This window comes from Lynx rufus, unplaced genomic scaffold (assembly GCF_022079265.1).
Source record: "Lynx rufus isolate CCGP_SWC_20201006 ecotype Redwood Valley unplaced genomic scaffold, mLynRuf1.p SCAF_11, whole genome shotgun sequence".
In the NCBI taxonomy this organism is placed as follows: Eukaryota; Metazoa; Chordata; class Mammalia; order Carnivora; family Felidae; genus Lynx; species Lynx rufus.
The window spans coordinates 68,733,023-69,006,690 of record NW_025814825.1 but is presented as its reverse complement, the minus strand read 5'-3'; the positions used below and the strand labels follow the sequence as shown (position 1 = coordinate 69,006,690).

At 59.8% G+C, this 273,668-nt stretch overlaps 12 protein-coding genes and 1 long non-coding RNA gene across 18 annotated transcripts; 6 read left to right on the top strand and 7 right to left on the bottom strand.

Annotated features, from left to right (window-relative positions):
* The first annotated feature begins 672 nt into the window (after window positions 1-672).
* Window positions 673-5,446, top strand: FUOM (fucose mutarotase). The gene is made up of 6 exons (XM_047072766.1): window positions 673-760; window positions 1,490-1,558; window positions 3,018-3,088; window positions 3,279-3,377; window positions 4,009-4,082; window positions 4,347-5,446. Exons 1-6 carry the CDS (start codon window positions 676-678, stop codon window positions 4,411-4,413), a joined length of 465 nt encoding a protein of 154 aa, XP_046928722.1. The 5' UTR covers window positions 673-675; the 3' UTR covers window positions 4,414-5,446.
* A 19,544-nt stretch (window positions 5,447-24,990) lies between these two features.
* CALY (calcyon neuron specific vesicular protein) lies at window positions 24,991-27,409 on the top strand. Its single transcript, XM_047073664.1, has 4 exons — window positions 24,991-25,125; window positions 26,078-26,191; window positions 26,791-26,904; window positions 27,101-27,409. Exons 1-4 carry the CDS (start codon window positions 24,991-24,993, stop codon window positions 27,407-27,409), a joined length of 672 nt encoding a protein of 223 aa, XP_046929620.1.
* Window positions 27,410-34,958: 7,549 nt separating this feature from the next.
* Window positions 34,959-43,362, bottom strand: LOC124507254 (uncharacterized). 2 transcript variants are annotated; one of them, XM_047073660.1, is made up of 2 exons: window positions 42,870-43,362; window positions 34,959-38,667 (listed from the first exon to the last, which is right to left on the bottom strand). In XM_047073660.1, the coding sequence occupies exon 2, from the start codon at window positions 38,597-38,599 to the stop codon at window positions 37,370-37,372; it is 1,230 nt and encodes a 409-aa protein (XP_046929616.1). In that variant the 5' UTR covers window positions 38,600-38,667; window positions 42,870-43,362; the 3' UTR covers window positions 34,959-37,369. The 2 variants fall into 2 exon arrangements, with proteins under 2 accessions (XP_046929616.1, XP_046929617.1); XM_047073661.1 differs by lacking the exon at window positions 42,870-43,362 and adding an exon at window positions 41,825-41,918.
* Window positions 43,363-58,428: 15,066 nt separating this feature from the next.
* Window positions 58,429-59,429, bottom strand: LOC124507258 (uncharacterized). Its single transcript, XR_006960970.1, has 2 exons — window positions 59,114-59,429; window positions 58,429-58,718 (listed from the first exon to the last, which is right to left on the bottom strand). It is a non-coding gene; the product is annotated as an uncharacterized LOC124507258 (long non-coding RNA).
* Window positions 59,430-71,396: 11,967 nt separating this feature from the next.
* LOC124507257 (homeobox protein MSX-3-like) lies at window positions 71,397-72,616 on the top strand. Its single transcript, XM_047073665.1, has 2 exons — window positions 71,397-71,631; window positions 72,216-72,616. Exons 1-2 carry the CDS (start codon window positions 71,418-71,420, stop codon window positions 72,614-72,616), a joined length of 615 nt encoding a protein of 204 aa, XP_046929621.1. The 5' UTR covers window positions 71,397-71,417.
* Window positions 72,617-79,485: 6,869 nt separating this feature from the next.
* ZNF511 (zinc finger protein 511) lies at window positions 79,486-83,165 on the bottom strand. Its single transcript, XM_047073663.1, has 6 exons — window positions 82,968-83,165; window positions 82,634-82,707; window positions 82,137-82,338; window positions 81,825-81,949; window positions 80,671-80,820; window positions 79,486-79,866 (listed from the first exon to the last, which is right to left on the bottom strand). The coding sequence occupies exons 1-6, from the start codon at window positions 83,118-83,120 to the stop codon at window positions 79,788-79,790; spliced, it is 783 nt and encodes a 260-aa protein (XP_046929619.1). The 5' UTR covers window positions 83,121-83,165; the 3' UTR covers window positions 79,486-79,787.
* On the top strand, window positions 83,160-103,876 carry TUBGCP2 (tubulin gamma complex associated protein 2). The gene is made up of 18 exons (XM_047073659.1): window positions 83,160-83,262; window positions 86,543-86,702; window positions 89,454-89,582; window positions 90,384-90,560; window positions 91,715-91,874; window positions 93,822-94,029; window positions 94,293-94,492; window positions 94,802-94,991; window positions 96,147-96,292; window positions 97,691-97,871; window positions 98,483-98,663; window positions 99,395-99,567; window positions 99,857-99,985; window positions 100,396-100,516; window positions 100,838-100,981; window positions 101,497-101,625; window positions 102,291-102,454; window positions 103,438-103,876. Exons 2-18 carry the CDS (start codon window positions 86,553-86,555, stop codon window positions 103,571-103,573), a joined length of 2,718 nt encoding a protein of 905 aa, XP_046929615.1. The 5' UTR covers window positions 83,160-83,262; window positions 86,543-86,552; the 3' UTR covers window positions 103,574-103,876.
* A 2,332-nt stretch (window positions 103,877-106,208) lies between these two features.
* On the top strand, window positions 106,209-117,306 carry ADAM8 (ADAM metallopeptidase domain 8). Of its 3 annotated transcripts, none has more exons than XM_047073654.1 (25): window positions 106,209-106,348; window positions 107,412-107,515; window positions 108,401-108,477; window positions 108,562-108,640; window positions 108,730-108,806; window positions 109,153-109,336; window positions 109,685-109,747; window positions 109,840-109,908; window positions 110,067-110,236; window positions 110,363-110,444; window positions 110,746-110,894; window positions 110,979-111,156; window positions 111,358-111,447; window positions 111,593-111,782; window positions 111,859-111,940; window positions 112,200-112,362; window positions 112,813-112,890; window positions 113,455-113,539; window positions 113,847-113,981; window positions 114,116-114,227; window positions 114,632-114,791; window positions 115,230-115,295; window positions 115,466-115,516; window positions 116,264-116,344; window positions 116,749-117,306. In XM_047073654.1, the coding sequence occupies exons 1-25, from the start codon at window positions 106,306-106,308 to the stop codon at window positions 116,797-116,799; spliced, it is 2,619 nt and encodes an 872-aa protein (XP_046929610.1). In that variant the 5' UTR covers window positions 106,209-106,305; the 3' UTR covers window positions 116,800-117,306. The 3 variants fall into 3 exon arrangements, with proteins under 3 accessions (XP_046929610.1, XP_046929611.1, XP_046929612.1); XM_047073655.1 differs by having other exon boundaries at window positions 116,550-117,306; XM_047073656.1 differs by lacking the exon at window positions 113,847-113,981.
* On the top strand, window positions 117,286-122,773 carry LOC124507251 (sperm flagellar protein 1-like). 2 transcript variants are annotated; one of them, XM_047073658.1, is made up of 7 exons: window positions 117,286-117,616; window positions 118,082-118,193; window positions 119,240-119,390; window positions 119,740-119,806; window positions 120,153-120,240; window positions 120,335-120,437; window positions 122,401-122,773. In XM_047073658.1, exons 1-7 carry the CDS (start codon window positions 117,286-117,288, stop codon window positions 122,494-122,496), a joined length of 948 nt encoding a protein of 315 aa, XP_046929614.1. In that variant the 3' UTR covers window positions 122,497-122,773. The 2 variants fall into 2 exon arrangements, with proteins under 2 accessions (XP_046929614.1, XP_046929613.1); XM_047073657.1 differs by lacking the exon at window positions 122,401-122,773 and having other exon boundaries at window positions 120,335-121,662.
* A 16,497-nt stretch (window positions 122,774-139,270) lies between these two features.
* Window positions 139,271-141,907, bottom strand: VENTX (VENT homeobox). The gene is made up of 3 exons (XM_047072539.1): window positions 141,673-141,907; window positions 139,750-139,910; window positions 139,271-139,651 (listed from the first exon to the last, which is right to left on the bottom strand). Exons 1-3 carry the CDS (start codon window positions 141,905-141,907, stop codon window positions 139,271-139,273), a joined length of 777 nt encoding a protein of 258 aa, XP_046928495.1.
* An 8,245-nt stretch (window positions 141,908-150,152) lies between these two features.
* Window positions 150,153-151,317, bottom strand: UTF1 (undifferentiated embryonic cell transcription factor 1). The gene is made up of 2 exons (XM_047072796.1): window positions 150,753-151,317; window positions 150,153-150,637 (listed from the first exon to the last, which is right to left on the bottom strand). The coding sequence occupies exons 1-2, from the start codon at window positions 151,315-151,317 to the stop codon at window positions 150,153-150,155; spliced, it is 1,050 nt and encodes a 349-aa protein (XP_046928752.1).
* A 5,813-nt stretch (window positions 151,318-157,130) lies between these two features.
* Window positions 157,131-220,932, bottom strand: KNDC1 (kinase non-catalytic C-lobe domain containing 1). 2 transcript variants are annotated; one of them, XM_047073652.1, is made up of 31 exons: window positions 220,831-220,932; window positions 213,762-213,960; window positions 213,147-213,205; window positions 199,983-200,135; window positions 199,482-199,599; window positions 197,611-198,260; window positions 194,279-194,393; window positions 193,488-193,559; window positions 193,334-193,395; window positions 186,219-186,377; window positions 184,244-184,321; window positions 183,574-183,667; window positions 182,915-183,077; window positions 182,149-182,837; window positions 181,668-181,812; window positions 180,558-180,655; window positions 179,320-179,708; window positions 175,061-175,090; window positions 170,517-170,610; window positions 170,317-170,414; window positions 169,523-169,743; window positions 167,349-167,462; window positions 166,136-166,283; window positions 165,861-166,040; window positions 165,130-165,336; window positions 164,608-164,690; window positions 164,182-164,332; window positions 159,749-159,871; window positions 159,605-159,664; window positions 158,668-158,825; window positions 157,131-157,519 (listed from the first exon to the last, which is right to left on the bottom strand). In XM_047073652.1, the coding sequence occupies exons 1-31, from the start codon at window positions 220,930-220,932 to the stop codon at window positions 157,288-157,290; spliced, it is 5,244 nt and encodes a 1,747-aa protein (XP_046929608.1). In that variant the 3' UTR covers window positions 157,131-157,287. The 2 variants fall into 2 exon arrangements, with proteins under 2 accessions (XP_046929608.1, XP_046929609.1); XM_047073653.1 differs by lacking the exon at window positions 175,061-175,090.
* A 15,958-nt stretch (window positions 220,933-236,890) lies between these two features.
* ADGRA1 (adhesion G protein-coupled receptor A1) lies at window positions 236,891-261,130 on the bottom strand. The gene is given in 6 exon segments (XM_047072774.1): window positions 236,891-237,496; window positions 237,498-238,095; window positions 238,617-238,715; window positions 252,845-252,966; window positions 259,106-259,229; window positions 261,009-261,130. Coding segments are annotated over 6 exon segments (1,599 nt in total). The 5' UTR covers window positions 261,059-261,130.
* Window positions 261,131-273,668: the final 12,538 nt, after the last annotated feature.

Sequence of the window (273,668 nt, the reverse complement as noted above, 5' to 3'; positions counted from 1 at the left end):
GTTTACCGGAAGGAGCTGTGGATCCAGCACACCCCCCCCCCGGTCTGGACACCCCATCTTGGGAAGGTGGGGGTGGGAAGATCCAGTCTTGAGGAAGGCTGGCAGGTCAGGGCACTGCTGTCCTGGGATGGGGCGCTGTACCCCAGTCAGTTACCTGAGGGGTGTCAGCAGGCTGACACTTGGGGGGCAGGGTGGAAAACGCCAATGGGGTGCTCCCAGCACACCCACTTAGCCCAGAGGCCACAGCTGCCTGCCCTCCAGGGTTCCCCCACCCCAGGGCAGGCCGGCGGGTGTCCTGAAGGAAGAATGTTGGTTAAAGAAGTCTGACAGGTCTGGTCACCCGCCCTTCCCCACTCAGCGACACCAGAGACCCGGCGGTCTGGGGTGCGACTGGGGGGCTCAGCCTGGCCTGGGGGCGTAGCGGAGGCGGGCGGGGAGGCCGCGAGGGGCGGCAGCGGAGAGCTCGGACCACAAACACGCGAGGCCCAGGAAGACGCCTGTGGGGCTGGGCCGGTTGTCACCACCCCTGCCCAGGGTCAGCCAGCGCGACTCTGAGCTTCCAGCCCCAGGTACGCCTCGCGCGGTCCCGCCCCTTCCGTCGAGGCCCCGCCTGCTCCGCTCCAGGCCCCGCCCCTTCCGTCGAGGTCCCGCCCCCCGCTCCAGACCCCCGCGAGCATGGTGGTGCTGAAGGGCATCCCGGCGCTGCTGTCCCCCGAGCTGCTCTACGCCCTGGCGCGGATGGGGCACGGAGACGAGATCGGTGAGCGCGGCGGGGACAGGGCCTCGGGGGCCCCCACCCTCGGAAGAAGCCGGGCAGGTGGCCCGGCCCAGGCTGTGGCCCGGCCAGGAGACGACGACTCCCGCTTCCAGGGAAGGGTGGTGGGGGCATTGCATGGGCCGCCCCATCCGACTTCCCAGTAGGACACTCCCTCCTTCCCCGTCCCGCGTCCTTTAGGAAACTGAGGCCCGGGCGGTGGCCCAAGCCCCTGCCCCGACTTTGGTTGGTCCCAGAAGGTCACGAGGACAGCGACCCTTGCTCCAGGCAGGGCTGTGTCCGGGAGGCCCGGCCCCTCCATCAGCCTGGCTTTTGGGGGTGGGGGGGCGGCCAAGTTCCCAGCTCCGGCCTCAGGCCCGGTGTGCTGTCTCCAGACCCCTTCCCAGACGGCCCCCGAAGGGTCACACCAATTTGTTTGCGGCGCTTTATCTTTTCCTGGGGCCGTGGGCCTCGGACGGGGGCAGCTTCTCAGGACGGGGCGCCCCTGCTGGGTGGAGGCCGCGGGTCCAAAATCCGCCCTCGTCCTGGAAACACCTGCAGTTTCTACACCACTGGGAAACTCCCTGTCCCCTCCCCCCACCTCTGATGGGAGGGGTCGGAGAGGGCAGTGAGCAGGTGACCCGAGGTCTGCGCCCACCCACGAAGTTGGAAGATGGGCTGCGCAGACCCAAGGACCCACCAAGGGATGTCTAATCGGGTTGGATGGCTGTTCAGTTTTTGCAGACGTGAACTTCCCCACCTCCTCCATATGCAGGTGTGGCCCGGAGGAGATCCGTGCCGACGGTGAGTTGGCCACCTCTGACAGGGTGGATTAGGGTGGATGGGCAGTCGTCCCCGCTCTCGGCTCCCCAAGTGTGGCAGCTCTGTCCCCATCCCCACTCATTCCCCAAGCACCCACCAGTGAGCCAGGAAATCCCGGTACCAGGACCCTCTTCAACCCCAACCCCAGAGATGACCCTGGGCCTCCTGCTCCATCTGAGACACCACTTGGTAACTTCATGCAAGTGGGGAAACTGAGGCCCAGAGCCTCATCGGCTGGCTGAGCACTAGTACAACCAGGTCAGGTGTTCACTAGAAATCCCAGTACTGGTGGCCTGGCCTCACGGGCTCCAGGTGCCCACGTGCTCTGTTTCTAAGACCCTCTGACCCTAAGGGGTGGGCAGGAGGCTTGACTTGGAGAGTCCTGGAACCAGATCCCCAAGGTGATAGAGGTAGCAGAGTTGTACCGAGAGTAAGGTCTGGGCAGGGGGGATAAGAGCAGCAGCGTCCTGTCCTACCTGGGCTGGCACTGGGCTCAAACTGGGCATGGCTGTTTCCCCGCCCTCAGCGATGCCGTGAGGGGGACATGACTCTCCGTGGAGAGGCGAGGTCACTGAGGCACAGAGATGTGAAACGTGGGCTAACCCCTCCCCCGCCCCGCCCCGGACAACGCAGGCCAGTGGTCTGAGGCATGTTCAGTGGGCTGCCAGCTCCAGACCCAGTGGCCTTGGCTTCCACTCCCTGCCGACAGAGATGAGCCAGCTGTGCCTCAGTTTACACCCTGAGCCAGATGACCCAAGGAGGATGGGCCGTGGGAAAGGCCAAATGCTGGGAGGCAAGGAGCAGCCAAGCCTCCAAGCGACGCGCACACCCTGCGTGTTAGTGGAAACTAGCAGTTAGGGGTCGGAGCCAGGCTTGCGGACAAGTCAACCACCAAGAAGAGCAGAGAAGATGGCAAAAGGAAGTGCTCTCGGGGTTTCTCACCAGCAGTTTCTGTATTTCCCAGTTTTGTACGATGCGCACGAGTTCTTTAACAATCAGGACCCAGCTCTACGGGAGAACAGGGGCCGTGGGGACAGCCTCTTCCCAGGCCCCACTGTGCTCACCACAGGATAAGAGTGGCAACCCAGGGGTCATGTCGGGGGACTTCTGGGCTCAGGGAAGTGGCCCAGGTGCCCTTCCTGATAGATGACTTTGAGGTCACCACCAATAACCTGTGTAGTGCAGTGAAGGGGGACGGGCAGGGCAGGCCCAGAGCCAGGATGGCCACAGGGCGGGGAGATGCCAGTGTGGCCCCAATAAGTGTCCCCAGGCGGGCAGCACGTGCCTGCAGGGCCTTCTCTGTCCTGGGCCCAAGTGCATTCTTGCTGGCCAGCTGAGTGAGGCCCAGGGGGAACGGTGTGGACAGGCCAACAGGGCAGGTGGCACCATCAGCAGCCAGGTGGGAGAGGGCTGGAGTCTCAGGCTGGCACTGTGCCCTCAGGCCTGGGCATCCCGCAGCTCCTGGAGGCCGTGCTGAAGCTGCTGCCCCTGGACACCTACGTAGAGAGCCCGGTGAGTGCCTTTTCCACTTGCTTTCTTCTTTGTCAGACCTCAGGGGGCCCACTTGCCTTGAGTGGGGAGGAATGTGTCCCCAAAGGGCTCTGACCCTGAACGGAGGACCCCTGAACTGTCACCCAGTGTGGGGGCCTGGTAGCACCCAGGGCAACCAGACAGACCGCGAAGCTGACCCCTCTGTGCCTAGGCTGCTGTCATGGACCTGGTGCCCAGCGACAGGACGAAGGGCCTTCAGACCCCGGTGTGGAGGAGCTACCAGTCCATCCTGTCCGGGGCCGGCTGCACGGTGAGACTGCGGCCCCACCAGGAAAGCTTCACCTCCTTGGAGGCCAGGAGGAGCACAAGACCGAGGCCCCACATTCCGTGCTACAGTTGTCTCAGCACTTGCCTTCCCTCCACAGAAGAGTGACCCTGGGGATGTGGCTGTGCCCTGCCTCAGGATCCTGACCTGGCTTCGCCTGGGGTCCCTCCCCCACGCCAGCCTGTCTGAGCGGAGCCCGGGGGAAGTGGGGTGCCCCGGCCCCTGTCTTGTGGTCAGAGGCCTGGCCAATGCCGTGTGTCACCCGCGCATTGTGAGGGGGTGGGCTTGTCCTCCAAGGACCACCCGCTGGCAGGTGTGTTGGGCAGGACCCACCTGAGGAGAGGATGCTTGGGGCTTCTGTCCTGGGCAGGCACCCTCCTGCCCTCAGGCCAGCTCCAAGGGACACAAGGGCCCCAGGCAGGTGGCCACCACAGCCCCCCATGCTCCTGCCCGTCCAGCCCTCACAGCTCAGAGGCCAAGCATCCTTGGGACCCCAGCAAGGAGAGCCAGAGAAATGAACCTCAGAGCAGCCATGTGACCTCATGCCCCTGCTACCTGCTTGGGCCCTTGAGGGTTTCTGAGCAAGGTCCCTGGACCATGACATTTTGCCTTCCAGGACACGCTGGCGAAGATAGAGAGGTTTGAGTTTTATGCGCGGGCCAAGAAGGCTTTTGCTGTTGTAGCGACTGGGTGAGTTCTGGCCAGGCCCATGGGGTCCTGCTGGTCCTGCTGGGTCTGGGCCATGCTGGGCCCTCCTCCCCACTCCAGAGCCCCCCCTACCCTCTGCTCAGCCCTGCCCTGACTGAGACCGGATGCCCCACTGGGAATATGACTGCCAAGGGATTTGCCTGATGACCGGTCCCTGGATTAGTCTAGCGCCTGGGGTGAAGGTGGGCCAGGTGGGTGGCAGAACATCGGGCCCCAGCCTGGTGCTCAGCTCACTTCCTTATGCAGGGAGACAGCCCTCTACGGAAACCTCATCCTCAAGAAGGGGGTGCTGGCCCCCGACGCCCTCTGCTAGGCCTGGCGAAGACCACGGGGCCCAGGAGGAAATCTGGATCTCTGAGCCAGACGACAGACGAGCTGGCCCCGCTCTGGAGCGCCCAGACTGCAGCCAACCGGGAGCCCCGGGGGGCCAGGCCAGTCCTGGGAGGGGTCTGGGACTGGGATGCACCCAATTTATGAAAATGTCAGAAACCGTAGCGGTTTGTCAGGGTCCAGAGGCCTCAACAACAGCCCCCCCCCCCCTCACAAAGACTTGTTTGGTTCTAAGCACGAGGGAAGCCATTGGCTCCGTGGAGTGCCCATCCCTCCGTCCCCTTTGCTGCCTCCTCAGGTGGGAGGTGAGGCCTCCCTCCCCCCTGTAGTTTGAGACAAGAGCTCACACAGGTGGAGTGGAGACTGTGTGGGGGGCCGTGACAACGCAAGAGGCCTGGAGGTGGGTGGAGCCGCTGCCCAGGTGGCCCTGAGTGGGGAGACATGTGGGTGGCCCTGGAGAGGACCAGGCGGGCAGGTGTCAGCACCTGGTCTGGATGCTTCGGGAAGTGGGGGGGGGGCACGTCTCTTGTTCTCTGTTCTCTGTCTCGAGTGGTTGAGTGCCTACTGAATACGCAGCAGCCTGAACCATCCTGGGAAGTGGGCGGGTGAGGGGTAAAGGACAGGAGAACGCCCCTGGCCCAGCAGGCAAAGGGCCAGCCGGCCCGAAGCAGCGTGGAGGAGGAGGCTGTCGTGGCTTCAGCATGAGGCTTGGGTCGGGCCTCGGGGTGGGAGGCATCCTGCCACCACTGCCCTGGACCCCAGGGTCTCCCCAAACCCTCTCCTTTCCCTCCAGACCTCTTTCAGCCATGTGTGTGCAGGAATTGGCATGACCAGGGGCCCTCCGGCCTCAGAGGCTTGCGACCAGGAGCTGGTGTCCATATGTCGAGGAGAATCCAGAGGGCAGGCAAGCCCACCGGGCTGCAGATCTGAGGCTCTACCTGAAGGGACGCTGCTCTGGGCCAGTTACTGCCGGGGCTTAACCTCAGACCCCTGACCCCACGGCCACTTCTAGCCACACGAAGGCTTTTCTTTTCTTTTTTTTTTTTTTTCTTTTTTTAATTTTTTTTTTCAACGTTTTTTATTTATTTTTGGGACAGAGAGAGACAGAGCATGAACGGGGGAGGGGCAGAGAGAGAGGGAGACACAGAATCGGAAACAGGCTCCAGGCTCCGAGCCGTCAGCCCAGAGCCTGACGCGGGGCTCGAACTCACGTACCGCGAGATCGTGACCTGGCTGAAGTCGGACGCTTAACCGACTACGCCACCCAGGCGCCCCACGAAGGCTTTTCTTTAAACAGCTTTATTGAGACTTAACCGACAGAATAAATTGTACACGTGTAAAGTGTACAGTTAAATACCCTGGGATATTGTCCACTCTTGACAGGCCTCTTGCCTCTGCCAGTGTCTCCTGTCCTGAGGCTTGCACACCTCAACTGCACGCTCCCAAATCCCCAGCTCACCCGCCTCTTGGTGCCCTCAGCCTCTGGGTTGGAGGAAATGCCCGTGAGGAACCTTGGCTCCAGTAGTGCTGGAGAGAGACTTGGCCACAAACGCCACCCTGGGCTGCCTGGGGCTGTGGCCACCACTGACCTTGGATCTGAGCTGGGCACCAGTCCCCATCTGCCCGCACCCAAGCTGCTTGGAGATGGCCGTCCCCGACCTGGCAGGGGAGGGACCTGAGGGACTGTGAACCCTCCTGTGTGCCATGCAGGATTCACTTCTGGGCCCGCCCCCCCCCCCCCCCCCCACCACACACACACACACGTGGGTCTGGGGTGACTCAGACCCATGCAAGGTGCACAGAGGTGAGGCTGAGACTCACTCTGTCCTGTTAGGGCAGGACCTTGAACAGGTCGCTGTCCAGTGTGGGGTCTCCTCAGCGGTAACATGGGGATGACGATGCCAGGCGGTGAGACGTGAGCCGCCAGGCAGAACATCAGGATGAGGGCCACCATTCAAGTCCTCAGAGGCACTTGGGACCCACGGAAGGACACAGGGAGCTCTGGGGCTTGTGAGGTCACCTCGGACAAGCCCATCGTCCCCGGAGCAGCCGGGTGCCTCAGAATTGAGAGCTTGGTGGCCTCTGCCTGGCGCTTCCTTCTGTCTCAACCACTAGGGCGGCTCAGGCTGGGGGCAGAGGGCACTGAACGCTTCCCTCTCACTGCAGGGGCATGATCGCCACACAGAAACTGCAGGCACAAACGGCACATATTCGTCGTGTGAAATAACTAGTGAGCCCGTCCCTGTGGCTGCCACGTCGGGCCGTGCTGGGGGGCTGGGCACCTCACACAGCGTCGGGCAGGCGTGCAGAGGAGGAGCCCTGGGGTCTGGGCCCAAGCCCTGCTCCCCTCATCTGTCCTCCCTCGTGTTCTCCAGGGCCCGCCTGTGGGGGGCTGACTGGTCCCAACCGCTGACCTCTGCCATGCCCTTGGCCCTATCCCAACATACAAGGAGGAGGCCTGAGAGGAGATCATTCCAGGAGCCTGGGTGCTGGGTTGGGGGAGCCTCGGGGGCCTCTCGACGTGTAAGGACAAACCTATGGCCCCAGGAGGACACAGGCCCCTTTCTCCCAGACAGAGCAGGCTAGGACCGTGGTCACTGTTCCTGAAGACGCGTGGGATCCACATCTGCAAGGTTTATTTTTCCAGTTGGGGAGGGGTCAGGGGTCAGGAGTCGTCCCTGGGGTGGTAGATGTGGTCTCGATCCTCCTCTGGCCCCTGAAGCTCCTGGTGAGGTGGCAGTGACCAAGAACGGAGCCCTGCCTCGGCCTGGGCCTCCTCGGGCGGTGGGTGGTACAGGCCGTCACGGTCAGGCTCCGGGTCCCAGCTGGGCAGCCCCATGAGCTCGTCGTCCCTTCCCAGAGAAGGGACGCCCCAGGGCCTAGGAGCACAGCTGGGTCAGGGCCGCAGGTACCACAGGAGGCAGCCAGCCCCAGTGAGGGCGCCCACCACCCTACAAGCAGCCCGGGGGGGCTCTGGGGATGAGACCTGGTGGGAATCTGTTCCCCCACCAGGGTCCCTGGTGGCTCTGTCCCATCACTCGCCAGAGGCCCCGGGGCGCCAGTGCCCAGAACAAGCACCGCCATCCCTCTCCCCCTCCCCACCCAAGAGCTATGACCAGGCGGTCCCCACGGGACCCAGACCCGAAGGGTAGGCATCCTCGCCACATGCCTGAGCCGCAGGGGGCCCCGGAAGGTTGCAGCGTCCCCAAGGGTGTCCCTGAGAAAACATCCTGGCCCCACACAGATGCTGCCCCGGCCTCAGCCCCGGGCCATGGAGACCCAGAGAGTTTGGGCAGGAGTCCCCACCAGTCAGATGTCAGGCACTGTATCCTCTGGCCTGGCAAGGTGTGGCCCCGGGAGAGAAACCAGCCGAGGTTGCCTCGTGTGGAGGCAGGGAAGCAATCATGGCTTAGAAGTGGCTCTGCCTGAGGCCACAGCCCTGGGGGGTGAGGGGATAGCCACCCTAGGGGATCAGCCTAGAGCCCTCAGACCCTGTACTCTGCTCGGTTTCTGACAGATCCCATGGGGTCCCATGCTGGCTGGAGCATTGCCTCCTCCTGAAAGGTGCTGGGCAGGGTTTCCCCTCCATCCACCAATGCCCTTAGCTTGGGGCCAGGGCCCAGAAGGGGCAACAGCAGGGGAAAGCACAAGGTCGCTGGGGACACTCACTCCTCTGTGTCCTGCTCAGGGGCCCCAACTTTGCCTTTGGTCTTGGTGAGGACCTGGAAGGAAAGGATCACAGGTGTGGGCTTCGTGCAGTCCACAAAGGGTCCAAGGTCAGGGGACACCTGGACAGAGATGGCTCCAAGGCCCCTTGGACCGCACCTGCCAACTGCACCCCCTGCCCCGCCTCCTCCAGGGAATGGATGGAGGCCATGTGGTTACTGGAGAGACAGGACAACCCCTGGGGCTGCATCTGGACCCCCCCCCCCCATCCCCGGCTGATGGCTGGAGGAAGGGGTCCAGTTCCTCTTGGCCCAGCCCTCTTGTGGAGGCCAGGGGAGTGTATGAAACAGGTGACCCCGTGGAGACCAGCTGTCACTTGCCGGGAAGGGTTGGGCCTTCCCAGGTGTGCAAGTCTGAGTGGTCTCGACCCAAGGCGGGGGTGGGGGGGGGGGAGACACAGCACAGAGCGCATCTGAGCAGCGATGCCCAGGACGGAGGATGTGCCCTGGGGGTCACAGTGCCAGTGAGCGTCACCTAGGGCCCCTCCTCTGCCTGGGTCACTTAGGCATCACTGAGCCTTGCCTCTCAGACCCCGCAGAGGGGCACGCTCCCCCTCGTCCTTAGGGTCCCTCCCGGTGCCCGCAGGGCCACCCTGCACAGAGACCTGCGGTCACATTAATGCCCTGCCTTCTCTGTCAAAGGCCAGCTTGGTGCCCTTTCTTCACATTCCTTGCTGATGGGGCAGGGGCTGGGCAGAGCAGCCCACACATACCTGGGGCTTGGAAGCCGAGCCTGCCTCCCCCAGCAGCAGAGCCGCCAGGCTGGCAACCAGGAGGAGCCTGAAGGGACCAGAGAGGAGAGTGAGAGGTAGGCCGGGGCTGTTCCTCTAGACAGGACAGCCAGGTGGGTGGCCTGGTGTCACTGGCAATGTGGGTCCCAGCCAGGGAGGCCTGGGGCCGGGTTCACAGGTAGTTTATTATCTCCCCATCTCACAGCCCAAGGACACACAGGCACGAAGAGGTGGGATGGCCACAGGCCCACACCTGCCCCCAGGCCCCCTCAGACCGGGTACCACTGCACCCCACGTTCCGGACGGACCCCACGCTACTGGCCCCGGCCACCAGGTGGACCCCTCAGCTCCCAGCCCCTGTGCTGGTGGCTGCACATGGAACCACATGCACCTCTTGGCCAGGGCGCGGTGTGCGCTCACAGCATCCTCTGCTTAGGTGCCGGGGAGCTAGGACTTGGGGCGAGGCTCTGGGAGCGCTCAGTGCTCATGGCACCCCTGAAGCTATGCGCCGTGGCTCCCTCAGGCCCCCCCAGGTCAGAGCTGTGGGTGCACAGCGGTGCCGGTACTGGGCAGGAAGCCCAGGAGGAGGCAGGTGGGATGGGGCACTCTGCCCGGACACATTCAGCCTGACCCCGAGGGAGGCCAGGATGGCCACCAGGGCAGAGGAGGTCAAGGATCAAGCCCCAAGCAGGGAGTCCGAGGAGCAGCGGCCGAAGATAAGAGACACAAAGGAACACACGCAGGACAGGTGATCCATGAACCCAACAGCAAAGGTCCTGGAAGCCTCATCCAAGATGAGCAGGAGAACAGGGGGTGAGAGACTGGCGCAGTGAGCGTGTGCGCGTGTGTGTGCGTGTGTGGATGGTGGGAGGGTGTGGTGTGTGTGGATGTGTGTGTGGATGGTGGGAGGGTGTGATGTGTTCGTGCGGTGTGTGGTACGTGGGGGGGGGGTGGGAGTTGTGCATTTATGAGCATGTGTGTGTGTGTGTGTGTGTGTGTGTTGTTAAAAAACAAAACAACAGGCCCAGACTGGAATCGCTCACGCTAAGCCCCGCGTCACCAACCCGAGGCCTAACGACAGGTTAGGCTCTCCCAGAAATGGATCCTTACAGCAGTGAGGTGGGCCCGCGCGGGGTAGGTCATCTGATCGGCCCCCACCGTCCCCTGAAGAAGAGCGACCCACCAACCCGCCTTTTGCTACTGTAACCTGCTCGTCCGCCTCTAAGTTTTCCATCGCGTCCGGCCTGTCGAGCGCCTTCCTGTCTGCTGGGTGGGACGCCGCCCAATTCTAACTGATTTTGCTCAGATAAACTCAAAATGCTTCATATGCCTCAGTCTATCTTCTAACAGGCTGTGTGTACACAGGGCTCTTCATGGTGCTCTGGGAAGGTTTCCTTCTGTCTATGCAGCTGGCGGGGTGACAGGCTGGGCGGGGCTGGGAAGGGCCAGGGAGCTCGGGGTCAGCAGGGGCATCAGATCAAGGCTTCCTACAAGCTGCCTGCCCTGTAGCCCCAGACTCCATCCCCACAAAGACCTTTGCTTCTCCGAGTGGCTCAGCGCTTTGGGGCTGAGGCACACCTCGGGAGCCAAAGGGCAGAGGTCCCCAGGCAGAGGCCAGCTCCAGTGCTGGGCAGGGGCTGAACTGGTTGCCTGCGCCTACGTGTCTGGGCGCCACACCCACCGCCATGCTGTCCAGCTGAGTCAGGGAAAGGACTTCCCAGGACAGGACACGGCGGGGTCCAGGGAGTGGGGACGGCAGCGGTGAGCATGGGGCGTCCTGGCTTTGGGGCCCCCATCCTCTGTCCGGGAAGACAGCTCTGGACCCCAGCCCTAACCCAGCGGCCCACCTCTCTGCAAGGAGGCATGGCCTCAGGTTCAAGCTAGGGTCCCAAGGAGAACCCCGCCCCAGAACAGAAGGGCAAGGGGAGGGCTCTGGCTGAGAGGAGGAAGAAAGGGGTCCCCCACAGGAGCAACAGAGCCTCTGACCCCAGGGCCCGGCACACACCCCAGCTGCCAGGCTGACATTCCCTCAGGGTAGCATCTGACCCCTGCCCTCAGCCCTGCCAGCCTCCAGCCTCCTCTTCTTGACCCAACCCTCCCTTTTGGGCAGTCACAGACGTGCTGCCTCCTACCTCCCACCTCCAGGGTGACTCTTGGGTCAGGGGACACCCCAAGGGACAGGTGTGCTCACAGGGGTGGCCCTCAAATCGGGTGCCCGGACGCAGACAGCGGATGGGCCACAATCTCGGCTGGCTCTGGAGGGAGGGCTCGACACCCTGGGGGCTGCAGCCACCACTGGCCTGAGGACAGAGCCGAGCCTTCCTCCCCCCGCCCCCGACCCTCTCCCCTGGAACCAGCCTGAGTGGCTGCACAGCAGAGCCCCAGGATCGGGTGGCGGGTCTGGCCTCAGAGGGATTGGGCATTACCTCCTCATGCCGCAGTCCCCTTCTCAGCGTAGAGGGTGCTCTCGGGGACCTGTAGTCCCAGATCCACGTAGACAGTAACTCAGACACTGGGCCCGCGCCTCCCCACCCACGTTTCTCAGGGTTTTATGGCCCCCATGTAGGCGTGTCTGGACAGAGGTCAGAGACCAGGGTTCCCAACTGCACCGGCGACTGGGTGCGCCCAGCTGGCTCCCTGCGACCTGTCAGTCCCGTGGCCTTCCCACCACCCACTTCAGGGCAGGTCTGACACAGCTGCGCCTCCCACACCAGCCCCCACCCTGGAGTCTGCGTCTTCCTGCCCACTCCTCCTGGCCTGGCCACCCACCAACAAAACGTCCTGACGTTGCAGGCCCGAGCTGCGCGACCCGGGGGCAATGGACCCAAAACTGGGCTGACTGGTCGGCTGGAAGCTGGAAAAGCATCCCAGCAAACCCCGCCCCAGCCCTACGGGCACTCTGGGCACAGGCCTCCCCCGGAGCTGACTTTGCCCAAAGACACGCACAAGGGGTGGGGCTTCCCACAAGTCAGAGTGAGGACCGTTAAAACCAGCCACGTCAGGGCTCTGGAACCTGACCTGTGGCACAGGAGCAATTGAGAAGTGGGGGCTCCGGCAAGCTGCTGAGCCCTGGGTATGAGCGGAGGGCGCCAGCGGCCTCGCAGGGGGCTGCAGCGCCCTGACCCTGGGGCGCCGTGCCACACGCCAGAAGGAAGCAGCGCACAGGTTTAGTGCAAGGGAATCACTGAACGAACCAACAACAGCCATCTGCGGAGGAAATACCAGAATCCAAGGTGGTCACCCTATACAATCTGAGACAGCCAGTTGTTTTTGAACAAATGGACTTGACGTTTTGAGTCATTTTAAGGTTAGAGAAAAATCTAACAGAAAGTACAAGTCCCATGGGGCGCCTGGGTGGTGCAGTCCGTTGGGCGTCGACTTCAGCTCAGGTCATGATCTCACGGTTCGTGAGTTTGAGCCCCGTGTGGGGCTCTGTGCTGACAGCTTGGAGCCTGGAGCGTATTTCGGATTCTGCGTCTCCCTTTCTTTTTTTTATTTATGTCTTTATTTTTAATCTTTATTTTTGAGAGAGAGAGAGACAGAATGTGAGTGGGGGAGGGGCAGAGAGGGAGACCCAGAGTCCGAGGCGAACTCGAAATTATCACCCAGGCGCCCCTCTGTGTTTCCCTTTCTATCTGCCCCTCCCCTGCTCACGCTCTGTCTCTTTATCCTTCAAAAATAAATAAAACGTTAAAAAAAATTTTAAGAAAGTAGAGTCCCCACACAGCCTGTGCTGTTCACCCATGTCTCCCCCACAATTAATATCTTGCATTAGTATGGCACATGTGTGACACTGATGAGCCAATTAAAACACATATTTTGGGGGCACCTGGGTGGCTCAGTCGGTTAAGCATCCAACTTCAGCTCAGGTCATGATCTCAAGACTAATGAGTTGGAGCCCCTCGTCGGGCTCTGTGCTGACAGCTCAGAGCCTGAAGCCTGCTTCGGATTCTGTGTCTCCCTCTCTCTGCCCGTACTCTGTCTCTCTCTGTCTCTCAAAAATAAATAACAAACACTAAAAAAAATTTTACAAAACACGTATTTTTCAACCAAAAATCCAAAGGCAAAGAAGCAAGAAATGTGTGGCCAGTATTTAGGGGAAAGGGGGTGACAGAAAGTCTCTCTGAGTGGACCCAGACACTGGATGAGTGGACAAAAAAATGAGTGGAAACCAGGCTTAAAGAATTAAAGGAACATTTGATGAAAATGTCTTAAGTAATTTTAATAAACCGAATTTTTTAAAGAATCAAGTGGAGATTCTGGAATTAAAAAACACAATAACTAAAACTTAAAAATTCACTGGAAGGTTTAGTAGAAGACGCATTTGAGTATTTAATATCTTTAAGTCTGATCAACTGTCAAAGACAGATCAATAGAAATTATCCAACCTGAAGAGACCAAAAAAAAGGAGAAAAATGAACAGCATCCCAGAGACCCGTGAGACCACAATGTCAAGCACATGCATACACGCCGTTCACGCATGCACACATGCACACGTGTACCCTACGCGCACACACCATGTATACACACACATATCTCATACACGCGTGCAGTGTGCATACATGCAGACACACACACACATGCACATGTATATACACACCAGACGTACATATACATACAGATACGTTCCCAGAAGAAGAGGAAGGAGAGAAAGGGGCAGAAAGAATATTTCAATACACGACGGCAGAAACATTCCAAACCTGATGAAATGCATTTACCGTAGATCCAGTAAGCTCAGTGAGCCCCAAATAGGATACAAACAAAGACACAGCTCAACTGTTGAAATCTAAAGACAGAGCAAGTCTTGAAAACAGCAAGAGAGGGGTACCTGGGGGGCTCAGTCGGTCAAGTGTCCGACTCCAGTTCCGGTCATGATCTCGCAGTTTGTGGGTTCGAGCCCCGCATCGGGCTCTGTCCTGACAGCTCGGAGCCTGGAGCCTGCTTCGGATTCTGTGTCTCCCTCACTGCCCCTCCCCTGCTCATGCTCTGTCTCTGTCTCTCAAAAATAAACAAATGTTAAAAAAAAATTTTTTTAAATATATAGAAAGCAGCGAGAGAAAAGCACCCCCAGAAGAGCACCCGCAATCAGACCCACAGCTGACCTCCTCCTGGCGACATTAGGGACCCGCGGGCGGAGTCCCAGAGGGAGCCGCAGCCCTTTGGTGTGACAGCGCAGGAGAGGAGGGCGCTCCAGGCTAGCGCCACCCTGAGTCCACAGGCAGCTGAAGACGTTACAAGGAAAACTAGGGACTACGATTCCTCATGAACATTGACAAAAATTCTTAATAAAATATTAAAACACACAAAAAGGAATTTATTTTAGGAATGCAAAATTGATTTAATATTCACAAATCAATTGATATGTTACACTGTACTGATAGAACAAAGAACACATGGTCATTTTAATAGATGCAGAAAAATAATCTGACAGAATCCAAATCCATAAGTGATAAAAACTTCCAACTAGGAAGATGTCGGGCAGTGAACATCGCATTTCAGTGAAAGACGGTGGAGGGCTTTCTCCTTAAGAACAGGAATAAGGCAAACATGTCCACTCTCACCGTTTTTTAGCGCTGTCCTGTCGATTCCTTTTTTTTTTTTTTAATGTTTATTTATTTTTGAGAGAGACAGAGACAGAATGCGAGTGGGTTAGGGGCAGAGAGAGAGGGAGACACAGAAGCAGAAGCAGGCTCCAGGCTCTGAGCGGTCAGCACAGAGCCCGGCGCAGGGCTAGAACTCACGAGCTGTGAGATCATGAGTCGAGCCAAAGTCGGACGCTCAACAGACTGAGCCACCCAGGCGCCCCTGTCCTGTCAATCTCAAGCAGCACAACCCGGCAAGAAGAAGGAAATTATGCTTGAATTGGAAAGGAGAAATAAAGCTGTCTCTATTGCAGATGATGTGACCCCGTATTTAGAAAGTTCTAAGGAATACAAAAAAAAAAATTAGTAGAAATAAGTAAATGAATTTAATAAGATCTCAGGATATAAAATCAATATACAAAAATCAATTGTTTCTACGTACTAGCAATGAACAATTTTAATGAAATTAGGGGAAAAGCTCATTTATGATAGCATTGAAAATAATAAAACACTTAGATTAATTTAACAAAAGCAGCACAAGACTAGTGCTGAGAAAACTGCAGTTCTAAATGAACGGAGAGGTGTCCCAGGCTCACGGACTGAGAGACTCGGTTTTGTCAAAATGGCCATTTTCCCAAAGTTGATCTACAGACTTGGTGCAATTCTTGTCAAATTCCTAGCAGGATTCTTTGCAAAAATCTGCAAGTTGATCCTAAAATTTATGTGAGAAGGCAGAAACTCAGAAGAGCCAAAACAACTTTCTAAAAGAATGGGCAAGGGGCGCCTGGGTGGCGCAGTCGGTTGAGCGTCCGACTTCAGCCAGGTCACGATCTCGCGGTCTGTGAGTTCGAGCCCCGCGTCAGGCTCTGGGCTGATGGCTCAGAGCCTGGAGCCTGTTTCCGATTCTGTGTCTCCTTCTCTCTCTGCCCCTCCCCCGTTCATGCTCTGTCTCTCTCTGTCCCAAAAATAAATAAACGTTAAAAAAATTTTTTTTTTTAAAAGAATGGGCAAGGGGCGCCTGGGTGGCGCAGTCGGTTAAGCGTCCGACTTCAGCCAGGTCATGATCTCGCGGTCCGTGAGTTCGAGCCCCGCATCGGGCTCTGGGCTGATGGCTCAGAGCCTGGAGCCTGGTTTCCGATTCTGTGTCTCCCTCTCTCTCTGCCCCTCCCCCATTCATGCTCTGTCTCTCTCTGTCCCAAAAATAAATAAACGTTGAAAAAAAAATTAAAAAAAAAAAAAAAAGAATGGGCAAAATTGGAAGGCACACACTACCTCCATTTCAAAACTTGCTCTCATGGCACAGTGATAAAGGACATGCCAGAGGCATGCGGGTTTGTACACAGAGCAGTGAGATGGAATTAAGGGTCTGGAAGTAAGCCCATACACATATGGACAACTAATTTTTGACAAAGATGTCAGAAACATTCAATATGGAAAGGTTAGTGTTTTCAACAAAAGACACCAAGACAAGCAAATACCCACATGCAAAAAACCCTAAAAGAACGTAGACCTGTAACCTACGTTGCACACACAAGTTAACTCAGAATGCACCACTTAAAAAAATTTTTTTTGAGAGAGAGAGACAGAGCAGGGGAGGGGGCACAGAGAGAGAGGAAAACAGAGGATCCGAAGCAGGCTCTGAGCTGACAGCAGAGAGCCCGATGTGGGGCTCGAACACATGAACTGTGAGATCATGACCTGAGCCCAAGTCGGACGTTACCTACTGAGCCAGCCAGACACCCCTTTTTTTTTAATGTTTTATTTATTTTTGAGAGAGAGAGAGAGCATGAGGAGGTGGTGGGCAGAGAGAGAAGCGGACAGAGGATCCGAAGGGGGCTCTGAGCTGTCAGCACAAAGCCCAATGCGGGGTTCAAATTTATGAACCATGAGATCATGACCTGAGCCGAGGTGGGTGCTCAATCGACTGAGCCACCCAGCCGCTCCCAAAATGCATCATTCCTTTTTTTTAATTTTTAAAAAAATGTTTATTTTTGAGACAGACAGTGTGTGAACAGGGGAGGGGACGAGAGAGAGGGAGACACAGAATCGGAAGCAGGCTCCAGGCTCCGAGCTGTCAGCACAGCTTGAACTCACGAACTGCGAGATCATGACCTGAACCGAAGTCAGAGGCTAACCGACTGAGCCACCCAGGCACCCCAAAACATCATTCTTAAATGTAAAAGCTACAATTATAAAACCTCTAGAAGAAAAAAATGAAAAAATTATCATTGCCTTGGGTTAGGTAAACAGTTCCTAAGTATAGCACCAAAAGCGTGGTACCAAAAAAAAAAAAAAAAGGATACATTGGACTTCATCAAAATTACAAACTTTTGCACTTCCAAAGACACCATCAAGAAAGAGAAAAGAGGGGCGCCTGGGTGGTTCAGTCGGTTGAGCATCCGACTTCAGCTCAGATCACGATCTCACGGTCCGTGAGTTAGAGCCCCGCGTCGGGCTCTGGGCTGATGGCTCAGAGCCCGGAGCCTGCTTCCGATTCTGTGTCTCCCTCTCTCTCTGCCCCTCCCCCGTTCATGCTCTGTCTCTGTCTCAAAAAGTAAATAAACGTTAAAAAAAAATTAAAAAAAAAAAGAAAGAGAAAAGACAAGTCAGAGACAGAGAGACACTGTTTGTAAATCATATATTTGATAAGGGACTTGTATCCAGAATATATAAAGAGTTCTTAGAAGTCAATAATAAGACAAACAACCCAACTGAAAAGCATTAGGAACATTTGAACAGGTATTTCACATAAGCTATGTAAGTGGCTAATAAATCCATAAAGAAATGCTTGGTGAGTGTCATTAGTTCTTAGGGATTCAGGTTCACAACATAGTGAGATATCACTCCATGTCCTAGGTCAGCGCTAGGGACAGAATTGTTCCTCCCAAAATTTCTTATGTTGAAATTCTAACCCTCAGCACCTTGGAGTGTGGCTGTATTTGGATATGGGATCTTTGAAGAGAAAATGGAGTTAAAATGAGGTCATATGGGGGGTTCAGTGTGGCTGGCTCAGTCAGTGGAGCGTGTGGCTTTTGATATTGGGGTCGTGAGTTCGAGCCCCGAGTTGGGTATAGAAATTAAATAAACTAAAAAAAACAAACAAAAAAAACCCAAACACACAAACAAAACCAAGGTCATATGGGTGGGCCTAATCCATTCTGACTGGTGTCCTAAGAAAAGGGAGTGAGGACACAGACACACATAGAGGGCCGACCATCCGAAGACACGAGCCAAGGACAGAAGCCTCAGAGGAGGCCAACCGTACCCACACCTCGATATCAGGAACTAAATCCGACGTGTAGCCACCCAGCCCATGGTGCTTTGTCACAGCGGCCCTAACTGACCCATGCAGATGGCTGTCATAAAAAGACAGGCAGCAACAAGTGTTGATGACGAGGAGGAGACTGGAGCCCTCATACTTTGCTCGCGGGAGTGTAAAATGGTGCAGGCCCTCTGGAAAAGTTTAGCATTTTCTTAAGTTAAATGTAAACTACCACCTGACCTAGCAATCCCACTCTTAGGTGCCTACCCAGGAGAAGTGAAGGCCTCTGTCCACACGAAGACACATAAGACAACGTTCACGGCAACATTGTCAACAACAGGCAGAACTGGAAACAGTCCGGATGCCCATCAGTGGATAAAACGGGGCCCATCCATACCACGGGGTACTATTCAACAGCAAAAGGGGACGAATCACTGACACCTGCTGTTTTCCTTGCCCTCTGACACCAGCTGGGAGCCAGGATGCGCGGCCTGACCCCAGCCAGGGTATCCCGTCCCCCACAGCACCCAGCCAGACCCCAGCCAGAGGGCCCCGTCCCCCACAGCGCCCGGCCTGACCCCAGCCAGGGGAGCCACAGCACCCAGGCGCTGCGCAGACGCCTACTGAGCACTTTCTCTGGGCTGCGGCACAGCAGTGACCGAGGGTGACAGGAGGGCCCTAGGAAAGCCGACAGCCCAGGCGTTTTAGGCCGGGAGACACGAGGAGGCTCTGCTCCGGGGACGTGGAGGCCAAACCAGCCGCGCCTGAACACAGCCGGCCGAGGGCAGCAAGACGGCGAGTGTGAGCACTGACCAGGGTGGTGGGGCAGGGCCTGGACACCCTCAGGCGAGAGGAGCAGCCAGGGCTCGGCCCGCCAGGGTGCCTACCCCCCTGCAGCGAGGTGGTGTGAGTGTGTGAGGTGTGTGTGTAAGGCTATGGGGGAGCCCAGGCCCAGCTTCGATTGGGGGGGCACCGTGGGAGGGGAGCGGCTGCAGCAGACGCAAGTACTCCCTCCACCAGCGTCGCCCAGGCAACAGCAGCCTCGGTCTCGGCTCGGCCCCTCCCCCGCCCCGCCCCGGCTGCGAAGTGTCTGGAACCGCGTCCTTCCTCCGCACCCTCGTCCTGCGACCGCGTCCTGCAGCAGCTGCCCGTCGGAGCCGCCTGTGAGCCATTTCCCCATTTCTCCTGGTGGAGCGGGGGGAGGGGGGGGCGAGTGTGCACGGAGCAGTGTGCACGGGTGTGTGAGGTACGTGTGCAGGCGCGTGTGCAAGGTGCGTGTGCCGGGGTGGGAGAGTGTTGGGGGGGGGCACTGCGGCTGAGCCGATGGCGGCCAGGCCGAACCGGGGTCTTCCTTTGGGGTCTCTGCTGACGGAGCGGGGGTGCTGACCCCAGGCCTCCCGTTGGATCGGGGGCCTCCGCGGGGTGAGCCGCTGCCTGGACCTTCCAGAAGAACCCTAGGTGTCCAGCCTTGCAGAGACCCGACGTGCTGCCCGGATCCCCCACCCTCAGCAGAGCAGGGCAGCTGGGTGGGGGTCGTGCTGGTGACCGCAGCCCCTCTTCCCTGCAGATCTGAGAGAGCCATTGGGAGCTGGGCGTCCCCTGGGTAGGGAGGGGGCGCCAGTTGCGTCTGAGGGTGGGGGAGAGCAGGGGGGTGGGAGAAGCAGCGAGGTGGAAGGCGTCAGACGAACCAGACCCCGGGGAAGCGCTGCTGGCATAGAGAGCGGGGTGGCTGTGGCGGGGGCAGGCGCGCGGAGGGGTATCTTTCCAGAACCACCTGCCGCAGACCCAGGACGCGGGGCCACAGGTGGCTGGGATGCGGGACCAAAGCACCGCTGGGTGCGGACGTAGCTTCCCCCAACTCGGGCCTCGCGGGGCGGGGCTGGGGCCTGCAGCCCACAGACCCTTAGACCAAAAGCCAAGCCCACGACCCGCCTGCAGGGCATCTGATGGGGCTGCGGCTAGGGCAGGGGCGGGGGGCGGAGGGCCGTGCGGAGCGCGCAGCGCCCTGCGCCCCGCAGTCACATGCACGGCCGCCACGCGCAGCACGCTCGTGCCCAGCCCGCACAAGCGCGCGCCCCGGCGCCCCGGCGCGCACCTCTACTCGTGACGCAGCACACCGCGGGGGGCGGGGGAAGTGGGGGCGCCAAGGCGAGTCTGTGACGCACGGATCTGCCGCCCGGCTTCGGTCGGGTTTTCAGCCGAGGGCCCCTGCCCTGCCTGGCCGTCCGCGTGTCCGTCCACCCGCACGGCTCATCCGGTGCCCCTTCCCCGAACGTCGGAGAGGAGCGTGCACGGCCCCCATCCAGGAGGGCACAGCGGGGGGGGGGGGGGCGGGGAGCGGATGAGCTGCCGGAGAAGACGCAGTTACGGCGCAGGGTGGAGTGAGGGGGGCAGTGGGAGCAGCAGGGGCGACCCCCCAATTCCACGGAGTTCTGTGTCTGTCGTGTGAATGAGCCCAGCCAGCCTTCCCAGAGGGTCCCCAGGTCTCAGCGAGGGAAATAAATGTTCGGGGGGAGGGGGTCCCACATGCAGCCCAGCCCCCTCCCCAGCATTACGCCTGGTGGGAGGGGCACGGAACCAGAAGCGGAGGGTCCAGAAGGTCCCAAATGGCTCCTTTCCTTCGTGAAGACTTGTCGTCGCCAGCCTCCGTTGCCATGGAAACCCGCGATGACGTAACCTGGACGTCACACCGCGCCGGAGGAGTTGGAGCTTAGGTTTGGCTCCAAGAGGACCCCAGAGGCGGAACCCCTTATAGGGAGAGGCTTCCTGTGGGGAGACTGTGCAGACCCCGCACACACCCGGCCTTCCAGCGGGGGTGGCCAACCACAGATTGACGGGAGTGCGGGAGGCGACATACTGTGCCCCTCCGCGCTCTCCTCTGTAAATCGAAGGCTGATGGGGGGGGGGGCGGGGCTCCGCTGCTAGAAGGCCCAGGCACACCCTTCCCGCCCCCACGAAGCTCCCCTCAAGCCCTGAGCTCTTGTTGCCCCCACCTCCCCCCGCACCCCCCCCCCCCCGCTCTCCTGTCAGTCCCTCCCTCCGTGGCCCCTTCCCAGCGCTTTGGAGCCGCATTTCCTTCCTTGCACTGGAAAGCCCGACATCTCTGTTTCTATTCGGGTGGTCCCTTCTCCATCTCTGCCTCACCGAGCGCGGACGTGGTCTGCGTGGTCCTCGTGCAGACTAACCAGTTGGTGCAAATGTGCCCCAGGCGGATCCCCTGCCAAGCCAGACTGTCCTCAGGAAAAGCCCTCCAGCAGGGGGTGGGAGTGGGGGGCGCTTTGCCGTCCTGTAAGGGCGCCCGGGCCAGGCTCGTAAATCCAAGGAGGAGCCCCAGCTCAGGGCCCTAGTAGGACCTCCCTCCCGGGGCGCCCGGGAAGTCCGCGATGGGGGCGCTCCTGTCTTGCCCGGCCTGCTGCTTCTCTCGCCAGCCCCACAGAGCTGCTTCCTGGCCACGCCTCCCCCGGTCCCACACAGCCCCGGCCCCCTGCCCAGCACCTCGCAGGTTCTCCATCCTGGGCATCTCTCCGCCTCTCTGCCTCCGGGTAGGGGCTCCTCCTCTATATTCCCACCCTGACTGCTCACATCCAGAACCCACAGCAGGGCCTGCCTGGCCTCTGGGGTGTGACACTGGCACCTGTGGGCCTGATGGGCACCTGCGCTGGTGGGGCTGTTCCAGGGAGACGCATTTGGGGGTGGCGAAGTCACCCTAGGACAGAAGTTTGGGGTTGCAGAGGCACGGCAGTGTGTGTAGGGTGGGTGCTGGCCTTGGCGAGGGAGGGCCCCATGCAGTGGCCAGGGTAGGGAGCACAGCCCCTGGGGCTCCGCCCTTCGTCCTCACAAGGAAGAGGGTGGGGAGACAGCCAGGGCACAGTTGCCAAGGAACTCACCCTGTCTGCTCAGCGGAAGCCCGGGGTCCACATCCTGGGGGAGGGCATGGGGTGGCCGTGCCTCTGCCATCACAAGAGGTCGTAAAACAAACGTGCAGCCTAATAATGTAACAGAAGGGCACCCCAGCCATCCACCATCCAAGCAAAGACTAGAAATCCCAACCCAGCCCCGACGCAGCTCCCCTCCCCGACGGGCACCGCCTCTCAGACTCTCCAGACACAGGAGCAACGATTGGTCCGGACCCCCAGAGTGCGTGTCTAAATGCCGCCGATTGGTTCCTAAAGGTTGCAGTTGGAGTTCTCTTACTATCGAACCTTCCTTCGCGCCCGGCTTCTTTTGGCCACCGTTGTTTTGTGGGACTCAGGGCTGCTCTTGCGTGAAGCTGTGACCGGTCACTTCCGTTGCTCCAAGGACTCCGTGGTAGGAACACCCCCATTTATTTACTTGTGTCACTCTGGGTGATGTGTGGTGCTGTGTGCACATTCACGCCCACCCGTCCTTCTGCTGGGTGTCCACGCTGGAGTGAGGGCTGCTCGGCGTCGGACGTTGAGTGGATTACGTGAGCGGACGCCACCCACGTGGCATCTCTCCTGGGTCCTGACGGGCTTCAGTGTGTCCCCTTAAGCTGGTTCTAATTTATCTCCCTCGGGGACTAGTGAGGGTGAGCACCTTTTTAGTATTCGTGGCCATTGAAATCTTTTTCTGTCCATTTTTCTATTGGGTTTATCTTTTTCTTTACCAACTTGAGATGTCCGTTTTATATTTTGGTACCTGCCCTGCGTTGGCTTCCTCAGGCCGCGGTGGCAAATTACCACAAGCAGGTGGCTTAAGACAACAGACATGTATTTTTCCATCGGCTCTGGAGACGAGAAGTCGGAAATGAAGGTTGGGGCAGGGCCGTGATCCCTCTGAGGCTCTAGGGAAGATCCTTCCTGCCTCTCCTGGCTTCTGGCCGCCCCGTGTGTTCCTGCGCCTGTGAATGCATCCCTCCAACCTTCTCATCTGGGCCTGAGCATATCTCCCCGTGTGCGTCCACATTTCTCCCTTCTGCAAGGACACCAGTCATTGGCTTAGGGCCCCTGCAGTCCGGTATGAGGTCATCTTAGTTACATCTGCAGAGACCCTGTTTGCTAGCGAGGTTACGTTCACGGTGCCAGGGGTTAGGGTTTGAACGTACCTTGTTGACGAGCCCGCAAGTCCTTTGCCAGTTGCATATCGCAAACATCTTCTCCCAGTCGTGCTTTCTGTTTCCATTCTTTGAAGCTGCGTTTTAATAAGCAGAAGTTCTTAAACTGAATGTAGCCCTTTGATGGTTAGTACTTACTTGTCACACTGAAGAACTCTTTCCCTCCCCCAGACCAGGAAAACATTCTCCTGCAGTGTCTTCCAGATGCTTTCCCAATTTAGCTACATCCACATGGAGTAGATTTGTGTGTGTGAGGTGGGGTTTCGGTGCCTTGCTCTCCGTGTGGACACATGTTTATCGAAAGGCGGCATCTCTGTCATAAATCTGTGGTCCGTGTGCACAGGCGTGTGTATACCACGCATCTGTACCACAAGGCTGCGCGACTGGCTGCACCCGGCGGACGAATCCTACCCCTCGGTCATTTTCAAGGGGTCACGTGTTCTTGTCCCCTTGGTTTTTATATAAAATTACGATGCCGGGCATGTTCACACACAAAAGGATTCCTTTGGGCTGTGGATTGGGTGTATTGATTCTACAGATACGTTTTGGGGGAAATGATATTTTTAAACATAGAAACTTCCGAAATCCATGACCATTCCCTACCCCACTTACTGAAAGAATTTAGGTCTCCTTCAGTGTCAGTAATGTTTTGATTGAGGCTTTCCATGATTTTCTCATTAAGTCTGGTCCTGAGTGTTTAATATTTCCAATGCCACTTTGAAAAGCTTATTTCCTAATCTGTTGTCACTAATGACCCCTGAATACCTTGATGACCCTGCCTCCAAGAGGATGGCCTCACTCTTCAGCCTTTGTCACTTATCTGTAGAGTCTCGTGGGTGTTCTGCACATACAAGGTGCTTCGTCTGTGAGCAATGAGAGTTTGGCCTGATCTCGTCCAGGCCTGTTTTCTCTCATTCGTTTTCCCTGCCCGACAGCTGGCTAAAACCTCCTGCGCTGTGATTTATAGAACTGATAATGACAGGCCTTGATATCTCCTTCCTCACCTTAAAGGCAAAGCTTTCCCTGTTTACACTGTATAAGGACAGCTTGGAGGTTTTTGTGGATAACCTTTATCATCAGATTAAGGAAGTTTCCTTCTGCCCTTAAAGTGCTAATAGATAATTAAAATAATAAATGTTGAATGTTATCAAATACTTCTCCAGGTATCATTGAAGTTGATCAGGTGATTTTTCTTCTGTATTCCTTATGGTGAAAAGACTGATCACTTTTTTAAACAAATATTTATTTTGAGAGAGAGGGGCAGAGAGAGAATCTCAACAGGCTCTGAGCTGTCAGTGCAGAGCCCGGCGTGGGGCTCGAACTCACGAACTGTGAGATCATGACCTAAGCCAACGTGGGACGCTTAACCGACTGAGCCCCCCAGGCGGCCCTTCCTTTCTTTGTTCTTATTTATCGGTCAGCCTGGAGGTAAAATCGTCTTGAGCTCCCGAGAGGGGGGTGGAGGGGGTGGGGGGGCTGTGCGCCCCTCCAGGCACCTCCGCTGTCCTCGGCTGGTCCTGTCTCTCGTCAGGGTATTCCAGCCCTACTACTGTGCTCTGTGCAGTTAGCACTTGGATCTTCTCACTGATGTCCTTTCTGTACCTCTTCCTTACTTCCTGCGTCTCCAGGAGGTTTGTCAGATAGAACACAGGACGCCCAGCTAAACTCGAATTTCAGACAAATAACTTTTTGATACGTCCTATTTTGCGTATTACATGGGACATAGACGTCAAAAAACTTCCATTGCTTATCTGAAATTCAGATTTAACCAAGTGTCCTATATTTTTATTTGCACAGTCTGGCCACCCTACTCTCCAGCCTTCTATCTGGGATCATTTTCTGTTGAGCACATAGCTGCCCTTGGAATGTGCTGGAATGTGCTAGCAGGTTGGCTAGCTGCCGGCTCTGCCGGTGGTGTGTGTCTGGGCACTCCCTGGTCAGAGGCAGCACCCCTTGCGTGGCTCTGGGACCCAAAGGGAGACCAGAGGGCAGGAAGGGACTAGAAGCCTGTGGACGAACACACCCACTTTGTCCTGGGAGATGGGCTTGTCCCGGCCCAGGTGTGAGGAACACCGGGTCAGCTGGGGCCCTCTGGCTCCTGCAGCAGCCGGCATGGACGTCTGCCGGGTGCTGAGTGGCCAGTAACCTTGTGTCTACTCTGCGCAGGACGAGGACCACCCATCGCCATGGTGAAGCTGGGCTGTAGCTTCTCCGGGAAGCCGGGCAAGGACCCCGGGGACCAGGACGGGGCTACCACGGACAGCGTCCCTCTGATCAGCCCCCTGGACGTCAGCCAGCTCCAGCCACCATTCCCGGACCAGGTGAGGGCCTAGACCAGCGTGAGGGGGCGAGGGGCTCTTCTCAGCCTGCCCTGCGCATAGAGGGCAGTGGGGTGAGTTTTATGCAGATGTGGCCTCCCCCAACGTGCGGGAGAGCCAGCAGAGGTAGAGCCGGGCTGGACCAAAGCCCTAGTCGGCTATGGGTGATCCTTGTGACCTGATCAGCTCTCTGGTCACCCAGAGTCACCCTTTCCTCATCCGTGAACGGGGGTCACTGTGAGGACTCCTACAACATCTTGCAGACAGTGCCCGGCCCACGGTGCTGCCCACAGGCGCTCAGCAAGCAAACAATTCCCATCCTTCCCTGAGGGCCTGAAACAGGGTCCTGGGGCAGGTGACCGATGGGGACCCGCTGTCAGGAGGGATGTGTGAGAAGCGGGCCTCGGCTCCAGCGTAGCCCTGCCTGACCCCACACGAGCTGACTGGCATCAGGACTTGTCCCAGCAGGAGGGAGGGGGCAGGCAGCTGAAAGCTTTTGTCTGGGGGCCGTGGGGGTGGGAGCACCTCCCAGTGATCGGGGGGGGGGGGGCAGCAGCCGAGTCCGCCACAGGTCTGGATCTGGCTCTCAGTAGACACGTGGGGAGGCTCAGTGCCTCGAGACTCTGGGAGCCAGAGGAGAAGTCAGGGTGGACTTCCCGGAGGCAGGAGCCAAGCTGTGGAGCACCTGAAAGGGAAGCTCCTGGCCTGGCAGGGAGAGCTGACTGCAGCCCCCAGACTAAGGGGCTCCCTGTGTGGTGTGGACAGGCCCCAGGGCCGCCCGGCCCAGCAGGCTCTCTGCCTCTACCTTCCGTTGGCCTCAGCTTGTAGCCAGTGGAGCCACTAGGCAGTCCTGGCAGATGGCCAGCACCCACACCACTGCCGGGGAGCTGACCCCTGGGCCTGCCCCCGCCAGTCCTCCCGGTTCAGGGTCCTCCTGGGCCATCTCTTCCCACAGGTGGTTATCAAGACACAGACAGAATACCAGCTGTCCCCCCCGGACCAGCCAAAGAAGTTCCCCGACCTGGAGGCCCAGAAGCTGGCCTGTAACCACCCTGAGGAAGGACGCAGGGTAACCCAACCCTCCCGGGCCCGTGGTGCCCAGCGGTCAGTTCCATGGGGAGTCAGGGCAGGGGAGATGGCGAGGAGGAGGCTGCAGGCCACGGGGGGCCACGTCTGGGCCAGGTTGGCCGGGACCTCTTGCTCACTCGCCTGCTCTCAGGAAGAGAGAGGGACAGGACACCACCCCGTTCAGAGGCCTTCATCCTGCTATAAAGTGGATGGGAACAGCATCTGCCTTCAGAGGGGCTCCTGCCTTGAGCCACCCTGGGCCCCACCTGCTCCTGCTGTGTGTCCGTTTTCCCTTAGTGACCCCTGGGTTTTCTACGTACTGTGGAAAGTCACTTATGCTATATATCTGGCTAATATTTTCACCCTTCCTGTTTTTTTAGCTCTTAAGTTCACTAAATGGTTTTGGGGTTTTTTTTTTAAATCATTTTTTGCACACCATTTCTAAAACCCTTTATTTTTCATTAGTGACACCTGTCATCTCCTTTCCTCCGTTGTTTGTGAGACAAAAGCCAAACAGAAGCGAGCGGGGCCGTGTGAGGACCGCCCTGGTCCTTCCAACAGCTTCACACCCCCCTCCTCGGGTCTCTCTCCTTCCTGCAGCTGCCCACAGCGCGGATGATCGCCTTTGCCATGGCGCTCCTGGGCTGTGTCCTGATCATGTACAAGGCCATCTGGTATGACCAGTTCACCTGCCCCGACGGCTTCCTGCTCCGGGTAAGGCCTGGCCAGCTGGGTGTACGGGGTCGGGGTCGGGGGTGAGGCAGGCAGTCGCGACCCTACTCTGCTCGGGCGGGGCGGGGAGGGGGGGTGTCCCTGTGGAAGCACGGAGGTGGGCTGCCTCCCCTCCGCTTCTCGGGCCACGCCCAGGGAAGACCCCTGCGGCCCCGCCCTGATCCGCCCCCTCCCGCAGCACAAGATCTGCACCCCGCTGACCCTGGAGATGTACTACACCGAGATGGACCCCGAGCGCCACCGCAGCATCCTGGCGGCCATCGGGGCCTACCCGCTGAGCCGCAAGCACGGCACGGAGACGCCCTCGGCCTGGGGGGAGGGCTACCGCGCCGTCAAGGAGGGACCCAAGGCGCCTACCCAGGCGGGGGCGGCGGCGGCGGCGGCGGCGGCGGCGGCCACCGAGCCCCCCGGGAAGCCCTCCGCGCCGGGAGAGAAAGAGGCGGCGCGGAAGGCGGCAGGCAGCGCCCCGCCCCCGGCCCCCCAGTGATGGCCCCTCCGCACCTGCAGCCCGGGTAGGTGTGCTCAGGCGGCATGGGGGTCGTGGGCAGGGCGGGGGTCCGGTGAGCTGGAAGCCGGGGGACGGGGTTCAGCCTGGCACCTCTTCCCACGCAGGTGGGCGGCGAGCGGGGACGCGGTCCCACCTCGCAGCGCCGGCTCTCGCCCCTGCTTCCCTCTGTCTTGGCAGCGCCCCCTGCCGGCACCTGTGACCGCCCTCGCCCGACGCTCTCCCATCTCGTGGTCGTGCCCCTGCTTCCAGGACCCCTCGCTGACGCCCCCTGCCCCCGAGCTTGCAGCTCTGTTGCTTTTCTCTAAGTAAAGATTCATATCCACCCGGGCCTCTGTTTCTCCTGAGCCTCCTTGGTCCCGCTGACCTTTTCCCTGCCTTCCCAACCCCCCCTGGGTGAGCGCCCGCTTCGTGTCTCCTCTGCTGCCAGGAGGGAGCCCCGAAGGATCCGGAAGAGCAGCAGCCACCGTGGGGGTGGGGGTGGGGGCAGTGAGGCAGCCCCGGGAAGCCGCGGCCACGCAGGGAGAGGGGGAAGGCCAGCGCCCGGCGTGCACAGGCCCAGCGCTGCCGGGCTGCAAAGGAGTCAGTTCGCCTCTATCCAGGGCTGGGCTCCAGCCCTGACTGCTGCTTAGCCCTGCATCCCGTGAGGCCCTTCCGCCTCCTGCTGCCGGGCCTGGTCCTCACACACCTAACCCGTCGACCGGAGCCTCTGAATCCCCCTGTTCTGGGCAAGCGCCCACATGTGGTTCCTGCCCCAACCGCCTCACACAGGCACAAGTCACTGAAGAAATGAGCAAATGCATGGTTCCAAGGGGCCCGGGCCTCTGGAGAGGGGATGTGAGCCCATCCCTGTCTGAAAGGGGTCCCCACTCCTGAAGCACCCCTATCTCCCATTCCCTTGGAGCTAGAGGGGTGGTGGGAGGTCTGAGGATGTTGGAGCTGGCAAGAGTCTCTTCACCCAGCCCACAGCACACCCCCCCCCCACTACAGCACTTCGAGGCCTCAGGTCTGTTCCCACCGGGTGAGAGGTAAGCTCGGGCCCTAGTACCAAGGGCTGGGGTTGGAGAGAACAACCTTGCGGGCTCATGCAGCCAGAACTAGGAAGGAAACAGGCATTTTCTGCACTGAGCAGTGTCAGGTGACATGGGGGGGGGCCTTTTTGGCCCTAGTGCAGTCCTGTGAGGGGACACAGGGCTGGGCACTCAGACTGAGTGTGGGACTCTGACCTCCAGCCTCCAGCCCAGGGAGGCAAGGTGAGGGGTCTGAGTGGCTTTGGACAGCAGGCAGTGACCAGGAAGTGGATGAGACAGGTGTTTGAAGGAAACCATGGACATGATGGAGGCCGGGGAGGGGGGGGGGGCTTCTTCACATCAGCCCCTTCCCTGGGTGGGCGGGGCTCAATCTCACGACTCTGGGACCATGACTTGTCCCAAAATCAAGAGTCGGACCCTTAGCTGACTGAGCCACCCAGGCGCCCCTCCATTGACAATTCTTGTCTGAATCAATACTACTATATTTTCCAAGTGGCAATTATCTAAACTCAGCACTTTTCCTACATTTAGTGGTTGACATTCTATTAGCTTACTGTAAAGAAAAGATTTCCCTTGCCCCCCTTTCCTCATTTATTTCCATCAGTGTGACCCATACTCTCCCGTTTTATTCAACAGGCGACAATCTGTTACCACCACTATTAATTCTTATGTTCACATGTTTCATTCCTGGCTGGTGGAAGGCATCCTATTGACGTGCCCTCATCAGTCTCGGGGCGCTTCCTAGCTTTCTGGAGCAAAGATGCTCCAGGCCCCTCTTGTGCTAGCTACCAAGATCTGGGTGTGGTTGTGGGTGTGGCTTCAGGCACATTCAGTGGAGAGAGCCCGGGTGTGATACATACATGCACACATTCATCCGCACACAGTCCGTATTTCCCTCCTCCCTGTGAGTGCACGTATACACCTGTGCACGTGTGTGCAAGTGTCTACACCTGTACAGACACAACCCACATTTAATCAATACAATATATCCATACATCTATGGACTATGAGTGCACATACGACATACATGAATCTCCAGGAGTTCATACCGATACTTCTAATCCCAACCCAGAACCTCAGGGTTTATTCTAGTTCCCCCTTTCCTTGCTGATACCTCCGTCCTCCAACAGGGAGAAACCTGGTTCCTGTTTTCCTCAATATACTCATTTGCTTAGTCTTAGAACACACTGGAATCCTTTTCAGAAGTGGTAACCATACCATGGCACAAGTAAGCGTGCAAACTAGAGTCTGGTGCTCGTTTAGAGTTCTGTCTTTAACTTGGGGATTCATAGTCAAAATGCTGGGTTCAAGTTACGCGGTTTCTTCTTCACATCAGTGTGGCTGTGTTACTCCTCTGAAATATAGCGGAATCGCTTAGTACTGCTAACACTGTTTCAGGGTCCTTCTCCCATGTGGTTGATTTTGTCCTATTATTTTTAGCATGTAAAACGTGAACACGGCTCCAAACGGTGTGTCCCACCCCCGAGGGAGATCAGTCTTCGTTACCAGCTCAGCCTGTCTGTGCATCTTTTTGCACAGATGCACCTGCACTTTATTTTTCCTATTTGACACTTTTCACTAGAAGGGTTTCTTTTCCCCACACAAACAACAACCAAATCTCCAGTCCCCCAGTACCAGCCGGGTGTCCTACAGTTCAGTGCTATGACACCTGTTCCTCAGCGCTGGCACAGACCCCACAAGTGAAGGGCTCAGCCTCAAGAGCCTGCTCCCGATTCCGACGCTGGGCACAAGTATCGGGGCCTCAGGCCATATGCATTTCTCTCCAACTCAGCTACCAATTTGGGGACCCCCTCTTCAGATTTGATAACTCGGTATAACTACTCACAGAACTCAGGAAAGCACCTGCTAGATTACTGGTTTATTATAAAGCGTACAAATCAGGGACAGCCGGACGGAAGAGGCATAAGGCCGGGGTGGGCCTAGGAGCAGGGAACTTTCCTGCACCTGGGTGTTCAATCTGGAAGCCCTGGGACTCTCCTTGCTCTAACTAGTGCTCGGCGCCTTCCCTGTCACGCAGGAAATGCCGAGGGTCTCAGGAGCTCTACACCGGGACCCAGGACAAAGGCCAAACACATGCTTCATCCGAGCACATTCACCTAACAAACACAGAAGGTCATGCCACACGGTGCTCATGCGCTGTCCTCGTTCCTGTCCCAGCTGCGGGCTGCTCCGCCACACAGGGCTCTTTACCGGGTTTACGGTACTTTGCTGCAATGAATAATTTACGCGTGTGCGGTTTGTGTTGTGGGGAACTTATCTTCAAAGCAAATTCCTACCAGTGGTCTTGGTGGGTTAAATTTTTTTATTTTATAAAATTATAACATTTTATAATTTATACTTATAAACTTAAACCAGTGTCAGGGACATGAATTCCCGTCTTCTAGCTGGAGTAAGACAGATTAACAGGAGGAAATCAAACTTAACGATGTACCAACAGGAAATCCACATAGACCTGGAAATTCCAAAGACAGGCGAAAGGAGGTACACATGTCGTCTTGAACCCAGGAGAAGGGGGTGGGGGTCCGGGACGTCAGAGGAGGGAACGCACTTCACATCGAGATAAGAGAAACAGATGTTGGTGATTAGATGTTTGCCCCACCAGACAGATGAGTCACTCCGACAGAATGTATCTCGGTTAATAACCCTTATTCTGGGAAAGACACCCTGCCCCCGTTTAGATTCCTGCATGTGGTTAAGGGAAGGACAAGAGTTTCTCTTGAGCCCACAGGGTCTCAAGTGCCTTCAGCTCAAAACCATCCACAAGCCAACGTGGCACATTCTGGAGAGGTCTGTCCTGAACCTCCCCAGCTTTCCCAAGCTTTAAAGCTCCATTTAAAAGCTTGCTTTCAAATGTAGTAACTTTTATGTGTCTCTTCACTCATTCTTTAATTTTCTTTTAACTTATATATTTGATATATAGTCAGTCTCTAATTTTTAAAGACATTTCACAAACGTGATAAACTTAATCAGATGCCCTGGGTATTTCAAGCTCTAACCATAAATTGATACAACGGATTCCAATCTACAAACAAAACCTTTACGAACATTTGTTCACTACTCACCATCTAATACAACGGAGTCAGAGTCAATCAGGTCTTAATTCTCTCACACATTCTAAAACGAAAACCTTAGGTTACGGAGATTAACTTTCAACCCTTCAAATTAAAACAAGTCGTTTATGCTACGTGAGCAACGAGCACAACTTCACGACTTGACGCGCCCCAGGACCTCTGGGCAAACCCAGCGGGGGTTGCAGGAGCCGCTCCGCACCCTCCCGGCATCTGTGTGCACAACTGCCCAGAGCACCCCATTCTCCCCAGGAGGCTCCGTGACAGGGTGTGCAGGCCCCTGCCAGGCCCCCTGCAGCGGGTCCGGCTCCTGTCTCAGGGTCCCACACATCCTCTGGGTGTCCTTTCAACTTTGTTCTTACCCAGATTTTACAGAAACCTCTTGCAAAAACCCTTTCCCAAGCTGGCCGCCCTGGAGTGGGACCGCAGGCTGGCTCACTTCAGGTGGGCCTGGCCTTCAGGGGTGCCCAGGACATACCCCCCAGAACCCTCTGCCAGGTTCGCCACCTGCTCACCGTCCCGTCCTAGGCTCTGCCCTCGGGGAGCCAATGCGGACACCCTCTGCACTTTGTTCACCCGTGGGTCTTGTCCACGGCGTGTGGCGCCAGTATTGGGGAGGCTCGAACCCACAGCCCGGAAGGTCCTTCGTGAAGAAACTAAAAGAGGCTTTGTTGATAGTGTCAGATAAAATGTCCAAAAGTTAAAACAATTCTTACAGAAACATAGAACGTGTCCCAAGATCGCGGGCTCCCACGGGCTGGCGGGACTCGGGGAGAACGTGAGGAGATCTGAGCTCAACGCAGAAAGAAACCCTGGACCCTCAGGGGCCCAACCGGGCAGAGATGCACCCGGGCGCCGTGACCTTTGGGGCCGTCCTTTCGCTGGACAGACTGCGTGCATGACCCGAAGTCCGGGGCCAGGCAGACCTAGATTGTCAGACGCAGTCAGCTCTGCTTCCTTCGGCTGCACATTCGGCAAGAAGGACACATTCGCAGGGCACGAATTCTGTTTCTGTTCGGTGGGCTGTGGTTTCCACCATGACAAACACCAGGCAGACACACGGGATATGCACATGCCACGCACATGCATGCACGCGCACACACGCATGTACACGCAATGCGCACACGCACGCGCACTCACGCAGACGCACGCGCACGCACGTACACGCAATGCGCACACGCACGCGCACTCACGCAGACGCACACGCACGCACGTACACGCAATGCGCTCACGCAGACGCACGCGCACGCACGTACACGCAGACGCACACACAATGTGCACACACATGCACACGCGCTCACGCAGATGTACGCACGTACACGCAATGCGCACACACACGCAGACGCGTGCACGCACACACATGCGCACATGCACGCGCGCACGCACACAGACACCCACACAGGCGCGCGCGCTCACGCAGACACGCACGCACACACAATGCGCGCACGCAGACGCACGCACGCTCATGCAGACGCACGCGCATACACGCAGACACACACGCAATGCGCACACACATGCACACGCGCTCACGCAGATGTACGCACGTACACGCAATGCGCACACACACGCAGACGCGTGCACGCACACACATGCGCACATGCACGCGCGCACGCAGACACACACACACACACACACACACACAGGCGCGCGCGCTCACGCAGACACGCACGCACACACAATGCGCGCGCGCACGCAGACGCACGCACGCTCACGCAGACGCACGCGCGTACACGCAATGCGCACACATCTGCACGCGTGCTCACGCAGACACACATGCTGGCACGCACGCACACACAATGCGTACACGCAGGCGCACGCGCACAGACCCCCACCGGCCCCATTGGTGTGCTGTGCGTTATGCCCCACCCCCAGCACCTGTCTGTGTGACTACCCTGTCCCCACTTGCATCTCTCACTTCCTCTCGGCTCTTTCCTCAAGGGTGTTTCAAGGTTAAATGCCTTGGCCCATCAGGCAACCCCCCTCCCCCCCCCCCCCCCGCCAAGGTCGGGCCTCGGACTCAAGCGCAGGATCCCGCAGGTGGGAGGCCACTACACTAGTGCTACCCTCCCAGGAGCCGGGACACCCCGGCGTGCCCACTCATGGTCCCAGGGCGCAGAGCACCTCCCGCAGCCAGGCACCTGCCGGTTGCTGTGGAGAAGAAAGGTGAGTGTGTGCGGGGCAGACGGTACCGGAGGGAAGCCCAGCTCACGGGACTGACTCCACGCTGCAGTCTGCCGCGGCCTGGATCCTCGCGGTGGGACCCCAACATGGGACCCTCAGTGGGACCCCATGGTGGAGTCAGAACATGTGCTTTTCCTTCCTAAGCGCCCTATGATGTGGGGACCCTGGAAGGGGTCCATGCAGAGGCCCCGTGGGGTGGGCGCCGGCGGGTGACACACCACGACGGAGGACTGGCTGTGGACAGCAGCTGGGGTACGGCGAGACCAGCGCCTTAGTGAGGTGCTCCCAGCACTGGAAAGAACCTCGGCCCCTCCCTGGGGTCCCCAGGCCCCAGCACACCTGAGGTCACCCACTAAGAACGAGCCAGGACAGATCACCAACGCTTCGCGAGGCATCTCAGGAGATGGAGGTCCCAGGAAAGTTCCGTGTCTCCTCCCTCACCTGCCCAGGGGTACACGTGTGTGCTCTGCAGGGCCGGCTGAGAGGCTGCCCTGGGGTGGACAGCGGAGGTGGGGCACGCAGTGGCCTCCCCTCTCTCCACGTGGAGACCACTGCTTCTGGGCGCAAAGGTGTGCGTGGGGGTGGGAACTCCCGCAGCCTGAGGACAGGGCCTCATCAAACCCCCTGACCACCGACTGCTGGCGTGGATCAGGACAGGGGTCAGGGCAGGCAGCGTGACTTGGGACAGCCCTGTGTCCAGGCTGCTGGGAGGTCAGCTGGGGTGCTGGCACTCTGGAGCCACAGGCCTGGATGGTGCAGTCCTGGGGATGGATGCTGGCAGGCATGGCGGGGGACAGCCAGCTCCAGACCCTGCTCCACAGCGGGCACTGTGGGTGCCGTTCCCCCGGCTGTATGGTACCCCCCTGCCGGCCTGACACCGCCGGACCCCAGCAGAGGCTCGGAATACCGAGCCGGCAGGATCTGAAAGAGACTTGGATTTCCCACAGCTCGAGGAAAAGATCAACGACCCTGCAAAATGGTTCCCGTAAGGGCTCCCGGGGGCTCAGTCGGTTGAGCCTCTGACTGGAGATTTCGGCTCAGGCCACAATCTCACAGTCCATGGGATCAAGCCCCGAGTCGGGCTCTGCGCTGACGGCGTGGAGCCTGCTTGGGATTCTCTCTCTCCCTCTCTCTGCCTCTCCCCTGCTCATGTTCTCTCTCCCCCTCTCTCTCTAGCCTTTCCCCCACTCTTTCTCTGTCTCCCTCAAAATAAATAAGCCTTAAAAATGGTTAATTTAAACCTTTTCTCTTTATTGTGCTCACAAACGTGGTGTTTCATGACTTGAAATATCATGGCCTTTTGAAGGGACAGGCATCTCTGTTTGTCCTTCTGCTGTCTCTGGGCCGCACAGCACCGTGGGGGCAGGAATACACTGTCAGCACGTGGTTTGCCCGAGGAGTGGAGGGGCTGTGTGTACGTGTGGGCACCCGTGCACACGGCTAGGCCTCAGCGCACAGGCCCCCAGCCACTGTCCCCCAGGGTTTCTGTGCTGCAGCCGGGAGTCCAGGTCCCAAAAGGCCCGGCTGGTCACCTAGCTCCGTGCAGCATTCATGCACCTGCTGGCACAGCCACGTTCTAGGCATCGAGCGGATCCGCAGCCACAGCGGGTGCAGCTGCTGTGGCCTAGAGCAGGCCCGTCAGTGTTCATGGGGGCCACCTGTGCCCAGAGCGGCAGCGTGGGTATGGATGGGCCTGTTGTGTCCTCACCCTATGCTGCGTCTGTGGGGCTGCTCCCGGGAGGCTCTTCCTCAGCCTGGGGCCCAGACTATGCCCCCTGCTTCGGACATGGCCGAGACTGAAGGCCTCTCAAGGCCCGTCAAGGTGCTGGGACCCCTTGGAACGGATCCTGACGCCAAGCACTGCCCCCAAGAAAGTTCCAGCGCCCAAAGCCACCCGGCGAGCCCTGGGGCTCACAGGACCATCCCCTACTTGGTAGTTTCTCCTGTGACCTGGGGTCCTGCCTTGTGCCTTTGCTTACACTGTCCCCGTGACCAGAGCCCCTCCCCTTTCTGCTCCTCTCAAGGGGGACCCTCCCCGTGCAGTCCTGGCCTCGGGACACAGGTGAGCAGTCCAGCCTCTGTGTCCAGTTAACACGTGTTCGGTGTGTGCAGGCTGCTGGGTGGTGAGCTGTACCTCAACAGATCACGAGACCTGCTGTTCTTGCACAAGACAGGTTGAAACAGAGAAGTCGGTTGCTCACAAGTCCTGGAGGAAGTGCACGCGCGCCTGGAGAGACCACGTCGAGGCAGGGTGTAGACAGGATCTGAGACTCCGGCCTCTGCCAGGGTCTCTGGGCGGAGTGCTTTGGGTTCCTGAGCTAGGACCACGTTGGTTCGTTCAAACCAAAAGAGCGGGGTTTTGGTAAGATCCACGGTGCAGGGCGGGGGTCTGCCCTAAGGGGTGCGTAAGAGGAGGTCTTGGGAGGCAGGCACACTGTTGGCTGGAAGGGCTGCTAGGGAGTCAGAGCCGGGACTTCGTTGGCTTGTCGTCTGGCGGCTGTGGTCTGGGGCCTGCGCTCATGGCAGAGACGAGGGCTGGCGTCAGGCCCCGAGGGCCACTGGTCACGCAAGATGGATGTGAGGCTGCAAACCGGAGCAGCACCTGGCCGCGGGCGGAGGGCTCCCCAGGGCTGCCGGGGACACCCAGCGCCAACTTCAAATCTGTCAGATCACCTGCCAGCTGCTCTTTCACAGACGGAGGAGCTGAGGCAGTGCCCCGGGGCCACTCCTCTTGTCTGAAGTCCTGCCCTGGTGTGCTGCCGGGGCCGAGGGTCTGCAGACCCTGACTGGGGCTCACAGAGGCGCGGGCGTGAGGTGCAAAGGTCTCGCTGCCGGGTGGGCGCGGGGCGGGTACAGGGTGGACACAGGGTGGGCAGACACGGGCAGGTACAGGGCGGACGGACACAGGGCTGACGCAAGGTGGTCACAGGGCGGATGTGCAGCTTGGCCAGGACACTAGCTGTTGTGTCCCCATATCCAGAACCGGTTCACACTTTTCAGGTTCCTGTCTGCGGAGGCCTCTCATTCTCGGGAGGAAGATCGTCTGCGCCAGGCACTGATCTCCGGATGGAGGACACGGCACCAGCAGGTGGCGCTGCGGCCCCAGGTCTGATGGGCGTCCACGCTGAGGAGGAACGGAGGCCTCCTGGCTTCCAGCCGAGGATGGCGGCGGCGGCCCCACAGGCCCTCGGGGTAGACAGTGGGGGGGGGGGGTGTCTATGTGTGTGTGTGTCGCCCTGGCGGTGAAGGGCGGACGGCCCCCAGTCCTGGAGGCTGGCCTGGCCTCCCTCCATGCTCCAGTCTGAGGGGCAGGTGCCTGGAAGGGCTGCTCAGGGCGGGGCCACAACGAGCCAGCGGGTTCTGTCCCGGCCCCTGGACGCCAACGAGCCGTCCAGAGAGAGGCAGTGAGCATTTCCTCGGAGGAGCGGCCCACGTCCTGAGGACACCTGGGGTCACAGGCCAGCCTGCCGCTCTCCCCAGCCCCTATCCGCCTTCAGAGCAGGCTGCGGGGTCCTCGGGCTGGTGTGGGGCCTGCGGGCGAAGGTCTTGGCCACAGGGGAGGGTCCCCTACGCACCTCATTGAGGCCCGGTCCGCAGGGCCAGCTGAGGGGCGGCCAGACGTCCGCCGGAGGGCGCTGGCGTCACACGGGGTTAACCTCACGCCCCTGGCGCGTCTGCAGCTGCAAGGACACGAACTGGCAGAAGCACAGGCCCAGCTCGAGGTGGCCGCGGGCTCTGTGCGCCTCGTCGCAGGCGGGGAAGTACGCGTGCGCCACGCAGCAGGCGTAGCTGCAGGAGAAGCGCAGCAGGGCCTCCCGGAACAGGGCCTCGCCCTCCGCGGCCTCCAGGAAGACCCGCCTGCAGTCGCCCAGCAGCACGTACACGAAGTGCAGCTTGTTCATGGTGTCGCAGCCCATCAGCAGCGAGTGGGGCGCCAGCAGGAGGTTGGCCTCCCCCACCCTGAGCACCAGTTCCTGCATCGTCTTCTTGGAGAACCTCCTGAACCAGCACAGGGTGTTCACTCCTAACACGAAGAAGAGGGGGCAGAAAAACATGTTGGCAGAGATGAGGAAGAAGCGCCGAGCTGGGGTGTTTTCCAGGAGGCCCATGATCAAAGGCAGGGAGAGCAGGGCCAAGGCCACGAGAAACAGGAAGACGGCCAGCGTGACCCTGCAGCCCAGGTAGCGGAGGCAGGACCTGGGGGACCGCACCCCGTTGAGGATGCCCACGGCTCGCTTGTACACCTCGGGGTCCTCCAGCACCTCCTTCAGGGGGTCGGGGACGCCCAGGGTGCTGAAGGTGCCCACCTTCCACGAGGGCAGACTGTCCCTGTTGACGCAGTTCAGGGTCAGGAGGCTCTTCCCGCTGTACAGGGAGGCGGCGGGGCGCCAGGCGGGCAGGGAGCGGGCCAGGCGGTGGTTGGGCATGAGCAGGAGCTGCACCACTTTGCGGTAGAAGTGGCTGTCTGCCGCCTCCAGGTACGTCAGGTGGCTGAGGTGCAGCGGGACCCGGCAGGGCCTCAGCAGGACCGGGATGACCGGCTTCCTCTCCAGGCAGGAGCCGAAGAGCGACAGGTCGGCCTCCAGGAGGCACCACCGGCTCTGCACGAAGTCCTGGCTCAGCACCAGCAGCACCTTCTGGCTCTGCTGGATGCACTCCGCCATGTTCTCCAGCACATTCCTCCCCGGGGTGAAGTCCCGCTCGTGCAGGCAGACCTTCAGCCCCGCGAGGTCCGCCTCCAGGCGGCCGATGAGCCCGTGGGTCCAGGTGGCGTCCACGCTGCTGTAGCTCACGAACAGGTGGAACTTCTCACTGGGCCTCAGTGAGGGGATGGCCAGAGCCACGCCTCCCTCCCCAGGGCCAGACTCCATGGGCACCGCCTGGGAATCCAGCCCTGGGAATCTGCCTCCGGTCTCCGGAGAAGAAAACCACCCTCAGCCTGCAAAAGATCAAGACACACGGATGGATACGGGATGGACAACAGCGGACTGTCTACAAAGACGGAACTGAGGTCGAGAACCCGCAGCACACAGCTCGGAGAGCCACAAACGACCCCGGTCACCACTGGCCCAAACCACCAGCTCTCCCGCTTACCGCCCGCCCCCCTTCCGAGGCAGCGCCCTTCGGAGAAAGCCAGCACGTTCCCTTTCCCAATCGCAAGGATACCGCCGCTCTAGCTCCCCGCCCCCAGCCCCCAGCAGGGTGCCTGAGCCCCCTTCCACTGTGGAGTCTCCCACTCCCCTGCCTGCCTCTGGGTCTCGGCCACACCCAAGTGTCGTGGGATCCCCCAATATGGTGCGCTGTAAGGAATCAGCCTTGCTGTTCTCATCTGGGGCATCTTCCTTGATGCCCACTAGACGTTGGCTTTGAAAGGGTCGGGGCACAGAGTGACCGCATCTTCCAGCCCCTTCTTTCTCTTCAGTTGGGGCTCACCTGCTTACTGGTCCTGAGGGATTGCTATAGACTGAATGTTTATGTCCCCAGAATTTGTCGGAGCCCTAACCCCCAGGTACAGGTACAGGGAGATGATTAGGGCATAAGGGTAGAGCCCCATGAATGGGGTTAGCGCCCTTATAAAGAGACCCTCAGACAGCACCCCGCCCCTGCCACCAGTGAGGATGCTGTGAGAAGGCGCCACCTGCAAGCCAGGAGGTGGCCATCACACCAGCACCCGGATCCCAGAATGCCGGCCTGCAGACTGTGAGAAGTGACTGTCTACTGTTGAAGCCCCCAGACTGTCGTGTTGTGTTCCTGACTTTTTTTAACGTTTATTTTTGAGACAGAGACACAGAGCGTGAGCAGTGGAGGGGCAGAGAGAGAAGGAGACACAGAATCCGAAGCAGCCTCCAGGCTCTGAGCTGTCAGCACAGAGCCCGACGCGGGGCTCGAAGTCACGAGATCATGACCTGAGCCGAAGTCGGACGCTCAACCGCCTGAGCCACCCAGGCGCCCCTGTCGTGTTGTGTTCTGGAGCCCAAGCAGACTAAGATGGGTCCGCCTCTATAACGTTTGCTCTATTGCTCTAGGAAGGGCAGACACACTTTCCAGGAAGCACGAGAACTTTCTCCATGCTGCCTGAGACCCTCACATCGAGATCCCAATGCTCCAACTCGGTGAACAGAGCTTGAACCGCGGCCGCCAGAGGTCTGTCCGCTAGTGTCCAAGGAGGCCCACAGAGCACTCGCTGCTGAGACCCTCTCGTGTGCCGACGACCGGCTGGCGGCCCTGCCGAGGGGCCTCGCCCGCTGGAGCCCTGCACACCCCACGTGGCAGCTGGTCAGTGGCCGTGCTGCCACTCTGCCAGGAAGTTCCCAGCTGAGACCCGTCCCCTCTCGGTGAGCAGGGGCAGGAGAGCCCAGAGGAGGACCGGGGAGCAGCTCTGGGAAATGGAGGCGGGAGAAGCCCGGCTGCCCACTCCCTGCTTCCACGGGGCCCCCCACCCCTACTTGCTCTACCAGCTGGTCGGGAAGAAGGCACCGCACAGTGTTGACAAGGGGCTCCTCCCGTAGCGTGGCCAGCACAGCACAGCTGGAGCCTCTGCAAGGGGCCACGGTGCCCACCCTTCCTGGCCAGCAAGCCCTCCTGCGTGGGCACCATCCCCACACCACCACCCCCGCTTCCAGGTGGCACAGCGGAACGTCAGGTGGGCGAGGCTCTGGGGGACACATCTGAAAGCCTGGTCTCACAGGGCTCCCCCTCCGTGGAGGGCTGGCTGCCCCGCCTCTCCCACGGGCAGCCTGCAAAGTGGGTGAGGGTGTGCACGCGTCCGGGACGTGCCTGCACCCGCTCCACGCTTCCCCGGCAGACACGCTTGATTTACCTCGCCGTTAAATGCTATGACTCAGACACCGTTCTGGGCGTTGAGGGTCTCAGCCAGCCAGCACCGGCCACCCATGCTGCCCACTCTTCACTGCAGTCCGGGGGAGGCCTGGGAGGCAGCTGGGGACCCTCCCCCAGTGCCGTCCCCACATAGAAGGAAGTTTGCAGCCAATACTTTCTAGGGGCATCTCTGCTACAGCACAAGGAGCGAGAAACCGAAAAAAGGAAGCAGATTGAGGAAGGCCCCTTGTGCAGAATGGGGGTGAGGGGTGGACAGGGAGAAGAGGCAGAGCACTGCCCCTTCTGAGAAACCCAGCTGGGCCTCAAGCTCTGGAAATAGGGGCAAGATGGTCAGGAAGCTCTTGAAGTCTGTCTGATGGCGATGCTGGGCACTTACAAGGCCCCTCTGCCGGGGCCGCTGGGCTTGCCGGCCGCCCGGCCAGGCCCTGCAGCTGGAGGGAGTGACGGGGAGGGCCGGGTGACCGGTGCCTCCTGGTAAGGTTCCCCGAGCAGGTCTGGCCAGGGTGGGCCGTGGGAGCGCATCCTCGAAGGAAGGGGAGACCCCAGCTGCTGGGCGACCCTCCCCAAACAGCCACGCGGGGCTCAGGTGACTTCCCGTGTTCCTGCCCTCTCAGGGTCAGCCTGGGAGCCAGCTGCGGCCCTCCTGGTGGTTTCCCAAAACCCACCCACACCTCGCACCGGCCCCTTCACCAGTTCTACTCAGCAACCCAAGGGAGAAGCCATCTGGGTCCCTGGGGGCCCCGTCCCCCTCCAAGACCTCCTCCCACCTGGGCCAAAGGTGTGTCTCCAAAGGCTCCTCTCCAATCTGAGCCATCACGTGCATGTGATCTCTTAAGAAAATAGCGATTTGAACTCCCCCCTGGTGAAGACAGTCCCTCACGGACTATTTTGTTCCTGGAAAAGCAGCGACGCCCAGAATTGATGAAGCTGCCTGGTGCTGATGATGCCAGTGAGGCTGGCACACCCCGCATGGACCAGGGGCCTGCGATGTGTCACCACAGATTCGGAGCACAAGCTGGTAACCACTCCAAGAGGCACGGAGGAGGGGTCTGCCTTTTGAGGACAGAATCCCCCAGAAAAACCAGCCACAGGCCCAGCTGATGAGATGGTCCCTGAAGTAACAGAACTTTGAGGGGCAGGCGCATCCAGTGATACCGCCTTCGGAGGACAGAGATTTTCCCAACAACACATCCTTTGAGGGGCTCACCTCTCCCTGCACATCCTGCCCCCCTCCCCCCAGTCGGAGGGACACTCACCCCTCACCAACACCCAGTCTTCAAAAGCAAGGGTGGGGGCGCCTGGGTGGCGCAGTCGGTTAAGCGTCCGACTTCAGCCAGGTCACGATCTCACGGTCCGTGAGTTCGAGCCCCGCGTCGGGCTCTGGGCTGATGGCTCAGAGCCTGGAGCCTGTTTCCGATTCTGTGTCTCCCTCTCTCTCTGCCCCTCCCCCATTCATGCTCTGTCTCTCTCTCTGTCCCAAAAATAAATAAACGTTGAAAAAAAAAAAAAAAAAGCAAGGGTGGCCTGGGGTGTCTGCTACCCAATGAAAAGAAGCCTCTGGCCTCCCTGCCTGTGAGCAGCGGGGGCTAATGGGGGCCGGGGGTAGTTTCCCCTTGCCAGCGCCAGGGAAGGAGGGGGAGGGGGGAGGGGGAGGGAAGAAGGGGGAGGGAAGCCCGGAGTGAGGGAAGCTGGCCAGGCTGGGAACACAAGGGCAGGAAGTAGATCCAGGGAAAGCTATCTGAGCCCCTGGGAGGCGGGAGACACCGCTGCTCTTTGCCCCGGGCTCCCGCGCCCAGGAGTCGGGCTGCTGGGGCATGACTCCCGGGCACTCAGGGCAAAGCCAAAGGCTGAGGTTGGTCCTCCTGGAAGGGCTGTGCGGGAGGGGGCCCTCGGGCAGGTGGGTGGGCTAACCGGAGCCCTCTCCTCTCGGCTGCATTCCTGGCTGGGTCCAGGCTGTAGCGCTTGAGGACCACCACCTTCCGCCCCGCACGGTCATGGACCCCCACCCCACATTACTGCCGCGTTTCCGCGGGCGGTCCCGGTCCCAGAGCTCATTTCCGTGAGGCAGCCAGGGCAAGAGAGAGGGTCACCGCGAGTATTTAACACACCGCACACTCACACACCGGCCTCTCCTGAGGGGGTCCCGCTGAGCCCAGGCCCAGCTCGGACGGCGGGGCTCCAAACCCAAGCCTGGAGGGATCGGGGAAGTGGGGGATGTGGGGCTCAAAGGCTGGCCTCCTCCCATCCCCCCACCTTCCTTGTGAACTCTGCTTCCCTATCAGACGACCCCCTGCTCCTTACCGGTTCAGCGCCATGGGCGGGGGGTTCCCGCGGTTCCCTGGGGTCTCAGAGCATCGTGACCACGGGACCTCTGCCCACACCCCGGAGTTCCAGTTTGGGGCTGGGCTGGGCTGGTCTGAGAGGTCAGCTCCTGCCACGGACCAAGCTGGGCAGGAGGGGAGGGGGCGGGGGGAGGGAATCCCAGTCCCGCCCCGCCTTCCACCCTCGGCCCGCCCCCTCCACCCCCACTCCGGGCAAGTCATCGGCGTCCAGCACCAAAAAGGGCGGTCTGGACACGCGAGGGAATCGGGGAGGTGAGCGGGCTGGGGCCACAGGGTCGGTGCAGGTTCCAGTGGGTGAGAACCTCTCCAAGGGAGGTGACCGTCCCGCCCCTTCCAGGGCTCCTTTCAGCCTGGTCACTAGTCAAGGGTCAAGGCTATTCAATGCAGACCCTAGTGGGTGGGCAGGGCAGGGGGGGCCCCCACGCCTCCCTCCCCATCACCAGTCAAGGACCCTCTGGGCCGTGGGCAGTGGCCCTTGGGGCCTGGTCAGTGGCTCAGGCAACATTTCCCTCGTAACAAAGCTCTCGACAACTCGGGGCAGGGGAGTGACCCCCTTCCCTGCACCCCACTCAGTTCAGACCCCACCCCCACTGCCTCCCCCGGACCTTAGCTCTGACTCTGCCGGAAGCTCTGCTTCCCGCTCCTGCCTGGGCTCTGGTTTCCTGACTCTGTGCCCTGCCCTCGGCATTCTGGGAGGTTCCCAGTGAGCTGTGAGGCTCTCTGGGCCCATCCCCGCTCCTCACTTGTCTGTATCCTCATTGCTCAACCCGCAGCAAAGTACCACCCTCCTCCCTCCTCCCTCTCTGCGCCTGGTTCCAGTTTACTGATTCTCCAAGCTCTGTTTACAAGACTGGTAGCCCTAGAAGTGGAGGGAAGGAATGACAGCAGAAGAGGGGGGTGGGGGGGTGGGGAAGAGGGCCGTGGACAGCTGCCTCTAGGAGCAGCCATCGGCAGGTCGTCCCTCCCACAGGTAGGGACGCCCCGGTCATCCTGGGCCTGTGCTGGTGGCTGGAGAGGAGAGCAGAGGGAGGAGAGAACCCTGTGCTGGAGGAAGGTGGCAAGAAGGCGGTGTGGGGCTCAGAAGGTGGTCGTTAGGCTGCTGGCCAGAGTCCAGGTGGTGATGTCACCCCAGCTCCCCAGGCCGACTCGGGCAGACACACTCAGGGCCTCCAGCTTAGCACTGACCCCCAGCCTGTCCTTGCGGCCAGACCTGACTCCCGAGTCCTTAGTGCATCCAAGGGCCAGCCGTCAGCCCTTGTGCACCCCTGAGCCCAGTCTGGTGGGAGAGATGAGTCTGCACATGACCGCATCCTGGCATCCTAGGGCCCCCCGCCCTCATGTTAGCGGGGACGGTCTGGAAAGCAAGTCTGTGCTCCCAACACTGGAGACCAGAATGTGCAGGGCTGGGACACAGAGGCGGGGCTCCGTCTCACCGGGGTGGTCCTGCTGGCCCTGGCCCCGTCACTTGGCGATCCCATCATTTCCCAGCCCGAGGCTGTCGAGCGTCTGAGGCGGGGCTGGATGGATCAAGGAAGAACCAAACTTTTAAGGCTCCATGTGACCCAAGCTCTGCCACTTACTATCCACGTGGCCTTCGGACAGACCCTTAAACCCCCGGAATGTCAGACGGCTCAGCCAGAAAGCGCAGACACTGCCTCTCTGAGGTCAGAGACAGGTCTCCGGCCACGCAAGGCTGCAGGGGGCTTTGTGTGACCCAGAGTGCCTGGGAGTTTTGTCGTCTTATTAAGCGTGTTGCCCACACGTTAAAAGCAGGAAGTTGGCTGACTGATCAGGATCTCTAGCTTCTCTGAAGCTCTTGGACGTTCCTTGCTCAGTGCGGCCCTCCAAAAAAGGCACCTAGAAAGCCGGGAACCTCCCTGGCTGCACAGGAGCGCACACGTGTCCAGGGAGACCCCGAGGGGAGCACGGCGGCCTGGCTGCAGCGGCCCACGTGCGTTTGCCACCGCAGGGGCCAAGAGCGGCTTCTGGTGGCCCCGCAAGGTCAGAAGACGGGACGCCAAGCCCGGCCAGGGTAGAGCCGGCAGGGGGGCCGCCGCAGGAGGCTGGGCCCCCAAAGGCTGGTGTCGCGAGAGGGGCCGGACCGGACAGAGAATCCCCCGCAGCCAAACAACCCTGTGGGTGCTCTACAGCCTGTCACCCCCAGCTGGGAGTTTAGTCACACACAGAGCTACGCAGAGGGTTGGGTTTTCACTCGCTGTGTGGCTCAGCAAATGAGTGGTTCTGGGGTCCCCCACAGCAGTAGCGAAGTCTCTTCTAGAAGAACATAGCTCTCAAACCAGACTGCACAGGACTCCCACGGCTGAAACCACATGACACGAATGCCACGGTTACGGGACAGGGGAGGAGACAGTCTCCGCCAGCAAGATGCCGCAAAGCAACAAACTCAACCATGCTCGGAAGATGGAATTGGTGGCATCTGGGAGGCGGTGGGCCGCTCCAGGATGAACTCTCCTGACTACCGGCTGCCAGAAATGGGGAACTCAGACTCCATACCTTTTATGAGGAGCCTGTGGCCACAGAAGTTGCTGCCAATACTCTGGGTGAAGCGTGGAAGGGTTACGTGGTCCGAACCAGCGGTTATGCTGGTTATGCTCTCTCGCTCTCTCTCTCTCTCTCTCTCTCTCTCTCAAATAAAAAACAATTTTTTAATGAGATTTTCTGGGTCGCCTGGGTGACTGACTCAGTGAGTTAAGCGTCTGACTTCGGTTCAGGTCATGATCTCACAGTTCGTGGGTTCGAACCCCGCATCGCGCTCTGTGCTGAGAGCTCAGAGCCTGGAGCCTGCTTTGAATTCTGTGTCTACCTCTCTCTCTGCCCCTCCCCTGCTCACACTCTGTGTGTCTCTCTCTGTCTCAAAAATGAATAAACATTTTTAAAAAATAAAAAATAAAAATGAGATTTTCTAAGAGTAACAGATAAAAAAAAGAAAAAGAAAAAAGAAAATGGAATTAAAGATATTAAAAATAAAGTGTGTGTTTAAAATTTTATTTTAAAGGGTCTGTGCTGTCAGCATGGGATTTTCTCTCTCCCTCTCTCTGCCCCTCCCCTCTAGTGTTCTCTCTGTCTCTCAAAATAAATAAGCATTAAAAAATTTTTTTTCAGAAATAAAAGAATTGAAAATACAAAATAGCATCAAAATGCATTAAAAACAAATAGAGAAATTTGAAAAGAATAAAATAGAACTTTTAGAAAGAAAGAACGTATATTTTTGAAAATTAAATACTCAGTTAAATAGCATTAAACACAGCTGAAGAAAACAGGTTGGGATGTGGAAGAAATAGCTGAAGAAATGATCCAGAACTCGATACAGACAGAGATAAGAGGTATAAAGCGGGGGTTAGGAGACCAAGAGATAGAACGAGGTCACACACAATTTTAATTGGAGTTTCAGTTAGAAAATAGGGAAATGGCAATATCTGAAAAGCTAGCAGCTCATAACTTCTCAGAATTGATGAAAAAAGTGGACCTGTCTTTTCAAAAAACACAGTACATCCCAAACAAAAATACACAATAGAAACAGTGTGTTCGACTTCCAAACTACTACTGGGGGGGGGGGGGATAATTTCTTTCTCAAAAGAATATCTAAAGGAAATCAGAGAAGGAGAAAAAAGAAGCAAAGATAAAGTGGAACAATAAATAGCACAAAAACAATCACACAACGATGTCTATCGGTAATTATATTACGTATAAGAACATATCGGCAAAAAGAGGTTTTCAGCAGGCTAACAGGTAAAATCCAGCTGTTTACAAGAGAGCCACCTGAAACATGAAGATGAAAAGCTGGAAGTGAAATGATGGGAAAAACATACTCAGCAAATGCCATTCATGGAAAAGGAGCTGGTGTAGCTGCGTGAACATTAGTCTAAACATCAGCACTTAATTTGTTTTAATGCTTATTTTTGAACGAGAGTGGGCGGGGGAGGGGCAGAGAGACAGGGAGACAGAGAACCCCAAGCAGCCCACATGGAGCTCAAATCCATGAACTGTGAGCTCATGACCTGAGGCAAAATCAAGAGTCGGAGGCTCAACAGACCGAGCCCCGCAGCCGCCCCGACATCAGCACTTTATTGGAGACAATACAAATCAGTACTTGATGATAAGGAGTCAACTCACCAGGATGATATAATAATTTTAAACTTGTAAGCACTTAATAACACGGTGTCAAATTTGGTAAAATAAAACTTGGCAAAATTAAAAGGAGAAATTGACACTCCGTTTTCAGAATGGGGCTTGAAAGGTGCTTTCCTCTCAGCGGCTGACAGATACGTGTTTGTGAATGCATCTATGTGGGGAGGGGCATGTGTGTATGTGCGTGTTTATGGCGTGTGTGCGCTCCTGCTGCACGTGTATTGTACATGAACCTGGCGTGTTTGGGGAGGTGAGTTTTGAAAGCTGGAATAGGGCTAAGGAGTGGAGCCCTGTGGTCTTAGCCCAGGCTCAGCCTGCAGAGTTTCCCACCCTCATCCTGGACAGTAGGCTCTTCAAGGGGAGGGAAGGACGTGGCATGGCCCTGGGTAGGGTGGGCACCCCTAACTAGGATGAAGAAGTGTCTGGGCTGTCACTGCTGAGCCTGGATCCCCATATAGCTGCCTTGAGGGGCCCAAGCCCCGAGGGATGTGACATCTCATAGATCCAGCCAGAGGTCCTCTGTGGGGTTGCTGTGAGAGGGATGACACAGGGACTCCAGGAAGCCTCTGCTGGGGTTTGGGTCTTCCAACCTCAGTTTTGGAGGTGACAAATGGCTCTCAAGTGCATCTACCCGAGCTGGAGACTGGGCAGCCCCTGGGGGGATCTTAGGACACCAGGCCCCTTGTGGGCAGCTGTGGGGGCACAAGCTCTTTGTGGTGGCCAGGGCCCGGGGTGGGGGGGGGTGGGAGCAGGGAACGGCAGCTAACGCGTGATGGGGTTTTTCATGGGGACGATGAAGATGTTCTGGAATTAGTCCCTGTGACAGTGGCACAGCTGTGTGAATACACTAAAACCCACTGAGATGTATACTTTGAAATGGTACATTTTAGGCTATGTGTGTATTATATGTCAACTAAAAGTAACCGAGATGGCACAGGGATGATGGGGCTGGGGCCGCCCACTCGTAAGCAAAGACCAGAAGCTCTAGTCACCGGCGGAGGAGAGGTGCTGAAGACACTGAAATGCAGCTGGGTCACCCAGGGGGGGCAAGTGCCACCTGCCCGGGGCCAAGCTGGGCGTGTTTTCTGGAAATAGAGCCGTGAGAGCCCCTGCACCTGCACCACCACCCCCCGCCCCCCAGCTCAGGGCTGGGACTGTGATGATCCTCTGCCCCCCCTCCCCCTTTGACCTGGAAAACCCTGGAAAACCAGGGAGGGAGCCAACACTACTCCCAGTGCCTCCCATCCCCCTTGACCATTGTCGCCTGAGGTTGGCCACCCATCACCTCCCCTAACTTGTTATGAAGGCTGGACTGGAGACCTTGGCTGCTGCTGTCTGAGCCTCTTTGAACAGTGTCTGGACAGCAACGGGCTCCCCTGGTGTGGGGGGGACCCTGCTGACTCCAGCAGCCGCTCCTCTTTTGCCCCATCGCCCCCAGGGCTCTGGCCACGCCAAATGTTCCATCTCTGTGTCCCCACTCTGCCAAGCCTCCGTCCCCTCTGCTGGGCACCCTTCCCCTCTTTGCTTCCAGATTAGCCTGTGAGTTAGGTCCCCACCGGCATCGCACCCTCCCCAGCAGCCCCCAGCACGTGCCTCCTGGCTCACAGGCCCCACCTGGCCGGACAGCGTCTGTGGTGGCCGTGTGTCCACCCCAGCACAGCTGGCCGGCCAGCAGCAGCGATGTTTGGGGAGGGAGGGAGAGAGAACCGAGCTCCGGTCGGCCCTGCACAAGACAGGCCGCCCAGCCATGGGTCATCCACACCAGGACTATGCCCGCTCCCGCGTGCAACTCCAGGTCTGCCCCACCCACCCCAGAAGGAATCCTTCCAAGGCCTCTAATGCGGGGGGCGGCAGGGGAGCCCATGCCTGGTGGGGGCAGGTGGAGAGGGGCCTGCGGGGACCGGGATCAGAGCTTGTGCGGGCGCCCTGCTCCGGGCTAACCTGCGCCCCAGAATGCAGAGAGCCCCAGGTAGGTGGCCCTCCCAGAGCCTGGCCGGAGGGGGTCCCCGAGGATGCGCAGCAGGCCCTGGGGCGTGTGCCCCCTTCCACAGTGGCTCAACAGAAGCTCCGGCTGTGCATGGCCAGACCCGGCTCTCACTTCCTCTCTCACTTCAAGTCCTGGCAAGATGCTGCCACTCTGCCCTCCGTCAGACATTTCCTGTCCAGCAGCCGGCAGGCGAGGTGCCGGCTTTCTGCCAAGGGGGGGTCCTGGGTGCTGGGATCCCCGGTGGCTGGTAGAGGACAGGCAGCCCACAGTCTGGGCTAGCTTGGCCAAGGTTCTTGGGGTCACTCGGGGTGCCAGGTGTCCTTGCCTGCCGCAGCCACAGGGGCAGTGGGGGCACCATGTGGTCACAGCCATGAGACCCAGGTCACGGCCGTGGGCAACAGGAGGAGGCCTGAGGTTGAGGGGTCCCTGTCCGCACTGGCCCCTGGTCCTTCCTCTTGGGGAGTCCTGTCTAAGGACTCACTGCAAGGGTTCAAGGACATCTCCTGCCCCACTGAGATACCATGTGAATGTATATAGCCCTGAGTCTGAGGGTAGGGCCAGAAGGAGGGCAGGCATGGCGGCGGGAGTGGGGGGGGGGGCGGGCAGAAGGTCAGAGGGCAATCAGCATTCTAGGCTTTCCTTTTCAGTGGGCACCACGCAGTCCAGATGCACCCCTGGGCAGTTTTGTACCGACCAGACTGCCAGGCTCGAATGCCATAGGAACGCTGCTAGCCTGCGTCTAGGTTGAGTCCAAACTCGATCTTAGAAAAGCCAAAAAGAAAGAGCTGGAAACGGCACGAGTCCTCGCCTGGGCGTGGCCCCTGAAGGGGAATCAGGTGATCCCACGAGGCTTCTCCTGTTGCACAGAAAGCGTTGTGACAGCCGCCCCAAGAGCCTGGTGGGTCAGTGCCCCGCGTGAGGCCAGCACACCTGCCCGTGGTGTTTCTGCCCCTCCCCCACACCAGCGAGAGGGGAAACACCTCTGCCTCCTCCGAAGCTGAACTCTGTGCCAAGGAGCGCGTGGTGTGGGTCCAGTCGGACACGAGGGCACGCCCTCCCAGACCGAGCCTCCACTAGCCACTCTGCCTTGCTCCCCGACCCCGACTGGGTCCTGACGCCTGCTGTGTACGTCACTCTAGAGGTTGGGGTGGCTCCACCGTGTGGGGAAGCCGGGTCCTGTCCCCACTCTGGCTTGGCTGGCAGAACCCCATGCTCTCTGGGCTCAGTATCCCCATAAGTGGGGACGTGTCGTCAGACTCTGGGCCTGCAGCCTGGTGCTGGGCACACAGGGCTCTGGGGCTCCCATCCCCCAACTCAGGAGCAAAGGTACCCAGGCATCGTGTCTGCTTCTGCTCTGACACCCCTCCCTCTCTCTGACATGCCCTCGGGAGGTCAAAGCCTGGGGCGTCTCCATCTTACCCCAGTGACCAAGGTCAGGTGCCTCCTTCCCGGCGGGCAGTGTCCCCAGGGGCAGGAAGTGACCTCCTGAGCCAGGAGACCACAAGTCAGACCTGACACTGGGCTCTGCTGCACAGGCCAGGCCCCGGGGCGCCTCACCACCCCTCACGCTCACGTCTGAGCCCAGAGGAAAAGCTCACATCTGCTCCGCGTCAGCAAAACATTTCTTTTGACCTCTTTCCAAAGGGAGAACAATGGCTCACACAGAGGACAGAGATCCTGCCCCAGAGCTCGCAGTGCAGTGGTTGTGGCCGGCTGCTGGGGACGGTGAGAAACTGTGTCCATGTTAATTGGTTTCCCCCGCTCCGGTGGCACAGTCGCGTTCCTGAGGTGGCCGTATGGTCCCGGTGGTAATTCGCTAGTTTAGGGCAGACCCGGACGCTCCTTTCTTCCCTTGCTTGTTCCCTGAAGAGGGTCTGGAAACAGGCCCGGCTGAGAGCCAGCCCCCAGACTCAGGCGGGGTGGAGAGGCCAAGCAGGGGCCACGTCTCCTTGCCCAGATTGTCCCCGAGCCCAGGACAGACAGCTGTTGAGGCTGGTTCCAGATGCTCCTTCTGTGCCTTTCTGGGTCTGCGTGTCCAGGGACGGGGGCCTTCAGGACCCCTCAGTTGCTCTGCTCAGCCAGGCCGGCGGGTGGACGCTCAGGTGGGGAGCCAGGGTCAGGTGCCCTCGGGCACAGCAGCTCAGGACCTCAGAGCAAGAGCAGAGCAGGGCTGGCCCGCAGGGTCACTTTCCAGCAGGCAGGGGACCAGCCCCCAGCCCAGGACACCATGCCCTACTGGAGGATGTCCCCTCCCCTGCCTGGAGCCCGAGCCACCCGATGCCCACCTGGTTCCCGGGAAGCACCTGTCTCCGGGGCTGCACGGACCTGTCGGCTCAACGTGCTGGTGAGGCCACATCCTTACGAACAAGCTGGGATTGCAGTGACGCGACGCTGGCTGTTGTCCGAGGCAGGACGGCCTGGCCTCGCCCCACCTCAAAGGAAATCGTTCGACAAAGTTCCCTCTCCCCAAGGCACATGCGGTGGTGCGTGAGCCCATCTCCGAGCCTCGTGTGGGGCTCATACTGCATCATCTCTGAGCTTCGGCAGACCGAGGCCCTCAGCTGCGTGCCCACCGCCCTGCGGAGGAAGGGGCCCGAGCAGCCCAGACCAGGGGGGCCTGCCTGACACACGGGCTTCCACAGTGTGCCTGGTGCCGGGGCGGGAGCAGGAGACACAGGGAGAGGCATGGGCATACACACAGGGCTGACCCGGGGCCTCTGGTGGTCACCACAGGTCAACCATGCCAGGCTGCATGCATCTAGCTTCATCAACCTGCCATGCTTTATGACACGATTTATATATAATTAATAATATATTAATTAATTGTTGCCAAATGTGTTTTAAGTATACATGCGATACAATCGTCTCTTGCTCGAGCAGACACGCTGCTGTCACGGGCTGTCCACACGGTCAGGAGAGGCTGCATCTACAGGACACCAGGTAGCGATGGAGGGGCCAGTGGAGGTGGGTAAACTTGAGAAGACCACCCTCCTCAGGCAGGACCTGTTGATCAGGAGTCCCTGCACCTATGGCCCCTCCAGGCAGGGTCTGGTTCTCCTAAAACAGGATGGTTCCAAGCCCCCGAGGGCCTGGGCAGGACAGTGTAGAGTCCCCAGCCCGGCCCTTCAGGGGGCCATTGTGGGGAGGAGGGCCCGGCCTGAGGCCCCAGGAGCCCCTGAGGCTCCCCCAACCGTTTGAGGTCAGTATGCTGTGCTCCGAACACCGTTCCCCGGAAGCCCAGGAGCTGAGGTCGTGCACCTGAGCCTGGCGGAGTGGGCCTCACACTGCCACGTGGCTGGAGCTGGGGAGGGATCCGTGCTGGGGAGGGGTCTCCGTGGAAGCAAGTGCTTCTGGGTGCTGGAGTTCGATAGCAGTCAGGGTCGGAAGCCGGGCGAGAAGGAACCAGGAATGGCCAGGCAGCTGCCATGCCCCCCGAGGGGGACAATAGACTCCACAGGGGACAAAAGAGGGGGACATTCCCCCCACCACACCCATGGAGACGGCTGGTCGGCCAGCCACGAGCCCAGTGGCGGCCACAGCAGGGCAGGAAGGGCAGGTCAGAGCAGCTCCTGGTCACGGCTCCACCGGACCCTGGGGCGGGGGTGTCCCGGGGACGGGGTGTCGCACGTTCCAGCCCTACCCTGCGTACAGGGGCTGAGCGTCCTCGGAGCTGGGCTTCCTGCCACCCACAGGCTCCCAGGGACCTGGGCAGAGGACAGGTGCCCCAGGCCCAGCATGGTCTGAGTGCCCACCACCCTCAACATTCATTCATCAACCCGTGGTTGCTGAGCGCTTTCTGGCCCCACGCCGAGGAGCACCTGGTGAGCACGGGAACATCCTCTCTGGTCGGGAGACAGAGAAAAGTGAGGGCTCGTCCTACAAGTGGTCCTAAGGGCTGAGAAGGACAGGGGACGTGGCCGCTGGTGACCAGGGGAGAGCTCCCTGGGAAGGTGACACGGGGCAGGGCTGAGCACACAAGGGGGCCCGAGGGGACTGTGGGGCCAGGGGGCTAAGGTGAGCCTGGGTTCCAGGTGATGGCCTGGCATGGGGGGCACAGGTGGTCTTGCTCCCTCGGGGAGCTGCCACCGCTGGTGGCGGGGGGGGGGGGGGAACCAGGGAGCCAGGAACCCAAGAGCCACAGTCCCTTTGGAGGCCCTACAGGAGGCAAGGGTGACGGTCAGCACTTGGTGCGCCTTCGTCGGGTCGGCCTGAAGTTCACCGGTGGCCGCGTGCCCCAGGGGCCCGGATTTAGAGGCGCCTGCGGCCAAGTGGCCCCTTCCGACCCAGGGCCTGGATCCCCTCAAGGTGGAGGCCGGTGCTAGACCTGAGAACCACCTCCTGGGGACCCCATACAGGGGCCCCCACCCTGGGCAGAGGAACGGGCCAGGCAGAGAGGCCCCGAACAGCAAGTGGGGGCAAGGGCGCTGCCCCGCAAGGTCCCCGGGCTCGCCCGAGCGGCAGGTGCGTGGTGTGTGTGGAGAGAGGGGAGAGCCACCGCCCGGGAGGCCTTCCCGGTGACTGGAACCCGCGTTCTGTGACGCTCAGCTGAAGGAAAGAGGAAGAGAAAGGAAGATCCCAGCCTGCAGCTAGCAAGCGAGGCCCAGGGGAAACGGAGGCCGGGAGCTGCGGGCGGGACGCCACCCCAGGCGCCAGGCCCCGCGAGCAGGCTCCACCCTGCAGGGCCTCTCGAAAGCTGCCCTGCCCCCACCCCGCTCAGGGGGAGAAGGAGCAATCGGGGGCTGGTTCCCAGGAGGCCAGTCGGGTGTGGGCTACTGATAGGCTATGGCGGCGGGGTCCCCTGGGCCGCGTCAGCCTAATGGACACCATCTGTCCCACAGACCCGAGTCCTGGGGACCTGGGCAAACAGGAGCGAACCCAGGAAATTCGAGAGAGCCATCCGGTAACCCTGATGCAGAACAAGGGCTCCAGGAGCCTCCCTTGGAAGTTCAAGTGGGAGCGGTGTGCCCACAGCTACGGCCTCTGAGAAGCGTGCTGGGACCCACAGACCAGACTTGATCCTGCCTCACCTCCCTCGGCACCTGCCCTGCCGCCCCCCGCGTCCCCCCCCCCCCGACCCCCCCAGCTGACACAGCAAACAAGAATCAGCCGCTGGCAAATGATTCCGGGACCCAGGGGCTTCTGCTCCACTGGCCAGCCAAGCTGGCCCGACAGGCACAGACCCCTCCATAAAGGCCAGTGGGCTCCAAGGTCTGGGAAGAGCTGCCATGCGCCCCAGCACACAAGCCCACCCCGGACCCCAGCGTCCTCCCTGGGTCCACGAAGGGAGCGTGGCTGGCTCTCACCAGGAAGATGGCGACCATCACTGACTACAGTTAGCTGTTCTGAGCAGTCTGGTAATAGAGCAAGGCCAGGATCTGACGTCTGCCTAGGAGGTCACCGGAGCCTGAGTCCAACCTGAGCGGTGGGGGGAAGTGGCCTGTGGGGAGACATGGCTCAGGGTGGAGAGGCTGTAGGGAGGAGAGCAGCGTGGGAGAGTGGGCAGGGGCACATCCCGCGCAGAGGACAGGGTGGGCAGGGATTCAGGACTGGCCTGAGGGAAACTCCATTCTTTGAGCTGGCAAGAGGCGTCTGTCTCCTGGGCTGGGGGGGGGGGGGCTGGGCAGCACTTGTGCAGAAGCTTCTGGAGCAGCCACCGTTGGAAGGCCCAGGAAATTCCAAGGGGCTGGAAGTCCGAGAGACTGGGCCCCACCCAGGGCTGCCTGCTTGCCCAGTCCTGGGTGGATACGCTGGTGACAAGTGACCATTGGGTTTCCAAAAATCTGTCTGAGGACTCACTCAAGTCCTGTCAGAAGGTGTCCCCTGTGCTCTTTACCACATGACTCAGTCCCTGAGAGTGTTGCCTGACCTCCCAGAGCCCCTGGAGACTAACCCCTAACCCAAACCCCAGGGCAAGAAAACCCCTTGTGTGGCCTGGGGCTGGGGGTAGGGCCTGGGGTTAGGGGGATGGGGGGTGCAGCCTGGGGCTGGGGGGTTAAGGGGTGCAGCCTGGGGCTGGGGGTGCAGCCTGGCACTGGTGGCGGGGGGAGCAGCCTGGGGTTACGGGGCTGCTTGGTGAATCCTACAGAGTGTCACCTGGTAGCCATGGGGCCCGAGGACTGCTGACTGCGAGCGACCCGGCAGAGGCAGCTCGGACCCTGCCCCCACTCGTGGGCGGGAGAGGCGCGGGGCAGGGCGGAGCTTCCCGGAGGCGCAGGCCCCTCCCCTGCTCGGGCCGCCTCTCGCGGGGCGGAGCGGCTCCCTCCCCCCACCCCCCACCCCCGCCCCCTCCCGGCGCGGGGCCCGGTTTAATAAAGTTGAAAAGGAGCTGGAACCCGGCGGCCAGACGGCAGCCCCCTGCGCTGGGTGGGAGCGCTCAGGGCACCGCGACGCCGGCAGGCCGGCCGGGGGCTTCACAGGAGCAATTACCCCGGGCCGGCGGGAGGCCAGGGAGGCCCGGGGCCGCGGGAGAGCTGGGGAAGGACCGCGAGGCCCGGGACTGGCCGCCCCCTCCCCACGGAAGCGCGCGCGGGCGGGGCGGCGACGGGGTCGCCCGTTGAGTGGCGCGGCCTTTGTGCCGGCGCTGTGAGCAGCTACACGCTCAGAGCCCGCTCCCCGGTGACGTCTCAAAGAGCCTTTGACGGGGAGCCCCCTGGCAGGAGGGCTCACCTGCAGAGACGCTCTATAGAGCCTTTGAAAGCGCAGCAGCTGCCAGGGGCTGTCAGCCGGGCACCTAGAGGGACAAAGAATGGGGGAGCTGGCCCCTTCAATGAGAGGCCACTTGGAAACAGCAGGCATGTGCCAAGCCCGCAGACTGGGAAAGAAAAGTGCTCTTCATCGGGGACTCGGTGTTTGAAGGGGACCCTTTCTCAGCCTCAGCGCCCTCATGTGCATGACAAAGGGGCCTCGGGGCACGGGCCTGGAGGCCAACAGTCCCAGCGGGGCGGCCAGAGCGCTCAAGTGTGGCCGGTGCTGGCGTCCAGCGGGAGCCGGGCCCTGCTGCCCGGCCACAACCCAGTCATCTCTGGGCGCTCTCTGGTCCCGCACTGCAGGGCGCTCCTGCAGGGAAGTGGGTGGTGGGCTCCCATCCTCCCCTGGGAGGTGGTGAAGGAGGCCCAGCACTGCAGCCTGAACATCCCCAGGGCTCAGGGCCTGCCTGGGGCCAGCGCTGGGGGTGTGTGAGGCTCCGGTCATCACCATCCTGGTTGGGGAAGCCAGAGCTGCCTCTTCTGGAACTGGAGGCAGGGGAGCCCTTGTGGCCACAGCATCCCTGAAGCAGAGACCCTGGTTTTCCTTCACCCCCCGAGACTGCCCACCCGCGCAGGGGCCAGACAGCAGCCCAGGCCCAGGGTCCACACGTGCCCAGCCGCCTCCCCGCCTCCAGGACTGCAGAAGAAGGTGGGCAGTCACACCCACTGCCAGAAACGTCAGCCTTAAATGGTCTTTTAGACCAGGATTAAATTAGATACTAGATTGTCAATTACCCTCCATTTTCGCTTGTTTTCAAACTTAACGATTCTTGGGCCATGAATTGTCCATAGGTGCACACAGCTCATTCCCTGGTGTCTTTGATCAAGAAGAAAACACCCAAGGCCCCTACATCTCTCTGCAGAACTCCCAAATGCAGCCCCCCTGTCCCCCTCCCTGCCTGAGGGTGAGGGGTGGGGGTCCTGCTAAGGTCTCATCAGTCCCCCAGGCCGTGCCACCAGCACTGGCATGACCTATGAGGCACAAATAGAGAACTACCTTACTGGTGTGGCCACCTGAACTTCCTGCCTGACCCTGCACACCCCTTCCCCCCTTTATTTACAACAAAACCCATGCTCCTAACATCAGTTTTCATGACCCCAAGATCCTATTCCCCTTCCTGGCCCCCTCCCACAGTGCCACCCTCATTGGTCTTGCCTCTGTCCCCAAAACACCCCTGGCATTAGAGTCTCTGCTCAGATCTCACACTTGGCGTTTTCCTAACCACACACCCGATGCCCCTCTATTTGCCACAGTGGCTTGAGGGCTGTTGGGGGATGTGTTCCCTGCCCTAATGTCTTCCCTGAATGTGGGGAGTGCACTAGGGTGACTGGTCTCTCAATGCCCCTCATTTACTCTGTCCCTGGAGAGGTTGAGGCTTGCCCAGAGGCCCCTGTGGAGTACAGACTGGGCCCAAGTGGCCCAAGGCTCTCCTTCCCCTTGACCAAGCATGGGCTGGGGCACTGAGGGAGGGCCAAGGAGGCCACCTCTTTCTGGGGCTGGTCTGTTCGACTCTCATACCGGGGTACTGTTCCCACTTGCCATGTTTATGAACGGAAGTGGTCAGCTTGGAGACCCCACGCCTTTTCATGTACTTCCTGAGGCAGGAGCAGTGCTCTGTATGAACCAGAATTCCAGAATACCCCCTAAGAACCCTAATATCTCTCATCTGGTTTGGACCCACCCAGCCCATCCACCTGTCAGCTTGTCCTGAGGGGCTCAGGGCTCAGGGAGGGGACCGCTCTTCTGGACTGTCACCAGGGCCAGCCTCAACTGGGACTGCTGTGTGTGGCCTTCCTCTGGGCCTGCAGGGATCTGAGGCCGGCAGGATCAGGCCGGATTACAAGCCCCAGAAGCTTCCGCCCAGCGGGCTCAGAGATGTGAGCAGCTTGGCCGTCGTGGCTGCAGGGAGGACAGGCATGTGTGCAGGACTCCGTGGAGGGCCTCTGTCTAGAACAGAAACTCCGCGGCTGGAAAATTACCAAAACTGAGGCTGCGTTTGTTTTGAAAATTAACGTACTTCAATGAGGAGAATTCAGCGAGGAAAAACGTCCGCCCTTGAAGCCGTGGGATTTCTTCCCCTCTTCCCATAGCTGAGGGGTTTTCAAGGATTGCACTCTGGCCGTGTTGCTTACTCCATGGCTGTCCGTCTGAGGCCAGTGCCCCTCGACAACCCTGGCTCCTCTGAGACCCCATCCCCTGGGATTTACAGGCCTTCCTCAAACCACTTCCAGCTTCTCTGGGCTGCTGGCAGCCACAGGAATGAAGTCTGGGAATCAGGGTTTCAGCCCTGAATTCCAGGCCGGCAGGACCCCCGACGCCACTGCCCAGTGGCCCCTCGGTGGAGTGCTGCTGGCGTCAGACTCATCTGCAGCAGAGAGCAGGGAGGCTCCGTGGACTGGCCCTGAGCACAGCCCGCCATCCCCAGGGCTTGTCTCCACAGACCATCAGCCAGCAAGACCCCCACCATCCACAGAATCAAGCCTGCAAAAGCTTCATCAACATCTAAAGCCACACACTGGGTGAGCCTGAAAGATGGGAGAGAATTATTACAGAAGTGTCAGGCACTGTCTGTGTGGCTCAGAAATTAAACGTTCATGACCCCGTATCTGGGAAATGATTAAGAAACTTTCCACGGTCTGCCCAAAACAACATGCCCTGTGGGCCTGGGCCATTTATTACGCAGTGAATATGGTGTCTGGCCAAGCAAGGAGCAAGGTCTCAAGTGACCATCAGAGTCCTGGGGCCTCCTGGGTAGCGCTGGCCCAGCAGACTTCCCTGGGCAGGGGCTGCCTGCCCAGCTTCCCAGTGTCCATACACAGGAGCCTGGTCCAGGGCTCCAGTGCCATCCTCCAGGGACAGTGGCCTCTCCATAGCCGGCTCAACAAGGGGAAGGGGACGTTCCTCTGGTCCAAAAGAGGTGAGGCTCTGGAAGATGAGAGAGGTAGGAGAATGGGTGTCTGCTGTTTTGTTTGTTTTTAAAACCTCGTCCTTCCCTGGGGATTCCTGGCCCTGTTCAGTCTCTCTGAAGCCTGTCCTGCTTGGGGTCTTCGTGGGAGGAGGCCCAGCCCCCAGCCCGTGGCCTCCGCAAGGCCGCGCTGGGTCCTCGGGACAAAGGAAATCAATTCCCGGTTCCCCCGGCAGCTAAGTGACTCGGTTGCCCCCAAAGCGATTTTCACAGCCAGGGAAGCCCAATTGTATTTTCCAGCTCATTAACCCGGCGCACAAAGCGCCGCAGTCCCCGGGCCCGGAGCACGGGACCGCGGATTCCAGAGGTCCCTCCCCGCCTGGAGACGCGGCTGCCCATTGTCCCCGAAATGTACCGCCTGTTTATTCAGGTCCTTTGAACACTCCTTCCGCATTGTGTGGGCACGCCTGGGAGAATCCTGCTCAGCCCAGACGAGGCCCCAGGCCGGCGCCACAGACAGAAACTTCGATCCGACCTTCACTCGTCAAGGTGCTCCGGGCTCCCGCAGGCCCCGCGGTGGAGGGGGGTGGGGGCGGTCCGGGCGGCTGGGGGGGGCGGGGCGAAGGCTTCGGGGAAGAGGAGCACGTGGCCCCAGCCCCACAAGACCCTCTGACTCCCGAGGGGTGGGGGCCAGGCCCAGGAGGACCCCGCTTTCTCTCCCCGGGTGGGGTCTGGGATGTCACCCCCCTCCTCACCCCTGCGACTGAGCTGGTGCCCCAACAGCGGCCGTGCGGTCCGGTGGGCTCCAAAAACCTGCTTAGGATGGGCCAGGGCGGCCCCACCTCGAACGCCACTCCCCTTCCCCACCCCCATGGGTGAGCGGTGGGTTCGGCAGCAGGGGAAGAGCCCCACGCGCATTCTTCCTGCAGCACCAGGAAAGCGTGAGGCCTTGAACCCGTGGCTTTGCCCAGTGCCTTCCCTCGTCTTCCGCTGGGGGGGGGGGGGGAGTGGGAGAGCAGGGAGGAGAAGGGAGGGGGAGGGAGGACAGGAAGGAGCGGAGAAGGAGGAGGGAGGAGGAAGGGAGGGGGAAGGAGGAGGGAGGGGGGAAGGAGGAGGGAGGGGAGGGAAGTGGGGGGATACCCTCCAAGCTGTCACTTCCTCTGCTGCGCTGTGGGGGGGGGGGGCGGAGGGAAGGAGGGAGGAGGAAGGAGAAGGGAGGGGAGAATGAGGAAGGAGAAGGGAGGGGAGAATGAGGAAGGAGAAGGGAGGGGGGAAGGAGGAAGGAGGAGGGAGGGGGGAAGGAGGAAGGAGGAGGGAGGGGGGAAGGAGGAGGGAGGGGGGGAAGGAGGAGGGAGGGGGGAAGGAGGAGGGAGGGGGGAAGGAGGAGGGAGGGGGGAAGGAGGAGGGACGGGGGAAGGGGAGGGAAGTGGGGTGTACCCTCCAGGCTGTCACTTCCTCTGTTGCTTCCTTCGCATTTCCACGGGCTTCCCAAGTCCGCAGAGCGCACTCACAGACCACATGGAGGCAAGATGGGCCCAGGGCGCCCCCCCCAGGCCCCAGCCTCGGCCCTCTCCTCCAGGCGCCCCGCTGTCCTGACAGCCCCACAGCCTGTCCCCGAAGGCCTCCTGCCTTTCCGGCGGCTCCCACCAGCTCCTTCCCGGCCAGAGAGTCCTGACAAAGGGCTCTTCCCCAGACAGACCTTCGGGCCAGTTTGCATTTTCCAGAAATGGCCCCAACAGTACGTGCTTTTGGGTCCCCTAGGCTCTGGGTGGGCCTTTTTAACACCCAGGAGAACGCTGACCTGACAGTCAGTCGCTGCCGCCCCCGACTCCCCAGCCTTCTACCTGGTTCGTCTGCTAGAGCACCGTGGCCCCTCCCCCGGGGTCCTGGGGCCCCTTCCTGTCCCGCCGCCCTGGCCTCTGCCCTCTCTCTGTTCCAGCTTCCCCATACCTCTTCCCAAGCCAAGGACTGCGCAAAGGCAGCCCGGCACGGCTTGCCCGGACCAGGACTGACCCTCAGCTGGTCCCAGACAGGAGTGAGCACCTACCCTGACGGCTTCCTGTGGTTTCTGCTCTGAGCCTGAGGGTCGGGGGCTCACGTGAGAGGAGCTGAACGCTCTTACCCTAGGGACGAGTTTCCCATCACCTCCAGTGACTCTGCAAGGCAGAGATTTGGTAGTAAGTCCTAGTGCCAAAATCTAGACGCTCGTGCAGTATTCCTTTATGAGGCCTTTCTTGCTCTTGTGGGACCCATTGAAATGGGGGGCAGAGCCTGGCCCTCAGGCCGGCCCGCTGCTAAGATGGGAGAAACAGGAGGGCACGGGGTGAGGGCCAAGGCCAGCTGGCGCTTCAGGGCCCCACTGGGGCTGCTTCCTGCATGAAGGTGGGGGTCCCACGGGGGAGGGGGCCTGTGCTGCCCGTGCACCGCCCCCCAGCACTCCGGGGGTGTGCCATTGCCCTCTTCCCTGTCGGGGGTCCTCCTGGGCCACTCTTCAGGGGCCCAGCCCTCGGGACTTCCTGCTCCCTCTCTTCACTGGCGGAAGCATCACTCTGACTGGTTCCGCCCCAGGAACTTCAGTTCTTTCTGCCACATCTCAAGACCCGATAATCGTTTCTTTTGCATCACCTCAAAAAAAAATGGCTTCTATTGTAGCTTAAACTACACACACTCGGGAGTGGCACTGGTAGTTTTCTGAGACCCTACCGTGGCAGGGGGTGGTCAGCAAGAATGACACAACCCGAAGATCCCCGGGTAGGCTGTGATCAGCTGTGGAGGAGCCAGGACAGGTGGAGAGACCACCTGGGCAGGCACCTCTGAGTCCCGGCTGACTCCTGCAGCCCTGGGTGCGTGCCAGCGGACATTCGCAAGGACCAGGCCTCAGGGACTCACCACCACCTGCTCAACTGGCTTCTCCCACAGCACCCATTTAAGCCCTGCAAGCTAGAATCTCTCACATGTCTCATGGAAGGTGCCCCCTAGAGGTCTCTGTGACATGCTGGGATGTATGTAGTTCCCACCAGCGCTGGCTGCCTCATCCCTGACCTCACCCATGTAGGTGCTAACCTAGAACTTGGTCTTGGTGACTCCACTTCTGGCCAAGATGGAGCCACAGAGACAGAGTCTACTGTCCTACCTGAAACGTTCAAGGGGCTGATAAGATACACACAACACACCTGAACAACGGTTCCAGGCCGTGAACATGAGGCCGTGAAGGACAGCCCGTTATTCAGAGACAAGAAACAAATGAGATGAGCCCTACAATCGCCCCAACTCGTGGTTGGGCTCCTGGGGTGGGAAAGTGGAGATGGGGGGCCAGGCAGACCCCAGGGCTCCTGGGGTCAGCAGCACAAAAGACCAAAGAAGGCAGAGCTGCACAGAGTGAGGGCTCCAGAGTTCTTCAGGGGCCCCCCTCTGAACTCAGTCGAGAGTAGATCAGTGCATGCATGTGGGGTTGTGGATAGAAACATTCCAGAGTGTTAGAGTCGCACCTGACACTCAGGTCTGGGAGCAGCACCAGTTCCCACCAGCCAGATGGAAAATCCCACGATCCACGGCGTTTGGGGAGGGGGACAGGGAGCCCTGCCTCAGGGGAAGGGTCCTGGATGAGCACTGCTCCAAATCTGCCTGAGAAATCTAAAAGGAAGATGTGAAAGGACCACCTGTTGCCAAATAACTTACCCATATCCCAGAGCAAAACTCAAGGGCATTTATAGGAATGTGAAACCGTCCAGCACTCAACAGGGTAAACTCCTGAAGTGCAACATCTGACAAAAAATTACCAAGAAGCAAAAAGCAGAAAAATGTGAACCTTAATGGAAAGAAAAATCAAATCATAACCGACCAAGAACTGATATGGATGATGGACTTTGCACAACAGTTACCACAATATTCCATCGTTTCACAAGTTAGGTGGAGACGTGAAACACATAAAAGAGATCCAAATAGAACTTCTAGAGATGAAAACCGCAATGTCTGAGATAAAACAAAAACAAAATACAAATAAACACTCAAAAAGATTAATGGCAGAATGGACATGTAGTGCTCAGAACTAGCTCTCCTCCCACAAAAAAAAAAAAAAAAGGAGCAGAGGAAAAGATAACTTTTTGAAAAGTGGAGCCATAGAACAACTTCAAGAGGCTGAAGATACATATGATTGGAGTATCTAAATGAAAAGGAAGTCAGAAAAAAAATTTGAATAATGGCTGATAAGTTTCCAAATTGAATGAAAACTATAAACCCACAGATCCAAGAAGTTCACCAAAAACCAAGCACAAGAAACATAAATAAAAATTATCCCCAAACTCACCATAACCAAAAAGCTCAAAACCAATGATAAAGATAAAATCTTAAGTGACCAGAGAGAAGACACCTTATGTATATGGTAGCAAAGATAACAAAGGACAGTAACAGATGTCTCACTGGGGACAGTGCAGATAATAAATGCACAATATCAAAACCCGTTGAGTCACAATTCTATACCCAGGAAAACATCTTTCAAAATCAAAGTAGAAATAAACACTTTTTCAGACATACACAACCTGAAAGAGTTCACCAGCAGACTTGTACCATAAGAAATACGAAAGTCCTTGGGGCATCCGGGTGGCTCAGTCGGTTAAGCACCTGACTCTTGGTTTCGGCTCAGGTCATGATCTCATAGTTCGAGAGTTCAAGCCCCACATCGGGCTCCGCTCTGACAGCATGGAGCCTGCCTGGGATCTCTCTCTCTCCCTCTCTCTCTGCCACTCCTCTGCTCTCTCTGTCTCTCACAATAAATAAACTTAAAAAAAATTTTTTTTAAGAAATATTAAAGTCCTCATGCAGAAGGAAAGTCATAGCAGATGTAATATAAACATACAAAAAACAGTAAAGAGCACCAAAAATTGTAACTGTGTGAAGGAATGCAAATTTTTTTCTTATTATTTAAACCTCCTTAAAAGATAACTGACTATTGAAACAGAAACGATATCAATATAGTCTGGGGTCTCTAACACACAGAAGCGAAAGGTATGACAACAATAGCACTAGGGCCTGGAAGGAGAAATGAAGATAACAGACAGTATTGGAAAGTTCTTATACTATACACAAAGTGGGATGATGTCACTAGCAGGTGGGTTGTGGTAAATTGAGTGTGTTACTGTCAATCTTAAAACAGCCACTAAAATAAGAATAATAAAAAAGTTATAGCCAATAAGCCAACAAAGGAGATATGCTGGAATAATAATAATAATAATAAAAGTCAATTGATCCAAAAGGAAGAAAAAATGGAACAAAGAACAGATGGGAATTTATAAAACAATTAGTAGGATGGTAGGTTAGGGCTCTTGGGTGGCTCAGTCAGTTAAGCGTCCTACTTCGACTCATGATCTCACAGTTCATGAGTTTGAGCCCCGCGTCAGGCTTGCTACTGTCAGTGCAGAACCTGCTTGAGATCCTCTGTCCCCCCTCTCTCTTCCCCTCCCCCGATCACTCTCTCTCAAAATAAATAAATAAACTTATTTATTACTGGGTTCTTTAAAACATATTTTTTAAAAAGACGATACATTTAAACCTTAGCACATCAATAAGTACACCAAACGTAAATGGTCTAAATACCCAACTAAGAGTCAAAGTAGGTAGAGGCACCAGAACGGCAAGCAGCCTACACAAAGCACTTTTTTAAGTTTATTTATTGATTTTGAGACAGAGATAGAGAGAGCAAGTGGGGGGAGGGGCAGAGAGGGAGAGAGAGAATCCCAAGCAGGCTCCGTGCTGTCCGTGCAGAGTGGGATGCAAGACTTGAACCCATGAACTGTGAGATCGTGCCCCGAGCCGAAATCAAGAGTCGGACACCTAAACGACCGAGCCACCCAGGCGCCCCCAGAAAGCACTTTTTGAAGATAAAGACACAACTATGTTAAAAGTAAAAGCATAGAAAAGATATAGCATGCTAACACTGGTCAAAAGAAAGCTGGAGTCTTTATACTAATATTAGACAAAGTTGACCTCAGAGCCAAAAAATTACAAAAATGAAGATCACATCATATTGATAAAGTAATCAATCTGTTAAGAGGACATAACAATCTTAAACATTTGTGAAATGAACAAGACAGCTTCAAGATAATGTTAAGTAAAAACTGGTAGAACCACAAAGAGAAATTGAACCCACAATTATTGTTGAAGATTTCAATACTCCTCTCTCAATAACTGATCAAACAAGTAGGCAGAAAATCAGCATGGGTACAGTCGATAGGTGTGTTTCATCCAAATTGACCCAAATGACATTTATTGACCACTGTGCTCAGCAACAGAAAAATTCATGTTCTTTTCAAGGCGACAGAAGATTGACCAAGACAGACAATATTTGGGGACATAACATGAGTTTCCATACATGGAAAAGGACTCATGTTAAAGTGTGTCTTCTGACCACAATGGAAGTAAACTGAAAATCAATATAGAAATATCCCTGGAAAATCCCCAAATACTTGAGAACTGAATAACACACTTCTAAGTGACCCTGAGTCAAAGAAGAAATCGAAAGGGAAATCAGTATTCCAAACTGAATGAGAATGAAAACAGCATAACTGGGGTGCCATTAAAGCAGTACTCAGGGGAAAATTCATAGCACTGGATGCTGTACGAGAAAAGAAGAAAGGTGGGGCATCCGGGTGACTTAGTTGGTTAAGCGTCTCACTCTTGATTTTGGCTCAGCTCATGATCTCACGGTTCAGTTCATGAGTTCAAGCCCCGAGTTGTGCTCTGTGCTGACAATGCGGAGCCTGCTTGGGATCCTCCTTCTCTCTCACTTTCTCTTTCTGTCCCTGCTCATGCTCTCTCTTTCAAAAATAAACTTCAAAAAAGAAGAAGAAAGGTTAGAAAATCTATGACTCAGTTTCCATTAAGTAACTGAAAAAAAGAAGAGCAAACAAGTAGAACAGTGGAAACAGTGGAAACAGTGGAAATCAGCGAGAAACAGCAGGCGATGAATCTGAGAGCTGGTCGCTTGAGATCAACAGCATTGTTAACCCCAGGCTGCCCACAGAGCTGGTGGCCACGACACCTCCAGGGTTCAGTTCACGTCCACGCCACCGTCCTTCTCTGTTTGGCCTGGCCTGGAGCAGGTGCCCCACTGCCCATGTGCCGGAAGCCCTGGGTCTAATCACTGTCCCCTCTGGGGCCCCGCGGCTGAGTGGAGCCATGGCCGGAGTGGCAGCTTGGCTCCCCTGGTTTCTAAAACCATCCCACACTCATCCTTGTCTTTGCCTGAGTGGATTTTTCCCCTCTCCACTGCCCTTTTCTCAAGGATCGCCAAAGAAAAATTGTTAATCCTCAAAATGAAACAAATATCTACAATTCAGTCATCCTAAACAGCATCCTGTCAATATCCACAAGCCTCATGTGATTCCCACAGGCCCCTGTGCTCTCGGCCCGCAGCTGGGGCTATACAGCTCTTTCCACAGCAGGGGGAGGGTTGCGAGGGAAAGTGGGGTTGCGGGGGTGGGTTCTCTCTGCACAGGGGCAGCTTCGGCTGGCTGACTGCCCTGTGCCCCCGCAAGGCCCCCTGACCCACCCAGTCTCTGCAATTGGACCCTCAGGAGACAGTGCCCCACCCCCACTGGACACAGGCGATGGCCCATTGGCCACTTCTCGGCGCTGAGCTCTGCCAGGCAGGAGGCTGAGCAGGGTGGTCTCCTAAAGCACAGATGCCAGCTGGAGAGGCAGGGCAGGGCCACAGATAAGGAGGTGGCCAGGGGTCAGGCTCAGGTCACCGTGCGGTGAAGGAAGGAGTAGCAGGGTAAGAGGAGAGAAGCAGGGATTCAAGTCACAGGCCCTCATCCATCTAGAAGGTCAGTCTGTGTTTCCATTTGCTTCTCCATCCAGGCTGGGCCAAGGCTGGCCGTGTGCAGTCTGACGGTGGTCTGACCCCCTGGAGGGGTCCCACCTCCACGGACATTCAGGGCCCACGAGGCATCCCTCCCTGGACCTGCCACACTCCCCCTCCTCCCTGCCTGACCATGGTGACCACCATGTATGTGATAAGGAGCCTCGGCCAGGCCCCTGGCCCTGCAGAGATCCGCTCCTTCGTGGCCCAGGAATCCGAGTTTAGGAGACAGTGTCCCAGCAAGCAGGGACGCTGGCTGAGCATCTGTGGTAGCATTTCCCACTCCTGGAAGGACTGCCTAGCATTCCAGGGAGTGTCGGGCCAGGGCCCGGGCCACTGAGGCCCCGAGAGGGACGGGAGCAAGGCCTCCAGAGAAATGGGGAGCAGGGGGAGGTACACTGTGCACTTGGCCTGAGTCCTGCCCTTGTGCCCGGGACCCGTGTGTGCAACGGGTCACACCTGTTCACCAGGTCAGCCAGTGCCAGACCCTGGCCCAGGGTGACGAGACAGCCAGAGCCAGAGATAGACAGAGAGACAGAGACAACAGAAAGACAGGAAGAGACAGAGAGAAAGTACACAGAGGCAGCATGTGGGGCTGACAGAACTGAGAGGGAGCCCCACTCCACTCCTCTGGGAAGCCCCGGAAGGGAGCCGAATCTGTCCTCAGAAACTCTGCCCCACCTGGCCCTGGCGTCCAGAGCCTCAGGCCCAGGACAGTTGGGTCTCGGGCTCACAGCGAGCAGCTGTGAGTGGGTGGACAGTAGCAGGTGCGCCTGGTTCTTACAAAGGCACAGAATCACCTGTCACCTGCCTTCTATCACCAAGTTTGGTCAGTCAGCGCCCCGGGCTCAGTGTAGCAGAGCAGTGGCCCCTGAGAGCACGTCCCACCTAAGGGGCTGTGGAGATGGGGCCGGGCGGGCAGAGCTAGGGAGGCCGGGAGGGAGGCTCCAGGATGCGTCAGGGAGTCCTGGACCCTGGGAGAGGTGGCGCCAGAGGAAGGGTCCCCGCATGCCACGGGGTTCTGCTGCCGCCTGTGACCCATGGCTGAGTCGTGGAGGAGAAGCTGGGAGCAGCGCCGGGCCCGCCCGCCCTGCTCGCGGCTGTGGAGGGAAAGCACGGACCTCGCAGTCACACGGGGCCGGTTCCGTTCTGCCCGGCCCCCAGCATGGCACCTGTCTCTCTCTTTCGGTTTCCTCTCCCACAAAAGGCAGGGTGATGACAGGTGCCTTAGAAGACAGGTTGGACTCCGACTGTAGCTGTGACAGGTGACCACAAAAGGGGTGGCGTAAAACAGCGCAAACAGGAGTGCAAATGGTTCCCTGGGGCTAGAGTGAAGGGGGCGCTGGCTGCTGGAGCCCGCCCCTGGCTTCTAGAAGCTGCCCACAAGGCCAGCGGCGTCTGGGTGCATCCTTCTCACAGTGCTTGTCTCTGGCTCTCCCTTTCCCCTTCAAGGACACTCAGGGTGAGGCTGGGTCTGCTTGCACGAGGCAGGATGGTCTCTGCATCTCCAGGTCAGGTGACTAACGATCTTAACGCCGCCTCTGCCCAGGGCCCTGCTGCGCTGCCCGGAGCTGGGGCTGCGATGTCCCTGGAGGGGCTGTTCTCTACTGCCCTGGACAAAGCTACGGGAGCCGGGGGCTCTGGACAGAGGGCTCGCTCAACCAGGATGGGCTTCTCCTCTGACGATCCCCCTCCGGAACACTCCCCTGAGTGACGTGACACCGGAGCGTCTCCAGGTGGACCTCGTGTCCCAGCTGCCCCCTTCTCGTGCCACTGCCGCTGGAGCTCACGCCCGTTGGTCTCCCTCTGGCCAGAGTTGTGGGGAAAGTGCCACCGGCGTCTGGAGCAATTTCCTAACAAGTCGAGAAGGAAAAAGTCAAACTCCAACACACGTGCCTTTGGGGAGGGGGTGTCCGGGCCCTTCAGGGTGGATGGGAGGCTGTCTGCCATACTGCTGGCGACAGCGACACAAGACGGTGACGAACAAATGGTGGTTTCCAACAGGGCTTTTCCTGGAAGATGACACTGTGTGGGAAGTGCAGCCTTTGGAAGAGGCCTGGCAGCAGGTGGCCCCGTCCTTTGAGCAATGGTCCCATTGTGTGCCAACTGATTACCACCAGCTGCTACACGAGGGAAAGTCCGCTGGGGGTTTTCGTCAAGGACTGGATGCGCATCACCGATATCCAAGAGGGGACGATGACTTTCTTCAGAAGAGTGATGTCACGGGCTTTCCCTGACCTCACGCCCGTAGCGGCCAACACTCCCCTCCGCCAACTTTTGTGAGCAGCATTTCTGCTTCAGTCCGGTGCGGTTCCGAACTTGGCCATATAAACCCTACGGAACGAATCCCTTCTCAAAAATCATCTCATTACACTGATTCCCCCACGGGAGCTCCTAGCGGGGCCTCCAAACCTCCGGCTCTGTGATTGCCACTCATTTCTGCGAACTAAGGATGTGCTCATTGCCTCCGAAGTCAGCACCAAAAGGAGGTGGCCTTTGCCTGACCTTCTGTCCCTCGCAGCTCAGAGTGGGAGCAGATCACGGTGGGAGACAGCGCCACTCAAGCTGGGAAGAGGTCTGTCCAAGTGCGGGGTGAGGTGGACAGTCTGTGGGGTTTTGCCACCCTCTCAGGGGCACACCTGCGATGGGGGCAGGGCAGTGGCCTCAAGAAGGGCCCGCGGCCAGAGGCTGTTCCCGGCCTCCTGTTCACACAACACGGCTGGCTGGCCTGCTCCTGGGCTGCTGGGAAGCCAAGTGACCACAGTCAACTTCGGCCCTCCTGGTGGCCAAGGACAGTGTCCAGTCTTTCTTGACACATGAGACATGGGTTTCTACGTCCAGAGCCATTACACTGACAGAAATGGGGTCCCCTGTCAGTCCACCACCCCCTGTCCTACTGGCCAGGCCCCAGGGGTGCGGAGGGTACTGTGCTGCGTTGGAGACCTGTTTGTGCGGAGTGTTGGGGTCTGGATTTTCACGTCCGATCCTGGACACGCCCCCCCCAGCCTCCAAATCTTCCCTCCCTTCTCTGCCACCTTGCTGGAGTCCATGCCCGGCAAGGGCCCGGTCAGCACCGGCCCGGCCTTGCCCTGCCAGGGGGGACAAACGCCAATTTGGACACCACAGGGAAGGGCGAGACTTTCTCGGAGGTTGGCCCTGAGACCCCATCCTTCCGCCGGGGCCAGCCGAACCACAGCACAGACTCCCGCTTCACCCCCCCAGATGCCACCTCCAGAGTGTCCTGGGCAGACATGGGGCAGGCTAGGGCGGCTGGCTGTCATCCTTATTAAAATTCTTCTTCAAACACTCCTGGGAGTGGCCTGCTGAAGATAAACTACCCCGAGAGAGTTCTTCACAGAAAGTGCTTTAATGATGCAATTATCTTCATTCAACTCAGAACGTCTTTATTACGTTAGAAAGGGGCAATCCGTCTTGGTTTATAGAAGGCGCTGGCCTGGCCCCAGACACCGGACCTGACCCTGGAGCCTGGTGTGAGAGCCCTTTCAGCCCCGCTTCTAAATTTGCATGGAGAAAACACTTTTTAATTGAGTTTCTCTGGCTGAGCCAGACAGTTAACTGTCCCCCAAAGCTGGATCTCATTAAAGCAACTTTGGTTTTTCAAAACTAAAAATATGCTGATTCACACTGCTGTTTCTGTGCTCTGGGATGTTAACCAGACAAGAGGTCGGTACAGGCCAACCCATCTCATGATCTGTTCCAAAACTTCAGGGAGACACTGCAGACGGAGGGTTCAGTGTTATGGCACAGAAGGCTTTTCAACCAGATTTGGTCCAGTTTGGGAAAAAGAATCTGAATAAGCATAGGTCTCTGTTGGGCCTCTGCTCCCACTTCTCCGAGCTGCTCAGGGGGAGGGGGGAATCCTATCTCCCCAGGAGCATCCCCCCGCCCAGGAAGCCCAACCCACCGAGGCCCCTCCCGGCTGGATCTTGCCCTGGTCCCAGGTCCCGGTGGGCCTGGGAAGAAAGTGCTGAGTGGGAGAGCCCGACAGTAAACACCCAGTGACCCAGTGACTCTGTGCTTGTCCCAAGCCCTGTGACCGAGTTGGTAAGAGGTCGCCCCCCCCTCCCGCCCCCTGTGCCCAGGGCCCTTCGACCCGCACCGATGGCGGCTCCTAAGCCCAGGCCGTGGGACACTCGGGCAGCACGACGGGCGGCCCCTGCCCGGGAGCGTGCTAAGCAGCTACAGGTGCCTGAAAAGCCACCCAGGGCCAAGGCGACTTCAAGGGGACAGAAGCAGAGTCGCCAGTCCGGGTTCGGGTCCGTCCTACGCGGCCCCCAGGGTTCGGAGAGAGGACCCAGCGTTCCAAATCCCGGCTGGGGCGCAGCAGAAGAGCGGCGGGGGAGCCACGGGGCCGACCCCTCCTCTGATGGCGCCGCGCGCTCAGCCTCGCAGGAACCGCGCGCGGTCAAGGCCGGTGTTCCCACGCCAGCTCCACCGAGGCCGCGCCCGTCGTCGATTCCTCAGGGTGGGGGAGCTGAGGCCAGCTCCACGAGCTCCCCGGGGTGCCTCGGCCACCTCCCGGACCGGAGGAGCGCGGGCCCGGCCCGCAGAGCTCCGGGAGAGGCTGGCGGGCGCTGGGAGCGGGACAGGGGCACTGGGTCCCAGGAGGCGGGCCCACCCCTGCCTGTCCCTTCGGCCCTCCCAGGTCAGCGAAGCCAATGGACACCCAGGCTCGCGCGGCAGCGGCCGCGGCGATTGGATGACGGCGCATGAAAGGGGCACCGCCTTCTTATAGGGTTCCGCGGGCGGGGGTGCCGCCAAGCCCGGGTCGATCGCGCCGCGAGCCACCTTCTCGGCGCGCCGGCCGGGCCTCGCCAGCCCTGCGCCCGCCTGACGGCGCATGGCCCCGGCGTCGCTCAGTATGAACCCCGCTGGGCTCCAGACGTTCGGCGGGGGGCGCGCGGGGCCCGGCCCGCTGCCCTTCAGCGTCGAGTCGCTGCTGGAGGCGGAGCGCGGGCTGGACGCGGGGCCCACCGAGCCCCGGGAGGAGAGGCCACGGGGCACCGCGGAGCCCTGGGCCTGGTTCCCGCCGGCCGCCCGCTCGTCCTCCCCACGTAAGTGCCCTGTCTCTCGGTCCCAGGCAGCCAGGAGAGCCCCCGCCCCGGCCCGCGCTGGGAGGACGAGGGCGGAAAGGCCGCCGGCACCCCTAACTTCGCCAAGTAGCCACTAACGCGCCTGGCCTGCGCGCAAAGAAAGGACCGAACCCACCCGGGCCCCCTCGCGCGCGCCAATCCGGACGCGGAGCCCGAAGCCCTTGAACCCGCGGCTTCTTGGCTCAGAGCTTTTCCGGCACCAGCGCCCCCCGCCCCCGTCCGTCCCCGCGACGGTTAATTCCCGCTTCGCCAACTCCTCGCCCCAGTGCTCGCCGCTCAGTTCTTGCGGCCGCCTCCCGCCCAAGCCCCTCGCTTCTCGGAGTGAGCACGGTCCCCCCTCCCTGGAGGGCAGACCCCGAGTCCAGGGCCCCCCGCCCCGTCCCCCTGAGGCCTGCCTCTCTTACCCCAGTGCTTTCTGGGTCTCGTCGTGCCTCAGGGCCGCGACCGGCACGCGTAACCGGGCTCTGCCGGGGTTCGGAAGCGTGGGCAAGGGGCGCGCGCTGCTGGCGTCGGAGCATCCGCTTTGTGCTTGTCTCTCCTCCCAGGCGCCCCCAGCCCTCCGCCCTGCGCCCTCCGAAAGCACAGGACCAACCGCAAGCCGCGGACGCCCTTCACCACCGCGCAGCTGCTGGCGCTGGAGCGCAAGTTCCGCCAGAAGCAGTACCTGTCGGTGGCCGAGCGCGCCGAGTTCTCCAGCAGCCTGAGCCTCAGCGAGACGCAGGTCAAGATCTGGTTCCAGAACCGCCGCGCCAAGGCCAAGCGGCTGCAGGAGGCCGAGCTGGAGAAGCTGAAGCTGGCGGCCAAGCCGCTGCTGCCCTCCTTCGCCCTGGGCGCGCCCCTGCCCGGCCCCCCGGCCGCGTACGCGGGCGCAGCGGGCTCCCCGCCGCAGGCGCCAGGACTCGTCGCCGCGCCCTTCGCTGCCTACCGCATGTATTACCTGTCCTAGGGCAACGGGGGGCTGCGACGTGGGTCCCAGCGCCAGCGCGCCGGCCGCGTCCGTCCGGGCGCGGAACTCGGCCCTGGGTGGCCTCCCGGAGCCTCCGGTGCCTTTGTGTCTCATTTTTCCGTTTTTGTGTTTCCGCCGTCGTCGATACACGTGATGACCGATGCCTCGAGCGCACTCGTGGGCACCTTACACACATTTTAAAACGGGGGTTAAAAACCCCGTGCCTCCCACACTTCCGTGAAAAGCGGTGAATGGTTTCGTGCAGCGCCCTCGGAGCTTCCCGTTTTGTGCAAACCGTGAGGCGTCGTGGGGTTTACTCCGTGGCGCGCTCCTGCGCCCCTAACCCGGGCAGCAGGGCGCTCAGAACTGGCTACGAGCCTGAGGCCCGAACCGCGGGGGAGACAGTTTGGAGCCAGGGCCTTTAGGTGAAACTCACCAGCTACGTCCCCGGATGAGGTCTGGTGCCGTCCTGACCACATGGAAACCCGCACGCCCACTTTAGGGACGCCCCACACTTACGGTTTTCGTAGGGCGCGCCCAGCAGCCTGCGGTGAACTACTGTCTGGGGGCGTGCGTGGGGTCCACGTGTGGGGGTGGGTGCGCGCGAGGGCGCCCGGCCGGGGTGGGGGAGCCCGCGGGGCGCGTCTGAGGAGGCGGGATGAGAGGGACCCGCGCGGCCCAGCCTGCTGCTTTCCCACCAGCAGGGTTAACTCGGGAATCGGGCGCCGAGTGAACTGGAAGAGGACGGTCCCCCGTTTGGACCGACTGCGCGGCGTCCCCAACACTCCGCTTCGCCTGGTGGTGGCGCGAAAACCCACAGGGCCCGCTTTCCGCTCGCTGCGGCGGGGGGGGGGGGGGGGAGGTGCGGGGGCAGCCCCCGTCCGCCCCCCCCAACCCGCCCTGCAGCCCGTGGGGCCCAGACCGCGGGCAGGGGCTCCAAGCCCTGCCCCCTGCGAAGGCTGCCTCGGAAACAGCGCAGGAACCTGCCCAAAGTCCCGTTACCTGAACCTGCCGGTCAGTAGCCATCATCCTCCCTAGGTTTCTGGGAAAACGAGAACTCACGATGGATTTAAAACAAAAAAAAAATTTTTTTTTACATTTATTTATTTTTGAAAGACACAGAGACAGAGTGTGAGTGGGGGAGGGGCAGACACACACACACACACACACACACACACACACACACACACACACAATCGGAAGCAGGCTCCAGGCTCCAAGCCGTCAGCACAGAGCCCGACGTGGGGCTTGAACCCACCAACCATGAGATCATGACCTGGGCCGAACGAAGTGGGACGCCTGACCGACTGAGTCACCCAGGTGCCCCACAATGGATTTTAAAGGGACACCAACCCAGTTCCTGAAGTGCCAGCTGCTGAGGTGACCAGTGGCGACCAGACAGGGCCGGGAAGCCCCTTCCTCTTCCACCTTCCCCGTGTGCACCACTGCCCCTGCAGTGTGCTGTTTACACTCACAACCCAACTCCAGGCACCATCCGCAAGGACACAGGTCTGTAAATACACCGGAGAGGGTGGCTGGGGGCCATGGCACACAGGGAGCTCACTGAGGGGCCGAGGGGCCATGCCCCCCAGTCTGGACACTGCCTGCGGGCCAGCACTTTGATCTGCTCAAATCTGAAGTACCTGAAAGTCAGGGCCAAATCGTACAGCCAGACAAGGCTCACTTAGCAAACAGTTTGAGGATCGTGGTGGTCGTTTGAGATACTCCAAGGCAAAGCTGACCAAGACACCAACACAAGGAAAACCACCACGAGGTGCCCACCGCCTGGCATCTGTCCACCGTCCCTTGGTCTCCACCCCAGCGGTGCTCTCGCCACAGAGCACGGCTCTGCACACGCGGCTCCCAACACCACCCACACAGTCTGGCTGGACAGCCCCAACCCGGTGCAGGAATGCTCAGTCAGCTTGCTAAGGTGTCTCTCCATAACCATTTCCAACCCAAGATGCCTACCTGGGAGGTTCTCTGCCCAGGTCCCTTCACCGAGCTGGTCGACAGCCCTTTCATCTGACCAGGGCTTGGCACACAGACCACCCAACAGTGAGCAAAGCTCTGTGGCTCCCCCCCCACCCCAGCCAGGTGCCCTTGTTCCCGGGCAAGGCTGAAGCCAGCTTGTGAAGACCAAGACTTTCTACTCTTCTGGAAAGGGGCACTGCCCCGGGGCAGACGTCTGTCCCTCCTCGAGACTTCTGCTGCCTGTCTGCATTCCCAGGGAGGACTCGGGTCCCTCCATGTCCTGGCCCGGACCCCAGCTGTGTGGACCTGAGGCCCTCCTCCAGCCAGTGTGTCCCCCATAGGAGGTCTTGAGCTTGCCAGAGCAACTTGGAAGGGCTCATCCATCGGGAACACGCACAGAGGCCTGGGGCCTCTGCCACCCCAGTCTCAGGACCCACATCCCCGAACTCCAGAGTCGTGCCCCCCTCCCCGTCTGTGCCCTCTCCGTGCTTCATACCCAGGCGCTGCTGGCGGACTCAGAGACAGCAGCCCTGCCTCTGGAGGCCAACTGGACGAGGGGGACACGCCCCTTTGAGGGTGCAGGGGACAAAGAGAGGGTCGAGCTGTGCAATGGCATGGACTGTGGGTGACCCCTGGTAGGGCCAAACCAGGGGGTGGGACCATGGAGACCGCAGACGGTGACCCAGCCACCAAGCCTGGGTGTCTCATCAGTGTCATTAAACAAGTGACATAACAAATAGGCCTCCGAAGTCAGGGTCCTGCTGGCGCAGTGACGAGGTTCCGGCCCAGGCGCTCTCAGACCCCTGCTGGGCATCTACAGTGGCTGCAGGCACCCCTGCAACAGCAGCGCCTGCTGGGGTCAGAGGGCGCTGCTCCGGCACCGGCCCCGGCCCGGCCCCCAGGTCCTGTGTCCGTGGGCCCCCAGGGTGGAGCGGGTCACATCCCAAGGATCACAAGGAAGCAGTCTGGAGGGCAGAGGTTCCTCGTGGGCTTCCGAAAAGGCAACACTGGGCACTTCTCAGGCTGGGTCATGGGACTGGTGTCTACTGTCCCTTCCAGGACATGCGATCTCACGTGTGCTTTTGTCCCTATGAGCTGTTTCCTAACGAGGAAATGCTATTTTCTGTCAAGTAAAACGATGGACATGGAAATACTAACACAATTTCTGCATCGCCTGAATTGCCCTGTGACCTGCTCCGTGGACCCATCCCGGTGCTGGGCAGGCTCTCCTGGACTGGGGCACGGCCCCAGCACGGCCCCCAGGCTCCGATCTGCATGTGCTCCCCGGCTCCAGGATAGTATTTCCGAGGATGTGGGCTGTGCTGGTTTTCTGATGTGATAACACACAATGCTAGTCAGATGGCCTAAAAGTTCTGGGACTTTCATTTTGACTTTTACTGTTTATTTATTTATTTTGAGAGGGAGAGCACAAGCTGGGGAGGGGCAGAGAGAGAGACTCCCGGGGAGGTTCCCTACTGTCAGGTAGAGCCTGACATGGGGCTCGATCTCATGAACTGTGAGATCAAAACCTGAGCTGAAATCGAGTTGGACGCTCGACTGACCGAGCCACCCGGGTGCCCCTTCATTTTGACTTTAAAAGAAGTGTCGTCTCCTTCACCAAAATACGGGGTTTTTGCTATTTCTGATATTCTCCATTATGTGCTGTGTTCCGTGGATTAGGCCATTCAGAAAAATAAGCGTGTAGCAATTCGCCTGACATGACCAGCACTGCAGGACAGCATGGGAAGCAAGGGGGAGGGAAGCGTGTCTGGGGTGCGTGTATGAAAACCACACCAAACAGCTACACTCTTCCTTGAAACACCGAAGGTGCTATTTGTTCTGAAGGTTGTACTTTGAAAATTTGTAGACTGCGGAACGATGCACTCACCCTGCCCTCGCTGAAGCCATTTTTGCAACTCGGGATGGTGCGTGCAGCTCCTGGAGGGAGGGCCCCACGACCCCAGGAGGCCACGGAGGCCACGGAGGCCACGGGGCACCAGCCGTTCCTACTTTGTTGAAGCAATTGTTTGGGCTTTCTGCCAAACGGAGCTGAAACTAAACACCGCACACACCTGACCCTTTTCTTGTTTCACTGGGCAGGTGACCGCCTCCAGCATAAGGGTGCATAGAAGTTGCCAGAAGGGGTATCTTTGCCTCATTCTTGATTAAAAAAAAAAAATTAACGTTTGTTTATTTTTTGAGAGACAGAGTATGAGCTGGGAAGGGGGCAGAGAGAGGGGGGATGTCACAGATTCTGAAGTGGGCTCCAGGCTCCCAGCTGTCAGCACAGAGCCCGACGTGGGGCTTGAACCCTCCAACTGTGAGATCATGACCTGAGCCAAAGCCGGCCGCCTAACCGACTGAGCCACCCAGGCACCCCCACCTCATTCTTGATTTTTAAAGGAAGTATTTTTTTTTAATTTTTGAGACAGAGAGAGACAGAGCATGAACGGGGGAGGGTCAGAGAGAGAGGGAGACACAGAATCCGAAACAGGCTCCAGGCTCCGAGCTGTCAGCATAGAGCCCGACGCGGGGCTCGAACTCACGGACCGCGAGATCATGACCTGAGCCAAAGTCGGAGGCTCAACCGACTGAGCCATCCAGGTGCCCCTAAAGGAAGTATTTTTAACCCCACCACAAGCATGCTAGGTGTGGTGGGAGTCTCGAAATACCTCTTCCGGGTGACTGTGGTTCCATTCCGCAACTAGTTAATACGAAGTTTTTTCCTCCAGGAGTGTTGTCTTTTGTCAGATGCTTTTTCTGCACATATTGAAATGATATGATTTTCCCTTCAGGCTGTTAACATGGTGTATTACAGTAACAGATTCTCCAGTGTTGAGACAAGTGTGAACTCCTAGAATAAACCCGTGGAGGGGGGAGCTTTTGACACATTAAATTAAAAAAAAAATCATAAAGATAATAAATGATAGACTGACCACATAACTGTAAAGAACTTACGTACAACAAAATACCGTAACGTGAAGTCCACAGCAAATCAGGAGAAACATGTAAGGTGATCTGCTTGGGGAGAGGCGGCAGGGTGATGTCCTGTCCTCTGGAAGCCTGGCCTGCTTTGCAGTGCCGCAGGAAGCCTCTGGGGCACCCCCCCCATCTGCCTGCCCACTGCCCACCTGCCCGCCCACCTGCTGTGGTCTAACTGGACCACTTCATGGAGAGGCTGCCTCATCATCTCTCCAGGGTCGGTGCTGCTCCCTCCCACTCGCCAGGGGGCTCAGTGCACTTTCCCTGTAAGCACTCACTATGCCCGCCCAAGGACCTGATCTCGGTTCTGTCTTTCAGAGTCCAGAAAGAAAGCTGTTTGCCTCGTGCTCCTTCCGAGCAGCCGGGGACAAGGTTTGGGTGGGTGTGAGCTTCTCACCAGTTGCTGGGCTTGCGGGAGTGTGAGGGGCTGCCCTCGGGACACGATGACCCGGAGCTCTGGTCCTTGAGGCTGGTCCTGTCCACACCTGCCTTGGCTTCCTTTTCCTCCTTTTTACTTTACTTGTCGAAGGGGGCGAGTGCGTGTGCACGGTTAGGGTCATCGTGCCCCTGGCTCCTGGTTTCAGCAGCCATCTACCCAGGGTCAGCCTGGTTTCATCTCAGCCCCAAACAGTCCTCCCTCCCAGATCATTCTGAAGCAGACCCCAGACATCATGTCATTTCCTTCACGAATATTTCGGGAAGCACCTTCTAAAGACTACTTAGGAAAACAGCCGCAGCATGACCACCACAGAATAGCGCTGGTGCCTGTCGAGCGTCCAGCAGCGTCCAGGTTTCCCGGATTGCCTCGCGATTTCTTTGTTTTACTTACTTGTAAGACTTTTAATTTTTATCCTTAAATCTCTATACCCAACGTGGGACTTGAACTCACAACCAGGGATCAAGAGTCGTAGGCTCTTCTGCCTGAGCCAGCCGGGTACGTGTTTGTTCTTTCAAACAGCTTTATGGAGACAAACTCACACACCATACGGTTCACCCATCTAAAGTGTAGGATTCAACGCTTTTCAGCAGATTCACAGATGTGTGCAGCCTTCACCACGGGCAACTTCAGAGCATTTCCATCATCTCAGAAAAAAACCCTGTATTTTCTGGCTATTCCCCCATTTCCGCATAATCCCCAGCCCTAAGAACCAGTAACCTCCTTTCTCTGTACATGTCCGCACACTGGGCGTTTCTAGAAATGGAATAGAAATGGAATCATAGAATACAGGCCGTGTGTGTGTGTGTGTGTGTGCGCGTGTGTGTCCTTTGTTCACTCAGCATGATGCTTTCAAGGTTCGTCCATGTTGTAGTGTTAGCGGTTCATTCCCTTTTGTGGCCGGTGTTTCGTTTTATGAATACACCACGTTTTGCTTACGCGTTCCTCACCTGAGGAACGTGTGAGTTGTTTCCATCTTTTGGCCATTGTGAATGATGCTGCTGCAGGCACTGGTGCACAAGTTTTTGGGGGGATGTGTATTTCCATCTCTGAGGCGTATACCTCTTTTGCGTGTGGATGTCAGTTATCTCGGTTCCATTTGTTGAAAAGACTACTCTTTCCCCACCAGTTGAGCACAAGTATGTGGGTTAATTTCCGGATTCTCAATTCACGGGGAGGCCGGCCCTGGCCGCAGGGTTCTCCCAGCGCCCAACACCCCACCTGCGGCGCAGGAGCCCCTCGGCTTCTCACCCCACCATCAGCTCTGAGCTGACGGCCGCTGGGGAAGGCGGCCCTGGGACCTCGTGCTGAGCCAGGAGCGTCAGCGACGCAGGTGCTACATCCTCACCCCCCAGAGACTCTGTGGCTTTGTAAATCTTTCCGAAAACCGAGCCCTGCAAACAGATTCCCCACGGAGAGCTGCTGCCCATTTCCCTACGCAGCTCGACCACAGAGAAGTCACGGCTGGAGACCGTTATGGCAAATATCTACGTATTTATACGGCACGTCCTCAGGACGGCCCTGCACAGGGAGGTGGCATGGCGGGCCATTTCATTCACCAGAGCATGTGTCGGGAATCCGTGGGTCTGTCACTGCTTCTGCTGTCACGCAGTTGTTCAGCGACACGGAGCTGGGCTGAGGTGGAGGGTGGCAAAGGCCTGAGTCTGAGGGCGGCCGCGCCAGAAGGCGAGAGAAAGTGCAACACTGACGCCCCATCCTGCGAAAGGCCACCGCTCGCTCAGAGTCAGCTCAGAGTTCTGTGGCTCTCCGTCCACGTTGTCACGGGTGTCCCTTTTTTTTCTTGGTGCTTTTAAATCCTCGTGATGCACCTTGACCGAAACAGATGGTAGAAGGTATTCTGAAAGACAAGAGTCGTCTCCGTACTAAACCAATTTTTTTCCCAACAAAAACCCAACTCATAAAATAGCGTCGTGAGTTTATTCTGGCGAGCTCCTTCTCTTCCACTTTGAGGAACATTCAGGACAGGGCTGTCCCTTCCCAAGATGCCCTGGGCCCCGGGGTCGGCTCCCTTCCTACACCTGGCCATCCACCTCAGACCCGCTTCTACCAACACACTCTCTCCTGGGAGACTCAGCCAAGAGGGCCGCTCCTGACACGGGTTCCAGGCCCAGGCTTCCTGTGACCCACCATCTGGAAGGAACCCTGACTGCCACGGCATCCGGGACCCACTTGCAGGCCAAAGGCTGGGCGGCTGCGCGAGGGCAGCTGGGGGTAAGAGTCTACCTTCTTATCGGTTTGCACTTGTTGGCAATTTCTTTCCTTCTGTCCTGTGTCCTTCCCAGAATTAGACTCGAAAACAAGTTTAGCCCAATAAGAACACAATTAGCAATAGAAAAACAGATCAGTAGATCGTAACTTCGGCAACGACAGCCGACAGCCAACGTTCCTTCCATCCCAGTTTAGGCCACAATGCAAGGGGGGCGATGGTGCCTTCCCTTCCTGTGCCTCAGGGCCCAAAACAGGGCGTGCACAAGACACAAAGTGACTCGAGAGAAACAGGACCGGTCGGGCTCTCAACTCCTGCTGAAGCCAACACTCCAACTCCCTTCTCTCAGGGAGACTACTGCCCAGGGCCCAGCCCAGCATTCTCCTCACAAAGCACACACTCACAACCTGCCTCAGAAGGATGCCAGGCACTGACCTGTGGCTGGAGGTCCGCCGCTCGCCCACAGGCTCTGGGAGGGAGGCCGCGTGCTCAGAGCAGACTTCCATGGCATCCCCTCCTGATTGCTCCCCGTCATCCCCCGGAGCTTCTGCAGATGCTCGTACAGCGGCCCCGGGTGTGGCTGGGCTGTGGAGACAGGGTGAGTGGTGGCTCCTGTGGCCCTGTCTTCCCCCCAAGACTGACCACAAAAACACTACTTTTCTTGCAAAAAAACATTTTTTAACTGTTTTGGCAAAGCGTACTTTCCAGACTATCGGGACAAGCACAAGGGTTACAACAAAACCTTAAGTGAATGATCACATGACAGATGCCACGTTTGCAAATTTAGTGACAGTTACACCTCATGTTTTGAAAAAAGTATTTTTGTGGTGCCACGTGGTAAATGCCTCCCAAGGGTGCCCACTGTCTTTCCACAACCATGAGAAGTTTGCTAATGTTAACCTTGCTATCGAGTCTCGTCCCCAATCCCTACTCAATCCAGCATTGTAGGACTCCTTTCCTTGAAATGGTCCCTCCGAGAGGAGAGAGTCACCTTACACTCAGAACCTCGTGACTCTCCTGTGTTGCAGTGGGCTCTCAGACTCACAGTACTTTAAGAGCAAAGACCTGCTGAGGACTACTAGCCTGGTAACACTTCGACACGATTCCCAGGATGTTCTGACGGACTCTGCCAAAGGAACCAGTTGCAAAAGGCAAAGAGATACAAGTTTAAGAATGACTCCTGATGCATTTCCCCAGGCTGTTCTGAGCAGTGGTGTGTAACAAAATGGCTTTATTGTCCAAGTCACCAACCAGACGAAGAGTTGGAGGGTCTGCGTGAGGGGAGGGCCTCCCAGCCTGGGGCAGATTCCCAGAGGGCCAGGTCAGCAAAGCAAGTGGGGCTGCAGCCCCCAGGGGGAGATACAGGTAGAGCAGAGAATCAGGTGACATTCCTAGGTGCCCCAGGGCAGACACCAAGATGAGATCCCAGTCATTCCCAACAGGGCCAGCAAAACCATCCCCTACTGGTTTCACTCCTCCTGCCTGAGAACTCCCCACCCGACAGCACCCTTAAAGTCTACACACTCAAAACGCTTTTCTAAATTCAGGGGCCACGTCCTGAAGCTTGGCACGTGCACCACCTCGCGTACCCTCTGCTTTTCTTTGGCTTATCAAATCGGAAGTCCGCAGGGTAGAGGTGACATCTCACCAGGTGATCTTTCCTGTCTTTGCTGGTCTTGAACTTCTCTGCACAGCCTTCCACCAGGCACTGATACTGAAACAGAAACAGCGTCACCTCCATCCTGACCCAGAGTCCCCCTACACCTTGCCCCTGACTTCCAGCTGGGAGCAGTGTGCTGACCCCCCCCCCCCCCCCAGCTAGGCAAACAGCTTGGGGACAAACCCTTCCTCCGCCCGAGATGACTGCACTTGGCCCCAAGGAACATGGACACATCACCTACCATGTCCTGCCTTTCGGACAGGATCTGGAACAGTGAGTCATGCCACTCCAGGATGTGGACGTCCAGCAGGTGCACTGAGGGGAAGGCCCGTCTGCAGAAGGAGCAGACGTTTCTGTGCAGAGTGTGGTAGTGGTGCTCATAGTCCTCCAGGCTGTCAAACACCTGGCAGCAGCCTGCCACCTGACAGGTAAACTCAGGCACCCTGGCAAAGGAAACCACCTTGTGGGAATGCCGTCCTGCTGATGACAGAGGACCTTATGCTTCCAACTGACACCTTTCCTTTAAGCAGCCTGATAAACGGCAAAGCTCTGATGTTTCTTTGGCAATCCCAAATTCTAGTTTCTTAAGAACTAAATGTTCACAGACCAGCGAGGAGGGAGTGAAGCCAGAACAGAGGAGCATGGACGGTGGTCTGGCAGAGGGTAGGGTGGCGGATCACCCAGGAGCGAGCGGGCTGGATCCAGGGAGGGGGCAGCGCTGGGCCCAGAGGCGAGTACCTGGGCCTCTCCGGCGCCTCTGTCACCTGTGTGAGCACGTCCTGAAGGTAGAGGTGTCGCAGCACGTCCCCATCCTGCAGGAAACGCACATCATGGGCGGGGCCGGTCTGCCAGCCCGCCCCTGTCCGCCCCGCCCCCATCCGCACGCCCCATCCGCGAGCACCCCGGCCCGTCTCCCCCGCCTCGCCCGAAGCCCCACCCGCCAGCGTCGGCTTCTACCCCGCCCGACGGTCCCGCCCCCAACCGCGAGCGTCGGCCCCGCCCACGGCCCCCCGCCCTGCCCGCCGGCCCCGCCCCCGCCGACAACCGCCCTCTCCCTCCTGGGCTCACAGACCTCGAAGAACTCGTGCTCCCGCGGGAAGCGTACCCGGCGCGCCGCGAAGCGGAAGGGCGGGGCTCCGGCCGCGGGGTCCCGCTCCACCGGCAGCGGCTCGGCCGCCCCGGGTCCCCCCGCCAGGCGGGAGTGCAGCGCGGGCGGCAGCTGCATCGCCCTGCGCGCTGGCGGCACCACAGCCTGCCGGCCACCGTCCGCGAGCCGGCCGGGGCGGGGCCGGAAGTGACCTCGCGCCACTTCCGCTGCCGCCGCGGGTTTCGCTGTGAGCTTAGGCGGACCGGCGCCCGGACGCGCGGTGAGTCCGGCCGCGGGCTTTGGGGCCTGAGCCTTGCTGGGGGGAGGCGGCGGGGCTCAGTCTCCCTTCCCCGCGCTCCGCCGCCGGCCGTGCGCCGACCGCTCAGGGGCGCACGGCCGGCGGGCGTCTCGCCCCCGGACCCCGCGCTCGGGTACGGGGCTGGCCTGTGCGCTGCCCCAACGACGGTGCACGTCCCAAACTCTAACCGTGCGGCTTCCCTGCGGTGGAGACTCCCACCCCTCCTCCGCCCTCATTACCCTCACCCTTGTCCACGCCGCGTTTGCCTCCCACCTGAAGGGCTGGCGCGGCCTCTGGGTCGTGCTGGTCTCCAGACCAGTAACCAAACTGAAGCCAGAGTGGTCTTTGCAAAATTCACGTTCTACGGCAATGCTTCCTTGTTTAAAGCCCTTCGGTGGCTTCCCGTTACCTTGGTCCAGCGGCTCTCTCGTAGCCTGTCAGGCCCTGCGCGTTCCGCCTGCCTGTCTAGTCTCCTCCCTCCCATCAGCTCCTGAGGTGCGCAGGACTCTGTGCCCGGTGCTCAGTGCCCGCGGGTGAAGAAAGCAGAGGACGCCTCTGCCCAGCCGCGGACACGGCTGCCTACCTGGTGAAAGTTACCTAGTTAAAACAGCGATGGGTGATCCAAGGGACGCAAGGGCGCTTGAGACTTACTGTGGGGGGGTGGGCGGGGTGGCCTTGGCCGGACTCCCCTCCTCCCCCAGATACTTGGGCGTTGATAGGACCTGTACACCCATGCGTGCGATATAGTCAGGAAGGGGGGTACTGTTTCTTTAAAAAATTAGAAGATAATTTTAGAGTCGTCATTTAAAGAGCATAATAAAAATCTTTTGGCTCCTTCATCCTGGAAGTAAAGGCATGTGGCCCCATCCCCAGTCCGTTTCACAGCTAAGAAGAGCCCTGGACAGATTCATCGCTTATGCTTTACTTTTCTGTCTCTGAAAAAGCATCAGGGCTCTTGACCTTTTTGTCACAAATTTTGTTTTACAAGCCCATTTGTGCAATTAGTTTTTTTTTAATTTTTATTTTTTAACATTTATTTATTTTTGAGACAGAGAGAGAGAGACAGAGTATGAATGGGGGAGGGTCAGAGAGAGAGAGGGAGACACAGAATCTGAAACAGTCTCCAGGCTCTGAGCTGTCAGCACAGAGACCGACGCGGGGCTCGAACTCACTGGCCGCGAGATCATGACCTGAGCCGGAGTCGGACGCTCAACCAACTGAGCCACTCAGGCGCCCCGCAATTAGTCTTGAACTCTCAACGAAGACTGTTTTCCTGAAATGTTCACTGGGGGGGGGGGGGTTTGTGTGTGCCTAACTCATGGGTGAGGGAATGTGGAGGAGGCTTCTGGTAGCTCGCGCTCAATGCCACGAGGAGGGAAGTTCTGTTCCGCCACAGAAGTCTGTGTCTGTGACGACTGAGAGAAGGACTCCGGAGCATCAGGAAGACGGAGTGGGCTGTCGTGAGCCCCTCCGAGTTGTTTCCAGCGGGGACGCTACTAGCATTTTTGGTGGGACGCTCTGTTGACGTTTAGGCTCTCTGGTCTCTTGCCCACTACACACCAAGAGCACCCTTCTAGGCACTGTGACAATCAGAAGCGTCCCTTACGCGTTTCCAGAGGGCCTCTAAGGAGAGCTACTGCCTGCGGGTGAGAGCCACCGTTCTTGCAAGAATTGTTCCAAATCCCCACAGAGGACCAGCTTCCTCGGAGTATTAACACTTGTAGTGGGAGGATGTCTGCACTTGTATTTTTGCCACAAATGTAAGGTTTGGTGAGGGTAGCTTTAAAGTTTATTTATTTCTGAGACAATGCAAGAGACAGAGTGCAAGCAGCAGAGGGGCAGAGAGAGGGAGACACAGAATCCGAAGCAGGCTCCAGGCCCCGAGCTGTCGGCACAGAGCCCGACGGGGGGGCTCGAACCCACAGACTGCGAGATCGTGACCCGAGCCGAAGTCAGACGCTCAACCGACTGAGCCACTCAGGCGCCCCATGTGAGGATAGTTTTAGAATAAATGTTCACGTTGGGGCGCCTCGGGGCTCGGTCGGTTAAGTGTCCTACTTTTCAGCTCAGGTCATGATCTCACGGTTCATGGGTTTGAGAGCCACTGTGCTGACAGCTCGGAGCCTGGAGCTGCTTCGGATTCTGTGTCTCCCTCTCTCTCTGCCCCTCCCCTGCTCGCTCTCTCTCTCTCTCTCTCAAAATAAGTAAATATTAAAATACATTAAAATAAATACACATTCACTTCGATGATCTTTCTTCTGAAGCCCTGTCTCCACCTACTTGTATCTGGGGGACAGGTGTTTTCTTTCCATGGTAAACGCGGTGCCCTTGCCCTCTAGCATGACCTTGCAGTCCATCCATCATAGGACATCTAGTCTAGCCATTGTAGGACAACCCACATTCCTTAGGAACCCTTATAGAATGTAGGATGTGTGTAAAACCGATTGCCCTGAGATTCAAAGAGGCCTCAGTGGGAGACTTCTGTGTTGTCTCTTCCGTCTTGCTTGTGGTTTGCAGTGCCTCGTTCAGGCTCTTCCATGATCACTAAGGTAACTGATGGTGACTCAGATCCAGTTTTCCTTTGGTAAAACCAGCCATTTCTCCAGTAACGTTTCCTCATGGTCGGCCCTATGTAGTAACGGAATTTGTTCCTGCTTGTCTAGTAACAATACCATGGGAACTTATCCGTATGGGCCCTTTGGCGTTTTATAAGGATGGTTTTATTTGATCTCCGCACTACCTCTATGGGTAGGATTTACTACTCACCCCTTGGCAGAAGAAGCCTGGAGAGATCAGGCTCCTTGCCGAGGACCTTACAGCCCAGAATTGGCCAAGTCAGGGTTCAGACTGCCTGGGACTCCGCAGCCCATGCCCTGCTGTGCCTCATGCCCTTAACTGGTTATTGTGAACTCCTCCTGATTTTAAAAGTGTGTGCTAGTGACTTACGCACCAGCTGACGCTTAACCGTCCTGCTTTTATTTTTGAAGATTCCTGACTCTGGCCAGTTTTCGATGTTTAGCATGAGTTGATGATATTTGTACGTGCGGAACTTGTTTTCTGTCGCACAAGATTAGAGTCTCACTTGCCCAGTTGCAAATTAATATTCATTAGTTAATTAGTTAATTAGCATATGGGTTGTGTGCTATGTCTGCTGCTCGTTTACCTCAGGCCTCGTCTTCACTAGAGCTGTTAGCACAGTTTTGTTTCTTGCAGACGGCTTTCCTCTTAGCTTTAGGAGAACATATTGTTGATGTTGTTTCAGAGCCAAAACTATGAGTGAGTTTCGGATCCACCACGACGTCAATGAGCTGCTCAGCTTGCTGCGTGTCCACGGAGGGGATGGTGCTGAGGTCTATATCGACCTGCTGCAGAAGAATAGGACCCCATATGTCACTACCACTGTATCTGCACACAGCGCCAAGGTGGGCCCCGTGCTGGTGCTGCACTGTGTGCACTGGACGAGGTGGGCCCCGTCCTGGTGCAGCGCTGTGCACTGGACAAGGTGGGCCCCGTCCTGGTGCAGCGCTGTGTACGCTGGGTGAGGTGAGCCCTGTCCTGGTGCAGCGCTGTGTACTAGGTAAGGTGGGCCCTGTCCTGGAACAGTGCTATGCACTGGACAAGGTGGGCCCCGTCCTGGTGCAGCGCTGTGCACTGGACAAGGTGGGCCCCGTCCTGTTGCTGCACTGTGTACGCTGGGTGAGGTGAGCCCTGTCCTGGTGCAGCGCTGTGTACTAGGTAAGGTGGGCCCTGTCCTGGAACAGTGCTATGCACTGGACAAGGTGGGCCCCGTCCTGGTGCAGTGCTGTGCACTGGACAAGGTGGGCCCCGTCCTGTTGCTGCACTGTGTACGCTGGGTGAGGTGAGCCCTGTCCTGGTGCAGCGCTGTGTACTAGGTAAGGTGGGCCCTGTCCTGGAACAGTGCTATGCACTGGACAAGATGGGCCCCGTCCTGGTGCAGCGCTGTGCACTGGACAAGGTGGGCCCCGTCCTGGTGCAGCGCTGTGTACTAGGTAAGGTGGGCCCCGTCCTGGTGCTGCACTGTGTACGCTGGGTGAGGTGAGCCCTGTCCTGGTGCAGCGCTGTGTACTAGGTAAGGTGGGCCCTGTCCTGGAACAGTGCTGTGTACTAGGTAAGGTGGGCCCCGTCCTGGTGCAGCGCTGTGCACTGGACAAGGTGGGCCCCGTCCTGTTGCTGCACTGTGTACGCTGGGTGAGGTGAGCCCTGTCCTGGTGCAGCGCTGTGTACTAGGTAAGGTGGGCCCTGTCCTGGAACAGTGCTGTGTACTAGGTAAGGTGGGCCCTGTCCTGGTGCAGCGCTGTGTACTAGGTAAGGTGGGCCCTGTCCTGGAACAGTGCTATGCACTGGACAAGATGGGCCCCGTCCTGGTGCAGCGCTGTGCACTGGACAAGGTGGGCCCCGTCCTGGTGCAGCGCTGTGCACTGGACAAGGTGGGCCCTGTCCCTGGTACAGTTTGTGCACAAAGTTCATAAGCTTCCTGACTGAGCAGCAACAGCATTACCAGTGCAGACGGCAGACAATACTTGTCAGAGGCTTTTCTTGGACCAAGAATTCTGCTCAACTCCGTGCTTCTGATGCTTCCTCATAATGGCCCTTGTTACTCACTCTGTTGTACAAATGAATAAATGGTGGCTCAGGGAGACTGCTGGGCTGTCACCCTGACCTCAGAACCCAGGTTCTGAGTCCCCTGAGGAAGGAGACTCAGATATTCCTCTGGATGGAAAGGAAGCTTCTGTATCAACTGCATTGCAATCCCTCTAAAGCAGGTTTTTCTGTTTTTATTTAAATAGCATATAATTCAAAATTACAGATCTTCAGTACGAGATAATTTTGAAATTTGTTTTTAGAAACACTCTGTAAAGCTTGTATTATTTAAATAGCTTGATAATGGGGTGCCTGGGTGGCTCAGTCGGTGACGCGTCCGACTTCGGCTCAGGTCATGATCTCGCGGTCCGTGAGTTCAAGCCCTGCGTCGGGCTCTGTGCTGACAGCTCAGAGCCTGGAGCCTGTTTCGGATTCTGTGTCTCCCTCTCTCTCACCCTCCCCCGTTCATGCTCTGTCTCTTGCTGTCTCAAAAATAAATACACGTTAAAAAAAATTTTTTTTTAATAAATAGTTTAATAATGGCACAATGATAATTAGAAAAATTCACTGAACAGACAGACTGGGAACACAGAAGTGATCTTAATTTATTACAAGGGGAGCACCATAAATCAGTGAGTGAACATAACCCCTGAGCCTATCCCTGGTTCCAGAGGAAATAGAGTTAAATGCGTAAACTTAAAAAACATTTTTTTGTAATGTTTATTCACTTTTAAGAGAGAGAACACGAGCTGTGGAGGGGCAGAGAGCGCAACACAGGGCTCGAACCCATGAACTGTGAGATCATGACCTGAGCTGAAGTTGGATGCTTAACCTACTGAGACACCCAGGCGCCCCAATGCGTATATATTTTTTAATGTTTATTTATTTTTGAGAGCGAGAGAAAGAGACAAAGTATGAGCAGGGGAGGGGCAAAGAGAGGGAGACAGGCTCCAGGCTCTGAGCTGTCAGCGCAGAGCCTGACACGGGGCTCAAACCCCCGGACTAAGAGACCATGACCCAAGCTGAAGTCGGACACTTAACCGACTGAGCCCCCCAGGAGCCCCTAGAGTTAAATGTGTAAAGTGAATGCATAAACTGGTAGAAAGATCTAAATGGTCATTTCCTGATCTCAGGCTGAGGAAGCACACAGGAGGGAAATTGTGGGAGATCATGGGTAGGTTTAATGAGATGTTTTGTTGAGTTTAAGTTTTATTTCAGGGGTGTATGATTATTTAACCTACCTAATTTCACTGTTTTGGTTTTCGTGTTTAATTTTCTGGAAGATTTAAAAAATTTTTTTAACATTTTTTTAACTTATTTTTGAGACAGAGAGAGGCAGAGCATGAGCAGGGGAGGGGCAGAGAGAGAGGGGGAGACACAGAATCCAAAGCAGGCTCCAGGTTCCGAGCTGTCGGCACAGAGCCCGACGCGGGGCTCGAACTCACGGACTGCGAGATCATGACCTGAGCCGAAGTCGGACGCTTAACCGGCTGAGCCACCCGGGCGCCCCTGGAAGATTTTTAACAGTTGTTTATTATTGTCACTAAATCTTTCATGTTTATGCTTTTGAGGTTAAAATAGCAGAATTTTCTCGTACTCCAGAAGACTTTCTAAAGAAATACGATGAACTGAAATCTAAAAACACAAGGAACCTTGACCCACTGGTGTACCTGTTATCGAAACTCACAGAAGACAGAGAGGTAATGGCTGTGGACTCATCGAGAGTGTGATGCGTGCTCCTGACGGAGCTTGTGTGTGGAGCTGCTCTGATTAACCTGTTCTACGCATGTGGGTTGGCTCAGTTGCGATAACACATCGTGAGTCTGCTGTCGGACGGCACGTTTCTGCTCGCCTGCAGCACCCAACACGGGGCTCCTTCCCTGCCTTGTGCTAGCAGCACTCTGACGTACCGCAGGGGTGTGTCGGTGGTGCATCAGGAGGAACAGTAGCTCATGTTGGCGGTGCCCCTGGGAAGTTTGACCGCGGTTACCCCTGTGGTTGGAGGGTTTTGTATTTCGTAGTCTCACGCAGGGGTTTTGTCTGTTTTGAATGGGCATGTTGCTTGTGACCCTAAGAAAAACACCTAGCGTCACATCAAGGCCGGAGATGCTGTTGCACCCGAGGGCGTCTGGGGATGTGCTTGGGCCTCTCACTCGCAGGCCCAGGGTCTGGAGAAGGTTGTGGTGCCACACCAGGCATGTTTGACCGTCACACAGAGGGGAGAGCTCTTGCCACGTGCGGGACGGGAGACTGGCCGAGCGTAGAGAAAAGGCTGAGTTGGGAACAGGGTTTGGGAGTTGGCTGTCAAGCATCCGCGGGATTATCTTCCTCTGTGTCTGAGGATGTGACACCTCACGGCAGAAAACATGGAGAGACTGCGGCCCACAGACTCGGGAGTTGCCGCTGCCCTCCGTGGGTGGCTGGGGTCAGGAGGGAAGGAGGGGGCCTGGCCGTGCCCAGCAGAGCACAGGCGTGTAATGTAGGGTCTCGTGTGTTTTCAGACCCTGCAGTACTTACAACAGAACGCCAAAGAGAGAGCCGAGCTCGCGGCCAGCGCTGCAGGCAGCAGCACCAGCGGCTTCAGCGGCCCCGCCACGGCCTCCAAAATCTCCATGCAGGAGCTGGAAGAGCTGAGGAAGCAGCTCGGCAGCGTGGCCACAGGCTGCACGCTCCAGCAGGTACTGCACCCGCCGTCCACGGGCCACGCCTGCTGGAGCAGGTGCGGCGATGGGTGTGTGCGAGCTAGAGAGGAACGTGGACGTGGAGGGGTTGCGGCTCGCTCCCGATGGGGACCTAGCTGCGTAGGGACGGCAGTTCTGACGCACGCTGCAGGTCAGAGACACGAGGCGCTGCGTCACCCGCACCGGCTCGCCTGTTCTGGGCTCGCATGTCCGAGGCACTCTTGTGGGTCTTGCCCTGTATACCGTGAGTCTCCGTTTCCATCCGTTAGGTTTTCACAGTTTGTTTCTTAAGGTTGTATTTTGTAGATAATTTCATCTACGTCGTGTTCTGTCTTCTCTGCCTACCGTTTTTTCCTTGCTCTTGATTTCGTGTCCTGCCCTGGTCACTTGAGGGACAGCTGTCTTCTCAGGCTATAACTTCTGTGGCTCTCAAGCTCCCTCAGAGCTGCGTCCCCACGAGGGTCTGAGCAGAGCACGTGCCTGTTGAGCTCCATGGCTCTGACACATGACAGCCAGTGCCGGTGGGCGTGTCCTATCAGCACCTCCCGTGTCCCCGCACTGCCACCCTGTGTGATCGACGAGAAAATGGTCTGCACCTGCTTCTCTCCCTGGCCACCTTTGAGCTGGCTCTGCTGACAGCCGGGCCACCTCGGCCTGCCCTGGTCAGCTTCTGGTGGCTGGTTCCGCAGGAGGACTGCTGCTCCGGGCATGTCGGGGGTCGGCCTTTCCCTGGGTGGATCTCTCCTCTACGCCCGCCCTTCTCCAGCTGGCTGTTGGCGGGGGGGGGGGGGGGGGTGGGGGGGTGGGGGGGGTGGCCTGGTTTCCTTGACCCATCCGTGACCCATCAGGTCGTGACTAGACCTTGTGTCTCCGGGAAAAGTGACGGGGTCCGTGTGAGTTGTCCCCAGAAAGGTGCAGCCTGTTGTTGGTGTTGCCGGTTTACCTGTGGGTTCTGCACAGACTGGGACCCTGACAAGAGGCTGGGTTCCCGTCTCGTCCCCAGCTCCTCACACTGTGACGGGCGTGGAGACAGTCATCTCGCTTCCTCATTTGCGTTGAGCAGGCGATCTCTCCAGTGCCGGATGTGTTAGCGTTAAGCGTTTGTACTAAAAGTATATATTTTTTTTGTTTTTTGAAAACACCCTCGGCAGTCTCTGGAACTGACAAGAAAGTTGCTTCGAGATAAGCAGAACAAAAAAAACTCAGGCCAGCGCCTCCCCGTCTTTCCACCGTGGGTATACGACAGACCCACCCTCCTTGGGGACTTCCTGCCTGGCTCAGGCGTCAACACGGACATGGCTGTGCCTATAGGTATGCGGTACGTCTGTTTCTGACATCTGGCATGTGTGAGCGGTGTGGGGCACCGTTCTTCCTGTGCTTTTGTGCTCAGGAGGGCCGAGCTCTTGTGTCCTCCCTGTGTCTGCCCTCCCCCGCCCCCCCCACCCTCCTCTTCCAAGTGGTCCCATGGTTTGCTCCTGGGTCTTTTCTGATGATTTCCCTCTCCACAGTGACCTTTTAGTTTGAAGGAATCATGCCCCTGTTGTGATCTCAGGTCTCTATCCCTAGGATGTCTCCCTGAATTTTGGCTCATGGGGCCAATTGTCTGCCGTTTGTGTCTACCGCGGGGCTCCTGACCTTCCCTCTGGTGTCCCCACTCCTCTCGTGGCGACCGGTGTCACTGTTTGTCAGGTCCTGGAGCTGGGGGTGGCCCCTGTGTTCATTTCCTTCCCGCTGCCCCAGCCTGGTCCCGGGCCCAGCCTTCACCAACCCTTCTTGCTCACACACTGTCCTGCCCTCACTGGCTTGGGCCTCTACCTCCCCAGAGTTTTCTGTGCTGAAGGAATGTTTTGGATATGCTGTATCCAGAACGTATGGTGCCATCAGCTGAATGGAGCTCATGGGCATTGAAATGCAGCTAGTGTGGCTGAGGAACAGGTGTTTTGCTTTCTTTACTTGGCCCGGGTGGCTGGTGGCACGGAGCCTCGTGTCCTGTCCCTCCTCCCTGGGGTGCTCTCCACAGCCCCAGAGCTAGCGGCTTTGAGCGGCAGGGCTGTGCCCCACGTCGCCTCTGCAGCGACTCCCCAAACCCTGGCGAGCCACAGAGACCTTGCTGGATCGTACTCCTGGCCGCGGTTCGCGGTGCAGTGTCCCCTTCGGAACAGTCCCTTCCTATCTTGCCTGCCTCTCAGCAGCGCGGCTTGCGGTGCTGTCTCCCACACGTGGGCAGGGTGCTGGAGGGGCAGGGTGGCATCTGCCCCCTGAGGGCAAGGTCTCCTCCCTCAGGACCAGCTGACCTGGCGCTGCACCCCTTAACCCCACTGAGAGCGTGCGCCGGGGCTCTAAGTGGGGTGACGCTCAGGTTTCAAGTGAGCGGCCTCCGAGGCTGGTGGCCACTCCCGGAAGACAGCCCTGCTCACGAGGAACGGGAGCTGTGGGTGATCTTGTCGTGACGGGGTCGTGGAGAGGAGCCAGAGCTCAGAGTGCGCCTCCGCGTGCCGGGTGACCCGGGCCACAGACGGCGGCTGCCTGCTCGGAGCCCGTGTCCTGCGTGTGTGGTGCAGCACCACCCTGAGCCGCCAGGCCCCGGTTTGGGGCACTGTGGGGCCGACACAGGCACGCGTGGGGCCGGCTGTGCGAGGCTGGGGTGGGGGGCGGCTTCGTGGAGACACCTTTCTGCCGCTGCTGCCTCTGGCTGCCTGCGCACGGCGGTCTCTCCCGGCAGGTGTTGCTGGGGGGAGCAGTGGGGGTCGTGTCAGGGCCCGTGAGCCGAGACAGGCAGGGGGCTGCCTGGGTCAGGAGGTGTTTGGCGGGCGGCCCTGGGGATGGCTCGCGACTGTCCTTCGGTCCGCGGCGTGGTTGTGAGGGGACCGCCTCATACTGTGCGTACCCGGTTTTAAAGTCTTTGAGGAAAATCTTTTTGTCGCGCCGCAACCCAGACTTGCTGGCCGTGACCAGTGCTGTGAGAACAGCTTACGGCAGAAGCGCTCCTTAATTCCTAACCACGTCCTTTTAAGGCCGGGCGTTTACCTGAGTGGGAGTTTTTCTCCGCCGGGGGCTTTAAGGCTGTGGCGCACCGCTCCGGGGCCAGTCAGGTCCCCGTCAGCCTGGTTCTCGCGCCCATGAGCGCTGGAGGGCGTAGCACCGGGGAGCCGGTGGGAGAGGGGGGTGTGTGCCGAGGAGATTCCGTCGGGAGCGAGGTCTGTGGGAGCGGGGACCCTGGACGCGAGGCCACGGCCCAGCGGTGTCCGCGGCCCGCAGGCACGCTGCCCCTGACCGCCCAGGAGTCGGCTGTGGTGGAGGACCTGCTCTACGTGCTGGTGGGTGTGGACGGCAGGTACATCACCGCCCAGCCTCTCACCGGGAGGCAGAGCCGCACCTTCCTCGTGGACCCCAACCTCGACCTGTCCATCCGGGAGCTGGTGAACAGGGTCCTCCCGGTGGCTGCCAGTTACTCCACGGTGACCAGGTGGGCGCCCGCCTTCCCAGGGGCTCCCGATCCCTGCAGCTCAGTCCTCGCGCCCCAAAAACAAAACCCCAAGAGCGCGCTTGTCTGGTCGTGACCGGGTTTCACTCCTGGCACGGTCCCGAAGGGCCTGGGGACAAGTGCAGGGGGCTGGTGTCTACGGGTTCCCTTCAAGGGTAAGAGCTTGAGTGGGGAGGGGACCCAGAGCTTGTGACACCTGATCTGAAAACTCAGCCTCACCTGCTCAGGTGCCCTCTCCCTCCTAGGTTCATTGAAGAGAAGTCTTCCTTCGAATATGGGCAGGTGAACCACGCCCTGGCGGCCGCCATGAGGGCCCTGGTGAAGGAGTACTTGATCCTGGTCACACAGCTGGAGCAGCTGCAGAGGCAGGGCCTCCTGTCCCTGCAGAAGCTCTGGTTCTACATCCAGCCAGCCATGCGCACCCTGGACATCCTGGCCTCCCTGGGTACGTGCCCGCCCTCCCGCCCCCGGGGACGTGCCGGCCCTCCTGCGGGAGCATCGGCAGGACCGGCGTGTTGTCTGGCCAGAGCCCACGGGGCGTCGGGTGTTAGTCTGTGGCAGGAAAACTCTGGAAGCTCTTCCTGATAGGCCTTAGTTAGCGATCAGAGCGTTACGGTTTGAGTGTGTCCCGCGAGAGCGGCACCTGTCCCCGGGAGACCGGAGATGAACTGAGGCCCTGGCCTCTCGTGACATGGCCTCAAGCGCCAAGGGCACCCCCGTCGCCGCACTGAGCGCCACCTCCACGTCCTTGCAGCCACCTCGGTGGATAAAGGCGAGTGTGTTGGGGGGTCAACCCTGAGCCTTCTCCACGACCGGAGCTTCAACTACACGGGGGACAGCCAGGCCCAGGAGCTGTGTCTGTACCTCACCAAGGCTGCCAGCGTGCCCTACTTCGAGATCCTGGAGAAGTGGATCTATAGAGGGATAATCAACGACCCGTACAGGTAGGGCTCGCGGGGCCTGAGGAGAACGCCGGTGAGCTACGCGAGGGGCAGACGCCCACACGAGCCCCGGGAGGCTTTATCTTGTCGAGCGGAGGGCGTCGGAGTCGCCCGGAGCGGCGGCTCCTGGCCTGAGCTTCCTTCCTTCCCAGGGGTGAGACTTGAGCGTTCCTTCTCCGCATCACGCGTTTAAATACGTAAACGGAGCTTGGGTAGCTCACGAAGGAGTCTATTGTGTTGAGGTAGATTTCTTAAAATACTTTAAAAATAAGTTTGTGGCTGGGGTAGTGTTTCTCTGCTAATGGTGCAAATAACAGTCTGAGGGGAGGGCCTTACAAGGAACACGATTTTATTTTTTATTTTATTTTATTTTATTTTTTTATTTTATTTTTGCTATGTTTTTTAACGTTTATTTATGTTTGAGACAGAGAGAGACAGAGCATGAACAGGGGAGGGGCAGAGAGAGAGGGAGACACAGAATCTGAAACGGGCTCCAGGCTCTGAGCTGTCAGCACAGAGCCTGATGTGGGGCTCGAACTCACAGACCGTGAGATCATGACCTGAGCCGAAGTCGGACGCTTAACCGACCGAGCTACCCAGGCGCCCCAGGAACACGATTTTAAAATCGTGCCTCACGCAGGGCGCCTGAGGGACTCGTCGGTTGGGCGTCCGACTCTTGGTTTTGGCTCAGGTCATGATCCCAGGGTTTGTGAGTTCGAGCCCCGCGTCAGGCTGACAGCACAGAGCCTGCTTGAGATTCTCTCTCACCCTCTCTCTTTATTCCTCCCCTGTTCGCACTCTCCCTGTCTCTCTGTCTCTCGCATAAAATAAAGTTTTAAGTAAACTTGAAAAAACAAGTTTTAAAATCCTGTCTTGCGAGAGTGGTATCTGAAGAAGGTGTGCTGGGGTCGCGCCCCTGCTGTTGGGGTCGCGCGTTGTCCGTGTCTGTGATGGAGGGAAGTGCCGAGTTCCCCTGGGAGGGGTGGAGGTAGAGGTCCCCCTGTGGCCCCGTGGCCCCGGGTCTTCTCCGAGCCCCCGGTTGAAACAGCTGCCCCCGGGGGTGTGGGTGGGTTCACTGTTGCTCACAGCCGGGGACCGACCTGGGGGGGGAGGGGGCTCTGGTCGGCCAGACCCCGAGAGTGTCTACTGTGCCTGCAGCGAGTTCATGGTGGAAGAGCACGAGCTGCGCAAGGAGAAGATCCAGGAGGATTACAACGACAAGTACTGGGACCAGAGGTACACCGTCGTGCAGCACCAGATCCCCTCTTTCCTGCAGAAGATGGCAGGCAAGGTCCTCAGCACAGGTGAGCCTTGCGGCCCCGGTGTGCCTCTGCCTGTGGCCTTGCCGTCACGGCCCTGTACCCGGTGGTGCCTTCCCTGCCTGGCGACCGTCCCGTCCGACTCCTGTGGCTCTGGGTGCCGTTGCTTTGTGCCCTGACCCTGGGGGTTTGTCTCAGAGACGCCTTTTCTTTGCCACTTTGCTTCTAGAATTCTGTTATCACTGACAGGAAAGTTGCTTCCCTGCTCCCAGCTGACCCCAGACATGGGGCTTTTCCACACCGGCATCCCGCTCTCCTGTTCTCTGTGGACACAAGCTGGGCGTCCTGTAAATTAGCCCTCATCCTATCCACCCGGGGTTTGTGGCGGGCTCCTTGGTTTGAGGCTCAGTCCTTTGGGGCGGCACACACATCAGCAAGTACTGGGTCCTGTCTGAGTGGCTGCAAATGGGAGGCTCCCATGGCCCCCTCCTCTGGTGTGACCATTTTCGAGGACGGCTCACAGAACTCAGGGAAACGCTTTACTCTCTAAATTACCAGTGTGTTATAACGGATACAAGCGAACAGCCAGGTGAAGGGTCCCGTGGGGTGAGGTCTGGGCAGGTCCCGAGCACAGGGGCTCCTGTGCCTATGGATTTGGGGTGCACCATCCCCGTGTGGATGTGTACCCCTCCCTGGAAACTCTTCAGACACCTTGGTTTAGGAATTTTATGGGGGTCCCATTATGCAGGCATGATTGATGAAATGATTGACCGTTGGTGATTTATTCAGCTTTTCCCGATCGTGACCTCAGTGGGCGGTGATGACGGGGTTGGGTCCCTGGCCACCAGCCCTCACCCTGAAGCTGTCTAGGGAAGCTGCCGAGAGTCCCTCGCTGGCCTGAACTCAGGTGTGGTCAGAAGGGGCTTCATGAGTAACAAAATCCCAAGAGTTTTAGGAGTTCAGCGCCAGCAACCAGGGACAGAGACCAAAGATCTGTTTCTCACTGGGTTGGTCTCATACCATGACAGGAAAACAGCCAGGGATGCAGGCCTCACTGGGCCAGTGATGCTCCTGTCACCATCACATGGACCGACGTACCTGACACGCTGCTGGCCAGGAAATCGGCACTTTGGTTCTGGGAGCTGTGCTGTCTAGGACGGGGTCGGAAGAGGGTTTAGAATCTCCTTCTCTGAAATATTTTTGAAATTATTTCTGTGTTCTTAGAAGATCTGGAGAGTCCAGCCTGTTCTAGCGCTTAGCGCTCTGTGCTCCGTGGGTGTCGGTTGGTTGTGTTTCTCTGCCACGCGTAGAGGGTTGTAGGCTGTTCTCAGCCTCTCTTTCCGGTTCTCTAGCTACTGTTTGGGTTACAGCATCCGAGGTTCAGGTCTGTGGTTTATTGTACTTATGGTGAAAATTTTAATTTGCTTTCTCCTGTCTTTTCAGGAAAATATCTGAATGTAGTCCGAGAGTGTGGCCACGATGTCACCTGCCCAGTGGCCAAGGAGATCATCTACACTCTGAAGGAGCGGGCATATGTTGAGCAAATCGAGAAGGCTTTCAACTATGCCAGCAAGGTCCTGCTGGCCTTCCTGATGGAAGAGAAGGAGCTTGTGGCGCACCTGAGGTGTGCCGTCTGTCCTTGGCCTCCTAGCTCAGCATGTGTAACCATCGGGGGTGTCTGACCAAGGCCGCGAATTAACTTTTAGTGGCTCTGTCCTATTTGTGTAAAACCCAGCACACTGCCAGCTTGTCCTGCCTGAGAAGACAGCCTGAGAACCTTGCACATTTGTGACCCTGCCACTGTGGTCCTAACTCCCCGAGGCCCAGCAGGGCAGTGTCTGCCTGTGTCACCTTGTCTGCAGTGACACAGCCTCCCAGTCTCGCCCCCGGCCCCACCAGCCCCTTCCAGGCAGCGTAGCCGGGCGCTGAGTTCTTTGCCCGTGCCTAAGAGCTGTTTGTTTCCGTTTGTTTGAAGCTGACCGCTGGTCTCCCCTTTCTAACATGTTTCCTGGTGTGGGGCGCTGGCAGGCCGTGTGCTTGACACGTCCTTCCTGGGCCGTGTGGCCCCTCCTGGCTTCCCCCTGTCCCCCGCCGCCCCCATCATCAAAACCGCTGGTTCTGGTGGGAGCCCTTCGCAGGCACGCAGCTCTTCCTCGTCAGACGCCTGCCTCTGTCCGAGTCCGGGCCGCTGTGCGCGTCGGCCAGTCTTCCCGATGACCTTGCGTCCGCCCGCAGGTCCATCAAGCGCTACTTCCTGATGGACCAGGGGGACTTCTTCGTGCACTTCATGGACCTCACCGAGGAGGAGCTGAAGAAGCCGGTGGACGACATCACTCCCACCCGCCTGGAGGCGCTGCTGGAGCTAGCCCTGCGCATGAGCACTGCCAACACGGACCCTTTCAAGGACGATCTCAAGGTGGGCTGGGGGTGAGGGGGCGGGGGGGAGCACCTTTCAGGCCGCTCCCCGTGTCCCGAGAGCTGGAGCAGCTGCCTGAGAAAGACATTTGAGGTAAAGACACGGGAGGAACCAACTCTTGACAGTGATACCCGCGGCCCGGGTGTGCGCACGTGGGTGTTTTATGGTACATGCAGCGCGGTGACGTTTCCTTGTCTCTAGCTTTCTTTGTTACGAGGACGCACTGTGTATGGCGTACGACACGCAAAGCGTGCGTCCATCAGCTGTCCCGGAAAGGCTTCCGGTTGGCAGTAGGCTATCGGTAGTCGGGGGTAGGGGAAGTCAGAAGTTGCACGTGGATTTTCAGCTGAACGGCGGGTTGGCGCCCTGACCCCCGACGTTGTTTAAGGGTCAGCTGTACTGTGTTTTCAGACCCACGTACGTTCTCTTTCAGCCTGAGCCTGGCACCTGCGGTAAAGTTGTAACTCTGGAGGGATTTAGGCCTTTCTGACTTCATAGCTTTTCATTTATATCGTCAGGTATATTTTAAATGATCTCTCTGTACGTTTGTTTTCCTACTTTGGTGGAGGAAAGACACCTCCTTTTTGAGTGGGGGTCTCTTGGCAGGCGCTTGTTTTGCAAGCTGGGCTCGGAGACGGAGTCCACCGCAGGGACTTGCTTCTCCAGCCTGTGCTGCAGCTGGATTGGTGCCGTGGTCAGGACTCGACGCCATTCTCTCTGTCTTTCCCAAGATTGATCTGATGCCTCATGACCTCATCACCCAGCTCCTGCGGGTTCTGGCCATCGAGACCAAGCAGGAGAAGGCGATGGTCCATGCCGACCCCACCGAGCTCACGCTGAGTGGCCTCGAGGCCTTCTCTTTTGACTACGTCGTCAAGTGGCCCCTGTCTCTGATTATCAATAGGTGAGCGTTGGTCCTTCCTGACCCTTCCAGCACTAGCTTCTCTAGACCTTACAGCAGGTCTGCCAGGAGGAAGGGACTGGATCCGCCCGGCACCTGCCTTGTTCTGCAGAACGTCCAAGGCGCCTCCACACCCATTTGTGTCCAGGGTGGGCTGCCTGGCCCCTGGTGGCCGGAGCGCAGACCCGCTTCGGTGCCGCCGAAGCCCAGGCCGCCATCTGCCGCGAGCCTCATGAGCTCTGGTGCCGCCCAGAAGCCTACCTACGCGCCTGTCTCCTCCCGCTCCCTGCAGGAAAGCCCTGACCCGCTACCAGATGCTCTTCAGGCACATGTTCTACTGCAAGCACGTAGAGCGGCAACTCTGCAGCGTCTGGATCAGCAACAAGGCCGCCAAGCAGTGCTCCCTGCACTCCGCTAAGTGGTGCGTCTCGTCTGCGCGCATGCGCTCCCCTCTTGCAAAAAGGCAATTTGTCGCACGCCTTTGTAGCTTATAGATCCGTGACATGTTTCACGTTGCGGAGCAGGGCCACTGCCGACCGCGGTGGCCACTGGCTCTGTCCCTCAGCCGTCTGTGCAGACGTGGGGGGTCGGGCCCGTTAGCGTGAGCCCTTCGAGGTTTGGGGGCGTGTGCTTCCTCCTGCTGGCTCACATGCAGCTGCTCACTGTCGGCCAGGGGTGCCCCACACGCTGGTGGTGTTCGTGCCCGCGTGTGGGCCCCCGTGGAGGGGCATGAGCCCGGAGCAGACGCCCTGACGACAAGGCAGGTGGCCCCCACATGCTGTAGATGCCCCGACTCCCTGTCATCTGCGCTGAAACCGTCTGCTCGCTCAGGTTTGCCGGCGCCTTCACTCTGCGGCAGCGGATGCTCAACTTTGTTCAGAACATTCAGTACTACATGATGTTTGAAGTCATGGAGCCGACCTGGCACGTCCTCGAGAAGAACCTGAAGTCTGTGAGTCGTAGCTTGGCGTGTCGGAACGTTGAGGAGGCTCCAGCGGGTTCTTGAGGAGGGAGCGTAGCAGGTCAGGGGTCGGGGGTGAGAGCAGCGAAGCCCTCCGCGCACACGAGAGGCTTCCCTACGAGCACGGTGAGGGTATGCGTGTGCGAGAGCAGGCATGTTGGGGGTGATGTTGTCCCTCAGAGGGCACAGGGTCATCTGAAAAATGGCGACAGACCAGAAACGTGCAAAGCTGCAGCCGAAGCCAGGCCCGCGGAGTCCGTCTGCTTGCGAAGTCGTTCCCAGAGTGAAGGCCGGGTCCTTCTCTCCGCACAGGCGTCCAACATCGATGACGTGCTGGGCCACCACACGAGCTTCCTGGACAACTGTCTGAAGGACTGCATGCTGACCAACCCGGAGCTACTCAAGGTGTTCTCCAGGCTCATGTCCGTGTGCGTCATGTTCACCAACTGCATGCAGGTGCGGCCACCCCACAGCCCACTCGCCTCCTGCCATCTGTCTGCAGGGGTGCTGCTCTGAGTCCCCTTCTGCCGGTGTGGGCCTCTGTTCTGGGCCTTTTTCTGGACACCTGCTGTTCTCTTTGTCCGACTTGAGTTACTTGATTCAGTTACAAGCAGCTGCCCCGAAGTATTGGCACAGAATATAAGTGTTGGAAGGCAGAGGGGGTGAGGTGGGGGTTCACTGGGGCTCCAGGGCCTAGGGGGTCTGAGTCGGTGGGGCCAGTGGAGAGCGTGCGAGGTGTTGGCCAACCTCCAGAGGACAGGAGCCTGGGAACTGGTTCCTTAGACCTCTCGCGGTCACGTGGGGCTCCATCGGGGGAGAAACGTTCTTCAGTCGGTCAGTGGACCAGCCCTCGGGCAGGCGCCCGTAAGGTCACATGGGCACAGCAGACACCGCCTGGCTGTGCGGAGGCACACCCTTCACTTGGGCCAGGTGGGTTGACGCTAACAGGAGTGTTTCTTTCTGACCCCAAGAGATTTACGCAGAGCATGAAGTTGGACGGTGAGCTGGGCCGCCTGATGTTGGAGCATGGCACGATGCTGGGGCCGCCCACGGAGGCCGAGCGGGCAGAGGAGCGCACCCGCAAGGAGCTCGCCAGGAAGGTGTGCTTCGTCCGGCACCGCTGGGCCTGCAGCTTAGCAGGCGCGCCTGCTGCCGCCCTTCACTCTTCTTTTGGTTAAAAAACTTTGCTTTGAGTTAGATATTAAATATGAGTCCCAGAGAATCTTCTCGCTCGACTTGTCCAAACCTCAGCCCCACTGTGCTTGAGGGCAAGGCCACGGTTCCCCCAAGGGGAGGAACGCCCAGGTGTGGGCGCCCCTTGGAGGGCCTGGCACACAGCAGGCGTGGGGCTGTGGGCCCTGCCGTCCTTATGGTCAGAGCCCAGCCTTAACTAGAGGGGCCTCCTTGGAGAGGATGTCGGGGCATAGGCCCTGCAGCACCAGCCCAGGCCCCTGCTCCCGGGCCCCTGGGTCCGTTCCCTCCAGTGAGAGGGAGCCAGGAGAGAATGCTGCATTAGCTCGAAAACCTGAGTTGCAGAAAAAACACCCCAGGCGGGTGGGAGCAAAGCAGGGTGCCAGCTGCCCAGACTGTGTCTCTGTCCTGTGGTCTCAGGAAGCTTTATGTTGTCCTCTTTCACCTTTTATCACGCAAAAACTTGCCCAGATCCTTTCTTCTATTAGAGATAAAGGGACGGGGAAGCTGAGCTGGTGAGAGCAGTGCCGAGGCCGGGCTGGGGGCGCTCACGGTGCCCAAACTTGTCTTCTAGTACCTGGCTGAGCACGTGGACGCCCCGCAGCTGGCCTCCAGCTTCGAGGCCACCATCAACAAGTTTGATAAGAATTTCTCAGCACATCTGCTTGACCTTCTGGCCCGACTGAGCCTCTACAGCACCAGTGACTGTGAGCACAGCATGGCCAGCGTCATCTCCAGGTGGGTGCGTCATCTCCAGGCGGCTTCCCGCGCGGCCACGGGCGCCCTCCTGTCCCTGCCTGATGGGACTCCCGGGTTTCCCTCGCCGGCTCCCCCTTCACCATTGCCACGCAGCCTTGGGCCACCTCAGGAAGGGGTCACTGAGGCAGGGTCTGCTCGGGTGCGAGGGTGTCTGTCCTTAGCCTCCTATGCGTCACCCCCTGAAGTCACAGACGGGTGTGCGTAGCGGTTTGTGTTCACTCGTGTGTGTGCGCCAGCGTGTGTCGGGCTGCCCCGTCAGTGCCCCCATAGCCCTAGGCTATGCACGGCAGCCGCGTCAGCCCCCGCCCCCCGCCCCATTTTCAGATGAGCAGCCAGGGGGTGGCCACGGGGTGGCCACGGGAGGGAGGATGGGACCGGGGATGCCATTTCTGCCGTGGGCTGTGAGCGCACAGTGAGGGTCGTGGCGGCACGTACTAAACCCGCCCCGTTTGGGCTCCCGGGGCTGTCTGTGCCTTGTCACTCTCGGGGGGTGGGGGGTGCGGGGGTGTGGTGGTGCGTTCCTGGTGACTCTGGGAGGGGCCCCGTGGGGAGGGGGACCAGCAGGCCGCTCAGCCAGGTTGTGGTTCTGGGGCCGTCAGGTTCCCACTGCCCGTGAATCCTGGACACACGGCTCTTCCGAGGGGAGGCAGTGGCTCAGCTTCTTTCCAGGAGACTGAGGGGGTGTCCCTGCCTGGGAAGGTGTCCTGTGTTGGGCATCGGATGTCCTAAGGACAGGGCCTGGGACGCTTGTTGTTGTTCAGTTTTCACGTGTGTTTGAGTTCTGGTGTCAGTATCGCTTGAAAAAGCGGAGGCCGGATGGAGCCTGAGGCCCTCGTGTGGGTGCGTGTCCCTCGCACCTGGTGCAGGGGCCACCCTTCCCCGTTTGTGGGGCGGACGGGCTGCCCCGGGGAGGGCGCCTCTGCACCTGGGGGTGCAGGAGCCCAGCCCCTCTCCTCCCGCAGACTTGACTTCAATGGCTTCTACACGGAGCGCCTGGAGCGTCTGTCTGCAGAGAGGAGCCAGAAGGCAGCGCCCCAAGTGCCCGTCCCACGGGGCCCCCCGGCATCTGCTCCCAGGGTTGCCGTCACCGCCCAGTGAGGCCAGCAGGTGTTGCAGAAGAATGAGTTCAGAAGCCATTACGTGAACGAATATTGCTGAACCACATGTGTTTGTGTGTGTCGTTACCGTTTAAATATAAAATCCGAGGGGCGTCTTGCCAAGCTGCTGTCATTGCTCAGGGCGCTAGGTTCCCTTCACAGCAGCCACCCGCACCGGGCCGGGTGCCTCCATAGGTGTGTTGGTGTGAGTTCTTCTATGGAATAGGGTGAGTTTTTAAAAATGTTTTTGGGGGCGCCTGGGTGGCGCAGTCGGTTGAGCGTCCGACTTCAACCAGGTCACGATCTCGCGGTCCGTGAGTTCGAGCCCCGCATCGGGCTCTGGGCTGATGGCTCGGAGCCTGAAGCCTGTTTCCGATTCTGTGTCTCCCTCTCTCTCTGCCCCTCCCCCGTTCGTGCTCTGTCTCTCTCTGTCCCAAAAATAAATAAATGTTGAAAAAAAAAAAAAGACTTGTTTAAGAAAAAAAAATTTAAAAAAAAAAAAATGTTTTTGTTCTCAAATAAAGACAAAGTGAAGGACGCTTGGGTGGCTCGGTCCGTTAAGTATCTGACTTTGGCTCAGGTCGTGATCTCACCATTGGTGAGTTTGAGTCCCCCATCAGGTGGGGACGTGTCCCAGCTCTGGGTGAGCTCGTGTCCCACTCCGGGTGAGGATGCGCCCTCTTCTCTCTCCCTCCCTCCCTCCCTCTCTGCCCCTCCTGGGATTCTCTCTTTTTCTCTCTTTCTCTGTCTCTGCCCCTCACTCACTTGGGCACCTTCTTTGTCTCAAAAAAAGAAAAAAAAGGTGAAAACACGCAGCATTTGAGCAACTTCAGGATGATTATCAAGGTCTCACAGGGGACTAAATCCAAGCCTGGTGTCCAGCTGTGCACACCTGGTGTCGCAGCAATCAGCAAGGCTGGGCTCCGGGCACCAGGGGGCAGCACGGTCCTTGTCCTGCCGCCGGACTGGGCAGGAGGGTGGGGGAGTCCTGAGGAGCACCCGCTGAAGTGCAGAGTGGAACCCATAGGGCGGGTTCAGCCCTGGGTGGCACAGCTGTGACCCCCCACCCCACTGCTCCCCACTCCAGCCATGCTGCCCACCCGCCAAACGTCCTGTGTTGCTGTCCAGACTCGGCTCTGCCTGCCTGCTGCAGGGGGTCTTGGGGGGCAGGTGGAAGGGGCCGGAAGCAGGCTCCTGGAGGCAGGGTGGTGGACACTCAGTCCAGCTGCCGCCTTGAAGAACAGGCACCATGGAGGGGATCCAACTCACAAGCCACAGACGGCTTTCTTGTCCAGGCCGCTGTGTGTGCAGTGGCAAATTCGCTTATTTGCCTCCAGCGTTACCAGAGCCCTGGTGTCGTGCTAACCTCTTCCCGAGCTGAGGAGCCCGCTGGCCCTGGGCTTGCCGCCCTCGTGCCCTGCCCTGAGACCCGGAAACTTTGTGTCCCCGTCCTGGGCTCTGGGCAACAGGCTTGCCCGCTACACCCTAGGGTTGCCAGTGGTGAGGGTGGGACAAGAGGAGCCTTGGCGGCGGGGGGGGGGGGGGGGTCCTGTGTCGGAGGAGGAGCAGACCCCTGCTGGTCTGGCTGCACATGGGTGGTCTGGTCTGCTGGCCGCGGAGCGAGTGCGTCTGCGGCAGCTCTGGGTTTTGCCTTTACGGGGACTGTTGCCTTTTAATTTTTGTTCCCAAATAATTGCACAGCTAAGGAAGAGAAGTGAGCTCACTGGGAAGGGGGGCTCACGAGCCTCCCTGATCCAGCTGTGTGTGAGCACAGGGACGGAACCCACACGTCCAGACCGTCTCTGTGTCTTGCTCTGCTCGCGGGGGCACGGGCCCCACCGCCACCTCTGCCCAAGATGCCTCAAAGCCCGCCAACCCCTGCTGCTTTTCCTTTCCTTTCCATTTGCTTTGGGGTAACTTCTGGGCTGTGAAATTTTGACCTCTGGTCTGGGACTGCCTGGGGCACCACACCCTCGCCGGAGGTTTGGACTTGCATTGATGTGCATCATTTCAGGAAGCCTGTCCAGAACGTGGCTCCAGGGCCACTGAGCTGAGGGCAAACCCTCTTGGATTAGCGGCAGATGACAGGGACAGCCCTCCCCCCTGCCCGCCCGCCCGCCCGCCCGGGGGGCCAGGTCAGCGTGGGGGCCGGCAGGGCAGGAAGTGGTACTGGGTCCCGTGTGGGCTTCTGTTCCCCAGGAAGTCCGAGGGCACATCCGTACCTGAGCACCCCCCAACCTCAGAGAGAGCCTTACTCAAGCCGCTGCCCGCCAGGCTGCAGGACGAGCCTGGGCTCCTCACCTGCACCGGGGAGGGTGCAGACTTGCAAGGAGGGGCCCGGCTTGGCCCGTTCGCGGCCCCCTTCGCTAGTGCCGTCCACGTTTACGACGTTCCTCCTTGTGGACACCAGAGGCCGTTCGGGAGCCCCCCTCCTCGTGGACACCAGGGGCCCAGGAGTAGACGCCGTCCGGGCGGGGGACGGGGGCCTCCACCCGCGGAGGCCCAAGCCCCGCCCCTCCGGCCGTCAGAGGGGCCGATAGGCTGCGGGCCGGGGGCTGGGCTCCGGGGCGGGGGAGGTCCCTTCCAGCGCAGAGCGCGGCGGCCAGACCGAGTTTCGAGCGCGGGGCCGCCCCCAGTTCGCGCTGCTGTGTCCTGGACCTGGACCCTGGACCCCGGACCCCCGACCCCCTGTACGCTCCCTGTTCCCACCCCGGACGCCTGTGTGCGTCCCCCATGCGCCGCCTCGGACTCCCGCTGTTCGCTCTGTGGCTGCAAGGTGAGTGCCAGGGCGAGGGGCTGTCCCCAGGGCGAGGGGCTGTCCCCTGGCCGTCTGCACCCCGCCGAGCTCTGGAACAGACCCAGCGGTTGGGCGCTTGGAAGGGAGCCCTCAGAGCCCTCAGGTGACAGGCGGAAACCAAAAGGGAACCAGGGAGAAGTAGCTTAGGGCGTCCCGCCAGCGCTGGTCCCGCCAGCGCTGGTCCCGCCAGCGCTGGTCCCGCCAGCGCTGGTCCCGCCAGCGCTGGTCCCGCCAGCGCTGGTCCCGCCAAGGATTCAGGGCAAGGTGGAGAACCCCATGGCTCCCTACCCACCCCGGGGCCTTGGGGTGAGTGCCCACTCCCACCTGGACTCCCCAGCGTGGCAAGGAAGGGAGGACTGAGGAGCAATGGCCTGGGGCCGGGTATAAGTGGTAGTCTACCCCGCCCCCCCCCCACAGGGGACCCACCTCTGGTGTGGGGAGAGGCCAAGTGTGCTACTGGCCCCAGCCCTCACCGCTGCTCCTGGGAGCTTTCTGGGCTGGGGTGCGGTGCTGTCCCAGCCCCAGGCTGGAGGGGGTCACTTCTCTGGCAGACAGGGCCCCTTTCTTCAGGAGGTTTGCGAGATAACGGTTACGGAAACACTTGGCCTAACACTTTGAGAGAGACACAGAAAAGGGTGTGCTGGTGCTCCAATTCTGGGCCTCACCCCCACTCCCTGGGCTGTTTGTTGTCGGATACCTGGGAGCTTCTAGATCTGGGCTGGGTGAATGGCCTGCCAGGCAGGCCGGTGGGCTCCCCAGTTAGGCGCAATTATGTGAGACATTGAGATGGCAAGGAGGGCCCTTGTGCGCCCTTGGACCCAAGGGAGGGGAGGGGACGTCTAGGTCAGCCCTGGGCTCTGAGGGAGGAGCTGTCCTGGCAGCCAGGGCAGGGTCCTGTGGCCTCTGAACCCAGAACCTGACACCTGGGCCTTGGGCAGCAGAACTGGGTCTCCAAATCTCTGGTCCCTGTGCTGTTAGAGGACTCCCCCAGAGACAGAGTATAGACCCACCACAGGCCTGCTGACCCCCTTCTCTCCCACAGTGGCCGTCCCCAGTGTCCCCCTGCCCCATGTGGAACAGTACGAGGTGGTGTGGCCCCAACGTCTGCCACGACCCCGTGCTCGCCGAGCCCTGCCCTCCCACTCGGTAAGTCTCAGCCGGGGAAGCTGGCCTGGGGTCCCTCCTGTAGTTCCCAGTGGGCCCAGCCAGTTATGAAGAGGCAGCCTGTGGGGCTGAGGGCCAGGCGGGCTTCTGAGAGGGCTCACAGCCCTCCTGGGCTGCCTGGACTGCCTCCACCCCCAGGCCTCACCTTCCTACTTCCTGCCTCGCCCTGCCCTCTAGTGGGGGGGGGGTGCCTTTCAGGAACCCTGCTGGCCCTGGCCACGCCCCAGTTTCACTCAAGGGCTGGATCCTCAAATCCCTCCTAGGCTAGAGAGGATGGCTCACCAGAGGCGTGTTTATGGTGACGCACCTTTGTGAGGCATCTGGGGCTGGCCTGGGGTTCCCCAAGGCTGCCTGGGGGCATTCTTAAAATCCACGTGGGTGTGCCTGTGAGTGTGGAGACCGCCCTCTCCTGACCTCAGTATCCGGGAAAAGCCTTCCCCCACCCTGGGCCCTCATCCCACCCTGGGGGCGGTACACCCTGGGGGCGGTTCCAAGGTCAGCGAGGTCAGCGGGCCGGGGCTCTCCCCTGGGGTGCCCCCTCATGGGCCCTGCCCCCACCTCCTCTGCTGCAGTGGTTCTAAGGGCAGCCTGGCAGGGCCGTGTCTCTGTCTCCCCTCCCCCTGCTTCCTGGGGAAGGGGATCCCAGTCATTACCTTTGTGTGGACCGATGGGGAAAATGAGATCTAGAGCCCCAACCTCGTAATACCGGCCTGACTCTGAATGACCCCGAGGCCTCCTCTGAGGGTCTTTCAGGTTTCAGAGTACTCCGGACTTGGGCAGCATCCCCACCCAGCCGAGCTCCACTGCCCCCAGGTTTGAGGTGGGGTACTCCCCTCACCCTGGACCCCTCCCTCTCCCCTGCCTCAGGACCGGTACCCGGAGAGTGTGAGCTATGTCCTTGGGGCCCAAGGGCACAACTTCACCCTGCACTTGCGGAAGAACAGGTAAGTGGAGGCCGGGCCTGCAGGGTCTCAGCACACCCACGCCCGTCCCACCCATGCCCCCAGCACCTGGTGGCTCTTTTCCAGGGAGCTGGTGGGCTCGGGCTACACGGAGACCTACAGCACGGCCAACGGCTCCCAAGTGGCGGAGCAGCCACAGAGGCAGGTACAGGCCCCTGGGCGGCGCCCCCCAAGGACGGTGGTGGGCAGAGGGAGCACAGGGCTGTGCACCACTTACCCTCCCATCTCCTGCAGGATCACTGCTTCTACCAGGGCCACGTGGAGGGGCACGAGCATTCTGCCGCCAGCCTCAGCACCTGTGCCGGCCTCAGGTGGGTGGGCATTGCACACCGGGGGGGGGGGGTGTCAGCACATCAGTGCCTCAGCCCTCCCCCACATGCCCCAGGGAGGTAAACCGAGGCCAAGGAAAGCGGGGCTTCACATGGCAGCCTTTCTGCACACGGGTGTCTGTCCTGTTAGAAGTCACGGGTCCCCTAGGCTACGCAGCTCTCCTAGGGCTGTGGGTGCTGTCCCCAGTGTACCACTTCCCTGGGGGGCCTGTGTCCTCGGGCACCAGAAGGAGGCCTTCTGTCCTGCAAGGGTTTGTCCTCCCCAGATGGGCATGGGGTGGGGGGGAATGTGCTAATTTGGAACCTGCTGGCTTCCTTCCACCCTCAGGGGCTTTTTCCGGGCTGGCTCGACTGTCCACCTGATTGAGCCCCTGGATGGGGCCAGTGAAGAGGGGCGGCATGCACTGTACCAGGCAGAGCACCTGCAGCAGAAGGCCGGGACCTGCGGGGTCAGCGATTCCAGCTTGGAGAAGGCCTTGGGGCCTCGGATCTCAGCAGCCTTCAGGCCCCGGGTGAGCGGGCGCCCCCCCCCCACCAGCTTCATCATCTCCTGTCTGCTGGGGCTGTGCGTCCCCTAGACTACAGCGTGGTCAGCTGAAGCTGAGTGAGGGTTCTGTCCACCATCCCCGTAGTCAGGGTGTCTCCGAGCAGTCCCCGTGGCCAGTGGGCCTGGACCTGGCTCCACCAGCAGCTGCAGAGATAGCTCTGGTCTGCACTGGAGCCTCCTGGACGGTCCCCCCAGGAGTGAGCAGGGGGCTGGTGCCAGCTCCAGGTCCCTGGGACAGGATCGGTATGTGAAGACTGGGCCTAGGTCAGCAGGGCGGTGGCTGGGGCGGCTGACCAGCTTCTTGTGCCCCCAGAACTGGCTGCTGCCCCGGGAAACCCGCTACGTGGAGCTGTACGTGGTCACGGACAGTACAGAGGTAGTGCGGGGTGGGGCGCGGGGGCGGGGGCCGGGGCAGGGGCTGGGGCAGGCCCGTGGGCTGCGTGCACCTGACGGTCTGCCGTCCTTCAGTTCCAGCTGTTGGGGAGCAGAGAGGCTGTACGCAGGCGGGTGCTGGAGGTGGTGAACCATGTGGACAAGGTGGGGGCCGCTCCCTCCCAGCTCAGTAGAAACCCTGGTTGTAGAGATGGGGGGGCACGGCCAGCAGGTGGGACCGTGGGCTAGGTGAGCAGGGAGTGGCCTCTGTGTCTTTGGCCCTTGCTGTCCCTGAGCTCGACCAAGGGGTTCTCTGCCCGAAGCTTTATCAGGAGCTCAATGTCCGTGTGGTCCTGGTGGGCCTGGAGATCTGGAACCACCGGGACGGGATTCACGTGAGCTCCCACGCCAACACCACACTGGAGAACTTCCTCACCTGGCGGGCGCAGAAACTGGCGGGGCGTTACCAGCACGACAACGCGCAGCTGATCACGTATGTGGGCAGTGGACGCAGAGAGCTGGGCCCTTGCAGCCAGGGAGGGCTGTGTGAGAACGAGGGGCACGCGGGAGGGAGGCAGCTTTCAGGGCATCCACGTCCACGCACGCCTCTTGTTTCCAGCGGGGTCGACTTCACCGGGACCACCGTGGGACTGGCCAAGGTGTCGTCCATGTGCTCCCGGGGCTCAGGGGCTGTGAACCAGGTGTGCAGGGAATCCGGCCTAGGCTTGCTGGCTTCTGGGTGGGAGCCCGGTTCAGAGCTGGAGCAGAGTGCATGAAGGGGAGCCCCGAGGACCTAGGTCCACGTGCTCGTCCCCGAGCCATCCACATGGGCTGGAACGCCTGGATGGCCACCTCCCCTGGAGGATGCGTTGAAGCTTTAAGAAGCCTGGTTGGCAGGAGGCCGCGCCCAGCACCCAGCCTTACCTGGGGCAGTGGGGGTGGGGCGCGGGCAGGGGTGGAGGTGGTGCAGGCAGCACCAGCCAGCACAGCCTCTCCCTGTAGGACCACCACCAGAACCCCATCGGTGTGGCGTCCACCATGGCCCACGAGATGGGCCACAACCTGGGCATGGCCCATGACGAGAACATTCAAGGCTGCTACTGTCCCGTGCCGCGGGAAGGTGGCGGCTGCGTCATGGCGGCCAGCATCGGGTGAGGCCCAGGTCTGCCTGCGGAGCGGGGTGTCCCGGTGCCCCCCCCCCCGCACCCCCTGACAGAGTCACCCCCCTCCCCCAGCGTCAAGTTCCCCAGAATGTTCAGCCAGTGCAGCCGTGCCGACCTGGAGCTGTTCGTGGAGAAGCCCCGGACGGGCTGCCTGGACAACGCCCCAGACCCTGGCCGGCTGGTGGGCGACCCCGTGTGTGGGAACTGGTTCGTGGAACGTGGGGAGCAGTGTGACTGCGGCCCACCCCAGGTACACAGGCCCCCGTCTCCGTCCTGCAAGCGGGGGCGTCCACGCCTGACCCACCAGGTGCCCTGCGCGCCACAGCCACACGGCAGGAAACGCTCCTGTTCGCCGACACCCGTCACCACCCTCAGGGGCTGCTGGGGAGGGGGTCCTGGGGTCCACCTGGAGCCCGCTCTGACCTTTGCTGTGTCCGGCCCTGCCCTCCAGGACTGTCGGAACCCCTGCTGTAACGCCACCACCTGCCGGCTGGCCCACGGGGCCGAGTGCGCACAGGGCGCCTGCTGCCGAGAGTGCAGGGTGAGTGCGACACCTCCCGCCCCAGCCCGGCTGTGCTCGCAGGTCAGCGGGTGGGAAGGGCCCCGGGTACGTGCCTGCCAGCGCGGGAGGCACGGGTCTGTTTGCAGGCCTGTGTTCCCCAGGTGAGCTCTGCTCTTCCGGGCAGGTGACACCCGCCGGTGAGCTGTGCCGTCACCCAAAGGACGCATGTGACCTTGAGGAGCACTGTGACGGCCAGCAGCCGGGGTGCCCAGAGGACGCCTTCCAGGAGAACGGCACACCCTGCCCGGGGGGCTACTGCTACAACGGAGCCTGCCCCACGCTGGCCCAGAGGTGCCAGGACCTGTGGGGGCCAGGTGAGGCAGGGGCCCCCAGGCCCACGGGCGGCCGCGGGTCCTGAGCGGGAGGAATGACCTCCTCCTGCCCCCACAGGCTCAAGAGCTGCCGTGGAAACATGCTACACCTACAGCATCTCGCCCGACTGTAGGGGTAGGATCCCCCTTGGCTCCAGCAGGTGAGCGGTTGTAGCCTGACTGCCCTGGGTCCGGGACCACGGGCTGTCCCTGTAAGCAGGGCTGCCCGGGGACCGAGTCAGGGGGTTCTCCAGGGGGCCCAGCCTGCCTTTCGGTGGAGTACCCATCAGTGGACCCCACAGCCTGTCCAAGGGTTCTGGACCTCGTTTCCCGCAGCTCCCCCGGTCCTCCTAAGGGGGGTGGGGTCAGCACGCACCAGACAGGAGACCCAGCAGAGCATGGCATGTTCCTCTTGCACAGGGTCAACAGGTGTGGCGTCCTGTACTGTGAGGGGGGACAGAAACCCCCAGAGCAGAGCTCCTGCACCCTCACCTCCTCCTCGGCTGCTTGCCAGGCCCTCGTCCTGGAGGAAGGTGTTGGCTACGAGCCAGTGCCCGAAGGCACCAAGTGTGGCGAGGAGAGGGTGAGTGCCCAGAGCCCCCCGACCCCGTTTGCTGGAGGGCACATCAGCTGGCTGCAGCTTTTAGGGGATTTTGAGGGCTGTGAGCCCGGACGTGTCCCACATGGCAGTCAGGCTGCTGGACCCACAGGTCCTAAACTTGTGACCCAAGGACTGTGCACAGGGACTCTGTCTTTTGTTCATGTGGTTTGTTCACCTTTCTCTTGGGCAAGTCCCCCCAAGGCACCCACCGCACCCCTAGAAGGGTGGGGCCAGTCCTCTGGCCCTGGTGGGCTGGCCGGCCAGCTGGCAGAGGGCATTTACACCAAGCCTGGATGCCGGGACCACAGCCAATCTCCCCCAAAGCTCACCGGGCAGGCTGTGGGGCAGCTTCAGCCGACGTTAGAAGTTGGGGTGCAGGGGCTTGAAGCAGCCCTAGAATGGCTGCCCGAGGAGACACTCCCTGCCCTCCAGATTTGCTGGAAAGGACGCTGCGAGCACCTGCAAGTTTACAGATCCAGAAACTGCTCCGCCCAGTGCAACAACCATGGGGTACGTGAGTCCACGGGGCATCCCGCCACCTGCCTTTTGGGGCTGAAGGAGACTGGTAGGCGGTGCTCAAGATGAGCCCAGGTGAACAGGGGACAGGGCCAGTGCCCGGGGGGCGGTGCCAGCAGCTGAGGGACTGAGCTGGTGGGGATCTGGGCGTCCCATGTGAGCACTGAGGCCCAGGGCAGTCGTGCTGGGGAACCTGTGGGCTGCTTGTGGTTGAAATGACCCGCTGTGAAATGTGGCTACTGTGGTCAGTTCTCAGTAACCTGTGTGGTGATGCCGGGACCCAGAGCTTGAAACAAGGGGCTGGAGCGCCCCCCTCGGGGGCTCCCGTCTCAGGGAGGCCTGGGGGTGGGCCCTGAGAACGGCCCACAAGAAGCTGCCCGGCCTGCGCCTCCCGCGCATGCGGTGCTGGGAAGCAGGGCCCTCCTCTGTTGTCAGCATGTTCCCTCGGCCTTGGTCGTGGCAGCTCGTGGGTGAGCTCGGCCTGTCCTCCATCAGTGGGGGCCGCGGCAGAGCCTCTCCTGGGCCTGAGGCCTGGCCCTGACCCCCACTCACCCCCAGGTGTGCAACCACAAGGATGAGTGCCAGTGCCACCCGGGCTGGGCACCACCCCACTGCACAGAGCTGCTGCCCTCCGTGCACACAGGTACGCCCGGCCGCCTTGGGGCCCGCATGCCTGTACAGCCTGACGGGGTCCAGACCACATGGGCAGGGCTGACAAGGACACCATGTGCCCACAGGTCCCTCCGGGCATTGTTAGATTCAACCCCATGCTTTCTGGCCCCACAGGTCTGGGCCTGTGTGGCCACCTGGGCCCCAAAATGAGACAGACGAGAGGCCCATCCTAGAGGGAGGGCGCAGGAGCAGTGACAGGAAGCGCTAGCCCCTTTGCTGGGTCCTCAGCCCCCTTCTGAGTCTGTGGGCCCCCACTGCCACCGTGTCTTCCTCTGCAGCAACCACTGTGCGTGTAGCCAGCCACAGCACCACCCCCTCCAGGGCCTGGCCAGACCTGGCTCATGTCACTGTGGGCCCGGGGCCAGCCACCACTAAGCCCTCCAACTCATCATCTGAGAGCCTGGAGTGCTGTTGTAATGTACTGGGTCTCTGGGCTGAGGGTCCTCAGACAAGCCCTGGGCTCTAGGGAGGGTCCCAGGGTTCTGGGTTCACTGGCCCTCCCAGCCCTCACTACCCTCTTGACATCTGGCCTTGTGCACCCCTCCAGGGTCAAGGAGCCTCCTGATGGTCGTGCTGGTGCCTGCGGTGCTCCTGGTGGCTCTGGCCCTCCTGGCAGGTGCAGTCATCTACCGAAAGGCCTCGGGCCGCAACCCTTGGGGGTGAGCCTGCTCTGGGGTTGCAACACACACGTTGTCATGTGCAGGGAGACCTTCTGCCCACAGTTGGGAAATGCCCGCTGCTGTTTGAGGAAGAAGAAACATAACCCTTCCCGGAGAGGGCTTTGGGGCCTCTGCCTCTCACTAGGTGGGGGGAACAGGTGATGACCTTTGGTGACAGGTGGATGGTCTGCCCCTCTGTCCCCCCACACAACCCCTCAACCCCTGCTGGCACCAGAACACGTGGGATGACGTGGGCTTGCAGAAGCCGGCCCGTACCAGCCAGGGTCCGAGCTGCCGTGGGACCTCACCCCATTTTGCTGGGTGCAGGACATGCCAGGAGCCCCTGGGTCCCTGGGTCAGACCCTGAGGCCAGGACACAGTGACCAGTCTTGCTTTCTCCCCAGGACTGCAGCACCCAAGACCTCCATTGGGCTCTCCAACCCCCTGTTCCACGAGGGGCGCGGTGTGCCAGCCAAGGGTGGGGCTCCGGGCCCCCCCCACCACCCCAGCCAGCCCGCCAGGCCCGCGGTCCCCAGGGCGACCCCCAAGCAGCCGCCCCCTGCTGTAAGCACTGCATCCCGCTGTCCCCATTGGGCTTTGGAGGCCGCCCCATCCCTCACAACAGGGCTTAGAGCTGGCCCGCAGAGCAGAGGCAGGCTTTAGGGCCTGCAGTCTGAGAACCTACGTGAGCCAGTGACAGAACTGGAGCTTGAACTTGAACCTGAGACTCTTGGCCTCTGCATGGTCAGTCAGAAGGTGTTAAGGCCCAGATCCCCTCCGTTGCTGTCCACCCCCTCCGAGCCCCCTACAAGGCTGAGGAAAGGGAGCATGGGAGGCACAGCCGGGCTCAGGCCTTGCTGGGCAGCGGGGTGAGGGAGAGCCCTCCACGCACACTTTATTCTTGCTCTGGGAGGGGCGGGAACCTTGGGTCCTGCGCTGGGAGCGCAGCTGGAGGCAGGCAGCCCTCCTGTGAGACCCAGGCTACCTGTCCGTTCCCTACAGCCTCCAGCCGCCACGTCCAAACCCCCCCCCACAGTTCCTGTGTATACCTGGCCGCCCCCAGACCAGGTGAGCAGCGGTGGGCCCGAGCAGCCAGGCCATCTGGGGACTGGATCTGGTGGGCGGGGATCTCAGGAGGGCTGATGGCCCAGCCCGGAGGGACAGCACGAGTGCTAGACCTGGGGCCTAGGTGGGCCGAGCTCAGGCCTAGTCTGATCGCTGCCCCTCCTTCCCACCAGCTCAGACCTGCTCCGCCTGCCAAGCCCCTCCCTGAACTGAAGCCCAAGCAGGTGAGAGCCTCCCCCAGCTACACCTGTGCCCCTCGCTGGTGGCAGGGGCTCCGTGGCCAGTGTCTGCGGTTTCTCTGCGTAAAGCCCTTGGCGTCCCTTTGGAGCTGATGTCTGGAGATGCTCTGAGATACATAGTCGATAACTCCTTCCACTGTGACCCCCGTGTCTGTGTCTGTCCGTGGGCCTGCCAGCAGCAACCATTACTGTGGCGTTAGCTTAACGGAGATCCTTTCTCTTTGTAACTTTTTAAACTAACTTTAGACTTAGAGTAAAGCTGCAAAAATAGCCTCAGGAGGGACTTTGACAGGAAAACAGGGGCAGTTGGGACAGAAAGGTTTCTGGCCAAGGAGTGGTGATTGGGAACGGCACACCCAGGGTCTCTCCTGGGGATGGGTGACCAGTGCCCACCCCTACCTCCCCGGGCCTCCTCCTGAACCTGACCAGCACACAGATGCAAGTTTTAGTGAATTCTTGGCTTTTGAACTTCCCAAGACCCACTTTCTGGCAATTTAAGAGCTTTTCTTGGGAAACACTGGGCTGGGAGGGGTGGGGGCAGGGATGTCAAGGGAGAGGGGAAGGTGGTGATGGGCCCAGGAATGGGGTTCTGCCACGTTTGGGCTTCATGCTGCCCACGGTGGCAGCCACGGGTTGGGGGCACTCTGCAAGGTGCACAGGAGCAGGGCAGACCTGGGGAGCTTTGCACCAAGGGGCTGTCAGATGGCGTCCACCGTCTGCTGTGTCCTCCAGGTTGTCAAGCCGATCTTCCCACCCCCGATGCCACCGGTCAAGCCTGGGGCTGGAGGAGCCCATCCTGGACCGCCGCCACAGGTGAGCCTCTCACACCCAGGGCTCTGGGTAGCAGGGTGAGCATCTCCCCCACCGCACTGCCCTGACACTGTCCCGACACTGTCCCTGTCCGAGGAAAGGAAAAGTTAGGGGGCCGTAGATATAACATCCACTTTATACTCGGTCAGAGGGCTTTTCCCTGACCACCACTCCTACTGGCTGCGAGTCTGCCTTTTCTTCCTGTTAGTACAAGTGAGAAGTCTAACGTCTACAAGACGTCAGCTGTCGGTCTTATGGCTTGCGGCCCTCACTGCTGTCACTGCACGGGAGCCACTGCATGTTGCGTGAGCCGAGACCTGCATCTTAAATGTGAAAGGAAGTGAGATTAATTTGTGCTCCTGGCGAAGCTGGTGGATTTCGGCATCGGTTCTTTTTCCTCCTCCCAGAGCGTAGTCGGTCCCAAGACTGCTCTGAAGCCACCGGTGCAGAGAAGGTGACTCGGGTGCCAGGCCCCGGCCGCAGCGGGGCAGATGTCCTTCATGTTGAAGGGACCGGGCCTGCCCCGCTCTCTGTCCCAGGGGCCGGGTCGCTGTGAGAACTGCTAACTGGGCCGGACTCGCTCTCCACCCCCACCCCCACCCCGCCCGCCGTGCCCCCTGCCCGGATCCTCGCGCTCCCCCCACCCCCACCTCCGGGCTCCCTGCCCTCCGCCCTCGCCCTCGGAGGGGCCGGGTCCGCTGTGAGAAGTGCTAACGGAGTTGGCAGGGCCGGGACCCCGAGAGGCACCTGCGGCCCCCGCTGCTGCTCTGGAGGCCCCTGGCGCGCCTGCACTCGAAACCGCAAGGATAAGTGTGTATTTTATGACAGTTATTGATCAAGTTCTCAATGACGTGAGATTCCTATTAAATCGATGAAAGAGTGTGTGCTCAATAACGTGGAATTCAACTGATAACACGTAAGGGCCCTGTGCTTGTTAAAATAAAATGAACACTGGAAACGGAAAACGCCAAAATTCTACCTTTTCTCCCACCCAGACTTCAGCCGGAAGTCCGCCGCCCCCAGGGTACCGGCCGGGGGGCGTGGCTGGCGACCCCACGGCCCTCCCCTTCCGGCCACAGGCCCCTCCTGGGCGCCGTCTCCCGGCAACCGCCCCAACAGCCGGTCCCGCAGCCATGCTGGGCGCAGCCGGGCAGACCCCGCGGGCCTCGCCACCGCCGCTGCCGCCCGGCGCCCTCCGCGGCCTCTGCGCCTGGCTGGACGGGCTCCCGCTCAGCCGTCCCAAGCGCCACCTGGCCCGGGACTTCAGCGACGGCGGTGAGGGCCGGGGAGAAGCCGGGGACAGCCGGGGGTGCGGGCAGGGGGCTTGGGGGTGCCTGGCCGGCCGTCAGCAGGCTCCCCGAAAGGAAGGAAGACACCAGAGCGGGGGGCGTGACGGGCGCCGTGGAAGGGAGGGGCAGGACGGCTGCACTGCCGGCCCCTGGAGGAGGATGAATGTGGCCGAGAGGGGCCGCCTTTTGGGGGGAGGTCCCCTCGCCTTTCAGCATTCCTGGGGGAGGATGGGGGCAGCCTCGGGGTTCCCTCCAGCAGCCCCTCCGACCTCAGGCCGGCTCCTAGCCCGCCCCCCTGGGGCACCCACACCCTGCTCCGGAGGCCCCTGTGACCGCTCCCCCAGGTCGAGGGCCCTCCCCGGTTCTCCTGCCATGGGAGACGAATGTGTAAGGAAAGGAGGGGCGCTAAGCTCGCCAGGCCAGCCCACCTTGCACCCCCTGCCCCCTCCAGTGATGCTGGCAGAGATTGTGAAGCACTTCCGCCCCCGGCTCGTGGACCTGCATAACTATGTCCCCACCTGCAACACTGACCAGAAACTCAGCAACTGGAGCATCCTCAACAGGCAGGCTTCCCACCTCCCTGCCTGTCCCGTCGGAGCCCCCGCGCCCTGCTCTGCGAGGGCCCTCCCCTCAAGGCTGGCCTGGGTGGGCCGCCTCGCCCCTACCCTCCCGGGCTCTGGGACAAGCCCTCGGGCTGTTTCCCTGTCCGTGTGTGTCCCCATGTCCCCTGGGGTCTCCCCATCAGCACAGACTCCCAGGGGCTTCCGGCCAAGAGGACTTGGCCGGCACCAGTCAGCTTGAGAGCAACTCAGCAGGGCGTCAGTCAGGCTCGTGCTGACCACACCTCTCACTTCCTGACTCCGCAGAAATTGCGGGTGGACGGCTGGCTCTGCTCCAGGCACTGGAGACACTGAAGTGAATGGGCCCCTGTCTCCATGGGGCTGGCAGTACAGTGGGGAGACAGATAAATAAGAAGATGTAACCAGCATCAGTTGTAACGAGTGATATGGAGGACCAGGACCCTGAGAAAATGAGAGAAGAGTGAGGTGTGGGTGACCTAGGGGTGCAGTGGGGAGCAGGCTGCAGAGTCCCTTAGCCCCTGAGGCTGGACGGGGAGGGGAGCTCAGGCTTCCCCGGAGACTCTGGAGGGACTCTGGAGGCCAAGGCCACGACCTGGCTCAGACCTGGCTCGGAGCCTGGAGGGCTGGAGCGAGCACAGGGCTGAGACCTGGGCAGATTCTGCTGGGATGGGGAGGCAGGGAGAGGCCGCTGCTCAACTCCAGGGACACAAGAGGTCGGTGGCTCTTAGCAGTGTGTGTCACGTCCCAATTCGGAGCACCTTGGAGGGGAACCAGCAGGACCTCCTCACGGGGCCAGGGGGCACTCAGCCCAGAAGGCCAGCCCTGCTGCGAGGCCCAGGCTGGGACACACCTGGCCTGACTGCTCTGGTCCCAGAGGGGACAGCTGGGGACAAGATGGCTGCTGGACTCCTCTGGGTGCAAGGCAAGAAGGGGCTCTGGTCCCAGCCTCTCCCCTCCAAGGAAAGCCAGATCCCCTGCCTGGCCCTACAGGTGCAACCCTGAGGGCTGTGGCCCCACTTCCTTCGCAGGAAAGTCTTTCACAAGCTGCGTTTGTGGGTCTCAGAGACGGATATCCGAAAGGTGGTGGCCAACACGCCGGGAGCCATCGAGCCCATCTTGTGTGCAGTGAGAGAAAAAGTGACGGATGGTGCTGCCCACCAGTACCTGCTTGACCCGGCCGTACGTGTTGGTACCTTTGTATGGTCTCCGACCCTGCTGTGTTTGTCGTGCTGGGATGTGACCCAGTTATCTGTCATGATAGTAAAATCAGGAACCAGGTGGTGATGAAGGCCCTGGTCCCCACGGCCCTGGCCTGCAGACCGCAGATACCTGCAACCCTCTGGAGCCCTCAGGCCTCTTCCAGCCTCACCCACTAGGGCCATGATAACTCCCTGTGCAGGATCTCTCCCGCCCGGGCCAGCGCAGCCCGGGCTCTCTCCACTCCTGTTTGCCACCCCCGACCCCCAGTCTGAACAAGGTCAGCCTCTCCTCGGCCTGCCCTTACCATAGACCTTTAAAATGTTTGCAGGGCCCAGGACCCTCTGGCGGGATTGCTGACAGACCACGGGCAGAGCTCACCGCCTCTCCGCACACTGGTAGTATTCCACATCCCCAGATTTGGAGAACTGAAGCCCATCAGAGCCTTCCACGAAGGGCTGCGTCAGAGATGAGTTCACACTCCGGGAGGGCAGGGGCATCCTTGCTCCCAACGCCCCCCCAGGCTGCAGCTTCCCAAGGGGGGCCCGCAGCCCTGTCTACACCCCACGCAGGCGCCGTGCCGTTCAGGGACATCCAGGCTGCATCTGGCTGAACTAGGCCAGACCGTGCCTGCATGGTGCCCTCTGGGGCTCAGTGCCCTGCCCCCACCCCACGTGCTGCCATGGGGCAGGATCTTCTGGGGGAAGGGGGCGGACCCCAGATAAACATCTGCTTACCCCTTAGGCTTGCCGGGCCCCACGGCGCCCTCCAGTGCGAAGACCCCACGGAGTCCGAGGACTCCAGAGAAAACAGGCCGCTGCGTGTGCACGGGGTAGGCCCCTGTCTCTTGACCTGTCTGCTGTTCCACCTTTACCCCACCCCCCACCCCCAGCCTGTGGGTTAAAGGCTGGGTGTTTGCCTTCTAGTTGGGACCCGGCTGGTGGACCCTGGGGGCACCTGGACTCCAGAGTGCAGCAACTACTGGAGGAAAAGGAGCAGGCAGTGGCCCTCCTGCAGGAGATGGTCAAGGTACAGGGACCTGGGTGCCCCACGATGCCCAGATACCCCCCAGGAAGGGGAGGGGCCGGTTGTAAGCGTTCTAGGGAGGTGCCGCCCCCACCCCCGCCTTCTTGAAACTTGGACTCAGTGTGAAGTTTGGCAGTGCTGGGAGAACGTGCATTTAGTTTTATCGTCTAGAAAACAGCTTAATTATGGAACGTTCCAAACATACCCAGAAGCGCAGAGGAGCATGGTGGACCTCCAGCCCCCTATGACTTGCCGCCCAGCCCTGCCGGTTACCAGCCCTCAGAACCCACAGGGGCTTTGTGGACAGTCACAGGCGCCACCACCCGGAAGTGCTGGATCGCAGGCCCAGGGTCTGGGGGCACTGAGTCAGGTAGTAGGGCTGAGTCAGTGCAGGGCTGGTGGGAGGTGTGCAGGCCACCCCAGTTGGGTCTCAGCGTGAAAGGGGCTGTCAAGAATTGTGAAGACAGCGCAGTTCCCTAGCGGATGCCCAAATGTTGATGAGCTGTTTTCTTGAGGAAGCAGGAAGGTGATATCATCGTGCGGTTTGAGTTTGCCAAAGGGCAGCAGAGAGGGAAGTGATAAGCAGAAATGAAGCTGCTGCCGCGGTGAGGTCACCCTCGTGCCCACACCCGTGGCAATGGGTGGCAATGGTGGATCCTGACTGCTGCGCTGTAGGGCATCTGGAGGGAAGGTGGCTGCACTCGGCACGGTTGGACGCTGTCCCCGTGAGAGTAGACTCGGGGTGGGGGGTGCGGGGGGTCCTGGGAGCAGCAGCTGTGGGGCCGGCAGGAGCCCCCCGTGTCAGCTGGAGCAGGACGTCTGTCACAGTGGACTGCACTAGTCAGCGTGTGGCCCGGTGTCAGTGTGGGGCCACCGTGGCCAGCTGCAGGGGATGATGGCGTGCCGCGGCGTGCCGGCCCACGCTGTCCAGCGAGCAGGGAAGGGACTCGTCGGCTGAGACGCCAGCTGCCCGCCTTAACCGGCTGGAGCCATCTGTCCTTAGTTGGGGCATGGGCTGTCACGCCGTTGACCTCACTTTGGAGTTTGGGGGCAGACACGGTTTTTCACGTCCAGCTATTTCCTTTCTCTGGGCTGCTCGGGCAGGGTCTGTGCTTCCAGCAGGGAAGGTCTGTGATGTGGCTCGGGAGGGCACCCCGGGCAGGACAGCCTGGGGAGGGGGTGTGGAGCCTGGTGCTTCCTCCCGCACGAACACGCACCCGAGAACGTTTGCTTGGCTATTTCTTGTTTTTTCAACTTATTTATTTTTTAAGTTTCATTTATTTAAGTAACTCTGCACCCAGTGTGGGGCTCGAACTCATGAACCTGAGATCGAGTCACCTGTTCTTCTGAGTGAGCCAGCCAGTCACCCTTAGGCTCTTAACATTTATTTATTTATTTATTTATTTATTTATTTATTTATTTATGAGAGAGAGAGAGAGAGAGAGAGCGCGTGCGCGCGCACAAGGAGAGGGGGGCAGGACACAGGATCCAAAGCGGGCTCTGCGCTGACAGCAGCGAGCCCCACGTGGGGCTCGAACTTATGAACCGTGAGATCATGACCTGAGCTGAAGGCAGAGCTCAGCCGGCGGAGCCCCTCAGGCGCCCCGGCTATTAACTTGTAGAAATAAACCTTGCACATGCTCCCCAGATGCAGTGCATACATTCGGTCAACATTAATTCCGCAAGCATGCCCTGAAAACCTGCCAGGGGACCAGGCAAGGCTTTTCCGCTTGCAGAGGGGACAGGCTGGGGGGCTCCAAGGGGCCTTGCCAGCTCTGGCCAGCCGGGAGCCAGGAGTGCTCCAGAAAGGGTGAGGCAGGAAAACCAGCCCCTCCCATAACCGCCCCCCTTCTTCTCACGTCCCGCCCTCCCTCACGCTGTTGCTACTGCTGGGAGCCCCCGAACGCTTGGCCACCCAGCTCTGGCACCCAGCGTGCTGCTTTCGGAGACGTGTGCTTTCCCGAAGATTTTGCAGATGAAGGTGGTCAGGCTGGAGCACCTGGTAAGGCTGAAGGACCAGCGGATTGGAGAGCTGACGAGAGCTGGGGGCGAGCCCCAGTGACCAAGAGTGGCAGCGGAGAAAGGCTCCTCCGAGACGCTCGAGGGGCCACCCCTCCCAAGTCCACTAGACCTTGAACTTGAGCCCACACAGAACTCCCCCAGACCAGGGGTCCTTCTGCTTGTGGCTGTGCGCTGTCCAGCAGGCGCAGGGCGGGGACACCCATGTACGGAGTGCTTCAGGGGGCCTCGGTGTGTGGACGTCCACGCAGTGGAGGCCGGGGGTTCCAGCCCACCCCAGAGACCTGTTTGGATATGAAGACCTGGTCTCGTTCCCTCGAGCCCCTGAGGTGTCTTGTCCTCATTGTGTCTGTGAGCACAGAAAGTTCCGGTCTGTAGGGTGTTGCGTTGGTGTAGTGGCAGGGGAGGGGGGTGGCTGGGCCAGCCAGCAACATCCTGTGTCAGCCAAACCCAAGTCTCATGGAAGATTCTGGATCCTGTAGAAACAGCACACTGGGAAGTGTGTCCCTGGGTTCGGTCCTTTTTCTCCACGAAGGGAGCATGTGAGTGTCGGGAAGGGCCATCCGAGCCGCTGTGCAGGCACTGGGTCGGGGTGCCTTGCAGAGACCCCCAGATGGACCGACCGGTTTCTGCACTTTGCTTGGGAGAGTTTGGGGGTCAGGGTGGAGCTGGAACTTGACCCAGCATCGCTGTGGCCTTCTCCCCATGGGATGGACCCGCTTCCTCCACGTGGGGCCCTGTCCCTGGGTCGGGGACTTCGGGGCAGTACGCTGGAGGGGACAGGCAGGGGGTCGCATCGTCCCGCCGGCTTCTGGGTCCCGAGCCCCTTCGGGGACTCAGGAAGCTGCGTCAAAGCCACAAACCACCTCCAGGGTTTGAGAGTCAGCAGAGCCCTGAGTCAGACAGCCCATGCCTCCCTGAGTCAGGCAGCGTGTCTCTCGGCCTCTGAAGCCACTGAAGCACGCACGGGTCAGGGCTTCGGGCTCAGAGGGTGGGTCCGAGGCTACTGTCCAGAGAACCGGGGCTAAACTGCTTAGAAGCACAACTGAGGCCAAGGGTTTGCTCCCCAGCCAGGAGGCACGTGGAGACTCCTGGGTCAAGTGGTCTTGGCCAGCAAGCAGGGCCCCCAGGTGGGCTGGGGCAGTGAGGGGTTGGGGGGCATGCATCCAGGAGGGGAGCCGTTCTGGAAGAGCCCTCCTCTGCCAGAAGGGCCTGGGCGTGGCGGTCTCGGAGGTCTCCCGTGCAGCCTGCCCCTGGAGAACGAGGGTTTTGGGGGGTCCAGGCCTCAAGTAGTAGGGCTTCTAGACCTCAGTGTGGGGGCGTTCACAGCTCAGTTGCGGGGGGGGGGGGGCTTCTGCTCAGGGGTCCAGACCCCACCACCTGTGGGCATCTGGGCTACAGATGTCACTTGCTTGTTCCTGGTGTCTGGCAGGAGCCAGAAAGTCTGCCCAGAGATGGGGGCTCCCAGGGCTTGGAGCCTGAGTCAGGACAGGCCCAGGTGGCTTTAGACCCCAGGCCTGCTCCTGCCCGGGCCCCTGCGGGAGCCAGGATGTGTGTGTGGGGGGTGCTTCTGCACTCTGCTTTTGCGGGGGGACAGCGGGGGGACTGCCGATGTGCTCCAGGGCCCAGACGTGTGCGGACACGTGCTCACTCATGAGGCTGGTGCTTTGATGAAGCAGGGCTGTGTGTGTGCCTGGTCACACCCACATGCTCACCGGTAGAGGTGGCCCCAAGGGCTCGAGACGGAGATTGGAGCCGGGGGAGCGTGGCTGGAGGTGACGGTTTTGCCCTGACGGGAACCTGTCCCCCGCAGGGACCTGGGAGTGGGCCCTGAGCATCTGGTGCCTGGAGGTGGGGGCCGCTTGCAGATGAGGACCCCAAACACAGGCCCAGCTTGCTGGCCTGCAGGTGGGCTTGTGGGCTGGACCTCTGCTGCAGCCTCGAGAGGGTCAGCCCCACGGCTGAGGGGAGAGGCAGGGGGCTGACCAGGGGCCAGGGGGGCACAAGGCAGGGAGACCTCTGGGTGGGGGGTGAGGGCCCCACCCTGGCTGAAGGAACAGCTCGGCCTTGTGCCACCAGCGCAGGCTGAACCACCTGAGGTGAGGGTCCGGGTTCCCAGGGGCACATCGGGCCAGATCTCTGGAGGGCCTGTGCAAGGCCCCAAGGCCACCCTCTGGCTTAGCCCAGCTCCTGGAGGAACACCCTTCCCCCACCACGTACACCCCGGACAGCAGACCTAGTGGACAGGTTGACGGGTTCCGGCAGTAGGTTCTGAGTTCCTCGCTGTGGGTGGAGCTGACTCGGGCCTGGGCCGGACAGCGATGGGGGAAGCCGTGAAGCCAGGACCTCGGGTTCCCACTCGCCCCTCCAGCCTGTGTTGGATCCTGGGCTACCATGTATGGGAAGCCCTTCCCCAGCAAAGACCCCCAAACTGGAGCTCCGGTGAGGGCACCCTTGGGGGCTCCCTCTGGTTCGGCAGCACCCATGATCTCGGGTGGCTGTGATGTCACAGGACTTCCTGTGACCAGCTTGCGTCTCTTCTGTGGGGTTGGGGTGTCGCCCAAGGTACTCCCCGTGGGCCCCCAGGTCTGGAGGTGGGGTGGGGGTGGAGCCCCTGCAGAGAGCAGACCACCTGTGCCCGCTCAGGCCCTCCCCGGTGAGCTTGTGGCTGGGGGAGCAGGTGCTGGAGGTGATGGGAGGTGCCCTAGGCTGCAGAGCTGGGGGCTCCCTTAGGGCCTGCGCAAAGCTGATGACAAGTGAAACATGAGGGTGCCGCTGTGGGTCCCCCCACCCCATTCTGTTTCCCCGGGCCCCTAGAGCAACCTCATGGTCAGGCCAGCACAACATAGCCCCAAGAGGCTTCTGGATCCTTCTGTGGGGAGGTAGGACCCTAGCACAGTGCCACAACTCCCTCTGAGGGTCCCCATCCCAGTTCTGGAGGCCCCCACCCAGGCCACAGGGTACTCCCCAGGGGACCACAGGGCTCTCGGGACCTGGGGTCTGAGCTGCCGGTCGGATGCGGGCACACACACCTCGGGGGCTGCCGCAGAGGGCCAGCAAGATGGGACGCGGCTGTCGTGCATGGCTGTGCTGTGGGCTCCCGCCTGGGTCTGCAGCCCCGCCCGGAAGCGGAGGTGACCTGTGGCCTCACTGCCGGCTGCTCACCGTGGCTCAAGGCAACGGCCTGGATGAGCCGCAACTCCAAGGAGCCGTGTGGAAAGCCTGGCCGTGACGCCTTGATGACGAAACAGGCTGTGTGAAAAACGTCATGCGTGAGTGACACCGGCCAGGTGCCGTTTCCCGTGTAGCCCTAGAAAGGACCGAGCCTGGGGTAAATTTAGGACAAAACTGGAAGCCAGGTCAGCCCCACCCTGCAGCTGCTCTGTGTCTAGTTCACGGTTTCACTGCTGAAGCAGAGAGCAGAGAACCGTCCACGCCCCCACGCGCGCAGGTGGCCTCCTCGAGGCCCAGACGCCATCAGGTACCAATCCTTCCAGTTATTCCTGTGTCAGGTCAGATGCACCTGACACGGAAAGTGCTAGAACCAAGTGAGTGCCCGCGAGAAGGGATCCAAGGTAACAAACGCCTTCATCTCTGTGTCCAAAGATGATGCAGAGCAAGGGGGCTTCGATGGTCTGAGTGCAGAACCTCCGGCGCGTCCCCTCTCGGGTCAGGTCCCCTCCCACAGCACCTCATGGGGCAGCGGGTTCTGGGCCCAGAGGCGGTCCGGCTGAGCCGCTCCCCTCACCAGCCCTGGAGTCCCGCACACGCAGACCCAGGGTCTGGCCACGGGCTCCCAGCGTTCCTAGTTGAGAGATTTAGGTCACTCCGGCTCTGTCCTGGACAAACCGTGCACACCACAAACAGTCATCTGAGAACGAACAAGAAGTTTAAAAGGAGTGCCACTGGGCGCCCCCTGCCTGGACAGCAGGAGGTAGACCGCGGGAGGGCGGAGATTCGTTTGGCAGGTCTTCCCGCGTGTGTGAAATATTTCGTAACTGTTAACACTCTTAAAGGGAAACGCCTAGGATGCACAGAGGTGTACGTGCGAACTGGAGGTCAGAAACCCACCGCACGGACAGCTGAGTGTGCAGCCGGGCGTCGCTGCGTGGCACTGACCCGCCCCTGCCTGGCGTCAGCCAAGATCGGGGGTGGCTTGAGTTTCCCCAGCCCACTTCCTCATTCGTAAAATGGGGAAGTGCAGGTTCCACTGGGCGGGGTGCCCCGCCACCTGCACTGCCCCACTCCCAGCCCCCATGGGCCGGCCCAGGGGTGCCCCCATGTGGTCAGTGTGGAGATCATGCCTTGTTGACGCTTAAAAATGGGCCATAGGCTGGTAGGGTTTGTAAACACCTGCAGCTCTGGGCTTTTTGGCCTGCATGCCTGCCCTTCCCATCGCCTTCCCACGTCAGCCAGAGACCGGAGAGGAGAGGTCGCCGATGCCTGAAGGAGGTCGGTGGAGCGGGTGGTGGGAGCCCCCGTGTGGACAGATACCCCCACAGACTGCATGGCCTGCACTCCAGGGGAGCCCCCTGCCCACCCGCTGCCTTCTGCCTGCTCATGAGTGTATATTTTCATAAATTTTGAAACAATGAATCCAACTTTCTCATCCTCTTGAACACAGGGTTGTTCCCAGATGTGTTTTTTGAGTGAGTGCCAGAGGCTGGGGAGGCACTGGACAGGGTGCTGTGGGAGACACGCCTGGACAGGACGGGGCGGGGTGGGGGGGGGGAGCACGGGGCTGCACAAGCTCCTTTTTCCTGCAAAAACCCTCTCCCTGCTGGCTCTGTTCCAGTCCAAGCCCTCCACCCGCACCCTTGTGGCTCTGGTCCTCCAGCGGCAGAGGGGGCTGCAGGCAGGAAGGCGGGGGTACCAACCAGAAACAGAGCAGGGACCAGGAAATAATCAAAACAGGGCATTGCAGAGGGGGTGGCCAGGGAAGCCCACTAAGACTATGAAGAAAATGTGGGCGTTGGTGTTCACACAGGGGAGCAGAGGGACGGAGGCCCCGGAGAACCGGGGTCAGGGGGCTCACGACCTATAGCCTGCGGGCGAGTGGGTCACAGCTGGGCAGGCAAGAGGCTCAGCATTCTGTCAGCGTCCTTGTGACCACAGGGTGTTAGGGCCTGGGGGCTGAGAGACACCTGGATGCCCCTGGTTGGACAAGGCCTGGGAAGCAGCAGCAAAGGTCTGAGCTGTCTTCAGGGAGCCAGCAGGCCCGGCTCCGAAGGAAATGTTAGCACAAGTGTCCTCAGCATCACTGATGAAGCACATTCAGAATTCCAGAAAACAGGGAAAGTGAGTGGGTGCTTTTACTAAAAGGTCATAAAGCTGTTCTCAGGCTGAATGAGAACCCCAAAGTGCAGGGCTCGCTTGGGAGGTTCAGACGTTGCACGAGCTCCTCAGGTTGTGTTTCTAAGCTGGAAAGTGGTTGCATGTGTGCCCTTCATAGCATTTAAGCACAGCTTTTTGCAGTGTTAAGTATTTTGTAGCACTTAAAAAAGACTTTTAAGTTTATTTGTTTTGAGAAGGAGAGCACAGGTGCACTTGCTTGAGAGGGGGAGGGGCAGAGAGAGAGAGAGAGAGAGAGAGAGAGGGAGACAGAGAATCCCAAGCAGGCTCCCCGCTGTCAGTGCAGAGCTCCACGCAGGGCTCGAACTCAACGACCCTGAGATCATGACCTGAGCCGAAACTGAGAATCGGACGCTCAACCGACTGAGCCACCCAGATACCCCTTAAAAAACATTTTTAGGGAAAAAAACACCCAGGGATGCACAAAAGGTGTGGAAGTGTGAACTGACGATCAGAACACATTGTTGAACAATCTGCTTTCATGAAACTACCTTATAAAGTTAAACTATAAAATTTAGATCAAAGCTTTAGATAACTGCAAGCAGCCAGTTAGACCAGTTGTGATGGGCTAGAGTTGCCTAGAAATGAAAGCACGAATGAACATTTAGGAAGAGAACTTGCTGGACAGCGAGCGTCCCTGTGTGAGGCCCGAGGCTGCCTGCAGACCTCCCGAGTCTCGGGGACCCCCCCCCCACCGTGGGCACCCAGGAAAGCACTGGTGCTGAGCACGGAGGCCAAGTGATGCCTGGACCCAACATGGTGACCGGGGACCGCCTCGGGGCGGCACACGGAGGTTTCTTCTCTGTGCTGCTCATGGTTTCCGTAATAGCCACGTCTTGTTCTATAACTGGGAAAAAATGAAAACGATGGTTCTGTTAAGCTTGCCTTGGAGATGCAGAAACCTGCTGCTGCTGCCGCCTCCAGTCTTCTCAGAGACTCTGCATTTTTTCTAGAAAAGAGAAAAATGCTCAAAGACCCATTAAACAAAGTGCTCAAAACGGTCAGGTGTGGACCTACTGCCCCAGGGCCCCACCCCACCAGGAAACAAGGAGCCTTGGGGCCAGGACGTGTTTGGTGGGGTGTCCCGGAGGGTGGTCCTGCCCCAGGGGAGAGTGGGGACCCCAGGTCCAGAACCCGGCTTGTTCTCAGAGGGTCATCGCCTCCTCCCCTCCTCCGCGCAGTGAACTAAAGGGATACCCACCTCTGTGCCCCTGACTTCATCCTTCAAGCCAGCCTAGTGGCTAAGAGGGCGTGTGGGGGCGTCCCTGGACACCCTCATGGTGACAGCTGCCTGGGTGTGCCGGACCCACGCCTAGAGTCCTGGATGGACCTGGTTGGCACTGTGCCAGGTAGCCCACCCTGCCCCCTGCAGGCGGCCCATGCCAGGTGGCTGGCTGATGGGTGTTGAGCCCTCCTTGGGCTCCCAGGGGAGAGCCCACCCTTCTAGGCCGGGCCCCGGGAGAGACCAAGCAGGAGTGAGCGTCCCTCCGAAAGACCACCACAACACCTGCTTCCTGCTCCTGGGGTCCCCACCCCACTCAGGAAGGGCTCATCCTCCCACAGTCTGCCTCAAACTTTCCGATGGTCCCTTACCCCTCTACCCAACGTCCTGGTGGCCCTAGCCCTGGGCAGCTGCCCTGATCACTCCGTCTTCACGGCGTCCTCACGCCCCTGTTTCACCCTTCCCCCCACCCCCCCACTGTGGGGAAGAAGGCAGGGGCTCTGTTCACTTGCAATTTCAGGCCCAGAGGCCTCCGAGCCCCAGTCCTCGCTGCCCCCACATGCCCTTCACCGCCCCTCCCCCCGCAGGGCCCCCAGACCCATAGGTGCTCACATGTACCCACATGCACACCCCAAGTGTACACACGTGTGCCTGCACATGTGTAAGTGCACACTCATCCCCCCAGGCCTCTGTCCTTCCCTCCCACGGCCCATGGTCTCCTGCCCAGACTGTCTGGACTGGTCCTCTCCCCGTGACCCAGAGCCACATGGAGGAAGGCACAGGACTCCCACCCTCGTGGTCCTTACCCTGCAGCCAGGACCGACAGCCCCAGCCCCTTCCCCAGATCCAGGGGCCACTCAGCCTTTCCAGCTCCCACCCAGGCCAGGGGTCCCCGGGGAGATGGTGCCCCACAGCCCCCACCGGCCCAGCCAGGCAGTTTCTCTGTTTCCAAGGAGAGCAGGAAGGGGTCTCCTGGGGAGCACCTGGAGCTGGGAGACTATTGTGTCTGACCCTGGCTGGCCCTTGTTCCTGAACGCTAAGCTCACCCTACTCTTCTGGGCCTCGGTTTCCCCTCAGCAAAGTGGGGCCTAGGACCAAGGCCCCATAGGCCCAGCCGGAGCTAATGGAAGCAGCGAGTGGGTGGTCTGGGGCTGGGTTCCCCAGCATTTCCAGTTCCTAGCCGACCTCCCAGACTTCCGCCGAGGGGCCTTGGGTAGAGATCCTGAGCCGGAGCCTGAGGGAGGGCATTTCCCTGTGGGTCAGCTGGCCTAGGACCCGAGGAGACAATGAGAGAATGGCAGTGGCCATTATAGGGGCAGGCTGGAAGGTGGCAGGCCCCTCTTCAAGCCCGGGGGGAGAGCCCCCTTCTCAGTGGGAAAGAGGCCCCCAGCTCCCAGGTCAAGGAAATTAGTAACCGAGCTGGAGTCAAGGTGAGGAGCTGGACCTGGGCTGAGTGAGCCTGGTGTCTAGACCCAGGGGGAGGAGGTGGGAGGGGGGCGGGCCAGGTGTGTGCATGCACGTGTGCGTGTGCACATCTGTAGGACGGGCTCTGGGCTATGTGCTCAGAGGTGGGGCTGCCTGGCCAGCAGTCCCAACAAACTGGGCCGCGGTTTCTCCACGGGTGGGGGGTCCCGGAAAGGCCAAGCGTGCCTTGGGAGGGGCTGTGTGCGCAGTGGCCTTGGAGGGCAGAGGAACGTTCCCATGGCTGGGCCAGTGTTCCGATACGGCATGGGAGAGAAGAAAGAAAATATCAAGAAGCCACGATTATCTCCCCCGGGGAGGGAGTCACAGGAGCAGCCTTGAGCCCTGACGCAGGCAGGCAGGGGCCTCCCGAGCCTGGCTTAACCCTTTGCTCCCCCTCCCACCTCCTCCCGCGGGCCCGTCTGTCCTCCTTGGAACCTCCGGGCACGGCCCCCACCCAGCTGGCACCCTGCACAGCCTGGCCCGGAGCACAGGTTCTGGGGACCCAACACGCACGGGTGGCTTCCTAGGGGGTGCCCAGGGTCACGGGAGCCCCCAGCAGAGATCACGCTCAGGAGACCCCGAGCCCAGGCGGCCCCAGGAGCGCAGGAGTCTCTGCCCTGGTGCCTCTCCCAGCCCAGGGCTGAGGGTGGAGACCCACACTGGCTTCCTGTGTAGCCCACCATTCGAGCCCTCATCCCGGCCGTAAACGGGTTTAGGACACCCAGCTCAACGCCCAGCCAGATGAACGAAAACGACCCATGGTGACGATGTCCTCTGCCCTGCGGAGCTGCACCGCGTGTATCTTTCCCCACACCTCTGTGGAAGGACATTCTGGTTCTAGGGGCATTGGCCCCCCCTTCCTCCTGGCACACACCTGGGGTAGAGTTGCCACTTCGCAGGCACGTAACATTTAACCTCCAGAGGGGTTGGCCATTTTCAGCACCTCCACTGACAGGTGGGGAAACCGAGGCCAGGGGAGGCAGCCGGCCCAGCTCACTATGAGGCCACAGTCCAGGCCTCAGCTGTTCCTCTGTGGAGGGGCTGTGAACGCTGCCTGGCACCGGCTGGAGCTCTCCAGTGGATAATAACCCAGGAACTGCAGTGAATCCAAACAAGCACAGGGCAGGCTGGGGTGGGGGCAGGCTGGGGGTGAGGGCAGGCTGGGGTGAGGGCAGGCCCGGGTGCAGGACAGGCCAGGGTGCAGAACAGAACAGGGGTGCGGGCAGGCTGGGGTGGGGCAGGCAGGGGATGCGGGCAGGCTGGGGGTGGGTGCAGGCTGGGGTGGGGCAGGTCGGGGTTCAGGGCAGGCTGGAGGGCAGGGCAGAACAGGGGTGCGGGAAGGCCGGGGGTGAGGGCAGGCCGGGGTGCAGGCCTGGCCTGGGTGCAGAGCAGAACAGGGGTGCGGGCAGGCTGAGGTGGGTGCAGGCTGAGGGTGAAAGCTGGCTCTGGTGGGCAAGCCAGGGTGCAGGGTAGGCTTGGGTGCTGGGCAGAACAGGCGTGCAGGCAGGTGGGGGTTGAGGGCAGGCCGGGGTGCAGGGCAGCTGAGGCTGAGGTCTGTGTCCCACAGACCAGCAGGCTACCCTCTCTGGGAATAGACTGGGAGAATCCAGCAAGGGTTAACACTAGGCTGACTTCTGGGGGCTGGAAGCGTGGTCTGAGCTGAGCAGACAGCAGTGGGAGCGCCCCCCCTCCCCCCCCAGAATACAGCACAGGGAGGGAGTGCGAAGTCTTGAAGGCCAACCCTTATCGCCCCTCAGCTCAGTGCCAAGCACGTCCTCCAGGGACAACAGGGATGTTTTCTGTCTTATAGGCAAAGGGAGGCCCGGGCCCAGTGTGTCTGGTGTCACAGGGGACCCTTGGGGTCTACAGTGCCCAGGGTTTGACTGGACCTGGCAGAGGGCACTGCCCCAGGTCCTAGGGACCACGACACTGTGCCCAGGACGGCGTGGACTCCAAGGAGCTGGCAAAGGGAAGGCTTCCTGGTGGTGGCGGCTGCCTAAAGGGCCCAGGAGGGCTGTGAAGAACACACATGACTTGCAGCCCTGTCCCTTACCTGGTGTCCCTGGAATCCAGCCTCAGCGTCTGCCCATCGGGTACTGTCCTCACCACTTGAGGAGCGGACTGTGCCTGGCGTGCAGAAAAGCCTGACCTGGGGTCCCCTGGCCGGGCAGGAGCCAGGCTGGGCGGCCCAGGGTGCAGGGAGGGGCCGGCTGGGCGGCCCAGGACAGGGCGGGCAGGTGGGGTACGCTTGTCGGGCAGTGCACGGCCCCAGCATTCGCCTGCGGGGACCCTCCTGACAGTTCCCGCCAGGCTGTCTCTCCATCCATTCCTTCACCTCCTGGAGCCCCCAAACACACGTGTGAGGGATGCTGAGACCCAAGTGTCGGGCTGTCCAGGGGCCACGGCCAGCTGGGCTGGCTGGAATTGGAGCCCCCACAGAGCATCCGGCTCCCCACAGCGGGCGGCGGTGGGGGGCTCCCGGGCACAGCATCTGCCCCGTCACCGAGTCCCCGCCAGCTCCCCGTGGCTTTCCGGAGACACAGACAGTGGACCTGGCCCCTCCCCCCAGCTAGTGAGAGATCAGACACCCCACCATCAGGACAAACCCTTTGGCTCCTTGGAACCCCACTTGGAGGGAAGGTGGCTTGGGGGGTCATGAGGTGACTGGAGGGGGCCGTGGACACCCAGCTGTGGGCAGGTTAAGGCGTCCTTGCCTGACATTGTCTCTTTATACCTTTCTGGACCTTTATAGGGCTTTATAATTAGCAGGCATTGATTTATAACCAAGAAAACAAGTCTGAGAAACAAAGTGGCAAAGTCCCGACGTTTTGGACCTGGGCAGGGCCTGTCCCCACCCCTGCCGCCCTCTGTCTCCCTGTCTGTCTGTCTCTGTCCCTTGCCTCTTGCCTCCTCCTCTCCTGAAGACCCACTTCCAGGAGCCCAAGGTCAAGGGTGACAGTGGTTTCTCCGAAGCCCTGGGGCAGGTCTGAAGGGGGAATTTGACCCCGGGTCACAGAGCAGGACCCTGGAAAGTTTCACAGAGAACAGTGGCTGGGAGAGATGGCCCCTGAGTCACCACTGGGCTGGGGGGCCAGGGGCGAGGAGGGGCTTCACCCATCAGCCCCAGACTCAACAGGCGCTCCCGCTCCAGCCGGCGTGAGCAGCTGTGGGGGGATTCCTCCCTAAGGTTCCCCCACCCCGGCCTCCTCCCAGCAGAGGATGGGGGCCGACACCTGCTTTGCCTCCTCATCACGGGCTCATCACGGGCTCACGGAGCATCCGTCCCCCACCACCCGCTGCTGGCCTCTGCGCCTCTGTGCCCATCAGCCCGCGGCCGAGGCCTGAGGCCCGCCAGCACGGGGGGAACCATACCCTCCAGAGGCCAGGGGTCTGCAGCCGTTCAGGCCCACCCCTCGGCCCAGGCCACCGTGGGGTGAGTCGGCAGGGCCCAGACATGTCCACGGGACGCTGATGACTGTGCTCACGTGGGGCTGCTGTCCTGTACCCCCTGTGCCCACCGCGGGGTCCTGCCTCTGCCCACCCAGCGGCCAGTCCAGCTAGAGGTTCATGGGAGTCAGCCTCCACCCCCACCCTACGGTCGGGGAGAGCCCGGGGGCTGCTGTGTGCGCACAGACACCCGCCTGGACACGTGCACACACACAGACACGCACATCACCCCTCTCCTAGGCAGGTGCCCCCGGGCCAAGGATCTGAGAGCAGGGCAGTTCAGCTCCTGCCACGTGGAAGTATGTCCCCAGTCAGCGCCTGCCCAAGTTGGGGGACAGCTGCATCCACACGGGCGAGTGTCCACCACTCTGTTCACAGAGCTTGCTGACTGTGGGGAGGGACAGATGTGGCAGCCTGGGTCTGAAACGGACACTCTTCTGGTCCCCACCTGTTCCCCAGGGGAACCTATGGTCCCCTGCCCTCCCCTCGGGCCCTGTGGTGTCAACATTACAAGTGCACGTGTCTCTGTCCTTGGTCAGCGGTCCCCTGGGCCATGTCCCTCGCCTGTGTCTGCATTCTCGCCCCCCCCAACCCCACCACTGCAGAGCTCTGCCTTCTCCAGTCACCCCCCGGGGGCTCAGGAGCAGAGCTGAGCACACATCAGGTGTGTGGGGCCCTGGGAGAGCTGACCCACCTGACCCTCTGGAACTTGGTGCCCAGGGCCCCGGGAGGTGGGGGGAGGGGGCGTGCACAGTGAGGCCCTGGGCAGGGAGGGAGGGAGAGGGGAGAACCGTGCGTTTTCCGGGCCCTGACGCAAGCAGTAGCTCTTTGGCAGATAAGTACTGGCCAGGGCTGGCCCGGCCCCAGGTCCCGAGCCAGCAGCCCCTGGGCCCCGTGGGCCTCGCCGCCCTCCCGCCCGCCCAGCTCAGCAATGCACTCAGAGAAGGTCTTTGTGCCCCAATCTCGCAGGTGCGGGGGTGGGAACGGGGTCCTTGGCTCAGCTAGGCCTGTGACTACATGTGACAGCGGCTGCTGTGTGCCCTGCCCCAAGGTCTCTGCCTCACATAAAAGGGGCAGGCCGGCTGGCCGGGGCAGAGTCAGCAGAGGGGCTTTCCTCCTGCTCCATGCCTCTGCTGCCCACTCCGGCCGCCCAGGACTGGCTAGCTCCCCGACCCTCGTCCAGGACCCTCGCCCACGACCGTCGCCAGGACTCTCACCCAAGACCCTCGCCAGGACCCTCGCCAGGACCCTCGCCCGGGACCCTCGCCAAGACCCTCGTCCGGGACCCTCGCCCAGCACCCTCGTCAGGACCCTCGCCCAGGACCCTCTCCAGGACCCTCTCGAGCTGCTCGCTGTTCCTTTTTCCTATGCATATACTTCTTTGAGGGTCAGGCCTAAAGAGGTGTAAGGCATGGGAAAATGGGGCAGCGAGGTCCTCCCCCACCGTGGAGCTGCCGCCCTCCTTCTTCCCTGGGGGACAAGAAGGCTGGGTAACGTTGGCTTTCATGTGCTCCCTCGAGGTGTCCGGACCATGTGGTCAGGTCCTGCCCCTGGCTGACATCTGCCCCCAGGGCTCAGGACGCCTTCTGCAGAGGATGCATGGTGATTTCTGCTTCCTACCCCTTCGTTATAGTTTTGTAATCATGGGTGTGCGTTGACTTTCTGGCCAGAAATGTCAATAAAACTAATTTCGCGTGAACTTAAGTGTGACGTAGTTCTGACAATCAGAATTTAAATCAAAGCTGCCACGGCCACACAGCAAGTGGGGTGGGGGCACGAAGAAGCTGCCGCGGCCTTGAAGGAACTGAGTGAGAAATCGTGGATGTGAAGGGAGTGAAATGGCTCCCAGGCTGGGAGGGTGCAGCCGCCTTTCTGAAAACCGGGGCCAGCCGGGGCAGGCGTCCCCAGGGTGCCTGGGAGCAGATGGCGGGGTGGGTGGGCCAGACCTCACCCGCCACTGGCCCCGCGGGTCAGGGTGGGGGCCCTCGTCCCAGGAGCCTGTGGTCTCAACTTCCTGGTGTAGCAAAATGGACAGAAGCCCTGCTGAGCGGAGAGCTTAAACAGTGATTGTTGGCCTTTGTCAGCTAATCGGCCCAGCAATTACAGGCGCCCCTTTATCAGCCGTGGACGGGGCTGGCCTGTCCCTAATCTCATTTGGTTGTCCTTCCCTCCAGGACCACGGCCTCCTGGGAAGGGATAGGCTGGGTGGGTGGCAAGGCAGGGCAGCCTCCAGGAGACCCTCCCAGTGCCCGCTGCCCCTCCCCCCCCCAACGGTGCTTGTCCCTGTAGGTGGGGGTGGGGCACTGGGGGCTGGCTCCTGGTTCCACTCTGTGTGGAAGCAGCAGACAGGGCTCAGCTTCTGGGCACAGGGAAGGGGGTCCTTCAGCATCGTCGCAGCTAGAGGTGGGGTCTTTGGCTGACTGGGGGTCACACGCTTCACCCCAGCCCTGGGGTGGGGGCCCCTGTCGACAGCATGGAACTGAGTGGGCTGCTCCTTGTGCAGGGAGGACGGTCCACTGGGAGGTGGGGCAGAGCCATCCAGGTCCAGCCGGCTGAGGAGCCCCCTGAGGCAGTCCCGGGGCCAGGACTGAGGCTGGAGAGGCCCTCAGAAGTGCCCACCAACAGGTCCTCAGTCCTGGGGACCTTTTCCCCCCCGGGCAGCGGGGCGGGGTTCCGGGGACCCCTCCCAGTGCCTTCCTTGGGGAAGGGGTTTCTGTTCACCTGTTCCCTTGCCGCTTGCAGATTTCTGCAGAGCTGGACCTGAGGGCACTGCTGGGCGATGAGGGACTCCTGGGGACAGCCCCTCCTCTTGCCCCGGGCGCCGTGAGATGGGATGTGCTGGACAGTCAGAGAGCTGCATGTTTTCACCCCTGTGGGAGTGCGGGGGCTGCACTGGTACAGCAAGCCCATGACTTCCGCTCTGCCTTCAGGGTTGTGGGGGTGGCCCGACTGAGAGCCCCCACCCCTGGGGCCCACCGCCTCTGGTCTGGGCGTGCCCCCAATCCAGCCACTTGCTGTGGTTTTAGACGGAGAAGTTCTCAGGGACAGAAGCCCCATGTCCACGGACCCACCACCCGTCTCCACAGCCAAGATGTTGCATCTGTGCTCTGTCGTGTTGCCCTTGAACCCCGTGAGTGAGAGTTGCAGACACGGGACCCACAGATCATCACTGTCCCTCACCTGGTCATGTCAGCAGAGACGGGTGGGCCACCCCAGCCAGTCCTGGCAGACCGGAGGCCTCCCTGCCTCACAGCTGTGTTCATGCGGTTCACCTGGACGGCTGGGTCTCCCTGCCCCTCTGACAAGGGACTTCGGAGAAGCCCCGGCTGATGTCCGTTTCTATCAACAGGAATTTAGGTTTTTTTTGTTTTTTTTTTAATTTTTTTTTTTTAACGTTTATTTATTTTTGAGACAGAGAGAGAGCATGAACAGGGGAGGGTCAGAGAGAGGGAGACATAGAATCTGAAACAGGCTCCAGGCTCTGAGCGGTCAGCACAGAGCCCGACGTGGGGCTCGAACTCACGGACCGCAAGATCATGACCTGAGCCGAAGTCGGCCGCTTAACCGACTGAGCCACCCAGGCGCCCCTGGAATTTAGGTTTTTGACAAGACTATTTCATAGGTGCTAGAGTGTCTGAGCCACAGGGGGTGGAGCCCCTGCCCTTCTGAGAGGCCACGCCTCTGTGGGGGAGGGCTTAGGAAGCATGTGTCCTTCTGTCCACATCCCCGAGCCCATGGGGACTACTAGTCACGAAAGCCATTCGGGTTACAGGCAAGACCAGGCAAAGGGGTGTCCACTGCTCAGAAGAGAGCCGATGTTTCAAACACGTGATGCCCCAAGCTGGGAGAGTGGATCCTGGGCACAGAGGAGACAGCAGACCCACCTGGTCACACAGAACCCAGAGCACACAGGACACCGAACACACAGGTCACACAGGACACTGAACACGGGACAGAGGACACAGAACACACAGGACACAGGATACACAGGTCACAGGACACACAAGTCACACAGGACACAGAACACACAGAGCACAGGGGTCACAGGACATAGGACACACAGGACACAGAACACAAAGGACACAAACCATAGAAAACACACCGTGACTCAGTTTCCCCTGGAACAGCGGGCAATTTGGAAGTAACAAGGTAAGAAGACACTCAAGTTTTAGCGGTGTTGAAAGCAGCAGGTGGGTTTGAACCAGAGGTTAAGACAAATGAAAACACGAGCCTTGAACAGCGTGTTTAAGTCCTGACCACAAGAAATCCTGGGTGGACAGCATGACAGGATGGCAGACGTCCCACTGCTGCACAGCAACCCCCAGGAGGGACACAGAGGCCCTACGGGATGGTTCGGCCCACCGGCGCCTATAACTGGCCCGTGGCTTTGCCGCCCCTGCCAGAGTTGGTCCTGGTGCCTGGGCTTCCGCTGCTGAGATTGGGTGGAGAAACTCTGGGCCGAGAACCCGCCTAGACAGCAAGCTGGGCCCTCGGGCTTCAGCCTCCTTCCTTGCAGGCGCCCAGGAGGCCAGATTGCAGCCCGGCCTGGCCACAGGGACCGCACAGGGCTGAGCCCCGAGCCAGATGAGACACAGGTCTGGACACACCGTGAAGAGCAGAGCAGCACACAGCACGGTGCCCCGCGAGACGTGGCCACGGAGGGACCTTCCACGCGGCAGTGGGCAGGGCCACCGTGCCTGTTCCCTTCCGGCTTTCCACTTTGGGGTCACTGTTAACACGGAACCCAAACCCCAAGGTGATAAAAACAAACATCTTCACTTGGCCCGAATCCCTCCGTGGTTTCCATGGTTACACCCAAAGCTCATGATCATACAGCACAAGAAAGTATCCATCCTGACTTCTAAGATTTTATTTTTAAGTACTCTCCACACCCAACGTGAGGCCCGAACTCACAACCCCAAGAACAAGAGTCACAGGCCCCACCGACTGAGGCAGCCAGGTGCCCATCTTTATTTTTCCAACACTTTCCATTGAATAAATTACCGCTGTATCATATGCTACAAGCCTGACACTTGGCGAGTCCACTTTTGGCGCTGGATTCTGTTGGCTGACCCATCGTGTGTGGTTCCTAAACTGAACCTGCAGTAGTTTTCAATGAGGGAATGGCTGTAAGAGGTCCTAAGGAAGGTCAGGGTTCCAGGTCCCACCTGTGGAGACACAAGGCTCACGCCAGATGTCACGGTGACAGCAATCACTGGTGAGCGTCTCTCCAGGGAGATACCGGGCACAGTTCCGCACACACCTACTGTGTCTGTGGCGGTGGCGGTGTGTGACACGTTCCAGCTGCAGGCCTCTGGGCCACCATGCTTCCTCAGAAGGCATCCTTGGTCTGGGGCAAGGCACACAGGCCCCACGGACCCCTGGACAAAGCTGGGCCCAGTGTGTGCACCAGGCCCCCAGGGTCTGGGAGGCAGCACACTGGAGGCTGTCTGCTGCACGAGGCCCACGTCAAGGCCAGGGAGGCTTGTTCCACTTGGCAGAGGTCCCAGAAGGAGCCAGGGGGCCGTCCCAGAGCCGGAGGCCCAAGCGGGGAAGCCCAAGGGTTCAGTGGCGGTAAGCTACTGGCCAGGGCAGAGAGTGGCGGGCAGAAAGCCACTGGCGTATAGAGCGTTCTGGAGAAAGGGCAGCTCAGCTGAGAGTCCTGGAGCTGATGCTTGTGCTTCATGCGGCGGTTCTGAAACCAGGTTTTTATCTGTGGGGGAAACTAGATCAGAACAAGGGCCAGAACAGCTACCGCCCTGGCCCATGCGTCCCGGGCCCCTCACCTGCACTTGGGTGAACCCCCCTCACCTGCACTTCAGAGAGCCGCATCTCCCGGGCCAGCTTCCGGCGCTCCAGGGGGCCCAGGTAGCGTTGGTGCTGGAAGGCGCTCTCCAGGGTGCTGACCTGCTCCGCCGTGAAGGCCGTGCGGACCCGGGGCGCCCGCCCGCTGTCGGCCTCCTTCCTCACCCCTGAGGAAGGACAGAAGGCACTGAATCCTTTAGGATAAAAGTGCCACTCACGTGGGACCTGCTCCCCTAGCTCGGAAGTGCTCCAAGCTCTGTGGCCACAGGGACGAGAGGAAAGTCTGGGCCCTCCTCCTTCACTTTCACTGCTCTGCTGTCCCTTGCCGTCCTTGCACAAATGTGGATGGGGGGCAGCCCCTCCTCCCCTCCCAGCTCAAATGTGGGAGGGTGGCCAGGATGGGAATACTGGAGAAAGAGGATTCTGGAATGGAACAGCGGTTCTGATGCAGCCCCTCACCCTTCCACTGGGGCACGTGGTCACTTCCAGAAAGGGAGCCCCACACATCCTTCCTTCTGCTCACAAGGAACCTGAACCCAGTCGGCAGTAAGGGCTTGGGGCCGTGGTCACAAGACCCCCAGTCTCCCCTGCCACCAACCATGCGTCCGTGGCCAGTCTGTGTCTATCTAAATCGGCGGTGGCAGATGGCACTAAGTACCCTGTGTGGTGAGGAGGGTCACCTGTCTTTTCTCAACACGTTTGGCCAGAATGTCAGATTTTACCAAGTCACTTTGAATACATACCCGGGAGAGTGCAACAAGACAAGACACGCTTTGCTTTGGAGGTGGGGGTGGGGAGAGTGGAACTAGTCAGTGTGAAAGATTTGATGATTTGGTTGGCTTTTTTGAGGTGGGGGGGGGCTGACTGCAGAAAATAAATTTAAAATTTCACTTCATGGAAGTATAAAATTTTTCCATAGGATTATCTAAACTTTTTCAAAAATGAAGGGTGCTCAGTCAGTTAAGCGTCCGACTTCAGCTCAGGTCACCACCTCATGGTTCTCGAGTTCACTCTGTGCTGACAGCTCGGAGCCCGGAGCCTGCTTCTGATTCTGTGTCTCCCTCTCTCTCTGCCCCTCCCACACTTGTGCTCCCTCTCGTTGTCTCAAAAATAAAAACATTAAAAAAAATTTTTACACCTTTTCAAAAATGAAAACTTACAGATAATATCAACCCCACTTTGACTAGGCAGAGGGCTTTAAACTTAAAAGCAATGATAAAGTCGCAAAGACTGAAAGAACAAACCAGGTCTCCTGAGCAAATGGCAAAGGGTTAGACCAGGTTTAGGAAGCCACCAAAACCTCCAGGAGCCAGGCCACAGAGGCACTGGAATCCCTGTGAACCGAAGTGCCAGGGCTGTCCCCGACCCAAACCTGCAGGGGCTCCAGGCTACCTGTGAACAGAGTCAACTCTGCACGCCAAGCCGAGGCACCCAGCTTTGAGGGGAGAACCACAACGACCCCTCTGAACCCGGCAGGTTTCATTTAAGACGTGCGTCCAGAGCCCTGTGACTCGGGTAGAACTGGCCCCCCCCCCCCCCAGACTTGCTGCAGAACTAGAAAGTCAGTTGCACAAAGGCACCAATGTCGCAGTCAGGGCTCACAGGACAGGAGTTGCAGCAGCGGTGGGACACAGTCCACAGGCAGTCAGGACAGGAAGAGGCCAGGGGGTCAGCCCTTCTAGGAGGTGGGGGAAGAAGAGGACCCCCGGGACTTGAGGAGGGAAAACCCCCGTTGCGGCTTTCGCCTCCGAGAGGAAGGGCTTACTTGCCAGGGGGGGTCAGGTGGAACCTCAAATCCCAGCCCCCGCCTCCAGCCCCAGTACCCAGGATGTGGTGGGGTGTGTTAGGGCCTCCCTCCTCCCGAACCCTCCAGGCTCCCGTCCCAGTCTGGGAAGAGGGGAGCACCCTCCCCACCCATCCCACACCTACCAGCTGCAGGTGTCCCTGGCGCAGACACTTCCGAGGGCTTCACCTCCTCCACGCCCACGGTCTGGGGGAGCTCCCCGCTGCTGGACACCCTGGCTGGAGCAGACAGGCTCCCCCAGGAGAGTTCAGCGGGCCTGAAGGTGTGTGCCGGCCCCACGTGGCTGCTCCGGGAAAGCCAGTCCACTGAGCCAAAGCTGGACGGCTTGAAGCCACTGGGCAGGGTAGAGGAAGGAGACATGGCTGTAGGGGACAGACTGTGGGGGTGAGGCGCAGGGTCTTCCGAGGGTTTAGCAGGGCTGAGCTGCATTTATGAGCTCAGGAGGAGGGAGTGGCAAGCAGGTTTGCAAAGACCGCTCCAAACCTCCCCCCCAGCCCAGATAAGTAGCACCTAATTGCTTCCAATTCAGAGGCACAAAGAAGGCCATTCACACCTCCCCCGGCTCCGAGATGTCTGGGCAGGGGCGGGGCTGTGTCCACCAGTTCGGGAAGTGGTGCAGGTTGGGGACTTGTCACATCTTTTCATCTCCCCCCCCCCAGGCTGGCCTAGGCTTGGGGACGGTGACGATGGCCCCCCTCGCAGCCTAGCACTCCTGCCGGAGGCCTGTCCTCTCCCGAGGTTGGCCCTCCAACCTGCCCTTTGGATCTGCAGTGCCAAAGGTGACAGGTGTGCACACCTGAGGGAGAGGGTGCTTCAGGTAGGGGGAGTCAGCATTACTGCTCCCAGGGCTGGGTGGGCTCCCAGGCCAGGAGTCCCCTGCCTCTGGCTGTCTGGGTGGGATCCCGGAAGGGGACTGTGACCAGGCGGCGGGGCCGCGTAGGGCTGCCCGGGGAGAACCCTCCGGTTCCAGTTGGCCCTTCCCTCTCAAATTGTACTCGGCGGCCCCCCCCACAACCCCATTTCGCCCCAGGCTTCACTTTGGGGCCCTTGAGCTGGATTCCAGTGACAGGAAGGAGGGGCGTCTGCCCGCCGAGGGCATGGAGGACCCTGCGGGGAAGGACGGGGGGAGCCACTGCCCTCCGCTGCAGCGCTGTCCCCACGGTGGCCGATGCAGGCCCCGAGCTCCGGGAGGGTGCAGGAGTGACTGGGCTGCACAGGCCTCCCCCGCGGGTGCTCCAGCGAACCTGCCGGCGCCCTTCGGGGTCATGGACCCCGTCCACCTTCCTCTCCCCCCGCCCCCCCCCCCCAACGCGTCTGTCTCCAGGACACGACCCCAAGCACCAGCCCGAGCCGCGATCAGGGCGACCCGGGGCAGCGCGGCGGGAGCACCGACAAGCGGCGTGGTGGCCCTAGCCCACAGGCCGGCCTCCCGGGGGCGCCGGCGCCAGCCTGGGCGGGACCGCCAGCCTCTACGCCCTCCCCGCCCTGCAGGATCAAAGGCCCCTGGGGCCTCGCGGGGATTAACACCCCCAGCCCCGCCTCCCGAGCCCCCCCCCCGCCCCCGGCCGGGCTGGGGGTGCGGGGGCGGGGGCGGGGGCTGGGGAGACTCCCGCGGGCACAGCGGGAACCGGCAGGCGCTGACCCCGGCCCGCGAAGGGTCAGAGGAGGAACCGCGACGCGCCAGCGGCAGTGAGCCGTCCCGCTACCTGGGGACAGAGGCCCCGCGGGTGGGGGCCCGCACCGCTCACGGGGGCGGCGCCACACAAACCCGACAAAGGGAGACCCCCCTCCCCCCCAGGACTGCTCAGGCAGCGCGGAACTGGCCCCAGAAGCACCTCGAGAGAAAGAGGAACGCTCGTGGGGAATTCGTGTGTGGTGCGCCCACAAGCGTTAATTGATGAGACGCCAGAATTCGCGCACGCCTCCCCGAAAGAGCGCCACACCTCTGCAAACCCAGTTTTCTCGTCTTCATTTCCAGTCTTTCAGGTCCCCACCCCCCAGCTCTGCTGGGCGAGTCCTCACTAAGGGGACCCTCCTGCCCACCCATTCCCAGCTCCCGGCTTACACCTTCCCCTACCTGAACCGCCGCCCCCCCCAGCCCCCGCCGCTGCCAGCTGTGCCCGCGGTGGACCCTTCCTCCAGCACCTCCCTGGGCTCAGGCCCCCCCTCCCCTCATCCGGAGCTTGGTGGTGCTTCTCCCCTCCCCGCGGCCGTCGGGGTCCCCCCCTCTCCCCGGCATCTCGAGCCAATGACGAATGTGTCACCCTAACCTCAGCTTCCTCACTCTGGGGCTGCAGTCCCTGTCCCTGCGCTGGTTCGGGGACCTACGTCCCCGGGTCTGCTGCCCCTCTGCCGTCCTCCGCCGCCTGCCTCCGAGGCTCGCGATCAGACGCGAAGCGGCCTTGGCTCTGACCGCTGACCTCGCCACTGAATCCCGCACCTGCTCGCCTCGGAGACGGGGCTCCCCGCGCGGCGTCCAGTCTATCACTCCAACGTCCTGGCAGCCCCGCCCCCAACTCGCGTCCAAAGTCCCCATCCCCCTGACCGGACATTCCTGGCCTCAGCCCCCCGCCTGGGCTCCGGGTCCACGGTGTCCCGCCGCCCAGACGCCTCCGCCCCGCCCCGCGCCGCAAGGGCCAACCCGGACGCGCGGCCGACGGAGGCCGGCCCCGCCCAAGACCCCCTTCTCCACGCCATTAGGAAGTGGGGCGGGGGGGGGGGGTGCGGGGTGACGCCGGCTAGTCCATTGCGGCCGCAACGCTGCCCTTCCGGTCCCCAGACTCACTCCAGCGCCGCGTGGCCACCCCAGCCTCTCGGGGAAACCGGAGCCACACCGCGCGGCCCGCCCGCCACGCCCCCACGTCGGATCACCCACGGGGCGGCTCCTCCCCTTCCCTCTCCACCCCTCCCCCTCCTTTTGCCCCCCCCCCCCCCCAGACTTCCCTCGACGGCCCCCTGCCCTTCAGACTCCCCTTCGGCCGGCCTCCCTTCCCGTGGGAGCCCCCTGACTTCCCTGTTTGTGCTTCGGGCGGAAAGAACTAAGGTGTGAGCGTGGGGCACTCAGCTGGGTAATAGTCTGGGAAGAGAGCAGAGTGGGTGGGGTGTGGGATTCCCAGGCTGCAGGTGTGATGAGGCAGAGGCCCCCTCCCCCTCCCCTCCCCTGCCCACCTCGGTGGAGAAGCGAGTTAGTGTCAGGGCCGAAGGACGCCCGACCTTCCAGCTCTGTTTACAAAGGCAGGTGGGAGGGGGACGCGGGAGTTCGGAGAACCGCAGGGTTGATACAGGTAACTCTCTGGTAGAAGATATAACCAGAAAACCAGGCGGGGTTAATCAGGTTCCACTGCATCAAAAGGAAGTGAGACCTACTGTTGATCCCTTTAGGGATCTGACGTTTTTGGGGAGGCCGGAAGGGCCCTTGAAGGACTATGTCAGAACCCAGGGCTCAGAGAATAAGGGAAGGAATGGAGTGTCCGCTGGGTGTCCTGAAGGTGAAAGAAAATTAGACTCACCGTATAGGCAGGAAAACCCGCTAGAAGGAACAGTGGCTTGTCGCATGTGGGTAAATGGCCAATGCTTGCACCCCAAGCAGACTCCCCACCTACTGGTGCCGGGCTGCATCTGGGTGTGAGGCCTGGGAAGAAGACCAGGACTGTCAGACTCAGGTCCGTGCCTGGCACCCAGCAGGGCTTGGGTCTGGGCCAGGTGAGGAAGGGAGTCTCACGCTGGCAGAGCCACGGGTGAAGCGGAAGAACAAAAAACATGTTAGGATTTCTCTAGATTCAGATAGCAAATGACCATTCTGGGAGGCACTAGCACACGGATGTGAAGAGTGAGCTGCCTTGCTGGGCATCATGGGAAGCAAGGTGAGGGGCTGGCAGGGGAGACTTCTGGAACATTGGACTCACTGTTGGATTCGAATGCACTCGTTTGAGAGATTTGACAAGTGTCTGGGGGAGCTTGGCCGCCGCAACAGGGCACCACAGACTGGGGGCTTAAAAGGGGTTCCAGCTCTTTCTTTCTCTGGCAGCGGGAGGTCCAAGATCGGGGTGTGGTGTGGTGGGGTTCTGGTGAGGGCACCTCCTGGCAAGCCGATGGCCACTCCCTTGCTGTCCTGTCTCAGAAAGCACCAATCCCAACGACGAGGCGCCGTCCTCAGGACGGAGTCCTGTCCCAAAGGCCGCGTCTCCTGACACCATCACATTGGGGGTTAGAATTTCAACATACACATTTTGGGGACACAAACATTCAGTCCATAATACAGAACAATATGGCTCCTAACAGAACAATTTAGCAGCAGAACCGGTGTGGAAGGTTAAGTAGCAGCCAGTACTAGGGTCAAAGTGGCCGGCCTCCAGGGTGCAAAACCGGAGGAAGAAATCACAGACACTGAACCTGGAGAGAAAGGGGGAATCAGGCCTCCGGTAAGACTGAAGGAATATAGGAGTTTATCTTATCTCGTTATAAATCGTATGAAGGATAAACCAATTTACCAAAATTTTAGATAGGTGTTCTTTGCGAAAAAAATGATAGGTCAAGATCACTCAGCCCTGTTTGCTTTGACTTGGAAAAAGATGCAGGTTTCAGAGCCCCAGCAGAGTCCAAAAGCAGCAGGTTTGAGAATGTTCCAAAGACCAATGTAATTAGGGACACAAGCGTGGAAGAGACAAGAATCTGGACGGACAGACAATGACAGTCAAGAAGATGACAATTTCTTATTTTTTAAAAAAATTTTCATTTGTTTTTTTTTGATTTACATCCAAGTTAGTTCACATATAGCGCAACAATGATTTCAGGGGTAGATTCCTTACTGCCCCTTACCCATTTAGCCCATCCCCCCTCCCACACCCTCACCAGCAACCCTCTGTTTGTTCTCCATGTTTAAGAGTCTCTTGTGTTTTGTCCCCCTCCCTGTTTTTGTATTGTTTTTGCTTCCTTTCCCTTACGTCCACCTGTTTTTTATCTTAAAGCCCTCATATGAGTGAAGTCATATCATATCTGTCTTTCTCTAATTTTGCTCAGCATAGTATCTAGTTCCATCCACGTAGTCGCAAATGGCAATTTTCATTCCTTTTGATCGCCGAGTAATACCCCACTGTATATATATGCCACGTGTTCTTTATCCATTCATCCATCGATGGACATTTGGGCTCTTTCCATACTGTTGCTATTGTGGATAGCGCTGCTATAAACATTGGGGTGCATGTGCCCGAGAAGACAGCAATTTCAAACATGAAGTTACAAAGGAAGTTTACCTCTGTTAAATTTTTTATTTTTATTCATTGATCGATTTTGAGAGAAAGAAAGCACGAGTCAGGGAGGGGCAGAGCGAAGACAGAATCCCAAGCAAACTCCAAGCTCAGCTCAGCCCGACTCGGGGTTCAGTCCCAGCCACCGTGAGATCATGACCTGAGCCGAAATCAAGAGTAGGACACTTGACCGACTGAGCCACCCAGGCGCCCCAAGTTTGGTTTTTTAACTGTTAATTTTTAAAAAATGTTTATTTTGAGAGAGAGCGCAGGGGAGGGGCAGAGAGCCAGAGGGAGGGAAAGAATCCCAAGCAGGCTCCCCCAGTGTGGGACTCCCATCTCAGGAACTGTGAGATCGTGATCTGAGCCGAAATCAAGAGTAGGGCACTTAACTGACTGAGCCACCCACGTGCCCCAACCTCTGTTAAGTTTTGAGGCACAACTGGACATCAGAGAGAGTGCAGGTACCAGAGCTAATTACAGATAAGGAGTGTCGAGCTATTCGGGAGTACAAAAGCTGCCCCGCACATTGATAGGGTTATTTGCCTACTTGTAGAAAAATGCATTTAACGTTGAGGTGTTCTCTTGTAAGCAACAGATTGATCACCAGATAAAGGTCACTTCACAAGGCCCTGGACAGCACTGGTCCTTGACAGATCAGCAAGATGTGAAAACACTCCTTCTGGTTCCAGCCCCAGAATGCAAAGGTGCTGGGCGGGGCTGGGTGGGCGGCCCCGCAGCTGGGCGGAGAGGACCCTCAGCCGCAGAGCTTCTTGGGCTGAACTGAGGAAGGACACAGGCGACGTGCACAATCCCTGGCCCGCAGGGCAGCACAGAACAGAACGGCACGACGGGGAGCTCCCCACTAGACGGGTGGGTCGCCCAGGCAAGGAGGCAGTTGGGCACGACAGGCACTCTGGCACCTGTCAGAATGGTCATTGGAGGTGCACGCTGCACAGCCACTCGGGTGGCTACCATAAGAAAAATCTCCGCGTCAGCGAGGATGCGGAGAAACCGGAACCCTTGTACACGGTTGGCGGGAACGTGAAACAGTGCAGCCGTGTGGACGACAGTACGGAGATTCCTCAACAGACTAAAAACAACAGAGGGGCACCTCATTGGCTCAGGCGGTTGAGCATCCGGCTTCGGCTCAGGTCACGATGTCGTGGGTTTGAGCCCCGCATGGGGTGAGCTTGAGCACGGAGCCTGCGTGGGATTCTCTCTCTCGCTCTCTCTCTGCCCCTCCCCTGCTCATGCTCTCTCTCTCTCTCAATAACAACAAAAAAATTAAAATTAAAAAAGAAATGAAGGGTATGAATCTGCTCTCCAGGGGCCCCTAGGGAGAGGGCGCTAATCTGAGGAGTAGTCCTAGGAGACCCTGCTGGAGACACTGCCCTGTTCTCGTGGTCAGGCCCAGGGAAGGATTGCTAATGGCCAGTGAAAGCATCGCCACTGTGGCGTGTCTGTCCCACGTGCCCAGAACCAAGCATAAGACACGCACATCACAGAACAGGGTGCGGACACGCCTCACCTCACTGACCCACAATATAGCCCCGGACGAAGGGGAGGGACAGCGAGAAGGGATTAGGGAATCTTTGGGGCATCCACAACAGCAGGTTTAAGGAACAGAGAACCCGGCCAAGCAGCTGGGTTGAGCCCAGGAAACATGAACAGCCCAAACTCCCCTCCCCAGGCTGGAAGACACGGAAGATGGGCAGAGAAGGAACGTTCAGGTTCCTTACTCCAGCACGAGGGGCCTGAGGAGGCCATGGGATGCACCCCATTTGTAAGGTGGGCAGTAAGGCAGATGGGTTTTCCGAGGTGCCTTCAAGCCTCTCAAAGTCGATGACCTCCACAGATTTCTTTCAGCCACAAAATAGCCTTCCTCCAGGGCAGAGGGTCCCCGGGCATCACCCCCACCCCGGGAGGCTGACATATTTGCCCCAGCCTGTGGTTCTGACCTTCCAGCGGGAGGTGGCCTGTGGGGTGGGGGGGGTAGGTCTGCAAGCTGGAATCACCCCATAGCAGGTTTTTGGCAGCCTAGACACTCTCAGGGATCATAGCATAGACAGCATCGTGAAGCAGAAGAAAGTGTGTCTTAAGTGAGGTGACGCTTTGAGTCACTTCTACGGTTTTGGTCTCACAGAGCCCCCCGGATCTGCCATAAATGTACAGCCCACGGGTGGGCTCAGCTTCTGGGGTCTGGGAGACCACTCCTGCTCCCATTTGGGGATCTCTGCAGGCCAAGGGTCCAACTGGGGTCTCTTCTCCAAAGATTCCTGAAAAGGGCTTGGGGGAGGGGCTTTACCCCCCACCCCCACCCCAAGCCCCAGGTACTGCTGGAACCTTGGAACACAGGGCCAGCCAGAACACCTATTTAGCTTTGTGGCCTCGGGGCAATCACTTGTCCCTGAAAAGAACCCCTACTTGGTGGAACTGTATTGTTATGCTGGCCAGTTGCCTCGGGCTACTTCCTTATCTCCCCAGGGCAGGAGCACCTCCCGGCCCACCCAGTTCTCATTCGTTGGATCCACCGAAAGAGGGTGGGGCTCAGTTACTATTTGGAAAATGCTCCCAGGGCGGTTTTGGTCAAGTCCTCTCAAATCTGCAGGACGTGGTCCTCGGCCAAAGTCTCAGAGCCTGGGCTACCCAGAGCAGTCACTCCCCCGGGGACAAAAGGAGCCCCTCTCCTGGTATGCGTTGGCTGTCCTGTTCCCAGCTGCCTCTAAGGAGTCCTGCTTTCCAGAACCCAGCCGGAAGGTTTAGGCCTGACTGGGGTCGGGGTGGGGCTCTGAGCACACCCCACCGGCGGCTCTGGTCAGGCTGGGGGAGCGTGCCCACAGTGGAGGAGACCTTCTAATGCCAACCCCCAGTGGCTCAGGCAGAGTCCGGTCACTGCTATTTTGCCTGGGGGTCCAATCTCCCCCCTGGTCCCGCTCAGTTGGGCTCCCAGGGAGGGCAGAAAATGCTCACCCACCAAGGCTGGGCTGGTGCAAAGTTCTGGCGGGCAGGGTCTGGGAGGCTCCGGGGAAAGCCAGTGTTACAAGGACCCCAACTTCCCATTCGATGTGCCCTTGCCTCCTAGGGAAGGTCCTAGTCAGCATCCCAGCAGGCCCCAAGGCACAGGCAGCCCAGGCCCTCCACCCCCCACCCCACAGGGAGACATTTTAACCTTATCAGGCCGTATTAGTAGGGACCACTCCTATCTAACACAAGACGTGCACGCGTTCACAGAATTATATCGGAAAAAAAACAATCTTTTTATTGAACATACCTAGACTTGGAGTAGGGGAGGACCGCAGGATGGGGTCAGGGCGGAGGGAACGTGATCGTACAGAAAGGATCGGGGCAGCCAGGCCTCAATCTCGCGGGTCGGCCAGGACGCCTCGCTCAGCGGCGGCGCTGCCTAAGATGAAGCCGACGGCCAGGGACACGGTCTGGTCGAAGGAGCCGCGCAGCTGCTCCACGTGCTGGTTCAGGGTCAGCAGCTGGTCGCGCAGCGGACCCAAGATGGCCACGATGTCGCCCAGGTGCCCCAGGGTCTGCAGAAGGGCGGCGTTCAGCGACGGGGGCGCGGACTGCGGGGGCGCGTGGTTTTCGGGGCGGCCGGACGGAGAGTCGGGGTCCTCCCGGGCGGGGTCTAGGGCCGGCGGCGGCGGGGATGCCGCGGCGCGGAAAGGCGCGTGGTCCTCGGGGCGGCCGGGCGCGGCGGCAACCGTGGAGAACGCCGTCGGGGAGCCGGGAGCGCGCGGTGCGTCTGCAGACTTGGGCGGCGTCGGGCTGAACCTCAGCGTCCAGGCAGGGTCTGCGTCGGGGTCGCGGGTGGCGGCCGGCGGCGGAACGTCTGGAACGCGGAGGGGGCGTCGGGCCGGGCTCCGGGGGCTCGTCCGCCGCGGCTCTTACGCCCAGGGGCCCCTGCTGCCGCCCCGGCTCCCCCCCCCGCCCCCGCCCCCGCTTACCCGGTCCCGCGGACGAGAGGTGTGCGGCGGCGGCCGCCCGGCGGCCGCGCGGGGGGCGCCCGGGCCCCGGGGAACGGCGGCGGCCGCGGCGGTGCCCGTTGTCGCCCAGCAGCCCCATGAGCTCGCGGATCTGCGCATCGAATGGCCCGGACGGCTGGCCCTGGGCGTCGCGGAGCTTGTCCTTGAGGAACTTGTAGCGGCGGCGGCACTGCGCGGGCGTGCGCCGCACCTGCTGGCGGGCCAGCGCGGCCGACACGCGGCGGTAGGTGGGCAGCGCCTGGCGGCGGTCGAGCAGCAGCGCGCGCCACACGGTCGGCTGCAGCAGCGTGCCCAGCAGCAGCTCCGTCTCGCGGGCGCTCCAGGGCGTGCGCTGCGCCGAGCCCGGGGACACGGGCGACCCGGGGAGCCCGAGGGACGCGGGGGACGCGGGCGCTGCCAGCGCGCCGGGCGAGGCGGGCCGCCGGGGCGGTGTCCCCGGGGCGCCCCCGGCCGGCCGCGGCTCGGGGTCGGGGCTGGCCGGCGACGCCGGCGCGGGCGGCGGCGGCCGCCGCGGCCGGAGCAGCATCCCGGGGCCGGCGGGGCGCGTGGGGTCGGGGCCGCGGCCCGAGAGAGGCCGCCTGCACGGGATCAGAGGGTGCACGCTCGCCGGAGAAGGAGCGGGAGCCGGAGCCCGAGCGAGAGCCGTAGCGGGTCTACGCCGTCCGCCCCCGCGCGCCCCGCCCCGTCCCGCCCCGCCCCCACCCGGCCAGCCGACTTCAACTTGGGCCGGCCCGGGCCCTGGCTAGGAACGGCCCGACAAACCACAGCGGCTCTACTTTTTAAACTCTGGAGTTGACGAACGAACGGATACGGCAGCTTGCCCGAGACGCGCAAGGTCCGATTCGTTTTTACGCATGTGCCGTGCCCTTTCACCGCCGCGCAGACCTAGCCGTGGAACATTCCAGCTCCCAAAGGCGCCCCCGCGCCCCTCCCATTTGCCTCAGGCGCGTCTCCGCCAGTAGTTCGCAGAGGCGCTGGTGTTTGGGCCCCGCCCCCACCTGCCGTGGTTCTGGTGTGAGCACCGAGGTGTGGTCGCCGCTGCGTGCAGTCAGCTCAGGGCGGGATCTGCTGAGTTATGACCAGAGCTCAGAATTGGTGTCATAGTTCATTCCCTCTCTCTCTCTCTCTCTCTCACTTCACAGGAAAAAACTGCTTTATTCTAATAACTACCCTTAACATCAGGTTAATAGAGAGTATTGCGCATTTCCTCCTGCAACTAGGAAGAAGACAAGGATGCCCAGCATCACTGGTTCTATTCAACATCATTCTGGAAGTGTAGCCGGAGCAATAAGGCAAGAAAAAGGAGTAAGGTTTATAAAATTGGAAATGAAGAAGTAAAACCATCATTCTTTTCAGGTGATATGATTGTAAATGTAGCAAATACAAAATGATCTGCAACCACATTATTAGAATTGGTAAATGAGTTTAGCAAGGTCATTGAGTACAACAATAAACAAAAATCAATTGTATTTCCATATACTAGCTATAGTCGTTTTTACAACTTTTTCGTTTGCGGTAATTGGTGGCACAGAAGGGACTGGAGACCCTGTGCCCTCCCCCCCGCCCCCCAGAGGAGCATCTCGTGGGACCACAGCACCTTTGTCAAAGCCGAGGAATTCACGTTGGGAGGACACCATTGACTGAGCCACAGACTTGACTTGGGTCTTAGCAGGTTTCCCAGAAACGAGCCTGTTCTGTCCCAGGACCCGGTCCAGGGCACCGCACCGCGTGCGGTCGTCTCGCCTCCTCTCTCCCCTCTGGACCCTGGCAGTTTCCCACTCTTGTTGTCCACGTTCTGGACACTTTGAGGAGACTGCTCGGTGCTTTGTGGGTGTCCTTCACCTTGGGTTTGTCAGATGCCTTCTCATGATGAGCCCGGGCTTGTGGGCGTTTGGGAAGAAGGCAGACGTTGCCGGGGTGCCCGCCACCTCTCTACCGTCCGGTCACCAAGTGCACCCCTCGTGTGGGGGTGAGCGGGCTGCCCTTTGAGGGGGGTGGCCACGTGTTGTTTGGGGCTCTCCTGTAATTCTTCCTTATCAGTGGACTCATGCCGTCCTGCATGACGGGGTGCCGTCCCATGCCATCGGCTGGAGGCGCCCGGATCGCCCCAGCTCTCTTCCTCTTTCCCTCTCGTCCTGTGTCCTTCTGACATGCCCCCCACCCCCAGTACTTCTCTGCTTTGTGCCGCTACCAGAGACTTCTGATCATCTTGTGCTTTCCCCACTCCAGCCCTAGAATCAAGCAATTTGCCATTTCTCCAAAAACCCGTGGTTCCTTCTTTTGGGGAGAGTGGTATCTGGAATCCAAGATCTGGAGACGGGTGTGCCTGTTGCTACTGGGGTGTCACTGCTTCCCAGCCACTGGGTCTCGGTGGGGAGTAGTCCCCCCCCCCAGGGTATATTTGTTGATGTCTGGAGATGTTGGCTGTCACAACTTGGGGGCTGCTGCTGGCATGTAGGGGGTAGAGACCAGAGGTGCTGGGAAACACCCCACAGTGCACAGGGTGGCCCATCCACCCAGCGCATCAGTGGGGCTATGACTGGGCTGTGTGCTGGCCCCGTGGAGGGTGACTTAGGAAGCATGTGTATGTGCACCCGCCCACGTGTCCACACCTGGCCTCCCCACTGGCTTTGCTGCAACTTCTCTCTCTGACAGCGGGAGGCCCCGGCTCCCTTATCTACAGCTTACGTATTTATGGATCAACCCTACTGTGCAAGGGAAGTAGCTTTAGGATAGCTGAGCCGAGTTCCCCGGGAGAAGTCAGTCCATCGACTGGGGTGCAGGCCTAATATGGTCTTTGGCCGCGCAGTTTCCTTTCAAAACACTGTTTTCCAGGGAGACTTAGGTCAGCCCCCCAAAGGGGTGGGAGGCAGCTGAAGACACCGGGGCAGCTCCAGGCACAGTGTGCCCGTGCGAATCCCTCCCGCCTTTCGAGCAAGCTTCAGACAGCAGTAGGAGCCACGGCAAACAACCCCAAACCACCCGTCTGGGGGCTGATGCCGGTGGGCGGGCCAGCTACGGGGTCCTCTTTCACAGAGCAGACGACCACCTCGGCGCGGGGAGCCGTCTGCCCCTCAGCACGCAACAAGGAGCTGCGTCATGCGCCACGGCATAACCGTTGACTCTGAGCAGTGGCCGGCGCTGGCCCTGTTTGGTTATGCCGCTGATTCCGTGGTCAGAGCTAGGACGAGGGTTCGGGTGGGCTGCTGGGCGTTCCCTTGGGACTGGGGCGGGCGGGTGTGGCACCGTTTCCGGGGCCCTGGCCTGGCTGTTTGGGGCCCCACAGGCCTCTAAAAGCGGCATGTGCTGGTGCCCGGGCGGCTCCGGGGCCGGCTGGCCGGACGTCTCTCCCGTCTCCGCTCCGTCCGCTCAGGACTGCTGCCTTGGGCCTGCTCCAGCATGGTGGTCTCGGGGTACTCAAACGTTGCCCGTGGTGGGGCCTTTCCCCAGAGCACGGATACACCGGGCCAGCCTTCATCGGCATAGGAGTGGACTGCCCAGGGTGGGGACCTGGGAAGCATGGCTCGCTTGGGGGCCTAAGGGGTCACTGGTTGTCAATTGTCCTAAAGGAAAACCTGCTGATTTGATTAGACCCAGTGCAGTGGAAGGAGATCCCGGTCCTCCTGTCTCAGGGGGGAAGAGAGACCAGGGTTTAGTGATTTTAAGGTGGGTGAGGACCCAAACCACCCACCCACCCGCGACTGGGACACTGGGACCCACCCGTGCAGCCACCGTGCGCGGTAACGTGACTCTAACAGGACGCTCTTGCCAGGCGGGGGACTTTACCCTTTATTACAGGGACTCCCCGGGTGGCTTTTCCACAGAAGACAACCATGTTTGTCCCCAAATTCTTCGAACCCCTGGTCTCCTGCCCCTCCTTTCGAGGTGTCTGGCAGGACCCTTCCCGGCGGCAAGCAAGCCTCAAGGAACATCCCTGTCTTGCCCTGGTGAGGGAGGACCCGGCCGTCCTGCCCTCAGGCTCAGGGTGAGGCCGGCAGCCTTCGGGTGGGAACCGGCTGGGGACGCCCGGTCCGTGGCAGAACGAGCTTTGGTGGCTCACCTAATTTGAGTGGTTTGGAGGCAAACGCCTCCTATGGCAACGGAGAGACCGCGCGCTCACGGGCCCAGCAGTTCTGGGATTCCGCTCCGGTGGGGCTGGAATTAAACGAGTTGGCAGACCTGGTCCTTCTCCGTGCCACCCAAGCACATACTGGCTGTGGCCGGTACTTCTCGTCCCCTGGTGCCTTCACGAGCACCCCTGAAGTTGTCTTCGTCCGGCCACGGAGGAGCCCACGTGACTCCCGGCGCGAGTGTCAGTCTGGAGACAAGCCGTACAGAAGCCATCTTGGTAGAAATGACTTTATTTAGAAATCTGTACCAGTGACATTTGGGCGACATGCAGACGATCGTGCTTAAGCTGAAAGCCCAGTCACTTCCCCGTGAATAAACTGTTACGGTTGGAATGTTTATTTGCGCCAGACCCGCAGTTTCAGGCTCTGTGACACCACCTTTGTTAAATTCAAAGTCTGAAAATGTTAAGTGTTGTTTGGTAGAACATAATCCTCATATAAAAGCCAGAAAAAAACCCGAACTTGCGTGGCGGGGAGTGCCGAGTTCCTCTTATATTCCGTTTAAGCAGGACCTACGTGTCGCAAATGAATTTGTGTGGGAAACACATCTTGACATTACAAACTCTGTATTTTATCACAAGTAACTGTTTCCCCAGAAATACTAACAGCTGGCTGTTCTAAAGAATCTCCAATTCTGAGACTCTAGAGAACAGCCTTGGGTCTTGCAACGATGTGCAACCTAAGATCGGTGGCGCCTGGGACGGTGCCAGGGGGCCTGATCTCCCCGCGTGGGGGCCGTGACCGCACCTTCCTGGTCCCTGTACACCTGGCCGAGGGGGTCTTCTGGCCGCTGAGCAAATGCTCAACACCAGCTGTTTGGAATCCAAGCCTCGGGGAAGAGCTTGGTTCCATCCAGGCGGCGAACGTCACCTCCTCCTCGGTTCTGACGTCACCTCCCCCGCGGTTCTGACGTCACCTCCTCCGAGTTCTGACGTCACCTCCCCCGCGGTTCTGACGGAGCGCTAGCGAAGGCAAGCTGTGAGGGCCCGGGCGTAGGCGTGTGCAGCGCATGCTGGCTGCTGGCGGCAGATGGACCTGGGCCACAGGCCTGAGGCCCCCAGATGGGGCTGGGGGAGGCTCTCAGGGCCCCTGAGGCCTTGAGTCGGCTTTGGAGCTGCTGTTTGTATCCTGTGTGCTTTGCTAGGAAGCAGAGCCTCGAGGGCCTCACCAGGAACTGTCCTAAGGGGTGGGGGTTGGGCAGGGGCCGCGGGCACTTGGGGGGCTGCCGGTGTGGAGCCGTGAGGTGCTCCCTCACCAGCAACCAGAGGCGGGGCTGCCTGCTGGGGCAAGGGCTGCAAAAGTCAGGCACCCCCACTTGGCAGGAATGGGGGTGAGCTGAGCTGGGCCCCTAAAGGGGAGGTCTGGAAGGAGGTGGTCAGGGGAAGGGGGCTGTGGGGGAGGTCTGGGGGTAGGAAGGGGGAATTTGGGTGTGGGGGGAGGTCTGGGGGTGGGGAGGGAGAATTTGGGCGGTCAGGGGGTGGGGAGAGGGAGGTCTGGGTGGAAGATGGGTATAGGTGTGAGGTGTTGGGGGGGAAGTCTGGGATGTGGGAGGAGATCTGGGGGAGGATTGGGTGGAAGGGAGGGGGATGTTGCGTGTGGGGGGAGGTCTGGGGGTGAGGAGGAGGAGGAGTTTGGGGGATGGTCTGGGGTTGGGGAGGGGGTATTTGCGGGGGTAGTAGGCCTGGGGTGGGGAGCGGGAGGTTGGGAGACAGGGGTAGGTGTGAGGTATGGGGGAGGTTTGGGGGTGGGGAGGGGGGTTTTGTGGGGTGGGAGGAGGCCTGAGGGTAGGAGTGTGGGCCCAGGCTGGGGCTTGGGCCACTGGGAAGGAAGCCTCAGGGCCCCAGGGGAAGGTTTCGGACACCCCTGGAGCCTATGGTTGGCATGGGGGTCAGAGGTCAGTTTGGTCCTTGGTTGCTGGGCAGACATAAGCCGGACTCAAGAAAACAATGCTCTGGGTCAGGGTGGGTGGCTGTGGGGTTTTGGGGGGGCGGGATCCCTGGAGAGTTGGCAGAGAGCGGTTTATCTCTAAGAAGTATAAATGGGTATGTGGCTCCTGGGGAGTTTACTTATTCTATTTTTGTGTTAATTTTAAAATATAGTTTTAAACTAGCAGCAATACCCCAACCTCCACCAGAGCCCCCATCCTCTCCCTCTCGGCAAGGCCCTCGAGCCTCCACCCCCCAGAGCCCCCCCGGGCATGCACCCCGACGCCCCGGCTGGGCTCTGGCTCCTGCACTGGGGGTCCCCCGTCCGGGGCAGCAGACGCTGGGCTGCACGGACTTCCTGGGCCTGGACGGCAAGCGGGCGGCTCTTTTCTGCCCCAGTCCTGTCCCCGATTTGGCATTCTCATCACATCCACCGTCCCGTTACTGGAACGTGGCTTTCATTCTCCGTAACTTGTCCTGGATCTTGCGGGAGTGCTTCTCGCTGGTGATCTGGTGGAAGGAGGCCCTGTTGTCGGCCGCCAATGTGGAGATGTCGGCCCCGCTAAAGCGGGCGATTCTTTGCTTGAGGTAGGACTGCAGCTTGTGGTCGGGGGCAAACGTGTAGGGGTTCTCCTGGAACGCGTGGACCTGACTCACCACCTTGGCTATGTTCCTGTGTTGGGGAGAAGCGAACCGTTAGTTCGCACGAGGCCGTGGCTTGGGAGTTGCCGGCCGTCACCGGAAACGTCTAACCCAAACCTCTTCTGGTATCAGCTCTGGGTGAGTTTCCGTATTTATTCTGACGGCCAAACCTCGTTTCGTTACTCAGGCCTGTTTGTCTACCCGCGCTCCCATCCATCCCTCTGTCCATCCGTCCACTTTTCGTCCCACAAACATTTACTGAACGTCTGTGTCGGGTCTGGTCAGTGCTGAGGGTTCCGACGTGAATAGACCCCAGTGTCAGCCATCCAGGGCCCGCAGAGGAGAAACGTGAGGTAGGGAGATGCAGGGGCCACTGGGCACATGCTCCCCCCAGCTCTGTGTTCAGGGACATCACCTGACAGCTCAAGAGCCACCACCGTGGGGGCATTTACACCCCGGGGCTTGGCTGACACTGTGGAGCGGGGCTTGCCTCCCCTCAGAGCTGCGAGTTAAACAGAGGCCACACAGCCCCGGAGGTGGGGGTGGGGGTCGTCCAGGAAGGGGGGAAGCCGTGGGCTCCACACACGTCTTCCCGTCGCGACTGTGGACGGAGATGGTCCAGTGTGGGGGACCAGGCTCTTGGATCCAGACGTACAATAGAGTTAAGAAGAGGCCTCATTAGGTCTCATCCCCTGTGCCTTCTGGGTCGTGGCCTGCCATTCTGCCAACATGGATTAACGTGCACTGTGGTGTCTCTTAAGCACTTTTTAAGTTGGTGACCGAAAGGAGGCCTTGCGCATAGCAGGTTGGAACCGCTGGGCTCCAAGGCCCCTGGGCCGCGCCTGCTGAGGCCAGCCCTCCACCCTGAGTGCAGCTGGACTGTGGCCTGACCAGCTTCCACCTGACTGTGCACGTGGCTGGTGTGGAGAAGAGACGGGAGGAGAGCAGGGTGGGTGCGAGGCTGGGGGGGTTGTGTGTGGGGGGGTGGGTGCAGGCCCACTGGAGAAGGGCTGGCCCGGTCCTGAGACATGCGGGGGCGTCTTGGAGGAGGCCTGGAGCTCCCAGGCATGCCGAGCGCCCAGGGGTGTCGGGCAGGGGAACCACGGCCCCGCAGGAGCGGGCTGTGTAGACAGCTCTAGCGCGAGGGGCCCATGGGGCCGTGGGGAGCAAGGCCCTCACCTGAGCTTGCTCCATCTGTGGGCCCCGTTAGTCATGGTGAAGCCCCCCGTCTCCAGCTGCTGGATGTGCATGGCCAGGAGGCGCGCCGAGGGCAGAGTGGGCTGGGCCCGGAAGCGCCGTCCTTCCATGAGACACAGGCTGTCGCTCTTCAGGAAGACCTGGGGGCCCAGCCGGGGGCGTGGGCAGGGGGAGACAGGTGAGAGTCAGTCCAGGGCCCTCAGCTCAGCCAATCCCCTGCATGGGGCTGCACAGCACTGATTCACATCCAATCCGAAGTGTGCCTGGGATGACCGGACGGGGGTCGGCGGTGCGGATGTCTGAGACTGGCAGACACGGGGGACCCGGACATCCAGCAGAAAGCCGCACGCGTCCCGCCATCGTTTCCTAACCTACTCTCTGCGGGGCTCCAGAAAACAGCCAGGTGACCCAGCTGCCCAAGTGACAATAAGACCCAGGCCGGCCGGCTTCAGGGACCTGTTTCCGGCGTCAACCGAGGACACGCAGCAGCCCTCCCGCCCTGCAGGGGGCCGGGCCCGGGGTGGGGGCCGCGGGGCCTCTGCTCCTGCTGCCGCTTCCGGGGAAATGCCCACCGTTCCAGCGCTTCCTCGTTTCGGATCTCATGAGGCAGGTGCCTCTGTACTTGGGGAGAAGCACCGAGGCCAGAGGGCCAGCTCAGCTCAGTCTGGTCCTCTGGGCACCTGTACCCTGGGCACTGGCCCCTCGGTCTCTGCCCGGCTGAGTGGCAGAGGCCTCACGGGGAGGCGTGCAGGACCAGGCTAGCCGGGCTGCTCCACGCACGACTCTGAGGGGGCCGTGCGGCCCGGGGGCCACGACGCAGACTCTGCCCGGTGAGCCCCGCGGAGGTGCACGCGGTGCGTCCTTAGGGGAAGCCCCAGGTGGACAGAAGCCGCCAGAAGCTCAGGCACGGCACCAGTACCTCCACGGCTTTCAGCTCTTCCATGACCTCTGCTATCTTCGCGGGCAGAATTCTCCAGGCCTACAAGAAAAGCACAGTGAACCCCCGTGGCCATGCTGGTGCCCCCACGCCCGCCCCTGGCCGGCGCCCCCGGAGGTGACTCACGGGGGACTGCCTCACTGCGAGGTGCTCCAGGCCGCCCAGGATCTGCATGGCCGTCGCAAAGTTCCTTTGCTCGTAGCAAGACTTCGCGATCAGCAAAAATTTGGACAGTAAATTCACCTGCAACTGAAACCAGAAAATGACACATTCGGTGTGTTCCGGGTTAAGACGAGCCGGTAGATAGCATCTGAGGACCCGTTAGAGTAACCCAGCACCAGGGCACACAGGACAGGAGGCCCACCACCCGTGTGGCGAGGACGCAGGTGGGCTCAGGTCTCAGAGGATGGCCGTGAGGGGCAGGAGGACGCTCATGACTCGGAAACACAAAACGAAAAGGCAAGCACCCAGTAGGCACGAAGACGTGAAAAGAAGTCAGCCTCCTTCTCCAAAGGAAAATCTCTCCCAGGACAAACCTCTGCTCTAGGAGTGAGACACACGGGGCAGGGGGCACAGCTTTAGGACCCGGAAGGGCACCCCGGAGCCGATGCATCTCGTGGCCAAGAGCAGCTTCTCATCTGCGTGGCGCGACTCCACTGCAGGAAGGGCTTCAGCGCCTGACCAGGGGGTGGGTCCACGGGCCCCACTGCTCCTCTGCGGGTGGCCAGTCAGCAGATTTAGCAAATTCACCAGATTTGATAGGAACACCCGGTGGGATTCTCATTCCTAACCGCGTGTGCCATTTCAGAGGCCTGAGGTCCTGGGTTCATGGACCCACAGATAGCACTTGGATTTCACACAATTCCAGAGGCTTCTAGAAGATTCTAGAGAATTCAGCTGACCCCTCATTTCAGAGCTGCCTCACCCTATAAACTGTCACCAGGGCCAGGGCCATCCTTCAGGCGGGAACAGTTGCCTGCCTGTGGGTCCCAACCTCATGTCTTTCCACTGGACTTGACCTTGTCTGCGGTGATTCTGATGCCATCGAAGGTCACACAGATGGGCCCCTGGAGCTCATCCACCATGGTGGCCTCCCAGCTGTCTGGCCTGAGTGCTTCTTAAAGAGTCTTGGAAAACATTTACTCGCTCATACTTTTTAAGTTGACATCCCACTTTTTTCTTCATATATTTAAACAGATGCAAAAATAAGGGTGCCTGGGTGGTTCCGTCAGTTGTGTCCAACTCTTGATTTCGGCTCAGATTTGTGGGATTGAGCTCGGTGCCAGACTCTGCTCTGACAACGCGGAGTCTGCTTGGGATTCTCTCTCTGCCCCTTCCCTGCTTGCGTGTGCTCTCTCTCAAAAATAAGTAAGTGTTTAAATAGATGTGAAGTATGTAATTTCCAGCACTTTCAGATAAAACTGTTCCATCACATCTTTGTTTTTAAAAAAATGTGGTAAAAAATATGCAGTAGAAAATTTACTCTTGTAAGCACTCTTTTTTTTTTTTTTTTTTAATTTTTTTTTCAACGTTTATTTATTTTTGGGACAGAGAGAGACAGAGCATGAACGGGGGAGGGGCAGAGAGAGAGGGAGACACAGAATCGGAAACAGGCTCCAGGCTCCGAGCCATCAGCCCAGAGCCCGACGCGGGGCTCGAACTCACGGACCGCGAGATCGTGACCTGGCTGAAGTCGGACGCTCAACCGACTGCGCCACCCAGGCGCCCCTGTAAGCACTCTTAATAGAGCTCCGCAGCGTTAGTGACACTGGGTTGTGTCACAGATCTCTAGAGCTTTCTTCTGGTAAAACTGAGGCCACAACTGTCAAACAGCTACTCCCATCTCCTGCCCCCACCTTTCTGCCTTCTGTCTGTGTGGCTGGAACACCCCCAGAGGTCTCCTAGAGCGGAATCACAGCATTTGTCTTTCTGGAACTGGCTTATTCCCTGAGCATGACGTGCTCCAGGCTCAGCCACGCCAGAGCCTGTATCATGACTTTATTCCTTTTTTTTTTTTTAATGTTTATTTATTTTTGAGACAGAGAGAGACAGAGCATGAATGGGGGGAGGGTCAGAGAGAGAGGGAGACAGAGAATCTGAAACAGGCTCCAGGCACCGAGCTGTCAGCACAGAGCCTGACGCGGGGCTCGAACTTGTGAACCACAAGATCATGACCTGAGCCGAAGTTAGACACTTAACCGACTGAGCCACCCAGGCACCCCAACTTTATTCCCTTTTAAGGCTGAATACTATTCCATAGCGTGGATAGGCCACATTTTGTCTACCCACTTGTCCGTGGATGGACCTTTGGGTTGTTTCTTTCTCTTGGCTGTTGTATTCTATCACTTGGAAAATTACCTGAAGAGGTCGAAATGCGGTTTTGCCTTCAAACCCACCATTATTCACCTAGAAAAAGTCAACAAGTTTTTCTTGAAGGTGACAAACTCCACACCGTTTCCTGTTCTTCACCTCGTACTTCCATTCCGTTTTCCCCAGCGCGTCACGTGCGTGGGATGTATGCTGTCCCCAGGGCCCCGCTGCATTCTCTGCCTCAGAATTTGAATGTTGACAGTTTTCTGTGACCACAGTTGACAAATGGAGAAGCCAGTCTTTTGGATTGTTCTGACATTATGGTAAATAACACACAACACGTGAAACAATGCATACGTCGGAACGTGATAAACACTTTTGTCGAAGGTTCGCGTGCAGTTTCCTTGGAAACACGTCCCCCGATGAGCCACACAGGCTCTTGGCCCCGGTGGTTCCTGCATGCGGCTGAGTACTGCCCATTTGAATGATTCTGTCTTTTGCTTGTGGGGACACAGGGCCTGTTCGCGACAACAGGAGGCGTTCTGCCCCAGTGACACCACGGTCCCTACTGTCCTTCCAGGCTGGGTGCCCGGGTGTGCGCCCAGAGATCCGCTCCATCGTGCTGACCGCCGGGCCCACAAAGGTGTCGTGCCGCTCCGTGTGGGCCTGCTGGGCAGGCACCCGCAGACTCAGGACACCGAGCTCACCTTCCCTCTCAGGCTGGGAGGGGGCCTTCGTCCCTCTTTTTGGGGACTCACATAGGGATAATCCTGGGAGGGCCGTGGCGTGGCTGTGGATTGTCCTTGGACCTGTCCTTGGAAGTCCTCATGAGGACTAACCACACAGGCCCCTGTTTGAAGACCTGGTTTAGGGAAGCTACGTTCCGATGTCACGGTATTTGTAACGTCGTGGATTAGAACAAACCGGGTGAGCCCAGGCTCCCTGTTCTCACTTCTTGGAGAAGTGAGGGCTAATAAATCTCTAAAGTGCGAAAATTCTCCCCTAAGGAGGAAAATGTAGAGAACTCTGCACTTGCTAATGGGTTTTGGGTTGCCCTGTGGGTTTTGAGGTCAGGGGGACGCAGAGAAATATTAAAAAAAGAAAAGAAATCGCAGACAGGTGCTGGAACAGACTTTTCTGTGCTTTGCCATGTGATGGGGGGGTGGTGGCCCCTGTGGGCTTGGGGGCGGCTCCGGGGGCAGAACGATGGCGTCCCCCACCCCTGAGCTCCCCTGTCATGCTCAGCCCAGGGGCAGCGGTGATGGGGATCTCGCAGGAGGAGCCCTATGTTTGGGCCAGAGTTTGCCCTCAGGTGGCTGCCGCCTGCGAAGTGGTGGGAATCCGCCCACGGGAGGAGCCCTTGTGGTCCCAACCTCATGCCTCAGCACGCCAGTGTGGCAGTTCAAGTGGGCAGGACTCGGCGATGCCCCGTGCCAGGGCTGGCCTCAGGTGGCAGGAAAGCGGAGGCCTTCGGGATGCACCGGGGCCCGGGGACTCCGTCCTCCCCCAGCCCCTCGTGAGTGAGTGGGAACCCGGAGGGAGGCGCCGGCTCTGAGGCAGGTGACTGTCCCTCCTGGCCTGCCTGGTGCACTGCCGGAAGCAGGTGGGTTAGTTCAGGCTGAGAGACGGGCCGTCAGGGGGAAGGCCGGCGGGGCGAAGAAGGGGCCCTAGAACGGCAAGACCTTCACCTTGACTGGACCGCTGACCCGTTTTGTTTATCCCACGAACCTGCTGAGAACACGCACTGTACTGGCTGCAGGGCTGTGACAGGAACCAAGCTGGTCCCCACCCTCGAAAAGTTCAGGTTAGGGGGAAGGCCGGGAGTCACAGTTCCCAGCCCTGCGGCTGCGTATGTGAGTGTGAGAGGGGGGGAGTGTGAGTGTGTGAGTGTGTGAGGGGGTATGTGTGTGAGGGAGTGCATGTGTGTGAGGGAGTGCATTTGTGTAAGACTGCACGTGCACGTGTGACACTGTAGGTGTGCACAGGCACACGTGTGGAAGTTGCACGGACAAGGGGCCGCCACGGCGCTGAGCCGGTGCGCATTTGCGGTGTTAGGGTCGGGGTGTGACAGACGGTGCGAGCCGGGTGGTGTGCCTGATGCTGTCGACAGAGGCTGTGACACGGCTCTCACCCTTGCTCGGGCGGAGTCTGAGGCTGCCCCGTGCGCGGAGAAGGGACGACTGGGGCCCCCCGCGAGGCGCCGCGCCGCTGCGGCTACACCCTGGCCCTCCTGTGAGACGGGCACCCACCTTGGAGGTGTGGCTGGTCACGATTTCAGCGGCCACCCAGGTGCTGACGTCGTCCGCACTTCTCAGAAGCTGCAGCAGGTACTTGTCCTGGACGTAGTTGGGCAGAAACAAGCTGCACGTCTTGGCGGTCGGAGGCTCAGAGGAGCTGGCCCTGGAAGAGACAGGCGTGTGCATGCCGGCGAGGACGTGCGGCCACGGCCCTGCCCGGGCCCCCGGGGCCGCGGGGGGCTCTCCGGACCCGGGTGGGGCCGGCAGGATGGGCTCTGCGGAGCGGGGAGCGTCTGGCTCCGAGGACGTTTGTGACATTGGCGTCTCCCTTTGGCCAAGAGTGTCCACGAGACACTCAGGGGAAGCCCCCAAGCCCCTGCCACCAGCCATCTGTCTGTCCCAGAGCTCTGGGGTGACGCCCCGCAGGTGCACACTCACTTGGGGATGGCCACGCTTTTGTCCATGACGCCCAGGGCCCGGGAGTTTAAGAAGTGGACGGGATGGCACTTTTGAAACAATTCCTGTCGGAGACAAGGACGCAGATGTTCAGGGCACCTTTCCCAGGGGCCTCGTGGACAAGGCAGCATCTCTGGGGGCCTCTTTGCCCAGCCGTGGTGACGGCAGGTAGGATCACTGGGTCACCATCACCACCTTCACCCGCCAAGTGACTTGGGGCCCAGGATGGCAGGACACCTGGGGGCGGGGCTCAGGGCGCCAGGAGGGAGGAGGCCCACAGGGCGCCCTCTAGCGCTCTCGCGAGGCGGGAGTGTCAGGGACGCGGGCGCCGGTGGGCAGGGGGAGGGGTGGGAGTAGGAGCAGAGTCCCGGCCTTTCCAGAGCGCAGCCCCGCCCGCCAAGTTCACTGCCCTCCGCACGTCCGCCCAGCAACTCCAGAGAGCCAGCGAGGGCCCCCGCGTCCCTCCCCGTGGCGTCCCCGCGCCAGGCTGGCCGGCCCCGTCACCTGCTGCAGCAGCGTCAGCTGGGAGAAGAGCTGGTGGGTGCTGTACTCCGTCAGGAAGTAGGGCCCCTTTTCATTGGCCTTGGCATAGGGGCCGTAGAAGTCCTCGAAGAAGCAGGGCTTGGGCAGGGCAGACGCGATGGTGTACTGGCGCTCCTTGTGGTGGGGCAGCGCCAGCCCGTTGCCCCGGGACAGCCTCCAGGGGAAGCTCTGCAGGGCGAGGTCAGAAGGTGCTAAAGGGGCGGGAGGAGCAGCCCCGAGGGGAGGGGGTGGGGGTGGGGAGGACCAGGAGGGCTCCAGGCCCTTGCTCAGAGAGAGAGAGCCGCAGAGCCAATCTCTGCCACCCACCGCTCTGGGACACCTGTCCTGGTCATTTCAGCAGGTCCCCCCCTGAAGAAGTGTGGCGCCGTACCCATATATTATGGGCAGGTCCCTTCAGACCCGGCCCCCGTCCTAGGCCATTTCCTGGCAATGATTTGTCCCAGTCATCAGGAATGTGAGGTCATCGGAGCACCTGCCCGGGGCTCCTGCATTGTCCTCGTCCGGGGCGAGGACGGGCGGGAAGTGCCAGCCTCACAGGGCCGCGCGTGTGTCTGTACGTGTGTCCACACGTGTGAGCGCACAAGCGCGTGTGTGAATGTGTGTATGCATGCGTGCGTGCACTGCGTTCTCTGGGCTGTGCTGCCTCTGCCCCAGGAGACCCCCCGACCCCCCAGTCCGGGAAAGGCCCCCACCTTCCGGGAGATGCCGTCTTCCGAGAGCCTCTTACAGAGGGCGTTGAGAGGCCTGGTGTCCTCCTCTGCCTCCTTGGGGCCCTCCAGGTCTGTGCCACGTGAGGTGCCCTCGGCCCGCCGGTCAGTGCCCACCTCCAGGAGGCCCAGCAGGTGCTCTGCAGAGCCGTCCAGGGGCAGGATCTGGGCAGAAGCACAGGGTGGTCACTCGTCACCCAGACGGGGCTGGCGGCTCTCACCCCGAGTCCTGCCCACGGGCACGCGGGGGCCGCACTCACCTCGGAAGACAGGAAGTCCTCCAGCCTGCCCAGGAGCCCGGAGTTCCGAGTGAAGTCCACGGTGTAGCAGTCTTCCAGCCAGGCCTGCAGGAGGCAGAAGCTTCGCTTGTAGATCTTGGTGAAGGTCGAGGTGGGGTCCTGGTGAGCCCTGGAGGCAGACGGCAGAGACCTAAGCTTTACCGGGTCTGTGTGCTGCTGGGGGTCACGCACTGCCCAGCAGTGGGGTGTGAGTGGGGTCCGAACGTGGCTCTGCCTTCGAGGGGTGTCTCAGCCCTATCTCGCCCGTGTCAGGGGACAGAAGAGAGAGGCCGTGGCCGCACAGCTGGGCCTCGGGCTCGGCGACCCGGGACAGGGGCCTGCTGCCTGTCCGCCAGCCTTGCCTGGCGCCAGTCCTGAGGCGCCTGTCACCCCTGCAGCTCGGGCTGAGATGCCAGGGGTCTGGCGCACGGTGTGAGCACACGCCACGAGAGGCGGAGTGGGGGCCTGGCTCCACACGCGCAGGAGGAAGGGGTATGGAGGTGTCCCCTGCGAGTCCCCGCCCCAAGGAGGGAGGTGATGGCTGATGGGCCAGGCAGGCGCAGGGAGCCTGTGGTGACGACAGGCCAGGTCAGAGAACAGGCCAGAACAAGTGCATACATCCTTCACTGACTGCAGTCCTGGGCTGCCTATGCGCTGCTGCTGAGGAGGGCTGAGGGCCTGCAGGACAGCACCCCCCTCCCCCGTGCCCCCACCCAGGCCATCCCCTCCCTGCCTCCTCCATTAGCATCGGTGGTCTCTTCTGGCCACTCACCCCTCCTTTAAAAAAAACTCTTTTTTTTTAATGTTTATCTATCTTAGAGAGAGAGAGAGAGAGACAGAGCGTGAGCGGGCGAGGGGCAGAGAGACAGGGAGACGCAGAATCCCAAGCAGGCTCCAGGCTCCGAGCTGTGAGCGCAGAGCTCGAACTCAAGAACTGCGAGATCAGGACCTGAGCCGGAGTCTGACACTTAACCGACTGACCCAGGCGCCCCAGCCACTCTCCCCTCCTGCTGCTCCCTCCCTTCTCTGGGCTCCTCGTCCCCTCGCACCCTCCCTCCTGCTCCGCCTTCTCCGGCCAGGCACAGCCATCATCCTGGCCAGGGTCGGCAGGGCCCCCCTGGCCCTTCACAGCCATTGACAAGGCGCCACGGGGTCCACCGTGCGTCTGTGTGGCGTCTCGTGGGCCGGGCCGTACCTGGACAGGGTGCTGTTGATGCGGTCCAGCAGGAAGTGCAGGAAGTCGTGGGGTGTGCAGAAGTAGCGGAAGGTGTACAGGAACTGCTGCACGTAGCCCTCCAGGAAGGCGTCGCTGGGGCGGAGAGGAGGTGCTCAGAACACTGGCAAGGCCAAGGCTCGGCCCCGCCCGCCCGCCCGCCCGCCCGCCTCCTAGCTCCATCCGTCCCCAACCCCGGGCCGGGCCGGGCCGGGCAGGCAGCTCCTCCCAGGAGACCTTACCTGTGCTTCAGGTAAGCGGGGAGGGAGGGCCCGGCTCCCCCCAGCCCCCGTTAGCAGTTCTGAGGTAGATGTGAGAGAGAGAGCATGTGAATGTGCGTGAGCGAGAAGGCGTGTGAGTTCCGCGTGTGTGAGCACGTAGATACGCGCGGCCCTTGCCAGGAGAAGCACTTGGAGAAGTAAAAGGTGCGGGTATTGGTGACGTTAGGGACTCCCCAACCATTTCTGGCGGGAGGACCTTCTTTAACATCGAGTTTTAAGGCACCCTCGCTATCTGCTTCTAGAACCTGTTTGGGGGGACTCGTGTGCGCAGGCAGTGACCCCCGCCCCCAAACTGGAAGTCACTACATTAGAAAGGAGAGCTGCTCGTTGTGCCCCAAAGTTCTCAGTTTCTTCAGGGCAAAACCAGGTAGGTGAGGGAATGAGCGTCCCCCGCCCGCAGGGGTGCCCCAGGGAACCCCAGGGCGGGCGACACCATGCAGGTCAGTGACTGAGTCCCAGAAAGAAAGGTGCAGGGGTCCTGGCAAGGCTGCTGGAAGGGGCTTCGGGGTGGAGGCCTGGTGTCTGGAGGGTGAGGGAGCCTAGCCACCTGCTCACCCTGGGGCTCCTGGGAGCTGGGAGTGCTGCGGCCGGGGTCAGGTCCAGCCTGCCCCACGAAGGGGGTGCCTACGGGGTCTGAGCAAGGGCTCTCCCCTTGTTGGAGGTGCTGTGCACGCACATACACAGCACGCCGCGTAATACCCCTCAACACACACATGCACACCCCCCAAGCACACACACACCCCACACACACACGCACACATGCACGTCTCCTGTATTTGCACAGCCCGCCCTCATCGGGCGGGTGGTCAGGGCTGGTCGGAGGACCCCCGCCAGGGGAAGTCTCCCAGCACAGTCGGGTACAGCCCACCTCGGGAGAACAAGGGAAGAGGCTGCCATCCCGGGAGGCCCAGGACGCCTCTGCTCTCAGGGTACTTCCCTCGTCCCCTGACAGCCCCCAGTGTCCCCTGCTGACACCTGACTATCAGTTCTGGGACCACCACAGCCTTCAGCTCAAAGAGGGCCCCGGGAGCCCCCAAGTGTGTCACGGGCCCCCCAAAGCCAGAACCGGGGGAGGCCTCCACCATTGTCTGGGAAGGTAGTCTGTACCCAGCCCTGACCTGCTGGCCCCCGTGGCGTGGGCCGGGCCATCGGGTCAAGGGAACCTGCCAGGAGGCCCTGTGCCTGTACCAGGGGGACACGTGGCCGTGCCGATGGACGGGGCGGGCACAAGGGAGGAGGGGCCAGGGGGCGGCCCGGGGATCCCTGCGAGCCCGGGTGTGAGTGGACTGGTCCTCCATGCTGCAGGGTGAACGCGCCCCTGTGCACGGATCAGTCAGGGTGTCTGAGGCACCAGTGCAGGGCTCTGCCGAGAGGCGGCAGCTGCAGAAATAGTTCAATGAGTGGCTGGGACCAACCGCACTGGCAGTCCCTGGGGAGCCACACGATTAATTAAGGGGTGTTTTGACCCGGCAAAGCGGATGGAATCCAGGCAGGTCTCTGAGGCTCCCGTGTGTGTTTAAATTCAGAAGTCCCCTGGGCTGTTAACTGTGCATCCCACATCCCCTGTCTCTCTTCCAAGGCACCTGCCCCGGCACAGCTGAGACCCAGACGCCCAGGTCTACAGGTGCACGTCCAGCCAAGAGCCCGGCAAAGGAGGCAAGCGGCAGCTGACAGGAGGCAGCTTAAAGTTCTGATTCAAAATTTCCTAAATCAAAAGAAGTGCCAACCCATCTCCGATGAGGCAAAGACTTTCACCTCATTCGCCTTCTGGGGGCCTGTTTCTTTGTTTCCATCTCCCTCCTGCTTCCAAAAGGCACGCGGGGGCCCAGGGGAGCCCACAGTCCCCCCCACCCCCCCAGGGGCCGGGGGCTGCACCTGGAGTAGAGGTAGGCCATGAGCCCCAGGGGCGTGCCGGCCTGCAGGACGCGGGCCTTCCTCTGCCTGCCGCCGCGCGGGTGCTTGCTGACGTTGTAGAAGATGAGGGACGAGGACTCGTCCAGGGGGCTGAAATCCAGCGTGTCGCAGTGGGCCGCCGAGATGTTCACGATCACGGGCAGGGCGCAGGGCTCCAGGCCCCACCGCTCGGCGTACATGACCTGTGTGCGGGGTGGGGAGCTAGCTGCCTCTGGTTGACCTGCTGCCACCGGGTGCTTGCAGGACATGGGTGCTGAGTCACTCTGCATGGCTGTGGCCTCTCAAAAATCGCGGCACGTTTTCATGATTTTTTTTTTCCCAGGGACTGATTTCCCGGGTATCCACAAGAGCCTGAAGGCCTCTCGAGGGAAGGGGAAAGATGGGAGGGGCAGGGACGGGAGGGGGCAGATATGGGAGGGACAGGGATGGGAAGGGCAGGGGTGGGAGGGGCAGAGATGGGGGAGAGATGGGAGGGGGCAGGGGTGGGAGGGGCCGAGATGAGGGAGAGATGGGAGGGGCAGAGATGGGAGGGGCAGGGGTGGGAGGGGCAGAGATGGGGGAGAGATGGGAGGGGGCAGGGGTGGGAGGGGCCGAGATGAGGGAGAGATGGGAGGGGCAGAGATGGGAGGGGCAGGGGTGGGAGGGGCAGAGATGGGGGAGAGATGGGAGGAGGCAGGAATGGGAGGGGGCAGATATGGGAGGGACAGGGATGGGAGGGGCAGGGGTGGGAGGGGCAGAGACGCAGGGGGACTTGCCTGCAGATACTTCTTGACCAGTCCAAGGAACTGCACCTTGCACTTCATTTCTTCCAGCTGCCCTTTCAGTTTGGACAACATGGTCTTCACATCGGAACCTGGGGGCAGGCAGAGGTGACACAAAGTGGTCCCCTGAGCTCCCGGGGGGGGGGGGGGCTTTGTCCAACTCTGTGCTCTGGCATGTGGACACGCAACACTACCTTTGTTTCGTTTCTCTTTCTGTAAGAGCTTCTGGTAGAACTTCAGAGTCTTCCGGTAGTTTCTTTTCTCTATCATGAGCTGCTGCTCCAGCTCCTAGTGAGGAAAGAGCCCGTGAGCCCAGGCGACCGCCCTCCTCCCTCTGCAGGAGGTGCTGGCGGCCCAGGCTCCTCTCACAACAGGCTTTCCGTCTGTTGTCTCGAAAGCAACTGCTCAGCAAGGCCTACACAAGATGCACACACGGAAAACACGTTAGCATGCAGGGACACACATGTGAATCGTGTGGAAGTTCTTGGGAGGAAAGCTGTCAAACAGCCACAGAAGGACTATCTGTGCCCGCGAGCTGGGATGTGAGGCCTTGTGCAAGGCCTAGTGCAAGGACACTAGGAAATGTGAAGGGAAACCGCGCTGAAACAGCGGGGGGAGGCCAGCAAGGGAGCTCTCAGCCCACGGCCCGGTGTTGTAAAGACCCAGCAAGGACCTTGCAGGTGGATACACTTCACCACCCGCAGGAGGAAGGAAGGTTTCCTCCTGTCCTGGCAACAGCCCAGCCAGTGAGAGGTAGTCATGGCCTAGCCAATGAGAAACTGCCAGAGCCCAACTAAGGCGGGACTGCCATAACCCAGCCAATGAGGGGCTGCCACAGCCCAGCCAATGAGAGACAGGGATTCCACTGAGCCACTTAAAGAAAATTACAGACCGCCAGGTCCCCAGCAGCCCCCAGGATGCCCGCAGAGGAGGGGGTTGGCGGACAGGGTCCACAGCTTGGGCCTCGCCCTATCCCTTTGCAACCCAGGCCCTGCCTCCTGGCCTTGGCTCCACCCCTGACACCTGCCCTGGCCCACGGAGGGTCTGTCCTGGAGCGTTCTCCAGATACTACTTCCGGCGGGTTGGGAGGGCGCCTGGCGCATGCCTACCGCCTTCCTGCTCCTGGGAGGGGCGGGGGGGGGGCACTTGCGGCCCGGGGAGGTCCCTGCAGGACCCCCATGTGACCCCGCACCTCGGCCCCGCTGCCCGGGGGACCCCAGCACGGAGTCCCTGCCACAGACTCGGGGCGGCTGGCCCCAGTTCCTGCCGCGGCCCCTCGGCCACCCCTGCGTGGGGACAGTGGCCTGGACGTGTGGACGCTGCCGCCTGCGGACCGTCCAGAGGGCCGCGGTGCCAGCGGAAGTTCCGCTGGGTCACGTGTCACTGCCCACTAGGGAGCCCAGTGACAGAGACCCCAGCTCCCACCAGGAGAATTTGCATCTTCAGGGAGAGGAGGCGCATCCTCCTGGGAGGGTCCACAAGGGTGCTCGCTCGGAGGGGCAGTATCCCTGGCTCTGTCCTCCAGGGCAGACAGTCTGGGTTCTTCTCATACACAGAGGGGGCAGGAAAGGCCCCAGGGCAGGCCCGCTCAGGGCAGGGAATGTTGGAAAGGACCAGAATCCAGATGTGGCCCCTCCCTTCAAGGAGGGAGCTGACAGATACAGCCTGGCCCACTGCCCCCACCTGGCCAAGCCCAGGGCTGAGGAGGGATGTGACAGTGGAGCAGTGAGGGGTCCGGAAGCCAGGCAGGTCCCTGGGAGCTGGCCTTGAGCGTGGGTCTCCAACTGGGGCTGTGGGTTGACTTTTCCTGTGGGTGGGCACAGCGAGGGACCAGACTGGGGCCGGGGACCAGCGAAAGGTAGGCGTTGGCTCAGGGAGGTCTCAGACTCCCTGGGAAATAACTTCCTGTTAACAGGGTTCAAGGTGGCCCCAGGGCCCTGAAGTGGCCACACTGACAAGAACCTTAATCTGAAAGTCAAATACACTGTGGTCTTCACTTGGGGACATCTAATCACCTCAAACCCAAACAAGCTTTCCCCCGATCTTATCTAACTACAACTATGGACTTTGCTTTATTGTAGCATTTATTTCTGTATGATTTTGTAAAATAAAAAATGCAGGTGATATTTTAATTTAAATATTTGAATCCCTTCTCTCTGGTGGTTTTACTGAAAGGAGGTTCACGTGGCTGTCTTCTTCATGCTGCTACAATAACAACGGGGTGGCAACAGCCACAGCAGAGGGTAGAAGCCTCTAGGCCCAGGGCAGCTGGGGGGCAGGGGCCGTGCCTGGTGTTGGGAGTGTGGTGCAAACACAACCACATGGCCCTGCCACATCTCCGTTGGTAAATCAGATCCCCCATGGCCTCTGAGTGCAAGCTGCCGAGGGCAGGGGAGGAGTCACGCATGGGGAGGAGGTCAATCTAGACCTGGAGGGAGACCCTCGAGGGCAGGGGAGGAAGCCTGCTGAGGGCAGCTCGAGCTGCCCCAAAGCTGCCGTTGCACCGTTTGCCTGGGCCTGTGTTTGAGCAGAGCGTGGGATTTGACACCACGTGGCCCCGGGTCCAAATCTTCCTCCCCTACTTGACAGCTGGAGGCCCTGGTCACCAGCTGCCAGGGTGCGGAGGAGAACGGGCCCCCAGGGTACATGGGGGCAGGACTGAAGTGCGCCTCCGATGTGGGAGCCACTGGCCGTGTGTAGCAGCTCTTCTATTTCAGTGGTATGAAAATGTCAATTCCTCCGTCACGTGGGCCACACCTCAAGTGCTCAGTTAGCCACACATGGCTGGTGGCTGCCCTGATGGATGGTGCAGATCTGGAACATTTCATCGTTGACGGCAGTCCCATCAGATGGCCCAAATCTCCACACAGCGGCAAATGCAGGTGGCCCCGCAGAACTGTGTTCGCGGAGGACTCCTCCTCTGCCTTCTGGGTGTAGGGACCTGAGTGTCTCTGCCCTCCATGCATGCTTCTCTGTGACCTTGGCTTTCTGATGATGCAGTGGCCCCTGCCGGAGAGGGGAAGGATGGCCTCGGCCCCGTGTTCCAGGGCTCCCCTCCTTTTGCGTGGCTCAGAACAGCCATGGGGAGAGCACCCTCTGAGGCCACCCTGCGTGAGGCCCTGTCCAGCCCTGTCGCCCCCTCGCACGCTTGTCCAGATGCTGATAAGACCCCTTCTCCTGGAGCGGGTTTGTGGGCACTGGGGCCGATGGGTCAAACACCCGCCAGAACGGGGTTCACGCGGTCTCGTCCCAGGCGAGCGTCTCGGCAACCTCAGGTTTTAAGGTTGGGTGTGAAGTTTGTCAGTAACACCTCTCACGCTACTGAACTACAGACTGGTTCTTTGGAAAGGACCATTTTGATTGATTTTAAACTAAATCTATGTGAATTAAAATTCACGCAGAACGGGATGATGGAGAAGAAAATGGGAGCCGGGCAGCACGGCCATGGCCACACTTGGCAGAAGCAGAAGGCGTCCTGGACCACGGGCTGAGCCGGACTGGCTGCGTCTAAATAAAACGCCCAGGATCATTCGAGGTTAGGCGTTTCCCCTGGCCGAACCCAAGTGAGGGTTTTTTTCATCACACACCATGGCCCTTGATTTACACAGGCCTGAAAGCTGGCCAGTGCTGGGGAGGAGACAAAACCACAGTCGGAAGGAAGCTGGAAAAGCCAGAACTTGTAGGCAAAGAGAGAAGAGAGGGATTGAAAGAGCGGACCTACGCCGGCCATCTCCATCTTGTTCGGTGTCCTCCACCTTGAGTGACTGTGTCCCCGACATGGCCCCTTTCCGGGAAAATCGCAGAAACCTCAGACCACGCCTCCTCCCCTTGAGTAACCTCCCGCTCACCCGTTCAAACTTCCCGATCAAAACACGCCCGGCCCCCTGCGTAACAGGACTCCGACCCTTCCCCAGCCTATCGGCCGAGGCCACGACCCTTCCCCAGCCAATCGGCCGAGGCCACGACCCTTCCCCAGCCAATCGGCCGAGGCCACGACCCTTCCCCAGCCAATCGGCCGAGGCCACGACCCTTCCCCAGCCAATCGGCCGAGGCCACGACCCTTCCCCAGCCAATCGGCTGAGGCCACAGCCATCACCTCACCAACTGCCCCTACACCCCTATAAAACCTTTGTGCTTTTGAAACTCGCTCTCTCTCCCCGGCATCTCACCCCTGCCTCGGTGCAGGTAGGGGATTGAGCTCGAGCTAGCTCGAATAAAGGCTCTTTGCTTTTGCATCGGACTCGGCTCCCTGGTGGTCTTTGGGGATCACGAATTCCAGGCATAACAGGATGCACCGAGATTGGCACCATTCACCTCAGCACTGAAAGCAAAGCCCGTTTTAACAGCAGGCAAAGGGCAACAGAGGACCTCCGCGCTGCGTGTGCCGCCTCGGAGATGCTGCGGCCACGCGGAAGGCGGGCTCCCGGCCCCCACTCGCGGCACGTGCTGGGGCACCAGTTGGCACGCACTGGGTGTGCAGGTGCTGCTGTGCGGTCAGGGACAGACGGAGGGAACATGATGCCCTCTGGTTGACCCCCCCACCCCAATGCCTGACCTGTTGCACACTCGCTCTGTTTGGGCAGCAAATGTGAAAGTGTGTCTAATGGTTGTTTTATACCCTTCGAGTTTGTCTGGGGCTCCTGTTTTGAAACAGACACGGTGGTTCTCAGAGCGAAACGTGAAACCGGCGGCCTGATCCAGCCCACCCACGATGCAGACAAGGGCACAGGAAACTCACCTGGCGGCATTCGGGTTCCAGCAGAGACGCCTTCCCGGGCGAGCAGGAACAGAAGGGAAAACACGTCACTCCACAGCTTCCCTCAAACTGCCTGCTTCCTGCAGACCGTCCCCCGCGGGAGCCGCCCACCAAGGACCGCGGGACGGGGCCCCACTCTCAGTGGTGGCAGGCCCGGGGAGCCTCGTCCCCACCACAGGGTCATGGTCCGGATAAGAACGGACGCGGGTGCCAGCAGCCTCCTGGGCTGAGCACGTCTCCGAGCCCACTTTCAAGAACAGTCTGCGCACGGTGCATGGGTCACCCACGCTCGCCAGGGGGTGCATCTCCCTGCAAGGGGCCACCACCCCGAAGACAACACAGAATTGAGGACAGGGCCCCGTCAGCCTGGGCCAGGCACTCGCACAGGTGAGAGCCACCCTCTGTGGCCCTGAGCTCAAGGGGCTGGAAACAGGGCAGCCGGTCCATAGCCGCCCAGCAGGCGTGACCTGTGATGTCAGAGGACACGACTTGTGACCGCAGAAGGTGACCTCCGACACAGGCGGCACAGCTGGACTTCTCATCCCCCCGTCCCCACAGCTGTCGGGGGAGTCGGTGTGGGCACCGCGAGCCGCCCTGGCTGCCACCCTTGTCCCCCGGGTCAGTGGGGCTCCTGGCTCGCGGTCCCACTGTGGCCAGGGTGGTGGGACGGTGGTGGGTTGGGCTTGAGGGGCGGGCGAAGGGGGCTCCCCAGGGATGCTGCCCGTGTCTTCTCTGTCACTCAGAGCTTCACCTATGGTGACATCTGCAGGTGTCAGTTCAGGTCCCCGGGACCAATGGTCGTCGCTCCCCTTTTTTTCTCAACTAATTTTAAAATTTTTATTTAGAAATTTTTTTGTGACAAAATAAACATAACATAAAAGTTACCATTTTAGCAAATTTTCATCGAGCTGTTCCGTGGCATCCAGTGTGCTCACCCCCCCATCCCCAGGACTGTCCCATCCTGGAAGATCTGTCCCCCATCAGACATCAGGTCCCCGTCCCCTCCCCCGTCCCTGGCGCCCACTGTCCTCTCTCTGTGGCTGTGAACGTGATGGCTTCGGGGACCTTGCGAGGGTGGAGTCACACCGGGCCTGTCCTTTTGTCTCTGGCTTCTGTCACTGGGCATCATGCCCTTGGGGCTACTCTGCGCGTGACGGGTGTCTCCCTCCCGCGAGGCTGGGGGACGTCCCACTGTGTGCATATCGTACATCTTCTTTATCCGCTCATCCGCTGATGGACACTTGGGCGGTTCGCACCTGCTGGCTCCTGGGAACACCGAGCGCACGTGTCCCCTCGAGACCCCACCTTCGGCTGTTCCGGGTTCACAGACGTGGGGCTGCTGACCCACTGAAAATTCTGTGGTTAGGTTTTGGAGGGATCGCCAGCGTTTTCCGCGGCGGCAGCGTCATTTTACGTTCCCGCCAGCCGTGCGCAAGGGTTCCAGCTTCTCCTCATCTTCCCAACACGTGTTGTTTTCTTTCTTTTCCAAATTCTGGTACCGGCCACCCTGCTGTGTGCGAGGTGGTGCCTCGCTGTGGTTTTGATTCGCTTTTCCCTCACGACTCACGACGCCGAGCAACCTTTTCGTGAGCTTGGCTATTTGTGTGTTTTCTTCGGAGCGATGTCTGTGCAAGTCCGTCGTCCATTGTTCGGTGCTTGCGGAGTCCTCTGTGTTCCCCACGTACTCTGGAGCCCGAGCCTTTCTCAGGCGTGGGATTCGTAACTGTTTTCCCCACTCTGTTGGTGGCGTCCTCTGACGCGCAGGTTTTCATCTTGATCACGTCCGGTGAATCTATTTTTACTTCTGTTGCCTGCGATCTTGGTGTCGTGTCCAAGAAATCATTTCCAAATCCAGTGTCACCCAGCTCCTCCCCTGTGTTCCTCCATGGGTTTTAGCTCTTGCGCTTCGGTCTCCGATGTTCTGGCTAATTTTTGAAAGTGCCGTATGGTCCAGGCCCGACCGCTCCTTTGTGCAGCTGGGCACCTGTCTTCCCAGCGCCATTCGCTGTGCGGACTGCCCTCTGCCCTCTGCCCGCTGGCCGGGCCTGGCGGCCTGTCAGCACTCGCGTCGGCGGGGACTTGTTTCGGGCTCCCCATCCTGCCCCATGGGCCTGTGCGTCTGTTCCGTGCCGAGACCACACGGTGGGGGACGGTGGCAGTTTTGTGACAAGTTCTGAAACCAGAGGTGCGAATCCTCCACTTTTGTTCTTCTTTGTCGCGATCGTTTTGGCTGTTTGAGCTTGCTTGAGATTCCACGTGAACTTAAGGGTGGGTTTTCGATTTCTTCCAGAAGCACCGTCGGGTCATTGCTCTCCTTTCGGGTCAGCCACCTGTCTCAGTGCGGACGTGTGGGTACGCGCCACTTCGAGTCAGAAAACAGACCCGCGTGGTTCCTTTAGTTTCCACGCGGAAACTCAGACTGCTGCCGCTCCGGGCACTCTGTAGCTGCTTCCTCTGACTTTGGACGTCTCCCGTCTTGTTTTGTCATCTCCTTACTTTCTGGCACGAGATGCCCCAGCTCATCTTCACGCGTCCCGGGGTCGGTGACTGCCCCCCGGAGCCCTGGTCCCTCTGACAGGAGGACAGTGTGCTCACTGCTGCTTCTGGGCCCTGTCAGCAACACAGCTGGGAAGTGTGCACGCGTGAGTGTCCCGTGAAGCGTGTTTGTTCCTCACCGCCTCCCAGCGCTCACGGTCTGTGGGGTCTTCTCATGGGGACGAGCATTGGGACGCTCAGGATCCTGCGTCAGGGGAAGCCGTTCCACCCTTGGTGACGAGGCCCATGCGCGTCTTGGGGTGTCATGAGCCGTGACCCCGTCGCTGGTGCCCGCTCTGTTCTCTCACCACCTGTGCAAGCCCCGTACCCTCCGTTTCCCATGACCGGGAGTCTGATGTGGCCCACAGTCGTGCTGGCACCTTCTGCCCCTTGTAGTCTGTTCACTTTCTATTTCTGGGAAAGGCCCCCGCGGGTGCAGAACCAGGGCTGCCGGGGCGAGAACATCCAGCGGCTCCGAGGGCAAATACACGTTACAGGAAAGGAAGTGCGAGCGAGGTCTGCAGGCCCCCCGGTGGAAGGAAGGGGGCCGTCGGGCCTGGGAGCTGTCCTCTCTGCCCGCGGCACTGGACTCCAACACACTGGCGTGAAGCTTCCGTGTGGTCCCAGAGGAGGGCGCCCTACACGGGGGCCACCCTGCGCACCGGGTCCCCACGGGAGGCCCCCAGCGCGCGAGGCCAGGCCTCCGAGTCTGTTGCCTGAGGCGGCACAGGACGCCGGGAGGAACGGCACGGCTCCACAGGGCACGGCCGCCGTCCACACGTGCGCCAGGACCAGGCAGGGCCCGTCCTCTGTCTAGCGCAGGGCTGAGCAGTGCAGCCAAGTTGAGGCAGCGGCCGGAGGCCAACAAGGCGAAAACACCTGGGAAAGGTTCAGATGGTGCTGTGAGGGCCGGGGCGACGCAACGTTTCTGGGGCTTGTGCTTGGAGGCCAGAGGAGGTGAGTCAAGCAGGGGCGGGTAAAGGCGCCAGGGCAGGATGCTTGAGCGCTGACGGTTCCTTCCCGTCTGCTCTGCTGGGGGGTGGGGGGGTCGCACCTCGTGCGCCTCCGTGGGAGCCCCTGGTCCCGGGGGGAGGCTACAGCCCAGGTCAGAGCGGCTGGTTATGGGGAACCTCGGGTCCCGATCTCTGGGGCGCTGCCCTCACCTAAGGACTGGCCTGGCCTGGCCACTCTCAGGTTTGTGCCCTCCTGTCACCCTGCTGACTCGGGAGGAGCCTGGGCTGCCCTGACCAGGATGGCGCGGGGGGAGGGGTGGGCTGCTCACAAGAGAAGCTCAGGCCGGGCCAGATGGAGCCCGGGGCCGGCCTGAATGGACTGCCATGGGCAAGGCGTCTACGGCACTTTTCTCGTCGCGGTGGGTGCGCTGCCCAAGGGGCAGGAGGCTGCCTGGGGGGAGGGAGCTGCACCTGCCTGGCCCGCCAGAGACACGGCCCGAACCCAACTGTGGCTGCCCTCACGAGGTCCTCTCCCGCCACGCGTGGACCACTTGCCCAGCTCACAAAGAGACAGAAGCCATTTCCTACCCCAGATGTGGAGGGGGTGCCCAGACCAGAGGGGGGCGCTGGTGGCGGGCGGGGGCCATGGAATGGGGCACGGGGAGGGGCTCTGTGCACGCCATGCCCCACTGCCTGCCGCCACGCGGGACTGGCACCCCCTCCCCCAGCACCGGGCAGCGGCCCAGGACTCACCGGGCTCTGGGCGTCGGCATCCATGGCCCCACCGGCTTTCTGCCTTGCCAACTCCTGCACGTAGCTGTAGACGTCGGCGCCGAAGCAGTCGGCCTCGTAGAAGGCACTGCACCAGCCGGGGCTGCAGCTCTGGAGGTCCGCCGGGCCGGGGTTCACGGCCAGGCCGCCGTCCTTGGGCCGGGGCAGCCGGGCCACCGCCTCGGGGCCCCCACCCTGCTGCCCGCGCTCTCCGGCTTCCGGCTGCTGTTCCCGCTCGGCTTTGACAGACTTCTGAGGCCGGAATCCCACCTCAAAGTTACCCCGTGAGAGCTCGTCTGCGTCCACGTCGGACAGTGGTGGGGGCGGGCAGGGGGCTCGGCTGACGCGAGCGGCGGCCGGTTTCTCCTTCCCTGCACGGGAGAGGACGGCCACCCTCGAAAATGCAGCTCGAGTGGCAGGGTCCATCACCAACTCTTTACAGAGAAGCTGACTGCGCTCAGACGAGCCCCTCGAGATGGCAGGGTGCCCCCCTGAAGAGGGTTCTGAGGGTTCAGGGCAGGGGTCCCGCCTCCCAGGAGGATCCCTCAGATCCCCTCCCAACACGGGCTGTCCCAGGGTGGGGGAGGAGACCCCTGGGTCGTGAGCTGCTTGTGTGTAGATGAGGAGGAACCAGACTGGACGGAGGGCCAGCAGGGCGCTGGGGGCCCGGTGGGCGCCCTCACTTTGCTCTCAAACTTCCTGGAGTGCGCACGTGGAGAAGGGTGGGGTGAGGCGCCTGTGCTCGCCACCCGCTCCGATGGCCATGACACGTGTGATCACAGTCACGCAGCCTGACTCCTACAGCCATGCCCCACTCCCACGGTATCCGTGAAATTACACAGATTTCCGGCATCCTGCAGCCTGTGCTAACAATCCAGGAAAATAACCCTCAGACTCTTTAACTGGCACATGTTTCCAGGAAAGAAGCACAGATTTGTCCCATCACCAGGCTGCTGGCCAGCGATTCCAGGAAGCAGAATGTGACCACCCGGCCCCCAGTGCACCGGGCTCCTGTGTGCCACCCACCTGCGGGCGTGGGAGAGCCCCCCTTCCTGGCACAAGGTCCCCAGCTGGCAAGCCCTGCTCTGGGTGCCTTTGAGAGGACACTGGGGCACCCCGGGGCAAAGGGAAGCCTCTCCTGGAATTACCCAGCCACGCCAAGAGAGTCAACGTGGACCCCACCATGGAGAGTTCTTGCCCCGATGGAGCCCATGTCTTACCTGCCCCGTGCAACGATGGCCTTTTGCTGGACAGTGAGCAGCCACTTGGAGCGCTAGTCCCGTCACCCTGGGGCTGTGACACGGCCTCCTCTGAAGCGCTACCATCAGAGGGAAGGATGCTTCAGACGCCCCTGTGGCCCGGCCCGTCGGCCCCCCACGGCGCCACAGTTTCCCTGCACTGCTTTCCAGCAGGAGTCTCTGGGTGGATGTGCAGAAGCCCCCAGAGCTCACCCCACGTAAACACACCTGGGCTGCGGTGGGGGCCCACCGGTGACCTGGCCCTCCCCCCTCACCCCCCCCTCCCCGCCCAACACACACCACTTAGCAGAGGCCCCACCCAGCTTCCCGAGGACACCCTGACTGTGGGCCACAGGCTGTCACAGAGCACCCTCCTTCCAGAACAATTAAGGGGCCCACATAATTGGCACAGGGCTTTCTGGAGGTCAGTGCTGTGAGAGTGCGGGGCGTTGGCTGCCTGCGGGCCTGTGAGTGTTGGGACCCGGGGGGGGGCAGGCACCGATTTGGGGTGTTCAGCGGTGTTGACCTGTCTGCACGGGGCGGGCAGTGAACACCGCAGGGCGGTCCCGCGGCTCCCACTGCCTGGTGCAGTCACGGGGACGGGGGCGGGGAGGGCTGTGGGTGTGCCTGGGGCTCAGGGACTGGGTGTCGGGGCATCGGGCCTCTCCAGGCACCCCCCACATCGCTGTGGACAGTCCTCCAGGAGGGGGTGGGCCGGCCCCAGCAGAAGAGCAGCAGGGCAGTCTCTGAAGGGGCGGGGGGCGGGGGGACAGCACAGGGAGGGTCCCCATCCACCTGCTGTCACCCAGCGCTGACCCGTTCCCTGGGGGGCGTCCTCTCCTCCGGGCCCCGGGTCACTCCGCCTCCTCGGGCCGGTACCTGAGCAGGGGCTGTGCCTCCCACACTCTCTCTCCCTGCCCATAGGAGCCCGGCGCCCGCAGGGTGGGCTGCAGGCCCGGCAAGGGGGACCCGGGTGGACAGCCGAGTCTGGGGAGGGCGGGGAGCTGGAGCCCAGGGGGGTGGGAGGGGACGCAGGGAAGGCAGCCCAGGGCTTAGAGGAGGCGGAACAGGGCCCCAGGGTGGGGGACTCACTTCTCCGGGGGCGATGCCCTCCCGTTCACCACGTGGAAGAGATTGTGCAGCAACTGTTCCCCCCAGTACAGGTCACAGAACTTCTCCGAAATGGCCCCACAGAACGTGGCGTAGGTGAGGTCTTTCAGGGCGTAAATGTATTCCCCTGGGTTTGCAAAATGACAGCGGCCAGTTACCACGTGGGAGAGCACCTTCTGTGCTCCCAGCTCTCCAGGGCGGAAGGAGCTGGCAGGGGGCCGGGCGGGGGCGCCAGGGCTCTAAGTCCCTCTTCCTGCCTAAGACTCTGCTGCCGGCCGAATCCTGGGGGGGCTCAGCTCTGCCCCCTGAGCTCTTGGTGCAGATGGATGAGTGGGGGGCCCCCTCTTTGTGACGACCCCAGTTCCCCCTTCACACGGGCCCCCTACAGTGTACTGCGTCCCCCCATGGCCTCTCCCTGGTCCTGGGGCTGCTCCGGGGAGCCCTGTGGTCCCCCCCGTGATACCCATGATCAGAGCCTCCAGCCCGTTGTCCAAGTAGCCGTCAAAGGCAAACTCCTCCTGGATGAGGCGCATGGCCTCCTGCAGCGACGGACAGGCCGTCCTCTTCGGGAGGGGTGAGGCGTCCACACTGGGCGGACAGAGCTTGCGGTCTGCCGGCAGGGGCCGCTCGCGGTGACCGTCTGGGGCCTGGTCATCCTGCTCTGGGACCGAGGTGCCCTTGGGGCTGTCTGGACTCGCCTTGGCCAGGGAGGGGTCCCTCGGGGCTGACGGGGGACCCCCCGGCTCCTGGCCTGGGCCCTCAGTGGCCTTGCTCCTGGGCGGCTTGGCTGGGTGACCCAGGTCATGGCGGGCTGCACTGGACCCTGGGGGCCGAGGCCTGAGGCCCTCGGAAGAGGCTCCAGGCAGGGCTACTGGGTCTGGCCCTTGCTCCGTGGGGGGCACCTGTGCCTTCAGGGGTGGGACAGCCGTAGAAGATGCGGGCATCGCTGGTGAAGCCTCCTCCGGCGGGCTGGCCGGGGCAGGGGGAGGGGTGCAGGGGTTCCCCCGGCCCGTGTCTCTCGGCACGGACTCTCTGAGAGGCTCTGGGGCTGCTCCCTGTGGTCCGGCACCCGGTACCAGCTGGTCAGGAATCTGCTGGCTGGGGGCTGCTCCATGGGTCTCGGGAGCCTGCTTCGCAGCGCCCTCCCGGTCCCTGAGAGCACAGAGAGAAGGAGAGGGCACTGAGGAAGGGCTCGGGGACCCCGCCAGCTCCGGGGTGGGGTCGCTCACCTGGCGTCACCTGCATCTGGTGCCAGTACAATGGGCTTGAAGTGTGTGGCTGCCGAGGTGAAGGCGGCCGGCAGGGAGGCGGCCGCTTCGCAGCAGGAGGGTTGAGTGGGCACGGGCCCCTGCACTGCCACCAGCCTGGTGTCCCCGCCGACCTGAACAAAGCCTGGGGACAGACTCCGCCTGAGTGCGGGCCCCGAGATGCCCTGGGGCAGCTCCCACCTCTGCCATAAGGTGCGCTGGCTCCTCCCCGCCCCCGCGGGTGCTGCACCCCTCCCCGCCGCGGGGCTCCAAGGGGACTTTGACAGGCCTGAGGCGGCCGGGGTCAAGGGTGGCGGAGCTGGGAGCCACGGAGAAGGCCACGGACGGGAGGAGGGGGTCTTCTTTGTGCTGCAGGATGGGGGTTACCACCCAGACGTGACAGGCAGGCTGGGGGGAAGACGGGGCAGGACAGGAGCTGGGCAGCGGCACGTGGATGTGGACACAGGAGTGTGACAGGGCCGTCAGACCAGAGGCGGACAGCCAGGCCGCCAGGAGGTCCTGGACACCCTGCTCCGGGGCCCCGTGGTGGCTGCCCGTGGGTGTCCGCTCAGGGCTGGGGGGTCAGCAGCGGAGGTAGCCGTGGCGTCGGGGGCAGGAAGGGCCAGGCCCTGGCGGCTCACCTGAGCTGGGCCCGGCAGGCGGCATCGCACCGGGGTCCAGCTCCACCACCGAGAGAGCGTTCTGGAGGCCGATGGTCTCCTCCTCCTGGTCAACCTGAGGCAGAAGAACAGGATGGCCCCAGTCAAGGTGAGTCCAGGGGCCCGGCGGTCCCGAGAGGACGCCGTGGAGCGCTCCCCGACTTTTCAGCGGAGCTCTGAGCTGGCACTGGCTCACACACTGGACTTGCTTCTCTATTTATTTTTCAGATTTTATTTTTCAGTTATGTCTACACCCAGTGTGGGGCTCAGACGCACAACCCTGAGATCAAGAGTCCCCTCCTCCCCCGACTGAGCCAGCCGGGTGCCCCCTGGTTTGCTTCTCTTTCCAATGGGAGCCTTGGGGGCGCTTGCTTCCCAATTCAACAAAGTGTGGGTAGGGTTCTAGGGCACCGTCGCTGCGGGGGAGTGTGTGTGCCTGTCTGCCATCCACGGGGCCCGCCGGGTCCGCAGGCCCAGGAGGCTGACGGCCACCTGTGCCTGAGGGTCACTGTGGGGTATGCTCCCCCCTTCCTAAACTCGCCCTCCACCTGCACAGTAAACAGCAAGAACAAGCGTCCTCGTCTCCCCAGGGCCCGGGCCCCAGCACAGAACCGAGGGGGCTTCACATACACTCTGCAGGGCACCGTCTTACCTTGCAGGTGGACGCCCTCAGGTGGGCTAAAATCTTCCTGCTGTCCATGCCTCGCTGAAGGAGGTAAGTGCTGCATATCTGAAAGAAGGAGCCCCGTGTCCGGCATCTGGGAGGCCGCAGGCCGGGCCCACGTCACTCCAAACGTAGAGGGGAGCACGCCTTGGGCAGGAGCCCTTGAGAGAGTGCACAGCGGCAGGGAGGAGGGCCTGGGGGCTTCGTGTACAGGAAGCAGACCCCAGCCTCGGGCAGCCGGGGATGAAATTCTGCAGCCCCACGTAGAAGGAATAAAGGCTGAACAGAAATGCCCCCCACCCCTTGCTGAGGGGCTGCCTCAGCGCCGGAGAGGAGGGCACAATGACACATGACCTTTCCAGCCTGTCCCTCTAAAGACTTCAAGAACAGGTGATGCTACAGAACCACAGAGGAGTTAGGGGCAGACCAGTCAGCTCCCACATGCACAGACAGCAAACCCCAAAACTGCAACCTAAAAAAACAGGCAAGAGAAAACTTCTGTAGACATTTCCAATTAACTGCAATTTGACCCAGGCAGGCCCGAGTCCTCGGTGACCTTGACAACAAGGCAGTGGCTGCTTGCAGGACAAATGTGGATGGGGCCCAGGCAGGTTTGAAGCCAGCTGTCTGTCCCCGCGTCTGTGCGTGTGCCCCGCCTGTGCGTGCACAAGAAGAAACGCTCTGGGATGGGGGGTGGACCCTGAAAATGCGGCTGACCCCTGGGAACCGACTCTACAAGCTCAAACATTCTGATATTTGGGGAAAGAATGTCACTGATGAGAACGTCTACTTTTCATCTGGGGTCATGGACGGTATTGACAGTGAAGATGAAGAAAGATAAAGATTCTTTTTTAAGCTACCGTGTAAGCACCTTCCCTCCCCCCGAACACCTATATCATTTCCTAATTGCTGGCGGGAACCCCAACCAAGCCCTGCACAGAGGCTGGCCAGCCCGAGCGCGGCTTGGGGCGGCCGAAGTCAGGGACGGCCCCCACCCCTTCGGGCTCCTGCCTGGAAAACCTCAGTTTGTTCGAGCCAACGCCAGGCAGAGGCTATGCCCTCCTGCCTTAGAGCAATTACTATCAAAGGTCACGGCTGTGAACCCCTCCTCCGCCCCTGTGGGGCGAATGTGACTCTCACGACCCAGGACGGTCTTGTTCAGGGGTTTATGCCTGATCCCCCGAAGCTCGACCGTCAGGAAGGGTGGGTCCTGGCTCCCAGCGTCCGTGTGCTGGTGCTGACCCGCCCCGGGGCAGTTTCCGCTCGTGTCCCCACTCTCCCCGTAACCTCCAGCCGCCTCCGTGCAGATCTGGAGTAGAGCGCAACTCCTTCCCCTGCGGGCCATCCCCCGGCTGTCTGTCTGTCTGTGGCTGCTGGGTAGCGTGTCTGGGCATCGTAGCTGGTGTCTGAGTATCTCTCTTTGACACAGGGCTCCTCCTCACTTGGTGAAGCAGGGCAGTCAGGGGCAGAGGAGGCCGGCACAGGGCTTCTCCCTCCACAGGGTGGCCTTCCTGTGGCCTCTCCGTCACTGAGACAGTGGCCCAGTTCCCCCTCAGGCGTCCAGCTCTTGCTGGCAGACGCGGGCACTGTTGGGAGGGTCAGGATCCGGCCCCATCAGGCCCCCGCCCAGTCTGGAGAGACCAGAGGGGAGGCCGAGAGACCCTCAGAGGAGGTGTGGGAAGTCGGTTGCTGGGGAGAAGCCTCTGTCCCGTCTGGCAGGGCATGAGGGCAGGGGTCGGGCTGGCCCCAGGACGTTCCCCACCCACCCTGGCCCGGCGAACCCACGGAGACAACGGGGTGGTCCGGGGGTGAGCAGCAGACATCATCTACCGCCTGTTCGCAAATGAAACCCATGGCCGTCTGTCCAGTGCCCACTCTTCCTGGAAACAAGAACCTGGGTCCCCTGTCGGCCATCGCTCAGGCCCTGGACTGTGAGCTGGGGTCCCGACCGCAGCGTGCTTACCTTGATGGCCTCTGCCGCACACGGCCGCTCCTGGGCGCTGCGTCTAGCCATGTCCAAGAGGAGGGTCTTGAGCCTGCGAGGCAGGGCCAGCTTGTGGTCTCGGGGAACACTGAACTTGGCTGCCGTCCACAGGACCGCAGCCACACAGTACACGGAGGCCTGGGGGCGGGGGAGGGAAAGGCCAGCCCTGCTCAGCAGCACGTCCCCACCCGGGGGTCCCCCAAGGGCACCCGGGGCGCCAGCAGGACGGTGGCTCTGATCCGCGCCCCCGGTTCGCACCTCCTCGGAGCTTGGAGGTCCGCCAGACCCTGAGTCAGATCCCTGGGGGAGCGGGGACTGGCCTGGGAACCTGCATGCTTACCAAGTACTCCCAGATCATCACCCTCAGGTGTGAGCAGCCAAGACCTGAGGCCTCCGTGGGACCCTCCCACCTTCCGCTGTCCTCGGGCAGCTGGAGGCCGCGGCTCGGGGTTCAGAGGCCAGGAGCCCCCCAAACCAGCAGTGTGCTATTTAGCAGCAGGTTCTCTGAGCAACAGCACCTTCCTCGGGCACCTGGGCGGCTCAGGCGGTTAAGTCCGGACTCTCTCTCAAAAATAAATAAACGTTAAAAAAAATACCCGTGTCTACACACATCAGTTTACTCTAAACGTTCCTGATGCAAATGATGGGAAGCACCCAGTTTAAAAAAGAGGGTAAGGTGTGATACTCTTTTTTGTCAGCTGCAGAGAGCCAAGGGGTGTCACGGGACGTGGGCACTGATTTTCCAGCTCTTGTACCGGAAGTCACATAGGTGGCCCGACAGGCGTGCTGGCTTCGTTTTCATTTAACTCAACCGGCGGGATGAGAGCGACCCGAGGAAGGCCCGGTGCGAGCTTCGCTGCTGTAAGCCGGCCGCTGTGCCGCCACCAGCAGTTCTGGAGGGTCACGGCAGGCGCGGAGCACCTCTGCGTTCAGTTGCATCGTTAACATTTCCTCCGTGCCCTCGTTAAGTCTATGCAGCTGACCAGACCGCGTGTGCCGATCTCCCCAGTGTGGACGCTCCCACGAGGCCACCTTCAAGCTGCTCAAGTGGTGCCAGTGCGCGGGGGCAGGGGCAGTGCCAGCGGTGCCCTCCAGGAGCGCTCCCACCGCCAGGAGCACAGGCCACTGTGCACGACAGTCACGCACGAATGAAATTATCAGCTGTAGACACTTAGGAACGTTTTTAAAAAGCTAAACCTCTAATTTTGAGATAATTATGGATTCACATACAGTTGTGAGAAACAGTCCAGAGAGACTGTGTACCCCGGACCAGTCCTGCATGATAGTAACGTCTTGCAAAGCTGCAGGACAACGTCCCAGCCAGGACGAGGCATCCACACGATCAAGGTACAGAGCGCTTCCTGCATGAGGCAGGGCAACAGCCCTCAGCCGCGTGTACTTAATCCCTGGCAACTACTCATCTGTTCTCTGTTTCTTTAATTGTGCCATTTCACATAAATGGAATTACACAATATGTGACCTTTTGGGATTGGCTTTTAATTAAGTGGAGATCCTTCCAGGTTGCTGCCTTATCAATACCCCATTCCTCTGACTGCTGGGTAGCAATCCATGGTGTGGACGGACCACAGTTTTACCATTCGCCCCAGACAGACATCTGGGTTGTTTCCAGTTTGGGGCTATTCTGAGTACAGCTGCCGCGGTCGTTCGTGTGCGTGATTCTGTGCAGACGTTTCGTTTCTCCAGGATAAGCACCCGGGAAGGCAGTTTCTGGGCTGCAGGGTGGTCAAAGAATCTGCCGAGCTGTCTCCCGAAGGGCTGTGCCCACCATGATGAGCGAGAGCCCCCATGCGCGGCCCCACATTCTGGCCGGCACGCGTGTGGTCGGTGTTGGGTTGTCGCCATTCCAGCCGGGGCCCAGGGGCCGCTTCCTGTTTTGCAATCCCAGGTGCCACAGGAGGTCGAACATCTTCCACATGCTCCTTAACCACACGCTGTCTTCTTCCGTGAGGGTCTGCACAGACCTTGGGCCCACTTTTTAAGCGGGTTGTTTGCTTTTTTATTGCTGAGTTTTAAGAGCTCTTTGTGTGTGCTTTGCAAATATTTTCTACCGGTCCCTGGCTTGTCTTTTCACTCTCAATAATATCTTTTGTGGAGCAGAAGTTTGAAATTTTACTGAAGTCTAACATCAATTTTCTCTTTCATGGATCATGATTTTGTGTTGCGCCCAGAAGTTGTTGCCAGATTTCTCCGTTATCTTCTAGGAGTTTTATGGTTTTGCATTTTGCATTTAGGTCTGTGATCCATTTTGAGTTAATGTTTGTGAAAGGTGCAAGGTCTCTGTCTAGATTCTTTTTTTTTTTTTTTTTTGCACGCGGACTCCAGTTGTCCCAGCGCCATTTGTTAAAGAGACTGTCCTTTCTCCACTGAATTGCCTTTGCTCCTTTGTTAAAGACCAGTTGACTCTATTTGTGTGTGTCTATTTCTGGGCCCTCTATTCTGTTCCATTTATTTGTCTGTTCTTTTGCCAACACCACCCTGGCTCGACCATTATTGCTCTACGGTAAGTTTTAAAATTGGGTATTGTCAGTTTTCTGACTTTCTTCTTCTCCCTCAATATTTGCTGGCTGTTCTGGGTCTTTTATCTCTCCATACATACTTTAAAATCAGATTGTTGATATCCCTGAGTAACTTGCTGGAATTTTGATTGAAATTGCATTTGATTTATACATCAGATTTGGAAGAACTGATATCTTAACAGTATTGAATATTCCTATCCATGAATATGGAATGTCTCTCTATGTAGGCTTTTCTTCCATTAGGGTTTTGCAGTTTTCCGTATAGATCTTATACATATTTTGTTAGATTTATATATAAGTAATTTTTTTTGGTATGAATGTAGATTGCATTGTGCTTGTAATTCCAAAATCCAGTTGTGCACTGGTGGTAAACAGTAAAGCAATCGACTTTTGCATATTAACCTGCTATCCTGAAACCTTGCTATAGTTGCTTATTAGGGGTGCCTGGGGGTCTTAGTCAGTTAAGCGTCCAACACTCCGTTTTGGCTCAGGTCGTGATCTCATGGTTTGTGGGTTCAAGCCCTGCATCTGTCAGTGCAGAGCCTGTTTAGGATTCTCCCCTGCCTCTCGCTCTGTCAATATAAGTAAATAAATAAACTTAAAAAATTGTTTATTAGTTCCAGGAGATTTTTGTTGATTCTTTGGGATTTTCTAAATAGGCAATCATGTCACTTGTGAACAAAGACAGTTTTATTTCTTCCTTCTCAATCTGTACACATTTTCTTTTCTTGTCTTACTCCATTAGCTAGGAATCCCAGTATGATGTTGAATAGGAGTGGTGAGAATGACATTCTTGAGTTTTCCCCAATCTTGGGGGGAAGCATCTAGTTTCCTCACCATTAATTATGTGAACTGTAGGTTTTAGTAGATGTTCTTTATCAAGCTGAGGAAGTTTCCCTCCATTCCTAGGTTGCTGAGAGCTTGCATCCTGAATGTGTAGTGAATTTCATCAATAGCTTAGCGCCTATTGACACAAACACAAATTTTCTTCTTTAGCCCATTGATGTGATGTGTTAAATTAACTGATTTTCCATTGTTGAGTCAGCCTTTCAGGCATGGAATAAATCCCACTTGGTCAGTTTTTAATTTTGATGAAGTTCATTTTGCCCACTTTTCCTTTTGTGAAAAATGTAAGGATACTGCTTCTGGTGTCAAGGATAAAAGCTCTCTGCCTGGCTCTCCATCCCAGAGATTTTCTTGGATTTCTTTTGTCAGCATTTTGTAGCGTTCAGCATTCAGTCCTGTGTGTGCTTGGTTAGATTACATGTAAGTATTTCAATTTTTGAGTGATTGTACATTTACATAAATTTTGTATCTTAATTAAATTTATATTTATATGTATATTTCAGCTAGGACAATAGAAGAAATGATTTATTGTACACATGTTACATTTTGAGTACAGGATTAGTCCTGAAAATCACAGGTCCAGGGCAAAGGACCAAAAGGACTGTTTTTGTATGAGCAAGGTGGGTCTCTCAAAGGTGGTTGTTGCCATCAGATGACGATGGGTGTTTCTAGATCCATTTGTTTCTGAAACAAGATCTAGAAAGTAGGTGTGCAGCCCAATAATTGTGCCAGGGTCCCTGGCCTCTGGCTTTCCTTGTTTCCCCTCCCGTAGCTTCCATGGGTGCACAAGTTAGTGGTTTACTTGAACTTCTGCCTCATCGTTCTTCTTTTATGCTTCAGCCTGTGCATTTACTTCTTCCTCCACTTGGTTCATGGCCTGGAGGTTTCTGAGATGGTGCTAGTGCTGAGAGCACGCACTGTATTTTTAATTTTGGAGTCTGCATGTTCATTGCTAATATATAGAAATACAACTTATATTTGAATGTTTATCTTATATCAGAACTCACTTATTAATTCTAGGAGTCCTTTGGTAGATTCTGTGAGTTTCCTTGGAATTTTCCACGTAGACAGGTCTTCTGTGAATGGTATTATTTCTTCTTCCTGGCCTTTATGCTTCCTAGATGCTTTTTTTTTTATTATTATTATTGTAGTGGCTACAGCTTCCAGCAGTATGTTGAGTAGGAGCAGTGAGAGTGGACATCCTTGCTTTGTTCCCAGTCGTGGGGAAAGCATTTAGTCTTTCCCCATTGAGTATGATGTTAGCTATAGGGTGTGTGTGTGTGTGTGTGTGTGTGTGTGTGTGTGTACGCGTGCATGTGTGTGTAGATGCTTTTTATTAAGCTGAGAAAGTTTCTTCTACTTGTATTTTTCTCAGGTTTTTGTTGTTGTTGTTATTATGAATGGGTGTTGAATTTTGCCAAATAGTTTTCCTGCATCAATTAATGTGATTATGGGATTTTTCTTTTTTAAGCTGGTTAATATGTTGGACTAATTGATTTTCAAATACCAAACCAGCCCTTTATCCCTAGAATACCCACCCCCCCACTTTGTCATGGTGCATAGTTTTTATATATTGCTGAATTCTAGCTGCATATTTTGTTAAGGATTTTTGCCTTTATGTTCATGACAGATGTTGCTGTGTGTGTGTGTACAGATGCCTCTATCTATCTATCTATCTATCTATCTATCTATCATCTATCTACATTGACAGTATATATATTAGCTTAATTAAATATTGGGAAGGGTTTTCTCTTCTTTTCTTTTCTGGAAAAGATTGTGTAGAAATGGTAGTAATTTTTCTTTAAACATTGAGTAGAACTCCCCCGTGAAACTGCTGGGCCCAAAGATTTATTTTTTGAGAACTTTAAAAGTCAAATTCAATTTCCTCAATAGTCAAGGGCTGTTCAAAGATCTATTTCATATCGAATGCATTGTGGTAGTGTATGATTTCTGAAGAACTGGCCCATTTCATCTAAGTTGTCGAATTTGTGTGTGTAGACTTATCTGTGGTATTCCGTTATTCTTTCGATGCCTGAAGGGTTTGTCGGGGAATCCTCTGTGTCATTCCTGATATTAGTAATTTGTGTCTTCTTTTTATTTTTGTCAGTTTTGCTGCAAGTCTTCATATTTTGTTGGTCTTTACCAAGAACCACCTCTTCACTTCACTGTTTTCTCTATTGTTATTCCATTTTCCTTGATTTCTGCTCTCGTCTTCATGACTTCCTTCCTCTGCTCTGGGTCTGTGTTGCTCTTCTTCTAGGTTCTTGAGGAGCTTAGATTACTGACTTGAGCGTTTACCTCTTTTCTCACATATGCAATTAGTGCTACGAATTTCCCTCTCAGCCCTGCTTTGGCTGTGTCCCACAGTGTCAACATTGGCATCTGTTGATTGTCTTTTTTCATTAGGTTTGAATCTCCCTGGTTCTTGGTGTGGCAAGTGACTTTTGGTTGAAACCTGGACATTTTCATGTTGTAAGCCCTTAGATCTTATTTAACTTGTTTTACCTGACTTTCTCTGACAGCACTGTCCGGAAAAGGAGACACCATCTTGTTATTGCCAGGTGGGGGCACAGTCCAGGTTCTGTATTTGGCCTCAACTGACACCTGAGGAGGGGGCTCCTCTTTGCTGCTGGAGGGGGTGGGAATCCTGGCTCCCCGTTGGGCCTCCGGTGTCACACCTCTGGCCGGGAGGGGTGGGAGGGCATCCTTTCTGCTCCTCACCTGCCTCCACTCCCAGCACGAGGTAGGGGTGGCCTTGTTGCCGCTGGGTGACGGTGGGAGTTCCAGCTCTCCGTGAGGCCTCCTTTGGCAACACTCGGCCTCGAGGGGCATTTGCTACTACGGGGGGTTGGGTGCAGTGGTGGGGGTCCAGGCTCCCCACACACATGCTCTTCACCTGCTTAATGGGCAGGGGTCCTTGGAATAGACCGCTGGGGGGGCTCAGCCTCCTCTGGCACCGCCTGGGTAGGCCCGCGCCTCTCCTCACCCCTTCCTCTGGCTCGAGTGCGGTGCCTTTGCCTCCACGCACGAGGCAGAGAGAAGGAGCAGGGCCCTTACCGCTGTGCCCTCCTCAGCCCGAGGCCCCGGCCAGGCTGCCTTCTGCTCTCTGCCTTGCACACTTCTCACGTTTGTTTTAGGGATGCGGGGTTTCTAGCTGTACTTAGTCGGGGAGTAGGGAAGTGGAGTTCTACCTTGGTTTTGAATATAATTTACTTAATTTAAAGTTTGCATAATTTAACTTTTATTTCATTTTGTTATTATTTTTTAAAGTGGGCTCCATGCCCAACGTGGGGCTTGAACGCACCACCCCAAGATCAAGAGTCACATGCTCCACCGACTGAGCCAGCCGGGCGCCCCGTAAGTGTGTACAATTTAATTTTTAATAACACTCTGTTTAACAAGTGCCTTGTAAATATTCCTGAAAGTTCAGCCCTGGGCTCTCTTGAGCCAACACATACCGCCCAGAGCTGTCCATGCAGGAGCCCCGCCCCTGCCGCCCTGGGGAGGCACCTGCTGGGTGGACGCTGCCCAGGCCAGGAGAGCCAGGGCTGGGGAGGCGACTCCTGCACTGGGGGAGGGCTCCCTGACTCCCCCTGAGTCCCGGTGAGGGGCCCATGCCTCACCCCCAACCCCAGCTCTCTGGGCAGAAGGGGGCGCCACCGAGGGTGTGGGGCAGGAGGCCCTGGGAAGGGACGGGAAGGCCCCAGTTACCTTCTCCGTCACCAGCTCTTGGTCTGCAACTTCAGGAGCCAGAAAAAACGTGTCGTAAGTGCCTGAGAGAGAAAGGCCCAAGCTCTTAGTTTCCCTTTCAGCCTTGGGGGTCTGTGGTGGAGCACAGCTCCTGAGGGTGTCCCCGCGTACGCACCATTGGCAGGGGGTGGGCCGAAGAGAACGGCCCCGTCCTCGGCCACCAGCACGGAGTCCAGGCACAGGTATGCTGCAAGAGAAGGTGGGGTCAGGGTGGCCAGACTCACCGTGGGGACCCGGCTCTCCCGGAAAACCCGCAGTGGTGTGCTCAGGGTGGGGCAGCTCCCCCCCAGCCCGCGGCACCCCGCCCCGCCCCCAGTCTCCAGGGAGCACAGCACAGGGGCCGGGGGCTGGACAGGGTCCGGGGAGGGCTCTTCGAGGCTGCCCCGGGCACATCAAGCTGGGAACTGCAAGCAGCTCAAGGAAGAGGAGGGGCACGGGGGGCGGGACACGGCCCAGCACCCAGCGCTGCCCCCCTGAGGGGCCCCCGTCGAGGCTGCACCCCCAAGGCCTGGGGGTCACAGGACCGGACAGCAGACTTTCTCCTCATCGCCCTCCCCAGGACCTGGTAATCTCAAGGGCTGTCGGCCACCACGCTGTCCGGGAGGGCTGTGCTTCAGGGGGCTGCGGATCGGGGTAGTGTCTGAAATCCCCCCCTCTCCCTGGCCAACGTTGCTTCCTTGGGGACAGTGTCGCCCCACTGAGGGGATGTGGGCCATCCACACAGCTCACACTCTGCCCTGGGCCCCTCTGGTCCCGAGACCAGAGCAGACATGTCCAGGGCACCGCTGGCTCACAGTGGGGACACAGCCGCCTGGCCCCAGGCCGGCCCCATGGCCCACGTGCTCCTCTTGGTCTTGGCCCTGGAACACATCGGGGGGCGGGCTGAACCGTGGGGCAGAACTTCACCTGGGTGCTCGCTGTGTGCACGCAGAGCACTGAGACACGCGTGGGACAGAGCCCAGAGCTCATACTCCTTGAAGGGCCGGCCCAGCTGGCACAGGAGGTCCTGCAGGGAGATGCCCTGGTGGGGAGAAGTCACATCTCAGTGAGAGTGGGTACGTGGGGTCAGCTCAGCCCACCGCTGGGGGAGGGAACTGGGCGGGAACCACCTCGAATCAGGGTGGGATGTGCCTCCCACACAGTGCGCTCCTGACCAAGTGGGCCAAGTCCCCGCATGGACACGAGGGGGGAGGGCGTGAAGGATCAGAACCCCGTGCCCCTGGTGGCGATGTCAGACAGTGCAGCCGTGTGGACAACGGTGTGGCGGGTCCTCAAGATTAAACACAGAATCACCACATGATCGGGCGATCCCACTTCCGGGCGCCCCCCCCCCCCCGAACTGAAAGCGGGGCCTCAGACAGACCCCCCCGTGTCCATGGCAGCAGATTCACAGGAGCCCACAGGCGGAAGGGACCCGAGTGTCCACCGTGGACGAGTGGGTAAACGCAGTGGTCCGTCCACACGGCACGACGTCCCCCAGCCTCGCGGGAGGGAGACACCTGCCACGGGGCAGATGAGCCCTGAGGGCACGATGCCTGGTGACAGAAGCCAGACACAAAAGGACAGGCCCAGTGTGACTCCACCCTCGCGGGGTCCCCAGAGCCATCACGTTCATAGACACAGAGGGCGGATGGTGGGCGCTAGGGGCGGGGAGGGGATGGGGACCTGATCGGGGACAGACCTTCGGTTTGGGGGAATGGGAGAGTCCTGGGGAGGGAGGGTGGGAGTGGCTGCCTGCGGGATGACCGTGCTGGGTGCTCCAGACCACATGCTCAACGGGCGAGAGGGCAAAGTTTATGTGACATGAGCTTCGCTTCACCCCCGTCCCTGCTACACACGGAAGAGTCCTGGGGTCAGGACGCACTCCACTGGAAGGTAGTTCGCCACTTCGAGGCCGCGGGAAGAGCTAGGACCACAGCCTCCACACTTGGGGCACAGAAGTGCACGCTCTAGGGAAGGTTCCAGAGGCAGTGTCTCCACCCTTGACCCTGCTCCACGTGGGGCGCAGCCGCCTTGCTCCTTCTAGCCCCGTTTCTGCAGTGCCTGGCTGGCGGCCCATGTTCCGGGAGCGGTGCACCCCAAGCCTCCTGCTACATGTGGGGATTGAAGCAGCCAGCTCTGAGCCCTGTTCACGCTCCGCAGTGGAGATCTGGGTGCCCTGATGCCTGGGGTGGGGGGAGGTCTGCGTGGCCCCGGTCCCGCGGGGCCTCTGGGGCAGGGAAGCCTAGTGGTCAAGACAGTAGCTGGGCTCCCAGTCAGCCCTGCCCCTCAGTGGCTGCCCGCCCTCCAAGAGGGTGCAAGGCCACTCTGTGCCTCAGGTTACCCATCTGGAAGGCGGGCCGTTGTGAGGTTGTCGGGCATGGGAAGGTGAGCCAAGGCCAGGGCTAGGGTGTGTGACTGGGAGCTCTCTCTGCACAAGCCGGTGTGGAGGTCGGGAGGACGCAGGAGGCCAGTGGAGGCCGTGTGAGCTGAGTGGGGACACATGCATGTGCACGTTAAGCACGTGTCAGTGCACTGGGGTCGTCAGGACAGACATTTGCCTTACGGTAACTATGTTTTTTATGTAAATTACCCTCGGGTCCTTACCAGGCTATGAATACAAATATAAATCACAGACTGTTGACCTTTTGTCCTCTGGGTCAACAGAGCGTGGTGGGAAACATGGCCTTTGGTGCCCTGGTGAGGGCCCAGCGCTGCCCTGCAGCACACTGGCCCCCCAGGTGGCTTTGCCTGAGGACCTCATGGGGACAGAGCGTCGGGGACGGACCTGCTGAGCCCAGGTGTCAGCACACAGAAGGGCCTAGGGCCGCAGGCCCCTCAGAGCACCTGTGGTTCAACTAAACATTGTGCAAACTCCCAGAACGGAGATGCCTGTCCGTCTCAGCAGATGGGGTGCAGCCACCAGGCCTGGGAGACCCCAGCTGCCCTGGGAGACCCTGTCCTGACAGCTGCACAGAACCCCAGCATCGATGAAGATCTGAGGGTGCAGGGCGCCACGCTTGACCCGTGAGCAACCCCAACTCGTGGTGTTAGTGCCTGACGTTGAAAACAAGCCTCAGAGGGGCGCCTGGGTGGCCTGGTGGGTTAAGCGTCCGACTTCGGCTCAGGTCATGATCTCGCTGTCCGTGAGTTCGAGCCCCGTGTCGGGCTCTGTGCTGACAGCTCAGAGCCTGGAGCCTGTTTCAGATTCTGTGTCTCCCTCTCTCTCTGCCCCTCCCCTGTTCATGCTCTGTCTCTCTCTGTCTCAAAAATAAATAAACGTTAAAAAAAAAATTAAAAAAAAAAAAGAAAACAAGCCTCAGAGGGAGTGCCAGGGTTTGGGGGCGGGGCCCCAGGGCTGCGGGGGGTGGAGCGCCAGGGCTGGGGGCGGGGTCCCCAGAGGTGGATGCCCCTTCTGGGCCTGATACTGCCCCGCCTCCCCCTGCAGAGGCAGCTCCCTGCGCATTGTTTGCGTAAGACGATGTGGTCTGATAGGCACGATGGAATACTCCTCGGCCACCAACAAGAATGAAATCTTGCCGTTTGCAATGACGGTTGAGTTAGAGGGTATGACACCAAGCGAGAGAAGTCAGTCAAAGACAGAGACAGATAACCCTATGGTTTCACGCGTGTGAAACTTGGGAAACAAACAGATGAACATAGGGGCAGTGGGGCGAGAAGACAAGAGAATGAAACAAACCACAAGAGACTCTTAAATACGGAGAACAAACCGAAGGTTGATGGAGGGAGGTGGGCGGGGGATGGGCTGGATGGTGACGGGCATTAAGGAGGGCGCTGTCTGGAGTGAGCACTGGGTGAATCACTGGGTTCTACTCCTGAAACCCACGTTGCACTGCATGCTAACCAACTAAAATTTAAATTAAAGAAGATGAAAGAGCATTACCCCCCAGGCAGGGGTGTGCCTCTTTGGTGAATGGGCGGGGTGCTGCGTGCTGGGTGAAGCCAGGTGAGGCCTGGGCGTGTGGGGTGCTCTGTGGGACGCCCCCCCGCACCCCCAGGGGGGCCACAGGGGAGGCTCCGGCCTGGCGTCACACCTGGGGCCACGCCTGGGGCAGGGGGAGGCCGTAGTCACAGCTTCCGTCAGAACCCAGGTAGCTTGCATACAGCTTGCACATTCCTGAGCAGGGGTGAAGGCTCACTCCCTTCCTTGTGGTAAAGGACCAGCAGTGGATGTGTGTGCCGTGTGCTGCCCCCCCCCCCCCCCCGGGGCTCCGCGGGACGGGAACCGCGTCACCCACCTGCTCTGTGGCTGTGCTAGCCGGCTCCCCAGCTCCGTCCAGAATCCCCTCCTCAGCCCTGCAAGTCCCGGGTTCTCGGCCTGCATCTCCAGGGGCCTTGGGTGGGGGCGCGGGGCTTTCCTCCGTGGGGCCCCAGCCCGGCGCCCCAGACGCCCCGTCCCCACCTCTGCCGGCGCCTCCGGGTCCTCCCCGCCGGATCTCGGGCTCCTGCTCTGGCCGCAGTCTGGCCGAGGGCTGTGTCTTGTAGCTGGAAAGGCCATTCATCCCCTCCAGAAAGGCCTTCCTGGGGTCTGGAGGGAAGAGCTCCGATGGGGGCAGCTGGGGGCCCAGCGTCAGGCAGAGGGCGCTGGCCTCCGGGCCGTCGGGCAGGAGCCTGGGGAACGTCTGCACTTTCCTCAGGCAGCTCCTCTCCGGGTCACCCAGGGGGCGCTGGGCGTCCAAGACGAGGCTGGCCAGCCGCTCTCCGTTTCTCACGGGGGCCGACAGTAGGGGCTTGGAAGGCAGGGCCGCGGGCTGCTCCGGGGCGCCGTGGGCTTCGTGGGCGGGGCGCTGGGCGGGGCCCTCTGGGTCCGCGGTGCGGCCCCCGGGCTGCTTTCTGGGCCCTGTGCTTCCTGTCGCCGGCCTCCCGCTGCAGGAGCTCTCGCTGACATCTGGGCCAAAGCAAGGAGATTGCTGTGGGGGACGCGGCCAGTGACCCTGCGGGTCACCAGAGGGGATGGGGATTCCTCTCCTGCACTCCTGGGTCCCCCACTGCTCCCCCCCCACACGTGTCACCATCTGTGTGTGCGTGCGTATATGCCTCCCCGTCTTCATCCACCTCCTTGATCACAAAACCCAGCTGATTCTAAATACTGAGGCTCCAGAGGGTCCGGGCCACGTCCCCAGCCTCCTTGAGCCCCCTCGGGGTTTTCCCAAGGTCACCCAAGCATCTTGTCCAAAGAGCCTTGGCTTTCTGGCACAATTACATAGTGATGTTCCCCGAAGGAAGACACTGAATCTGGCTGCAACCCTGCCCTGTCCTGGTGCACAATGTCCCCCCCACGTGTCTGTGTCTGTGTGAACCACACTAGAGACACACGGCCCCTTTTGTGTCCTGCACGCTGTTGGAGCCACGCCTCAGGCCCGTGGTCCCCGGTGCGGCGGGTCCCTCCGGCCACACGTGCCTCCCCCGAGGGCCCTCCAGGCTCCTCGCTGCGGGCACAGGGCAGAGCGATGTGGGCATTTGTTCGGAAGGCCACCTGAGACCGTGCCAGAGTCTCACGTGAGCCGAGAAAGTCCCAGGTGCTTCAGCAACAGTTTCCATAGCAGAGAAGCAACGGGCCTCAGAGACACTGCGTGGTGTTGGCAAACGGAAACGAAGAGTGAAATGGCCCCGTGTCCAGGGACTGACCTGCTCACAGACTAGGACAGAGACAAGAGGCCTAATACCGGTCACTTCTCACCAGGACCTGGGTTTTCACCCCCAGCCGCACGGGGGTCTGCAAAGCGTGCACAAAGTGACTGAGAGGGTGAGTGTGTACGTGTCGATCTGCGTGCACGTTTGCACAACGGGTTTGTATGTGGGGGAGAGTGCTGTCTTTGTGCACGAGTGTGCATGCTTGTGTACGAGGATGAAGAGGTGTATGACTTTGCACTTTCATGCGTGTTAATGTGAGTGTGAACACGTGTGCTTGTGGGGCACACGTGGTCTGTTTGCATGTGTACACGTGGGTGTTTCATGGTGTGAGAGTACAGAGGTGTGAACACGTGTGTGATCTGTGCTGAGACCTGTGCACGTTCACAGGCACGTATGTGAGTGGGTACGTGCAGGCGTGCGCACGTGTGCGTGACCATCTGTGCGCATGTGCGCGTACGTGTGTGCGTGTGCTTACCTTGAAATGCTCCGAAAGACTCAATGGAGAGCACCCTCCTCCCGACGGCCGAGAGGCTCCGGCACAGGCGGCAGGAGGACGTGAAAAGCATCTTCTTTTCACACAGCGCTATGATGCTCTGCAGACACGCGTGTGAGCGCCTCAGCCGGGACCGCTCACCACGAGGAAGCCCTGTGGCCGACAGCCCGCCCGCCCGCCACGTCTACTTTCTGGCATAAAAACACCCTGTGTCCCGGGATTACGGGAAACCAGGAGATTCTGTTTGGCCCACGAGAATTATAAGCCACGCCTCTTCATAATAACAATGCATAATAAGAAATCAAGTTCTTGTTTAAGCAAAATGCAATGCCACCGAACCCCAGGGGGAGAGCCCGTATGACAGAGGGGCGAGGTATGGGGACAGGAGGGTCCCGTGGGCGTGTGCTGGGGCATCGGGGCCGTGGGGAGGGTCTCAGGTCTCGGCCTGGGGGTGAAGTGCGGGTATGGCCGACGAGTCTTTACCTGGAGGTCTGGCCGGTCCCTGGGGTTCTCTGCCTGCATCTGGCTCAGTAAGGCCTCCAGGTCCTGGCTCAGCCTGGGCTCCGGCTCGGGCTCGGGCTCGGCCACATACTCGAGGGCCGCCTTCAGCGTGGCCCCCAGAGAGTAGATGTGAGCCTGCGGCACCAAAGAGCCTGTCGGTGCCGTGGAGCGTGGCTTGTCCCCACACGGCCTCTGCTCCTCTGGCCAGGAACGGGTGTTTTCGGGGACCACGCCTGCTCTGTAGGGCCGGCACAAGCACGGCCAAGGTAGCGCCTCCCCCCACCGCGGGGCCCCAGGCGCGTGGGTGTGGGGTCTGTGCTGGCCTGGTTGCGCCCACCGGTGCCCCTCCCGGGCTCCCGGCCCACCCCAGCACCACCCAGGGTGCACAGATGCTAGGGTCCCACCTGTGAAGGCTGCCGTGTCTCTGAAGGGCGGAGTCTTCTATTTTTAAACCTGCATTTCTCTAATTGTGAATGAGACTGAGCATCGCTGGGCACGGTTTTAACTTTTCCTCTTTCTGCCCACTCGTGGACTCCCTACCTCCACCGCGTCGTGGCCTGTTTGGGGCGCACCCTTGGCGCACTGGGGATCGGACTCCTGGTCTGTGTGCCACACATATGTTCTCTCCTCTTGTCACTTAGCTTTCGACGCGGTTCGTGCAGTTTTTGACATTCAAAACTTCCTTTTAAGTTTTTACTTTTATTTAAGTAGTCTCCATACCTAAGGTGGGGCTCGAACTCACGACCCCGAGACCGAGAGTCGCACGGTCCTCCAACTGAGCCAGCCACGCGCCCCTTGACATTCATAATGTCTAAGGTTTAATTGGTGAAATCAGACGCTTTTTCTTCAGCTGCTTCTTAGGAGGAAGCTCCCTAACCCGAGATGATAAAGACAGCTTGCTTTTGTTTCCTCCAATATTTTTATAATTTTTACACACCCAGCTCTGACCCATTTGAAGTGTGTCAGAGTGCTGGCGTGCTGCAGGGTCTGGGCTTCCTTCCCTCCTGGTAGAGAGCACCCCCTGGCACCATTTAAAGAAGATCCCACCCTCTGGTGCTGAGCCACTGCCCGTCCCGCTGGCTCCCCTGGGACCCTGAGAACCAGCTGGCCTCTCCTCCTGTCCTCCTGTCCAGACGGTGCTATTTTAATTATAGTAGCTTCAGAGTGTATTTTCACGTCCTGAGGACAAGTCGTCATTCTTTTTTTTCTTAAAAAGTTTGATTATTTTCACATGTGTCAGGTTTTAGAAAACAAATCTAAGTTCCCCTATTCCCATTGAGAAAACAAACTAAAAACAGTTGGGATTTTATTGTAATTGCACTGACATCGCAGAATTCTTACAAGATAAAATGCTTAGGATGTCACCAAGATGGCCACCAACATGTCCCCAGGGCCTGTTCCTCAACAGCAATTCAACCTCCATCCATGGCCAAGAGCCTCCCTGTGGGGGCTGTGGGAGCCAGTGTCTCGCACCAAGGGAACCTGGAGGGAGTGTCGCCCACCTGTGTGTCAGGTAACAGGCAAGACAGACCTCGGTCCTGGCTGTGGACCCTACTGCTGGACTAACGGGGAAAAAAAGACAAGACTCGAATTAACAGAATCGGAAGGGAAAGAGGAGACACTACAAGTAACACCACAGAAATCCACAGGATCTTAAGAGACTAGTACGAACAACTGCACGGCAACAAATCGGATAACCTAGAAAAAAGTGGATAAATTCCTAGAAACATAAAGCACACCAAGACCGAACCATGAAGAAATCGAAAATCTGGACAGACCGTTACTAGAAAAGAGATTGAATCTGTAATCAAAGACCTCTCAACAAAGAAAAGCCCAGGACCAGATGGTTTCCCTAATGAACTCTACCAAATATTTACAGAAGAATTAATACCAATCCTTCTTAAATTCTTCCAGAAAATTAAAGACAAGGGAACACTTGCAAACTCATTTTGTGAGGCCAACACTACTCTGATACCAAGGCCAGATAAGGAACCAAAAGAAAACTATAGGCCAATATCCCTGATGAACATAGATGTATAAATTCTCAGCAAAATGTCAGCAAGCTGAATTCAACAACAATCATAAGGATCACGCACCATGGTCAAGTGGGATTTGTCCCAGGGTTGCAAGGGTGGTTCAACACCTGCACATCAGCCAACTTGATGACGACATTAGTAGAATGAAGGATGACAATTGTACGACCACCTCAGTGGGTGCAGCAAAAGCATTTGACAAAATTCATCATCTTTCATGATAAAAACTCTCAAGAGACTGAGTGGGGAAGAAACATATCTCAACATAACAAAGGCCACATGTGACAAGCCTCCAGCTGACATCACACTCAACGGTGACAGGTTGAGTCCTTCTCCTCTAAGATCAGAGCAAGACAAGGGTGCCCACTGTCCCCTCTCCTATGCAACACAGCCCTGGAAGTCCCAGACAGAGCAATCAGGCAAGAAAAAGAAATAAAATACATCCAAATCAGAAGGGAAGAGGTAAAACTGTCTCTGTTTGCACACAATATAATCCTACACACAGAAGAGCCTAACGAGTCCACCAGAACCCTGTTAGAAGCATCGACAATTCCGTAAAGTTGCAGGACACAAAATCCATATGCAGAAGCCAGTTATATTTTGTCCACTAACAATGAAATATAGGAAAATAAATACAGAAAACAATCCCATTCACAATAGCATCAAAAACATAATTAAGAATAAATCTAACCAAAGAAGTGAAAACTTTGTACATTTAAAAGTTTAAGACTTTGGGGCACCTGGGTGGCTCAGTCGGTTGAGCGTCCGACTTTGGCTCAGGTCATGATCTCACAGTTTGTGAGTTCAAGCTCCGCATCAGGCTCTGTGCTGACAGCTCGGAGCCTGGGGCCTGCTTTGGATTCTGTGTCTCTCTCCACCCCTCCTCCACTCACGCTCTTTCCCTCTCTCTCCCTCTCTCTCAAAAATAAATAAACATTAAAAAAATTTAAAAAAAGTTTAAGAAAAAAAAAGTTTGGTGAAAGAAATTAAAGAAGACACAAATAAATGGGAAGAGACGCCATATTCACGGGCTGGAAGAATTAGTATTGTTAAACGTTTGTATTGGTATTGTTAGTATTTTTAGAATTAGTATTGTTAAATATTTGTCCATACTACCCAAAGTCATCTATAGATTGAATGCAATCCCTATCAAAATTCTGATGGCATTTTTCACAGAAATAGAAAGAAATAGACCCCTAAACAGCCAAAGCAATCCTGAGAAAGAAGAATGAAGCTGGAGGCATCACATGTCCTGATTTCAAAGCTATGGCAGCCCAAACAGCATGGTACTGGAATAAAAACAGACACACAGACCAATGGAAGCGAATTGAGAGTCCAGAAATAAACTCAAGTCTACACAGTCAACCGATATTTGACAAGGGAGCCAGTAATACTCAATGGGGAAAGGACAATGTCTTCAATAAATGTTGGGCAACTGGATAATCACCTGCAGAACAAAGAAGCCGGACTATCTTGCACCACTTACAAATGGACAAAAATGAACTCAAAATGGATTAAATATTTAAAAAAATTTTTTAAGTTTTTTTTTTTATCTGAGCTTTTGAAATTAAAATAGCAATGCAATCTCACTGGAACGATTGGAACATTATTGCACAAAGATGTATAAAAGCAAAGATAATTGATCACCTTTCCTCCAATGCTATTTCAGTGATAACAGTGTGATATGCATCCTTGTTCACACATACGAGAAAAAAAACTAAAATAGGCAGAATCTCAGGCAAAACCAGAGAATCCCAAAGTGCTTGAGACTTTTCAGCAAGATCAAAGCCGACCAGAATTACCTTCTTTGTTTTTAAATTTTTTTTAACATTTATTCATTTTTTTAAAAAAATTTTTTTTTCAACGTTTATTTATTTTGGGGACAGAGAGAGACAGAGCATGAACGGGGGAGGGGCAGAGAGAGAGGGAGACACAGAATCGGAAACAGGCTCCAGGCTCCGAGCCATCAGCCCAGAGCCTGACGCGGGGCTCGAACTCACGGACCGCGAGATCGTGACCTGGCTGAAGTCGGACGCTTAACCGACTGCGCCACCCAGGCGCCCCTAACATTTATTCATTTTTGAGAGACAGAGAGACAGAGTGTGAGCAGGAGAGGGGCAGAGAGAGAGGGAGACACAGAATCCAAAGCAGCTCTAGGCTCTGAGCTGTCAGCACAGAGCCCGACACAGGGCCCCAACCAACAATCTGTGAGATCATGACCTGAGCTGAAGTTGTACGCTTAATGAACTGAATCACCTAGGTGCCCCCAGAATTATCTTCTTTGGATTGAATCTTAATATAGAAAGATCTAGACTGAAGGCTTGGGGCTAGAGTCAGGCAGAGGTCACAAAAGGGCACCAAGAGAAGCAGACCTTGAGGATTTAGTTCTAGACAATTAGCCCTGAGCAGAATCCTAGATGCTATACATTTGGATTTCTCAATTTTGATTTTCTTAACCAAGCTTCACAGAAGGAGGCATATGGTGACATGGCAATCAGTGACTGTCATGTATCCTTACGACAGCTCTTACCACCAAAGTGTATTTAATATGATGTTTTTGTGGGCATGGTTATATTGTGCAAAAATTCCAAATTCAAGAAAAGAAGACACATGATCCCGACTGTCAGAGCACAGGAAGAGAAGTCATGGACCAAGGGGCAGATGAACAAGTAAACAATCAGCAGAATGAACCAAGGACTTAATAGCGGTGTGTGCGGAGTGGTGTGGGAGGAGGGTCTGGTTCAGGTGTATTTTTGGACAAGATGGGCCTGGAGAGGAACATGCAGCGACCTCTGCCTAGTGCCTTTGCCCAGGGAGGTGCTGGAAGGAAAACTAATTTCTCATGCAGAGATACATTTCAGTATGAATCCCATGGAGCATGATCCCACGATGCCCAAGCTATCTCTTTGGGGCTTTTGACTTACAATGTGCTATGCAAATTGTGAGATCACAAATACCATTAAAGCTACAAAATGTATCTGTCTACTCCATGGGAGAATTTGAGGAAATAACCCTTCTTTCTTCCCTTCCCTTCCTATCTATCTATCTATCTATCTATCTATCTATCTAATCTATCTATCTATCTAATCTATCTATCATCATCATCTCCTATCTATTCATCAATGATTCATCTATTTATATAATCCTATGTATGTATGTATATACAAAAAATGGATTAAAGACTTAACATAAGACCCCAAGCCATAACATTCCTAGAAGAAAACACAGGGAAGAAGCTCTGAGACATTGGTCTTGGCAATGAGTTTTTGGATGCGACACCAAAGCACAAGCAACAAAAGAAAAAACAAATAAGTGGGATGACAGCAAATAACGAGCTTCTGAAGAGTGAAGGGAAGAGTCGACATAATGAAAAGACAACCTACAGAAAGGGAGAAAATATTTGTAAGCCACCTGCCTCATAGGCAGTTCATATCCAAAATATATGAGGAGCTCAGACGACTCAACAGCAAGGAAACAATCTGATTAAAAAAATGGGCAGAGGAACTGAATGGAGGTTTTCCCAAAGAAGACATCCGGATGGCCGACAGGTACCTGAAAAGATGCTCACCATCGCTCACCATCGGGGAAACGCAAATCAAAACCACACCTGTTAGGATGGCTATTGAGAAGACAAGGGGTGATATGTGTTGGTGTGGATGTGGTGCTGGTGGGAATGCAAACTGGTGCAGCCAGTGTGGAAAACAGCACGGCGGTTCCTCAAAAATTAAACACCGGATAACCCTATCGTCCAGCCATCCCACTTCTGGGTACATGTCCAAAGGAAGTGAAATCAGGCAATCGAAGAGCTGTGTGCACCCCACGCTCACGCAGCTTTGCTTACAAAAGCCAAGAAGTGGAAGCAGCCTGTCTATGTTTGGAAGAATCAGCAACGAGAGGAGCATCACTCAGCCACAGGAAAGGATGGCCCGTGAAGGCATTAGGCTGTGTGAGATAAGTCTGACAGAGGAGGACAAATGCTGGGTGCTCTTACTTCTACGTGGAATCTAAAAAAGCCAGACTCACAGAAACAGAGAGTGGAGTGGAGGTTGCCAAGGGCTGGGGGTGGAGGAAACAGGGAGATGTTGGAGACAGGACCGAAACTCACGCTTATAAGATGTGTAGGTTCCTGGCATCTAATGTGCAGCTTGGTGACTACAGTGAACAACACTGTATTATACACTTGAAGGTTAAGAGAGTAGATGCTAAGTGTTCTCACAACCAAAAAAATGGTAATGACGTGATGGAGGTGTTAGCTAACCCTATTGGTAGTGTGAATCATTTTGCAAGATACAAATGTATTAAGTCATTAGTTTGTACGCAAACTTGCGCAACGTCATACGTCAGTTATGCCTCCCAAAAGCTGGGGCAAACTTAGATGCAGGGATAGGGTCTGTCTCCTCCCTTCTCGCATCCTATTTTCTTACCTTTGGAAAAGCGGTTCACTTTACATTTCTATCCTTCCTGCTATATTTACTCCGGACTTTCTGTAGTTGTTGTTGCTGTTATAAATGAAACATTTTCCATTTCATCTCTAACCAGTAATTACCAATACAAAGAGAAGCTACTTATTTTTTTGGGATGTATCTTGTTTCCACCTGGCCTCTGAAGCCTCTTATTCTGTCATTTTCCACTGAAGCCGCTTAGACTTCAGGCCCACAAACTTGCTCTCTACAGACAAGGCAATCCTGTCCCCTGACCCCACACACCAATCAGCGTTGGCCTCCCGCTGCCTGCTTGGGCCCCCATGTACGTGGCTGAGCTGCACTGATGACTCCCAAATCCATCCACTCTCCCCATGCCCAAAGCTGGGCCGCTGGGCCACTACCCCACCTCTCACAGAAGACATTGGAACTCCCAGCCCTGGTCCCCAAGAAGAGGGCGGCCTTCTCTCTCTTCTCACACACTGACCATGTCGATCACACCCCGGGGCCCCTGCCTGGGGTCCCACGCAGCCAGTGTCCAGGGCTTCCTGAAGGGGCCAAACTTAAGTCAAGGGGCTTCAAGGACTCGGGCAGATGCCTTGTTTTAGGGACCTTGCTGGTTGCTAATGCTTGGGGTAGAAGGAGAGGCAAACCCTATGAGGCCCTACCTGTAGGACTCCAGCCGGGACTATGAGCTGTGGGAGTGCAGTTCTGCCCACCACCCTCATCACAGCTCTGAGAATAAAACCTGTCTCTGTGCCTGCAAGGCCAGGGTATCTGCTTCTGCCTTTACCACTCCCTATTTCCCTTCAGGAACACTGGTACCCATCTATCCAACCACCTGTCTATGGTCATCCATCTACCCACCCACACATCCATCCATCCATCCATCCATCCATCCATCCATGTATACATCTATCCATGCATCCACCCACCCACCCACCCAAACATCCATCCATCCACTCATCCATCATTCCATATCTTTTAGTTTTACAATAACTCAGCAAATAAACTTCTTATTGGTTGTTGGATGACGCTGTCCATGACAGGCTGGCCAATATCAGCATCTTTGCCACTCAAGCATTTTTGCACGTTTCCTTCTGTCTTGGAAGCCCCTCCCAGGTCTCAATCTGGTGAACCCTACTCACCCTTCAGGTTCCAACCTGAATATCACTTTCTCATAGAGTGGCCTCCAGGGACTTTTGACCTGGCTGGGGACCCTGTCATCTCCTCGAAAGGCCCCATTCTCCTCTCTCAGGACCCAGCCCACTGCCTACATCAAGTCTATCCCCTGTGAAAGACCATGACTCCCGTGAGGCAGGAGCCCATCTGTTCTGTTCACTGTGAGGCCTGACATACATGTCTGTGGACAAATGGCAGTGGGCAGTAATAGTGGGTGGCGGATGCTGAGGTCATCCTGGCTAGGCTCCACTGGAACCCGAACATACTCAGGGTGATAAGGTCCAGAGAAGACTCCTGTAGCAGTCGGGGGCTTGCCTGGGGCAGGCCTTGAATGTTGGCCGTGGGTCATAGTTTTAGCTTTTGGAAACTAGCCCATCTCTGGGGTTTCCTGAGCAAGGGTTGAGATGTTCAGAGGATGGTCCCAGGAGGGCCAGCTTCCATGCATCTTGGGTTTTAGGGAGACTGAAGGGTCAGCCCAGCAGTGGGTGGGTGGTGGGGTAGGGTCACAAGGGGGAATTCAGTATGAGGACTTGAGGACTGCTACCTATCTTTGTCCTCTCTCTGGGGCGGATGTGGGGGCAAGACCAGGCCGGCAGGGGCTGGTGGGCAGCAGCATGAGCTATGCCAACTAGAGGTCTGGAAGGTGTGTGGTGGGCAAGAGGATGGGCTCAGTCTTGACACGGCCAGCAAGTGGTCCAACGGGCTGCACCCGCGCAATAGTGCAGAGACACAGAGGTCAGGGCCAGAGGCGTCTTGGTGTCACAGCAGCAGTGGCACTAAGAAAACACATTTGCCACCGTGGTTCCTATGGGCAGGGGGTTGCCACCCCAGGACGCAGGCAGGAACAGGTGCCTGGGCAGACCTGACGAGCCCACGTGACACGTGCAGTTATTCCTGGGGTCTCCAGATGTGACGCTTAGGGATGTTCTGACAGCCCCAGGGACAGGCACCAGCATGAAGCTAATACAAGAGTAGAACAGAGACCCTGGAATCACAGGGCTGATGGGGGATGCATGGGCCCATGCAAACACTGGGACCAAGGCATCGGTGCACTCTGCAGGCCCCTTTCATGTGTCAGGTAAGAAGGATTGTTTGCTCCATGGACGGAAAAACAAAGAAAATCACCTATCACCCATTGGGAATTAAGATAACTCAGAAAACAAGACTTTTCATTATAGGAAGATTCTAGAGACGTGAAGCACTTAAGACTTGGGAACCCTGCTTGTCACTGTGGACAGGCTGGGTTGTGGACTCTATCATGGACCCACCTGGCCCTGCACCCCATAGGGTGCTGCCATGCTTGTGACATGTGTGTTTCTGTATGTGTATTACACCTCAAAAAAAAGGCAGACAAAACTCAACCCGTTCTTGTTGCCAAACAACTCATAGGCTAAAGAAGAAATCCCAGTGGGAATTAAAAGAAATACTTAGAAGTAGAAAATACTGTAGATGCTACAAGGCAAAGCTTGCAGGATGCAGCTAAACCCATGTTTTGAGGGAAATTCATAGCCTGGGATATAAATGTTCATATTAGAAAGGAAGATAGGCTGAAGACAGACGAGCTGAGTGTCCAACTTATTTTAGAGAAGGAATACTTACCAAACTCAAAACAAGGAAAAGAGAATGGAAAGTAGAGCAGAATCAGTCGAAAAAGAAAATGAAACCACATCGGGAAAGATCATGTGGTATAAAGTGGGCTCTTTGAAGAAACTAACAAAGTAAAACCCCCCAGTGCGACTGACAAGTGCAAGGGAAGAGAATTTAAATTATCCAATATCCCACAGACAGTGCAGGGACTAAGAAGGGACACTGTCTACAACCAAACGCTGATGACTTAAAAAACAATTAAAAATGGGTACATTTCAGAAATATTCAGCTTACCAGAGAGCTGATTCAATGAGAAATACAAAATAGATGGACCCTGTAACTGTTAAAAATTGAGCAGCACTGAAAGAACTTCCTTCAAAGGGAACAGGTGGCCTCATAAGTAAGTGGGACCAGCCCTCCAGGAGCAGTGCGCCCTGTCGTTACATAAACCCTCCCAGGCAGGGGCAGGGGCGCTCGCACAGACTGAGAGGGCCCTGCCCCCAGTACCAGTCGGAAACGGCACAAAACCCCAGAGTAAGCACCAGCAGATCCAATGCAACAGTGCACCAAGAAGATAAGACAGCTGGCCTGGTTTCTCTAAGCAGGAAAGGATGAATTGACATTAGAAAATAAATGCGTAAGTATTAAAAATCTCAATGATCAGTTCAAAGGGTGCAGAAACATTTTCGTAAAACCTAAGGTACATTCGTGATAGGACATGGCACAGAGGGCAGGCACGTAGCAAACGCCACCCTGGCTTTTCCCCCCAGAAGGGGAGAAACAGCACTTTCTGAGCCCCGTGTCCCTGAGGCAGGATGCGGGCCCGCTACACTGTGCTACCTGGCACCTTGCTGCGGCTCCTGTGGGCACAGAGCAGGATGAGAAGGGAGACGTGATGCAAAACCTTTGCACAGGCTGGTGACCTGGTCAGTTAGACAGAAAAGCTAAAGAATCTGTAAGTTATGGGAAATAACGAAAGAGTTTAGCAAGGTGGATGGACATAAGATTGAGATAATAAGTGAACTGCGTTTCCAAAGACTAGCAACAAACAAGCAGAAAAATGCAATGACAAGATGACCATCAATTTAGAATAGAAGCAGAAAATATCCGGTTCCAGAGCATAAACTAGTAAGTGATATTCAAGACTCCTACAGTGAAAAAATGTTACTGAGATCTAAATAAATGCAAAGGAAGAAGTGTTCATGGAGAAGAACTTATAATGACTGAATTCTCCCCAAAGTGATGGACAGATTCAATAGAGGTGTTTTTTTAATGTTTATTTATTTATTTTGAGAGAGAGAGAGAGTGGGGGGGGTGGTAGAGAGAGAGGGAGAGAGAATCCCAAGCAGGCTCCGTGCTGTCATCACAGAGCCCAACGTGGGGCTTGATCCCACGAACAGCGAGATCGTGACCTGAGCCGAAACCAAGAGTTGGACACCCAACCGACTGAGCCCCCCAGACGCCCCTTGATTCAGCAGAGGATTTTGTGGAACCTGATAGCTAATTCTCAGATTGACGTGCAAGAGTGAAGGCTGAGCAGAGTCAGAACACTTGAAAAAGGACAGGAGCGGGTGCCCAGCCGGGAGGGCTGGGTCTGGGGCAGGGGCCGGGAGCACGGAGCCGGGAAGCCCACCCTGCTGTCCAGAGCTGGGTGCACAGCGGCTGTGGCCAGCATCGGGGTTGGCAGGTCCAGGAGCGGGTATCCACAGGGAGACGCATAAAACTGGGCCGTTACCTCAGCTACAGAAAAAAGTCAATTATGTAGAAATTACGAGCACGTCCCTGTTAGACCTTGGGGGTGGCGAGGTTTCTTAAGGTACAACAAGTACTAACAATGAGAGAAAACATGAATAAATTTGACTATATTAGGGCTGAGAGGAGATTATACTAAGGCAGGAGACCTCCAAGGGGCCCCTCCTGGGGCGAACGGTTTTCAGGGTGACTGGGCCATGCTCTTTGCCGCCTCTGTGTCGTGCGGTCCGAGCGCACCCTGGACCCTCCGGGGTACACCCGCGGTGCCATCGCGACAGGCCGCACGCTGCCGTGGAAACCACGCTGGCTTCCACAGAGCAGGGCGCTACGGGGCTTGCAGATGTGTGAAACAGCCCCACCCTTCTCACTGTTTTCTTGGGAAAATGCTGCTATTGCTAGTAGAAATACGTCCCGTGTGTCAACAGGCAGCAGTTTGATGCTATTTTTAAGTGAATTACTAGGTAACCGCTTCCCACGTCTCAGCCCTGGTCTACACCACGGACCGGTAGGCGTAACCCGCACAAACAGAAGCTCTGGCCCTGGCTGCTCTGAGATTTGCAGGGGCGTAAAGGGGTCCCGAGAGCCAAAGAGGCTGAGAGCCGCTCGCTGCCTTAAAGACGGCGTGAAGACAAGTTACAGACGAGACCTTTACGGTCCCGGCAAGACGGTGAGACTCTGAAGAAAAGCACGAGGAGACGGGCCCGCGGGCGGCCGGAGCGCACGTGTGGCCACCGCGTCGCTGGGCTCACGCCTCGGAGGAGCTGCGGCCCAGACCCACGGAGAAGGCGCAGCGCGGGCGGAGAGGCTCGCTACTTCACAGGGGTGACAATGACAGCGCGCGTGGCCCGATGAATCTTCGCGGAAGTGCGTAAAAGGAAGTTCCAGAGGATGGCACGCATCGCAGCTGATGCTCGTTTTAGAATGTTAAAAACAGCGCGAACGAAACGATACTGCTTTTAGGCACAGAACCGCGAGGGGACAGGGAAGGAGTGCAGGAGCCTAGCCGGCGGACCGGGGGCGGGGGCGGAGGACATCACTACTTTCTGGGCTTTAGTGTCGTGTCCGGTCCGGTTCTAAAGATGCAGTGAAGGGGCGCCCGGGCGGCTCAGTCAGTTCATCTGACTCCAGCTCAGGTCATGACCTCGAAGTCCGTGTGTTCGAGCCCCGCGTCAGGCTCTGTGCTGACACCTCAGAGTCTAGACTGCTTCTGATTCTGTGTCTCCCTCTTTCTCTGCCCCTCCCCTGTTCCTTTTTTCTATCTATCTATCTCTCAAAATAAAATAAAATAAAATAAAATAAAATAAAATAAAATAAACATTAAAGATGCAGTGAAAAGGCAGAAGCCTGTGCACAGACCAGGGACGGGAACGGCCACAAACAGAAGGGCACGCGGACCTGGTGCTGACCCTTCAGGGAAGCCAGGGACCTGACCCACCAGCGACTCGGGCCTGCGTCCTGCTGCCAGCGGAGCTGGGACAAGGGCCTCTCAGCGAGGGGCTGGGTTCCAGCTTATTTTAAAGGAAAATTGAGCACAGGAGGAGCCAATCCTAAAACTCTCATTTGGGGGTGAAAACGTAACCTAATGTCACTAAGCTAATGTGTTTTCATCTACAGTTTTGAGTTTGTAACTAAACACTTACTTGTTAACAAGTGATTTCGTTTTCTCCACTGTCTTAGGGGCCGGGGCTCTGCGGAAAGCTGGGCTCTCCAGCCCTTCCTTCGTGCCCGACCCGGACCTCCCGCACCTGCACACAGCAGGGCCCCGGGGTCCATTCTAAGGATCGGGGGTGGGGGGGGCCCGGGGGGCCTTGGTGATGCTGGCCCACAGTAGCCTGCTGTGGATGCTACTCCCGCTGGGGGCTGATGCTTCAGAGGCCACGTGTTTCCTCTGGGTGCCACGACCCACCCTCCGCTAATTCTCCCCGAGAAACTGTGACTCCCCGCCAGCCGCCACTGCCAGTTCCAGACGCTTTTAGCAAGTTAAATCTAGTAAATTCGCACTCGGGAGACATACTCTACAGCTGTCATGACAAGCGCACATCCAGACAGCAAGCCATCACCAGAGCCGAGCTGCCCCATCGGGACCCTGAGTCTGACAAAGGTGGGTGTCCCAAGACAGCCCCCCCGACCCTGCACAGAGATGCCTCAGCCCCAGCGGCCTGGCCACCCACCTCAAAGGTGTTCCCGGTCACATCGAACTCCGGGGGAACAAAGGCACCCTCGGGGTCATCTGGGGACGGAAGAGAGAAGGCTCCGGTCACACGCCCACAACGCCCAGGGTGAAGAGAGACCCGCCAGCCCGGAGGGAGGCGCGTCGCCTCCTGCTTCCCGGGGGCCGATGGCTCTCTCCCGACCCCCTTCTGTCCCCGCGTCGCTGAGGAAACAGCGGTTGAGAGGGAAAACCTCACTCTTCACTGTGAAGTGTGGGGAAACGGTCCCAAGAGCACAGTGGCGGGGAGGGGAGGCCACGGGAACACTGGAGGCAGATGTCAGGCGGCCTCCTGTGCCCGCTACGATGCCCTCTGCACGTGCACCCCCTGTGGGCCAGCAGGACCGGATGCCTCGGAGCTGGCAGCCCCTGGCTCGTCCCCGCGGGGACCGCGTGAACCGTGCACGAGGGCCCTCCCGCCTCCTTCTCCCGCAGCGGTCCTCGGGGCTGGAGATCCCACCAGGGGACCAGGGAGGCCTGGGCTCTGTTGCTCCGGGCCGGCCCAGGGCGCCCGTGTCCACACTGTGCCCCACAGCTACCTTCCGCGCCCACCCCTGCCGCCCCGCCCCGGGCTCACCGCTGAGCAGCTCCATGAAGCACACGTTCCCGCTGGTGTTGAAAGCCAGGGTGTCGGGCGTGATGCAGAGGGTCTGGAAGATGGCCGCGTGGGCAACGCTCCTCATGGACAGGCTGCACTCCAGGCACACGGCCCACGCTTCCTGCTCGCTGAGGCCGCTGTCCCGCAGCGACAGGATGTCGGCCAGGGACACGTTCTCCTGCCGAGACAGGCCGCGGCTGAGACGGGTCTGGGGACGGGCCCAGGCCGCCGTAGGGCCCCCTCCCCAGGGAAGGCCCGGCACCCCCACGTCGAGGCCGATTCCAGGGAAGCAGACGGCACGCGGCGACGTTTCACTTTACGTCAGAAACAGGGTTGTAGGCAAAGGCTTTTTAAGGAAAAACAACAAACCCAGAATGTCACCCAGCCCACTGTCCCCTGTGGCCAGAAGCCACAGAGTATTTGGCAAAATGACCGGCATATCATTGGGAACAGGTGTTACTCCTGCGGTCGGGACCTAGTTCTTTGTCCCAGAACTTCTGGCCGCCCCACAGCCCCCTGGCGGAGGCACCCGGCCCACAGGCTCACCACCCGCGGCTCGGTGGGCACGCCGAGGGCTTTCAGGTCGTAAGCAAGACGTGGGCACCGGTGGAGACGAGCCGACGTGTACAAGTGCACGGTGTGCGGGAAGCCCGTAGCAGAGCAGGTGCTCCAGGCAGTGCACGGAGGACCCAGGTCAAGGGGCTTTCTCTTGCAGGCCGGACCCCAGGCCTCCCTGTGCTGGGCTCAGCGTTCACATCCGACTAGACTCCGCTGTGACTACGTCACCAGCACGCACACACGCACTCCGGATGTGTGCACGTCGGACACCTGCACGCTGTCAGACACGCACACACCTCCCTTGTGCACGCACGCACGTGGGTTTACACCAACATGTGCACTCACATGCACACATGCAAATCACACATGTACCAACACGCTCATAAAATGAGTTGATGTGTCCTCAGTGGTCAGGCATATGCCACACAGTCTCACACACGCTCAGATGCCCATACTTTCACTTAAATGCACACTTGTGCAATCCCGAGTCACACACACCCACATACATTCACACATACGCTATACACACCCTCACACGTGCACAACATACCTGTATGCACACACTCAGACCCGTACGTGCACCCTGAGTGTGCACACACACACTGCCACACGTCAGACACCTTGGATCTCGAGGCCCTAATCTGGCCTGCTGTTCAATGCCCTAGTCACCTCTGTGCGTCTGTGGGACCGTGTTCCACCGGCCCTCGGGAGGGAGGAGCTCAGGGAGCCAGGCTGGGAGCTGGAGCCTACAGGAAGCATGTGCGTGGGGTCAGGAGAGGAGGTGGAGGGTGGGGGAGATGGTGTAGAAGAGAGACGGAGCCCCCTCCTTCTCCAGCCTCAGCTGCCCACCCCTCCCAGCATACAGGAGTGTTCTCCCCGTGTGGCCAAGCCCTCCAGGCCTGGAAAGTCTCCTAGCTCCTGCCCTTGAATTTCCCCCATTTGTATTGCAAGGAATCCCCACAACCACAGACAAAGGGGACAAAGAGCTTAAGCCAAGAAAGAGAAAGAGAAAAAAGGAAAGAAAGAAAGGAAGGAAGAAAGAAAGAAAGAAAGAAGAAAGGAAAGAAGGAAGGAAAGAAAGAAACAAAAAAGAAAGAGAAAGGGGGAAAGAAAGAGAAAGAAAGAAACAAAGAAAGAAAAAGAAGGAAAGAAAGAGAAAGAAAGAAAGAAAGGAAGGAAGGAAGGAAGAAAGAAAGAAGAAAGAAAAATCAGGGACTGGCCCCCATGGGCACCTTGGCCAAACCTCTGGGGTTCAGCAGTGCAGGTGACAGGAGGGGACCCGGGCCTGGGCTGCCTGTGCCCACGTGACTTGGCACATCCCACCATCTGCTTCCTCCTCAGAGCTCAGCACAGGCCTCCACGTCACTCCCCAGGCCCTTCCAGCTCTTTCTGTGGGGTAGATGGATGAGGGAAGGCCAGCCAGCGCATCGGAAGCTGGTTCGAGAAGGCGGGGCCACGGGGTTCACCCACATCCAAGTCAGAGCTGCCAGCCAGGCTCCAGAAATGCGTGCAGCCCTGTGATGAAGGTGGTCTGGGAGTTTTCAAAGGAGAATGAGGGCACAAAGCAGGGCACAGGATTAGACTCGGGCGTGGAGGAGGCTGGCAAACCGGAAAATCTGAATTTCCCAGCCTCTGAGGTCCACGGATGAAAGGTCTGTCTGATCTGGCTCAGTCTAGGGCCCTCGCTGCGGCACGTGGGCTCCCCAGGACGCAGGAGAGCCCAGTGATGCTCGTGGGGCCTCGTTAAAGAGGCGTCTTGGCAGTGTGTACGTGCACACACAGCACACATGCGTGCACACGCACATGCACGCGACCACACAAGTAGACACACACTAACCAACAACCCAAAGCCTGGGTTTACGCTCCTGAGGAGAACGAAGCCCACGGCGCGAGCGTGAGCCGGTCCCCACCGCAGGCACCTTGTTGATGCTGTGCTCGCGGTGTCTGCACAGGCTGCAGGCACCAGCTTGTGCGGGTGTTGACTGAATGTGCCGCCAGGAGAAGGGAGCCCAGGTCGGGTGCTCCCCGGGGGCATCTCACGGCCCAGAGCCCGACTTCCCGTTCGGGTCGAGGGCCCCCGGCCCAGGCGGAAGATGCCCCGTGAGCGGGGAGGCCCCTAACCCCCAGTGCCTGTTCACAGTGGGAGCATCTAAACGGTGGGGGGCGGATTCTCTGTGCGACTTTACGGGGCGGATTCCGTGGGTCATTGCTTCCGGCACACGGCGGAAGCTGCCACTCGCGGACAAGACGCTCTCGGCCCCTCCAAAGCCCAGCTGTTGCAACGGGAAGGCACGATTCAGCTGACACACGGTTCCAGGGCGGGGCTGAGATGTGCCGCTGGTTCCGATACACCAGCACGGTGGCGGGGGGTCACCAAGTGCTGGGGGACCCTGACCCATGGCCTCCCTGGTCACCTGTCCTCTGGGGCCTGCCACCCCCCCTTCCGTTCCGCCTGCTCCAGCCCTGGCTGTTGGAATGACCCTCCCTTGCCTGAATCCACGGCCCAAGGAGGGCAGAAGGGCTGAGGCTTGGCTAATGGGCCGGGCAGGGGTGAGAGACGGGGAAGCCCGTGCCAGCCACTCTGCTCCCCCAGCGCACGTCCCCACCAGAACCCCTAGCCACCTTGACAGACAAGAGCCACGTGGGCATCCTGCACGTCTGTGCCCATCTCCGGGTCCTGTGGGTTCCGAGCCTTGCTGCCAGGTGGGCCCGGATCCGGATACCACGGGCCCCAGGGCAGGACTCGCGGCTCCACTGGCCGCGGCAACGTTTCAGAAGGAGGTGACGGGCTGGGAACAGAAACACCGGCCACAGCTCCCACTGTTGCCTGTCTGTAGTCCCCCGTCCAGCGCAGCCACAGACCCGCACCCGTGAGGGCCCGTGACAGGCCGGAGGGTTCGTGGCCTCCCACACCGCAGCCATCCCCTGCCATTGCCAGCGTGACCTGACCTTGTCGCTGCTGGGCAGCCTCTGGTGGCTCTACCTCTCGGGTACAGACCCAGACTTCAGCGCAGGCCCAGAAGGTTCTTCAAAACCCAGTAGAGCCCACAGGGCCTGGAACCCCACCCCTCACTGTTGGCCAGCAAGGTGCTGCCTCGGCTGTGAGCAGGCCTGTGAGCTGTCCTTCCCTAGCGATTGTGCAGACACAAACCCCGTCCTGTCCAGGCTGGGAGGAGGGGTGCTCCTCAGGGAGGCTGGTCCCCAGGGAAGCCCCTCGCCAGCCACAGGGCAGGGCTGGCTTCCCACCTGACCACGCTTGTCTGGTTATAGCAAAGTGGGTCCATCCAGGAGCTTCTGTGCCTCGAAGACCCCCCACCCCATCAGAGATAACCCTGTGAGTCGGGGTTACGTGGGGACCCACAGGGACCGTGGATGGTTATTGTTCATTTCAAACATACTCTCGTATGTTACTTTTCTCAACCCTGGAGCATTGTGATGGGAACCCCCAACAGAAACCCAAATCATTGCTGAGGACACTTGTGGACAATCTCGGGGCCTGCTGGCAGCTTGGAGGAAGCTGGGGAGGCCTGCATAGTACCCCGTTGGGGGTGCTTGCCCTAAAGCGCCCCCCTCCAACTCTGGACTGTCACCCGGCACGAAGCTCTCCTCACCTCCCCAGTCGCCTGCTGCTCTGTGTCGTCTGGGTGGGGTCATCACGTGGACCCGGAGGGCCCAGTGGGAATATCTGTTTCTTCACAGGGCACCCACAGCCGTGGTGCCTCCAGGCTGCCCCCCACCCACCTTCACATCCCTGGGCCCAGCCTGGCGCCCAGTGTCTGGACGCTGGGGAGATGCTCACAGAACCCGGAAGGGATAGGAAAGCCCCCTACACCGCAGGGAAGTCTAGAAACCCGGAGATGCCCTGCCCCGGTGCCAACTTCACCTCCAAGTCTGCCCTGTCCTTGTCCCCTGGAGGCCCCTGAAGGCGACATCACCTGCCTCCAGAAGGCCTGGCATCTGCCCCTCCGGCAGCCGCTGCTCTGCCTGGTCCCTCATCCTGACCTTTGCTGCGACCAGTGCAGCGGGACAGGTGGGGCGACAGCCCCCAGGGCCTCAGGCCCGCTCACCACGGGCCCCGGCGGTTTGCAGCTGAGAGAACCCTGCGGGGCACACACCCAGAGTGGAAGCGCTGGGACACTGCCACCAGCAAGGGGTCTGCCACCATGCCTGTCCCTGCTGACGTGGCCACCGTACAGTCTTTCAGTTCTTGCCATCTAGCCCTCGCGGACAGGTGTTCACGGCGGTGTATTCTGCGTTCCTTGATATTGATGAAGCCAAACATTTTTCATGTGTTCACTGGCCATTTGGATTTTCCTTGGGGTTACAACCAGGGAAGGACATTCCCTGGGGCTCGTGGGGAGTCCTGGCCTGTCGTGCAGTCTGCTGTTATAATCAGCTATAAAAATGGTGAATTCCCATGTCTTGTGCAGTCTGTCCACGTCCTGGGTCTGGCACCCACCACCCCTCCATGGGTGAGAAGATGCCCCGTGTCTTCTCTGTCCTGGCTCTTTCCGGGGTTTCCGTCAGTATGGGTGATGTTGCAGTCTGGCTACCCCCTCACCTTACACGGGATGGCTTTTCAGGTGCAACCTGACGCCATAATGTTAGCAGGTGCAGTCACACGACTCTGATGGGGATTGAAAACCTCCAACACCAACCGAGTTGAATGTATGCAGGAAGCATAAAGTCCGGATCAGGTGCGTTCACAGGCACAGGACACTGGTCTGGCTCCGAGGCTTGAGCTGGGCAGGCTTCCTATTTTACGGGAGCATGCCCAAAGACAGTGCCTGTCTCCCCCAAAGGTGAAAGAAGTTTGGAGGGCTCATCTGAGCTTTCCCAATGGATGCTACTAACCCAGTGGCATCCCACTTCGTCTGGAGGCCTCGGTCACAGGACGATGGGAACCTCGCAGCCGTGTGCCCTGAGCACAGCCAGGGGGCTGCTCCAACCCAGAGGGGCACCAGGGAACCCTCCAACCCGGCGAAGGCAGCAGGGCCACGGGGATACAGACCGTGGGCGGGGATCCGGCTCTGGCTCTGAATCCCGGCTCTGCTGTTGTTTGTTTGGCACCAGCCACAGGGCACGAAGGAGGCCCTAAGAGGATGGGGTCGCTGATGCAAAGAGCCACGTTCTCCGTCTGCTTTGGACGGTGACTTAGGAGGTGAGTCTTCTAACAGACACACTGAAATGTGTCCTCTGGGGGAGATTTTGAAGGCTGTGGGCTGGGCGCACCCCTTCTTTTTGCATCAAAGCCATGGAAATGCCCAGAGGTTTATTTATTCTCTAGCTTTCCCTCACTGCAGCCTTGTCTCTCACCAAATCCAGGCCACCATGGCGGGGCGGTGGGGGAGGGGGGGAGGCACACCAACCCTCGGGTCCGGCCTCAGCGGCTCTTGGCAGGCCAGCCACGGGGTTCCCACGGCAGGCTCTGCTCCCCAGAAGGACAGGGCCACCATGTCATGCACCCTGCCCTTAACAGCCAGCCTTCTTGCAAAAGTGTGTGGGGGGGGATGGCAGGCCGAAGGCAGAGGGCCCTAGGGGCTGTGGCTAGGTCCTTAGGAACCCCCTTATCTGCTCTAGGAGGGTGGTGGCCGTGTCTAACTCTTGGCCACCAGTCTCGCCCACGTGGGCACTGGAGGGTCCTCATCAGCAACATGCCGGTTACAGCCCGTTCCGTGGATGGTTGCATGATGCCAGGATCTCTCCACAGTGAGCACAGAAGCCCAGGGATTGGGGCATCTGCCTGCTTGGAGGCTTGGAAGGCCCTCCTTTGCCAAGACCCCGGAGCCTTGGGTTTTCCTGGGAGTGGCTGCCTTCTCGGGGGGCCACCTATCACATGGAGGGACCCGGCTTGTTGATTTGGCCCCAGGCCTCAGCCTGCGGGTGCCGTGGGGAAGCAAGAGGTGCAGGCAAATCGGTTCTGTGGGCACCTGTCCAGTTAATGACCAGAAGCTCTATGTGGCGGAGACTGCTGGTCCCTCTGAGCCTTGGGAGGGGGGATGCTTCGGGACTCCGGATGCTGGGCGGAGGCCTCTGCTGTTCTGTGTGCAGGCAGCAGCCCTCAGTCCCGGGGGCTCCCCCGCCCCCCCACCCAGCTCCTGAGCAGGCCGGCCTGATTGTGCTCTGCTGGCCAGTGCCTCCCACTGACCTCCTAGGGTGCCAGCAGGGAGGAGGACAGTGCTCCACCCCCTCCCGCTCACGACGCCCCACCCCACACTCATCCATCCAACGTTTATAATCAGGAGCCCCCACCCTCACCGCGGAAGGACCCAACTTCTTCAGTGACCACCCACCCACTGCTGTCCCGTGGGGCTGACATTCCAAGGGTCCTGTCCTCTCAAAGCGAAAATGTTAAGGCTGACGGGGCGTTGCTGAGAGCGGCCTCCAAGACCTGGGCCAGGGGCAGGGGTCCTGGGAGCGGGGGCACCCTCCCTCGGACTCCCCCTAGGAGCAGGTGGGGGGAGGCGGGGCCCACCGCGCCCGGGCTCACCTCGTCCTCCGGCAGAGTGGGGAGCGGCTCGAAGTCGTAGCCCGCTAGGTCCTTGCCGTCCTCCTCGTACAAATCCGCCACGGCCGCGTCCATGGCCTGCATCGTGCGGGCGCGCGGGGGGCGCCTCGGACTCGGCCAGCGCTGGGGCCTCGCGCTCCGGCCGGCGCCCCTGCCCCGCCGCGCCCGTCCGGCCTGGGCCTTCCCGCGGGCCCTGCGCCCGGCTCCGCGCGCGGCCGGGCTCGGGCTCCGGTTTGGACTCCGGCTCCGCGCGCGGCCAGGCTCGGGCTTCGGTTTGGACTCCGGCTCCGGCTCCGGCTACGCGCTCCCCGCCGCCATGGCAACGCGCCCGCCCCCCGCGGCCCCGCCCTCGGCGCGCCGCCCGCGCGCCTGCCGCAGTGTCACCCGAGCGGGGGACGGGGTGTCCAGGAGGAACCGGGGGTCCCGGCACTCGCCAGGCCGGGCTCACTTTGGCGGGCGCTTGGGCGCGACTGGGGTCTGCGCGCTCTCGGGGACTCTGTTCCTCGGGGACGCTGGCTGCTTCTGCAGCTGCACGGAGCCGGCGGCCTGTGCGCGGCCGGCACCGTTTGGGGCGGGGCCTCTCGTGTGGCCGGCGTCCTCAGCGACGCCACCGCAGGCTGCTGCCTGGGTCTGCGCCCACCTGGGGCCCCGAGGTCGAGGGCCGTGGCCCACTCCCAGGAGGGCTCTGGGTGGGACGTGGACCCTCCGTCCGCCCCCCCTTTCCTCCCCCCGCCGCCCAGGGGCGCGGCTGCCGCAGTCCCCGCTGGGGGTGGCGGCTGCGGAGGCGCGCGGTTGTGGGGGGGGGGGGAGGGGAGACGGGAGTGAGGGGGCAGGAGATCCGGCGGGGGCCGGTCTGGGCAGCTTGGGGTCTGGCCTTGCCTCCTCGCTTGAGTGAGGGTCTCCTGGATGCTTGTGCGGACGCAGGAGTACAGCTTCATCCACACCTTCCCAGCCAGCCTGGGGGCGTAGGAGACGCCACACAGCCCCTCCCCACAATTTGGCGGTCCTGCTACCTCCTGATTAACCCCTCCGTCGCCCCATTTGTGGTCCAGTGGCTGGACTTTGCGCAGCACCGGGGTGAGCCTTGCCCCAACCTGGGGCCTGTGGTTGGCAAACAGCCCGGCAAAGGGCCAGACAGCACCCCCTACCACCTTTTCCACGGGAGGGTGGGTGGCAGTCTCACTACCCTGGTGGACGTGGTCCTCGCCCAGCTCCCAGCAGAGCTCTGGGCCAGAGCCCCGGTCGGAGAGCAGGTGCTACTGGCCAGGCTTGTGGGTTTCCACATGTGGCCAGCCCCCCCCCCCACAGCCCCCCCCCCCCCCGCCCCCGCCAGGTGCACGGCGGGTGCTCCCCAAATTCTCGCGTGAACGAGGCAGGTGTTGTGGCAAGGCCCGCCAAGTCCGAGCAGGCACTGGGGCACGGATTCCCAGCATTCTGTGCCCAGGTCAGGTCACTGTGACCCTGGGCCCTGGCACGTGATACCCAAGCATTCGAGGGCCATCCGAGTCACCAAAGAAATAGGCCTCAAGCTGGCAGCCAGGTGGGTGCTGGCCGGCCTCACCTGGGGCAAAATGCTGATCCTTGAAGCCACCCAAGTCAAGCAGACTTGTGGGTGCCGCTCCCCACTTCTGGGGGTTCTGGGAAGCTCAGGGCAGCAGCCAGGGTGGGGTGGGTGGCCGTGGCTGGAGCTGCAGAAGCCAGCTGGCAGCTGTGCGGTGGGGGCCAGCTGGCAGCACCCAGGCCTCAGAAGGAGGCAGAGGGTGGCAGGCGGGCCGCTCCAGGCTCCGAGTCCACAGAGCTGAGCCCCCTGCCCGCGGGCTCCCCCTGGCCGCGCTTTCCCCTGCCGAGGGCTGGAGACGCCCTTCACCCGCCGCCCAGCGCAGGTGCCCCGTGCGCCCCCACGGGCTGCAGGGACCTCACGGGGGTGCATGTGGGCTCTGTCACCTGGCTCCGCGGTGGCTGCGCCCCTGGGCCAGGGGTCAGGGGTGGGGACTGAGGCGCCGATTGGGAGGGTAAAGATAATCCCACAGCTGGGGAGCGGTCCTGAGTCTGAGGACACACGGTCTACTCGAGGAAGAGGTGCGAGCAGTTTGGGTGACGGACAGGCTTTGATGCGGCTCACTCAGCTTTGGCTGTTGCAGCCCGAAGGCGCCTAGTGGACACTTCCCGGCTCCTTGGTCAGACTGCTGCTCGGAGGAGACCGACCAGGGTGCGCGGGGTCGAGGGGCCGCGGGGAGGTCAGGGGAGGAGCTGAGGGGGAGTGGCAGGGCGGGGTGGGAGGAGCTGAGGGAGGGGGCGGGGGGAGGAGCCGAGGGGGGAGGAGGGGGCAGGAGCTGGGGCTGGGGGGGAGGGGCCGGGGGAGGGGCTGGGGAGGAGCTGAGGGGAGGAGCCCACGGGGGCGGGGGGGGGGGGGGTGGGGAAGACCCCGTGGGGCTGAGGCCACACTGCTATCCTTCCTTCGTTTAAAAGTTTGTCGTCATTGGTCTTGTTCAGTGAGTGATGTCACCCCCGCTGGAAGCTTGCTTAGTCCGAGTGTTTGCATACGAGCCGGCTTTTGTGGCCAGCTTTGGTCCAAGGAAGGATTTGGTGTTGGCTCTGTGTTTTGGTGCCTTAGACACAATAGATGCTCCGTTAATGTTGGACGAGGCATGGTTCTTGACCCCAGAGCAAGTCTGATTAGACACTTCCCAGAGCAGATGAGACACACTTGGGTGTGAGGACATCCCAGCGGCCCCTGGATGTCCACTCGAAGATAGTTCCAAACTCAGGGCCAAGAGCCCTCGCGAACAGACCGCTGGAATAGCCTCTCAGTTTTGGCCTCCATGCCTGCCCCTGCCACCACCCCAGGGTGCCCAGCCCATGTCCAGCCTTCTTCCTGAGGCCTCTGGGGTGATGTCAGAGGTCCGAGGCCATGACGTGGTGGTGCCCCAGCCTTCTCAGTGGCCTTCCCTGACCTCTCTACTCACTCTCTGCCCCACCTCACTTTCCCACAAGACTCTCCCCACCCCCGCAGATCCTGGCCTGAGCTCCCCTCCCTGCCTCTGGCCTCTGCCCTCCATGGACCTCCCTCCTGGTCAATGTCAGGTCAGGACACCCCTGATGGACGCTGTTTCCTGCAAAGCTCCGTGCTGACTGCTGGGCCCTTGTCCTACACAGACACTGGCAGGACTCTGCCTTGTCCTTCTGAGCCGGGCGTCTCCTTCGGATGGGGGCTCGCTCGGGTCTTGGGGCACTCAGTCGGCACTCAGCATGGCCAGGCTGTGTGCTGAGGTGAGCGGAGTGGGGTCTTCTGGGTCCTGGCTCTCACTTTCCCTAAATGAATTCTGAAAAGCTGTCAAACTGTTTGAACATTTCAAAGTCAACATTTAAATTTTTAAAGAAATCACAAATGTAAAAATGCAAAGAATGTAATTTCTGGTGTGGTAAATATTGATATTTTGAAATAAAGCTGTTACTCTTGTCAATGTACCCAAGAAGCTAAATACCAAAATGGTTTTGCTTTTTTACACTTTTATTTTTAAGTAGGTTCTATGGCCAATATGGGGCTTGAACTCGCGACCCTGAGATCAAGAGTCGCATGCTCCATCGACGGTGCCAGCCAGGTGTCGATACCAAATATCAGTCACTTAAGAAATCACATAAACGCGTTCTTTACCAGTCCAAAATCTTCATCATAGTATTTTCCCTTAAATTACGGACATCAAACCGTGGCCAGAATTGTATCCTCCTGTGATATCTTTTCATGCTTCAAAGTGTCTATAGACCCCGATTACACGTCTTTGCAACGAAAACGCACGTAGTGTTTCATAAACCAAATATTGAATAAACTGGGGCGCCTGGGTGGCTCAGTCAGTTAAGCATCTGACTCTTGATTTCCGTCCAGGTCACGATCGCCCAGTTCGTGGGATTCGAGCCCCGCATCGGGCTCTGCGCTGACTGTGGAGCCTGCTCGGGATCCTCTCTCCCTCTCTCTCAAAATAAATAAATAGACTTAAAAACACCACAAATATTCAAGAAACAAAAACATTTAAATTTTCTTTTGTTTCCCATGACCATAGGGTTCATTTTACAGTATGGAGTCTTTTGGGAAAGTAAATGACCGTGTTTCTCCTGGGGCTGCAGACGGAGACACCCAAGGATAGCGGGCCACTGACATGGCTCCTGTTGGAGGGGCCTGGGCCCTCTTAACACTCTGTGGCTGCCACTGTGGCTGTCACTCTGTGGCTGCCACTCTGTGGCTATTATTCTGTGGGTGTTACTCTGTGGCTGTTACTGTGGTTGTCACTCTGGCTGTCACTCTGTGGCTATTACCCTCTGTGGCTGTCACCCTGTGGCTGTCACTCTGTGACTATTATCGTGGCCGTCCCTTTTTCCATAAGGACACCAGTCATGTTGGATTATATCCACAAAGCACTGATTTCCAAATAAGGTCACACAGGTACCTGGAGCCAGGACCTCAACATGTCATTTTTGGGGACACAGTTCCACCCACAACCCTGTCCTCAGAGCTGGCCCCGGGACCAAGAAGAAGCTGTTTTCGCCCCTGGGAGCCTGATTACTGCACTCAGAGCTCCGCTGGGGCCGAGAGCAGCGTGTCTGCCACCTGGAGTGCGGTGTCGGGCGGGCACACGGCTCGTGGCAGGTCCCCGTGCCGCTCTGGGCACATGCGGCCCTCCTTGCCCCCTGAGCTGGCCGCGTGTGTCTGCGTTTCCATTGCTGCGGCCGGGAGAGCCTCAGAGAGCAGCCTCTCCTGGGCTACGGTCACGTGTGGCACAGCCTTCCCGGGCTGGAGGACCCCGGCCAGCGAGTGTCCTGCTGCGTGCAGTGAAGGGACACATGTGGTGTCGCCCGGGGGTCGGGGGGGATCGCCCTGTTCGGCGTGGGCCGGTGCACCTGGTGGCCCAGGTGTCGAGTGGAGCTCCCGGGTGCCAGCGCCCCTCCTCCGGGCTCCAGAGCGCCCGGCTGCTTCTCGGGCTGGGCGGCCACCGTGCTAACTGCAGGTTTAATGACAAACCCACTGCGGCGTGTTAGCTTGTGTTTTCACCGCATGCCGCTCATGAGTGATTTCTGCCAAGGACAAATGCAGGCGTGGGCGGCTCTGACTCTGACATCTCAGTGCCAGCCGGTGGCGGGGGGGGGGGGGTCGGGATTGCCCGCTGTGGGTTGGGGGCACCAGATGCCTCCTCTCCACGCCCCCCCCACTGTTACTGTTGGCACCTCTCCCCTCCCTCAGTTGCCCAGGATTCTCTGTAATTAAAAAGCCATCAGTGACTCGGTGTGGGCTTTGGGGTGCGTTTGGAGGGTCCCTGCGAGGCTTAGCCCTTCTCTGTGGCTGGGGGTTGGGTCTGTAGGCAGAGGAAGCCCTGGGCCTGGGAACTGGCACTTCTTTTCCTTGTTTCTATTCGTGGAACCGAATTTCAAATAGAGCTTTTTGTGGGTCAGTCTGCAGCCAGAGGAAGGCGGTGGCCGTTGTGTAACATAAAGTTAGCTCGCTCTCTCCAGGGGCCCCGGGGCCCACTTGAGGCTTCTCTGGCCAGTACACTAACCCTAACCCGTTACAAACAAACATTGGTCTTTAAAAACCAAATTCCAGACTAAATTCAACTAAAGCCAGTTTAAAGGAGAAATCGCCAAGAGCTTTCTGGCTATGGTATTCCTTCCTGCATGGAGAGCAAAACTGATTTTACGCTGCGGGTCCCTATCGATGAAATGCTAAAATGCTACATCTTTCCCGGATGGATGTTTATGTCTCTTGAAAAATAACGAAATACTCCATTTCGCTCACTTCCCTGGGAAACGTTTCTCAGAAAAAGATGAAAAGATCTGAGACTCAGATCCCGAAGAACATGGCCTCCGGCAGGGAGCCAAGCCCCGGGGCCCCGGACCCTCGGGTGAGGCACACCCATTCCTGCCATATTGGGGTCTCCCTCTCCTCTTTGCCCCGAACTCCATGCAAGTGTGTTCCTTTCGTGGATGTCCTGTGACCTGTCCTCTCCGGCTTTCCTGAAGCTTCTCAGGCCACGGCTTTGGCGACTTTTCCACAGAGCCCTGGGACCGAGGCTGAGCTCAGGGGCCTTCTCAGGGGTCCCCTTCGCCTCCCAAGCACTCAGTGTTTCTCACGGGCAGGTTTGTGAACGGGCTTTTCCTTCTGTGCCGGGACTTCCGTCTTACCATTTGCCCCGAAACACCGGTGGGTTCCCCCACCTTCATCTGAGGGCTGTTGGCCGTGAGGCAGGCACCACCTCCGTTTCCCGATTCGTCTCTTCCAGGGAGAGATCCCTTCGTGGCCTCCCGGGGCCTCGGGCTGACGTTCTCTGTTCAGGATGGTTCCACGCAGCTCTGGAACGAATTCCACGTGTTTGTGAACATTCCAGAATGCCGTCTTCCCAGGCGTTCGTAGTCACTTGCCTCAGTTTCTGGTGCATCTGCGGGAAGTGAGGGAACTCGCCCTGCTGTCTTCAGCTTCTTGAGCTCAGTGTGCACGTCGTGCAAGAGGCTTTGCCTTCAGGACGTGACTGAGGCCACTCCCCTGGCCCGGGACGCTGTCCCTCCACATTGCTCTGCCCACCCCCGTGTTGTCGGCCCTGGTGGTCGCTGGGGCCCCGACAGAGCGTGCTGTGAGGAGGGGCGTCGTGTGGGAACGGACGCAGACAGTGGAGAGAGGCCTGCGCAGCAGGTGAAGATCCGTCCCTCCTTCCCGCAGGTACGGGGCAGAGGCGGAGGCCGGCTGGGCCCGCGGTCAGTGCTGGCCTCGGAGCTGCTTCCTCGACGCGGCCGGAGGGCGTTGCTGGCAGGGCATGTGGCTCACGGATGTTCTGGCAAGAGCCAGGCTGCCGCGTCCTGACCGTGTGGTCCCGGGCAGGTCACTTGACCTCTCGGAGCCTGTTCACGGGGCTGACGTCAGCATTTGACGAGTGGCGCGTGAAAGGCACGTGGCCCGGGGCTTCCGAATATACTTGGCAAAGGGCACGTGCTCCCCCAGATGAGAACAGCAGGGGCTGATACGTCAAGCGCACCGTGTGGGGGTCCCGCGACTCTCGTCTTGGGCAGAGACCCCAAGGCAGGCAGGGAGTGGGAGAGTCCCCAGAGGAAAGGGGGCTCAGGGGCCCTGCTGGAGGCTGGGACGGGGTCCTCGGCTTTCCCCACTCACTGCTCCTGAGTTGGGTGGGGGAAAGACACGGGCAGAGAGGCGGCTGTCACTGGCTGACTGCTGACACTCAGTTGGTTGCTGTGGAGGTCATGGGGGCGGGGGGAGAGTGGGTCCGTGTGGTCGGGCTGACGCCTGCTGTGACTTCAGTGTGTCTCCTGCATGCTGACAGGGTCCCAGGGACCCAGGGAAGGCTGGAGGGGCCGCAGACTCTTGGTGGGCCACCTCCCCCCAGTGCCTCCCTCACCGCAGCCCCACTCAGGCCGTGAGACGTGGGGTGTGGCAGGGACAGCCACCAGCACTTTGTAAACTCTTGAGTGTGGCGCACCCTGCTGGGGCCCTCAGCCTCCTGGGCCTCGGGTCCCAGCGATGGGACGGGGACGGGGGAGACCCGTGGCCTCTCCTCAAGCTTCTGCCTTCTCTGTGTTCTAGTTTCCAGTGCGGGGGTCCTGGGGGCCTGTGTGCAGCTTAAGAGACGAGCTGGGTGTGGCCGTGTCTGCAGGTGGTTTCTTGTTCTTACCTGGTTCGCTCACTTTTTGCTGACCTTGTTCCTTGGACCCAGGTGGGTCATGCTCAGGGGTGGGGGGAGGTGGCGCTGCCCTGGGGGGCGCTCCAGGCCAGCACCCCCAGCAGCGCCCGGGTGCCGCACGGAACCTGAGCCGGGGGAGGGCAGCAGCAACTCTGTCCTGTCTTTTTTTAAGATTTGGAGGCGGCTCAAAAAGGCTGTTGTGCATCAACTTAGATTTTTCATATATATGTGTATCTTTTTTTAGAGAGAGAGAAAGTGCTAGTGGGGGAGGGGTAGACAGAGAAAGAGAGAGAATCCCAAGCAGGCTCCACTCTCAGTGAGGAGCCCGACTTGGGGCGTGATCCCACGACCCTGGGATCATGACCTGAGCCAAAATCAGGAGTCCAATGCTCAACTTACGGCGCCCCCGGGCGCCCCCAAACCATCGCATCTTAGTGAGAATCCTGCCAGCTAGTTTGGCCAGAACGCTGGCCTCGGGTCGGGCCCCTCCCCCTTTGCCGTGATGTGCAATCACCCGGCAGCCTCTCGCAGGGACCCTGTTCGGTCACTTCAGCCAGAAACCGCTCCCCCTGACTCTTCCTTTCAGTGGCCATCCGTCACCAACCCTGGCAGAGAGAGCAGAGCAGGACAGAGGCCACGGCAGTGTGGGCACCTGTATTCAGGACGACTGAGCGGGGAAGGCTGGGCTCTATTCCAAATGCACCACCGACACAGGGGGTCACGGCCGAGGAAGGTTGGCGGTGGGAAATCACTGGGAGGAGACCTTAGGTCTGGGGGCTCTGGCCACACCGACTTCCCAGGATTCCTGCTGAGGGCGGCCCAGGGTGACCAGGTTTGGAGGGCGGTGTTCTTGCTGAAACCGGATGGGCCCAGGGAAGGTTTGGCCGAGGAGAGAACCTCCGTCAGACCTGCCCCGCTCCCTAGATTCCCGTCTGCCCATGCCGTCCTGGGGGGGAGCCTCACCTCTTGCCCCCACCGCAAGGCCCCTCCGCAGTCCACCCTGAATGTAAATGTCATTCAATGATTTCGCTTTGTCAGGAGCCCCCACTGTTGCCAGGGAGGGGCATGTGCTCCACAGCTATCTACGGGGCAGCCCCTGGTCCAGGACCTGGTCAAGACTTTGCCCCAAGGGGACTCTGCTCCCCTGGTGCTCTTTGCAGCCATTGGCCACAGCCCCGTGTTTGGTGTCCACTTACTTCAACTCCGCAAGCATTTCTTGAGCACCTACTGTGTAGCCCACTTGCATTGTGCGGGACATACCCTTCTGTGGGAGGACGAGCGGCTTGGCCCTCCCCGGGAGGTCCAGCAGGGTCTACAGGGCCCAGGGTTGGTGGCACTGGGGTCTCCTGCTAGGGACCCTCATCCGGGACGGGCCTTTGGGTCACCCTGGCCACCCTGGGCTCGTGACCCCACACCTTGCGACCTCGGACTGTCCTGCTGTGTGTCTGCAGAGGCTTCTTGTTGCACAGCTTGTGGGGTCCCACGTGGACCCTGGTCCCCAGGATAGCGGTGGAGTGCGGCCAGGGGCTCCTGCCTCTGTACCTGGCCCAGTGAGGGTCTGCCTCCTGTCCGGATCCTGGCCTGAGCTCGCTGCCGGGGAGCTGGACCTTATGGGAGTGGACCAGGCCCTGGGGCTCTCAGATGCCTAGCCGTGGCCACCATTCAGGCTGGGCTGGCACCTGGGGTGTGCAGGGTCCGTAGTGGTCCCGACGGACCCCCCCCCCAGGCCATGCTTTAGCGGCGGAGGGGCCAGGGGGCCACCGGGTTCTGTGCTGCGTTTGGGCTCTGGCAGGCCCCGGCTCACAGGTCCTGGCTCTGTCTTTGGCCAGCAGCGGGACCTGAGCCTAATCCCTGTCTGAACACAGTAGGGAGGCTGGAAGAGTGAAGAGGAAGGGCGGAGCACCCAGCCCCGCACCAGGCCCACCCTGCCCTCCCCCACCCCCAGGTCTGGACTCCTCCCTTGGTCTGGAATGTTTCATTCCTCCTTCCTGGAGGGCTTTGGGCTGACTCCAGGGCCCGCTTCTTCCCGTGAGAGCCCCCAGCTGCAGCCTGGCCTGAGCTGGCCCCCTCCTCCCCTCCCCTCCCTTCCCTCCTTCATCAGAGCCTGAGCTAAGTGGTTCAGGCCCAGCTCCCCCAGGCAGGAGGCACAGGGAGCTGGCTAATGCCCAGGGTCCCAGTTTCTCTGGTCTGCCCGCCTCCTCTCTCCTGATCCCCTTAATGACGGCTCTGACCTGTGTGCCAGCTGCCAAGGTGCGTAAGGTGGATGGCCCGTTAGCAAATGCGGCGTGTGGAACCAGATGGAAAAGGCTGGAAGGCCCAGGGGCCCCAGCATTCGGGAGGCAGGAGGGCTGTTGTGCCCCTTCCTCCCCCACCCCCCCCCCGCCGGGGTCCAGCAGCAGGGCGCCCCCGCACATCTGAGGCCCAGGAAACATAACACGGCCACAAACTTTTCTTCATTCACTTTCACTGGTGACCCCTTCTGCCAGGGGCCCAGCACATCTTCCCAGGGTGGCCCCAGGTACCTCCCCACTCCGGCCCACAGCGAGCTTCCCGTGTCCGTCTTTGGTCCAGTACTCCCACCAGCGGCTGAGATCGTAACACAGCAAGGCCCAAGTGTGGCCCCTGCCCCCCACCCTCTCCCACACCCACCCTCGCCCTCCCCTGCAGTAGAATTGACAAACCCTGGGCTGTGTGTATTTAAAATGCGCGTGGATACATCAGGAGGCCAGCACGGCAGTGGGCACAGCCGTCCCACTGGCCCAGTGGGGCAGGGGGTCCTCTGGGAGCAGTGGATGGGCTCAAGGGAGACATAGCGTGGGGAGGGATGTGCCACTGGACAGCCAGGAAGGACACCTGCACACTAGGAGCAGGAGGTCAGAGCAGAGGGTGAGGGCCTCCCGAGAGGACACCGTGGGATGCGGGGCACTGTCCTCACCGGGCTCACCAGGTCCAGGGACGTGCGGAACAAGCAAGTGGGTGGCTCTGGGCTCAGTAGGCCTCCTCCAAGCACAAGAGAGTCCCCGAGTGTGTTCAGGCTCCTGTGGTAAATTATCAAGGTCACCAAGTTACTCATGCAGAAACTTGTTTTTTTTAAGTATTTACAAAATTTTATTTATTTATTTTGAGAGACAGAGACAGCATGAGCGGGGGAGAAACAGAGAGAGAGAGAGAGAGAGAGAGAGAGAGAGAGAGAGAGAATCTCAAGCAGGCTCCCTGCTGTCAGCACAGAGCCTGACGTGGGGTTCGATCCCATGAACCGTGAGATCGTCACCTGAGCCGAAGTCAGACGCTTAACTGTCTGAGTCACTCAGGCATCCTAAAACTCATTTTTTATCGATCTTATTAGAGTAATTTTCAATCTGGTTAGATTTGGACTAAATTGAAGTTGGCCACTTAGCCTCTGCACCTGCTTCTGAAGCCCAGGTGTTCTGTGCAGAGAGCGCGTTCCGTCCCACCAGCCCCATGGGGTTTGGCTCTGTCCTCTGCACATCATCCTGCTTGAGGCCAAATGGAGAAGCCAGTGCTGGAGGGGTGGGTGGGGTGTGTGTGGGGGGCAGACTGCGACCTGGGCGGGGGGAGGTGCTGCTCTGCTCCCAGCGCTGCCCGGTCCCCGGCCCCGCGGGGTTGCCCTCCAGCCCCAGGACATAGCTGCCTGGGGACAGAGACTGACCGTCCTCCCGCTGCTCCAGACCCCTGGTGTGGGGCTCAGACCTACCCACTGGGGCCCAGAGTCCTCCTCTGGCCGTCCCCCCATGTCAGAGCCTGGCCTCTCCCCCTGGGCCACACGAGCGCTTGTCCCGGACTCCTTCTTAGCAGCCCACACCAACGGTGTGCCCCTGAAGCTGGTGTGGCCCTCAGCACTGTCCGTGACGTCCCCGAGCGGCTGCCATGGCGGTGCCGTGTGATGGGGTCTGACCCACACCTGTGCAAGGGCTCCCACTTGGGTGCCGGGGGAGATTCAAGCCCCACGAGCTCCTGTCTGAGTGTGGAGACCCTCACCCGGCCCCACCGCCCGCCGCAGTAACCCTGAGCCAGGCCCCTTCCCGCTCCCTCAGGCTTGCCGGGGCGGCCCCCCACAGCCGCCGTGCTCCTGTGGGTGCGGAATCCTCCTGTGGGGTGCCATAGGTCGTGCTTCCGACCCAGGTGTCGGTGGTGGTTCCTGTGTTTGCAGAATCCACACGACTTCTGTTCAAAACCATCCTGTCTGTCTGCGGTGCTGGCTCAAATCCCCCTGCAGCCACGATGGCACCAGGAGGTGGCTCCAGGTGTGCGCGGGGCACATGGAAGTGCACTCTGCTCCGTGGGCTCAAATCTGGCCAGGGCTCAAAGGCTGTTGCTCTGCGACGTTCCGAGCTGCTCCCGAGACCTGGGGATCTTGGAACGGCCTGAGGTCGTTTCTGCCCACTGACGTGGGGACATGTTTGGTTTGGGGGTGACCCATGTAGAAATTGTGAGGCATCGGTGTCGTTCGGACCACTCTCCCGCAGGTGCCTGCACACACAGGGGACCCCAGGGCTTTGCTCCTGGTCTGTTCCTTCCTCTTGATTGCCCACCTCACAGCACACGGCTGCGTTCTGCACAGCCTGAAGGGGCGACGTGGACGCGCCCCACCTGCTTATGCCACCTGTGGGAGCTCGTGGGGTGTCAGCCCTTAGACTGTCTGCTCTGCTCTGTGTCCCGGGAGCAGCCCGGCTGAGTGGGGTCCACCGGGACTCACACCAGCTCTCCAGCAGCCAGGGCTTCTGGAGGGAAATTCTTCCTGGCTCTAACCACACCCCTGTGCGGCATGAGGGGCTGGCACACTCCCCATCCGGCCTCCATGGGGCTCCGAGGTGGGGCGGTGGTGCCCCAGGCCAGCCCCTGGGGCAAGAATGGGGGGCAGGAGCCTGGCTGTGCCTGGGGGACCCCTGCAGGGAACTGGGCTCCCTTCTCCAGTGACCCCGGAGGGAAGGCCGCTGGCCCCATGGGATGGGAGGTGGGGTCTCGGTGGGACCAGCTTTTGGGGGAAGATGGGCTGGGATCAAGCCTTCAGCCTGTGCATGTGCACATGTGTAAGCGTGTGTAAGCGTGTGTGCACGTGTATAAGCGAGTGGGCGCACATGTGCTTGTGTGCGTGTGCCTGTGACACTGTGCCCCGTGTTCTTGGGCGCTCTGGTCCTGTCCCCTGCCCCACCGTCCGGGCATGCCCACCCCTGCACATCAGACCTGGATGTCCTTCCTCCCTGACCTGTGGGCGGCAGAACGTTCTTTGATCTTGGACCCAGTGGGCAAAATTTTAACCCCAAGTGCCTGTTGGATGATAAGTCGTGTTCGTGTAACGAAACCTTTTGCCGCAGCCTCTGGGTGGTCGACACAGCCTGGTAAGGAGGTGAGAGGGTCACGTGTGGGTGGGCGGGCCCAGCGGCCCCGGGAGGCGGTGCCGTCCTCAGAAGGGGCGGGTCTGGTTGCCGTGGCCCGCGTTGTCCCCCTCCCACCCCGGAACCCCTGCGGGTCACAGGGTGAGTGGCAGGATGGCAGGCGTGGCTCGGGCAGCACGTGGGGCGGACACGGCCGGGCTGGAGCCACCACCTCTGTGTGCGGCCCCCTACATGCCTGCCTGGGGCCCTGAGTGCGGGGGGCAGGTGGCCGCCCCAGCCCAGCACAGAGCCGGCCCCTCTCGGGAGGCCCCCACCCAAGAAACTGCTCCTGGGTGTCTGAGCTCACACCCTCGAGCTGATCCTTGACCTAAGGTGGGTCCCTGAGGCTCAGGGCTACTACCCTTGACCATCCTGTAGAGTCCCAGCCAGGCAGACGGGGCCTGGGGCGATGGGGTGAGGGGCAGGGCTGCCGAGCCCGGAGCCCTGACCCAGCCCCCGCCCCACAGACCCGGCAGGGGCTCCCCAGGGGACCGGCGTCCAGAGGTGGCTCAGCAGGCCTCTCGGGAGAGTCAGAGGGCTGGGGGGGGGTGCCCTTCATCTAACTGCCATTGTGCCCGTGCTCTCCAGACCCGGAGCACCAGCTATGCCCGGAGGAGGGCCGAGCCTCGAACCGGGCCTCCCAGGGTCCCGCAGGGTCTCCCAGGTCCCGGAGAGAAGCGGCAGATGCCCAGCCTGGCCCTGGCCGCCAGCTGCCTCGGCTCGAACCGCGGCAGGGATGCGGTCCAGATGTGTCCGGCTTCCAGAGGCTTCGCTGATGGGGAGAGCCTGGCGTCCCTCTACCCCGGGGGAGTGAGATGCACCCCCACGTGGCGTCGCTGTGTGTCTCACATGCTCTCTGGGAAGGGCAGGCACACGTCTCACACACACGCACGTGCATAAGTGCACGCGTGCGTGCTCAGACAACACACACCCAACTCTCACAACCCACACACGTGTACGTGTGGACACGTGCACATGCACAAATGCACAGACAGACAGCACACGCCCGACTCACAACCTGCACACGTGTACACGTGCACACGCACACGCCCGACTCTCACAACCTGCACATGTGTACACGTGCACACACACACGCTCAAATGCACACACAGACAACACGCACCCGACTCTCACAACCCACACACGTATGCATATACACACTCACGCACAAAGGACGGAGGTGACATACCACGAGACCAGAGATGTTGGATCTGGTTCCGACCTCCCGTCCCGCATCCTTCTGGAAGCGTGTTCCGTGTGGGGTGTCTGTGCTGCGGTGAGCTGTGGATTTATGCTCTGAGAACATTACATGCGGATGGGATATGTCACAACACTGTCCCAAGTGGACTCAGGAGGCCGAATCAATACTGAAACACACGAGGTTTAATGTTTAGTGTTGAATTTCTTTGGTTTGAATGCGGAGCTGCTGGGGCTGCTGGGGGCGGAAAGGACCACGGTGGGTGCCTCCAGAGGGCCGGGGTGTCCAGGGAGAACAGCCTGTCTGGGCTCCCCGGCCCCGGCTGGGTCCCGGCGCAGACGCGGGAGCCACGCACTGAGGCGGGCCCGCCCCCTCGCGGATGAGAGACGGACGCGGGTGCTATTAACCAGCCTCACAAAGGCAAACAGTGCAAAATACTGTATTTCGTGGGAGGTTCTGCATCTACAGCGTGTACACAGCACAGCGTCGGGCCTCTGGCTCCTATCGGCTACGGAAGCAGGCGAGCAGGCTGGACAGAGACAGAAACTGCCCGGCGGTCATCTGGTTGCCCATCTGGTTGACCTGTGAGGACACGCGGGGTTTGTGGCTGGTCCAGGACATTGTCAGGTTTGCAAGAATCCTGGGAAGCAAGGCTCCTTGTGCTCAGATACTGAGCGTTGCTGGCCCTGGGGACCCCCGACACGCCCCCTCGCCTCCCGGCGTGCGTTAGGAGGGCCTGCTCCTGGTGAAGCACCCCTGCCCAGACAGCGGGGCACACGGAGGAGGCACGGTGATGACGGCTATGCAGTGGGACCCGGTGCTCGGATGTCTGGGCAACGTGAATTCTGTGTGCACGGTGTGTGGTATGCGTGTACGTGCGTGTGCACACGTGCGCGTATGTGTGCCGCAGAAAGGCCGTGCACAATCTCACACACGTGTTCCTCAGAATGTTCCCTTGCCCGGGGGACGGGCCCCTTACTGCACACAAGGCTCACCAAAACTGAGTCCGGGCTTGTGCCCAGGTGCTCATGGAAATGCCAGCCCCTTCTTTTCGGGGCAGGGAACGTTATGGCCCCAAATGCCCTCGTTGGGGCGGGGTACGGTCCCAACAGTGGCTGGCTTTGACGGTCGAGTCTGCTGAAGGACACTGGGGCGTTTCGGAAGGCACGGGGCCCCTCGAAGGCCCCAGCTGGCGCCCTGGAGAACAGTGGCAGCCCCCCCCCGCCCCGGTTCCCACACGCTCCCAGATTATGGTGACAAGCCCCGGCGTCCGTGACGCTCTCGGGCCTGTGGGGGCCGCAGGTAGGACAGGTGCTGAGCAGAGGCGCCGACGTGGCCTTCTGCCTCAGACGGCGGCTGGAGGAGAGGCTGGTGGCGACGGCCCAGGTCCAGAGCACCCCGTACCGGGCAGTAGCAGGCCCACCTACGCCTTGGAACAAAGCTCGACGAAACACACACCGGCCACTGGAAGACGTGGGTGGCACGTCTTCTGCCGTGGCCAGGCCGGTGGGGCAGATGGGGCACACGCCAGGCGCCGGGGGTGATTCCCCTGACGGAACCCCTGCTCTGTTCCCGGGCCGGCCCGGACACTGGGCACGGGGGTCGGAAAGCCAGTGACTGAGACACGGACGGCCCGTCTGACCTCAGGGCCGGTGGACGCGAAGGTGGCCCACGGCGTCTTCCCGCGTGGGTCCTTCGCAGAGAAGGGGGCGGTGGGGGGCGACGCCCCGCCGGCCTCACGTGGCGGGACCCTGCTGGTCCGCCAGGGGCCGCTACACGGTGGTCTCGTTCTTCCACGGCCCTGTCCGGATGTTGCCCGTGCCGTCCGCGCTGAAGGACAGGACTTCACACATGTCTCCCTGGAGCAGCCCGTTCTGGCCGGGCCCGCCGAAGGGCAGGGACTGCGTCCTCCGGAGCATCTCGAAGTGGGCCGGGCCGTGGGCCACCGCCCTGGCTGGCCTCCGCGGGCAGCCGTAGAGCGCCGTGTCGCTGCCCTCGGGCTGGCTGACCAGGGGGAAGGGGTCGCCCTGGGCGCAGCAGGCCAGCGCGTGTGCCCCCACCGGGCCCTCCAGCGAGCTGGGGGCGCTGTCCGTGCGCGAGCTGAGGGGGCTGCCGTCCGGGCTGGACGGGACGTGGTAGGCGCACTCCTGCGTTGCGGCCCCCGGGTGGCGGCCGAAGTAGGGGGGCTTAGTTCCGCCCTGGAGGCAGCCGTGCAGGTGCGGGTCGTGCCCGAAGGGGTCCTCCTCGTGCACGTGGACGTGGGCCGCGTCCTCCGTCGGCCGCTCACCGTGCATCTTGGCGCAGCACGGCGTGGCCGGTGACAGGCAGCTGACGTGGCCCCGGGCCGCCTGCAGGTTGGTCATTTTGCAGTGGCCGGCGGGGGGGGGGGCCAAAGCCCCGCGGTCGGCCCGGACGCGGCGAGTCCCGCCGGCAGGCCACGGGTCCCAGCGCGTCCCCGTTGGTGTCGAGCGTGGGGCGGGCGCCGAGCGTGGCGATGCCGCGGGAGGGGCGGCAGGCCCACCAGCACTGCCACACGTCGTCTCTCTTGGCACAGTGGTGGATGAGCACGAAGAGCCCCAGCGTCACGCAGAAGGCGCCGTACAGGCAGCTGAAGATCATGTCCAGGAAGTGGCCCTGGGACACGGCCAGCGCCCCGAAGGCCCAGGTGGCCGTGAACAGGAACAGCGTGAAGGCGGCGGCCCGCAGCTGGGCCTTGAGTGAGTGCTCGTTCTGCAGCAGCGAGGCGGCCAGGGCGTCGCAGGCGGGCGGCGTGCCGGGCGGAGCCCCGGGGCTGTGGCCGGCCTCGCGCATTGCCAGTCGCCGCTGCTCCTCCGCCCGCGGCCTGAGCTCGTACCTGCGCTCTGGGTGGCGCCGCAGCTGGACGTAGGTGCCCAGGAAGTACACGCAGGTGACCAGCGCGATGAAGGCCGCCGGCCCGTAGAATGCGCCCAGGCTGGGCTCCCAGGCCATCCAGCAGCTGCGGGAGGAGAGGGCTCAGTGAGCCGTGGCGTTGGGGCCAAGTGCCCGGCGGCCCCGCGGTCCCTGCCTCCCAGAGCTCACGGGGAGGCTTTCTCTGCAGCGCGTGAGGCCTCTGGCACGGCAGGGACGCAGACTCGGCCGTGCCCGCCACCCTGCTGGCACCCAGACCGCCTGCAGTCGGGGTTGTGGGGGGCCCGCGCCCACCTCTCTTCGGTGACGCCTTCTCTCCCTGCCCCGGAAGGCCTCGGACCCACTGCCGGAGCCCCAAGGGAGCAGGGCCGACCTTCTGGGGGCACGACCGGAAGGGCCCGAGTGCCGGGTGCTGCGCCTGACCTGTCCACGCTCTGAGCTGGCCCCGGAGATGTGGCCCTCAGTGTCCGGGAGGGGTCTGCTGGCGGGCGGGGGGGACATGTGGGGGGCGGGCGGTGGTCCTGCTGGGCACCCCCCACAGCGTGGTGCTCCGGGCTTCGGGGGGTGCGGGGGGGTTGGGGCGTCCTCCACTGACGGGGAGATACTCACTAGGGCCCGTCCTCATCCTCTGTCCCATAGTTCCTGATGTTCGTGGCGGCCGTGACCCCGCAGATGATGAAGGGCACCCCTCCGCTGATGAGGTAGAACCTACAAGAGGAGAGAAACCGCCTGAGCCCCCCAAGGACGACCTTGTTGTCCTAGCTCTCCTCCCGAAAAGGAGGGGCCCCATGTCCTTGACAAACACCCACCCAACAGGGGAACCCCCACCAGAGCCGGCCTCGCTCCTCCTCCTCCCTCCTTCATCTCCCTCTTTCTCTCCTCCCCCTTCCTCCTCTCCCTCCTCCCTCCTCCTCCTCCCCTCCCAGCATCTCCCCTCCTCCTGTCCCTTCCCCTTCCCCTGTCCCTCCCCCACTCACATCTTTGTGCACTGCCTGGCAGCCTGGCTTCTCAGTTCCTTGGGGGGGAGTTCCGACCTGTGACCCCCACTCCCCTCAGGTCAGGGACCCATCTGGATGGAAGTTGACCCCCATTCTGGGCCTGGCCTGGCCTTTTTGCCAGCGGGGCCTCAGCCAGTGGCTCTGTCTGAGGGCCGTCTAGTGCCCGGTGCAGTGAGCTGGCTCCTGGGAACTTGAGGAGCGGCCAAGCACACGGTCCACGAGCACCTGGCCACCGAGTGCACCATGGGGGCCACGGTGACAAAGGCACCAGCTCATGGTGACCACAGAGAGCGGGCGCCACCCTCCTGGATGAGGGGAATGACCTAGGTCCCAGGACTGTGGGTGGGAGCAGGGTGACCTGGGGACTCTGTGCCTCCCGGAGTTCTCTATGCAGAGAACACGTCCTTCAGAACGAGGACAAATACGGACATTTTCTGACAAAAATAAAACTGAGCGAATTTGTTGCCAGCTGACCTTCAAGAAATGCTGAGTGACGTCCTTCAGGCTAAAGGGCTATTACACCAGATGGAAACTCAAAAGAATGGAGGACACCAGAAATGCTAAATGTTGGGGCAAATAGAAAAGATCTTCCTTCTTCTTGATTAAAAAAAATCTATGATTGCTTAAAGAAAGATTCTAGGGGCGCCTGGGTGGCGCAGTCGGTTAAGCGTCCGACTTCAGCCAGGTCACGATCTCGCGGTCCGGGAGTTCGAGCCCCGCATCAGGCTCTGGGCTGATGGCTCGGAGCCTGGAGCCTGTTTCCGATTCTGTGTCTCCCTCTCTCTCTGCCCCTCCCCCGTTCATGCTCTGTCTCTCTCTGTCCCAAAAATAAATAAACGTTGAAAAAAAAAAATTAAAAAAAAAAAAAAAAAAAAGAAAGATTCTAATACTGCCTAGGGGAATTGATAATCCATGTCGAGTAGCAGATGCCGTGTCTTTAGCACCGAGATGGCGGGGGGCACAGCCTCACGGGCGGGATCTCTGTATCCCTTTCACATGGACGCGTACACCTGTCAGACCAAAGGCAGTGCGGAGAGCTGGTGCACATCAATCCCCGCGGCAATCCGAAACATTGATAGGGAAAAGTTAATAGACAAATTAAAATGAAATGTAAAACATTAAAAAAAATAATCCGAAAGAAGAAAATGGGACAGGAAAAGAGGAAGAGAAGGAAAAAAAAAGAAGGAAAAGCAGAAGATAGGTGGTGGAATGGAGACCTGACTCCGCCCAGCGTTCCGGGACGGAACGCCCCAGCTCACGCAGAGGTGGGCCGGGCAGGTGTGCCACGGCATGCTGAGACCGCCCTGTCCGTGGCGGGAGCACCTTCCGTGCGGAGTTGCTGAGCCTCTGGACGTTGGTGGAGACGGGGGCCCAGGAAGGCTGTGGCAGCCACCCTGATACCAGGGAAGAAGGGCTTCAAGGGGAAGAGTTGAAGAGGCCCGTGTTATGGCGATGTCAGCGTGGCTCACGGGAAGACACTGCGAACGACACGTGTGCGGCCCAAGAAAAGATTCAAAATATGGGAGGCCAAGAGGGACACAAGTAAAGGGAAAGACAGACAACTCCAAAATCACGGTTGGCGATTTAAACTCCCCTCTCTTAGCAGTTGCCGGGGCAGCTAGGCGAGAAGTCGGTAGAGAAATAGAAGATTTGAACAATGATATGAATCACTTCCCCACAGACGCTCTCCCTGGACCATCACAGCCGGTGACCGACGACGCTCGTTCGTGCCCCGTACCCGCGGTCTGCTCGCCGTGGCGGATGACGCGTGCACCGCGAAACAAACCTCGATCAGGTTAAGAGGGTTGTGATCATCTGATCAGAGCATGTGGCCTGACTTCCATGAAGTCCTATTAACAATTAATGGCGGTGAGGAAACTAGGGAAACCACAGACACCTGGAGGTGAAACCACACACTTCTAAATAACTCACGGGTCTAAAAAGACGTCATGAGGGAATCTGGAAAACGTCTTGAACACGATGAGAAAGGAAACAGTGTATTTTTGGCATGCAGGGCTCAGAGGAACATTCATAGTAGCGGATGCTTCTGTGGGAAAAACAGGGAGGCCTGACATTCACTGCCCAGGACTCCACTCGACGAGGCAGAAAAGGAAGAGGGCAGGGTAAACTGAGTCACCAGAATGAAGGAGACGACATGGAGGAGAGCAGACAGCAAGCAATGGTGAAAAACAGCAAGCCAAGCGTCGATCTCCGCAGACAATCGACAACCCCGTGCCCGCCTGCCCGGGCTGACAGGAAGCGGGGCCACAGAGAACCAGACTCCCGTGGGGCGGGGACGGCGATTTGTAAACAGCCGTGGCCATTACTTCAGCAGCTTAGATGAAGTGGCCAAATTCCTCGAAAAAAATACAAATCAGCCAGATCGAAACAAGAATTAGGAAATCAGAATACTCCGTATCGGGTAAACTGGTTGGCTCCAACATTCACAAACGTCTAGCAGAGGAGATTCCAGGCCCCTCGAGCGTCAGCAGTGCGTATGGTCACGCGTCTAAGGAAGAGATGACACCGATCCATCTTCTACAGGCTTTTCCAGAAAATAAAGAAGGGTCACCTCCTGACTCAGTTTACAGGGCAGCAGAAGCCGGTAGGAAAACCAGACAGATGCATGAGAAAAGAGTGAATTGCCCTCAGTGTCCCCCTGAACAGACACAAGCCCCTCTAACAGTGTATCAGCAAATGGAATCGAGGACTTTATGCACAGGATAAAATATCTCAAGTAAGTTTATCGCAGAAATGCAAAGCGTGCTCTTCATAAAATCGACGTGGTTGGTCGTGGAGCACAGTAGGGACATACGATTGGCTCGTAGATGCAGTAGCAACACCTGACAGAATTTAATACACGTTCATCATGAAAAATCTCAGCAAGCTCGGCCCGGACGGAGTCTCCTGGGTCTGCCGAGCGGCACGTAAGGCAGGGGCTCCGAGTGCCTCTCCCGGGCCTGCAAGCAGCCGGCCCGGGGGCCCAAGCGACACGGGGGGAGGCGGAGATACCCCGTGAGGTCCGGCACGGCACAAAAGGCGGGGCAGTGAGCCAAGCTCGGCAGAGCTGCGAGGGAAATGTCCCCACTGCTTTCAATGGCTGGAGGAAAATGCCGCTGGTGAGCGTGTGCCTGGGGACCTGGCCTGGGGTCCAGAGCCTATATATAGCACGGAGAAAGGCACCGGCCTGGGCTGCGTCCACGGCCGGCTGGGACGCGTGACGTCATGTGACCCCGCCTGCCACGCCTGGCTGCGGCAGCTCTGCTCCCAGGGCTGACCAGGCTCGAGGGCCCCTTGGAACCTGCAGAAAGTCACCATCCCCCGAGCCGTGCCTCCACCCTCCACGGAGACACAGATCCTGGGGTTCCGGCCAGGAGGTCCCCTTTAATGCACGAGGAAGTGCGTGAGGTGACGTGGGAGCGCCGAGACGGGAGCAGCGTGGCGCTGGCCCTGCTCCAGCGGCAGTAGCAGCCCCCAGCGGGTCGCTCTGTGTCCTGGGAAGACAAAGGGGCCGCATTGCTAAGCTGCACCCATGTGGGTGGCTTGCCTTGGACAGCCCCCTGTGGTCCCCCCAGGCCAGTGTGGCCCCCTCGACTCCTGTCCAGCTCCAGTGGCCACAGACCATTCCTAGGGGGCCCCTGGCTCAGGGGGACTGCGTCCTCCAAGCCCTCCTGGCTCACACATCCTGCAGGGTGATACAGCCCCCACTGCCTCCGGCCGGGCCCCTCAGGCCAGCGGGCGCCTCGTCCTCGGCTGGGGCTCTCCCTGCCTCTGCCCGAGCGGCTCCAGCCCCAAGTCGCCAGCCCACAGGACCGCCGGGGAGCTGGGCTCCTGGTGCCGGACCGGCTGTGTGGGCAGAGGGTGCCGGTGGCCCCTCGGGTGCCCCACCTGGGATGGCCGTTCTCACCGCGGCTGTGGGCAGCTGGCGGCGTGGGCATGCGGGACACGTGCGGGGCCCTGGCCGTCCCCGAGGTGGGCTGCCCCGTACCAGCCTCAGCTCGCCCGGTGGCCGGGGACCCTTTGGGCCTGGTCACCAGTGCCCTCCAGCCACACCCGCCCCATACGGCGTGAAGCCCAGTCTTGGGCGTCCCGTCCGGCATTGTCGCTGACCGGCCAGCTCTGGTGGCACTGAAACCCCTGTTCACTGTAGGACGTCCCCTGATGTGACCCCAGGAGACACTGGCACGTTTAAGACCAGCCACGTCTCTGCTCTCTGTGTCCCCACATGGACCACACAGGGCAAGTCAGCTGGGATTCTGGGAGTTCATGTGGCTCCCAGGGACCAGACCTGTCTCTTCCTCTAGGGGGACGTTTTTAGAAAGAAGGGTGAAGCTGACCCTCCGTGGGACCCCAGCTGCCACTCCGAGGCACCACGCTGGACCCTGAGAGGCCCTCGGACACGCACAGGGCCCAGGGATGCAGGCACCTGGGGAGGAGGGTGGAGGGGGGCCCTTGCCCGACTGGCCTGGGCTTCCCCAGAAGCACGGGGACAGTGTCCCACTGAAGGGCAGATCGGGGAGCCCAGTGGTGGCCCGAACCAAGGACACTCGGCCCAGGGTGAAGCGTCACGCGGGGTCAGTGGAGTGGGGCACACGATGTGCACGTCCAGGTATGTGAAGTCTGTCCCTGCCGCGGGCTAACGTTGGCCCCCAGAACGGGGTTGTGCCGCCTGCACTGTGAAGGGATTAGGGTTAGGGTTAGGGACAGATACAGGGACAGGGATGGTCCGGGTGACCCGGGTGGCCTGACATCATCACAGAGGTCCTCGTAAAGGGAGGTCGAGGTCAGACAGGAGGGAGGACGCTGCATGGCTGGCTGTGAGTCAGAGGAAGGCCCCGACGAGCGTGGCACCTCCAGAAGAGGCAAGACCACGTGTGTCCCCTGGAGCCTCAGAGGAGCCACCTGCCCTCACCTGGACGCGGCCCAGGACACCGGTTCTGACCACCAGGACGGTAATGAAATAGTGTGCTGTTTTAAGTCACATCAGGAGCAGAGTGAGAGTACAGTCCCCAGCCACACACACCTCTCCAATGTCACCACTGCCACACACACAGCTCTGATGTCACCACCTTGCCATGTAGGTTCCCAGCCACACTCTGCTCTGATGTCACCACCGCACCACGTGGATCGGGAGGGCGAATTACAGAGCTGGATGCGAAGGTGGGTTGGGGAGGATCAGGCTCGTTGAAGCGCAAACACGCTTCTAGCTGCTGTGAGCGGGAAAAGCCATTTGTGACACACGCGGCCACAGGCTCATGGGAGGCGCATACAAGGAACTCCTCTAATTCACCGAGAAAAGACAGACGGCCCGACGGAAAATGAGAAAGGGGCTAGAACAGGCAGTGCACGGGGAGAAAGCCCAGTGCCCACAGGGAGCAGGTCACAGCTGGGGCAGGGGACAGAGTGAGTCGAGGGCAGGCGGGCAGCGGGGGAGCCTGTGCGGGCGAGATCTCAGGGCCAGCGGGGGCGTCCGCGCTGCAGGAAGGGGCGGCTGAGCTGAGCCCTGGGCCCGAGCCCAGCTCAGTCGGCGAGACGGCAACGTGGACGTCACGTGGACGGTGCAGTGGAAGAACCAGGTAGAAACAACATAAAGCGAGCGAGTCCCTGTATATACACAGCTCAGAGTCCCTGCAGACAAAACTGGAGTTTGAGGACTCACACTTGGCTGGGGAAGCCATAGAAAGAGACAGAGGTCAAGAGCCAGGACGGGGGTGTGGGCTGCAAGTGGGCGCAACCCTGGAGGCGTCTGGCAGGGGAAGCTTCCGTTTCTTCCCCTGAAGGCACGTGACAAGTTTCGTAAGCTCGCACGCACGTTTTTGGCATTTTTTGGTGTAAATGTTCTACTAAAACAAGACAAACACTCCAGAAAGGAGCAGGGGTCTCCCGGAGCCGTGGCCCGGGCAGAGCGAGCGTGGCTCCCACGTGGGCACCTGACTCGCCTGCGGCCGACGGGAACCAGGGCTGAAGCAGGAACGAACCAGCTCCCGGGACACGGCAGAAGTCCAGGCAGTGGGCACCGGCTTTTAATGAAAGGGCAAACCCGGGAGTTCTGGAGGTAGAGACCAGAGAATGATCCGGAAGCCCGTGTCAGGGTCGGCCGAGGTCAGCAGGTGTGGTGCGGCACAGTCGGACCCCTTCCGCCATCCCATCCGTGGCTCACTCCCTCTCTGCCACCAAAGCAGCGCTTGTCAGTGGTGGCCCCGGGCCCAGCCACCTGGGGCAGGGGGCAGGGGGCACGGGGGCCGCGCTGATCTGCGGCCGGCTCCCCGGGGTGGTGCCTGTGCTGGGGGTCCAGGGGTCCACAGGGTCCACAGGGTCCACAGGGTCGCTGTCCACAGGTGTCTGTCTGCCTCTCAGAGGACGGGCAGCCGTGGACGCTGTGGAGCAGGGCCTCCGTGGCGGTGTCCCTCTTTGTGAGGGCCCAGGAGGATGTGTCTCCGGTGCCACACATCCCGCCACACACCAGCATCTGTTGTCAGCGATGCTTTGCCAGACGTGAGCTTTCCCGCCACCAGCCCTGCTGAGCCGGCCTTGATGCTATAAACGGGCCGTTTGAGGGCTCCCTCCGTGCGCGTGTGCGTCCAGCGAGCCTCGCAGCCTCCGGAGCTGCGGGAAAACCTGACCTGAGAACCCGGGCACCTGCCTCCACCTGTGAGCGATGCCGGACGGCGTCTCGGGGGCCAAGGAGAGACCAGGCACAGCAGACAGTTTCCCCGCAGCCCCCAGCCCCCGAGTTCAGAGCCAGCAGGGGACACGTGACGGGGTCCCAACAGCCGGACGGGGGCAGTGAGCCCACGTCGCCCTCCTGGACAGTTCTGTCCACTGGCCAGCCGTACTTGAGAGCTTCTCCCCCCACCCGCCCCAGCACAGCCAGAGGCACTGCCATTGGGCGTGACAGTCACCAGCCTGCAGGTGAGTTGCAGGGACAGGAGAATATTTGGGATTCTTGGTGGGGTCCTGGCTGCCAGGCCCTCCTGGGTTCCGAAGGAGGAGACAGGCAGCTGTGGGAACGGGTTGGGGGATGGATGGGCGGGGGGTGGGCTGCAGCCTTGGGGAGGCGGCCCAGGGGGGGAGCCCGAGGCCCTGGGAGCCCGCTCGGACGCCCCCGGACGCGAGGAGCCCTTTGGTGCTCGGCTTGGCGGCCGTTACACCCTCGTGGCCTCTCTTCCGGGCGTCTTCCCTGCACGCCCCTCAGTGCCTTTCCTTGGCGGCTTTTAGTGCGTTTCCTCCCTGGACGTGCAACAAGTCTTCATGGAGGAGGCTGAGCGCTGAGTACATCCCACAGGCCCTGCTGGGACGGAGCCCAAAGGGCCCAGGCATCCGGCTGAGTCCAGAGTTGGGGCCCGGCTTCTGCAGACTCCGAGCCCTTGGACGCTTCTCTCTCTTCTGGAGTGCGTCCCATAGCCTGCCGCCGACCACCAGGTGGACCCTGCCCGAGGGGACGTTCACGCAGGCCAGGGAGGCGAAGGGGCGGGAGGGGCACGGGAGCGTGGTCCCCCGCCCGCAGGCTGGTGCGGCCTCGCTCAGTCACAGAAAGAGGCCCAGGACCCCTCCGGGGGCTGACCACTTGGGCCTTCTGGACCCGACTAAACCACCCCCACGAGAGGCACCTCCTCTCCCGAAGAGCGTCCCCCAGGACTGCCTGGCCCTGGGGCCGCCCTGCGGCACTCAGGGAGGAGAGCACCCTCGATGTGCCGGGAGAGTTCGTCCAGGCCACGCTCGGGCACGAGGAGACGCAGCCCAGGTGAGCTCGAGGACCACGCATATGCCGTGGGCAGGTGTGGGGGCTGCGGGACGCGGCCCCAGGCGCCGCCCCGACCCAGGATCCATCTGAGAGACGCCCATCTCCGGGTCCGGTTAGCGCTCCGTGCCACCAGATCGATGGTTTCGGAGGAGACCACAGAGCACTTACACACTTGTCTGAGCGTGCTGCTGGTAAAGCCACCGTGCGCTTGGAGATGCGCGGCACAGTCACCCACGGCTTGCGCCGGCCGAGGGCGAGTGGCGGCGACAGCCACATGGGTTTGGTGCCTGGAGGGGGGCTGTTGACGAGACCCCGGGGCTCACGCAGAGACCCAGAGCGATGTCTGTGCCGAGCACAGGGCACGACGTGTGTGCACACGACTCTGCCTGGGTCCCATCCAGAAATGCGCCCTGCCATGTAGAGTGAGGCCGGGACGCTCCAAGATTCCGCGTAGAAACACCACAGTGCCGCCTGCCGGGACTCGCCCTGGTGGTGCCAGCCCCGGGGGCGCGTGGCCACTTCTGCCTGAGAAGCGGTCCTGACTTCCGAAGCTCGGCCCGTGAAGCAGGACCTCTGCCCCCCGGTGTGGCATCGTGGGGTCACCGGAGGCCACGGGCATCAGCCGGGGTGGGTCCGGCTCGGTTCGCCGATGGCCTTGGAGCGCCTGCCCCCGTGCAGGACAGCCTCCCACCTGGGCCCTGCATGGGCTTCCTGGGGGCTCCCGCGGCCGCGCCAAAGGGGCGGAGAAGCCGAGAGCAAGTGCCGATCTGTGCCGTCTCTCAGCATACACACTGCCGTCGCGGAAGGGGCTCCTGCAGAGGCAGCCCCGGGACCATCCCCCCACCGGGCTGGGCGGTCCCGTTCGGCACCAGCTGCATGTTGGGTGAACGGGCCAGCTAGCGCCTTTCACCACAGGGCTCGCGGCGTCTAGAGCGTGAGGGCCTGGGTTTTAGTGCAGCTTTCTTCAGGTAGAAACACTACCGGCAGGCTTTAAATAATAGTGACCTACCTTGGTGCACTGTTTCAGAAAGGCCAGGAGAGGCTGCAGAATTAGGGCATAATCACAGGCAGCTAAATTGGGAACTGGCCCTGAGGATCTCGAAAATCACAGCAGGGAGGCCGGCTTCATTAGGAGACACCTCCCCCGGCCAGCTGCGAGGGGCTGGACGGGTGCGTCCCCAGGCCCACACAGCAAAGCCCCACCCCCAGGTGATGGCCTGGGAGGTGGGTGCGCTGTGAGAGCGGAGCCCTCATGGACAAGGTCAGACCCCAGACAGCCCCCTGCCCCTTCTGCCTGTGAAGCAGGAAGTCTGCTCCCACTGGAACCGAGCGTGCTGGCCCCCGACCCCAGGCGTCCAGCCTCCAGACTGTGAGACACATTTCTGCTGTTTATAAGCCTCCAGTCGGTGGCATTGTGTCAAGGCAGCCAGCACGGATGGAGACCTAACAGAAGGTGTGGAAGCCTTGAGAAGGTCTGTCTCCTGAGAGACCTTGCTGAAGGGGGCTGAGTAGCGCCGTTGGGGGCGCCACGGCTGCGGCCAGCACAGCACTGCTGCCCAGGGCGTGCACTGCTCTCCCCGCCACGCTCCAGCGTGCTCAGGGCTGACGCTGCTCCCGCAGAGCCGCTGTGCGGGAAGTGGGGGGCTGTGGTCCTTAAATTGTCTGTACTGGCGACCATGGTGGTGAGGTCGTGAGGCCGGCTGGAAAAGCGCAGACGCGGGAAGAGAAGACATCTGAGTTGCAGTTAAAGGGATCCAAGGCAGTGACGAACGGCCCGCGGTGGTTTGGCCTGGAGCCCTCAGCGCGGTGCGACCTCGCGGACTTGGGAGCCGTTCATGAGTCCTGTTCTCTGTGGAGAAGGCTGGCGCAGAGAACACGCAGCATTGTTCTTGTCTCAGTGTTTCTGGGCCCGTCTGCCTTCTCTTACCACGTGCTCGGACGTGAGCAGGGGCCGGCGGGCATGTCTGGGACACATGCAGCGCAGTCTGCCCGCGGCAGCCGGGTCCGTAGACTGGGCTGGGGGGCGGGCTGGAGACAGACTGGGGCAGAGTCAGGGACTGGGGACCACCTGATCTGGGTCGGGGGACAAGGACCATCAGGGGCAGTGATAGCTCTCTGACACGAATGGTGGGACGGGGGACACACAGGGGACATGGGGTGGGGGCTAGTTCCTGGGGACACACGGGGGACATTAGGTGGGGGTTAGTTCCTGGGGACACACGGGGGACATCAGGTGGGGGTTAGCTCTTGAGGACACACAGGGGACGTGGGGTGGGGTTAGTTCCGGGGGGACACATGGAGACGTCAGGTGGGCTCCTGGAATCTGTCTGACACCCAGCCCTGACCCCACAGAGTAGCTGGCCTCTTGGGGCTGACCCCTCTCACCTCCCGTTGTCCCTCGCATCCCCTCTCCTCAAGGCCATCGCTTCTCAACACGCACTGCCTAGCACTGGTCTTGCCCTCCTGCGTGGGAAAGCCAGACCCTGGGGCTGGGACCTTGCACCCCAAGCTGAGGCTCTGAGTCTGTCCTATCCCCGAGCCGCACCTCCGAGGCCATGGGACAATACTTCTAGTGAGAAGATTTACCCCTTGGTTCCAGGCAGTGACATTTGGCAAGAGGCACGGAGGCAGCACTGAGGGACAGGGATGGGACTCACACTTAGTGGACAGCCACACCTGTGGGGACATACCAGAAGGGCCAGCGCTCTGGTGGGTGATGCCTGGGGCCGGCCACGGCCTCAGCCAAGGTGCTCCCCAGAGATGGAAGTACCCACTGGGCCGCAGCCCCACAGTGCCCCCCAGCCCCACGCGGAGAAAGCCCACACGGCCAACCTGGCCTCGGGGGTTCAGCCAGCAGGCCGAGCAGTGTAACCTACCCCTCGAGGCTGCCCCACCGCACCTGCGCCCCGGGGCAGGGATGAGGGTAGGAACGAGGGGCTGTGTGCTCCTGTCACTGTGATGGGGACCTCCCCCTGAGGCCGCCAGCCACCTTGGTCGAGCTGGAATCTCCTTCCCTCAGCCTGCCACTGAAGTGCACAGGTGTCGAGGGGACCCCCACCCCAAAACCTAACCATATATGGAAATTAAAGAGCACACTTTTATGGCCAAAAAAAGAAAAGGAAAAGAAAAAGAAAAAACAATCCGGAAAATCAGACGATACTTAAAATGAGTGAAAAACCCTGCAGCATGTCCGGACTCATCGGCAGAAATGTCTAACAGACAGACTAAGAGAGAGAGAGGACTAGAATTGTGTGGCAGTCCTGGCCCGAGCAATTAGGCCAGAAAAGAAGTAAAGGCCACCAGAACTGGACAGGAAGCAGGAAGCAGTCCCGGAGCGCCCGGGTCGCAGTCGTACAGACGTGACGCGACGGGATCCACGGGAAAGCTCCTGGACACATTCAGCAAACCCCCGGGACGGAAGACCGCACGATATCCGGCTGCGTTTCTACTCGTGAGCTAGAATCAACCCCAAGAGAACATTAAGGAGACAATCCCATTCACAACAGCACGAAGACAATGCTTAGGGAAAAGTCCTCCGCAGGCGGCCCGAGACGCGTGCGCCGAGAGCCAGAGATGTTGCAACAGAAATCACGCGGACCCCAATGGAGGGACAGATGTCCTGTGTTACCGCGTGGATGCTGTGAATGTTCACGCGCCATGCCTTTCCACGCCAGGCAGCTTCCATCAAAACTCCAGTGGCCGTGTGTGCGGAACCGATCCAAATATTCGTGTGCGGGGGGCCCCCGAGCAGCCAGACCGATCTTGAACCAGATCCATCTGTGCTCTCTGCCCCTGGAACCGGCCCTAGCGGGAGGGCGGTGAGCCTGACCCCCGGGGCGGGGGCCTCAGCGGGGACTGTCCCCTCTGCTGAGTGGGGATCACCCCCGGGGCTCAGGCAGGAAGGAGAATCTGGCCTGAGATGTCTTCCACTCCCGAGTCCTGTAAAATTGTATGTGGCTGTGGTTTCCTTGAGATCTCCAAATGGGCTTGGTTTTCCCCAAGGCTGAGCAGAGGGGCCTGTGGAGCAAGCGGGCAGACCCCAGCGCGGGCTCTCAGGCCCCACGGACGGACTCCCCTGCGGCAGACCCCTTGGTGGCATCCCCGTGGCCGACTGGCCACGGGGCCAACATAAGAAATTAGACAATCGGCCCCTTGTTTCTCAAAAAGCTGTGTGCTCTGAGTTCACACAGAAGGTTTGAACCCACAACTATTTTCTTTTTACTTCTCATCGGAAAACGTCAGAGGGAGGACACAGGGGCCCCCGTCTGCAGACCGCAGCACCAGCTCTGGTCGCTGCCCGCGCGCCCTTCCCTCCCCAGAAGACTCCAGAACTACATTTGTGCTGACGTGGGCACACACAGGCTACTTTGCAGCGCTGGGCGTGGGGTCAGGGGCCAGATAAAAGGATGCCTCCTGGGGGCCAGCAGGAAAAGCCATCGCTGGTAAGAATGGCCCCGGCTGGTGTTGGGCCTGCAGGGTGAGCGTGGATGGCAAGTCGAGGGGCCTCTGGGAGGAAAAGACTTTGGCCCCCAGCTTCTGGGGTCCCCACCACAAGCCCCAGGCCAGGCGTGGCCCGAAAAGGCAGCAGGGGAGGGCGGGCCCTCTGCAGAGCCCAGAGTCAATGTCTCCACCCTCCTGAGTCTGAACCTGACAGAGGTCAGTCCCCTAGGGAGCTGTTGGGATCACATCGCCATGTCCCCCTGCCCCCCAGTGTCCAGCTTTTTGCACCAAAGAAGGGGACGTGGGGGAGAGGTGCTGGCGGTTTCTAGGCAACAACAAAAGGAGTAAGTATCTCAGAGTTATCTGTCTCTGTGACATGGCCAGTTCAGTGCATAGCCACTGAGCCCAGACCCCTCTAGACCCGGGTGCTCTGAGACCCTCGAGCTCATGGCCCATGGAACCCATGTGTCTCCAGCCTCAGGCCCCCCGAGCCCACAGACCCCCACAACCCCAGTTCCCTGAGTCCACAGCCCACAGAGAACAGGCCCACCCAGCCCATAGCGCCACAAGACCCCAGGCCCCTGGAGCCCACGGCCCATGGAGCACAGGCCCATGAGCCACAGACCTGTTGCTCCTGGAAGCCCCTGGGAGTCTGGCTCAGTCACACGCGTTCTGAGGCTGTCAGAGAGACAAGTGCCAGAATGCTCCGTGGCCTCCATCTCCTTCTTCAAAAAGCCAGGCAGCGTTTCAATCAATTATAGGCCAGGAAATTCATTTTGAGAGTGATTTTTAAACCCTGGGGACCTGGGGCCTCCCCGGCAGGAGAAACGAGGCCCTGAAGTCTTGCCTTCTGGCCCCTGCCCGCAGCAGAAGCACCAGCTGCGTGGTCAGGGGTCTGCTAGCTTCCGAAAATCAGACGGTGTCGGAAAACCTCTGGGGGAGGTCACCTTGCTTATTAAACGATGAGGCATTGTTTTATCTGCCTCAAAATGCGTTCTTCTGACGGTTTTTAGGCGCACAGAGGTACTCCCAGGTGGCCCTTCAAATTTGGACCCAGACAGAGCTCAGCCCGAGGGGCTGGGTGTCCATGGCCCCGGGACCAGGCCACAACCTCCCAGAGACATCCGCTGCCCCTCACAGGGACCGCCTGTCCACCCTGAACCTTCCCAGCTTGTCCAAGTAACAGTCCACTGGCTGGAGCAGGGGCCCCTCTCCAGACCCATCTGCCACCAGCCTTGAAAGGCCCAGGCCACGGGGTCACCTTGGGGTCGGCGACCGGGCCACCTGGGTCTCTCCCAGCTAACGAGCAGGTACCCTGGCTCACTGAGGCTCGTGAGTGAACTGTCGCCGAGGCCGGAGCACTGACCCATCACCCAGGGCCGTCTCCACTGTGGCCTCAGGGGCGCGGATCTCTCTGGCGCAGAGGCGCGCCCAGCCGCCAGGGGGACACATCGGCCCCCAGAGCCGCCGATCTGGCTCCAGCTCTACCCCAGCACCCCGACATCCCTCCCGGGCACCCCACCCCGTCCCCAGCACCCACCCCGGCCCTGGCCACCTGTGCAGACCGGGTTGTCCCCGGACCCCGTTTCCCCGTGAGCCGGTGTGCCGAGACCCCCGGAAGATAGACCAGGTGGCCAGGCGCGTGTGCTCGGTACCTGAGCAGGGGCTGCCTGGGGCAGGGCGGGGCCTTCTTGGTCACTTGCTTGTAGATGTTCCTGGCGGTCACCCCGATCCACAGCATGGTGGCCAGGGTGGAGTAGTGCAGCAGGATGCCCACCTGCGGGGAGAGGCCGGTCAGCAGCGCCTCCGAGGGCCGCCCCCCAGCGTGCTGCCCCGGAGACCGTGTGCCCCCCGAGGCCTGGGTCTGAGCCCTCCTGCTCCCTTCGCGTCCTCAGGATTCAGCTTGATAGTGACAGGGGATGAGCCCCGCAGGAGGGCACGTGGGGGTCTCACTCAGCGCCGATGACCCCTTCACAGGGAGTTGCCCGGGCCTCCAGGACTCTGGAGCTGGTTAGGTCTGTGTCCTGAGGAGACATGGGGCCGGGGGCCCCCGGGCCCGCACACACGGTACTTCCGGGGAGGTCCGCGAGAGGCTGGCCCCATAGGTGCCCCTCCGTGCGTGCACAGTGCCCGCCAACGTGCCCATGGTCAGCCTGGCCCAGACGCGGGGACCCGAAGGCTCCAGGGAGGACGTCCTCTGGGCTGGGCCCCACACGGGTGCCACCAGTTGAGGGGCGGGCGGCCCTGCAGCAGGGGTCTCCCCACGAGGCTGGTGTCGGGTTGCGTGTGACATAAAGCACCTCTAGGATCAGCCGCTGACGTCTGCTCCCACAGGCGCAGCTGCTGGTTGCTGTGGGAGCTGCTGGCCGAGCTTTTACCCCTCCCCCAGCACTTACTGTGTTAGCTAATCACGCTCCTCTGTCTCCACCTGCTTCTAGAAAACGAGGTTACCTACGAAGCAAGAACCTGACATTTCACGATGACAAGTAAATCATAGCTGTGATCGGAAAGGTGATTCTCTGAATAAAGCTAACATTGCATTATAATGATTTATTGAATCCGGAATTCAAGTTTCACTTATTAGAAAACCTCAAATAACCAAGGGGAACGGCATCGGTGGGGTGGGCGCCCCGGAGCTGTTTGTGGTTTCAGGGGCCTCCCTGCACACGCCTGGTGAGTGCCGCCTTTTCTGCAGCCTTTTCCGCGGCCTTTTCCACAGCCTGGCCTGGGCCTCCTGTGGGTGCCCGTGTGCCGGACCTCACCCCAGCCTGGGAACCGGGGGGCAGGCACTCTGCACCTGAACCAGGAGGAAGGAAGGGGCGTGTCCGTCTGGCCCTCAACTGAAGGATCGCAGGCTGTTGAGGGGACAGCAGCGTGGCCGTCACCGCAGGTGACTGGAAACAGATGCCGAGTCCACAGAGAAGCCCCAGGGTCAGCAGGGGGTGGGAAGAGCCGGCTACGCTCCCGATGGGCTGCTCTGAGCCTCGCCCGCCGGGGGGTTGCAGCCTCCGCCTCCCAGATGCCACTTTGGGCCGGACACGTGGAGAGGTCATAGGACCCCCCACCTCGGCTCGCACACCCGGCTGCCGCCAGGACCGGCGGGCTGCCCCACTCTCAGCCCCAACCCGGCGCTGACGCACATCATCATGTGGGGCCACTGGCGGCCGGCCGTTTGTGTTCACGATGTCACTTAGGACTTTAATGAGGTGCCCGGTCATCTTCTTGTTGCCATAGCAACCATCTGTTCTCCAGCCGACCAAGTTTCAGGCCACAGAGCACAAGTGTGAGCCACACCTGGATAGGGAAGGCTGGCGGGGGCGTCCCGTGTTCAGGTGCCAGGGTGGTCGCCAGCTTGTCCCCTGCCAGCGTGGGGGCAGGCCTGGCTGCCCCCTGGAGGAAAACCACATTTACCGTGAATTGGCTTGTGGAGATGTGGAGGCTAAGAAGTCTGAGACCCGTGGCTCGTGGTGGGCAGGCTGGAGGCCCAGGAGACCCGACTGTGTGGCTCCCGCCAAGACCGATGTCCCAGCCTGGACAGGCACAGAGAGAGTCCCCCCTTTCTCTGTCATTGTCCCCAGGCCCCTGGTGGAGAGGATGAGCCCCATGATGGGGAGGGCACCTGCCTGAGCCAGCCCACCGGTTCCAGCACTGACCGCATCCACACCGCACGGACGCGCCCAGAATGACGTCGGCCCCGTGATCAGTCAAATCGCCACATTAAAGCTAACTGTCCCGGCTTCTGACGCTGTGGTCTCCCAGCTGTGCCTCGTCAGGCCTGCCTCCTCTCCAGTGGGCAGAGGACAGGGTGTCTATGCTGGGTTACCCTCCATAACAGTAGCGACGCTTCTGTCTTCGTCCGCCAGGCACAGGCCCGACTTCGAGAAATGTCGGGGGAGTCACTTCAAGAATGCCACCTGGAGGGCTCGCTGGGGTTGCAGCCCCGTCCCCTCACCTGGGCCCCAGCTCTGTCCAGAGAACAGAGGTCACTGTTCTCTCTCGTGCACGTGGTGCTCTCTGTCCCTCTTCCCCTGCCGGAAAGCTGGGCAGTGCAGCCAGAGTTAGCACGGCCCTGCTCGAAATTCGCGAATGAATGACCGAAGGTATCACGGCCCCGCTCCCGGGGACACATAGTCCGGAGGTCAGGGTGGGATCTACTCCGGAGCTCACAGGCTGGCTTCCCCCGACGGGGTTCCTGAGGATGGCCACCACAGGAGAGTCAACTGTTTCTCACACTACCGTCATCACCTCTGCAGACCTTGCCTCTCCGGACCCGTCCAGGCCCGGAGCGCTCCCCGACCTGCCACGCTCCTAGGGTGTCCACCTGGCTAACGAGGCCCCTGGCCTCCAGGAACCCCCATCCAGGCTGGAGCATGGACACAGTTCCCGGGTTTCGGGAGGGGGTGGGCTCCCCAGCGGCGCCGAGGAGCCTGGGGGGAGGGGGTGCTGAAGCCGGCGCCTCGCCGCCAGGGACCCGGCACAAGAGCCCTCGCTGGCCGAGCGCGACATTTCACCGCCCTCGGCGGGCTCCGCTCTTCGGCAGGCACCTCCAGGCAGGACACAGATTGGGTTTCCCGGGGTATGTGCTGCGGTTGTCGCCGTGCCTATCCAAAGGCTTAAGGAAGCGTGTCTGCCCCTCAGTGCGGTTTTTAGTTACCTGCTGGCGGCTTTGCTGCTGGGGCCCCAGCGTGGATGGCAGAATCCGGTTCCCGGTGGGGTGCACGGCCTGGACGGGGATTCGCAGGGAACCGAGCCGGATGTCAGGCTGCCTGGGCCCTGGGACGAGGTGCCGTCTGGTGGCCAGTGCCTGGAGCCGGAGCTCAGCCCGATTCTTCCCCGTGCCGCCCCTGCTTGAACAGCCTCTCACCCTCCCGCCCCAGGGAGAGTCGCCTGCCATCTGTGCAGGGGACAGGTCATTTTGTGTGCACAGACTGCCATCGAGGTCGCCACCGGTGCACCTGAGTGTCAGATAATTAGGCCTCAGCAGCTTCCACAGCATCAGTAAATGGTTGTAGGATTCACAGCAACAGAGGCTGTAAGGGGAGGGACATGAGCGCCGTGGATGCCAGGCTGAGACCCTCCCACCACGTGGCCCCGGCAGACACACACCACCAATGACAGAACCGGAAGAGGGGAGTCCTTGGTAAGATGGCTCTTCAGTCCATGGGGCAGCCCCCATCTGGCTCCTGCCTGGGCACTGGAGGTCACTGTCCACTTGGAGGTCGCTGTCCACTTAGAGGAGACTGTTCACCTGGAGGAGACTGTTCACCTGGTGGTCATTGTCCACCTGGAGGTCACTGCCCACCTGGAGGTCAATGTCCACTTGGAGGAGACGGGCCGCCTGGAGGTCACTATCCACCTGCAGCAGACTGTCCACCTGGAGGTCACTGTCCACTTGAAGGTCACTGTTCACCTGGAGGTCACTGTCCACCTGGAGGAGACTGTCCATCTGGAGATCACTGTCCCCTTGGAGGTCACTGTCCACTTGGAAGTCACTGTCAACCTGGAGGTCACAGTCCACCGGGAGGTCACTGTCCACTTGGAGACTGTCCACCTGGAAGTCACTGTCCACCTGGAGGTCGCTGTCCACTTGGAGACTGTCCACCTGGAAGTCACTGTCCACCTGGAGGTCGCTGTCCACTTGGAGGTCACTGTCTACTTGGAGGAGACTGTCCACCTGGAGGTCACTGTTCACCTGGAGGTCACTGCCCACTTGGAGGTCACTGTTCACCTGTAGGTCACTGTCCACTTGGAGGTCACTGTCCCCTTGGAGGAGACTGTCTCCTTGGAGGAGACTGTCCACCTGGAGGAGACTGTCCACCTGGAAGTCACTGTCCACCTGGAGGTCACTGTCCACTTGGAGGTCACTGTCCACTTAGAGGAGACTGTTCACCTGGAGGAGACTGTTCACCTGGTGGTCATTGTCCACCTGGAGGTCACTGCCCACCTGGAGGTCAATGTCCACTTGGAGGAGACGGGCCACCTGGAGGTCACTATCCACCTGCAGCAGACTGTCCACCTGGAGGTCACTGTCCACTTGAAGGTCACTGTCCACCTGGAGGTCACTGTCCACCTGGAGGAGACTGTCCATCTGGAGGTCACTGTCCCCTTGGAGGTCACTGTCCACTTGGAAGTCACTGTCAACCTGGAGGTCACTGTCCACCTGGAGGTCACTGTCCACTTGGAGACTGTCCACCTGGAGGTCACTGTCCACTTGGAGGAGACTGTCCACCTGGAGGTCACTGTCCACTTGGAGGAGACTGTCCACCTGGAGGCCACTGTTCACCTGGAGGTCACTGTTCACCTGTAGGTCACTATCCACCTAGAGGTCACTGTCCACTTGGAGGTCACTGCCCACTTCGAGGTCACTGTCCTCCTGAAGGTCACTGTCCACTTGGAGGAGACTGTCCACCTGGAGGTCACTGCCCACCTAGAGGAAACTGTCCACCTGGAGGAGACTGTTCACCTGGAGGTCACTGTCCACTTGGAGGTCACTGTTCACCTGGAGGTCACTCTCCACCTGGAGGTCATTGTCCACTTGGAGGTCACTGTCCACTTGGAGGAGACTGTCCACCTGGAGGTCACTGTCCACCTGGAGGAGACTGTCCACCTGGAGGTCACTGTCCACCTGGAGGTCACTGTTCACCTGGAGGTCACTCTCCACCTGGAGGTCATTGTCCACTTGGAGGTCACTGTCTACTTGGAGGAGACTGTCCACCTGGAGGTCACTGTCCACCTGGAGGTCACTGTCCACTTGGAGGTCACTGTCCCCTTGGAGGAGACTGGCCACCTGGAGGTCACTGTCCACCTGGAGGTCACTGTCCACTTGGAGGAGACTGGCCACCTGGAGGAGACTGGCCACCTGGAGGTCACTGTCCACCTGGAGGTCACTGTCCACTTGGAGGTCACTGTTCACCTGGAGGAGACTGTCTGCTTAAAGGTCATTGTCCACCTGCAGGTCACCATCCGCCTGGAGGTTAATGTCCACTTGGAGGTCATTGTTCACGTAGAGGTTGCCCTGCCCGTGGAGGCCACTGTTCACCTGGAGACCACTGTCCACATCACAGGAAACTCTACCTGGAGATCGCTGTTCATTCTGGAGGTCACTGTCCACATAGAGGTGACTGTCCACCTGGGCTGGGCTGGAGCCAGGAGCAAGGGGTCTGAGCGAGGCTCTGGAGGGCGGAGCCTACAGAAAGACTTGGGTGTGGGGCCGCCTGTCCTGGGCCAGGGCCGCACGGAGCAGCAGGAGGAAGCAGGTGCTGCTGGTGGGAAGGCCCCCTCCGAGCTCTGTCAGAACCAAAGGGCGCTTCCCCCCTCTGAAGGAAAAGTCAGGTGAGGCCATGGAGTGGAAAGAAGGCCCTTTGGTGACTTGTTCTCAATGCTGTGATGTTCAGAAGCCCCTATTCTACCTGAGACGGGAGCAGAGCCTCTCGGAGTGAGCTCCATGTGGGGGGCGGGGCCTCTGCGGCTGGACTCCCCAGCCACCTGCTCTGGTGCCAGAGCATACCTGGACGGCGGTGGCGGTTGGTGGCAGTTGGCCCCTTCTCTGTGCTCCTGTCTCTGGGCCAGTCTCTGGGAGGCGGGAAGCTCCCGACCCTATTCCTGGGACCAGCACCGTTTGCCGGACAGGAAGCGTCCAGTTCGCATGTGACCAGACGCCTCGGAGCCAGCTGGTCAAGCGAAAAGCAAAGTACCTGACACGATCCAGTGCTGAGCAGAATAGTCAGCCTCATGTGGCAAAAAGGCTGTAATACAGGTGCCCTGCATGCTGAACTACTCCCTCCAGGAGACACATCTGAACAAATACTCGAGTGTTTTTTCATAAACAAGACAATTATCATACATTTCCCTTTTGGTAGGAGCGGCGATAAACACTTTAAGTTTTGTAGCAAAATGAGGGTGTGGATGGCACTCACCGCCTGGCACAGGATTGGGTATTTGGTGCGGTTCACGCCGCCGGCAAACACTGTGAAGGTCAGAGCCGCGTGAAAGCAGAAGTTGAGGAGCGTGTGCCGGCCTTTCCGGCTGATCCGGATGGCACTGTGGGAGACGGAGATGTCCCATCAGGACCCAGCACGCAGAGTGAGGTGCACAGATCAGCCCTCTTCCCCAGTTGCCATGCTCCGTCCACGTGGGGACCGAGCTGAAGACCCCCAAGGTGTCACCGAAAGAGGCCGGGGGAGCCCACCCAAAGGACCAGATGGATGGGAACACACAGGGTGTGTGTGGCACCCTCAGTGTGTGGTTATTGGACGTTTTTGTGTTAAATCGACTTGGAATGCTAGACTGGAGGGTTTTGAGAAATCTTGAACCTGGTCATTGGACAGATGCTAATACTGAAACCTGAGACTCTATGCCTTGTCTGGTCACAGAGCTAGAGGGTGGGACACACCTGGCCACACCTCCTGACTCCCAGGATGGAGTTCTTCTTCCCTCTCTGAGCAGATGTCTGGTACCTCAAGAAGAGGGCATGACTGTGACTGACTGGAAGCAAGACCCCTGTAGTCTGTGGCCTAGGACCTTGCCTATGGCTGTGACCACCTCCATGACTTGGCCTCACCCCAGCTACAGCCATGGCAGAGATTACTCATCCTATTCTTACAGCTGTAATGGTGGCCACAGTTTCTCCATGGCCTTGGACATGCCCAACCCCCTCCCCATGATCATGGCCTCGGACATGCCCAACCCCCTCCCCATGATCATGGCCTCAGACATGCCCAACCCCCTCCCCATGATCATGGCCTCGGACATGCCCAACCCCCTCCCCATGATCATGGCCTCGGACATGCCCAACCCCCTCCCCATGATCATGGCCTCGGACATGCCCAACCCCCTCCCCATGATCATGGCCTTGGACATGCCCAACCCTCTCCCCATGATCATGGCCTCGGACATGCCCAACCCCCTCCCCATGATCATGGCCTCGGACATGCCCAACCCCCTCCCCATGATCATGGCCTCGGACATGCCCAACCCCCTCCCCATGATCATGGCCTCGGACATGCCCAACCCCCTCCCCATGATCATGGCCTCGGACATGCCCAACCCTCTCCCCATGATCATGGCCTCGGACATGCCCAACCCCCTCCCCATGATCATGGCCTCGGACATGCCCAACCCCCTCCCCATGATCATGGCCTTGGACATGCCCAACCCCCTCCCCATGATCATGGCCTCGGACATGCCCAACCCTCTCCCCATGATCATGGCTTTGGATATGCCCAACACTCTCCCCATGACTGTGGCCTTGGACACACCCAAGCCTCTTCTCATCACTGGTTATGCCCACAGTCTAGGCTTGGCTCATGACTTTGATTATGGGCTTGATCCTGACCATGGCAGAGACCCCTCCTCACATTTCACAGTGCATCTTCAAGTGATGCAGACACCCCCAGGTCATTTCCCCTCACAGGCAGAGGTGGCCAGGAAACCAGCTCAGAAGAAAGACAACTAGACGCCCCCCTGCCCCGCCCCAGATTAAAAGGCACAACGCAAAGGTGTGTGAGGGTTCCACGAGCTATGCTAACTTCCCAAGGCTGTGGGCTCTTGGAGCACCTGAACTGACCCTGGGCCATTGGAGGAAGTACCTATTTCACCCCTTTTGATACGAACATAGGTGGCCCTGGTGGAGGCCTGGAGTGGAAGGGCATGGCTGTCCCTGAAAACTCGGCGGAGGATTTGGCCACGCCTGCCATGTAGGCAGGTGGTCGGTGAAGTACCTTCCAGGGACTTCTCACTACGTGGGGTGGGGAGGGTCTCGTTTTAGGCTTTGCATTTGAAGGTGGAAGCATGCAGTCTTGGTGCCGAGTGGGGCCTTACTTTTGGTGCACGACGTAAGTGATGACAGAGGCGAGGAGACAGAGCAGCATGACGGCGGTGCAGGCATACACCACGGGGTGCAGGAACTCCCCTGGGTCCTGGGGCAGGGAGAGCACGGTTTTCAAATCCTGGATAGAGCACAGAGCAGAACGAGTGGGCAACGTGGCGAGGAACTGTGCACCTGGCGGAGTCACCTGGCTCCCCCGGGTCTGGCCTCTCCCCTGAAAGCGGCCGGAGGCGTCTCCTGAGTGGAGCGGAGGTTTGTGACGGGCGCCCCGCTTCCTCGGAGCGCGGCTGTCTCCCCAAACCTGCCCGCGCGAGGGTCTGGATGGAGCCGTGCAGATGTCCCGCCTCACGCGCATCAAGATTCTGCTTTACGAGATCCCCCGGGAGAATTTTGTGTTAAGCGAGTCCCTGGAGCTGACTCAGGTCGGTGGAGGAGAAGCAGTTGCCGTGATGGGTCGGCAGGGCCCCGAGGCCCTCAGGAGAGCACCCGCTTGGCACGAGATTTACGCGCCGGGACCACGTTCCCAAAACTCCAGCAATAGGAAAAACGGCCGCAAAGTGCATGGTCAGGTGGGCGGGTTTGCGCGGCCTGCGCTCCAAGCTCCAAAGCCCTGGAGGGGCGGCCAGTGCACAGACCCTCGTCTGCTGTGCGGGCTCCACGGGCTGGGAGTCAGGAGCCCTGGCCTCGTGCATCTTTGCCCTCTGCCCTCTGACCCCCCGAGCAACGCTCCAGACACTTCCTGTGTTGTAACTCGCAGCGTCACAGGGAAGCCCTGCTGTGGACTGAGCCAGGTCCCCGGAAGCACAGGCTGACATCCTCGTGCCCCATGTGACTAGTGGAGGCGGCTGTCACGGAGGTGACGGCCATCACAAGAGGTCATAGGGTGAGGCCTCGTTCGACAGGACCCACGTCCTTCTAAGAGGGAGACTAGGACACGACCTGCCCAGAGGAAGGCCATTTGAGGACACAGCAGGAAGGCAGCCGTCTACACGGCGGGCTGTTTCTCATAGCCCTGTGACATCTGATCTTGAACTTCCAGGCTCCAGGACAGAGAGAAAGACAATTCTGTATTTTAACCTGCTCTGTCTGGGGTGCTGGTTGCAGATCCCCTGGCCTCCCAAGGGGTTCTGGAGATGGACCCCCACTCCTTCCCAGGGCACTGGTTACCCCCTCCCTCCCCCTCCCACTCACCGGGCACTTTAAGGCCCCTCCCCAGCCCAGGGTGCTGGTTGTGTCCCCTCTGCCCCCTTCCCCAGGTCTTGACCCCTCAGCTCATGCTCTGAACCGTGGGCTCTACCAGCATGACCTTGGTACTTGCCAGGCTTGGGGGGCAGGTGAGGGCAGGTGAGGGCTGTGTCCATGGAGGTTGCCCCGGGGAACCCTGGGGAGACAGTGCTGAGCTGCCCAGCTGTGAGGGCAGGCTGTGGTCAGGGTGGGGGGTCAGCAGCCGTGCCCATGGTGGATGTGCCCGCCCTGGGCCATGTCTAGATGCGTGGTCAGCGCAGCAGGAGGTGGCCAGTGCTCCTCCAGGAAGGCGCTCAGCCTGAGTCACGTGGGAAATCGAGAGAAAATCGTCCTTGCAGGGCCCTTGGCCTCGCCATGGCCGGGAAGCTTCTATGTCCAAGAGCTCAACCTGCTTCATTTCCTGGGGGATAATTTCTTGTCAGTCCAGCTGAGATGAGGCCCTGGCCAGCCGGGGGACAGCCAAAGGGCCACCCTGGTGTCCAGCCATGGCCTCTGTCCCCTGATCTGCTCCTGCCAGGGACTTTTCCAAGGAGGTCTCTCTGCTGCCATGACGATAGCAGATGGGATCCTGTCACCAGGGAAAAGGTTCCAAGTGACCTGGACACGACCCAGACTCCTCCCTGTCTGGCCGCTGAGGGATCTAGCTGACTACCAGAGCCGGAAGTAGCACCCCTGGCCCACCAGATGACCCGATGTGACCGAAGGAGGGGCACTGTGTCACTCGGCAGGCCGTGGGCTGGACACCGTGGTGATCCCCTTATGGTCCTGACTGTCCTTCGGCCAGGAAGCCTGAAGGGCAGGTGTGGACGTGCACAGAACACCGAGGACTCCTGTCGGGATGACTGGGGTTTCAGCAGGACCCGTGCTGCACATGTGGCCCCAATTCCCAAGAAATTTCGAGCCCAGGAGGGGAGACAGCCAAGGAGGCCGGCCTCAAGGTGACAGGGTTCCAGGGCTCTCTTGGGGAAGTGAGTGTCCTGCCTGATGCAGCTGACCAGCCCCCCCCCCCCCCCCCGCAACACCGAGGCTCAGCCCCGGGGGGAGGGTCTGCAGCCTGGGTTCCTGCAGGGCTACCCACCCTGGCCACTAACCCATGGCTAATGGAGGCTTCCTCCTAAGGTACACACGTCAGGCAGGCCTCGATGGCTGGGGCGGGCACCTGCTGGGCCCTCCATCCTGCAACACAGAACTTCTGTCCGTGTGAGGACAGGTTTTTGTGACGTGGGACTTAATTGCCTGTTGCTGAAGAAAGAACAGGTGTTTTTTGTTTTTAATTTTTTAATGTTTTTATTTATTTTTGAGAGAGAGAGAGACAGAGCACGAGTTGGGGAGGGGCACAGAGCGAGGGAGACACAGTATCCGAAGCAGCTCGGGGCTCTGAGCTGTCAGCACAGACGCGGGGCTCGAACTCATGAACCGTGAGATCATGGCCTGAGCCGAAGTAGGACACCCAACTGACTCAGCCACCCAGGCCCCCCAAGAGTAAGTGTTTTATAAGAAAGGTGGAGCGGGGCCGGGGCATCACAGCTGAACGGGCCTGCTGGGCTCCTGTTGGTGTCCCGGTCCACTGGAAGCGCTCACACACCCGGCATCCCAAGTTCTGGAGCGCTTGCCGTGCGTGATGGTGGGAAGGGCGCGCCCTATGGCTCCGGAGAGCCCCAAGGGTTTGACACTTGTCACAGGCGGCCAGCGCCAGCTTCCAGCCAATGGAAAATCACTGCAAAAGTCGAGGAAAGCAAGTTTCTGTGATCAAATCCTGATATCAGATGATCTTCTCACTGTCCATTTCTTCTGAGAGTTGGACGCTGCTGACAGGTGTTGGAGCGGGCCCGGCAGGCTCTTCGCAGGTCAGGCCTGAGTGCGTCCCAGAGACGTGCCCGGGCCCTCGTGTGCATAATTAGTTCTTTTCACAAAGACGATGGCTTTTAACCTGGTGTCTAAAAAACACTGGCACTTCTCTTGGAGCCCCCTGGCTGCTGGGACCGGGTTCCTGTGCACATAATGTGGGCAAGCCGCTGGCGGAGCCCAACCCAAGCGTGTTTTCTCACCAGTGTGCTCGGTACGCCTCGGGCTGAGGCCTGGGGTGGGCCCACACCTCTGGGGACTCGCAGTCCCTTCGTGCCCTGTCTTGGGGCTCCGTCACCACTCCCCCAGAGACCCCCGCCTTCCTGCCGTGTTCGCAGCCCTGACTCTTGGTTGGAGGTGGGGGCAGGGACGGCTGGAGAGGAAGGCAAAGTCTGCAGCGACGCCTGGTGCCCTGCGTCCCCGCCCTGCATGTGTGCCCAGGGTTGGAGAAGTGCGTCCGGTGGCCAGGACCCTCATCACAGAGCTTATGTTCGAGCGCATCCTACCCACCAAGTCTTATCCACACACACTTCATGCTGAGCCAGGGGAAATGAGACCACCGCTCCCGCCACAGGCAAACACGTCGGGAGGTCAGTTCGAGACACAGCGTGTCCCGATTGCGGCGCCCGGGCCAGCTCACGCACGGCCGAGGTCACCCTGCTTCAGGGATGCGTTCCCATCCGAGGGCCTGGCTTTGAGCGAGGCAGCAAGGGAGGCTTCTGATCCCAGAAGAGCTGTGCCAAGTGAGTTGTAGCAGAAACAGAGCCTCACTTCCTTTCGGCTTCTACTTTCTTCCTGCAAGTTAGTGACCAACGGTGCCCTTCTACATTTTTAGAGATGACGCTTAAAAGTCAAAGCAGGGAAGGCAAAAGGGAGACACTATTTTATATTTTAGGGTTCACACGTGCACAGGTTCCTCCCGGAGGGCCCGCGCTGCAAGTGTCCCACGGACAAAATCCTCGTGGTGTGCGGGGCCGACTCCCCGGGACACGTCCCTCCGGGGCCCTTCAGACCAGAATGGACCTCACGCCCGAGAGGCTGGGCTCAGTCCAGACAGCCGCTCCCGCCGCCGTGGCCCCCAGCCCGCTGTCCCTGCTCACTGCTCTGCCTTTCCAAGCTGCGTGGCCATGTCTCTCCTTCTGGGAAACCGAGGCTCCATCGTCCCACGGGCTGGCCTGTGTCCTCCGTGGAGCCTGGAGGCGCAGAGCCCTGGTCTGGGGTTTGCGGGCATTTCCCCTGGTCCTGAGGCTTACCCTCCTTTTATGCTTTATTATTATTTTAGTTGGGTGTGTCTTTTGGTATGTTTGGCCAATAAATCACCTAGATGTTAAGAGAGACAGGAAGGAAGGAGGAGGGAGGTCTTAAGTCAGGGGCCGGCCGCGGGGCGCAGGGAAGGGGCTCTTCTCCCCAGGAGGCGCAGACCCTCCTCGCCGTCCTCTCTGCCTCTGCTCTGTACCGACCGAGACTGATCTCGCTGTTAGCCCCCAACGCCCCTTGTCTGAGTTTTTAATGATCACTGTATCTTATTGGTCCGTCCATGGCAGTGTCCCGGGGGGACGCAGAGGCAAAAGGTAAGTGATTTATTCCTCCGGAGCACAAATTATCCTCGCTGGACGTCACATCTGTACAGCTGGTGTGTGTTTCTCTCATGCTTTCCCCGTGTGGGAAATATAGCACAGGGACTGCGCCGGTCCCTGCCCCTCAGGCCTCTACGTCCATGGTCTTTTCAGGGGTTTTGATTCCATTGTTGCTTTTTCAAATGTGGGGTGCTGATGTGCAGAAAAGGGGTGTCCTGTGTCTTTGGGACTCCTCTGCTCCAAGCAGAGCTGGGGGCAGTCCTGGCTTCTCACCCTGTCCTGGCTTCCAGCCCCTGCTGGACGTGACAAAGGATAGTCTGATGACACCGCGGTCAGCCCTGAATTCAGGGCGAGTGCGAGCTCCGTGGGGTCCTTGGCAGCCGCTGGCACCTGCTGGGTCTGGGTCATACCAAAGTGAAGCCACTGAAGGGGGGTCTCTGCCTCTCGGGCTCAACATTAGTGAGCGGATGGACCTGTCCTCTGAGGTCCCCTTGATGTCCCAGTGATCAGAGGAGTCCCCACGACGCCTTGTCAGCCACGGGGGGTGTGGCCGGGAAGGCAGAGCTTGTGCAAAATGAACGTGGCCTCCCTCACAGCGACCACGCCGCTCCTCGGGTGAACCACGAGACCTACGCTGTGAAAGGAAACAGGAAGAAAGTGCACAACCTCGGACAACCTCTTACTCCCTTCCAAGATGCCACCGAGCTTTGGGGAGGAAAGTGTGCGGATCACAGAAGGCCACGGGGTGCAAAGCAATGCCCGTCTGGCAGCTGCTCGGATGTGAATACCAACGGGGCCACTGTCCACACCTGCCCCGTTTGCTAACAGCTGTGCTGGTGGCCTGTGTCCTGCAGGCCCCACAGGGGAGCGTCCGGGCTGCCTGTGCCTTCCGGGCCTGCCGGCACGCTGACAGCAGACGGGGCGCCTGTCCAGGAGGGAGGACAGAGCCTCAGTGTAACGCAGGCGTCAGCGTGGCCCCCGAAGCGCTTCCGCAAGACCGCGCGTCTTCACGCTCAGGAGCCAGAAAGCGGGTGGCTGGCCTCGGTGTCAGGGAAGGGGACCGCCAGCCCGGGCACACGTCTGGCTGGCAGTGTGAGTGCAGCAGTGCGGGCGGGCAGGGGCGGGCCACCCTGCTGGCCACAGCCTCTGGTCTTCCTTGTGCCCTGGGCCCCTGGGGCGAAGCCACGCAGGTGTCCACACTACAGTCTCAGGGACACATGCAGGGAAGCATTTGCAGCAGAGCGGCCCCCACGCTGGGCTGGGCTCTCCATTTCTTCTGGAGACTCTCCAGTGTAAACGTTATTTGTTAAGAATCAAAGCCCAACGAACTGCGGAGATCCTAAACCCTCCGGGCAAGTGTAACCCGCCAGTTTTCACTGTCCTGGGCTGGCCAGTGTCCAGCGTCTGGGACCAGAACACAGTCACTGGGGACTGAAGGCAGAGTATAGACGGGACGCAGAGTGGACAGGGGGAGGGTCACACAGCGGTGCTCGGAGAGGCCAGGGAAGCTGCTGCAGGGTTCCCCCCCCCCCCCGCCCCCCCAGCCTCCTGCAACACCTCTGAGCTCACCCTTTGTCTGCAAATGACAGGTTCCATTTGCAAATAAGGCTCTAACCTGAGGGTGAAAAGCTGGAAAAATGCCAAGGGGGGGCAGCCCTGTTTGGCAAGGCACCCTGGGTCCCCTAAAAAGCTGGGGCCCCGGCCAGGCCGACAGCCTCCCCAGGAGTGGTGAGCCTGGACGCACAACCTCTAGGCTGCCTGTCACCCTCCCGGCCGGCGAGGCTTGGAGCAGTGGCATGCACAATGCTGAGTCTTGGCCACAAGCCCGACCTTGTTTGGGCGTCTCGAGCAGAACAGGAAGGAAACGAACAAGTGACTCAGACAGACCCCCCACCCCCCCCATGAAGCAGACAATCGGTGTGCATTTGAGTCATGGCTGGCGTCCGAGCCACGGCTGCTGCCGGCCACGTGTCCTGTGGCCATCGGCATTCCCTGCACGCGCTGGGCCCTCCACCACCGTCCTTCACAAACACACACAATGCATTATTTACCCGGCCACCAGCCTTCCCGGAACGCAAGCCGGCAGCGACCACGTCCAGGCTGCACGAGCCTCCGGGACGAGTCCCCTCATGGCCCTGCCCACAGCAGCCGTGCCCCCTTTTCTGGTGACAGAGGCGTCCTGCCCCCGTCCGCTCTACGTGCTTCTGAAGCCCACACACGTCTCCCTGCCGTGCAGCCCACTTTCTGATGGGAAGGGGCTGGCGGAGCTGCCCTGGGAGCGCTGCCCACGACGGCCTCGGACAGGAGGGGCAGTGACCCCGGCCAGGGGCCAGGGAAGGCCTCCCCGGTCCTGCACCCGAGCCCTGGGGGAGGGACCCAGGGCCGTATCTCCTCCCATGATTAAATGGCTCCACATTGCAGCATGCCTGCCACTAATTAGTATGATCGACGCCGAGCAAGCCCACAGCAGAGCAGCCGGCGGGCAGCCCTGGACACCGGGGCCCGATGCTGCTAACTGGCCACGTGGTAACTCCACGGACAGGGGTGGCCGGGCCCCGCTGCCCGGGGGGCGCGTACTCACCATGAGCCCTGCGAAGCTCCTGCAGCCAGAGTGCGGACGGAGCGGGGTCGCCGCTGAGCCGATTATGTGGCACCCTCCTCCCCGCCGGCCTCCATGGCCGTCCCGAAGGTCAAGGTCCCACACAGTGGCTGTGGGGTCCAGCCCGGGGCCAGGGGCCTCGGGGCGACGGTGGGGCGGGTGAGGGTCACGAGGTTGTCCCCATCTGTGAAGACAGGGCACGGTTAGGGCAGGGCGGAGGGTCCCCGGGGTCTCAGCCAGGCGTCGCCCCCCCCCCCCCACCGTGGCCATCCCACCTGGCCGGCCGGTCGGAGCGTCGGGCCGGGGGCTGCGCCGCCAGGGGCACGCGGGGGGCCTGCCGTGTCTGCCGGGCTCTGGCCGGGGGCTCAGGAGCCGCAGGGACCTCGGGCAGCCCTCCCGGAGCACTGCCTTCCCCATGTTGGGAGCCGGCCTCGGCTCGCCGCCCAGCACACGCAGCTCGGCCCCGAAACATGTCTGTCAGCTTAAGTCAGGGAACTGAAGAAGCCTCGACTCGCCGTCCCCACGATCGGCCAGCCCCGGGCCGGCAGACACAGGGGCCGGCGTCGCCCCCCAGACGCGCCATCTCGGTGGTGGCTCCGCGCCTTCCGCGGAACCCAAAGTTATACAGCATCTGCATCCGGAACAGCAGGAGCCGCCCCAGCCCGCTCGGCGCCGATGCCCGAGCAACGGCTGGGGGAGTGGACGCCGTGGCCGGAGGGCTCCGACCCTGCCCGCCGCGCTGCCTCCCTGCCCGGGCCCACCCGCCACGCAGCCCCGGGAAACGCAGCCCAACTTCTCACCTATTCAGGCAGAGGCAGCGGGAGCCCCGGCGCTGCGCCGCGCGGTGCCGGCGGGCTGTGGCGAGTTCTCTGTGCCGGGGAGCAGTTTTCCATTCCGAGCTAGCAAGTGGAGTTATCAACAGATTGCAAGACTGCAGCCCGGCCACGGCGCCACGGGCACTGCACCGAGAGAGTGAGTCAGAGCCAGGACCCGCAGACATTCAATGCAATTCTCCGCGGGTGGCTTCCAGAGCTCCGCGTGGGGACCGCCAGCCGCCTCTGCGCCTGCTTCGGAGGGCGGGCGACAGCCGGGCACGGGGACCGGGCCGGGAAGCAGGAGCCGTAACCATGGGGATGGGGGAGGCGCTGATGGCGCTGGGCGGGCTGTGGCCTGGCTCCCTGCGGCAGGGCAGAATGGTTCTTCCCAGCCCCGCCGGCCGCCCGGCACACTGCAGAGCCGATTTAAAGAGACAACCGGCCAGGTTTTGCCTCCGCTTCCGACAGAATCGGACAACTCACGTTAAAGCACTTCCCTGAAAGGAGGCGGAAGGAGGACTGGATGATTTCACTTTATTTTTAAAGAAAATCCTTGTCCGTTGAAGGCTCCAGGAACAGAAATGTGAGCAAGAAACCAGAGTTCAGAGGAATTCTCATAGTCCTTGTATCAAAATATTCTCACATCCAAACTGCCTGCCGGTGTGGGTGGGCCGTGGCCTTGCACAGAGAGGCCCCCGCCCCCATCCAGGGTCCTGGCCCAGTCCCCCCCCCCCCCCCCGTCGGGCCCGGTGCTGGGGGGTGGAGGACAGGTGAGTCCCGGGGATGCGGGTGGGCTTTGCAGCCAGCACGACCCCTGTGAGGGCTTCTGGCTCTGTGCCCCCAGTCAGGTGCGGCTGGGGGGCCTGGGGACTGTGCTCGGCAGACACGTGTGAGCTTGGGGGAGGCCCACGCTCTTCCCTCCCGGCTGGAAGGTCAGGACACTGGTGCCTGCTCGGGAGAGCCCCCCCCAATTCTGGAGGGCCTGGGCCTGGACTCTGGGGCATCACTAAGATTCACGACTTTCTCAGCTCGTGGCCCTTGCCTCTGGGGGCTGTGTTCCCCATGCTTCTCTGTGGGACGCAGTGATGAGGCCTGGGATTTGGACAAGGAATGTGAAAGCCAGAGGGGTGAAGAGTGTGCAGCAATGTGGGTGTCCGCCCCCAAGCCCTGACCCGCCCCAGCTTTCCGGAATTGCTCCCCTGGGGGTGGGGGGCCCCGGCTTTTGTTCTGGACAAGTGGGGCAAGGAGGAAGGCGGGAAAGCCCGCTGTGAGCTCAGGGTTCAGCCCAGACTGCTGGGCGGCCCCATGGGGCTTGTCCACCTGTCGATCCCTCCACAAAGACTGTCCACGTTCAGGGCATGACATGAACACGGGCCAATCCCTCACCAGGGCTCCCAGCCCGGAGATGGCAGAAGGGTGGTGGGAAGGGCACAGAGGAGGGGCATTGCTGGCGGCCGCCGGCAGTCTCTTGCTCTGTGCACAGCCTTGTGCTCCGTCCCAAGAGCCTGTGATTTGCCCTGGCCTCAGAGCAGAGGCGGTAGGACCAGAACCGGGGCCTCCTGAATCCCAAAAAGGCAGCTTCTGGGAGAACTTACAGAAGAGGCTATTGGGAGGCAGAGGACCGGGCCAGCCCAGCCCTGGATGCCCCCAGCAGCCCCTCTAGTCAGGCCTCAGTGCTGCCCTCGAAGGGCACGTCCAGACCCTACACTCTGTGGCCTGCATCCAGGGGGCCACACCCAGAATCCACACCTGGGTGCAGGTGGGGTGTCCCTCTGGAATCGCTGGGCTGCCCCACACTGAGGGCTGTCGGAGGAGCCTCATCGGAGGGCCTCTGGCTTTGTGAGGGGCACCGCTACCCCCCGCCCGCCCACAGCTGCCCTGCCATCGTCCCTCCGGGTGCCCGGTGCACAGCCTCAGGACTGCACATGGCAGGACATCTGTTACAGACCCAGGCCTGGGGCAGCAGGTGGGGGCGGGGCATGGCATCCCCTCACACATGCCAGAGGCCATCTGTACCCAGCACAGGGCAGCACAGCTGTGAGATGGGGAAACAGGGGCACCAGCGGTCAGACTCCCTTTGCTGTCGTTCCATGGAGCCTGCCTGGTCATCCCCCTGCCCCCCCGCCCCCGGAGGGTCAGGGACTGTGGGTCCAGGGCTCAGCGTGACCGGCCATCGTGGAGAGCCTCAGATCTTCTCTCTAATGAGACAACGTCCTCGGCTTGGAGAACAAGGAGGGACCCTGCTCGATATGGCTGCACGGAAGCCATGGCACTATGCTTGCTCGGGAGGGACGTGCCCCCATGTTGCTCTTGGGGCCTCAGAGGATCGGGGCCACAGAGACAGTTGTCACATACTTCTCATCGCTCCCAGCGCACCAAAGGCTCTGAGCGAAACAAGTGTTCTAGGGCTCAGGCCTTCTTACGGCACCAGGCACTCGCTCCTGATACTTGCAGGGGGGGCGGGGGGGCGTGTCTCAGTTCTTTCCAGGACCAGCGTCTCCGCAGGGAGCTCTTGGCTCCGCTTCCTGCAGGAAGGCCAGGGTTCTGGCACATTCTGAGTTCAGGCCTCTGTACAGAAGGGCTCACCACAGGCGTGGGTCTGCGCTCTGTCCGCGTGGGAGGCAACACTGACCTCTGGACGTCCAGCCCTGACCTCCTATCCACTGCCTGAGCTGTTCGTTCCACTGAGAGTGGTTTCCTTCGTCTGGGGAAAGTTGCTTCTGACTCAGAGGTGGACGGCTGGGGCTTTCTGTGCAGGACAGCGCGGCGGCCTGCTCAGGCCCCGCGTGGGACTTCCAACTAGGGGTTTGCCTAGTCAGGGAGCGTAGCCCCAGGGGGCCGAGTCCACCCTGCTGCTCGGATCGAGCTGGCTGGATGCTTCTGCCGTGCTGAACGGCCAGTGTCCAGTGTCCTGGGTCCCTACGACCAGGGCACGTGCTTGGTGGGTGGCCTTTCTCTGCACCTGCCGGCTTCCGGAACTGGCAGCCATTCACGGGAGAGGAGGAAACGGTCTGAGGAGGACGGTGGGGCCGCCTCAAGACCAGCCTCACAGCGGATGGAATCAAAGGGTGACGGACGGCTGGGGGTGTCAGCACAGTGACGGAGCCAGTACAGAGGGGCTCGGGGAAACTCCGCTGCTGACTTCCCTCTGTCCGTGGGGAGCGCCAGCTCAGGTATTAGGTGGCTAGAATGGCTCAGGCCAGACTTGCCTCCTCTCAGAACATTTTGGGGACTTTTGCGGGTACCCGCTTTCCAGCCACCGCACGGGTCCTGGGAACCCGAAAGCAGAAGCCCACGGTTGCTGGAGACGTGTTTCCGGGTGAGAGCGCAGCCTGGCCCTGGGGGGGTGCAGGACGCGGGCTCTCGGCGCACTTAGCATCCGAGGCTCACGAAGCGGAATCCAAACCGGCTCTCCCGTTGCCGTGGCAACCAGCCCCGCCCCCTCAGGCGTCAGTTTGCATCTGTGCAGACCATTTCTCACAAAGATTTGCCTCAACAGATTCATTCTGCCCTGAAGTGGAGCCTAGTTTGAGACCCAAACAATGAAACTAACAAATTTGTCGGGCTCCCAGGAGGAGTCAGGCCGCTGCCCAAGGCCACGGGGAGGTCACAGGGAGGCCACGGGGCGTTTCGTGCTACCTCCCGTCTACCAGACCATTCGCAGTCTGTGGAAGTGTTTTCAGGGTTCACCTCTGGAAGGTGTCCTGCGGGGTCGGGCTCCAGGGTGGGGGCAGTCTGAGCAGGGCCCCCCCCAGGGCTCCTTGGGCCCCGGCCCCTTGCAGACTCTGGGGGGCAGGCCGTGGGGGGGCACGCAGCAGCCCCCAGGTTGCTCTTGTGTGTTTAGTCTCGTCTCCCTCAAATCGCATTTTCTGCCCCTTCTTAGTCTTCTGACCCCAGGGGTAGGACACACAGCAGCCACATGGGCACCACCCAGGGGTGCTGTCCGTGACCAGGAACTCAGGGAGCCGCACCCACACCTCCTGGGCTCGACGGTGGCCCAGAACCCCAGCCACAGGCACGGGGCGAGTCTGCTGGGGGGAACTTCGCACGCAGCAGCGCGTTCGTGGGGTGAGAGCTGGTCACCTGGGGGTCGGGGCCGCCAGGAGGGGCGGCAGGGCACCAGCCCGGAGTTGGCTCCGTGGAGACGGGAGGGTGTGTGTCTCCTGCAGACGTGCGGCCGTCCTAACCAGGGCCTGTGTGTGGGCTTTTCCCGGTCACACCACTGCTTCCCGCCCAGCTGGCGTCGCGGCTGCACACGGGACCAAGACAGAAGCGGGAACACCCAGGGCTCCGATGGTTGTACACCAGGACTAGTCCAGTTTCCAGACCTGAACAGTTAACCAGAAGTTAGTGCTTCCTGAAGGCTGTGGGCCGGCTGGGACGGGGCCGGTGTCTGGGGGCCCGACGCTCTCTGTGGTCCCGGGTTCCCATCTGGGGCCCCTGCGGGGGGGGTGCCTCCGGGGGTCCCCTTCTACGAGGTCCGTCCCCTGCAGCCCCGTTCAGGGTGGCAGACGCAGGCGGAGCTCGGGGTCCTGCTCAGAGGAGCCTGGGAGTCCTGTCCCCTCGCACGTG

Coding starts and splice junctions, on each gene's coding strand:
- FUOM (XM_047072766.1), top strand. CDS start 676: ATGGTGGTGCTGAAGGGCATCCCGGCGCTGCTGTCCCCCGAGCTGCTC. Junction 3,089..3,278: donor ACACCTACGTAGAGAGCCCG/GTGAGTGCCTTT, acceptor CTCTGTGCCTAG/GCTGCTGTCATGGACCTGGT. Junction 4,083..4,346: donor TTTGCTGTTGTAGCGACTGG/GTGAGTTCTGGC, acceptor TTCCTTATGCAG/GGAGACAGCCCTCTACGGAA.
- CALY (XM_047073664.1), top strand. CDS start 24,991: ATGGTGAAGCTGGGCTGTAGCTTCTCCGGGAAGCCGGGCAAGGACCCC. Junction 25,126..26,077: donor AGCCACCATTCCCGGACCAG/GTGAGGGCCTAG, acceptor CTCTTCCCACAG/GTGGTTATCAAGACACAGAC. Junction 26,905..27,100: donor CCGACGGCTTCCTGCTCCGG/GTAAGGCCTGGC, acceptor CCCCTCCCGCAG/CACAAGATCTGCACCCCGCT.
- LOC124507254 (XM_047073660.1), bottom strand. CDS start 38,599: ATGGAGTCTGGCCCTGGGGAGGGAGGCGTGGCTCTGGCCATCCCCTCA.
- LOC124507257 (XM_047073665.1), top strand. CDS start 71,418: ATGGCCCCGGCGTCGCTCAGTATGAACCCCGCTGGGCTCCAGACGTTC. Junction 71,632..72,215: donor CGCCCGCTCGTCCTCCCCAC/GTAAGTGCCCTG, acceptor CTCTCCTCCCAG/GCGCCCCCAGCCCTCCGCCC.
- ZNF511 (XM_047073663.1), bottom strand. CDS start 83,120: ATGCAGCTGCCGCCCGCGCTGCACTCCCGCCTGGCGGGGGGACCCGGG. Junction 82,708..82,967: donor GGGAGCACGAGTTCTTCGAG/GTCTGTGAGCCC, acceptor CGTTTCCTGCAG/GATGGGGACGTGCTGCGACA. Junction 79,867..80,670: donor CGGCGGACCTCCAGCCACAG/GTCAGTGCCTGG, acceptor CTTGTCTTTCAG/AATACCTTCTACCATCTGTT.
- TUBGCP2 (XM_047073659.1), top strand. CDS start 86,553: ATGAGTGAGTTTCGGATCCACCACGACGTCAATGAGCTGCTCAGCTTG. Junction 90,561..91,714: donor CAGGCTGCACGCTCCAGCAG/GTACTGCACCCG, acceptor CACCCTCGGCAG/TCTCTGGAACTGACAAGAAA. Junction 102,455..103,437: donor ATGGCCAGCGTCATCTCCAG/GTGGGTGCGTCA, acceptor CTCCTCCCGCAG/ACTTGACTTCAATGGCTTCT.
- ADAM8 (XM_047073654.1), top strand. CDS start 106,306: ATGCGCCGCCTCGGACTCCCGCTGTTCGCTCTGTGGCTGCAAG. Junction 108,807..109,152: donor AGCACCTGTGCCGGCCTCAG/GTGGGTGGGCAT, acceptor TTCCACCCTCAG/GGGCTTTTTCCGGGCTGGCT. Junction 114,792..115,229: donor CCAAGCAGCCGCCCCCTGCT/GTAAGCACTGCA, acceptor CGTTCCCTACAG/CCTCCAGCCGCCACGTCCAA.
- LOC124507251 (XM_047073657.1), top strand. CDS start 117,286: ATGAACACTGGAAACGGAAAACGCCAAAATTCTACCTTTTCTCCCACC. Junction 118,194..119,239: donor AACTGGAGCATCCTCAACAG/GCAGGCTTCCCA, acceptor CTTCCTTCGCAG/GAAAGTCTTTCACAAGCTGC. Junction 120,241..120,334: donor GGCCGCTGCGTGTGCACGGG/GTAGGCCCCTGT, acceptor TTTGCCTTCTAG/TTGGGACCCGGCTGGTGGAC.
- VENTX (XM_047072539.1), bottom strand. CDS start 141,907: ATGTCTCCTTCCTCTACCCTGCCCAGTGGCTTCAAGCCGTCCAGCTTT. Junction 139,911..141,672: donor GCCAGGGACACCTGCAGCTG/GTAGGTGTGGGA, acceptor GTCCTTCCTCAG/GGGTGAGGAAGGAGGCCGAC. Junction 139,652..139,749: donor TGCGGCTCTCTGAAGTGCAG/GTGAGGGGGGTT, acceptor TTTCCCCCACAG/ATAAAAACCTGGTTTCAGAA.
- UTF1 (XM_047072796.1), bottom strand. CDS start 151,317: ATGCTGCTCCGGCCGCGGCGGCCGCCGCCGCCCGCGCCGGCGTCGCCG. Junction 150,638..150,752: donor CCTCTCGTCCGCGGGACCGG/GTAAGCGGGGGC, acceptor TCCGCGTTCCAG/ACGTTCCGCCGCCGGCCGCC.
- KNDC1 (XM_047073652.1), bottom strand. CDS start 220,932: ATGCAGGCCATGGACGCGGCCGTGGCGGATTTGTACGAGGAGGACGGC. Junction 198,261..199,481: donor GTCTTTCGGAGCATTTCAAG/GTAAGCACACGC, acceptor GCTTTGGCCCAG/ATGTCAGCGAGAGCTCCTGC. Junction 158,826..159,604: donor AAGAGCTGAAAGCCGTGGAG/GTACTGGTGCCG, acceptor CTGGGCCCCCAG/GTCTTCCTGAAGAGCGACAG.